Source organism: Caretta caretta, chromosome 1 (genome assembly GCF_965140235.1).
Source record: "Caretta caretta isolate rCarCar2 chromosome 1, rCarCar1.hap1, whole genome shotgun sequence".
Taxonomy (NCBI): domain Eukaryota; kingdom Metazoa; phylum Chordata; order Testudines; family Cheloniidae; genus Caretta; species Caretta caretta.
In genome coordinates this window covers 247534179-247822536 of record NC_134206.1, presented here as the reverse complement: position 1 = coordinate 247822536, position 288358 = coordinate 247534179, and the positions used below count along the sequence as shown (strand labels likewise).

At 44.4% G+C, this 288358-nt stretch overlaps 3 protein-coding genes across 5 annotated transcripts; 2 read left to right on the top strand and 1 right to left on the bottom strand.

Moving 5' to 3' along the window:
* Positions 1 to 119915: 119915 nt before the first annotated feature.
* Positions 119916 to 154125, top strand: FAM180A (family with sequence similarity 180 member A). 2 transcript variants are annotated; one of them, XM_075122828.1, is made up of 4 exons: positions 119916 to 120149; positions 133103 to 133257; positions 149833 to 149936; positions 150959 to 154125. In XM_075122828.1, the coding sequence occupies exons 2-4, from the start codon at positions 133254 to 133256 to the stop codon at positions 151301 to 151303; spliced, it is 453 nt and encodes a 150-aa protein (XP_074978929.1). In that variant the 5' UTR covers positions 119916 to 120149; positions 133103 to 133253; the 3' UTR covers positions 151304 to 154125. The 2 variants fall into 2 exon arrangements, with proteins under 2 accessions (XP_074978929.1, XP_048686224.1); XM_048830267.2 differs by lacking the exon at positions 133103 to 133257.
* Positions 154126 to 157758: 3633 nt separating this feature from the next.
* On the top strand, positions 157759 to 200294 carry SLC13A4 (solute carrier family 13 member 4). Of its 2 annotated transcripts, XM_048830224.2 has the most exons (16): positions 157759 to 158631; positions 166050 to 166178; positions 171273 to 171409; positions 172009 to 172190; positions 179187 to 179241; positions 180098 to 180137; positions 180861 to 180938; positions 182629 to 182819; positions 184251 to 184370; positions 188429 to 188530; positions 189589 to 189690; positions 192224 to 192321; positions 195784 to 195914; positions 197235 to 197396; positions 198745 to 198882; positions 199905 to 200294. In XM_048830224.2, exons 1-16 carry the CDS (start codon positions 158533 to 158535, stop codon positions 200040 to 200042), a joined length of 1902 nt encoding a protein of 633 aa, XP_048686181.1. In that variant the 5' UTR covers positions 157759 to 158532; the 3' UTR covers positions 200043 to 200294. The 2 variants fall into 2 exon arrangements, with proteins under 2 accessions (XP_048686181.1, XP_048686190.1); XM_048830233.2 differs by lacking the exon at positions 180861 to 180938 and having other exon boundaries at positions 157760 to 158631.
* Positions 200295 to 211009: 10715 nt separating this feature from the next.
* STMP1 (short transmembrane mitochondrial protein 1) lies at positions 211010 to 224205 on the bottom strand. Its single transcript, XM_048830252.2, has 3 exons — positions 224097 to 224205; positions 217129 to 217182; positions 211010 to 212322 (listed from the first exon to the last, which is right to left on the bottom strand). Exons 1-3 carry the CDS (start codon positions 224193 to 224195, stop codon positions 212242 to 212244), a joined length of 234 nt encoding a protein of 77 aa, XP_048686209.1. The 5' UTR covers positions 224196 to 224205; the 3' UTR covers positions 211010 to 212241.
* Positions 224206 to 288358: the final 64153 nt, after the last annotated feature.

Sequence of the window (288358 nt, the reverse complement as noted above, 5' to 3'; positions counted from 1 at the left end):
AGGAGCAAATCCAAGTAGATGTTTTATAAAAGCACTAATACATTTCAAATACATGCAGTTACACAAGATACAGCGTGTAAACTCCTCGCTTTGCTGAAGACATTTTGGCCTTTCACAGAGCACTCAAAGCAAGTGGGTATCCACCATAACTGCGTGCTTTTTCTCTTGCTTCCACCTCATTTGAATTCTCTGCCTGTCAGGAGCTGTAGGTGGCTCTGCCAACATTCTTTCTTCACCGAAGCAATCAAGCCAAACATACTATTGACCAGCTCAGGGGATAATTGGCTTCTACTGTTTGCTGGCCTTCACTCCATGCAAAAACTAGGCTGTGCTCCTTACATGTTGCTTTTTTGTCATGTGGCAAATGTATATTTTCACTTTAGGTCCCTCTGGCCACCTCACATGCCAGGCTGCAAATCTAAAGAAATAAGATACCATCTCTGCAGCTTGCAGAGGTACTAATCGAAGCCAAACCAGCTGCTGTAGGTTCCCCAAATTACTTCTATTGCTATGAACATTTGGAAAACAGGGGACCGGAGTGGAAGGAGTGTTTCATCGTTTACAGAACTGCTCCATATGCCCTCACAGTTAATATAATAGGAGCAATTAATTATTCAATGTATAAATGTTTTGAGGATGAAAAGTTCCACACAAGTTCCAAGTGTAATGAAATGTAATCTGTACATGAAACCCTTTCCCACTTCTTTATGATGTATAAAGAAGTCCTCAGAGGTTTGTATGTTTTCAGGTATTTTTTCCCCTACTTGTTTTTCTCAGTTTAGAAATATCAAGTCTTGCAGACTCTGCTTTTGCAGAGAACGCTATCGTTGATGGGAGAATTAAAAGGATTATGATATCACAACAGACTGAAACTGAGCGGTTGAAAGGAGAAGGGATTTTTAATCAGACAATATAAAATCCTTTGTTTTTAACCATATATTTAACTCATAGCCTAACAAATTCTTGGGAGAAAAGATCTCTGTTGAAAATTCAAATAGCCCATTCAAGGAGTGAAAATATTCAGTAGCCCTTTAAAGGGTCCTCCAACAAAAACAGAGAAGACAAGACTTGATCATTCTAGTAACATGTACTCTGAGCTGGAGGAGAATAATCTCAACCTGCATAATGCCAGGTGTTTCTGACCCAGGACTAGTCTTCAGCATGTCAGTTTTTCGTCCAAAGTTTTACTGTTGCCACAGCCTTGAGCAACATGTCTAGTAATGAGCACATTTCAAATGACTTGGCGGTTTGGTTGCTTTGGGTAAGTACCCAAACGTTTGAATGCTCTTTTAGCCTTTACCTCAACAACGGTGAGCCTCCTGACTCTGCAAGAAAGGGTTGGCTGGAAACTGCACAGGAGCAGGTTCTTTTACGTTGTGTGGAGTATTTCCCATTTGGACTTCCCTTTGCTAATCAGGCCACAAATACCATTAGGGTTCTGTATTTAACAGATATTTCAACACTTCTGTTTCCGGACTTGACTGAAACTGGGAAGTGCAGAGACACATTACAATGGGAAAACTGCTGTTTGAAAGCGAGCCAGACTGACTCTTTTTTTAAAACCTGTGGTGAAAGGTTCTGTCTGAACGCAACCAAATTCTTTGAAAGTTAATGATTATTGGGTACAATTTTTAAAAGCCCATAAGTGAGTTAGGAACCTAAGCTCCATTTTCAATGTTGACTTAGGCATGTTGGTAGCCGATCTCGTTGAAAGTCAATGGGAATTAGGGACCTAAGCTACTTGGGTACAATTTTCATAAGCACCTATTATCATGGTTAATCATTTTTATTGTAGTAGAGCCTAGAGTCCCCAGCCAGGAATTATGCAAGATGCTGTACATGCAACTACAAGACTTAAGCTCTTTGGGACAGGGACGAAGTATGGGATGAGGGACAACAGATGGATACAACAATCACAGGGGAGTAACACGGTGAGACCATTTTAGTTAATAATTACACACAAAACTATATTAAAGTTGTAAAGTCACGTAAAGCTCCAAAGGTATGAAATGCCAAAATTAAGGTTGCTTGCACAGTATGACAGTATTTAATTATATGATCACACACTAGTTTTCCATGGGACACCTGCCTTATTCAGTGCACAGCATGGCTGGTGCTCACTTAGTCAGCAGCTGTCAATATTTTATTTTATCTTCGTTCTTCAATGTATGGCCCCAGCCTTTATTTACTGCATACTATTCAAATCCTGCTCGGAAGACAGAATTATTAATTTCCTCATGATCTTTTCTACAGCACTCACTACTGCAGTGTGTGAGACATTAATTAGGGTTTATGAAGCTATCTTCACAAAATCCCTGTGATGTGAAAAGGTGGTATTATCCCCATTTTACAGATGGGGAGCTGAGATTCAGAGAGATTATGGTAACAAATATCTACAAATTTTTGGGTTTCCAATTTGAGAAGCCTAGGACTCGATTTTTCAGCATGCTTAACATTATATAGCACTTTATAGGTTCAAAGCACAGGTCCCATTGACTTCAGTTGCAGCTGTGAGTGCTTAGCAATTCTGCAAATCAGACCTCAGTGTCTCAGGTTAAGCACCCAGAAAATGAGGAACACACAATTAATGACCACCTGTGAGATATTTGGCTTTAGGGATTTGTCCAGCATCACACAGGGACTCTGTGGCAGAGACAGGGAGAGAATCCAGATCTCCAGGGCAGCATTCCACCTCCTTAACCATGAGTTCACCCTTTGTCTTCCTGCAGTCCCCTGCCTCATTTGCTACCCAACTTCTGCAACAGGTGAGGTGTTGGATCACATTAAAGAAGTTCTTTATTAAAATCACAAATGAGTTTGATTCCCCATAGTTTAAATTCCAGGGTATTACTAATTAAGAGGTCTCTTGGTTTTTGGTACTGTTTCTCTCCCTCTATGTGTGAAACTTGCAAGCTGCTAATTGTGTTAGTACATTCTAAGACAGAGTCTGTTCTCAAAGCAATTCTTTGTAACAACATCTACTCACGTAGAGAGAGACTCGAAGCAATACTCTGTAACAACAGAAAGAGCACCCAGAGACTTCCCGCCCTTTTGTTGTATTCATCTTGCTTTGTTAACAATTGTGATTAAAATTGAGATAGAGGATGTATGTGGATGGATGTTTGGTGTGGATAATAACTGAATGATCAGGGAGGTGCCAGCCTAAGAATCCACTGTCCATCGGCTGAAGAAGGCATCAAGTGGAAATAACCAGAGGACCCCCGGAGGGCAGACTGGAATCCACCCAACAGCCTCAAGAATGGGAGAACCAAAGAACAAGATAACATCTGGCAGCACAGAGCCGTCAGGAATGTGCCATCTGCTGATTGATTCAGCAACAGCATGATGAAGCAATTCCCATAGACTGGCATAGGAAGAAATTCCTATAAAAATGGACTCTAGAAAGTGAGAACTTTGGGGTCTGATTCTGAAAACCATCTTCCTGGAGCATCAGATGTGCTTCTGACGAGGCCCTGCTCCCTCCTCATGTCCAGGCCACCTGGCCAGTGGCTTGGCATGAGCAACTCTAAGGCTGGTAACTATGATAACAACCTTGCAGAACTTGTGTGTGTGTGTGTGTATGAATGAATGTGTGAATAAATATGAGATTGAATGGAATGTTGTAGCTGTAACTAGCTGCTTACTATGATTCTTTCTGTATTCACAATAAATGTGGCATTTTGCCTTTCCCCCTTTAGTAAGATCCTGCTGGTTTTTATTTTATTGGTATAACAGAGGCGATGGATCCTAAAAATAACAGCCTCCTTCTCTGCACAGGTCTATCCCAGAACAGGTCTATCCTGTGTACAGGCTATTTGCCTAGCCACTCCCAGTTTCTTCTCCTCCCCATACTGTCCCCCCACCCCAGTTTCCTCACTGGCCCTCCCAGTCTCCTTGCCCAACCAATCCTAGCATCTCTTTTCCACCCAGTCCTAGTCTGCTGGCTTCTTACCCCCCCCCCCATCCCCAGTCTCAGTTTCCCTCACCCCCTGACTCACAGTCAGTTTCTTTCCCCACTCCAGTCCCAGTCTCACCAGGCTCCTAGTCCCAATCTACTACTTTCACTCTCCCCCAGTCTGGCTCCTCTGGATTTGAATCAGGCAGCTTCCTCCTCCACTTTGCCTGGTTGCCGCCTTGCGGGGTGGCGGTGTCACTGAAAGCTCAGGAGAGACAGGCTCTCTGCTCTTAGTACCAGGCCTTGACCCCACCCATGTTACATCACTTCGTGGGGCTGGCACAGTCTGGTCATGCTAGAGCTGTGAGGGGATTGAATGTGCCCAGTTGCTCGGTGGGGATGGTGCTTGTGCAGTCTCATCAGCATTAGAAGCTGTACGAGGCTCCAGAGTGCTCAGTGCACATGGAATCTTCAGCGACGTTAGCTGCTGAACGCTAAAAAAATCTCTATTGAGCATGTGCAAATTGAGATTTTTCAAAGGCTTGTAAACTTGGCTAAATTTGAGCAGATTTTCACAGGAACAGCAAAAGGCGTGTCCCTGACAGAAAAGCTACCCCATTGCCAAATTTCAAGTCCCTGAGCCAAACCATCAGGATGATAGAGTTGCTCAAAGGAAAGGTTGAGAGAATTTGTTTAACATTCCAAAACAACGTATTTCCCCTTAATCTCATTCTCAGATATGGCTGAAAAGTTTTGGCTGAAACTTTCAAAAACAAACAAACAGAAAAACCATTCAGCCTGAGGTAGACATCCAGCATGGAAAATTTCAGCCCAAATGGTTGAATTTGTCAATGTTATGAGCAACTGAAAACAGGGTCTTATAATTGGAAGTGTCCGGCATTAGCCCCACTTTTAATAAGCAATAATCACCGCGCACATGCTACCTAATCAATGTCACGAGTTTTGTAGGCCATTTTGCCATTGACTTCAGTGGGGCTAGGATTTCACCCATGAGTTTTTTGGTCGGAGGTCCTAATTCATTCTTATTTTGTTAAGCATATTTGTCCATCTTTAATCAGGATTCAGAGTCTGGTCTCACCCATGCTTGTCTGCCACTTTCTTAAACTCCTGCTGCAGGTTCCCTGTGGCTGAAGTTATCTTACAGCAACTTGGGAAATGCTAATTATGGAAGATATTATTGGTGAACCTGATCCAGCTGTCATTGAAGATAATGAAAAACAGGAAAAAATCCTGAGACTATTTGGTGTACTTTATTGTGTGATACACCATCCAATGTGTCCAGGGACAACCTAGGATAATTATGCTGTGGCATGCTAGGCTATGCAATTGTAAACCACAAAGGAGAGTGCAATCAGTTGGAGAACTCAAATAGCTAAACATTCTTAAGACTTTATTTTTTATTTTATGTAATTTACAGCAGTTATACATTCGATAATAATTTAATAGTTCTTCTCTCAATTCATTGCAGACTGTGATGCTGGCAGACCAGATGCCAGCTCTTGTCAAGGTTTTAGGCCTCAGTTGAGCACTGGCAAATTCATTGCTGGAAACCAGTCTGTTTCACCTGTGTGTTAGTATGGTTAAGATAGGTATTAGATTTATAACAATGTGTTTAGTGTTTACACTTTATGAAATGCACGTAAGTTGCTGCCTGCATTAATCTCACTTCTGAGGTAATATTTAAGTTTTTGCTTTGTCACTGTAAAAAAATGGTTGCTCTGAACTCTGAATGCAGTCAGGAGGGCTTATTGCCTGTTCATCAAGAAGGCCTGTCAAAACTAAATGGGCCATTGTGGGATGTCACAATATAAAGACTTTGTTAATTGCCGCCTCACACCCATGAAAAGGTTAGGTACAAAAGAGCTCATCCCATCAGCGTGAATAGTGGAAGAAGGAAATAAAAATAGCTGACAGGAAAATTTCACCTCTTTTGGTTTTTGGACTCTCAGGGTATGCCTACACAGCAAAGAAAAACCCATGGCTGGCCCAGGCCAGCTGACTTGGGCTTGCAGGGCTTGGGCTGTTGGGTTGTTTCATTACTGTGTAGATTTCCAGACTTGGGCTGGAGCCTGGGCTCTAGGACTCTGCCGGGCGGAAGGGTCCCAGAGCTTGGGCTGCAGCACAAGCCCAGAAGTCTACACAGCTATGAAACAGCCTCATGAGCTCAAGTTGGCTGGCAGAGGCCAGCCATGGGTTTTTCTTACCGTCACAAGGCTGGAGCTACAAAACAGAAGCAGAGTTCCCCAGTGTCAACTAAAAGACATTCAGAGTTGTCAGATTACAACAACCGTCACCTTTTGAAACCATAGATTGTAACTCATTTGTGAACATAGGTTTGCCTACTTCAACCTTGTAATAACTCTCCCATTTCTTTCCTTAGTTAATAAATACTTAGATAGTTTACTATAGGATTGGCTACAAGTGTTGTCTTTCATGTGAGATCAAAGGTACAAGCTGACTTGGGGTAAATTACTGGTCCTCTGGGATGGGAGTGACCTGAATATTTTGATCTTTGGTGTATAGCAACCATCTGTCACTAAGTCCAGCTTGCTTGGGTGGCAAGATAGACTGCAATGCCCAAGGGGTTTGTTTGTGACTCCATGGTAAGATTGCTATAATGCTTTAGGAGTTCACACTTTTTTACAGGGTTGGTGAAAACTAATTATAGAACATACAACCAGTTTGGGGTCTCCGCCCTGATTCTTGGCAGTCTGCCCTGAGGTTGGCACTCATGGTGGTGAGCCGCACCAGAGTGACACTGACTCTCAGTTATATGAGGGAGGTGCTATTTTTAGAGTGTTTGTTGTATTTGTTGAAACTATAGAAGGAACCTTCTTGGTTTGTCCTGCTGAGTGTGTATTAAGAGGAAAGAGTTACAGAAATAAGAGGGAGCTTGGGAACAATAGAATGGATAGATGGATATTAAGATACAATACCATAAATGACAGGTTTCAGAGTAACAGCCGTGTTAGTCTGTATTCGCAAACAGAAAAGGAGGACTTGTGGCACCTTAGAGACTAACCAATTTGTTGAGCATAAGCTTTCATGAGCTACAGCTCACTTCATTGGATGCATACTATAGAAAACACAGAAGATGTTTTTATACACACAGACCATGAAAAAATGGGTTTTTATCACTACAAAAGGTTTTCTCTGCCCCCACCCCACTCTCCTGCTGGTAATAGCAGCAACCACACACCACACAACAGAACCACTAACCCAGGAACCTATCCTTGCAACAAAGCCCATTGCCAACTGTGTCCACATATCTATTCAGGGGACACCATCACAGGGCCTAATAACATCAGCCACACTATCAGAGGCTCGTTCACCTGCACATCTGCGTGCCAGCAATGCCCCTTTGCCATGTATATTGGTCAAACTAGACAGTCTCTACGTAAAAGAATAAATGGACACAAATCAGACGTCAAGAATTATAACATTCATAAACCGGTCGGAGAACACTTCAATCTCCCTGGTCACGCGATTACAGACATGAAAGTTGTGATATTACAACAAAAAAACTTCAGAAACAGACTCCAAAGAGAGATTGCTGAATTGGAATTAATTTGCAAATTGGATACAATTAACTTAGGCTTGAATAGAGACTGGGAATGGTTGATGCATTATAAAAAGTAAACTATTTCCCCTTGTTTATTCCTTCCCCCCCTCCCCCCCGCCACTGTTCCTCAGACGTTCTTGTTAAACCCTGGATTTGTGCTGGAAATGGCCCACCTTGATTATCATACACATTGTAAGGAGAGTGGTCACTTTAGATAAGTTATTACCAGCAGGAGAGTGGGTTTGTGTGTGTGGGGAGGGGGGGTGAGAAAACCTGGATTTGTGCTGGAAATGGCCCACCTTGATTATCATACACATTGTAAGGAGAGTGATCACTTTAGATAAGCTATTACCTGCAGGAGAGTGGGGTGGGGGGAGAGAAAACCTTTTGTAGTGATAAACACCCATTTTTTCATGGTCTGTGTGTATAAAAACATCTTCTGTATTTTCCACAGTATGCATCCGATGAAGTGAGCTGTAGCTCACGAAAGCTTATGCTCAAATAAATTGGTTAGTCTCTAAGGTGCCACAAGTACTCCTTTTCTTTTTGCGAATACCATAAATGTTACTGTCACACTGTGTTTCTGACCATATGCCACACATAGCTTCACAGTGGACTGAGTTAAATCAAAGTAATCACTAATTTTAATCATGATTTAAATAAGCACGCAGGAAATCTTTATTTAAATCATTGATTTTAATCATATTTTGCATTTCTACTTTTTAGTTATTTTCCTAAAGAAAGGTTGATTTTCTTTGGTTGGTAATCATTAAAACATGTTGCATTGCAACTAAATATCCTTTACATTATATTTGGTTCTTCTTTTTTCTAACCAGGAAAATACACTATTTCTATGCATATTTAATTAAGCAATTTTATAGTTTTAACTTATTCATTCAAATTTTTATTGTTTACATTTTTATTATATTAGAAAATAGTGAATGATATTTTTTTATGTACTAGATGATTAATTTTCTACTCATAATTTGTGTGAAACTGCATTTAGATGGAAATTAGAATTCAATTAAAAATGCACCAAAACAACATTTTATTTATTTATTAGTTGAATAAAACTACCTTAAATGTGCTAGATACATAAAAAATAAGCATATCAAAACATGTTTTGCAAATAAAATTAACTGTTTTGTTAAACAAAGTAAACATTATCTGCAGTTAGTATACTGAACTCATTGATTCCGGTCACCATGTCCTTCCAGAATTTAGAGCTAGTAGATCTCATCCTCTCACACCTAGTTTATATTCATAGATTGGAAGAGGATAATAAGCTTTCCTACTTTTTGAATTCCTAACTGGTTTCTTAACATTGAATGAATTAGTCATCGAACTGAACTAGTTGAATAAACTGAAATGAAGAAAATATTCTCTCTGAACCTGCAGAAGAGGCTACTGCTGTCAAAAGCTGATTTAGCACATTAACAGACTCTGATTTCAGATGCTTGGCCATTGACTTCCTCCAGTTCAGTGGTTTGACTTTCTTTACCACTTGTCAGGAAACATGCACTGTCTAATTATTTTTGTTATTAATTTAAACAATTTTAATAGATTCTAATAAGTACAGGCCTTAACATAATTAATTTAAAATACAAGTTTATTTTAATTTAAAACTATTTAATTTAATTTAAATAAAAAGTAAATATCCATTAAAAAAAATCATGGCTTCCTCAGCACAACCATTCTCCTTTTAAAAGTAAGGATTCTGAACTTACATTGCCACATTGAGAAAAGACTACAATGCAGCAGTCTGGTGTGCCCACAGGGAGCTGACCCATGTATAACTCCATTGCAATCCTCAGAGCAGCAGTTTGGCATGTCCCTGGGGACAAGTGACCAACGGATTGTACAGGTTTTTTTATCTCTCGTTAATTTGGTGAAATTGTGGGGTATTTTGCAATATCCTACATGGGGGCCTCCCTTGGACAATGTTTGAAGTTGCGGGGTGCTTCCTGCTTTCCGTGCAATTCCATATCAATAGAGTCCTTGTAGCAGGACACCATTTATTTCTCCAGAGGAGACAACATGAGAAAGGAGACAATTTTCTCTTCTCAACTGTCAGGATTCCATCTCTACCCTAACCCTTTATTGACCAATGCTCCTACAGTTTACCTCTCTTCTTATGGATCTATGGACTTACAATATACTCTACATCCCATGCAAATCAGTGACAGTATGTGAAAGCAACATGATCCCAGAGTGCACACATTTCATCTCACATTCAAGGGGTCCCAGCTGAAAACCTAATTTACTGCATATTAGTGAGTGCTAATAATTTCATCTTGACCTGTAGGACAGCAAAATATGTCTCATAAAAGACCTGAGCTGCAGACCAATAAAAAGCTTGTCTCTTGTTATAAATGATTTCTAGAGCTCCACTTCCAAGCATGAGAATGAACCTCCTAACCCCATACTAATTCAGCAATCTCATCCTGTCCTGTGACACAGGTAATAAATTGCCTTTTCTCTTTTCCACTATGGATGTAACACATCTTCCTAGAACAGGAAAAAGTTTTTAATCCAACCTTTAGGTTTAGTTTTCCTGACAGTGTCCACTATGTAGAGTACATTTATGGACAATGGCAAAAGTATTTTTTCAGGAGAGTTTGGTTGGAAGGAATGCTTGAGAAACAGAAGGCTTACATATGTTTGTGCGTGGTTTTTTTCATTCATGTTCAGGATATCCCCGCTGATGGCCCATGATATTTACTACTTATTCTTGAGCTATAAAATCAAAGAGTTGCCTAAGAGGTTTTCCTCACAAGCATTCATTAAAATTGCCTCAGGTCTGTGAAAGAAGTTTCCCACTGTTTTTCCCTTTTGGTTATTCCACTTTCTCTCTATCATATCTCCTCATCATTTATTGCTTTTTTATTATTTATTTGTTATAGTTGTAGCACCTTCAGGCCCCGAGCAGGGTCCTATTGTGTTAGAAACTGTACAGACAGATAACAAAAAGACAGGCCTTGCCCCAAAGAGCTTATAATTTCAGACAAGGGAGAAACAGTTCGCTACAACAAATAGATTGGTTACATTGTTAGCACATGCTTCCTCTGTTTTCAAGCTCCAGTTTTTCACAGGGAGAATGAATAGTTCAAACCTCTTAATCAAGTGATAGGGAGGGATTTTTGCTTGTGTTTTGTCCACTGAATCAGAATAATATTCCTCACTGTGTATCAAAGAGGTTTACATTTATCTGTGTAGTATAATAGATCAAATCAATGTATTGGAAATAAGAAGATAGTTTACATATGGAAGGAATATTTTTTATTGCCCCAGAAAATGGAGTCCACTTAGTCTATTACAAGCAATGGAAAAAGGGTCTTTTCCCTGGACTACTTAGTCTTCTCCCATGTTCCTTTTCTCAAGAGATTTCCTCTGCCAAAATCATTTGTTTAACATCAAATCAGGTATAGTTCAAGCACCTTGAAAATCCATAGCTTCTCTTAACTGGCTGCCAGCACCCCAAAATATTATCTGAGGGAGTTAGAAAACATCAACTTACATCTTGCACCTCCATGCCTGCAATCTCCAAAACCAACTACTCATTTCAAGTGAATTTTATTGCCAGTGAAAAATAGCATCTTAACAGCCTTGGAGACTCATTTAGCCACAGGACAGGAAGCTACAGTAGAAGCTTACCTCACACTGTTCGACCAATGCTCCTCGGCCTCAGTCTCTAGTGATGAGAGACAGTAGTTTAGACTCCAGTAGATCAGGGCCCATATACCTGTCAGCAGGCCGTCTGCAGCACTGTTCTGGAGGAAGAGAGCATTCTTCCCTGGGTACCTGATCTTGTACACAGGGAGTCACATTCACCTGCCAGTGTCCCTAAAGAGCACTTTGTTCCCTTTCAGGTTTCCAGCTAAAACCTTCACTCCAATATGTGAAAACTTAATTCAATTAAGAGGCTATTTTGTGCCAGTTAGAGGGAAAAGGGAAAACAGAAGTAATGAGTAGTTAAAAAGCACAGCAGAACAGGTTTTACAGGACGTCTATGATAAGACCAAGAAAATGGACTCTAACTTAAGGTGCAATATTATGCAAGATTTAATGAACTACGCAGACTTGTAGAGAGAAGTTTGGCCTCTGAAATCATGTCAGGACTATACTACAATTGAAAGAGAGGCATCTCTTTAGAGAAACAAATTCCCTGAGCTTTAGAAAATTCAGCCTGTAAAGTGAGGTTTTCTTTGTGGTTGCATCTTATTCCTTTGATCTGAATGTGACAAAAGACACGGTAGCTTTTTGTTGCAGTCATCAATCCATTTTGAAGTGTAGAGAATGCATGTGATAATTACCAGCTTTTTCTTCTTGCAACCTTCATTGACCTATAACTGGGAAATGAACTAATGCTAATCTACATTGATATCTCTGTGCATTCCAAATGGGGTTCCCCATTGTCTCTCTGATTAAATATAATCCTAAAGACTCTCCAATCTTTAAAGAAAATTACAAAATCCTTTGCATAGTATTCAATTAGCTCTCCCTCTGTTCTTCTAAAATGTTCATTCAACACCTTTCTGGCAGTAGACCATAATTAGACTGTTGCAGTGTTGTTGTAGCCTTGTTCACAGAATATTAGAGAGACAAAACTGGGAAACACTCTGTCACGCTCTGAGTACCTTTCTCAGACCTGAAGAAGAGCTCTGTGTAGCTCAAAAGCTTGTCTCCTGCACCCAACAGAAGTTCGTCCAATAAAAGATATTATCTCACCCACCTTGTCTCTATAAGCAGTCTCTCGGTTGTAATTTCACCCTATAGGAGAGATCATCCCTGTGTGTAACAGCAAAATCCAAGATTACACATTGATAACCAATGCCACATTAACAGCTGTCTCTTTGCTGGTATTGGGGGACTATAAACACACAGCAAGTTGTTCATGTTTGTCACAGATGTAAAGTCTAGCCTATGGAAGAAAACAATACACTTTCTATTTGTGGCGCTTTAGGTCATATGATGCTTAGAAGTGGCAAATCCCAAAAGTAAAATATAATAAGCACCACAGTCTCCAAGAACATTAGCATTAGTTGAAAACTAGCATCCCCTCTTCCAGCTGGAGTTTAGACTGCCTTGAGGCAGCATGGCCCTCGTGTTGACATCCTCATTTTCTGGCACTTATACTTCGCTAATGAAGTTATCCTGGAATACATATAGATATATACAGCTCAAGGCCTTTTTGAGGAAAAAGTATTCAACAAATGTGTCATTCCAGGAAATATCTTAGGGCCATGACATTACACTGATGTAGAAGACTGAGGAAGATTAAATGTTGTAATTAAATCCTGTCTCTAGTTCAGAATCAGCTGACTGACACTAGGCATCTCAAGTCATCTATATTGTCAACTTGCAAACAGAAAAGAAAATATAGAGAGACGTCTTTGAAAGCTCAGATCCTGTTTATATATTTATATAGACGGCCAAAGCAGGTATATCTCATCTGATGAGATAAGCATTAGTGGAGACACTGAAGGTACTGTGTTTGGTGCGCCAGCCATTTCCCTGCCAAAAACAAACAAACAAACAAAAAAAACCCAACCAACCAAAACAAAACTGGTTCAAAACCTGGTTGGGCAACAACTTAAGTAAGTTTTGTGTTATCTGATCTTAAACCTTAGTGGCATGGTTTCTCCCTGTACTATCCTCTCTTGTTACTTAACCAAAGCTTCATAAGTTATAGCACGGACCTAAGGGACAACTTGAATTGGATGACACTGCATCTTTCTCAAAAACACATAGGGTTGGAAGGCTGGGCAAAAAATGGATACAAAGGCTTGAGAAGGAATTTAGGAATAAAGGATAAATATAGCAACATATCCCTGTCATGTTAAGATGCATTTTTTTTTTACTAAAAATATAGGTGAGATCCCATAAATATTCAAGTACATATTGATTTGTACCAATATGAGGAGCTCAGATATAATGCTGCTCTTTTTATGAGACAGGTAAAATATCATGAGCATTAATACTTAACAATATCAACTCTGTGTGTGTGTATAATTTATGTTTTTATTTCATTTTCTGTGTACAGTATGAGTGCAAGTTTAGCTGTTTTTGCCTTCCCTGTTGGAGGCAGCTCTGGATTTATGAGTAACATTTAACCCTATAATGATAGGAATAGAATTTCACTTTTAATCAGAAAAGACTTAGAAAGATAGAAATTGTCAGAGCATTGGTCCATCTAGTCCAATGTATTCTGGACCATTCCAGAGCTTCAGCTACTATAGAACATAGGCAACCCACTTGCTTAATTTTGTCAGGTGAAATGTGCTCATTATACCTGTAATCTTTATGCAGCACTGGGTCACTATTAAAGCTTCTACATGTTGGCTTACATTTGTAAAGTCTACATAGTCTGGATCCTAGTTACCTAAAAGCATTCTTTCTCCCCAAGCACCATCCCAACAATTTAGGACCCTGGGGGGCTTGCTTGGCCAGCCCCTAGATTTGAACCCCAAGCACTACTAAAGAAGGATGGTTCTCAACCCTTTTTTGGTTCACTAGAACCTGAGTGTCTTCATCTGGAGGCCTCAGTGTAAGACACATCTTTTATAGTATTCCACCCTAGATAGGTGAATGTGTGGTGAGGGGAATCCCTGATCCATTTGCCTCTGTTTAAGGCTCCTGGTCATTCCTTTCCTCCCTCATTGCCAAGTATTGGTGATTATGCATCAGCTTCTAGGAATCCTGGAGCTCCCAGCACCAACTCCATCCTACTGTGGCAGCTGCAGGGCTGCTTTATCCTGCCCAACCCGTACCACTGCTGGAGGGAGCCAGAGTATTTTAACTTCTTATTAATTACTTATGTTGTGGTGGTGCCTAAAGACCTGAACTGAGATTGGGGCCCCATTATGCCAGACACTGTACAAACCCATAGTGAGAAACAGTCCCTGATCCAATGAGCTTATAGTCTAAATAGGCAAGTCAGAACACATGAGGAAGGAAGTAGCATTATTATCACCATTTTACAGATATGTCACTGAGGCACAGAAAGAGTAAGTGACTTGCCCAAGGTCCCAGGAGTCTGCAGGAGAGCCTGAAACTGAATCCAGATTACCTGAGTACCAGTTTGGTGCCTTAGTCACAAGACAGTCCTTCCTACTTCACTTTTTTGCCCTAAGTTGTTTGGTGTTTTGGAATTAAGCAGTTGTATCATTTTACCGAGGGATAGCTGGGCATGGTATATAGACTGTAGAACGTTTTGAGGTCCTTCTGAATAAAACATTGCTTTCAATCTGAAATGTGTAAAGGCTTTTATTTTACCATTTTTTCCCTTTCAATTTCTTTGTGTGTCTCATTCATTTATTCTCTCTTTAAAAAGTCTGCTCTCTTTATTTATGTTCTCCAGGCTCAGTCTCTTCCCCCCCCCACCCCCCAACATAACATAATTTCTTTTTGAATGAAGAGAAGAGAGGAAATGTAACAGAGAAGTAATAAGAAGAAACTAGGCCCCGAAGAGCTGTAATTAACCTTCCTAGGGAAGGCACTTCAGTATCTGAACACCTAGCATTCCTTCCTGGCTTTCCACTGCCTGCTTTTCAGGTTTGTTTTGCATGCTCTGTCACTCTCTCTCTCTTAATCTAGTCATCAGCTGATATCTGTCACTAGGTGACCCTTGGTTACCTAACAGAAGTGCTTACAGAGTCTTGGTGCCAGTCCTTTTTGCTTTCAGAAGGAACTGATTCCCTGTTATATACTACACCCTGAGCTGTAATTTTGGTCCTGCTGGAATAACTTGATACTGCCATTAGTTTGAAACAGAAGCTGTTTGTCTGCAGCTCCCCACATGCCCCACTGTTTAAAACTCCACCTGCTCAGCCCATCTTGGAGGACTCTGACCACTTCATCAACCTTTTTGCCCTGCATCTCAGATTCTCCCGTAAATTGCACGGGAGAGAATCCTAGGGAATCCTAAACAGAGCAAGAGATTGTCTGGGATTGGACAGCAGTATTAAGTAATTCATCAACAGCAGTCTCCCTGCTGGAGAAAAGTCATCACAGACAGGAGAGGGGCATGATCTTTCCCTCCTGACTCCAGAACAGCAAGCTCAGCCCAGCACTGAATACTAACCGCTTCATGGAAGTCTTAGTGGCTTTAGTCCTCACCCCAAAATACAAGGAGAGATCTACTTTTGTAGGAAGTGATTGAGTGATTTCTGGTTGAATCCTTATTTGAGACACATATGAGAGCTCAAGTCCAGGTTTCTGCTTTTTTTCCCCACACAAGAGCAATAGACAGTTTAGTGACAGATATTGTACCAGCACAGGACCTGGAGAATTTCATCCTGGGTGTTAGGGTTACCTATCCATCGCTCCAGTGCACCGATCTCTACATTAACTTTTTGTCCAATACCAACCTAAATTCAAAGTCCTCATCTTTAACTTCAAAGTCTTTAATGGACTAGGTTTGCGCTTACTCAGGGACCACCTGTCCTCTGCCTTGGTGCCCAAGCCCATCCTGCTAGCTGTAAGCCATAGGAACAATCAAACTATCTGCAGCCCAAGTGAGACTAGAAGGCTCCTGCTCCCATTCAGCCCCTGGTTCACCATATGGAACTTGCTCCCACAGGAGCTAAGATCGATCCCAAACCTTATCACTGTCTGAACAAAAAGCAAGGCCTATCTCCTTGCCATACCTTTCCTCACAGAAATAAGATTAATACTCATTTATAATATGAATTTTTTTAAAAAGTTACTTTCCCTGTGATGGGGAAGAGGCAAGACAACCAAAGAGGGAGAAAAGATTGAAACCTCTTGGATTCACAGTTCCACTCGATGTTCACATAGCCAAGTGATATGTGGCATAAATATCTAAATGCACAGAGATGGAGTCTCAAACTCTCTGCTTCAGAGGGAGGGAAGGGACTAAGTAAAAATGGAACAGCTCTACTGTTGCTGCCTAACTGGGCTTGTATCCTCATGGCACCAGTGATGATCTGCAGCGATGGACCCCCAAAAGCTGCAGAGCTCTGGTCCGGCTCCCTGCCTAATCAGTGGCAGGGTTGGGATGTTGTCCATAGTGAATAAATGGACAGTACTCACTACAGATGCTACTTCCACGGCCATGGGCACATTAAAGTGCAATGCTGCTGATGCTGTCCAACAGAAATTGGTAGTGGCATGAGATGAGCACTTATACACAGAAGTAGCTGAATACATTTGGTTAAACGGCAGTAAGGACAGGACAAAATCTCTAGTGCATTGTTCATGGGGAGAAATTGTGACATTCAGCCACTGGCTTGCTTTGAGAATGGTGCAGAGTCCCCTCACACAAGTGGGAGCTGAAGGAGGGATTGCTTCTGCCCTAACTGGCCAGGTGTATGGGGAATGCACGGGTTGAATCATCCCTTAGAATGGTGATTCCTGCTTTCTCTTTGCACCTGGACCTCTTCATGAAGGGAAGGGGCAGGGGGTAGTTGGATGACGTGTGCCCCTAGAGAGCAGGGACTACAGTGGGGAGAGACCCTTGAGTAAGGTTCACAAAGGGTGAGGAGAGAGGCTTCTAGTGCCATCTGCTTCTTCTTCCACCCCCCCATATTACCCCATACCCATACAAGGAATGCTCACTGGCTCTTCATATTCTTAGTAGCATACACACAGCCACAGACCGAATCGGGGGAGGGGAAGGGCTTTTCAGTTATCCTGATGATCCCATTGTCTTTAGGATTTTGGGGTTAGGGTATGCCAACACTGCAGTAAAACACCTGCAGCTGGGCCGTGTCAGCTCCCGGGACTCAGGCTACTACAGCAGTTTGCATGTTATCATCAGTAGCAAGCACGGACATGAAGATGGGAATCCAGACCCTTAGGTTAGTTGTTCCATTTCAGGCAAGTTAAAAGCAGAGACAGGACAAGAGATGGGTCTGGGACATAAAGAGAAAATGAGCAGGAACAGCCAGCCTGGGACACAGTGAGAAAAGAATAGGAGGAAGCAGAACAAAACGGGAGAGAGCAGGTGTGGGGGAGATAAATGGAGCTGGAGGTGATGGAGCAGAAACAGAGCAAGGGCAGGTGGTAGATTTAGGGATTTTAAAACATTTTTATGCCAGGATGCTTTAACAAACAAAAATATCTAGACCTTAAATTATGTCACACCATGATCACACCATTAAAAAGCTAGACTTTCTGGGTTGAAAACCCATGGTGGTGTCATCCCAGCCTTGTGTTTGTGATGTATTCCAATATATTCCCATCTTTCCGGAGTAATAGTGATGTCACAAACACACCCATATAGAATGGGAACATGCATATAGAAATCAGACTTTATTTCAGCCCTCTGAAGTAATGTATGTTTCATGTGAAAAATGTCCTTCTTTAAAGTCTGGTTTCCCCTCGGTGAGTTTCAGTGTTGCCCTGTATCTCTCTGTGTTACTGTGACAAAAGCGGGAGTAGATGGGAGGCTCTTTTGCTGCCACTCTTGAGAGCCATTTGCAGAGATTAGGACTGTTTTGGAAAGACATTATTGAAGGTTTAGGGTCTGCTTTCTAAAGTCATTCAAGATTAATGAAGACTGGCTAGCTCGCTCTGATAGCTCCTTCAAAGACGATAGCAGCCAAAGGAAAATCAGCCACAAAGGGGAACTCAATTTTGTTTCTTATCATATCGCCTTTGTTTATAGGGAGATTTTCAGAGCCGACTTCTTAATGTGCCTTTCAATAATGAGAAGTGGCTGAGACCTAGATGAATAAACTCAGACTGAGTCCATGTATGGTGCATGACTGCACTGGCAAGTAGGGTGACCAAGTGTGAAAAACCAGGACGGGGGTGGGAGGTAAATATATAAGAAAAAGCCCCAAATATCAGGACTGTCCCTATAAAATTGGGACATCTGGTTACCCTACTGGCAAGATAGCCTATATCAGTCCAAGTGATTGGTGAGGTCAGCAGGCAATCATATATAGGAAAGGAGCTGTTTTGCCTGTAGGACTCCTTGCTAAGTTATATGATCTACATGAAGGACAGGTTCCAAGTCACAGGATCAAGCTAAAGCAGCTTGACAATGTCGATCTGTTCCAAATAGGATACAATGGCATTTTGAGGCTGCCCCAGTAGCCTGGTATTTAGATCTCTTTACTGTCATATAGGAGACCTGGGTTTAATTTGCAACACCAGTCCCTTGCTCCACAGCTTGGAGTCAGCTGGCTTAGCCTCTGAGGCAAATTATCTGGCTGTTTAAGAAGCAGTGTCATAATGAATTGTGTAAGGTTTAATCACAGCATCAAAGTTCTCATTCAGTTTTATAAGAAAAAACATGGACAAAAAAACCCCAAATCCACACATCTTAGTGGGCCAAATTCAGCCCTGGTGAAAGCAGTTGCAGCTCCATTAACATCAATAGAGTTGCAGCTGTTGACACCAAGTCTAAGTTTGACTCATTGTTTTAATTTAGGAATGGAATTCTCATTATGCCTTTATTCCAGGCACTCCTGTTTAGTTAATCATTTTCATACACCATCTCAGAACAAATTTCTGCCTTCTGTAAGACATGGAGAACCCCTGGGTATGCAGTGGTAACTGCAGTAATTTAGGTGAAATTTAGGGCAAAATTTGGACCTCAAAGACTACTGAAATAAAAAAAGACAATCATCTCTTTCTCCCATGGACCCAAATTTTCTTCTAGTGTCACACACTTTTGAACTTCCTATGAAGGCAGGCACGTGGGCCATCACTTTCTGGGTAATTTTATTGTGCTCTAAACTATTCCCAGCATTAGGTGATTATGCTACATATTTATAAATAATCTCACTTTTCTTCCCAGACTTCCGTGTTTGCCACATGACATAGCACATGAAGTGTCAGAAGGGAAGCTACAATGGCTTTTACATCAATGGACATAATGGTGCCTAGTGCAGTCTCTTTCTCATTATAATCTCTCTTGCTTCAGTGGACAACAGCTCAGTGCTGCTGCTGATCACTGAATTCTTCCCTCCCATCCTAGTGCTGCTTCAGTACAATCCATTTTCAGATCAATAGCTTCTAGTCTCTTTTGAGCTAATGATTCAGACACATATTTCATAATTGTCAGCTTCTGGCATGAGTTACGCTGATACACAAGATCTCTCCCTTCTCCTCCAGTGGTTTTTTTTCATTGGCAGTACAAATCATTCAGTTTCTTCAAACACGGGTATGCTTTATGCTCACACTGGAAGGAGTTCCTTTTTTACAAATTCTGATTTGCACTCTTTTAAAAACAGATCCAAATCTTATGTTTGAAGTTTAAGAAAAGCTCAGAAAAATTCTGATTGAAGTCAGAGATGAAAAAGATCCCCTAGTTCATTCAATCTGTCCATCTCAGCCAGTCTCGGATTGTTACCTATTGTGTATTTTCTAGCATTTTGCCAAGTCACTTTATGACCTTGTCTAAATAAGGATTTAAAAATTGGATGTTAGAGTGAGTTACCTAGCACAATCTAACTACTACCTTCTAAAACTGTAGTCAGGACAAAATTGTACTTTAGAATGTGCTAAACTGGTCAAATTAAAGCCAAAAGGTGTTTAAAATTCTAGGCTTTAACTTGACCAGTTTAGCACACGTGAATGTATTTGTATTACAGTGGTGCTTAAAGGCTCCAATTGAGATCAGGCCCCCATTTTTGCTAGGCATTGTACAAACACAGATAAACGACACTTCTTGCCTCAAAGAGCTTACAAAAGAGATTTTCAGACACAAATGAGAGATGCCCAAATCCTATAGACTTTTAATGGAGCCTAGGGTCCTAACTGCCCATTGCACCTAAAAGATGGGAGGAAAAATGGAGGACAAAGGGATAAAATGATTTGCCCAGGTTCAGGCAGCAGGTCAGAGCTGGGAAAAAAATCCAGGTCTCCCACTTCCTAATCCACGGCCCACTCACCAGACTGCTGATATTTAAATTGCTCCTCTTTGTCTACTTCCTTCTAATATTGCTTTAATATGCTCTTGCAAAAATGTATTCCCCTACTGCTCCTGGGTGAGAATTTTTGTTTAGCATAGGTGAGTAAAATATATTCTAATTCTCATTGGTCACCGTAGTAAAGGGTAGATGACTAGATTATGTGCCTGGACTGGTAAATTTTCAAGACCATCTTGTAAGGCTGATTTGATGTATAGTAAATTCAAGCACTGACGTTAACACACAATTGTGGCCCCATTTAGACAAGGACAATGAGGTTCATTTAGTAAACAGGCAATGATTGCTTTTGCCAATATATCTTACACTGGTTTGCGAATAAAACTGTCAAGAATTAGGGTTTGCAGCAGAGCCTGGGATCAGGTAGTTCCACCTCCCTAGTGAGCAATAGAGAACTTGCAGCTGAATCACACTCTGCTTACAGCAGAATCAGGTGATTGGCCAGACCGCCCCATCGGCTAAAGGAACCAACAGACATTAAGCCCAGCAGCAGCATTAGGCCCAGCTGCTCATCATTTATGTCTGCAGCTATGATCGCTCCTGTGACTGCCTTGTCCCCATCTTCACTCCCCATCCTGCTCTAGTCTGCTCCAGCCTGGCTCCCCTGCTTCTTTCCTGACTCTTGGTTCCTGACTCCAGCTTTGGCATTTGGCTCTGACTCTTGGGCTCTGACTGACTACAGTTCTGATCGCGAGGCCCGGATATCCACACCTCCATCTGTGACTGAAATGAGCGATACTGGCAAGAACAGTTTTTGCATTTATACGAGGGTTTTTGCTGACAGAGAAATGTTGCAAAAGAAATCACATCCTTGACCAACACAGCTATTCAAACAACACTTTGTGGGGTAGGCCTGGCCAAAGTGACTTAAAAGCATGTTTATTAACATGTGTTAGCTAACATGCTTGTTAAGCATACTTCTTGTCCTTGAGAAAGCAAGCAATCAGGAGTCATGAAGTTGAAAAATGTTAAAATTTCTCCTGCAATGTTAACTTGCCTGTCTTGAGTACCCTGTATATTTTAGTCATAGAATTGTAAAAGATTAGGGTTGGAAGAGACCTCAGGAGGTCATCTAGTCCAACCTCCTGCTCAAAGCAGGACCAACCCCAACAAAATCATCCCAGCTAGGACTTTGTCAAGCTGGGCCTTAAAAATCTCTAAGGATGGAGATTCTACCACCTCCCTAGGTAATGCATTCCAGTGCTTCACCACCCTCCTAGTGAGAAAGTTTTTCCTAATATCAAACCTTGACCTCCCCCACTATAACTTGAGACCATTGCTCCTTGTTCTGTCATCTGCTACCACTGAGAACAGCCGAGCTCCATCCTCTTTGGAACCCCCTTCAGATAGTTGAAGGCTGCTATCAAATCCCCCGTCATGCTTCTCTTCTGCAGACTAAATAAGCCCAGTTCCCTCAGCCGCTTCTCATAAGTCATGTGCCCCAGCCCCCTAAGAATTTTCCTTGCCCTCCGTTGGACTCTCTCCAATTTGTCCACAACCTTTCTGTAGTGCAGGGCACAAAACTGGACACAATACTCCAGATGTGGCCTCACTAGAGCCAAATAGACGGGAATAATCACTTCGCTTGAACTGCTGGCGATGCTCCTGGTGATGCTCCTACTTTTCTGCAGGTCCTTTTCTGCACAACTGTTGCTTAGCCAGTCGCTCCCCAGCCTGTAGTAGTGCATGGGATTCTTCCGTCCTAAGTGCAGGAGTCTGCACTTGTCCTTGTTGAACCTCATCAGATTTCTTTTGTCCCAATCCTCCAATTTGTCTTGGTCCCTTTGGACTCTATCCCTACCCTCCAGTGTATCTACCTCTCCCCTCAGCTTAGTGTCATCTGCGAACTTGCTGAGGGTGCAATCCATCCCAGCATCCAGATCATTAATGAAGATGTTGAACAAAACTGGCCCCAGGACCAACACCTGGGGCACTCTGCTTGATACAGCTACCAACTAGACATTGAGATGTTGATCACTACCTGTTGAGACTGATGATCTAGCCAGCTTTCTATCCACCTTATAGTCCATTCATCCAATCCAAACTTCTTTAGCTTGTGGCAAGAATATTGTGGGAGACCATATCAAAAGCTTTGCTAAAGTCAAGGCATATCACATCCACCGCTTTCCCCATATCCATAGAGCCAGTTATCTCATCATAGAAGGCAATCAGGTTGGTCAGGCATGATTTGCCCTTGGTGAATCCGAGTTGACTGTTCCTGATCACCTTCCCCTCCTCCAAGTGCTTCAAAATGGATTCCTTGAGAACCCGCTCCATGATTTTTCTGTGGACAGAGGTGTGGCTGACCAGTCTGTTGTTCCCCAGATTCTCCTTCTTCCCTTTTTTAAATATGGGTACTATATTTGCCTTTTTCCAGTCATCCAGGATGTCCTCTGATTGCCACGAGTTTTCAAAGATAATGGCCGATGGCTCTGCAATCACACCAGCCAATTCCTTCAGCACTCTCAGATGCATTGCACCTGGCCCCATGGATCTGTGCATGTCCAATTTTTCAAAATAGTCCTTAACCTTTCTTTCACCACTGAGGGCTGCTCACCTCCTCCCAATACTGTGTTGCCCAGTGCAGCAGTCTAGGAGCTGCCCTTGTCTGTGAAGACTGAGGCAAAAAAAGCAATGAGAACTTCAGCTTTTTCCACATCATCTGTCACTAGGTTGCCTTGCCCATTCAGTAATGGTCCCACACTTTCCCTGACCTTCTTCCCGTTGCTAACGCACCTGTAGAAACCCTTCTCGTTACCCTTCGATATCCCTTCACCCTTGCTAGCTGCAACTCCAATTGTGCTTTGGCCTTCCTGTTTACACGCCTCCATACTTGAGCAATATTTTTATACTTGTCCCTAGTCATCTGTCCAAGTTTCCACTTCTTGTAAGCTTCCTTTTTGTGTTTAAGCTCACCGAAGATTTCACTGTTAAGCCAAGCTGGCCACCTGCACTATTTGCTATTCTTTCTGCACATCAGGATGGTTTGTTCCTGCGCCCTCAATAAGTCTTCTTTAAAATACAGCCAGCTCTCCTGGACCCCTTGTCCCCTCATTTTAGCCTCCCAGGAGATCCTGCCCATCAGTTCCCTAAGGGAGTCAAAGTCTGCTTTTCTGCAGTCTACATTAATGACAAACAGTAATACATTAAGGCATTCTTGTTAGCAAGGAAAACACAAAAGAATATGGCATGCACAAAATGGCTGAGTTACCATGGTTGAAGAAATCTTAATTTGTGGAAATTCCTGAGTTTAAACATTTGATTTATCAAGATGAAGTATTTCTAAATATGAATGGAATTTCCCTGCCTGCGTGATTTAAGAAAAAAGAAAAAGAAGGGAATATAGATTTGAAGAATCACCTTTCTGAACTTTTCTGTACCCATCGGTGGCATGTGTGGGGGGGAAGCATCTTTTTGACTGATTTGCCACTCTTTCCTGCTTTTGATATGATTGCTTCTTATGCCTGAGTTGACCTGGGACAGAGATTATATCCCATGACAACCTCACATAGATTGACAACTCTTAAATTTCTTATGCTTACTTTATGTAGAATATATCAATCTAATAGACATAGGCCTAACAAGATCCAGTGATTGTAAACTGAAGGTAGACAAATTCAGACTCAAAATAAGTGCAAATTTTTAACAGTGAGTGTAATTAACTATTGGAATAACTGACCAAGGGTTGTGGTTGATTCTCCATCATAGGAAATGTTTAAATCAAAAATTTTTTTTCCAAGATGTACTTTAGTGCAACCACAGTAAGTGGACTTGAAGCAGGAATTAATTCAGGGAAGTTCTATGGTAAGTGTTATGTAGGAGATCAGACTAGATGATCACAATGATCCCATCTGGTCTTAAAAGCTACAAATCTAGGAATTCTATTCCTCATAATGATAGATATGTCTGATATATGCTTTACTTGCTAGTTTTCTTTCTTATCACTTACTCTTGTATCTTGCTGTACCTTTGCTATTATAATAAGAAACCAATAAAACAAAAAGTCTGGGTTTTTTATAGAAAAGAAATCCACATCTTGAAAGTCACAATCAAGCCCCTTTCCTCCTCTGCCCCGTATTAATCATCAGTGAGGACAGAATGCATATTTCTCACCTTCTCCCTGGGGATGCAGCATATATAGAGCTCAGCTATCGTGAGTCCCACAGCTATCTACAGAGATAAATGGTGTAGGTTTATTTTTCTGTCTAGCAGGCTCAGCAGGAAGGATAACAAAGCAAACAGAATGAGAATGCGTCCTTGAGAAACCAATAGCCTTAAGGCAGCTGGCTGGACAGTTTTGCCATAACTTAAAGGAACTCTATACTTTTTCATAGCTAGGGAACATTTTCAACTTGGTCTAGGGCTGTGGACTCCAAGCAATAACAACGGGAGTTGGATAGCTTAGGTGACTGATAGTGGGATATAGAGAATTTAACCTCTGTGTCACTGATCTGAATTTGGTACAAGTCATAAATGAAATTGGTCACTGTCTGATGGCTGGTCATTAGCTTATTAAATTAGTTGATGGTTTCACTTCAGTTCCTAATCCTAGGCAGATATACACATCATAAATGGCACTCGTTAGCACCAATGCTGCCAATCTCTGCCAAGCCACCAAAGACTTGGTGAGCCATGAAGATTGAATTTCTCTTTCCTCCTGAAAGGTGAGCTAATTCCCTGAGGGCTTAGGAACAGTTACAGGGGGTTGTTTGTGCAGAAGGCCCAGCTGGCAGTGCCCAGGTTACATTGTAGTTTTATGGGAAACTAGAGGATTTTCCTTTCCAGAGTTGTCAGTCAGCACATTTCCCGAGCACAAAATTTACTCAAAGAAACATACATGATTGAAGATTATATAGTAATAAATTAAGGTAATCAAGAAGTGGACTCGCCCATGTCACTTCCCACTACCCAGCAGCAAGGCTGGTATGCCCAGGGCAGGGGGTATTCAGCTGCGTAGCAGCAACTTACTGGTAGTACTCTGTTCTTAGTTAGAAATGATCCTCGAGAAAATCACATTCTACAGGGGCCTACAATTGAGCTTTAATTCAATTCATTTAAATTAATCTCTATTTAAGGACCCATACAAGTTGCCTGTGTCTCAAAAGTACTAACCACCCCGGTCTTGATCCACAAAGGGATTTAGGCATTTCAGTGGTCAGGCTATCTCTGCTTAGTGATCCAGGAATGGGAACCCCTTTTCTGGAATCAACTCGCTTAGATGCCTAACTAGTTTCTTGTGGGAATGAGTTAGGTACCTGCCTTGCTCCTTACAAATTGGGAGAAGGTAGTGCGCTCACGTCTTAGCCCAGTGCTTTGAGCAGTCTCCTGGGATGTGGGAGACCCAGGTTCAATTTCCCCCTTTGCCTGATGGGAGAAAGGATTTGAACAGGGGTCTCCCCCCTCACCGGAACGTTCTGCAACCACTGAGCTGTGGGATATTCTGATGTGGGGCACCAGTCTCTCCTGTTCCACTGTGGATAAATCGTGAAAGATGGATTTATGCTGGTGTCCCCCATCTACTGGGTGTGTGCTCGAACCACTGGGCTACAGAGTCATTTTCAGTCTCTCTTTGGCTCAGTACTGATCCACTGTGGGTAGATACTTAAATAGTCATTGGGACAGAAAAAGAGAGGTAACGATGCCAAGGCCTATCTTCCCCCTGGCTTGTAGATTGCTCTGGTGCTTAGGTGGGAGATAGACATCCAGACTGCTAGAGGGAAGTAAGGAAACTTAGGTATTGAGGAAGCTTTTACTCTGAAAATTCAGGCACCAGATGAGTTTAGGCACCTATATGTTTCAGGGGCAGTTTTGTGGATCACAGTGGTGGAGCCTAAACTGGGATTTAAGAGCCAGCTGCAGCAGGAGCATAGCTGACCCTGGCAAGTGCTGCCTAATTGACTGCACTTCCTGACTAGAGGCAGGGTGGAGCTGAGCTAGTACGGCTGGTTGGTAAATGGATTCCATACAGCAGCTTGATCTTGCTTTCATCCAGCCTGCGTCTGCTCCAGCCCGTGCCCAGTCTGCTCTTGCCCCTGCTTCAGTTCCTGCTTCCACCCAGTGTGCTTTTGTGCCCACTCCATTTCCTGCCTTTCCCCATCCCTGACACCCCAGGTTCTGACCCCAGGCTCCACTTCCTGACCGTGCCTCCGGTTCACGCATTGACTCTGGCATTTGGCTTCCGATTCTTGACTCTGACCCCTGGCTCTGCTCTTGACTTCACTGCCAGGTGTCCCATGGCCTGGATTGTTGGCTGTGGCTCAGCTTGGTTCAGCTCTAACCTCCAGGCCTGGCCACCCACATGACTCCGACTGCTAGGCCCGACTGTCCATGTCCCAGTCATGATCCTGACACTTAGGTGCCTAATCTGGAGACTTAGGTGCCTATGTCTGGGGTATAGTGCCTAAGTACCCTTGTGGATGGGGGCCCCAGTTCCTACTGAAGTCTGTAGGAACAATCAGTACTTTTGAAAATCAGGCCATTTATTTAGAAGCCTAAATACAGACACAGGAGCCTAACTTTCGGCAGCCATTTTGAAAATCTTGCTCATCATATCTTTCCTCTATATGGAGCATCCCAAAACACTTTACATGCCCTACAAACAATACATACAGGAATCCCTTAATTCACCACTGAAATGTATCCAGATATACCCTCAAGCTGTGGCTTAACAGTTTACAACAGCACAACACAAAAGTGTAATAAAAAAAAAGTGAAGATGAATATTGAAGTTAACTGAAATGGAGAAGAGAATTTAGGTGGAGAGAAAAAAATTGGAATTTGGCCTGATCACCGGAAATAAATCACCTCTACAAAGTATATTACAAAGTATGTCAAGATATGAGATCTCTAATGATCACAAGTGGTCAGGATATTTATCTCATCTGAAAGATGCACTTTCAGTAACGCTGCCCAGCACCACCAAGCAACATGCTTGGACTTTGGTTCTGCACTGCCCAGAGCAAAGAACATTACCTTCCCAATCCCTAGCAGGACTCCCTAAAGGAGTTTTCTTCAGAGGTCTCTGAGGACTAATCCTTAGTTTATGAACTCTAATAGCATTACAATGCATGATGGTATGGTTTCAGCCAAGCATTAGGACTGGGATACGATCACTAGAAGGTCTTGTGTCCTAGTTAGAATTTAAACTCTGATCAGTAAGATGTGAGCCTAACATCTCCCCTGGAGCCCTTTTTCACAAGAGGGCTAATCAGTGTGTATACCACACTCTACTTCCACCATTTCATATGCTTTTTCATTGACTATCATGTGTGCAAACGTATGTGTATGGTTTCCAGCAGACTGGGTCTCTGGTAATATCATTTCTAAGTTCCTTTGTTGAGGCTCTTGCACGAAATGTGTTTTTCTGAAGATTAACTATTTTGATGCAGGGAAAGAGGAAGTTTCCAAGCCATTGTTTACCAGCTATCTACACTAGTGGCTAGGGAGAGTGAGATGTTTCTGCTTGACAATCCCTTATAAAGAGGTAGAACCAACCAATTTATTTCACATTGACAGCTGAAAGCCTCCAGTTTCTCTCCATTTCATGCCTCCCCTGAATTTTGCAATTTGCTTGTAATTGCACAGGTCATTGCAAATTCGCTCCAACTGGTTCCTGTCAGCCACACTTAATTACTTTATAGCCCATCACAAATCCCAGCAGAGACAATTCTTGCTTGATTTTCCACCCCCTCCTTCTGCCTCTCCTTGACCCTTGAGGTGGGTAATTTTTCTGACTCAAAGGCTTAAAGTTTAAAATGGAGTTAAAAACCCCACACACACATTAAAGAGTGCACAGCTCTGAGATGTGCTGTGGTGTTTGTTCTTAATTTCATCTTTCAGCATAAAGGAGAATTTCAGCATTTGACGCAATGAAGGAGCAAATTCATGAGCTGGAGTAGTGATTTGTAACTCAATACCCGCATTTTGGCAAAGCAGCTCCATCATGCAGAATACCTAGGTAGACTACGTGTGTCTGTACAAACACGGTCTGCTCCTGAAGTCTTTCCCCCCACTTCATCTCATATTCGGGGAGGACTCATTCAGACCCTGCTTACCCTGGCAAAAGGGCTTTTTTGCCAGTATAAACAGCATCTGCACTGGAGCTTTTGTCATGATAGCTATGTTGCTCAGGTGTGTGATGTTCTTCCACACTCTTAACTGACATAGATCTTCTGGCAAAAATGTTAAGTGCAGACCACCCCCACCCTATGAAGGAGCCCCTGGAAATCAATGGAAGGTTGGATGTGAACTTTTCTTCTCTTGCCCTAAAAACAGAGAGTACCCCACCATAAAGTTCTAAATAAAAGAAGTGCTAATCAGGCCGGTAGGCAGCTCTGATCCCTTTGGCTAATTAACAGACAGCCTGGATCTGGTCTGAAGAATAGTCTCATCCAGTGTTTTTTCTCTGCCAGAAGAGTGATGGCTGCAACATGTGGCCTCCAAGTTTTTGGGTATAAGAAATAGGACTAAATGAAAAGCTTTTCAGTGCTTGGGTAGGGACACTTGGAGGAGAGGAGAAGGTGCAACAATTTTGAAAAGTAAAAGGTTATGTTAGTCATTGTCTCCATTTTTGAGTCCCTCTCTTCTCTTCTTCTTCTTCTTCTTCTTCTTCGCATATGTGCAATGTACCTCAGGTGGCATCTGACCAGGATTCACCACTGAATTTGGTCTGCTGGTTGGATCATTAGCTTCCCCAGCCTGAGCTGGGTACTGATGGGGATTATGACATGAATGCTGATCCATGCCCCACTTCTCTTCATGATTCCCCTTCTTCCCCTCCTCCTCCCATCTTTTCTGTATCCTTTGAAGCTGCCATTATTAATTATTATTAATAATAATAATTTGCATTATACCTAGAGACCCGATCAAGACTAGAGCTCCATTTTGCTAGGTGTGCTATACAGACACATAGTAAGAGACAGTTCCCTGCCCTAAACAACTTGTACTCTAAATAGACAAGATTGACAAAGGGTAGGGAAAAGGAAGGACTATTACTCCATTTTACAGATGGGGAACCGAGCAACAAAGCAATTATGTGACTTGCCCATGGTCACAGAGACACCTGTGGCAGAGTTGGAAACTCATGCTTGCAGAGTCTCAGGGCTGGTCTACACTGAAAACTTACATTGGAATAGCTATGTCTCTCAGGGGTATGCCAATCTAATCCCTGGTATTGTCAGTACTGGGTTGACAGAAGAATTCTACACCTCTTGGGAAGGGGATTAACTACAGCTATAGGAGAACCCCTCCTGTCTATTTAGTGAGTGTCGACACAGAACAGCTACAGCTCTGCTGCTTTAGCTTTTTAAGTGTAGACATAACCTCACTCTGGTTCTTTAACAAGACTGTCCATCCTCCTACCCCATTACTGCTCTCTGTTGTCCATTCGCCTATTTAATCTCATCCATTCCCCTCTCCCTTCTCCCACCCATTTCTCTTCCCCCTTGCTCCTTTCCCTCCTCACCTACAGCCCAGGCTGTGGTCAGCTGAAGACTGACCCTTCCCTCAGCCTCAAGCCAATGGTGGCCCAAGGACAGAGCTCTGATAGGATAAAGCACATGCATTGTCTCCATTAGGGGAGACACTGTTTACCTATATGTCTCAGCTGTGCAGAGGGGTGTGAGTGGGCAGATCCCATTTCTGCTCTGCAAGTGTTTGGTGTCCAGTAGCGATGGTAGGAGAGGGTCTACTCCAAGCAACTGGCTGAGAATGAGTGGACTGGAAAGGAGTGACTGACAGTCATTAAATGAGAGGGGCTGCTGGTAGCTGGAAAGGGATACAACTAGTGTGAAATACAGAGCAGTGATTTTGGAATTCATTGGCCCCATGGACTGGGACCCCAGGCTAAAAGGAATACCTTTGCAGGTCATATGCAGTCTGGTTCACCACTTCTGTATTGCATATCCCTGGCCTACCTCACAAGAATGTTGTGAGAATTTATGTGTATAATTACACTTTGAGATAGTTGCCAGAAGTTCTTTAGAACCTATACCTCTGTGATTATACGTTTTATAGCCAGGGAACAGTATAACTATTTGGGAAAAAAGGTTATTTTAAACTGTTGAAAATATAAATAAATTCAGTGGTTAGTAGGGTTTTATTTTTCCTACCCTTCTAAACTCCACTGATTTGGTATTCCTAATGCATATTGGATCAGTGCTCTAAAAACATCTTAAACAGGGGAAATGCTTTGTCTGCATCATTTCTAGAACTGAGAATGCTGAGACTGCATTAGCAGCTGATAAAGAATGTCTCACTTAAGGTTCATTTGTGTTGTTTGTATTGTCATGGCAAATTGCTTTGCACTCACTTCAGAATTTGTATTAGAAGACAAACCAAATACAAGGCTGCCAGTAATGGAGAATTGTCTTTTGTTGTTATAGAAAATATTGCCTGTTACATAACTATGACAAAGCTCTGTCCTTGCCTCCGTGGGTCCCATGTTTCCTGGCGGATTTCACTAGCCTCAGAGGCTCACTGTGACCCTGCACTTAACCCTTCTTTCTCTAGAGACAAGGGTCACAGTCTACTGAGCCATTTTCATCATAAGCCAGCGAGGGAGGTGAGGAGAAGTTATCCTTCCTTGCACAGTCTCCATTGTCTCCCAGTCTCAGTGATTAATCAGGGGGCAAAGGAGGTGTGTGTGTGGGGGGTAGCCCAGGCCCACCCTCTACTCCAGACTCCAGCCCAGGGACCCTAATAGTATAAACTATGGTAGCTGATCTTTTAGAAACATGACATGTACAATTCCCTGGGCTACTTCCCCCACAGCAGCCCTCACTTCCTCAAGCTCCACTTCACCCTTACCTCAGGGCCTCCTTCCTTGTGCCTGATACAGTGTGTACTACTCAGCCTCTCCAACAGCTCAACTTCCTCCCACAGCTCCTGACATGCACACCCACCTGACTAACCGGGAGGCTTTTAACTAGTTTCAGCCAGCCCCTGACTGGCTTCAGGTGTCCCAATCAACCTAGCCTTCTCCCTGCCTTCTGGAAAGTTCTTAATTGGCCCCAGCTGTCTTAATTGACCTGGAGCAGCTGCCATTTCACTTATCCTGGTACCAGGGATTTGTTTATCCTGGAGCTAATATATCTATCTCCCACTAATTTTCTATAGCCATCTGGCCTTGCCCCGTCACATAACCTATAACTGGATGGGCTCACTCTGAAAGAATTTCTTGGGGTAATTGTTTCAAAAGAAAAGTTTTACTGAAAGAAGCTGGATCAGATTAAAAAAAAATTGAGGGTTTTTTTAAAGTAAAAATATAAGTGCCCTGAAAGAATTACCACACAAATGTGCTGTGTTAACCAAGGTTATACTAAATCGTAACATGTACAAAGGCTTGTTCATCTGGAAGAACTGCATCCCAGGCTGATTTACAGTGTGTTGATTTTAGGTATGCATCAGGGCCTGGATCCACAAAGGGACTTAAGTGTTGCAATGGTGAGGGTATGCCTACACTACGAAATTAGGTCAATTTTATAGAAGTTGATTTTTAGAATTCGATTTTATGCAGTTGGCTGCGTATGTGCACACTAAGCGCATTAAGTCGACAGAGTGCGTCCTCACTACCGAGGCTAGCTTCAACTTGTGGAGTGTCGCACTGTGGGTAGCTATCCCACAGTTCGCGCAGTCTCTGCCACCCACTGGAATTCTGGGTTAAGCTCCCAATGTCTGATGGGGCAAAAACATTGTCGCAGGTGGTTTCGGGTACATGTTGCCAATTGACACTCCCTCCATGAAAGCAACGGCAGACAATTGTTTCACACTTTTTTTCCTGGGTTACGCATGCAGACGCCATACCACGGCAAGCATGGAGCCTGCTCGGCTCACTGTCACCACTGCTATTTTGGGCAAGTCTACTGTGGGGGCTGCTGTGATTCAAGTAGCCAATGAAATAATTGACGTTCTGTTATCAAGGGTAGTGACTCTGGGAAATGTGCGGGCCTTTTTAGATTTTAGGTGCATCATATTCCTGTCCTTTGTCGCTGGTGAAGAAGTCTTGCAGCTGTACGTTCCAGTCCGGTCAGTGCTGTAACACCCCATAGCACTTCTGTTGTTAACACATGTAACAGCTCCAGGGCTCTTGCTCTTTTGCCTTGGCCACAGTACCTTGCCTTACCAGGACCTCCAAGCATTCGACACAGAAGCACCTGCAGCAGCTGCTGTTGCTACACAGCAGCAGCTCCTGGGTGCCTTCACAGCAGACGGTGAAGTAGGACTGCTAGTCATGCTTGTACATGGTGTACGGCTCCACCGCTTCTGCTGCAACTCTGCTCTCCTGCTCCCCAGCGACAAGCTTGGGGGATCTGTTCTGGTCCTCCTGGGTGCCTTCGCAGCAGACGGTGCAGTAGGACTGCTAGTCATCCTCGTCCATGGTGTACGGCTCCACCGCTTCCACTGCAACTCTGCTCTCCTGCAACTCTGCAGCAGATGGTGCAGTAGGACTGGTAGCCATCCTCGTCAGACATGTAGCTTGGCCAGGGGTTCTGGGAACTCTTCCCTGCCCAGCTCCTAGCAACCTCCAGAGCATGATGTACAGCTCCACCGCTTCCGCTGCAACTCTGGTCTCCTGCGAGCTGGAGGCTTCTGCCTCAGGCTGCTCTCCCAGCCGGCAGCACCATGCGGTCAAACCTACCCCAGCCTACCCCTTGCTCCCCATGGCTCATGAAGCCTGGACAGTAGTAAGAAGCAGTTCAACTATAGGCTGAGCAAGTGCAGAATGGTGGTAGAATGTGCCTTTGGACATTTAAAAGCTCGCTGGCGCTGTTGGTCAGACCTCAGCGCAACCAATGTTCCCATTGTTATTGCTGCTTGCTGTGTGCTCCATAATATCGGTGAGGGTAAGGGGGAGACATTTATGGTGGGGTGGGAGGTTGAGGCAAATCACCTGGTGTCTGATTTTGAGCAGCTAGACACAGGGCAATTAGAAGAGCACAGCAAGGCACACTGAGCATCAGAGAGGCTTTGAAAACCAGTTTCAAGACTGGCCAGGCTTCAGTGTGACAGTTGTATATGTTTGTCCTTGATGTAAACCCACCCCTTTTGTTGATTTTAATTCCCTGTAAGCCAACCACCCTCCCCGCTTTGAAATAAAGTAACTATTGTTTTGAAACCATGCATTCTTTCTTTATTAATTAAGAAAAAATGAGATAACAGACAAGGTAGCCTAGGAGGGGTGGGGGAGGAGGGAAGGACAAGGCCACATTGTTATTGTAGCCACACTAAAAATTAAACTGTTTGAATGACAGACTTCTATTTCTTGGGCCATCCTCTGGAGTGGAGTGGTTGGGTGCCCGGAGCCTCCCCCCACTCCGTGTTCTTGGGTGTCTGGGTGATGCGGCTATGGAACATGGGGAGGAGGGTAGACGGTTATACAGTGGATGCAGCGGGGGTCTGTGCTCTTGTTGGCTTTCCTGCAGCTCCAGCAGACACTTCATCATGTCCTTTTGCTCCCTCATTAGCCTCAGCATCGTGTTCTGCCTTTGCTATTCACGCTCACTTAATTCTTTCCTGGCCTCTGCCACTGAATGCCTCCATACATTAAGCTGTGACCTATCAGTATGGGAGGACTGCATGAGCTCAGAAAACATGTCATCGTGAGTGTGGGTTTTTTTTGCCTTCTAATCTGCGATAAGCTCAGGGACGGAGATGATAGGGGGAGCGTAGAAACATTCTACGATTCTGGGGGGAATGCATGGTCACCTGTGCTGCTGAGTTCACCATGCTGACCAAACAGGAAATGAAATTCAAAAGTTCCCGGGGCTTTTCCTGTGTACCTGGCTAGTGCATCGGAGTTCAAAGTGCTGTCTAGAGCGGTCACAGTGGAGCACGCTGGGATAGCTGCCGGAGGTCAATACAGTCGATTTGAACTACCCCAAATTCGACCCAGCAAGGTTGATTTTAGTGCTACTCCCCTCATTGGGGAGGAGTAAAGAAGTCAATTTTAAGAGCCCTTTACATCGATGGAATGGGATTGGTTGTGCGGGCGCAGTCATTTTTAAATCGACCTAACGCAGCTAAATTCAACCTAACCCTGTAGTGTAGACTAGGGCAAAGTTAGGTGCTTCAGCTCCCTGTACAATGGACAGGGAGAGGGAGGTGCCTTAAAATGTGATCCACAAAGGTCAGCATACTAGGCAGGAAGCAACTTATGCCAGCCAATGGAAGATGATGATGGCTGTGAGGTAAGCTGTGCCCCTTTCTCAGAGATGCCCAACTCCAGCCTGAAGGGAGGGGCCTATCTCTGCTTAGCGATCCATGAATGGGAACTTGCCGCCTGGAGTCAGGCAGCGTAGGTGCCTAAGGCATTTCTATTGGGAATGTGTTAGGTGCCTGCCTAGCTCTACAGAAAATGGCCTGATGAGGAGGTGGCCGTGGTGCTGGTGATCACCTTATACCTTTTAGCCAGTGGTTAGAGCACTCATCTGGGATGCGGGAGACCTAAATTTAATTCCCCTGTTTCTACAGAGGGGAGAAAGGGCTTGACAGGCACCTCCCACCTTTCAGAAGAGTGTTCTAACCACTGAGCTAAGGGATGTTCTGATGTGGGGCTCCTTCAGTCTCACCTGTTGAAGCTATTGCACTGTGGATAAATATGAAAAGAGTGATTGGAGAAGGGGGACTGCACCTGGAGTCTCCCACCTCCCCAGTGGCTGCCCTAACCAATGGAATACAGAGTCATTCTCAATCCCTCTCTCTCTTTCTCTGACCCGATAGCTATTAAGTACTTATCCACAGTGGAACAGTCACCTTGCTATTGCGATATGAAATATTGGACACCTCTGCTCCTGAGCTCATTAGGGGGGTGCTTGCAGCAGCAGTGTTTCCTTGGTCCTGTCTTATAAGCTAGAACCACACGCTGCACCCCCAATGAGAGGGAAGGAAGGGGGGGGGGTTCAGGCCAACAGCTCCTCAAAGACATAAAAAATAGGGTGGGGGATATTATGGTGGGGTCTGGTGAGGAGGAAGATGGAAGGGAAGGAAGGAAATATCAGTAGGTTTTCTTTGTGGTGGTTTGGACTCATGTGGTTTTCAGCATTTTAATTAAGAATTTACTTTCTCAACAGTTTTATACCATTAACTTCAGTGGAATTACTCCTGATTTGGGTCCTGCTTCATGAATGTACCTAAGTATGTAATTCAGTCCACCCCTATACTGGATAGCACGTAAGCACCTGTTTGGCTTTATGCACATACTTAAGTTCCATTAATTTCAGTGGGAAATAATAAACACATGTTTAAAGTTAAGCATGTGATTAAGTTCTGTCCTGAATAGTGATGCTCTCCTGAACTGGAGCCTTAGGCATGCCTGAGCAGAACTGGACTCAATTGACTCATCTTCCAAATGCTTATTTATTAGCCTTATTGTGTGGTATTCACACATATACAGATATCAGAACGCTTGTATTAAGTCATGGCACAACCTACTGACCTGGTAAAAATGGCAGTGAGAAGACATTTTAGAGTTCGACTGCGGCAGTTTCTTCATTTATTACTAGGGTTGCCAGGCATCCCGTTTTTGACTGGAATGCCCAGTCAAAAAGGGATCCTGGAGGCTCTGGTCAGCACCGCTGACTGGGCCATTAAAAGTCTGGTCAGCAGCACACTGGGGCTAAGGCTCCCTGGCTGTGGATGGCTCCTGGAATGGCCAGCATGTCCCTGCAGCTCCTAGGCGCAGGGGTGGTCAGGGAGGTTCTGCGCACTGCCCCCACCCCAGGTACTGGCGCTGCAGCTCCCATTGGCCGGGAAACACGGCCAATGGGAGCCGCAAGGGTAGCGTCTGCGGGCGTGGGCAGTGTGCAGAGCCTCCTGGCCCCTCCACCTAGGGGCCACAAGGACATACCAGTCGCTTCTGAGAGCTGCCTGAGGTAAGCGCTGCCTGGATCCCACACCCCGAACCTCCTCCCATACCCCAACCCCCTGCCCCAGCCCTGAGCCCCCTCCTGGAGCCACACCCCCTCCTGTACTCTGAACTCCTTGGCCCCAGCCTGAAGCCCCCTCCTGCACCCCAAGCCTCTCATTCCTAGCCCCATCCCAGAGCCCTCACCCCCATCCCAGAGCCCTCACCCCACCCCACACTAAACCCTCTGCCCCAGCCTGTAGCCCCCTTCCGCACCTTGAACCCACATTTTTGGTCCCACCCCAGAGCCCACACCCCCAGCTGGAGCCCTCTCCCCTGCCCCACCCAACCCCCTGCCCCATCCCGAAGCCCCCTCCAACACTCTGAACCCCTTGGCCCCACCTCCCAGTCTGGATCCCCCTCCTGGACCCCAAACCCCTCATCCCCACCCCATAGCCTGCACCCCCATCCAGAGCCCTCACCCTCCTGCACCCCAACCCCCTGCCCCAGCCCAGTAAAAATGAGCAAAGGTGGGTGGATGGAGTGAGCAGGGGGCAGGGCCTCAGAGAAGGGTCAGGACAGGGGTGGGACCTCATCAAAGGGCAGGGCAGTGGGTGGGGCAAGGAAGTTCAGTTTTCTCCGGTCAGAAAATTGGCAACCCTATTTATTACACAGCAATCTAAATAAGAAACAGTGGCACAAAAGAGATAAAAACTGTGTGCTGTGCAATTTACTGTGCAATCCCTTGAGCACCATGTAAAAGATCTCAAGTAATTTACCTTATGTTCCCACTCTTCCAGTATGACATATTTACCTTAGAAATGTTGTTTGGAGTTTTACTTTATATTGCTGCAGATGAGAAATGCAATGTATGCTTCACACTTTACAGACTTAATATTGCTGAATTGATTCTTCTCTTTATAAACTTTTGAATTTCTGTGATGACTTGTTTTATTTGTATTGACCTTATTTAACAAGTATGTGGCACTTTACTAAATAAAAATGTCTAGGGCTTCTTGTTTTGGTAGCACACAGGAAAATTGGGCTTTTGTACATATGTAATAAAAGAAGCTTTCATTAAACTGTTTAAAAGAATATAGTTGTGACAATACGTACACTTATGTTCACCACTTTTACAGACTATGATAAATTTCATACAAAGTATGCCTTGTGAGGTTTCATTTGAAAACTCATAATTTGCTGATAATTATTGTCCTGGCAAAATATGTGTGGCAACATTGAAATTTCATAACTTTACTGTATAAGACATGTTCCAAGTTTAGAAAAGCAGGCACAAACCAGTTCCTGAGAGACAAAAGGCAAACTGACACCTCAGTTGGGTGTCAACAAAATAAAATGGACTCTCACCTGGTTAAGTGGCCATTCTTTAGCAGGAAATTTACATGTTGGCAAAGAAACAGCTGGAAGTTCATTTCTCCCAGACTTGCTGTCTCCTGAGCCTTAGCTGGAAATGATTCTCGAAGAGGAGGAAAAGATATACAAATGATGAACACAGGCCCCAAATCATCTCTCTTCCCTTGATATCCATAATACTTGAAGGACAAGGAAAGGCTAAGCACTCATACAGTACTGCTGGGAATAATTTATGTGCTAGAGGCTGTGTGAGCAGGCCAGGAATGGTTCCTTTCACAGCAGAACAGTGTAAAAGGCACCCAGGTTGGAGAATTGAGGGGACATAGATGTTCAGCTGTCCAGATTGTACCCTGGATAATGTTACAACAGTAGTCATGAAAGATGCTAGAGTAATCATAGTTCTATCACATCCTTGATTATAAGTTATCCCCGGAACTGGAAGAGTTTGGGCAGGTTTTCCCCATAACCTGCCTCCTGCCAATAGGCCTCCAATCCAACCTGGATGATAACTTCAAGAGTTGAGAGAGAAGTTCTATCTCCATGATCATTGAATGATACCTCCTTTCTCAGACTGCCAGTAAGGGTGCCAGTGGTGGGTTTTTGAAGTGGACACATATCTCACTCTGAGCTAGGCAGAGGACACTGATTCTGTCACACACCTACTGTGGGTCACTGAATACAAAGAACCTTCAGATAATGACTTTCAATCACTGCAGAACTAAATTAGAGTTGAACCAGTGAAGAGTGAAAGGCTTAACCATCCATACTTTCCTAAACTTAATCTGAGATATTTAAATTGACTGTTTGCTCCTAGATATCAGGAAGAGAGGAAACTTCATGCCTTCATCCACTCAGGCTGCCAGGCTTGATGTTATTTGGGATAAATAATTCAGCATGATGATGAGTAGGCACATTGATGAAGAGGCCTACGCTTTGCAGTAGACGGTGAATGGACACAGATATTGATATAACTGAGAAAACTTCATTGGACCGAAGATCAGTATTTATTCATGGATCGTGGTATCCATACCCCCATTTCACCACATGTGAAGTGGAAAAACCAGCAGCAAAATCTTTGAACAAGGAAAAAGATGATTTTTCTCAAGTTGAAACTAGGCTATCGAGATATTCTGAAGGAAATGGAAAGAAACCCTACCCATACACACAGAGTAATAAACAGTTCCACAACCCCTGCTTATGAAAGTATGGCAAGAAGGGCTAGAGTCAAACAGAAATGTCTGCACTTTTTCAGCATTCCCAGTAATATTGAGGATGGCCAAGCTGTGTTTCTGTAATGTCTGAATACCAGAACAGATGACAAAGATATATGGATAGTCAAATAATATTCCCTAAATGTCCCTGTAAATTGAGCTTTAGACAATCCTCCTTTGATTGTCAGACATCACGAGGAGACCTGTAAAAGATTGAAGGGTACAGTTTTCTTTCATCATACTTGCTGCTTTCCTTAGCTTCCTCTCCCAATCCACTGATGAGAAGAAGGGGGCTGTCCGTCATTTCTCAGACATAGAAGGCTGAGTATTATTAGCATAGAAATGGCATCAAGAAATATATGAAAAGGCTGTTTGCTTTACCCTCTCCCTGCAATTATGGCTTAACTGCTTCAATTAACAACAAACTCATCATTACCATTGAAAAGACTAAAATAGTCTGGCTAGCAGACAACCAAACAAACAAAAGCACATGCAACCAACTTCTCCACCCGCACCCAAATTCCACCATCTGGTTCCTGCTGGCTGAGAAATATATATCACATTCCAGAAGACATGACAGTACCTCCCTCTCTGCACCTGAAGAGCCCTTGAGGCACTGTAGGAAGTGCAAGTAAAGACAAAGATCTCAGAGTAGCAGCCGTGTTAGTCTGTATCCACTGGACAGTCTCTACATAAAAGAATAAATGGACACAAATCAGACGTCAAGAATTAGAACATTCAAAAACTAGTCGGAGAACACTTCAATCTCTCTGGTCACTCGATAACAGACCTAAAAGTGGCAATTCTTCAACAAAAAAACTTCAGAAACAGACTCCAACGAGAGACTGTTGAATTGGAATTAATTTGCAAACTGGATACAATTAACTTAGGCTTGAATAGAGACTGGGAGTGGATGGGTCATTACAAAAAGTAAAACTATTTTCCCTTGTTTATTTCCCCTCCTACTGTTCTTGTAAAGTGCTGGAAATGGCCCACCTTGATTATCACTACAAAAGGCTCCCCCCCCCCCCGGCCCCGCTCTCCTGCTGGTACTAGCTCACCTTTCCTGATCACTCTTGTTACAGTCTGTATGGCAACACCCATTGTTTCATGTTCTCTGTGTATATAAAATCTCCCCACTATATTTTCCACTGCATGCATCCGATGAAGTGAGCTGCAGCTCACCAAAGCTTATGCTCTAATAAATTTCTTAGTCTCTAAGGTGCCACAAGTACTCCTTTTCTTTTTAAAGACAAAGAGAAATCATTTGAAGAGTTAGCAGCAAGGCTTTCATGCTGTAGCCTGCCCAGAGGCCACAAAATCCCAGGCACTTTATAACCAGATTTCCAGAAAGGACTTCAAGGCACAGGAGGAGATACACACAAGCAGCTCCTAGACTTCTATAGATGGTCTTAACTGGCCCATAGCCAGTTGAGCCACACAGGCGAAAGCTGTAGAGGATTTGCCTAAGATCACTCTGATATGTCTCACATTCTGTCTTCTCCTGGGGTTCTTTTAGACAGCAAATTAATGCAAAAAGATGAAAATTTTCTCCTGGCCTCATTTGAATATTGAGGCCAGCCTTTGTATCCTGAGGGAATGTAAAAGTATGTAGGATGAAGATGCTGCTTGGCACAATTTGTCTTCATGAAAACACTCTACTTGTCAAAAGTCAAACGCTTGCAAGAAACTGTTTGGCCCAGATATACTTCCATTACTTGACTGGCCATATTAAGTCCATGACAAGAAGCTTAAATTGACCCACATTATTTCCCATAAATATTACTGACTTTTTTTTACAAATATTCACCTTTTTTTTTTATGCTTTAGTCAGAGAACCTGTACAGTTTTATTAAAACATTCAGACACCAGGGTGATGGGTACAGCATAAGAACCTGACTAGATTAGAATAGATTTTACAGGTCAGTTTGAAAGTAGACTCTATTTCTTGGTTACTTTCTTCTTATGTTTTACTGGTAATGTGGCACATTTTCTGCATTTAGAACATGCTTGGGAAATTATGAGCATCCTCAGGGATGCAATGGAAAGTTTGGTTTCTCTGTTCACATGCATCATGGCCAGAGTTGTTTACTATGTTCTGATTGCACACTCTTTTATTGCAGAGGATGTTGTGTGAATGAGAAAGAGCAGGGCTTAACCTTTATGTACTAGGATGAGTTTGTCAAACTGGCAGTTGGAGAGATAGAAAAGACAAAAAACAAAAACAAAGCAAAAAACCCACCCACATATTTTAGATCTAAGAGAATTCATTTGATATGGAATGATTTAGAGACAATAAACAGAGAACTGCACAAAGGCATTTTGCAGTCACTTTTCAGAGTTAATTATGCCAAAATAACTTCAGAAATAGATGTAAGAACTAGATACATTAAGATTTTAAGTATACTGTTTGGAGTGATTAAATGCAATAACCACACAATTATGGTTAAGACATTTTTGTATTTGTGCATTTTCAAAGATGCACTAATTATTTTTTAAATATTTCCCCCCTCATAATCTCAATATAGGGCAGAGTTAAATTTGTTTAAATCTTAATGATGTATTCCCATACCTTCATAGATTTCAAAGCCAGAAAGGACCACTGTGACCTCCTGTAGAACACAGGCCATAGAGCTTTCCCAAAATAATTCCTAGATTATATCTTTTAGAAAAAACATCCAATCTTGATTTAAAAATGGTCAGTGATGGAGAATCTACTACATTCCGCTGTGAATTGTCCCACTGGTAATTACTCTCACTGTTAAAAATTTACACTTTATTTCCAGTCTCAGTTTGTCTAGCTTCAGTTTCCAGCCATTGAATTGTATTATAACTTTCTCTGCTAGACTGAAGAGCCCATTATTAAATATTCCTTCCCCATGTATGTGATCAATTCACCTCTTTCCCTTCTCTTTGTAAAGCTAAATAGAGTGAGCTCCTTGAGTTTGTCCTTCTAAGGCATGTCTTTTAATCACCCTCATGTCCGTTCTCTGAATCCTCTCCTATTTATCAACATCCTTCTTGAATTGTGGGCACCAGAACTGGACGTGGTATTCCAGCAGCACTTGCACCAGTACCAAATATAGAGCTAAAATAACCTCCCTACTACTCAAGATTCTCCTATTTTTGCATCTGAGGATTGCATTAGCCCTTTCGGCCACAGCACGATGCTGCTAGCTCATGTTCAGCTGAGTATCCACCTCCCCCACTCACAGATCCTTTGCAGAGTCTCTGCTTCCCAGGATAGAGTTGACCATCTTCATGAATGCCGATGAAGTGAGCTGTAGCTCACGAAAGCTTATGCTCAGATAAATTGCTTAGTCTCTAAGGTGCCACAAGTCCTCCTTTTCTTTTTGCAGATACAGACTAACACGGCTGCTACTGTGAAACCTGTCATCTTGTAAGTGTGGCCTATATTCTTTGTTCCTAGATGTTTACATTTACACACAGATTTTTTTTTTAAGTGTAAACTTTACTCTGAATTTCCTGAGTTTGGGGATAATTACAATAACTCTGTGATGTTTTATTATCCTCAGGTACTTACATGTGCTCTTAACCTTAATTGTATTTAAATATAGTTTTTTGCCTTGAAATTTTCATTTTTTGTTTGGTTGTGCCCACATGAACACTGAAATAAAAAACCCCAAGAGCATGCCACCATTCAATATTTTTAATGAGTTGAAGATAGGTAGTATCAACCTAAAATCATTTTTTTTACAAATTTCCTTATAAGGGCAGAGGCACCATTAGAGTAGGGCAAGCCAGACAGAGCATGCTGGTCAGCTAAGGTCAGTTGGCAACTGTTTCGCATTGCCAAAGCAGCTGAAGGTTACTGGTGAATCTGGCTCCTAATTTGCAGTTGACTTATTGGTTTAGTGGGATGTGTTTGTGAGATTGCACTAAGTGAAGGGGGCCAGAGGAGCCCACTTCCGGAGTCCCACTACTTTTAGAATTCCTACGTTCCTGCCTCAGTTCCTGTGACAGTGCCCCCTTGGTGTGCAGTGGAACACCAAATATTGTGAGAGTTGTGATTAAAAAATTGCAAGAGTTGGTACCACACATGCTTGTCCACAGCCTATGGTGCTCCCCAGGGATATTCAGGGTTGTGATGAACCTCACCACTGTCTGCTCCTATCATGAAACAGTTTTGCCTGATGCCTGCTGTAGCTCATCTCCTTGAAACCAACAGCCTCTGGCCACAGACAGGTTTCAGAGTAACAGCCGTGTTAGTCTGTATTCGCAAAAAGAAAAGGAGTACTTGTGGCACCTTAGAGACTAACCAATTTATTTGAGCATGAGCTTTCGTGAGCTACAGTTGACTTCATCGGATGCATTCAGTGAAGTGAGCTGTAGCTCACGAAAGCTTATGCCCAAATAAATTGGTTAGTCTCTAAGGTGCCACAAGTCCTCCTTTTCTTTTGGCCACAGACAGACACTGACTTCCAGGTCTCCACAAATCTCTCCTTCTCTGTGCAGGCTAGTGATAGACACACCCTAACCCTCACGTCCCCAGAGCATCCCCTCTGTAGTATTCAGCCCCTGTCACTTGAGACTCTCAGAAATTACCAATTAAACTGTCCCTGAAGGGACAGAGTACACACAGCTTGACGGTTACAACTCAGGCTAAGACCCTTTATAACACAGCACTGTAAGCTATAGTGAAAACAAATGTTTATTAATGAAGATTAAGATTTTAAGAGATAGTGATCAAGGTTAATAAAAACAACAGGTTACAGATAGAATATAAAATGCAATCCTAGCTCTGCACTCATTAATGTTACCTTTCCTATTCAATAGTTTCTCCTGAACATTCAGCCGTCAACAGAGCTGCGGGTTTTCAGTGAACTTGGATCCTGGTTATTTCATGAGTATCTTCACCCCTGCAAAGGGGTTTCCTCAGTAAATGCATGACACAGGAGTCCTTTATCCTTCCTCTTATACCCCCAAATTCATTGTCTTTGCACCACAGAGACAAGACAACTCCCTTCAGTTTTTTGTCTCTGGTGTCTTCCTGTGCTGACTTCACATTCTTGGGTTGACTTGTAAATATAGCTCCCTTATGTTCGTGTAACCCAACACACCTCCTGGGTGTGGTGTTCTGTCCCATCTAGTAGCACTGAGAGCACTTAGAGAGAGTTAAAGGAGTCTGCTCTACTGCCTTAGCTCACAGCCAGTTGGGTTTTAACTCATGCACTGAGCTCCAGAGGTCCCCAGTTCAATCCTAATAACTGGGGTCTGTCGGCATTACATTTGGTTTTACAATGCTTAATTTACATCAGAGACATAGGCAGAGAAGGGATTCCACATTCCTTTGTCTGTCAAAACCTACTTGTCAACTCTTCCTGGGACACAGATTCTAAAACTTATTTTCAGTACATACATATAACTTTTTAAATATCATCCATCTATACATCACGCAATGATTATGATCAGTATGATGTAAGTTTTTATCCACATCTTGCACAAACTTTTTCAGATCAATACTATGAAAGTAGTGTATTAGATGTAGTGACTTGGTCAGGCCTGATGGGCATTGCTCTTCCAGAACTGTGAACCCTTCACCAGGTGGCCCTGAGGGGTTCTTAGGGTCACATAGCCCTGTGGATTTTTTTCTCTCCTTGCAGAGAAACAGGAGAGGTAATTTTGTTTACAGAAGTGCCAGAGACTCTATTAAGACTATTAAGGACTTTGCTTTTTGCTATTGATTTTACATGGAAGGTGCTCAGATACTCCTGCAACAGGCAGCTGGATAGAAGCACACACCCCACTCAGCCAATTGATGCAAAAAGAGAAAGTAAGAAGTTTTAATCCAAACAGTTAATAAGCAAGCAGTTTTCTTTTTCACTTGTGCCCCAGCTGTGTTTCCCTCTGTAAAGGTTGCTCACACTTGTATACAATTCTTGGGAGGCAGCAGCTACTAGTGACATTGCACACATGTTCTGATACCAGCATCCTGCTGGTACAAGATCTTGAAGCAAAATAATCCAACAGCAACATACAGCTGAGTTGAGAGATGGTAAGGGAGGGCAATTGATTAAATAATGCAGTGGATTGGGTATACAAACCTCACACTGGGCCTGGCAGGAAGGGAGTTAATGGTTTGGCTTGCAGACAGATGCTTAAACTGGCCAACCCTGCAATGCCTGCTAGAAGTGTGGCACTTGGAGGGAGGTCAGGACATGCCAGCTGTAGCAGATAATCAGTAGGTAACAAGAAATAAAGGGGCAGAGGGATTGCCCCTTACAGAGGGAGAGTATGTCTATCTCATTCAGGCTGAGTTAATAAGCGCTCTAGTTTACAAGTGTCTGTTGAGAGATTGAGACAGTTGGGCTCCTCTTGGAAAGGAGAGGATCATTGTACAGACTCTTTGCTCATTTGGAAAAAGTGGTAAGATTCACTGAGGTAAGAGAGTGCCTGGAGACAAACTACCAGTGGGTTTTTCTACTCTGGCTCTCTCAGCACTAGGAGAACTTTCTAAAATGCCTGCCATTGCTATGTCAGGCTCCTAACAGTGGTGGGAAGGTCTTTAGGCAATGTTGCTAGTGTAGATAGAGCCTCTGAATCAAGTTTACAAAATGGGGATGACTCAGTAAATGGAAGAACGCTCCTGGCTTCCCTGTGGAAAAGGACAGGCCAAATTGGGACTCCCTGGGATGGTAAGGGTTTGTTGTGGTGGAACTAACTCCTGTCCTTACTTCACTTGAGGGAATTAGACTTTGTTGATCATGAATTTTAATTCAAGAACATTTTGCCTGCTGTCGTGCCCCCCTGCCCTCAGATGTTTTGCTGTGGGCACGTGGCAATTGGCTGATACAACAGCAACACACATAGCAAAGGGTCTAATAATGTCTTTACTTCCCACATCACTGGGGACTGGCCAGGATGCACCTCAGGAATGTAATACAGCAGCATGCCTGTCACCCAAAACAGCAATCACATGTTGCTTGTGTGGACCTGCACTGAACACATTTAAGCTGCTCCTGCAGTCTATTGTGTTATCACCATAAAAACAGTAATACTCCCCTTTAGGCTAGAGTGCTGCTGGTGTGTGTGGGTGAGAGGGGCAGACACTCACTAAGGACAATATTCCGTACTGCTACAGTTGCAGTGTTTCCAAGGGTATGTTGCATTGTTGAGACTTGCTGTCATAATGTATATGGGTGCAACCTTATGAAAACCTGGCAACGCAATGCCCTGATATTGCACTATGGCTCTTGGTAATAGCTTTTGATGCTATATATCTCCTTTCTCTTCCTCACACCTCCCAAACTTTATTAGTAGGGATGGAGCTTTCCTCTCCCCCTAGGCTCGGCCTTTTGGCACAGAAAAGGAAGGGTACCTTTCTTCAGTCTCCCTCCTCCCCTGATCTGGGTATTTAAATGAATGGGGAGAAATACTGGCAGCCTCTCAAAAATAAACAAGGAAAGTTCTAGCCATACCCAGGCACTTCATAAGAACTCCATGCTGATTCCCAAAGGGCCATGGGTAGCTCTCTGGCCACAGGTTGAATATTGCTTCTTGGAAGATTGCTGATCATGGCAGGCTTGGTTGTTCAATCCTTACTCATGTACTACTTAATGTGATGTAAAGGGTTGGGTAATTGTCTGCCTTATAGCCTGGGTGCCTTGGGGCTGTGCAGCTTTGGTCCAGAGCTCCGACCCCACCAGTTTGCCAGCAGCCCACAATCCTCACCCTGGCTTTGCCCACCCTTGTTACTCCTTACAAACTGACTTTAGTATCCTCCTAGCCCTTAATTTGCCTCAAAATCATCTTGCTGCAGGGACAAGTCCCTCTCACTGGGCCCTCACAGACAAAGTGTTGGCTTTGCTGCCTTTACAGAGACAGTTAAAACACTCCCACCTTTCTAGAAGCCCACACTTCACTGAATTTACATGGCACTGTTGATTTATAGTGACAGCAAAACAAGTTTATTAAGAAAAGAGGACGGATTGAGTGGTACCAAGTAAAAGAGAGAAAGGTAGAGATGGTAACAAGCTAATAAAAGTGAAAACCTGCATCTAAAAGACTAAAACTGAATCTAGCAGGATATAGTCTTTGTTCAAGAGGGTTTCTCTCACCTACAATCTCCTATCCAGCTTTTTACTGGCCAGGACCCATCAAAGAGACCAAATGGCTTGGTTTCTTTTGGCACCTAAGGTGAAGGATAAAGATGAAATCTCTGTTCCTTATATCCCCCAAGGGATGTCTTTGTTTCACAGGTCAGAAAGGCCTCCCAGGGATTCAGTATCTTGTGTTTCTCTGGGGTGCAGAAGCCATGTTAATGCTGTCTCGGGAGTTATCCGCATCCTGAACTCAAATCAGTTTAGCTCAATGGCTTTGCTTACTGCTCATATGTACATTAAGGTATACCCGTGTTCCTTTTGTCTAGGACAGAACTGTTGCTTTTTCCTGGGGTAGGCTGTCTGGTCTTAAACATGTTCTAGTAACATACAGAGCAAATTCATGACTCCACATGTAATGTGCACATATGCATTTTATAGCGATATTAATAACCAGCATGTTGTTAGCTTTCATATGATACCTCACAAGGTCTATTTTGTACAAAGAATATTGCAATAGTGTGTTGGGTGTGAAAGAGGGATGCTTAGAGTCACACTTGTTCACTTGGGTAGTAGTTCTGTTCACCTCAGTAAGTCTACCTATGAATAAGCTGAGTGCCTAATTAGGCAGTCCATCATCCTCCAATGCCGCCAGTCCTACCACCAAACACAAAATAAACTTATTTAAGGTTATGGATAAAAGCAAGTTGTTTAGGCAGCCAAGCAGTTATTTCTCCAGCTTCCCTTCTATCCCTTTCTTTTATGATCTGCAAAATATCAAGTTCCCCCCAGTCAGGACCAACCTTCCTGTGATCCCATCCCCATGACATGCTACCTTGTTGAACAGTCTGTTGGGCTGGTTATAACTCAAAAGGATAGAAAGAGCAGGTGAAGGAAATGATCAGAGGACCATCCAGAACATTAGGTGCTGCTTGTTAAAACTGAACTCAGACTTTTAAGATTTGCCTAACAGTAATTTCAAAGCAATATGAATCTCTGACGGACCCCATGGAAATCCAACAGAGCTCCATCCAGAAAGAAACAAAACAGTGCCTTGGGGAACATAGCAGGGAGATCTGCTTCATATGTACAGCAATCTTTCAAACTTTGTTATAGCGGTTTATTCCAGCAACCTATCTGCTTTTATTTACATCACAGCAGGACAATTGCACAGGTTGAAATGTGTGACCAACACACAAATGTTTGTCTTAAGTTATACAAGGTATCCTTTATCTTTGTGTCAGAGGCATTAAGGATAATAAGTGTTATCCATTTTGGCATGGAAATAAATATACAATCTTATAACTGTTGATAGAAACAGCTCCTCTGGACCCTCCAGACAAAAAGCACTACTTCTGGAGGCCAGTTCAGACACAGGGAAATGGCAGGCATGATGGGGAGGGCAGAATTACCTGTGTTAAGGTATGAAGCAGCACTAGGGCATGACCTTTTCTTTTAACAGGGCCTTGTTCTCACAAATTTCTGTAAAACCTCTGAAATTCAAGGCTTTTACTGGTAATTGAGCTCCATTTCTGGTTCTAATGCCTCTGGGTCACTGTGAATCAGCCCTGTCCTTTCTGGAAATAATCCTAGGTTTGTTGTGGGGACCTTAATTGGAAGGCTTACCAAGATACCATGCAATCCAAACCCCTGTCAGCCTATTCCCTACCATGTGCATGCTCATCTGTGTTTGCTAGTTTGCTCTTCAATTAATTTGGGCAAAGTACTGATTTGCTACAGTTCAAAGTCCTCTTTTTTTTTTTTCCTCTTCCTCCTGTCAGTCAACCTGTCACTCATTTTCAGGCAGAAGGGAAAGCAACAGGGGCCAGAATCAAATTATTTTTAATGAGCCCTGTCCTGAGAATGGCCAGGATTCATTGGTGGGGGAGGACTACAATCGTGCAGGTGGGATCTCTTCAAGGACACTGAGGGCAGCTGTGTAGGAAGCCACTCTGATTCCCGGCCTCAAGGCTAGTCTGGATACAGGAAGAAGATTGCCTGAGAGAGCACTCTTTTGATCAAAGACATTGTGGGAAAAGGCAGGGACATGCAGAGGCAGCTCCTGAGTCAATGAACAGGTAGAATACTCTGCTGGAGTGCATGATCCTGCTAGGACAACAGGAAATGCAGCAGCCTTCAGCAGGACCCAGATATATTCTGCAGTGTGTGGGTAGTACGGTTACTGGGACACACAACAGATGTTCCATCCTGTAGCACCACAACCTTGCTCTCAGGCCATTCCTTCCCATCCCTCCTCACACAGGGAAGCAGGAACAGCATTGCATTTGAGCCCTCCAATGCACCTGATAGCTTTTGAGCTGGCACTCAACCCCAGAAGCCAGAATGACTATGAGGACTTGCTTCCCCTTCACACGGCTGTGAGCAGGATTCTGCACCTCCCGACCCCGATTGCACTGTATTTGGATGTCACACCTTGTCACTTTAGTTGCATTTCATATTTTTAATCCCTTTGGTGTAAGTTTGTAATATTTTTAAATTGTTTTGTTTTTTGTTGTGACCTATTGTCAGAATGTGTGACTTCTCAATGTCTTTTTACTGCACGTGAAGCCTCAGCACGGCCTGGTATGCACAAATCCACCCATCTTCAACAAATTTGAAACATAACAGTAGGGAAACCCTATGGCACTACATTATACACAGGCGAGATAAAATCAAAAATGACACAACATCCATAAAATCACAACAAGCAAAACTGTGCACTCAGCTTCCTTCCCATCATTAAGAGTCTCTCGCTTTCAAAAATGTTGAGCAAAATCCAGCATGCAGCTATAATGCATGGTAGATCCTGCTCTTCAGCCTTTAACCTTGACATTAGCAGCATTATCTGCCTTTCAAATGGCCAAATGCACACTCCCTGGTCATTCTGCAACTGCAGAGAGGATAATAAACAGTTCCTTTCTTTTATCGAAGTGCCTTGCAAATGGATTCATCAGCCAGGGAAGCTGAGAATAAGGCAGGTCTCCCAGGATGACTGAAGTAATCTCCACACCATTAATCATAGAATCATAGAATATAAGGGTTGGAAGGGACCCCAGAAGGTCATCTAGTCCAACCCCCTGCTCGAAGCAGGACCAATTCCCAGTTAAATCATCCCAGCCAGGGCTTTGTCAAGCCTGACCTTAAAACCTCTAAGGAAGGAGATTCTACCACCTCCCTAGGTAACGCATTTCAGTGTTTCACCACCCTCTTAGTGAAAAAGTTTTTCCTAATATCCAATCTAAACCTCCCCCACTGCAGCTTGAGACCATTACTCCTCGTTCTGTCATCTGCTACCATTGAGAACAGTCTAGAGCCATCCTCTTTGGAACCCCCTTTCAGGTAGTTGAAAGCAGCTATCAAATCCCCCCTCATTCTTCTCTTCTGCAGGCTAAACAATCCCAGCTCCCTCAGCCTCTCCTCATAACTCATGTGTTCCAGACCCCTAATCATTTTTGTTGCCCTTCGCTGGACTCTCTCCAATTTATCCACATCCTTCTTGTAGTGTGGGGCCCAAAACTGGACACAGTACTCCAGATGAGGCCTCACCAATGTCGAATAGAGGGGAACGATCACGTCCCTCTATCTGCTCGCTATGCCCCTACTTATACATCCCAAAATGCCATTGGCCTTCTTGGCAACAAGGGCACACTGCTGACTCATATCCAGCTTCTCGTCCACTGTCACCCCTAGGTCCTTTTCCGCAGAACTGCTGCCTAGCCATTCGGTCCCTAGTCTGTAGCTGTGCATTGGGTTCTTCCATCCTAAGTGCAGGACCCTGCACTTATCCTTATTGAACCTCATCAGATTTCTTTTGGCCCAATCCTCCAATTTGTCTAGGTCCTTCTGTATCCTATCCCTCCCCTCCAGCGTATCTACCACTCCTCCCAGTTTAGTATCATCCGCAAATTTGCTGAGAGTGCAATCCACACCATCCTCCAGATCATTTAATGGGTTTCCATTTAATGTCCATAGTGAGTCTGAGGGTAAATTGTCCCTTATTCATTAAGGCAACCAGCTGTGAGCCCTGAAAGCTTTTAGCGATGTGAATCTTTCTAGACCACCCTGCACTGATATTTGTGAACCTGCCATGGTGATCCACTAGGCCTGGGAGTGCCATAGAGAAATACCCCTTTCTTTTTATAAATTCAGTGGTGTGTTGTGTGTGGGGAATAGTTACACAGGTCTGATCTCAGAGTAAAAGCCGTGTTAGTCTGTATTCGCAAAAAGAAAAGGAGTACTAGTGGCACCTTAGAGACTAACCAATTTATTTGAGCATAAGCTTAAGTGAGCTACAGCTCACTTCATCGGAATGCATCCGATGAAGTGAGCTGTAGCTCACAAAGACTTATGCTCAAATAAATTGGTTAGTCTCTAAGGTGCCACTAGTACTCCTTTTCTTTTTACAAGTCTGATCATTTGCCACACTACAGTTCAGGAACCCCATGCACGCAATGCCATCAATGATCTCCTGAGCATTATCAACCTTTATAACCCTGTGCATCAGTACCTTTTGCAGAGCTGCACAGACCTGCATGACCATGGCCCCAACAGTTTCTTTCTACACAAAAATGATTTGCAACTGACAAGTAACAATTGGATCCAGCTTCCCCATGGTGATTTACAACCCATTTCCCCAAGGGTATGGGAGCTCACATGTTTGTGAGCACAGAGCAGATCTTTTCAAAACAAAACAAAGCTGCCTTTCTCATCCTAAAATTCCCATGCCACTGCTAGTTGTCCCAGGTCTTTGGAACGAGTCTCTCCCACCAGTCAGGGCTGGGTTTCCAAGCCCAGAACAGATGCTACACTATGTGAAGCTGCTCCAAGAGCTATTGCAGTTGCTTGGTATCATCTTCCCCACCCTTGTTCTTGTCCCGCTGCAGGAGGAACTACTGCTGTTGCTCCATCGACTGCTCGGTGATGCGGCAGCTGATATTCCAAAGCTGAAGACATACTGTGCTGAGTTCTCAAATAATCCCCCAACAGCCTATGGATATTCCCGGTCCCCGGCATCACAGTGTGGATGATTGTTGTGTCCATGCTTGCTGACAGCCGTTCGAAACTGGGTCTTTCTCTCAAAATTTGATTACTCCACCCACCAAGACAGAAACCATGGGATGAAGGGAGAAGACTCCTGGGACTTTTGGAATTTGTGGAATTCTGGGACTTGGGGGGGGTGGGGTCAATGCTCTTTGAGAAAATACCCAGAATGCAGACAGCTCAGCAGTAAAGCAAAGCACCATGGGATACTCACCCAGAATGCCTTCTACTTACTGTGCACTGAGCCCTAGTCATGTGTATGCACTGATGAAGATTGAAACAGGAAACAGCTGTTCATGTGTATGCTGTCACTCCAGCTTACAGATTTCAAATCAATGGCTGCAAACCTGCCATGTAGATATGTCCTAAAACCACTACATGGGAATGTGCTCCCAGACTCAGAAGCCTCTATGGGGGCATTCATATTTGTAGTCTAAAGGGGACAGATTCACTTTTTTTTTTTAATGGAAAAAAATCCTTACTTGTGTGAATAACAATACCTTAAAGAATACATCTTAATTTTCACTGCTAATGTTATTGACTTTTGGCACTTAACCCAGCGTGTAGACTGAAACTGCACGTATCAGGTGTACTTTCTGGGGATAACCTGTTTTATTTTCTAGTTCTTGTGCACTACCTTAATGCTGTGTTTTACTACCAGACTGGGACGAGAAGCTTTTTAAAATAAATGGAGTATGAATTCAAATAAAAACATCAAAATAATTTCATCTGTGTTTGCCCCTGTTGACAGTTGCTTGCTGTCAATATTCTAGCAAATGACTTTTACTAGCAGGAACATTTCTGGTACCAAGACATCTCTCACAAGGGTTAGAATTACTTTTATTTACAATAGGGTCTAGAGGCTGAGATCACGGCCCCAGTGTGCTCGGCACTGTACAACTACACTGTAAATACGTCAAAGCATGTGTCTTCACTTGGAAAAAAGGTATGTTTTTATCTTGTGTAAGCTAACACGTGGTAACTAACATGAGATAAAATCCTAGTGAAGACAAAGCAGTTTGTAGCTGTCGTGTGAGTTACCAGGTGAAGGCAAACACTGTGGGGGAACCTAAGATTTGCCTCAATCTGCTAACTGGCATTAAACTTATAAACAACCTTGTCTTCAGTGGAATTTTACCATATGTTAGCCAAGGTTAGGTGAGAACACACTTTTTCTCCTAAAGGAAAAGGCCAAAGAGCGTACAATCTAGATAAGAGATATAAATGATGGGAGGAAGAAACAGAGACCCAGAGAGAGGAAGTGACCTGTCCAGGGTCATGCAGCAAGTTAGTGGCAGAGTCAGAAGTTATTATTATTATTATTCGACTTTTATATCTGAGTGGCACCATGAGGCCTCTAGCAGCTCAGGTCCCATTGTTCTAGGCATTGTACAAACAAATAGAAAATGAGAATCCCTGGCCCCAAACTGCTCATGGTCTATGTCATGGAGTCCCCGGGCGATGCTCTGGAACTGCTCCTACGAAGCCAGTCAGGACTCTAAAAAAGTCTCCTTTCTGTGAGCAGACTGTCTTCAGGACACACAGCTCGCACAACTTCCACCTTCCTGAGTCTGACCTCGGAGCATTCAGCATCCTCTGCCCCTCCATGCGCTTCCCACAACGAGTCTGCCCAGGCGGGGTCCTGGGGAAGCCAGAGGGTCCTGCCCCCCAACTTCGCAGTCAGACGTGACTCTCAGCCAGCCAGTAAAACAGAAGGTTTATTAGATGACAGGAACATGGTCTAAAACAGAGCATGTAAGTGCAGATAACAGGACCCCTCAGCTGGGTCCATTTTTCTTTTTTGGGGGGGCAGTGAGCTAGACAACCACGTCTGCACTTCACTCCATGTCCCCAGCCAGCCCCAAACTGAAACTCTCTCCATCCCCTCCTCCTCTGGGCTTTGTTCCTTTCCCCGGGCCAGGAGGTCACCTGATTCCTTTGTTCTCCAACCCTTTAGCTCTCACCTTGCAGGGGGGAAGGGCCAGGCCATCAGTTGCCAGGAAACAGGGTGTTGGCCATTCTCTGTATCCAGACCCATGCACACACCTGCCCTCTAGGGCTCTGCAATGATCATACACCCTTATCCCACCCCCTAGATACTTAAGAACTGCATAGGGGAAACTGAGGCACCCCCACACTATTCAGAGGAAACATTAAGAACAGTCCCACTTTTTCACAGTCTAAAATTATAGAATTCAGATCTCCTGACATACAGTCCAGTGGCCTAACTCCTGGGCTATGCTGCACAGAAAGTGAATTTTGAACTCACAAATGTACATATTTACTTGCTTCAGAAACTGGATTGTTTGGTTATTAATGGATATTTATATTGCTATAGCATTTGGAAGCACCCATCACAAAGGGGAGTCAATTTTGTTAGGCCCTTACTAACATGTACAAAGACATATTGCACATCATAATGTACGTGTCATATGTCTGTCTAGGCCATCACTGAGTTTGACTCCTGCTGTCTGGGTACAACAAGCTGATGGCAGTGTTTATATGTGGATGTACTACACCCATGGAGCAAATTTTCACTTCAGTGGGGTCTGGATCAATCTCCTAGCTACCAGAGACAGCGGTGCCAACCCTAGATGTTTAAAAATCAGGAGTCAGGCCCCCTAAAATCATGACATTAGCTTAAAAGTAAAGAGATGAAAATAAATTAGTTCTTTGTATTTGCCTTTATGGTTCACATTTTCAAGCTTTTCTCATCAAGAGAGTGAGAAGCTTAAAAAAAAAAAAAAAAGCTGCATTTCTCATGTAATGGCCCCAGGAGCTGGGGCTTTAAGAAGAACACCAGATTTTGTGAGACTTGTGATAAAATCATGACAGCTACTAACATCACAGAGAAAATGAACCTCATTAATCCTTACCTGTAAAGGCTGCTCTGAGCCAGGAAGAGATAGAATAGAGCATTCTGTAAATGTACACAGAAGCTAATGGCAGATCGTGTTAGCCCCCAGACAACTAGGTCGAACTTGTATTTATTGCATCTAGAGTTGATCAGAAAGTTACAGTGAGCTCCAAAAATGCCTGCAACAATTTATTGTTCCCCCCCCCCCCACAATGTTTTTGACCAGCCCTAGTATTTCCAGTATTGCAATAAATATTCTGGGAAAGAATTCAGCTGTTGCCTAAAAAATACTGAGCTTAACAGTATCTGACACCTACCAGTCCTGTGCCCGGGAGAATAACAAAGGCATTGATAGGTGTTAGGCTGGTGACCATCGAGCGTGATTACAACCTGATGCACATGCACCCATCTCTGGTGTTCCTTTGGCTTCCCACTCTCTTCCCCCCATATTTCTCTGTTTATTTGACTGGGGCTTCAATGTGCAGAGCATTGCCGCCTTCATCCAACGAAGCACACACGTGATTAATTTTAAGCACAGAAGTAGCATTACCAACGTCGGGGGGGGGGGGGGCAATGCACCCGCTTACAGTAAATGCATGTGTTTAATGGCTTTGCTGCATTGGGGCCAGAATGCTCATCACCTTAGAGGATCAGGCCTGTGCTGCGTATTGTCTAAATAAATGGGATTATATGTCAGGGTTGCCCGCGATAGCTGAGCAATGGACTCATGACCCAGCAGGTCCCTGCCAGTCCTGTGTCCCTAAATCCTAGACTGAGCTCTTTGATGTAAGGACTGTCTGTGTTATTTGTTTGCACAGTGACAAGTACAATGGGGCCTTCCTGCAATAGAAATAAAAGTTAACCATGATAACAAAGGTGTTTTCTAGCTAGGAAATGGTGGGGACTGTGCTTTGTTCCAAAAACAACATGCTGATCAAATAGACTTTTGCCCTGGGACTATTTTCTCAATTTTTGAGAAAATCCATAGGAATCCAGGCTTTTGGTTCCAGTTCATATGCCTCCAAAAAGCTTCCGTGTTGCCTGTCATCACGATACAGCCAAGAGGAATTTAATTCTCCTTCCTATCTCCTTACTCAGCAAAGCCTTCTTCAACTACTTCCCTAAGTAAATGTGATTTATAACACAAGGCCTTTGATGTGTCTTGTCATCTATCTTTCTCCTTGGGTTATTTCTATTTTCCCTTTCTACTTTTCCTCTCCCTCTCCCAGCATTCTGCTTTTTGAATGACAAATGCCCAGGGCCATAAATTCAATTTAAAAAGGAAACCTCTTTAGGCTCTCTTCTCATTTTTCTTAAGCTAATGAGAAAATGCATACTTACCAAAAGTAAACTAACTATGAAAAAAGAACCCACTAATCAGCTGCTGTTTGCTGTGCCATTAATGTTTGGATGACTGTTCTGCACAGGGGAGCGAATTCCCTTTAGGAAAGTTGAAAAGGAAAGGGACAGATCTAGCAGTCACACTTTAGATTTCTGGGAATGGCAAGCAAGGAAATCTGCAGCATCAAATCTCACCCCTTTAGTGTGCACTCACTAGGGCAAGGGTGTATTATGATGTAATAATAGTATTGCTAAGCAAAATTAATGCCTTTTCTCAAAGCCATCAAACCTGAAACACCTGTCTGAAGAAGGTAAGGATTATATAGGGGTCACTTCACTCACACTCATACCTGCCTGCAATTTCCCTCTCTGTCAAACCCACCCACTGCTTCCAATTGGAATTTCTAGTTTTCAAAATGAAATTTTTGCTGTTGAAAACCATCATGTGACTTAGCAGACAGTCAAAAGCTCCAATCTTGTGAACACTCATGTACATGCTGCTTCTTCTGAATATTATTATTTTATTTTATTTATTATTTGTATCGTGGTAGGGTCTAACAGACCCAGAAATGGACTAGGACCCTACTGTGCGAGTCACTGTGCAAGCGTGGAACAAAAAAGACAGTTCCTGCTCCAAGGACCCTGCAATCTAACATTAGCTTTATGCCTATGAATAGTCCCAGGAGTGCATATGGGCCTAATAATGTCTGATATCACGTACGTATTTAAGTCCCAAATTGGCAATACAACAGCAACAAAAGTCTAGAAAAAACAAAGGGTAATCTTTATTTTCAGTTAATATTTCTGTAGAAACATTTTGGAAAGTGCATATTTTAAAAGAATGGAAATGTTTTTGTGAAAAATACGCTTTGTGAAAATTTTTTGATAAGATTTATTTTTGATATTTTTTTATAAAAGCTTTAGTCATATTCCACCTCTTCCTCACATCTACGCCATATCCAGACTTTGTGGCTTTTTTCTGCTGTAACTGATCATCTTTTTAAATGATTGCTATCTAGCATACTCCTGAGCTCCTCTAACCCTGCTAAAATATGGCTCTTGAAAAGATCTTCCTCACCCATTCACCTGATCACATCACCAACATTCTTGTCTTCACCTTCTAGTCCTTACATAATTTCACAAGAATCAATATCTCAGATCTTGTTTCTTATCATGCCACCCCAACTTTTCCTGCTCTACCAAAGATGTCAGACTTGATGCCACTTCTTCCATAGCCATCCCCTGCTTTCATGCTTTATGAATATGCCAGGTGTGTGTAAAATATTACCATTCTCATTCAGTATCATTTTACCCTCACTTTACACAGGTGTAAATGACCATACAAGCCTGATTCTCCACTGCCTTGCAGCTGTCCATATTTTGTGTGTATTTCAACTCCCAACACATTATCAGCTCTTAATAAATCATAAATAATTAATATTATTAGTAGCTGATCCTTGGGTTGACCACTAGGTGATTTTGTAGAGCCAGCCCTGGTCTAAATGAAACACTTCTTTAATTCTGATTTAATGGTTTCTTAAGTCACCTTGACAAATTTGAACGTTCTATCCTCAGTTACTCCAGCAGATATTTCGTTGTTGGGAGAAATTGATTTATAATGGTCTTATAAATACTTCCATTAAAGTATTGTAACTCTTAGACAAAGAGAAATATTATTACCACAGGATAATTGTCAACAGGTTTTTAAATCTTAAGCATTATTTTCTTAATTTTTTTTTGTTACTGTTACTCTCCTATCTCTGGAGATTATTCTGCTCTTTCCAAAGAGCAGTCTGTTGTCTCTTGAATCATTTTAAAATAATGTAGCCAATATGCAGTCTTAAAAATGATGACTAAGTGTGTGAGGAGTGTCACAAACTATATATATATGTGTATATATATATATACTAGAAAGGATCTTTCATTTCAACTGTGGACAGGCATTCGATGGTGGCAACAAGTTAGAGTGGATCTATGACTAAACCTGGGTGAAATTTTGGTTGGAACTTTCTTTTGCCAAAAAAAATTGCAGATTTGGTCGACTTAATCATTTTACAAATTTATGCAGAATTCGCCTAATTGTTTCACTCAGGGACACTGCCTAGCACCCCACAAAAATTCATTAAAAAATCGAAATTTTTAATTTCAATATTTTCTAAATGAAATGGTTGGATTTTCTTATTTAAAGGGACTTTTGTTTACAAATTTACTTCAGTTTCACATTTTAAAAAAAATTTAAAGAATAAAAAAAGTTGAAAATGAGATAAACAAAACATTTTAGGTCAAATAAATATTTTGTTGGACCTGAAATGAAATGTTTATGACTTTTCAGTTTGACATAAAATATGAAAAAAAAAAGTTTTGGATCAAGCTAAAACAATTTTTTAGTATTTATACAGCTCTATCTATGACACACCTGCTTTGTATAAACATAAAACTGGAAGTACTTAGGAGTGTTTTAAAACTTCCTTTGGATATATGAGTAACTGGGGTCAAATTGAGTTTTGGGGAGTAAGTTGAGGTTCCTGATGGGATTCTGAAATTCCTCTCCATTTCCACCCGTTAACCCTTTTCCTTGCTCTCAAAGTCTTATACTTCAACCATCATTATTCCAGCTAAGATTTGGATTGAAGCTCCCTTTCAGTCTGATCAGTGCTAGAGATGCGCAGAGACACAAACTGGATTTTTGATTCAAAATTCATTTGAGTGTGAATAAAATTAATAGGCTCAAACCTCAGCTGTGCTGATTTTAGTCTTGGTACAGCTGAAGAGAAGATGGAAGAAAGGCGGCTTCAAGCCATTTTTCAGCTTTGACAAATCGGGGCCAGGCAAGAGCGGAAATGGGCCCTGGTGTAACTTAGGCTACATCTGCACTATGCGCTGGTGGGGGAGATTCGCAGCTAACATACACATACTTGCATTAGCCGAATGAGAGCTAGCGTGAGTATCAATAGTAGTGTAGCTGAGGTAGCCCCGGCAGTGGCAGCATGGCTTAGCAGCGCCGAGTACAAATCCACCTGGACCCTGTGGGTACATACTCAGCACGGCTTAGTGCCACCACAGCTACACCACTATTGATACTTGTGCTAGCTCTCATCAAACTAACACAAGTAAGTGCTTAAGGACCAGCTCCATTCAAATGCCCAAACCCCATTTTTGGGCCCCTATATCCTAGTTTTAGGTGCTACTGCAGGGCACAAAGCACCTGCTCAGCTGTCACCTAATCCTGTAGGTGCCTGAACTCCCTCACCACCTAAATTTCCACTGCAGAAGTCCCCTAGGCACCTACGTTTCTGCCTTTGGGCATGCACACTGCAGCCTCAGGCAGGAGTCTTGATGCCTGTCTCCTGCTCACGCCCCTGCATGATCCTCGGACCAAGTGAAGATAGGCAGGGCAATGCATATCTCGTCTGCAGGGTCCAATCCAGTCGGCATGCTCCAAGCACACTGAACTCCACACAGCCTCAGACTCAGTAGCCCCAACACCTGATGAGGCAAAGGAATTTGAAGGGGGGTTCCACACCTCTCAGGTGAATGCCTTCCCCACTGGACTATAGAATATTCTGAAGTGGGTCTCTGCACCACCCTGCAGCCTGATGTTAAGCACCTAACTCCACGAGAGGGGTGGAGCTTAGAACATATCTTTTGCATCAGCATCTCCCATTGGCTCATTTAGGTGGCTTCCTGTGGAGCGTGCTGGCCTTTGTGGATCCCATTTTCAGGCACCAATCTCTCCTCATGCATTGCCCAGGGAGCCTAAGTGCATCCTCCAGGCTTTGTGGATTCCAGTGATTTTCAAGATGCCTAAAAGTTAGGCATTGCAATGCCTTCACCCCTTTGTGGATCGGAGCCAAGTCAGTATTGGAAGTGGGATGTAGGCTCCTAAGTCACATAGGTGCTCCTTGCCCTGGAAAATGTTACTTTTAGATAATCTCTGACACAGCAGCCTCTGCCCCTGAATTCAGGACTGCGAGAACTGCAGCTCAGAATTCAGCACGCTATGCTGTTTCCAGCCCAGCCTGCCAAATACTGCCTAAGTCAGGGGTGGGCAAACTACAGCCTGGGGGCCGCATCCGGCCCTCCAGATGTTTTAATTCAGCCCTCGAGCTCCCACCAGACAGCAGGGTCTGGGGTTTGTGCCGATCTGGCACTCCACCCAGGGAGCAGGGTCAGGGGCTTGCTCCACTCCGTGTGACTCCCGGAAGCAGCAGCATGTCCCCCCTCCAGCTCCTATGCATAGGGGCATCCAGGGGGCTCCGCACACTGCCCCTGCCCCAAGCGCTGCCCCCGCAGCTCCCAGTGGCCAGGAATCGTGGCCAATAGGATCTGCAGGGCAACACCTGTGGACAGGGCAGCACACAGAGCTGCCTGGTCATGCCTCCGCATAGGAGCTGGAGAGGGGACATGCCGTTACTTCTGGGAGTTGCTTGAGGTAAGCGCCGTCCGGAGCCTGAACCCCTGATTCCCTCCCATGCCCCAACCCCATGCCCCAGCCCTGATCCCCTTCCTGCACCCCCATCTTCAACCCCAGCCCCACCCCAGAGCCTGCACCACCACCTGGAGCCCTCACCCCTCCTGCACCCAACCCCTTTCCCCAGTCTGGAGCCCCTTCCCGCACCCTGAAATCTTCATTTCTGGCCCCACCCTAGAGCCTACATCCCCAGCCAGAGCCCTCACCCCCTCCCGCACCCCAACCCCCAATTTAGTGAGCATTCATGGCCCGCCATACAATTTCCATACCCATATGTGGCCCTCGGGCCAAAAAGTTTGCCCATCCCTGGCCTAAGTATTCTAGCAATAAGGGAAATCAGAACCAGATATTTCTAATGTAAAAAATAAGCAGAAAAACAAATGTAAAAACTCATGTGTAATGAAACCATTTTTGTTCAGCCTACAGGAATAGAAAAGGGAGCAAACAAATAGTTTTGGCTTGTATTCACAACCCCATTTCAATGGTGCTCCTGAATCTGTTAGACTGGGCTGCTGTTCAGCATGTAGGTTCTCTCTCCTCCCAAGGATTGGATGCATTGCCTCAACAGTGTTCCCAAATCTTGCCACCTTGGGTAGCAAGAGGCAGAGAACCAGAACTGGGGATTGGATTTGAGTCTCCAAAATAACTGTGCAAAGAACTAATTGCTACATCAAATGACTTGGACCACCAGAAGGAGGATTTCCCTGAAGTAAAACTTAATATGGCTTCAGCACAGCCTGCTTTGATCAGATACTAATCTTTGAGTTCTCTGGAAGGAATGACAAACTACATTACAATATTCTCTGAGCCTACAGTGGAAAAGAAGAAAGAATAGAAATCAAATGTGTGCTTCTTACAGATAAAATCCTCTGAGAGAATTGTAGGTGTTTGTATTATTTCAGTGCCCCATAGTTTAGGCCCAGAATTGACTTTCCAAATTGCCATTATTAGCTCTTTGTCCTGCTGTGACCTAAATATCAACCATGAAGTGCTGATATTTAGGTCACAGCATTGATGATGTATATGCACACCACCATGCATCTTGATTGTGTTATGGATCAATAAAAATGTTGCAAAGCAGAGTCAAGACATGATATAGCACACTTTAGAAAACTTTTCAGACCTCTTAATATTGAAATTGGGGTTTCACTGGGCCAGCTGCCCCTCAAGTGTCTCCTTATGGCCAGAGGTAACTCTGCTGATGGCCTGCTTCAGTTTTCCCCCTTCAAGGGGCTTCTTAAATAAACTCCACACAGGCTTTCATGAGTCCAGTGACAACAGTCTGCCACAGGTTGTCTGATCGATTAATGTAAAGTTCAAAAATAAACACAAAAGCCTCCCCCAACCTTTAGCTGAGCATAGCCCCAAACTTCCCTGGTGGTTCCAGTCCCCTGGCTTTAGCAGGCTACTCCTAGCCCCGCCTATCTGAAGCAACTCCCCTGGTCTCAAGGTCTTCCCTGCAGGAACCTTTCTCACTCTCTGCAGTCTTTCTACAGCTTCCTGAACATTCTCCCCTGGCAGCGTCCGGCTGCTCTTTATAGGCAAATTAGCTCCTTCACACCCAGTGGATGCCACTAATTAACACCAGATTCCATTCCAGATGTGACAAGCATTGCCAGTTGGATGGCAGGTGGACAAAGCCTGGCCAGCGGCTGGCTGGCTCCATGCCTCTGGCCCTTAAAGCAGGCAGCCACCCCATCACAGGATGGTATTGGAAAACTTGGGACTAGAATTGGACAAAGGCAACAAGAACCCTACGCGCACCGCCACAAAGGGCCCTCATGGCCCTGCCCCCACTGTGGCCCCATTCTGCTGTGTGGTGGAAGAGGCCACCCACACAGGAGACCTCTGCTGGGGAGACGGAGAGCCTTCCACCATTCCTCAATGGGTTGGGACCTCTTTTCTCTCTGCTACACCACCCTCTGAGTTCAGACAGGCTGAAGTTCATCCAGGAAGGCGACAGTCCAGCTTACACAAGCAGAGGAGACTGTAGGGTGGATTCCATGCTATCAGTCCAACTGAGGGCTCTCCTGCCACACACCCTGGCACCCGAGCCGATAGCTATATGTGAGAAGGCCCTCCTGCCCTTCAGTAGGGTTGTTTACATGTAGATGCCTTCCTCCCATTCATGCAGAGCTTTGTGCTGGCAGTTGCAGGGCTTCCCCTACAGTGTAGTCTGCAGGGATAACATTATCCTTCCTCCACACACAGAGCCCTCTGCTGAGGTGATTGGTTCCCTCTGGAAGCCCCATTCTCCTGGCCGTCCTAAGATCAGTAGTCATGGCTGAGTTCTCCCTACCCAGCTGTGTTAGCAGCCACAGCAGCAACAGCTGAGCCTTCTCTTCCAACAGCCATGTCTACACTACAAAATTAAGTTGACCTAACTTACATTGACATACAGCTACTTCCATCACTTGTGTATGTCTATACTTTGCTCCATGTGTTGGCGGTGCGCGTCCTCACCAGGAGTGGTTGTATTGATTGTCCTGTCAGCGTGGGGCACTGTGGGATGGCTCTTGACACCAGTAACAGTTGACATAATCAACACAGTGCCTACCCTGACACTGCGCCAACCTAACCACACCGACCTTGACTCTACGCCGCTCAGGGAGGTGGAATAATTAAGTTAGGTAGCAGAGCAGTTACATCAGCAGTTGTGAAATTTAAGTGTAGACTCTTCCATAGTTAGGTCGATGTAAGCTGCCTTGCATCAACCTGACTGTAGTGTAGACCAGACCATAAAGACAAGCACTGATATCCTCGACCTTTACCTCTCTGGCTACCATAACAGTGTGCTGAATATGATTCCACCTTCATACCAACCCCTGGCTCCTGGCTGAGTGCCTGCTTGGGCTGGATCTGGTTACATGCTGCAGGAACTCTGTTCCTCATGCTGCATATGTTTTTTTCATAGATTTCATAGAGTATCAGGGTTGGAAGGGACCCCTGAAGGTCATCTAGTCCAACCCCCTGCTCGAAGCAGGACCAATTCCCAGTTAAATCATCCCAGCCAGGGCTTTGTCAAGCCTGACCTTAAAAACCTCTAAGGAAGGAGATTCTAACACCTCCCTAGGTAACGCATTCCAGTGTTTCACCACCCTCTTAGTGAAAAAGTTTTTCCTAATATCCAATCTAAACCTCCCCCACTGCAACTTGAGACCATTACTCCTCGTTCTGTCATCTGCTACCATTGAGAACAGTCTAGAGCCATCCTCTTTGGAACCCCCTTTCAGGTAGTTGAAAGCAGCTATCAAATCCCCCCTCATTCTTCTCTTCTGCAGGCTAAACAATCCCAGCTCCCTCAGCCTCTCCTCATAAGTCATGTGTTCTAGACCTCTAATCATTTTTGTTGCCCTTCGCTGGACTCTCTCCAATTTATCCACATCCTTCTTGTAGTGTGGGGCCCAAAACTGGACACAGTACTCCAGATGAGGCCTCACCAATGTCGAATAGAGAGGAACGATCACGTCCCTCGATCTGCTCGCTATGCCCCTACCTATACATCCCAAAATGCCATTGGCCTTCTTGGCAACAAGGGCACACTGCTGACTCATATCCAGCTTCTCGTCCACTGTCACCCCTAGGTCCTTTTCCGCAGAACTGCTGCCTAGCCATTCGGTCCCTAGTCTGTAGGGGTGCATTGGATTCTTCCATCCTAAGTGCAGGACCCTGCACTTATCCTTATTGAACCTCATCAGATTTCTTTTGGCCCAATCCTCCAATTTGTCTAGGTCCTTCTGTATCCTATCCCTCCCCTCCAGCGTATCTACCACTCCTCCCAGTTTAGTATCATCCGCAAATTTAGTATCATCCGCAAAAAATCTGCACTGACAATATCATGTGACCCCAGAGTCAGGGTCCCTTAGCACAGACTTATTCTTCTTAGTGGTTAATCTGGCCCTGCGAGGAAACACTGTGTCCCATGCAAAGTTGGTGCCTGTCCTCTTTCTGGTGTCAATTACTGAGTATTAATCAGAAATATTGCATTGTGAAACAGAGATTATGGAAAATGGTATTTATTTAAAGAGATCAATTCCACATGCTATGAAATCAGTCCCTGCATCTGTCCCTCACTCCACATGGGCTTTGTCCCTTCATTTGGGACTCGGCAAGTGGAGCGAAAGTAGAGGAATGAAAGCAGTAAAAGAGACTGCAGAGTAGTGTGTTCCTCAGCTGCACAAAGAAACTGCTGCAAGAGGAAATGGACTGCAGCACCTAAAACTGCCAAGATATTCTGCAGGATGGCAGAGGAATGAAGGCTGTGTGTAAAATTATGTTTCTGTAGATTTTTATCTCTGCAGTTCAGCCTTGAATAACAAATCTCCTGCCATTTTGCCTCATGCTCAAGAGGAACTGACCTCCATCAAGGTGATGGGGTATCTGTAGCCAGCGGTCACCCTTTGCTTGAGCAGAAATGTGAATCTTTATCAATCTGGGAACCTGATTATTACACTAAATACATACAAACTGCTCCCCTACTGGGGCCAGAGATAAGAAAAAAGAAAGAAAAAACCTGTGTAATGGTAAAAGGGAGCTGTAAATCCTTCATGTGCCATGGGAAAAAAATTACTTTTACTGGCATTTTTTTCCCACCTGAAATTAGGTTTGTATCTCTGTGATGGCTTTATTTCTCCTGCAAGGGAATTATTATTATTTATTGGTTGCTGTCTGTCTTAGTTCTTTGAGAGACAATGTCTCATTTTCCCGGTTATGTGTGTATTTTTTAAAGCAGTGCAGATTATGAGTTTGGCTGAGGTTATGCTACAGTGACCTAGACACAGGATCTGCGTAGATAAAGTTCCCAATGAACCAGAACTATTCAGCCACACGTTAGGCACTCTTCATTGAGAAGGCTGGCATCTGAGACAGGGGCTGGTGGTGGCAGTAGCGGGGATGGAGTCTGGAGACAAAGGGACCACCAATGCTGCCTGTTGCCTGATGGGAAGCTGCATGGCAAAGAGGTATCTTTCCCTACTCCTATCCTAACAACCTTGATTTTTGAGGAGCTTGTATTAGAGACGGGAAACAACTTATTTCAGGCATATTAGCTCTTGTATCTCTCCAGGACTGAAATAGGATTGAAGCCCAAAGTGACCAAGATAGAGAGCAGCAGGCAGTGGAGAGGTTTTGGTTTTTTTTTAATTATTTTTATTTTAAATTCAGACACGTTGAATGAAAGCTATAAACAACAACCCCCACAGCAGCCCTTCTCCTTCCGAGTCCACTAGGAGAAATCCCACAGACGCAATAACGGAACCAAAGCAACACGAGTGTGTCACAAACAGTTCACTGATGCCTACACCCGTATCAATAGCTTTGTCTGGTTCCCTTCAATTCTTTCTTCTTAGACAGGTACTGCTGGGGTCAGCAGGGTGCTCACAGCTTCATTGTGTTCTCTTGCTGGTTTCCATTACTTATCTCTGCCTGTTAAATCTGCCCATTTTTTTTTTTTTTTTTTGTGGAGAGAACAGCAGGGAGGGGGTTGGAAGGGAAGTGACAAGGAACAAGGTTGTTCTTGAATTGGGAAAAAAAATCACGAGTTTCTTCAAAATGTTTTGGTTTTCAGCCGGCAACATCGAGAAGTGGCAGCATGGCATGCCTCCCCCACCTCTTTCCACAACCTTCCACTGAGTGCTGGGGAAAAGTAGAGAGAATCTTGTGGTGCTGACTTGTGGTTCAGGAGATCTGGATTAATTCCTAGCTCTGATGCAGAGTCCTTAGGTGCTCTCAGGCAAGTCACTCAATTTCTCTGTGCCCCAGTTTCCCACATGAGAAATATGGTGAATAAGACTTCTTTTCTCTCAGTCTTTGTCTGCCCTGTCTATTTAGATTGGAGGCTCTTTGTGACAGTCCTGTTTCTTACTATGTATTTGTACAGTCCTGTTTATGAAAACAGGTGCATGACAGCACCAGCTAAAATGAATAAACCCGCCCTTCCCATTCATCTCTCTGCCCTTCCATGCCCAACTGTTCCTTATTTCTCCAATTTGTTCCATTTTCAGCTCCCATTCCCTTTATAGGACTAAATGCTCCTTATTTCCCCACTCTGGGCCTTTGTCTGGAAGCAGGAGGCTGTTGGGGGTGGGCTGTGTTCTTCTGACATGTTCACTCCCCCACTCAGCTGCTGCTACTGTTAGCTCATGTTTGATTGCAAACAGTTGCTTAATTATATTGGCCACCTGGACTCCAGCTCCGATGCTGTCATTCTCTTTGTATCTCTAGAGGTCTGGTACCACATGGCCTCAGGCTCAGTCACTTGATGGCTCTGTTATGCTCTTCCTCACTCCCACGAAGTACTGCAGAAGTTCAGGAGCACAGATATCTACCTGGTACTTTAACCTTCCTCATATTGACCTTGTTCAGGTGATTATTTTCACAGCCACTCAGCGATTTCTTTTAACTATGCATAGAGCTGTGCAGAAATCAGAATTCCAGCCCACAGAAAATTCTGATATTTTAATATTTGCTGAAATAGCTGTTTGGAAATGTTGAAAAGTTTCAACATTTTTCAGTTTAAGGAAGAAAAATTGATATACCCAAATTAGACCGTTTCAGTGTGTTGAACTGAACGGAAACAACTTGTTTCAGTCACTTCAACATTAGGCTACATCTGCCTATGATTTGATGGTGCCTCAGGGGAGTACCAGTTCAGCTGTGAAAAGAAAAGGAGGACTTGTGGTACCTTAGAGACTAACCAATTTATTGGAGCATAAGCTTTCGTGAGCTACAGCTCAATGCATCCAATGAAGTGAGCTGTAGCTCACGAAAGCTTATGCTCAAATAAATTGGTTAGTCTCTAAGGTGCCACAAGTACTCCTTTTCTTTCTGCAGATACAGACTAACATGGCTGTTACTCTGAAAATAGTTCAGCTGTGATGCCTCCTGTCCTCATTCTCCCCTGCAGGACTGTGTCTCCCAGGATGCATCCACCTCATGTGACTCCCATGTTATCATGCTGCTCAGCCAAAGGGGAAATTGTAGTGAATCAAGGGAGATGTCATCTGGTGAAAGAGCCTGGTTTGTAAAGGAGAGTGGGGACATGTGGCATTCAAATTTTGCAGAAACTTCATTATTCAGGCAGAAAATGCCTGACCAGCTGTACCTGAGCAGCAGCATTCACTGGGGGTGATACAGCTATGGAAGAATTTTATTACCCAGTCACCAGCCCAGCTAACAGCATATAGCAGTGGTGTCTCCTGAAGGGCAAAGCAGATTGCCACAATTTAGAATGTGTTTTTGTTCCAAAAGGCATTTATAGCAAACAGTAACCAACAGGGTAAAACATTTATGAAGCATGGCATAAGAAAGAAAGCCAAATTAAGCAAATATCACTGGAGATGTGCCTGTTGATACCAGACCTGATTTTGTGCCATCGTTTTTGATTGAAAAAATCTTGCAGACTAGAAGAATGATTGTCACATTGCCCTCACCCAAGTGCTTCTCCCTCTCCAGCTACTGTATACACCAGTTCTAATGCACCAGTATGGTGATATAACAGGACTATGCACCACTCTGAAAGATGCATGAAATCTTTTACTCCCTCTCCTTTATGATTTCTTAATTTTTTCCAATTTTTATTACTGTGAATTTGTACAGCAATTACACATATAAGTTAGTAAGTGTTTGACACAATGGGTATTTGACACAAGGAATTTCAGCACAGTTGACTATACAGGATAGTACCTCAGTTCATAGAATGGCTTCCATTAAACAATTGGCAATGGGGTCTGTGATCCTGAAAAGGATCTGGGGGGTTATAGTGGATCACAAATTGAATATGAGCCACAGATGCAAAAAAGACTAATATAATTCTGCGGTGTATTAATAGAAGTGTCATATGTAAGACATGGGAGGTAACTGTCCTGCTCTGCCTGGCACTGGTGAGGCTCACCTGGAGCACTGTGTCCAGTTCTTAGTGCCTCACGTTAGGAAAGATGTGGACAAAGTGCAGAGAGTCCAGAGGAGAGCAACAAACATGCTACAAGGTTTAGAAAACTGGGCACGTTGAGTCTTGGGAAAAGACGACTGTGTGAACCTGATAAGGACTGTCTTAAAGAGGATGGGGATCAATTTGTTCTCCATGTGCACTGAAGGTAGAACAAGAAGTAATGGGCTTAATCTGCAACAAGGGAGATTTAATTACGTTAGATATCAGGGAAAATATAAGGATAGTTAAGCTCTGGAACAGGCTTCCAAGGGAGGTTGTGGAATCCCTATCATTGGAAGTTGACTAGGAAGGGGATTAGTTAGGTGAATGTGTTGGCTGTGTTATAAAACCACAATAAATGCAACTGAGTCAACTACAGTGGAGTGATTGCTGTTACATCTCACAACTGTGGAGTGACCAGGCAGATGTATTGCTATCTCCCGTGTCATGACCGACTATTGTTCTCTCTTTGCCTAGTTGTTTTGCTGATGGTTATTTTTCCTTTTGACTAGGACACTGTGCTTTCTAAATGACTGATCAGTTGCCTTTTTTTATATAAATTGATCTGAAGATTTTAAAGCTGACTGGAACGGACTGTTTTGTGGTACTTATATAGCCCCCATCACTGCAGTATCTGAGCACCTTACATTCATTACTGTATTTATCCTTGCACCAACCCTTTGTGGGGGTGCTTAGAGATGAATATGGATCTGTTTTGAGAAGGTTGTTCATCACTGTATAGCACTGGTCACAAGTCCCAGAAGGTAAGAAAATCAGGAGTTCAGTCACACCTGGCACACTGCTAAGCAGTTGGAATAGATGTGCTGGTGTAACCAGATCTGAGTCTGAACGTGGGAGAATCATGGAATTCCATCCCGGACAGGTAAGGGCATGAGGACTGACACCTGAGGGTCTGGATTCAGAGAGACCAGACAGGAGATAGAAGTGCAAGCAGCCGTCTAACTCTGACATACATATGTAACCCTTCTGCCCGTCAGAGTTGGCAGCAACAAGGGCCGGGTTCAATATCTAGGGGATCCATTCCAATAACACAATGCAAACCGGCTCGAGCCCCCACCCAGTGACCTGGGACAAATATATACCACCCCCGCTGGGCGCCTCCAAGAGGCAATACTTCCCCTCTCGCAAGCACATAGTCTGAGTGTAGCAAAAGCCTTTTAATAACAGAGAGAAACAATGTGGCATTATGTTGGGGAAACACCACCAACAGGATTCATAACAAAACCCATGAGCAAAAACCCACCCCAAGCAAATTGGGGCATGCCCTTTTCCCTTTGGTTCTTGAGTCCAGCAACCCCAAATCACTCAAAGTCCCAAAAGTCCAATGCCCCAAAAGTCTCTGTCCCTGGTCAGGGCCGCCCCAGAGTTCGAAAGTTTATCTGCGGAGCTTTACCTCCCAACCTGGGTGGAAATGGGACGGGGGTAAGAGGCACCTTACATGATCTGAAGCTGACCGCCCCACGAACTCCTTCACTCAGCTGCGCTCCGCTCCGCCAGCCGCCCCACGAACTCCTTCGCTCGGCTGCGCTCCGCTCCGCCAGCCGCCCCACAAACTCCTTCGCTCGGCTGCGCTCCGCTCCGCCAGCCGCCCCACGAACTCCTTCGCTCGGCTGCGCTCCGCTCCGCCAGTCGCCCCACGAACTCCTTCGCTCAGCTCCACGGCCCACAAGCAGCTCCTGCCATCCACAAACTGCTCCACCAGCCGGTCCGCAAGGCACTCCAGCCGGCCCGCCAACTGCTCCACAATATATCTTCTGGCTCCCCCACTACTTAACACAACACTCAGTGATTTCAGCTCTTAGGTGAATTCAGCTTGTAGTAGGGGAGCCCCAGTGCTGGTGCACTGTCAGCCCAAAATGAGCTCAGCAGCCTATAACTAGACTTCTAATAAAATCAAAATTAGCTCTGCTATTCCACAGTGGAGAGAGGAGGAAGTGCAATTAGCATGTAAGGCCCTCACCAAGGGGCCCATGCCACCAAGTATTAGTACTTGTCCCCAGCCTCTCTCCATTCACACAGTTTTGGAACCCATGACCCTTGCCTAGCGAGTGCTACTTAGTTGATGGTGAATCCCTCCATCATAACAAAAGGCCACGTACAGTTCCAAGCACAGTTCCCATAATCAGGGTAATAACAATTTATTCTTCCTGCCCCAATAACAGAGACACTGGGGATCCCACAGCAGCCAAAGTGACCATTTGGGCAGCTATGGTCTCATTCTAGGCGGGGTGGGTGTGCCTATGCAAATGAGATCGGCCCCTGAAGTTCTTTTCCACAACTTGCCACACCTCACCACCAGATGTCAGGGTGGAGCTCATCCTGACACTGCTTACACATACATACATATTCCTATTTTAGAGACGAGAACTGAGGCACAGAGCAGCAAAGTGACTAGCCCAGGGTCACACAGGAACTCTGTGGTGGAGCAGACACTTGAATGTGGAACTACCAAATCCTAGGTTAGTGTCCTAACCACTGAACCATCTTTTCTCTCTTTAAACAGAAACTATTCCCGAGTGCATTTCGGATAGCTGCCATTCAGAGACTGCTCCTTGTGCAGCAGCAGCAGTATCACTTGGCACTTGAAAATGATGCTCAGTGTTTTGCGCTATGCATGCAACATCTCATACCGCTGGGACCACCAGAAATCACAGGGGATGCAGAAGGAACCATGATCTCTGATGTATTTCTCCACCATTATATCAGGTTCTACTCACTGCCATTGTAGAGCATAAATGAGTCATTTGGAGATCTCACCCAAGTGCCTTTGGTATTCAGTAGCCTGACTGGGCCACCCAGCACAATTGCTGCTGCAGCACCTTCTGACCAACTGGCAGCCTCCCAGAAAAAGTGCGGTCACTGGCAATACCTACCTGCAGTTGCAGATAACCTCCCTAAAAACTGCTTTTCATGCCAGGAGCAGGGCTATCTCACCAGAAACTGTCTAGAGCTGCAGCCAGGAACCAAGAGCAGCCATCGAAGGAGCTGAGAGGATCAGCAAGATCAGAATAGAGATGGAGGCCACATTACAACCACGTGCTCATCATCACAATCACGAAACTTCTAGAAGCCAACATTGGGATCATACAGTTGGCCAACAACACAGCTCAGGTTTGTATGGTATGAATAGTGTAACCCAATGTGGATGTGTGTGCACCATCAGTGGGGAAAATGACCGACTGTTTGGTGGACTCATGGGCATCCATTTTCTAGATCCAGGAATAGTTTATTCTTAATGATAGACCATAGTTCTTGTTCAGGCTGTGAGCCAAAGATGTAAATGGATTGGTGATTAAAAAAAAGAAAAAGATTTAGGATACCAACCTCCTTATGGTCTCTTTAGTTTAATGGCACTTCCTTCCCAACACAGGATAATATTGGACATGAGCGATAGCCTGGAAATCAGTAATACCTGCAACTACAGAGCTTGGTGACAGTTGTTTACACCAGATAACATAAGACAGGAATTGATCTAGAATTCCCTTCATGTGTTTAGATGGAAGGGCGATCTCCTTCAGCTGTGCTAGCCTCACTGAGCACTGCCTTGAGCTCACAAAAAGCATCTATTGGCCACACCCATAATCACCTATAAAGGGAGGTGGGCCAACAGGCAGGTCACAGAGCTACTCACCACTGTCCCAAAATTCTCATCCATGGTATCATTTACCAGGGTGCAAGCATACAGGCAGTCTCAGTAGTGACTAAGCATGGTCCCCAGGGTTTCAGGAAGGGAGTGATGTGAACAAAACAGGAAGTTATGAGAGAAGGCTAACTAGTGAGACAACTGGTTAGGTTAATGTGTCAGTAAACTAATATAAAGTAAGTTAAATTAAACTTCATTTGATTAATCTTCAGATTAATGCTACAATATTGTAATATACAGAAGCAGCACTATATGCATATAGCTATAGAAGAGCATACTACCAGTATTAGCCTTACCACTTCAGTTATAAGAGAGCTCTCCATCTTGTGGGAAAAAACAGAACTTCAGATTTGTCCGTCACTTACATTTAAGCTTGCAAGAATTAGATTTTTATTAGTAAACCCCGTTTTCACCATATGCACACAAACCAATGGAAAAATATTTCCATGGACTATAATTGAAATTTACAGATAGACAAAGTAAGAAAAATACTACTTTAGAACTTTATTTATGAATACTTACTTAATATATTTTGATATGTGATGCTGACAATTTCTGATTTAAGGTTATAAAGCTTTAACTTTTTGAACCTCTGTGTCTACTGTCATTAAATAATTATCTCCCTCCCTCCCTCAATTTCCCACAGCCATGAAAATATAAATACATAACTGAAAAAAATGCTTAAAAATAAATATTGGTATTTAGGTGGATGAGATAATATTTTTTATTGGACCAACTTCTGTTGGTGAGAGAGACAAGCTTTCAAGACACACAAAGCTCTTCTTCAGATCTGGGGAACTGTGATGTTTAAGAAGAGACCTGAAGAAGAGTTCTCTCAGGCTTGACAGCTTGTCTCCTCTATGGTCTGAGCTTTACCACTGGACTTTAACTCTCTTGAGGCGTCATGGCCAAATTACTGTCATGATGCACTGCCTCCTGTCACTAAGAGGAGAGGCCACAGTGCATCATGGGTAATGTAGTCTGACTAGGAAGCCTATAGAGAAGAATGGATGCACGAGGCACCGAAACTACAACTTCCATGAGGCACCACAGCAGCATTTCTGAATCCTAATATTTTGTTTTTTGACTGAAATATTTAGGTTTTGGAATAAAACTTAAAATGTTCATCAAAAATTCAGACTCATTTTTTGGTGTGAAATCCCTCCCCTATTTTTTCTGATCGGCTCTAAAGATGACATTGATCAGGGCTAGATTTTCAGAACTGCATCAAGCTCATTGACAGTTGGGTTTCCTCTTAGCTGCTTTTGAAAATTCCACTCCTGAACGTGGCATAACTAAAGGAGGCTCAGGACAGGATGCTTAGCCAATTTTAAACTGTCACTGTTCTATTGTAAAGCACAGCAGAGCTTAGTATCTTCAATAAACAAAAAATAACATCCCAGAATATGACTAACTAAAAGTTCCTCCCTGGTGGTTTTAAACTTTCCAAAAATACACCCCAAGTCTCAGCCAGACAATGGTCATTTTTAATTCCTTCCCCTGCTGTAGTCCCCGGTTAGAACAGTGCATTGCAGCCTCTCAGGCCCTGATCCTCATTGATATTAAGGTGCCTAACTCCCACTGAAGTCAAAGGGGAATTAGGTGCCTAAATACATTTGAGAATGTGGGTCTCAGTGGCCATGTGCAGGATATCTCTGAAAAGCATTGACACAGCAGGGACACAGGGCTCTGTGGAGTAAGAGGTATATTTACAGAATGCTATATTTACCATTTCTCCCATTGATGGGATCCACTAAATAACCACTTAGACCCATATTTATTCCACATGGTTCAAATTTGGTAACAGCTATTCTGCTGTCCCCTTTCCTGGCACGCACCACACAAGTAGAGATGGATCCAAACCACAAAATTTGGATCTAGATCTGAACTTCCCCAAGTTTGGGGTGGCAATTGGATATGCAATTTTACTTTAGGCTCTTGTCCCCTCACAAGGCTGGTACCTGTAGAAATATAGTGTGAAAGGCCCAGACCAGTGGGGTACAGGAGTCTGGTCCTATTGGGATCCAGGAAGTGGGCGGGCGAAGCTCGGCCACTACTAAAGGATCCCCCCCCAGCCTAAGGGGGGGATCCACCAGGACCTGGGAAGCCAAATAATTACGGGGGACAACTAATGAAAAACAGGGACAGAAGTGCGGTCAAAGGGTCAAACGAAGGGAACCGGACGGGGACACGGAGCAGAGAACCCTGGACAGTGCCCACCGCTCCTCAAAGGCGTCAAGGGAGTCAGTGGATGCCGCCCAGAAGAACTCTGCCCAGAGGCGTGAACAGACAGAGGATCGGAAATAGGCCCCGCAGTCGCAGGAGACTCCATCGGCCAACCTCCTCACCCTGGTTTTATAGATGGCCACTTTAGCCAGGGCCAGGAGGAGGTTGACCAGGAGGTCCCGCGACTCAGTGGGGCCACGGACAGGGAGTGCGTAGATAAGAAGGTGAGGAGAAAAGTGCAACCAAAACCTTAACAAAATATTGGTGAGGAGCCGGAATAGGGGCTGCAACCTGGCACACTCCAGATAGACGTGCGCCAGGGTTTTCCTCACGCCGCAAAAGGGGCAGGTGTCCGGAATTGGGGTGAACCGCGCCAAGTACACGCCCGTGCTCACGGCCCCGTGAAGGAGCCACCAACTGATATCCCCGGCGGGCCTCGGGACTAAGGTGGAATAGAGGCTGGCCCACCGGGGCTCCTCACCCTCTAGAGGTGGCAGGAGGTCCCGCCACTTTGTGTCGGGGCGGGACACGAGGGTGAGGACATAGAAAGTGTGGAGCACGAGCGTGTAGAGATGTTGTTTTGGCGCGGTCTGGAACCGGACCGGCTGCAGCTCGTACAGCCGGCTCACGGTGAAGGGGCGGGGGGGTCGGTCGGGTCCACGGGGCAGGAGCCCGATGAAGAGGTCCGGAGGGCCTGGGGTGGAGGGTGGGCGGGGCGTGCCCTCTCGCAGGACCCGGTTGAGGTAAACCCGAGCAGCGGGCAGCAAAGTGGCCCTCACCTCCTGAAGTATGCGCAGGGCAGTACGAGGTCTGGAGAGCTCCATGCGCTGAGCGAGCGTCAGGGGATCCAGCCAGTCTCCCTTGTCGTAGCCCAGGAGGTCTCCGACTCTGGTGACTTCCGCCAGGACCAACCTCTGGTGCACCGAGGGGGACTCCGCCGCCTGCACACGGAGCTGGGGGTTGTGTAGCGGGGCTCTGCGAGGAGATCTTCCCCCACGGAGGCCGCCAAGGACCTGTTCGCTGCAAACAGTTTCCAGGTCCGGAGGAGGTCCTGGTAGAAGACCGGCAGCCCGGAGAGGTCTCGCGGAAGACCCCTCGGATGGAGATAAAGGAGCTGCCGGTCATATCGGAGCCCTCATATCGGAGGCGGCGCAGGAAGGCGTGAGCCAATATGTTCCACGCCGGACTACCTGCACCATAAAGGAGCCTCTTCAGGGCCTGGAGGCGGAAGACATGGACCTGAGTGCGGAGACACTTCAGGCCCTGCCCTCCCTCCTCCAGGGGCAGATGGAGAACCCCTGCAGAGACCCAGTGCAGTCCTGACCAGAAGAACTCCAGAATCAATTTCTGGAGGTTGGCCAGGAAATCTGGGGCCGGAACCAGGGTGTTGAGCCAGTACCAGAGCATGGACAGGACTAGCTGATTGAGCACCAGTGCCCGCCCTCGAAAGGACAGACACCGGAGCAGTCCTGTCCATCTCCGGAGCCGCTCTACCACCCTGCCCTCTAAACCGTGCCAGTTCTCCGGTGGAGACAGATGCGTGGCAGAAAGGTAAATGCCGAGATAGAGCAGCGGACCCGCGCTCCACCGGATGGCTTGAAGCGTGGGTGGGAGGGAGCTCGCCTGCCGCCAGTCTCCTACCACCAAGCCAGAGCTCTTGACCCAGTTGACCCGGGCGGAGGAGGCCGCCGAGTACACAGCCTGGCAAGCCTCCACCCGCGCCAAGTCGCCCGGGTCCTGGACCACGAGGAGTACATTGTCGGCGTATGCCGACAGGACCAGCCGCAGCTCCGGTCCCGTAGCGCCAACCCCATCAACCTCCTGCGGTGGAGACAGAGGAAGGGATCGATCGCCAGAGCGTACAGCTGGCCCGAGAGGGGGCACCCCTGCCGTACTCCTCGCCCGAAGCTGACTGGTTCGGTCAGGGTCCAGTTGAGCCTGACCAGACACTCTGCGGAGGCGTACAGCACCTGGAGAAAGCCCACAAACTGGGGACCCAAGCCAAACGCTCGCAGAGTGCCCAGGAGATACCCGTGATCCACCCTGTCGAACGCCTTCTCCTGATCCAGGGACAGGAGGGCGAACGACAGACCATCCCTACACCCGAGTTCCAAAAGGTCCCGGACCAGATAGAGGTTGTCGAAGATGGTGCGGCCTGGGACAGTGTAGGTCTGGTCTGGGTGGATCACGTCCGCCAGCACGGACCCTAGCCGCAGCGAGATGGCTTTCGCTACAACCTTGTAGTCCGTGCTGAGGAGCGAGACGGGACGCCAATTTCGTAAATCGCGGAGGTCCCCCTTCTTTGGCAATAAGGTGAGCACGGCTCGTCTGCACGAAAGAGGGAGGACCCCGCTCTGCAAATACTCAGCCCAGACGGTAACTAAGTCTGGGCCGAGGACGTCCCAGAACGCGTGGCAGAACTCCACGGTCAGCCGGTCCATGCCCGGAGATTTATTGGTGGGCATGCGGCGGAGGGCTTCCGAGAACTCGGCCAGAGTGAGAGGCAGCTCTAGCCGGTCTCGGTCGCCCGCGCTGACCGTCGGGAGTTCGTCCCAGAGCACTCTGCAAGCGTTAGGATCGGTCGGATCCAGGGAGAAAAGGCCTGCGTAGAAGGCCCTGGCCCTCCCGCACATCTCCACCGGATCCGTGAGGGGGGTGCCGTCCTCTGCGAGGAGGCAAGTGATGTGCTTCTTGGCCCCCCTCTTTTTCTCCAGGGCGTAGAAGAAGCGGGAGCCTGGTGTAGAGGGCATAGAAGAAGCAGGAACCTGGTGTAGAGGGCGGGCCTGTGTTCCCTTCATACCCCCAACTCCTGATTGGACACAGGAGGAGTTGGCCTGGTCTGTGAGAAACACCAGAAGGGAAGGTCTAATTTGGAAAGGGATCTGGCCTGTCCCCGACCCACTAGGTGGGACACAGAGACTGTGGGGATTGTTCTCCGTTTCCGCCATGATGGCCAGTGATGAGGTTAGCTGAGTAAACGGCAGGTTTGAGCCTCTAACAGAAGCGGCCAAACTGGGGGCTGCTGTGAACCTCTGAGGCGATCAAATCTGCCAAAAAGCATAGGACCCACCAAGGCAGAGGAGGAACTTTGTCACAATAGTTTTTTAAAAACTGAAAATATGCCCTAAGTTGCAAACAAGTCTGTATGAACCATTTTTTGTTAAACAATCTTATTCATGTAGTCTGCAATTTCCGAGCAGGTTAAGCACCCAACTCCTATTCACTTTCAGTTGGATTTGGGTGCCTAACTCCTCAGGTTCCTTTGAAAATGCCAGACATAAGATTTAATTTTAGAACACCTGGTTCTAGGGCCGCTCATCTCAGCTTCCTGTTCTGTTCCTCAGCAGATCCCTTGTGTGGTGTCCAGTGATGAGCGTCACTAGCTGAGTAGTCTGGTTAAAGAAACACACTGCCTGGTTCCATTGCATACACCACATTCCTTCCTACCTCCTTTTCCCTCCGTGTAAAGAAGCATGGGGAAGTGGGGGTAGAGAGGATATATTAACTTCATCCTAGATGTGTGCTGTGGGTAGACGTCAATTAGGAATCCAGGCATTTAGTAAAGTAGCACTAATAAGGGCTCTTGGCCAGCAGGAGCCCAAGAGGATTGCTAGCAGGTAACAGGAAGAAGTAAGTATGTGGCTGGGGACCCCCTGAGGTCTCAGATCAGAATTCAGAGACCCTGGCTGGTAAAATACAGGATTTTTGTTTTTCTCAGAAAGAGAAAGTAGGTGACCTTGTTTCAGTTCCCAAAAGTTTTCACAATCCATAGCAACATTGTAAAAGAAATGTTCTCCGAGCCACCGTACTGATAATGACATCTCTTTTCTGCTTTAGATGAAGGGGCGATCCACACAGTGCTCTTTCTGTGCCTGGCTTTTCAGAGACAACAATTACATGTGAACTCTCCCCTTCCTTTCCAAGATGGCACATTGTACGTTGCTTGGGTGGATTCTGCCTGCCTGCCTGTATACAGTGTGTAATATCCAGATTTCAGTTTTAACCTACATTGCAGACAAGAAAAAATACTTTCGTACTGCTGATAGCTGAAATTAATTCACTTCTGTGAAGACAGCCAGCAAAAGACCTGTGCACTATTTAGGGTAAAGTGTGACCTAGTGCTGAGCTTTTGCACTAGGGTGCATTTCATCTGATGTGTATGCACTCCATAGGGATACCTGTAGGGTGGCCATGTGTCCAAGCCAAAACCCCTCTGTAACTCAGTGCTGTTGTTTGCCTTTGTTCCCCCATCCCTTAACCTTTATGTACTGTTGCTTACTGTATTTACTTCTGATTCCCCCACTGAGCAGTGAAAGCAGAAGAAAATAGGGTATTTTTTTACCCTGCCCCCAAAAAGTCCTCACTTCCTGTTTATACTTTCTCTTTCCGGCTTCAAGTCCCTATCTTTAAGTATTGCTGCATTGGTCTGCATCCTCTGACTTCTTCCCTGAGAACTTTCTGTTCTAATGTTGACTCTGTACCCTCCACATTCCAAGTCTCCTTTGTCTTCCCCCAATACTCTCTTCCCACCAGCATCTGAAAACAGACCTGAATGTCCTCCTCTCACTAAGCTGTGGACTAGGAACTGGCATTTATGCTGCTGCTGTGTTTCAGATACAGTTCACATCTCAAATGTAGTTGAATTCTGCTCCTCCTTTGCTGATCACCTGAGAATCAGCCAGTGCATAACAGGTCTGGAGGTGCAACTGAAGGAACTTTGGGAAGCACTGGTCTGTCAAGCACATGCTGGAAAATACTGAAAATTGAGGACATAGACAGGAAGCCCTCCCCCGCCCCATGATCAGACAAATTGACAGAAGTACTGATCGAGAATTGCCCCTTAAAACCAAAGTAATCCTATTAAACCAATATTCACCCTAGCTATCTCTCATTCATTACTCATCCCTGGCTGCACCACTGACAAGTAATGAGGTCAGTCAATTTATGAAAATGTGTTCACGTGCATTCAGAACTCTGTACTCAGATAAATATACATCTGTACCTAACAGATACAGCAAAAAATCCCATTGCTAACAAATGAAAACAGTAGAGATGGGCTTTAATCTCAATATTCACAACCAGATCAGGATCTGGACCTTCCTAAAATTTGTTACCAAACCTACAAAAATAAACTATATTTAAACTGTTATTAACTTCACTGGCCTGAGTAAGGACTATAGGATTTGGCCCCAGCAAGTCTGGTGACTCAAATCTTAGCCAATTGCTCACTTTGGCTAAATGGTCTCCCTAGAGGAAGAACCTAACTTCAGATTCTTCAAAATGGGATTCTGAGGGAGACTTCGGGACTTGGGAAATGCTACCACTTAGATATAACACAAATAAATTGATTAGATAAGTGTTCACTGCTCATTTGTAAATCTCCTACTGACATGTTTATATCATTAAAACATGTTAGATTAACAGTTAAATCATCTAGAAAAAATAGATACTATTGATTTGGGAATTAATTGTCTTGGGTCTTGCGATAGTCAGTAATACATTGTTAACCATTCAGCAAAATAATGTTCAAAATCAATGATAAGATGGTCATTATCATCTCAGGACTTGATCCTCACTTAAGCACTTGAGTGACTTTACACACTTGAGTAGAACAACTAAGTCTGTTGGACTATTCATGAGCTTGAAGTTCCATCCATGTTTCAGTCTTTGCAGGATCAGGGGAGTAGACCTTGTGTATATTAGTAAAGTTGTAACAGTTTAACTAAATCTATTTGAAATTAATCTAGTTAAACTGCAAACCCCCGGAAATGGACACTCTTAAATCTGTTTAACCCACTCTTAAATCAGTTTGGTTTGCATCAGTAAATTAGTAAATTAAGATAAAGTATATTAAGCAAGGATTAAACCCAGGGTGAAAGTGAGCCGATACGGGCTGGTATGGCGTACTGGTAAGACGCCAGTACCAGGCCATACGCAGCCCACATTAAAACACTGCTGTGGAATGCTTTAATGTCACTGCCCCTTTTGCCTCCCCCATCGGCGGCTCTGCCCATAGGGTCCGTACAGGCAGGCTGATGGGGGGAGGGGAAGGGGCTGCCGCGGCAAAAGACCGTCCTTAAAGTGCTGCCATGGCAGCGCTTTAACGTCGCTACCCCTTCCCCATCAGCGGCCCTGTTGGTAGGGAGCCTACCGGCAGGGCCACCGATGGGGGAGGCAAAAGGGGCAGGGATGTTAAAGCGCTGCTAGGACAGCGCTTTAAGGAGGGTCCTTTGCCGCGGCAGCCCCTTCCCCTCCCCTCATCAGCCTGCCTGTACGGACCCTAGCTCTGAGTTAATTAGAACTTGCCGGTGCTTCCAGGAGCTGCTTGAGGTAAACGCTGCCCAGAGCCTGCACCCCTGTCCCCCTCCCAGGCCCCAACCCCCTGCCCCAGCCCTGATCCCTCTCCTGCCCTCCAACCCCTCAGTTCCAGCCCGGAGAACCTTCTTGCACCCCCAACCCCTCAGCCCCACCCCAGAGCCTGCACTCCCAGACAGAGCCCGCACCCCTGCACACACCCCAATCCCCTGCCACAGCCCAGAGCCCCCTCCTGCACCCTGAACTCCTCATTTCTGAACCCACCCCAGAACCTGCACCCCCAGATGGAGTCCTCACCCCTTCCCACACCCCAACCCCCAATTTAATGAACGTTCATGGCCTGCCATACAATTTCCATCTCAGATGTGGCCCTCGGGCCAAAACCTTTGCCCACCCCTGGGTTTTAGTGAAGATACCAAAGAAAGGAACTCTCAGTGATTGTAATAATTGGCATGATATCACACTTTTATCTGTGCCAAGCAAAGTATTGTGTAAGATCGTAGTCCAGAGTATATCAGAGGCAGTTGATAGCATTCTCAGAAAAGAGCAAGCTGGTTTTTGGAAAGGGCATGGAGGCACAGATCAGATCTTCACTCTACGAAACATAATAGAACAGTGCTTAGAATGGCAAAGGCAACTCTACATACATTTCATAGACTTTGAGAAGGCTTTTGATAGCATTCACAGGACCAGGCTATGGCGCATTCTGCGAGCATATGGAATTCCTTTCCACATAATCAACATCATCAAAAGCTTCTATTTCAACTTTACATGTGGTGTTGATCACAATGAGCTCAGTTTTGAAGTCAAAACAGGAGTACTTCAGGGGTGTATCATGTCTGCAATCCTCTTCAACATTGCCATCGACTGGGTAATGTGGCATACAACAGAAGACATGCCACGAGGCATTAAATGGACACTCTTCTCATCCCTTGAAGACCTGGACTTTGCAGAGGATGTCACTCTCCTGTCACATACCCAACACCATATACAAGAAAAAACAACTCGACTCAACACATTCAGCCAGCAGATTGGACTGAAAATCAACTGCAATAAGACAGATATCATGACCTTTAATATTGCCTCACCATCACCAGTACAGATAGAGGATTATGTTCTCACCAGCGTAGAAACATTCACATATTTGGGCAGCACCATCAGCCAGGACCGTGGAACAAGCCAGGACATCTGGAATAAAATCAGTAAAGCCAGGAACACCTTCAGGAGCTTAAATGCAGTCTGGAAATCATCAAAATATAACACCAAAATGAAACTCAAGATTTATCAGAGCTTCGTACTTTCAACACTATTTTATAGTGCAGAATGCTGGGGAATGAGAAAGTATGACATGTCCAAACTGTCTTTATTCCATACAACCTGCCTCAGAAAAATCCTCTATCTTTTGGCCCAGAACAATCTCAAACAAAGATCTATTGACACAGTGCAGCCAAGAGGATCTGAGCACTATCATTGCCAAGAGGTGTTGGAGATGGATCGGTCATATGCTTCGGATGGCAACTGATTTCATCACCAGAGTAGCAATAAGATGGACACCTGAAGGCAAGCGAAAATGAGGCCACCCGAAAACAACACGGCAAAGAGCTGTGGAAGCCAACCTGAGAAACCTGGGGCACAGCTGGGGAACCATTGAAAGACTTGCCAGAAACAGACTGGAGTGGAGGAACTTCGTCACTGCCCTAAACGCCAGAGGTGTAATTGGAACATGATGTGTTTTGTTTTTTTTTTTTTTTACAGTCAAACATTTGTCTCTGTTGCCAGCTGGAAATGATGGTATGATGACATACAAATTAATATTTTAAAAGAAAAAAATCTTGTTTGTTTTTGTATTCCCAGCAAAGAGAGACTGGATTTTAAAACCCTGACTACAGTGTTCATCTAAATGTTTGAGAGATCATAAAGTTTGTTTTCTTTTCAGGTATAATGCTTTCTACCACTAACTGTAGATTATAAATGTATTTGTTTGCTGAATTTAAAATAAAAAATTAAACCTAATTGTTGCACTGCTTTACCCATGTAGGTGTCTAGCAACATACACTCATATAATAATTATTCTATTATTTTAATGACTCCAGCTATTTGCCACATTTATCCAAAGAAAGGATACAGATAAAAATATCTGCTGGTCTGGAGACGGAGAATACAGTGTGATTTCAGGCTTAAGATGTGAGGCCCTGATCCTGCAAACACATATGAACGTTCTTAATTTTACACACCTGTGTAGTTTCACAGACTCTTATACTTAAAGTTCAGCCTTTGCGTAAGTGTGTGCTTGACTGGGTGGTTATCAGAAAAAAGATACAATTTTCAAAAGTTCTTAAGTGACTTGGGGGCCGATTTTTAAAGGCCTTTAGGAATTGAAAGATGCAGATAGGAGCCTAGTGGAATTTTCAAAAGCAGCTAAGCAAGTAAGGCGCACAGATCCAGATACTCAAAGGTATTTAGGCACCTAATTCATTGATTTTATAAGTTCCTTTGAAATCAGTAGAAGCTAGGCATCTAACTTTTTAGGCACTTTTGAAAATCCCATTAGGCATGTAGCTACATCTTTAGGTGCCTTAGACACCTTTGAAAATCTGGCCCAGAGGTGTCTAAATCTCATTGGAATACAATGGGATGTAGGCTGCTCAATCCCTTAAGCACTTTTGAAAACGTAACCCAGAATGCTTTTACTAGTGATAAACTTTGTTGCTGACTGGGTGATTTCCCTGCCCCACACACACATATACCACCCCCTATGATAGGTTACATTCACTGACAAATTTTCTTTAAAAAAAAAAAAGATATTTAAACATAATCTTATCCTTTCTCGTTGTCTCTATTTATAAACACTAAACTAACAAGGAGATGCTTAAGGTAATACCTAGAGTCCCCAGCTAACATAAGGCCCCATTCTGCTAATCTCCATACAAACACATCATGAGAGACAGTCAGAGGCAGATTAAGGTCTCCTGGGGCCCTGGGCCAGAGCTAGTGTGTGTGTGGGGGAGCAGCGCTGAAACTATGGCCCCACCCCACCCCTTCCGCCTGTGGCCCCGCGCACAGCCCCACCTCATTCCACCCCTTCTCCTCAGCCATGTCCCCGTTCTGCCCATGAATCTGGCCTTTTCCCCACAGCCTTGCCCCTCTCTGCCCACAGCCCCACCGATTCCACCCCTTCCCTGCAGCCCCCACCCCCCACTCGCTCCTTTCCGGCCCCACCTCCTGCTGTGTCCCAGAGACCGGAGAAGCTCCTCCAGCCTTAGGGCAGGAGGAGATTTTTCAGGAGATTTCAAATTGGCCAAGGCCCCTGGGCATGGGACCCATGGGCCCATGCGGTAATCCACCACTGGAGACACTCCCTGTCCCAAAGAGCTTAGGCCTGGATCCACAAAGAGACTAAGGGGTTGTAATGCTCAGTGTTATGGCGCCTATTAGGTGCCTAGAAAATCACAGGAACAACACTGTGATCCACAAAGCTTAAGTTTGGTACCTAAGCTCCCTATACAATGAATAAGAAGAGGTAGGCGCTTGAAAATGGGATCCACAAAAGCCAGCATGCTAGTCAGGGAGCTCCCTAAGCTAGGCAATGGGAGCTGCTGATGAGATGGATGTGTGCTAAGCCTGGCACCTCTCCTGGAGTGGGTGCATAAGGCCAGCCTGCAGGGAGATGCTTATCTCTGCTTAGCGATTCATGAACAGGAACTCACCACCTGGAGTCAGCGGGTGTAAGCACCTTAGGGGTTTCTTGTAGGGCTGAGCTAGGTGCCTGCCTTGCTCCACACAAAACAGCTGGCAGAGGGGGAAGAGGTGACCAGCTTGTAACTTTTAGCCCAGTTATTAGAGCACTCGTGAGAGACCCATGGTCCAGTCCCCCTGCTCCATAGTGGAACAGCTTCAATAGGAGCGAGTGAGGGAAGCCCCTACATCAAAATATCCCATAGCCTGGTGGTTAGAGCACTTTCCTGAGAGGCGGGAGACCCTTCCCCTGCCATTCTCAGTGTAGGGGAGAACTGAACCTGGGTCTCCCACATTTCAGGTAAGTGCACTAACCACTGGGCTGACAGTTATAAGGTAGGCACCTCCTCCTCCTGGATTTGGAATGGGACTCGATCTACCAGGGTGGCCTCTGAGTACACCAACTGGATCAGATTCCACATGTGACTTAGGCAGACAAACACCTACATTCCACCGGTTCACAAATTGCTCAGGGACTTAAGCAGGAAACAGATGCCTACAGTGAAGCAGCAGTGTGTGTGCTCAGAGGCAGAAACCTAGGTCCCTAGGGAACTTATACCCTGAAAACTTAGTCTCTGAGTGAGTCAGGCACTAGGTTGGCTTGCTCTGCTCAGCACCGCCAACTGGGCCGTTGAAAGTCCCGTCAGCAGAGCTGCCCAGCTAAGGCAGGCTAGTGCCTACCTTTTCCAACATCGCGCTGTGCCCTGGAAGTTGCCAGCAGCAGGTCTGGCTTCTAGTCAGGGGTGCCACATGGCTCTGTACGCTGCCCCCGCCTCATCACTCCCATTGGCTAGAAACCGGCCAATGGGAGCAGAGGGGGGCGGTGCTGGTGTGCCTCCTCCTAGGAGGCAAACCTGTTGCTGGCAGCTTCCGGGGCGCAGCGCGGTCCACGGTGCCAGGACAAGCAAGAAGCCTGCCTCTGCACCCTGGCTGCGCCACTGACCAGGAGCTGCGGGAGGCAAGTCCACACCCCAATCCCCTGCCCCAACCCCAGCCCGGAGCCTCCCCCAAACCCCTGATCCCTGGCCCCACACCAGAGCCTGCACCCTGAGCCCCCCCTCAAACCTGGAACCCCTTCCTGCACCCCAAACCCTCCATTCCTGGTGCCACCCCAGAACCTGCACCCCCCAGCCCAGAGCCCCCTCCCACACCCTGACCCCCTCATTCCTGTCCCCAACTCTCAGCCCTCACCCCCCCACCCCATCCCTCTGCCCAGCCCTGAGGCGCTCCCACACACCAAACCCCTCATCCCCATCTCCGTTGGGTTGCAGGCATCAACAATTTTCTTCAACTGGGTCCCCAGAAAAAAAAATTTGAAAACCACTGACCTAAACCCAAGACTAAGTACCTTTGCGGATCTGACATTGTTGGAAACAAACCCAGATCTCCTGACTACCAAGCCAACACTCTAGCCATTAGATTGTACTGCCTTTCATGTTCCACAATCAGCAAGGCAATGAAAGGGCTGAAATCTTTCACTGGGAGAAGGAAAGAGAGTCTGTCACACCCAGAAGAAGCTGCTTGAGGTATTAAACATAGAGGGAGGGCCCTTCAGATGGGGCCCCTGAGGGAGCAGCTGTAGAAAATGGGCAAAATATGGACCACAAGTTTCTGGTGGGAGAGAACTAGATTCTCCATGTTGGTTTAGAGAAATTGTGTGGAGTTTGGATGTGAAACCATTACCTAATCCATGCCAGAGAGAGCTATTACAGTTAATTGGGCCTTTTTAATATTTTGCCATGTCAGATCCCAGTTTGGGGTGCTTTCCCTGGTAGAAAGGAGACTGCTCTTGTTTATTCTCCCTAAAACAAGGGACTAGATGCTAGAATTTTGCTCTATACTCTATACTCTACTCAAGGGGTACTTTTCAATAGTGCTGCAAGCTCTGGTGGATCACAAGGGACGTTTCACCAACATCAACGTGGGATGGCTGGGAAAGGTACATGACGCTCACATCTTCAGGAACTCTGGTCTGTTTCAAAAGCTGCAGGAAGGGACTTTATTCCCAGACCAGAAAATAACTGTTGGGGATGTTGAAATGCCTATAGTTATCCTTGGGGACCCAGCCTACCCCTTAATGCCATGGCTCATGAAGCCATACACAGGCAGCCTGGACAGTAGTCAGGAGCTGTTCAACTACAGGCTGAGCAAGTGCAGAATGGTGGTAGAATGTGCATTTGGACGTTTAAAGGCACGCTGGCGCAGTTTACTGACTCGCTTAGACCTCAGCGAAACCAATATTCCCACTGTTATTACTGCTTGCTGTGTGCTCCACAATATCTGTGAGAGTAAGGGGGAGACATTTATGGCGGGGTGGGAGGTTGAGGCAAATCGCCTGGCTGCTGGTTACGCGCAGCCAGACACCAGGGCGGTTAGAAGAGCAGAGGAGGGCGCGGTACGCATCAGAGAAGCTTTGAAAACCAGTTTCATGACTGGCCAGGCTACGGTGTGAAAGTTCTGTTTGTTTCTCCTTGATGAAACCCCCCGCCCCTTGGTTTACTCTATTTCCCTGTAAGCTAACCACCCTCCCCTCCTCCCTTCGATCACCACTTGCAGAGGCAATAAAGTCATTGTTGCTTCACATTCATGCATTCTTGATTCATTCATCACACATATAGGGGGATGACTACCAAGGAGGAAGGAAGGAAAATGCCACACAGCACTTTAAAAGTTTACAACTTTAAAATTTATTGAATGCCAGCCTTCTGTTTTTTGGGCAATCCTCTGTGGTGGAGTGGCAGGAGGCCCCCCCACCGCATTCCTGGGCGTCTGGGTGTGGAGGCTATGGAACTTGGGGAGGAGGGTGGTTGGTTACACAGGGGCTGTAGTGGCAGTCTGTGCTCCAGCTACCTTTGCTGCAGCTCAACCATACACTGGAGCATACTGGTTTGATCCTCCAGCAGCCTCAGCATTGAATCCTGCCTCCTCTCATCATGCTGTTGCCACATTTGAGCTTCAGACCTGTCTTCAGCCCGCCACTTACTCTCTTCAGCCTGCCACCTCTCCTCCCGGTCATTTTGTGCTTTCCTGCACTCTGACATTATTTGCCTCCACGCATTCGTCTGTGCTCTGTCAGTGTGGGAGGACAGCATGAGCTCAGAGAACATTTCATCACGAGTGCGTTTTTTTCTTTCTTTCTAGTCTTCACTAGCCTCTGGGAAGGAGAAGATCCTGTGATCATTGAAACACATGCAGCTGGTGAAAAAAAAAAAGGGACAGCACTATTTAAAAAGACACACTTTATAAAACAGTGGCTACACTCTTTCAGGGTAAACCTTGCTGTTAACATTACATACATAGCACATGTGCTTTTGTTACAAGGTTGCATTTTGCCTCCCTCCACCGCGTGGCTACCCCCTCAACCCCCTCCTCCCCATGGCTAACAGCGGGGAACATTTCTGTTCAGTCACAGGCAAACAGCCCAGCAGGAACAGGCACCTCTGAGTGTCCCCTGAAGAAAAGCACCCTATTTCAACCAGGTGACCATGAATGATATCTCACTCTCCTGAGGATAACACAGAGAGGTAAAGAACGGATGTTGTTTAAACGCCAGCAAACATACACTGCAATGCTTTGTTGTACAATGATTCCCAAGTACGCGTTACTGGCCTGGAGTGGTAAAGTGTCCTAGCATGGAGGACGCAATAAGGCTGCCCTCCCCAGAAACCTTTTGCAAAGGCTTTGGGAGTACATCCAGGAGAGCCGCGAATGCCAGGGCAAATTAATCCTTTCACATGCTTGCTTTTAAAACATGTATAGTATTTTAAAAGGTACACTCACCGGAGGTCCCTTCTCTGCCTGCCGGGTCCAGGAGGCAGCCTTGGGTGGGTTCGGGGGGGTACTGGCTCCAGGTCCAGGGTGAGAAACAGTTCCTGGCTGTCGGGAAAACCGGTTTCTCCGCTTGCTTGCTGTGAGCTATCTACAACCTCATCATCATCATCACCTTCCTCATCCCCAAAACCTGCTTCTGTGTTGCCTCCATCTCCATTGAAGGAGTCAAACAACACGGCTGGGGTAGTGGTGGCTGAACCCCCTAAAATGGCATGCAGCTCATCATAGAAGCGGCATGTTTGGGGCTCTGACCCGGAGCGGCCATTTGCCTCTCTGGTTTTCTGGTAGGCTTGCCTCAGCTCCTTCAGTTTCACGCGGCACTGCTTTGGGTCCCTGTTATGGCCTCTGGTTATGGCCTCTGTCCTTCATGCCCTGGGAGATTTTGACAAAGGTTTTGGCATTTCGAAAACTGGAACGGAGTTCTGATAGCACGGATTCCTCTCCCCATACAGCGATCAGATCCCGTACCTCCCGTTCAGTCCATGCTGGAGCTCTTTTGCGATTCTGGGACTCCATCATGGTCACCTCTGCTGATGAGCTCTGCATGGTCACCTGCAGCTTGCCACGCTGGCCAAACAGGAAATGAGATTCAAAAGTTCGCGGTTCTTTTCCTGTCTACCTGGCCAGTGCATCTGAGTTGAGAGTGCTGTCCAGAGTGGTCACAACAGAGCACTCTGGGATAGCTCCCGGAGGCCAATACCGTCGAATTGTGTCCACAGTACCCCAAATTCAACCCGGCAAGGCCAATTTAAGTGCTAATCCACTTGTCGGGGTGGAGTAAGGAAACCGATTTTAAGAGAACTTTAAGTCGAAAAAAAAGGCTTCATCCTGTGGACAGGTGCAGGTTTACAATCGATTTAACGCTGCTAAATTCGACCTAAAGTCCTAGTGGAGACCAGGGCTGACTCTAAAAAGTGCTTAGTTGAAGTATCAGGTTCTTTTGCCTGTACTACTCAAGAAGCCCCACCGTACACTTATATGAACTCTGATCTTGGGGGACCATCTGCATGTGAAAAGGTAGTTTAGCCTCCATGCTGATAAAATACAGGGGATTCCCCAAAGGACTATGAATCAGAGGGATAGTTGTGGTTCTGCGTTTTGTTTATAACGTACAAAAAATAATCAGACCTTTAAAAGTCCCCATGTTCTCCCCATGTCTCTTGCTCTCAGGAAAACACATTCTGATTCTTTTACTAATGTAGCACCAATCAGTTTCCAGGAAGCAACTACCAGTTTTGTTTCTTTTGGGCTTATTTTTTGTTTTAGCTAAACCCATCTGTTTATCTTCCTAGTCCAGTCTAATTCCTGCAGAATTTAAACTGATTGTTCATGCACTGACCTCTCATGAGGGCTTGTCTTTATTGCAACTGTGCGCTCCAGTTAGTACACTCTAGTTACTCCACTCAAGCTGCCTAGCTCAAGTGAGAGTGACTGCCCTGCAGAGGCAGATTAAGATTTTTTGGGGCCCTGGGCACAAAGAACATTTGGGCACCAGAACCGGTTGGGGAAGGGGGGCCATGCCCTCCCATTTTTTAACATGGACACAGTAGCCTCGGGCAGGTGCAGAGCAGCAGCATGGGAGTAGTTTCGGGGGAGCAGAGGGGCATTGCCCCCCCCAAACTCCAAGCCCTAGGCCAGAGGCTACAGGAGGAGCAGTTCTGCACGTGGTTACTGTCTCGGGCACAAAGGGCAGCAGGGGCAGCCTATCACCAGGAGCACGAGGAACCTGGTGAGGGCAGCCTGGCAGCAGGAGCCAGGTGCAGGCACTGAGCGAGCCTTGTTGGAGTACGGTGGCCACTGAGACTGGAACAATAGCAGCGGGAACTGCACCAGAGGAGCCCTTCCTGCCTGGCTCCTCACTGCCTGTAACCTTCCCAGGGCTCCCTGTTGCATCCCAGCCAGGGCAGGGCCTCCTCTCCCTGCAAAGTGTCTGGAGACCTGGGGAGGGGGCAGGAGGCTGGACTGGAGCCCCTGCCCGTGGGTCCTACCAGCATCAGCATGCCCCGTGGGGCGGGGACTTGGGCCAGGGGCAGCTCTTGGGCACCCCAGCCCCTGCCCAGGGCAGGTGGAGGGTCTGGGGCTCCCCACAGTGGCCTGGGCTCCCTGGGTGACTCTTACCACTGTCTGGTTCCAGCTTCTGGCCTGGCCAGGGGGCTGGGCCCCAGGGAGACGAGGAGGAGCAGAGGGCAGGACCACAGTTCCAATGCTGGTACCCCCCACTTCTACCCAGTTTCCAGTGTTCTTGTGGTGGCCCCCAAATTGGCCAGACCCCAATGGCCCATGTGTTAATCTGCCACTGCTGCCCTGCAAAACAACACTGCAGCTGCACAGAGTGATTTGGATTAGCAGTTGATGGGTTGTTACTCCGCATGTCTATGCTGCTAAAAAAAGATATATTCATAACTTGGGTTAGCTGACCTGCACTAGCCAACTCTGTTTAAAATAGCAGTAAAGACACAGCAAATTGGCTTTTAACTTGGGTTAGCAGCTCAGCTGCAACCCCAAGCTCTCCTGTAGTCTTTAACTTGAGGTGTTCACCTAAGTTAAAAGCCAACATGCCATGTCTTCACTGCTATTATAATATAAGTTGACTAATGCAGGTCAGCTACATTGAGTTAAAAATACATCTCTTTTTGCAATCCAGACATATCCTCAAGCTGCTGCACTCCCAACTCTAGTGTCAGCTGTGCTCCAGCTTCAACCCACCCATCCCCAATGGGTGAGCTAGTTTGAGCTTAAAGCACCCCTTAACTTGAGCTAATAATTTTTGTGTATGGACAGTAGTGGGGTTAGGGACAAAACTCAAGTTATAGCTCAAACTAACAATGCAGTGAAGACAAACCATCAGTCAAACATCACAGAAGCTTTCCCACCAGCCCCTTCTTCAGGGCAGGCACTTTGTATGGTGTTTACCATAACTGGGCCTTAGTCTTGATTGGAACCTCTAGTAACAATGCAAATCATAAATAACTTGACTAAGTCCTGGATGGAACAGAACTTCAAGGTCTGAGGCTAATACTGGAGAACTGCAGCCCAGAACATGGCCTCAGAGTGGGAGAATCACATGAGGTCACCCTGAGACAGACAATGACCAGGCAGAACCTCTTTTTTGTCTCAATTCCTCCATATCTAGAATGGGGATAACAAAACTGTAGTGTATAGGAACTGCGTAATAACCCACTAAATAGTTTGTGAGCCTTCTAGTGGGCCTGTCTTCCTTGCAGAAGCTACCAGAACCTAACAGAGCAGGACTCTATATATGTAGCTAGGCTGTGTATGATTGTATATAGTTAGTAAACATGGTTATTTGGACTCAGCTGTGTCTGTGTGGTTTCCTCATATTCTAAATGTTGTGTAAATAGTAAAGACAACACGTACACATCTTTGTAAAGCATTTTCAGATATACAGTATATGTAAGCCCTGTGGCCTGGAACCCTAGAAAATAGGTAGCTCAGTACTGATTCTTATTGGTGAATTGGATGGCAAGGGGTTAGACTAGATGACCCTTGTGGTCCCTATTAACTCTATGGTTCTATGATTCTAAGAGTAGCCCAGAGCTGCTTGGGAACTCTAGACAGTCAGGGGCTCCATTGTTGGTGAACAAAGGGAAAGGGCTGAATGGGTCCAGCCTCATTTGCATTTCAGTTATGTGTCTGTTTGGGGCATTTTGGTTAAAATACAGTTCAGTCTTGCATTTGGGGGAAATATAATGCTGTTATCTCTGTTGGGGAAAATGAAAGGCAAAAGATCTGCACCTAATGTGCCTGGCTGAGGGGTCACTCTGATCATATTACAGTCCAGTACAGTTGGGTAAGGGATGCTGGAGCAGACTCACGAAAGAGTGATGAAGGAAAAGACTTCTTTTATTAGGAAATTCTGTCTGGTTGCAATGATTCTGTTAAAGGTTACTATGTGCACTATGGATCACTTTCTGAAGACTTAGTACAGAGATAGTTTCAAGCCAGCAGATGGTTTTGAGGTGGAAGGCTGAGCTGAGGTTCCTTCAAAGTAGGTAATGGTGCTTAGGTAGCTGGGGCTTGAGCTGCAGCTTGTCTGAGGGACTCTGGTGTGGGCTCCCTGCTATCCAGCAATCAAAGCTGAAATCACTTCAGCTGTGTCAGCAGGCAGAGCCCCTGATGTCCAGGCAGCCCTGCTCTTAGTGGGGGTGGAGATTGGCTGGCCTGCAAGAATTCTTGGACTCCACCAGGCCTGCACAATGAAGGGTGAGTGGGGGAGCTGGGAAGGAGGGAAGTGACTAGAATGCGTTAGCCACTCACAAATACAAGAGGAAGACTGAGGTTGGGACTCCTGGAAAGATACCCTGGTTGGGGAGAGGGAGTTTTGTTAAATAGATACTGTTAATTTATTGATTGCTGGCTTGCTCTAGTTTGGTCTGTTGTGCCCCTCTTCCTGCCACCCCCAAGTTCTCTTTGTTTTAAACCTGGGAACTCAGTGCTTGTGAATGGGGAGTATAGACACTCAAGGGTGCCCAGAGTGTATATAGTTTCTCAGGTTTCTGGGCAGGGACTCAGGCAGCTGTTCTTTAAGTTTTCAGAAAGACCCCCTAGAAAATTGAACCTGGCTCTTTTTGCTGCCAACTATGTCTGGGTTACATAAGGATGGAAATGTTATATAAGTCCCCAGAATTGCTATAACTATACAAGCCTTGTAAATGTGGCACCATACTGAGCAGAATGAGCTCCATGTAATAATTTCATTATTTCACTTACTGTTGAAAAGCGCTATATAAGAGCTAGGTTGTATTATTATTAATTATTTATTCCTACCTGAAAATATTTTCTTCTAAGCCTCCTTCCACTGTATTACTTTCAGGGGTGCTTGGGTAGTTGCAATAAACCAGTTCAGTCGTCAAAGGATCCCTTCCCAGAGTGCTTAGTCAAGACACAAAACATTACACTTTAGGAAGCCACTTACTAAGCCTATGGTTAAGGCCAGGCTGAGAGTTGACAACCACTTTTGGGTGTTGGTTTCTCTATGTACTGTCTCTTGGAAAATCAGTTATGATAAAAGGCATGAGTAGAATTAACACACTCTGTTATTAATCAGCATGTTGGCACATTATCCCCTCTGATCACAACACTATATCAATGGTGAACCTAGCCAAAATTCCTCTGATCACTGTAGTTTAAAATGTTTAATGTTGGGATAAAACTGTAGCCTGTCTTCTGTGAATACCCTTTTCTACTGCAGAGGGGTCACAAGACAATAGTCTATTTTCTACTCATTGAATTTTTCTACTTATTCTTTTATTTAGCTTCATAAAAAGTAATTTTAAAAATCAGTTTACTGGACACATGAAAGGTGCCATCTGGGAGTGAAAATTGACCTGGAATGTGGATGGGGCTTCAAAAGAAAACTTGAACATTTTTTTTTAAAAAAAGGGGGACATGGGGGGGATTTGAAACCTAATTCTTCATTTTACCACATCAATAGTGAAAGCAAAAGGCTTGAGGGGGGTTGCTGCTTCCAATTAAAACACAAAATGAGGAAATACTTGAAGGTCAACCACACTAGTGAAATATAAATAATGACCTAACTGCCAGATGAAGTCCCATTTTAGTTTATTTGCTGTACTTTGTTCTAAATTTGTTGTGATTCTTGATTCAGAAAAGCTTGCTGCTAAGAGGCCTTATAAAGATTGTTTTTGTTATGGAACTTAAATTTTGTAATAAAGGCAGTAAGTTGATTTTTACCAAGTGTTTTACTGGGTTCCACAACCATGTCCTCTTGAGGTTAGGATATGGGAGAGTGACACATGTTGCCATGACTTCAAAGCCCACAAAAAAGTGTGAATAAGAAAACATTGCCCTGCTACTATTTATGGGAAAATGCAGTGGTATGAAAAGTGCTCAGTTGATTATGCGTCTCATTCACTGGCATTATCAGAAAAGAAACCCAAAGCTATCAACACGATATTCAGTAGAATGCAAGAACAAAAATCCTCGGAATGGAGAGGAAGTAGAAGGAAAGAATGGCCTAACATACAGAGTTTAGCACAGCACATCTTTGGGTTGACTTCCATAGGCCAGTTGAGACAGGTTTTTAACCAGGTCTGCATTTAACCCTTATATACCCCATTTCATTCTGAAAGCTCTGAAAATGCCTTACAAGCTAATACATTTTGGGATCACTTCAGTCCTCACTATAATGCAGCCATCTCTGACATGGAACTTAAAAGCCACTTGTTGACATAAAAACGACACTGGAAGAGGATAAAGAACCACAATAATAATTTTGTTAGGCAGAAAGTAATTACCGAGATAGTAATTTCGCCAGGCCAATGAGATTAGATACCTAAAGTCTTACAAACAGTGCCATGGGAGCTGTAGCGGATAGGAATTGGGAATATCCCTAAAATAGTGGTTTTACTGGTCACTGGTTACAAGGCCTGGTGCTGCCTCAAGAAACTTTAAATTTCATCCCTGTTTCATTGCCGCCCTGGGACTTGCAGGTGTGTGAATTGGCTGAGATGCAAGTTTGTCATGGTCATGGCCACTATGAAAACAGATTCACATCTTCTCTCCTTTTGCCCATCCCTACTCTACCTCTGTCCCACACTGGAATGCCTGCATAGCTGACGTTGCAAAGAGGTCTTTAGCCTGCACTATGTCCCCATTCTCCCAGGCTAGCTGAACGGGCCTGGGCAGTTCTTAATTTGTAATGAAAGAGGTGCCGGGAGGTCAAGCAATTTTTTTACTTTCGTAACTGCTGTGGCAAGCCCAGAGGTTGCCAGGGCTATGAACTATCAAGCTCAAAGGGCTGGGGCTCAGCCCTGGAAAGCCCTGGCACAAACTGAGCACTTTTGGCCTGGGTAGTGATGTATTGGGTCCAATGTGACCTGCCTAATGTCGTAGCTAGGAATTGTACCTAGATCTCCTGAATCCTAGTCCAGAGCCTTAACCACAATTGCATCCTTCCAAGTTATGGTAGCCTCAGTATAGCTTGTTTAGAAGTGTTTAGTTTCAACACGGTTGATTGTGCTTTGGCTGCTGCAGTTTCCTTGGCTCTCAGTTTAACATTTCACTTTTCTCTTACTACAAAACACAAACAGAATAAATTACCACAAAAGTCCTAAGATACCAGAAATGTGAAGTAAATTCTCTCTCTTTTACTGGGCCTAATGATTTCAGTGCAACAAATAAAAGGAAGATTGGCTTTTTTGCACGTCCAAGTAAATGGACAGTTAATTAACTTAAATACAAAACATAAAGGCGTCTCCCTTAAACAGTGTATCCATCTGAGAAAAATACAAAGCAAGCATCAGAACATGTACTTGCTGCCTGCTGCCGTTTCTTGGTGAGATGTTTCTGCTCTTGCCTGACACAACCCTCTTTGGGTCAGAGGCCAGGCTAAATACAGCAGCGCTGTTTGGGAAATTACCAGGCAAATGGAAATGAATGTTGCCTTTTTGCACAGTTATTAGAGTAAGGGCATGAAGCCAAACCCCAGGTCCAAACAACCTTGGATTCCAGGGAATTTGAAATTCAGGTCTGAACTCTGCTGCTCAGTGCATCACTATTATTAATTAACAATTGCTTTCTCATTACCAATCGCTGAGTCATTCACTTGATGGACAGAGCTCTTTTCTGTAGTTAGCCAAGGAATTATTGATTCTCGAAAACCTTGAGTACCATCAGATGAGGTAAGGGTGGAAGAAAGAGAGCTCTTAAAAAAAATTCTGTTTGAGTTACAGGTTATTGAGATTACTTTGAATTAAAGTGCTCGGGCTCGGCGCTTGTCTGAACTTGAAACGCTGCAGATGCCACCTATGCTGATGGGAGGGTTGACATAGGTAATCTACCCCTCAGAAAGGTGGTAGCTAGGTCGATGGAAGATGGGGGGCTTAGGCTGGCATAACTACGCCACTGGGGGGTGTAGATTTCACACCACCGAATGATGTAGTTAAACTGACCTAATTTTCTAGTGTAGACCAGGCCTGAGTAATGAAATAGATCACTATAAGCTTTATTAATTATGTCAACATGGTGTGAGGGTTCAATAGCACTATTCAAACTCTTAAGGCCTGATTCACCTCTGCCTTTCACCTTCTGTAGTCATTTACATCTGCGCAAAGTGGATGTAAAATGCTACCAATTCCAATGGTAGTGTTATACACTTATTTTGCACAGTTGTAAATGACTCCAGAAAGTGCAAGGCAGTCAAGACTCAGGCCTCTATCACACTGCATGTGGGGCAGGAATTTAGATTGTCTGATGGTGAGTCTCTTCATTAGTTGTTCCAAGGTCCTGGTCAAAATCTGGAGGGAATGTCCCCAGAAAACTACATTTGTGTGTGTTCATGTTCTTTTTAAGGCAATGAGCTCAGCAGAATGCCTTTCTGTCTTGTTTAGGTGTGTGTTGGGATCACACATTTGTGTATTCTATGCTGTTGTGTCCTTCTTATGAAATTTATTTTCAAATTAAACATGCATGGAGCTTCATTTTTTGACTCTTAACCTTTATCTTGCAAAGTGTTAAGTCCCCCACATTCAGAAAAGTCAAGCATCCCCTCAGGGTCCTCCAGATATTATGAAATATCAAGAGCATATTTGCATGGACTTGGTATGTCTGACACACGAGTCTGTATTTGGCTAGATAATTTGTGGTAGTGGACATGTTCTACTGATCTCAGTGTTCCTCAGTTTCAGTAAGGACTACTGTTTACATGGGGGATGTGGGGCAAATGGAACAGGAGACTAAGAAACCATTGGTACAGATTAACAAAGGATATGGTAAATTCTGCATCTCTTGCAGTTTTTAAATCAAGACTGGATGCCTATCTAAAAGATCTGAAAGAAGATGGGTGAAGTAGTATCCTTATTGGACCAACTTCTGTTACAAAAGACACTTCTCAGCGCTCTTCTTATTGCTACAATAAGAATGCAAACAACATCTAAAAGATGCTGTTATTTAACCACAACTCATTGGAGTAGATACAGGAATCACTGGGTAAAACTGTGGCTTGTGCTATGCAGGACATCAGTCTAGAAGACTAAATGGTCCATTCTGGCGTTAAAATCTATTAAGTAAACACTAACAAGAATGTCTAATGCCTATTTTAACATTTTACTGCTGGTTCTCAACCACACACCTCCTTTTCTATTGTTGTTCCATTAATTGTTAAGATACACAAGTATTTAGAAGCACAGCAAGTTCATTAGGGACAAAATTAGAAAGACCAAGGCACAAAACAAGATCAAACTAACTAGAGACATAAAGACTAACAAGAAAACATTCTACACCTACATTAGAAGCAAGAGGAAGACCAAGGGCAGGGGCGGGGGAAATAATAACAGAAAATATGGAAATGGCAGAGGTGCTTAATGACTTCTTTGTCTCGGTTTTCACCAAGAAGGTTGGGGGTGATTGGTCATCTAACATAGTGAATGCCACTGAAAATGAGGTAGGATCAGAGGCCAAAATAGGAAAAGAACAAGTTAAAAATTACTTAGACAAATTAGATGTTAACTCACCAGGGTCTGATTAAATGCATCCTAGAATACTCAAGGAGAAGAGTGAGGAGATATCTGAGCTATTAGCGATTATCTTTGAAAAGTCCTGAAAGATGGTAGAGATTCCAGAAGACTGGAAAATGGCAAATATAATGCCCATCTATAAAAAGGCAAATAACAACCCAGGGAATTACAGACCAGTCAGCTTAACTTCTGTACCCGGAAAGATAATGGAGCAAATAATTAAACAATCAATTTGCAAACACCTAGAAGATAATGATGTGATAAGTAACAATTGGCATGGATTTGTCAAGCACAAATCATGTCAGATCAACCCAATAGCTTTCTTTGACATGATAACAAGCCTTGTGGATGGGGGGAAATGGTAGAGATGGTATATCTTGAATTTAGTAAAGCTTTTGATACTGTCTCACTTGACCTTCTCATAAACAAACTAGAGAAATGCAACCTAGATGGAGCTACTATAAGATGGCTGCAAAACTGGTTGGAAAACAATTCCCAGAGAGTAGTTATCAGTGATTCACAGTCATGCTGGAAGGGCTTAATGAGTGGGGTCCTGCAGGGATCAGTTCTGGGTCCGGTTCTGTTCAACATCTTCATCAGTGGTTTAGATAATGGCATAGAGAATACATTTATCAAGTTTGCAGACGATACCAAGCTGGAAGAGGTTGCAATTGCTTTGAAGATAGGTCAAAATGATCTGGACAAACTGAAGAAATGGTCTGAGGGAAATAGGATGAAATTCAATAATGACAAATGCAAAATACTCTATTTAGGAAGGAACAATCAGTTGCACACATACAAAATGGGAAATGACTGCCTAGGAAGGAGTACTGGGGGAAGGAATCTGGAGGTCATAGTGGACCACAAGCTAAATATGAGTCAACAGTGTAATACTGTTGCAAAAAAGTGAACATCATTCTGGGATGTATTAGCAGGAGTGTTGTAATCAAGACATGAGAAGTAATTCTTCTGCTCCACTCCGCGCTGATTAGACCTCAGCTGGAGTATTGTGTCCAGTTCTGGATGTCACATTTCAGGAAAGATGTGGACAAATTAGAGAAATTCCAAAGAAGAGGAACAAAAATGATTAAAGGTCTAGAAAGGGAAGATTGAAAAAAATTGGGTTTGTTTAGTGTGGAAAAGAGAAGACAGAGGGGACATGATTACAGTTTTCAAGTACATGAAAGGTTGTTACAAGGAGGAGGGAGAAAAAGTGTTGTTTTTAACCTCTAAGCAATGGGCTTAAATTGCAGCAAGGGAGGTTTAGGCTGGACATGAGGAAAAACTTCCTAACTGTCAGGGTGGTTAAGCACTGGAATAAATTGCCTAGGGAGGTTATGGAATCTCTATCAGTGGAGATTTTTAAGAGCAGATTAGACAAACACCTCTCAGGAATGGTCTAGAGAATACTTAGTCCTGCCATGAGTGCAGGGGACTGGAGTAGATGACTCCCTTCCAGTCCCATGATTCTATGATTATGGGGCTGTCTCTAGAGCACTTGGTAAAGAACAAGTGTGTTAGTTCAGGATGTACCTGGAACATTCAGAAGCACAATATATTGAAACTTGGGAATCTAACAGACTATGTGGCATTGCAGCAAGTGCATAGTATGGGAAATACCTAGAATATTGGGCACAGTGGATGTGCAGTGTGTCATGATGTATCTGGAACATGTAGGAGCAGGAATGAAATAATTTAAAAGAATAGGTACCATCATACTTCATTTACGTCCAGTTCGCTTTGTGGACATTACACTGGCTTTTTAATTAGCTTTTAAAAGTATACATTGTTTCCAGACAGACAAGGTGAGTGAGGTGACTTCAGTGGATCAACTTCAGTAGGTGAAAAAGACAATGGAAATTGGTCCAATAACAGATATTAACTCACCCACCATGTCTGTCTAATATTCTGGAACTGACACAGCTACAACAGCACTGCATACATTATTTCTACTCACTTATTTCAGTACACGTTACAATTTTGGAAGTTTAATAAGTTCCAGCTGATACAAAAGGCTCACTTACTTGTCTTTCTCTTTTTGTTTTACCACAGTACACTTAGGGTGACTTTTTGTCTCAGTCAACTCTTCATAAAAGGGATAATATCAATTTGCAAACCTTAATGTAGTAATTTTTTACAGCCCAAACACAGAGTGCAGATCATGTTTTGTGACTAATAAAATATTTGAAATCAGGGCATTTTGATGTTTTAATTATAATTGCAGTGTTTCTCAGGAATTAGACTTAAGTTTTAATGAATGTGCAAAATATGTGTTTTTATCCGGTGCTTGAATGAGAATTCAAATAAATAGCTTTGTTGTTCTATAAAAGGTTTTCTCAAGAGGACTTTAAACTGACAGGAGAAAAGTGTATTGATTTTAAAATAATAGGAACACGAGATGTATTTATTTTGTAAAGACAAAAAATAACATTCAGACTGAAATCTAAATTAATTAGTCTTAATACACTGTTAAAGTTCAGAATTGCTCGGGAGCCAGGAAATGCAGTGTTAAGATTGACATCTCAGCCTTAACTCTGCCCCCATCCTCGTCACTTAAAATTTAGGCCCACTTTTCCTCTCCCACCAGGTTTACACTAGTGTAACTCCATTGACTTCAAAGGGAATTACTTCTGACCCACAGCCATGTAAGTGGGTGGAGAATCAGGTCTTTTACCATGATGAAGTATTTGACAACTAATATAGTTTACAATATAACACATGCTGGAATCTGTAACACAACCTTCCCTGCACCCTCCTTGCATGGCTAAAGTTAACTGGAATATTGACATTGACCGTAATGGGATGGATTAACCCCATTGACTTCACCGGTGCTCTTTAAGAAACAGGATACTTTCTAACATGAGCAAGAATGGCAAAATCATGGCTGAAGTGATGAGAGGTTGACATGAGGCTACTTGAATACAGATGATACCTATAATTTCATGTGAGTTAAAAGTGAAGGTGACTGTCATTTGCATCAGGCTATGCAAAGAAGGGGAATCCCTCAGGCTCCTGGCAAAGACCCCCCAGTTAGGTTAATTTAGAGCATCTCTGATATATTTAATTAAAATATCCTGGTATACTTCTCTCTTCTTGTTTCAGCTAGCCCTGGTTGATGCCTGTAGCCAATACTTGAGGTGTGGTGTGTGTAACGCTAACAGGGCATGGGATGTTTCCTAACTTGAGACAAGCTAATGTAAAAGTCCCATGCTGCCACCTGGCTTCACAGATTCTTGCCTGGGAGGCTAAAGAAGGAAGCAGATGTGGATCTCTTTGAACAGTCTGGTGGCTGGGATTTGCTCAGAGCAGAGATCTGAGCAGGTCTCCTTTCTACTATAAGCCCCTCCTGTCTGCTCCCCTCACAAGACCCTCTATAATTGGGGTCTACAGGGTCCTTACAGAGCCAAAGCATATAGGCTGCCTATTTTGTTAGCTCATTATGTTCCTTGAGGTGTTCCTGCTCTTAGCATTTTTGCAGCTCTAATGAATTTCAAAACATGCCAGTGAAGGAACTGAAGGGAATATTTTGTTAATAATTCTCATCCTTTTACAGCATCAGGGAATTATCTATTCCAGCTCACTGATTTTGCTTCTGTCTGCGGGACCTTTCCTGTACTCTGATTCCACTTTGATGAAGGGAGGAGGTGGAAGTAGTTTCATTACTTTTGGCTGGTGGGAAACAGATGCCATGAAGCCCTGTGTTGTCAGCACAACTGTATTGATGTGCCTGTAGCCACCTTCTTAGCTCTTAGTCAAAGATTGTCTTACAAGTAGGCAGTCTTCTGTTGAGATGAAAGGATTTGCTAATGATTAGCAATGCTGATTCTAAAGACTTGAAAGTCCACTAAAAGTGGCAGGAGAGGTCTCACCCAACTGTGTTAATGTTTGCCATAGAACTGCCTGTTAAATTTAACACCAGTTTACAATGTGCTAATAGAGGTAACCTTAAAATTCAACAAAAACAAGGAGGAGTCCTTGTGGCACCTTAGAGACTAACACATTTATTTGGGCATAAGCTTTCATGGGCTAAAACCCACTTCATCAGATGCATGGAGTGGAACATAGAGTCGGGAGGTATAAATACACAGCATATGAAAAGATGGGAGTTGCCTTACCAAGTGAGGGGGTCAGTGCTAACAAGCCAATTCAATTAAGGTGGAAGTGGGCTATTCTCAATAGTTGACAAGAAGGGGTGGAAATCACTTTTGTCTTGCTAATGAGGCCAATGTAAACAAGGTGGCCCATTTCAAACAGTTGACAAGAAGATGTGAGTATCAGCAGGGAGAAATTAGTTTTTGTACTGACCCATCCACTCCCAGTCTTTATTCAGGCCTAATTTGATGGTGTCCAGTTTGAAAATCAATTCCAGTTCTGCAGTTTCTCCCATCTTTTCATCTACTGTGTATTTATATCTCCCTACTGTATATTCCACTCCATGCATCTGCTGAAGTGGGTTTTAGCCCATGAAAGCTTATGCCCAAATAAATTTGTTAGTCTCTAAGGTGCCACAAGGACTCCTTGTTGTTTTTGCTGATACAGACTGTCACGGTTCCTTCCCCACTCTGAATTCTGGGGTACAGATGTGTGAACCTGCATGAAAGACCCCACCTATGCTTATTTTTACCAGCTTAGGTTAAAAACTTCCCCAAGGTACCAACTTTAGCTTGTCCTTGAACAGTATGCTACCACCACTTTAAACAAAGAACAGGGAAAGAGACTACTTGGAGACGTCTTCCCTGCAAGCCCTTACACCCCCTTTCCTGGGGAGGCTTGACAATAAACAAGCTGAGCACAGACCAGCTTGGGTTTCTTAGGACCCTAAGAACCCAATCAGATTCTTAAAAAACAGAACTTTATTAGAAGAACAAAACAAAGATAAAAGAGACGCTCTGTAAGATTCAATGGAAGATAATCTCACAGGCAGGCAGATTCAAAACATAGAGAATCCCTCTAGGCAAAACCTTAAGTTACAAAAAGACACAAAAACAGGAATACACATTCCTCCGGCACAGCAAATTTTACAAGCCAAAAAACAAAAGAAAATCTAAAGCATTTTCTATCTCGCTTACTTACTAATTTTACAGGAAATTAAAAGCTTGCATCCTTGATCTGTTCCTGGCAATGGTATCACATAGACAGACAAAACTCTTTGTCTCTCCCTCCAGATTTGAAAGTATCTTGTCTCCTCATTGGTCATTTTGGGTCAGGTGCCAACGAGGTTACCTTAGCTTCTTAACCTTTTACAGATGAAAGGGTTTTGCCTCTGGCCAGGAGGGATTTTATAGCACTGTATACAGAAAGGTGGTTACCCTTCCCTTTATATTTATGACACAGACTAGCACGGCTACCACTCTGAAATTTAAAATTCAAGTTAATTGATAATGTCCTATAGATTATTTTGGTTGAATCTGCCATCATCAGTCATGAACTTATTAGTTTTTCCATTGAGGCATCATGCAATGCTGTTTGTCATGCTGATCATAATTGCCTTATTTTTACCTTGTGATCCCCACAACCTGTCAGTTGTATGTCCCTGTTATCTCTCATCTTATGCTTAGATTGTAAAGTCCTGGGGACAGGGACTATCTTTTTGGTGTGAGTTTATACAGCACCTAGCACAAGGGTGCCTAAAACACAGCCCTGCGATTATGGCATGGCTTGCCCTTCCCATGGCTACTGCAATACAAATAATGCTATTTATTTGCTGAGCACTGATGGTGCGTTCAGTCTAGTGAAAATACAGTATTCGGGGATGCTTGAAATCGAAATCATTAGACTGATTAATCTGTTTGTGAGGCCCATTGTTCTATCCATAATCTGTCAGACAGTGGAGTTTAAAGTGACTCAAACTCTCTTCTCATTCAGTTGCTATCTCTACAACCAGTACATGTTAAAATATCATCTGACAATTGAAAGAACTGGGTGAGTGGAAAAGGCATAAAGAACTCCATGATAGAACATAAACAGAAAAATCACAAAACAATACTTGCACATCCAAATGCACAGTAGTCTGATACTAGGAGAAAAAAATCCCACTACAATGATGCAAAGACTGTAGGACAAAGTATGTAAATATTACCTACGGCACAGATGAACAAAATCTCTCTCTCTTTCCTAGCCTGAAGGCTCTCCTGGTTTTTCCCTACAAGACAGCACTAGTCAAAAGTTTTTGAAATTCAGAAAGAACCAGAGGGAAAGGTATAATTTTCGTGCCCCTCTGCCTTTTTCAACCAACTATAAAGCAGTTTCTTCTAAAGCAGCTCTGCTCATTAAGTTTTATAATATAGCCCTCAAAGTCTGAGAGTCCTCTTCCTCCTCCTCTAGTGTCAGTAAAGTCTCTGCCCCTCTAACTTCAGTGGAGCCAGGATAGTAGCCATCTTTTCTTTTGGTGTATTTAGTAAATGTTTTCACATTTCAATTCACCCTTGCTTGAGTAATAGTAAAGTAAGCATTTTCTTTCTGTCAAACAATTTAACCTTTGGCATACTTGATTTCACATAGTGTATGTTAGTTCCTTGTAAACCTTTTCCAGTGTTTATCCAAATACTGATTTATTTGTCACCAAAAGTTTCCTTTCTTTTTACTATGCCCGGGTGTCGCCCTCATATGTGTGCATGTAAATTTTTCCCAATTTTTTAAATAGGGCCTCAGATCTGCACGCAAAATTTTACTCCTGCAATTAATTGTGTGCAAAGTTTTGCATCCACACCACAACTCATTCATTCTTTTGCCTGGGCCTCAGATTGTGAGTGCTGCTATTTATTGTGGTTGCACTATTTAATGGGCAACCAGTTTAAAAATGAAACTCCCGAATTCATTACTATGTTGACTTCCTTAGAACCTCTGTGAAACAATGCTTCATTACCATGTAAATAGCAACAGCCCTTGGGCCCAGGCTAATAGTCATAACTAAGGCATAATATTGAGAATATTATATTAAATTCCCCAAGATTTATATAACAAATGCAATTTCATATCAGGCAGCAAAATACCCTGCCAACTGCCATAGTTATGGATGCTAAGTATGAAAGGCCTTATTTCCCCACCACAAACAGCCAGCTTAAAGCAAAATATAAAGCTCTCCCTTTAAGAATAAACAGGGTACACTTAAAGGGGATTCCCAGGCTGCATGCCAAGTCTGAGGTTTTGAAGAGTTCATTTGTGGTTGTTTTCAGTGCCTCTCTCTCTCTCTGCCTAAATGCTCTAATTAGTTTTATCCATTTAAAAAAAGCTCTGAACCAATATGAGGCTTCTAGCTGTGGTTCACTGTGGTTTCCTAGACAGCTTGCCCCTGTGAAGGACAAGCCATGCCACAATCCCAGGGCTGTTTGTTGGGTAGAGGCACATCCCACAAACTATTTTTCCAGGGTTTCCTGATGCCGTAGTTTGTTGTTGCACAGATAGCTGCCGTGAGGACACTTGGAAAGTCATCCACGTTCCCCTCTTAGCCAATAGAAATATGCTTGCGGTAAAAAATCCACAACACTGAGGCGCAGAGGCAGAAAATGGCTGGGAGGATGGGAAAGAGGTAACCTTGGAATGATGAGATGCAGACAATGGCCTTCCCCTTCTTTCAGAGTTGTGGACACCCAGGGAGAGGAAAAACTCAGAATAATAGAGACAGAAGCAAATAGAACATGTGGTGTGTGTGTGTGTTTACACAATTGCATTTATCAACCACCTCTTGCAGTTATTTTGAATGGTTTTGCTGTTGGGAAGCAGAACTTTCTGCTGTTTTACAGATACTGCCTACAGGCCCCAGCTGAGAAGGGCCCCCATTGTGCTAGGCACTGTACAGAGACACAATAAGTCAGCTGCTCCTCTGAAAAACTTACTATCCAAATAAAAACATTTTGCTTTTCCCTGTCATAGTGTTAAGGGCAAGGCAAAAGCTACTTACATATCAATAGACTTTGGATGAAGCCCTAACTCCTTTCAGCTGAAAACCTGCTTTCCAACAGCCCAAAGGGGAAAAAAAATTCCTTTTTAAAATCTGTGCTTCTTGTTCAAAAAAATCTCAAATTGATCTCAAAATGACTTCAAGTTAATCCCACCACTCTGCCACCATGTCAAGGTTCCTTCCCCACTCTGAACTCTAGGGCACAGATGTGGGGACCTGCATGAAAAAAACCCTAAGCTTATTTTTACCAGTTTAGGTTAAATTTTTCCCAAGGTACAAACTATTTTACCTTTTGTCCTTGGACTTTATTGCTGCCACCACCAAGAGTCTAACAAATATATAACAGGGAAAGAGCCCACTTGGAAACGTCTTTTCCCCCAAAATCCTCCCAAACCCTATACCCCCTTGCCTGGGGAAGGCTTGATAAAAATCCTCACCAATTTGCATAGGTGAACACAGACCCAAACCCTTGGATCTTAAGAACAACGAAAAAGCAATCAGGTTCTTAAAAGAAGAATTTTAATTGAAGAAAAAGTGAAAGAATCACCTCTGTAAAATCAGGATGGTAAATACCTTACAGGGTAATCAGATTCAAAACAGAGAGAATCCCTCTATGCAAAACCTTAAGTTACAAAAAGACACAAAAACAGGAATATACATTCCATTCAGCACAACTTATTTTATCAACCATTTAAACAAAACAGAATCTAATGCATATCTAACTAGATTACTTACTAAGTTCTAAGACTCCATTCCTTTTCTGTTCCTAGCGAAAAACAACACACAGACAGAGAGAACCTTTGTTTCTCCCCCCCTCCAGCTTTGAAAGTATCTTGTCTCCTCATTGGTCATTTTGGTCAGGTGCCAGTGAGGTTATTCTAGCTTCTTAACCCTTTACAGGTGAAAGGGTTTTTCCTCTGGCCAGGAGGAATTTAAGGTGTTGACCCTTCCCTTTATATTTATGACAGAGCCTAAGGTGGAAGAGAGCTTTCAGATTTAGAGTGGTGTGATAGGAAACCCCTAGAAAAAGCAAAATATGAATTTCTTAATTTATTTTTCCAGGGGACATTCAATGAAACTGAACGGCAGCAAAGTTAAGGTTGACAAAAGAAAATACTGTATTCACTCAGTACACAATTAGCCATCAGAACTCAATGCCACATGATATCACAGAGTTTAGCAGGAATCCCGAAGAAAGATTAGACATTTATGTGGATAATAGGAATATCCATAGTTATAATAGTAAAATGTTTTTAAAGAGAGTCAGTGACCCATAACTACCTTCTTGCACCTTCCTCTGATGTCACCTTGTGCTGGTGGAGACAGGACACTGAATTAGATGGACACAGGTCAGATCCAGTGTGGCAATTCCTCTGTTTCTATATAAAACCTGATTTCCCAGGCTAAAATCTCATTAGCAGCTAAATGTCAATATTGGGGGTGGAAACACACGATCATGTCGCTGATGTTAGATGTGCAAAGAGTGACTTTAAGGTCAGAGAAATGCAGCACAGCTCTTGCCGGCATAGCCACTTGCAGGCTTTTTGCATACCTGATAGAACATTGGCCTGTGTACCACAGGGGTCTTGATTTGAGCCTTAGCTCTGGTAAGGTGAGCAGGTACACACAGAGCAATCCGGGCCACTGAAGAGAGTTTAAATCCATTTTGCTTCATGGCTGCTAGCTAGCAGGCAGACTAATGGACCATAGCCTCTGCTTCAGCATCTCCTTGCTCTCCCTCCACCGCTGCAATCAAGCACAGATGAAAACATGTCATTCCCCACCCAAGTATTGTTAAGAGACCAGAAAACTCTGGTTCTAATCCTGCATACCTTATTCATCAGGATAGCCCTTACTGGGAGAGGAATCCCATTGGCTAAAATGGGACTCCTCTGATAAGTAAGGACTCTTGGCACAAACAAAAAATGCAGGATCAGACCCTATTTTTCTAGAAGAAAATCTGAATAGCTTCAGAGCTATTATCTCTTTGGGACCCATTTATCTTCCAAGTGACATTCTGGTTTCCAACTATTAGACCACAGAACATGCACATAGATGAAGGGGGGAGGGAGGAGAAATAGGAGGAATGAAAGAGTTTCTTGTTATAGAGGAAGTAACCTGAAAAATCTGTAAAGCTGCCTTCCTCTTTTCCCTTTGTTGTTGTATGTTTCAGTAGCCCAACTTGGTGGTTGGTGTTTTCCATTAGGCTTAGTGTCAAAATAAAAATGCGAGATAGTGGGTAAAAAAGGAGAGAAGATCAACCATCTTTATTTTATAATTTCAAAAAGGATTATGTTAAATTTTTGCTTCTCAAGTTGCTAATGTTTCCATTTAATCTCACTCTGAAACTGGCCAGCATCTGTTTTAGCATAATCTCTCTGTTGTTTTGACTGAAATAAAGCACAGACATTAGAATGATCCCTTTAATTTTTTTTTCCAGATTTACTGGTCAGATAGAAAATTACTAAAAGGTCATACTACGGGTATCAGTATACGCCATATTTTTGGTGTTGATGTTTATTTCAGTGATCAAAATATTAGAACAGATTGAAATTGGTTTTACAGTGCATCTTTCCTACACTATTTTCCCCAAGTGTTTTACAAAGCCATGAGTTAAAGACTGATGCAGAGACCGTGCATTCAGTAATAGCTCCTGCACAGCGTTGATTTCAGAAGGAAATATGTTTATTCCCTACTCTTTTTGAACAATCACTATAGGTCACCAAAGCTTGTGCTAGTATCAATAATGTCACAGCTTCACTGACTTCAATGGAGCTGCACCAATTGACACCGGCATAAAATCTTGCCCAGGATCTTTAACGTCCAACTTGAAACCCACCAGAGACTGGACCACAGTTAAATGTCACATTTAAAGGATGGCAACAGTGCAGCAGCAATTTAGCATGGCACGTCATGGGTAGCACTGGGTGTGAGACCAAGTCCTGGAATGGGACTGACACCACATCATAATGGCCTAAAGGAGAGAGTGCTACCAACTCGGCCACACTGCCACTATGTGAGTATATGGAATATGAGTGACAAATGGATTTCAGAGGTTCAGTAGGGGTGATCAGCAGGGATGTTGGCTATCGGAGGATACACAACATCATATGCATAGAAATGCCTTCTGAAGTATAAAAGTGCATGCACACATTTTTAAGGGGCTGATTCAACGCCGCATTTCTCTGGGTTACACAGGTGTAACTCCATTTACTACTATTGGTTTAGGCAGTGGGCATCAGACGTGTACTCTAACTGATCTTGTTATCTGTTTTGGAGTATCTGGGGTTAGGAGACATCTGTATTTTTGACCAGCTGGCAAATACTGACATTCAATTCTCTAGCCGCAGAGAGTGGATGCACCACTGGTGGGGCTGACGCATGAATGTAGAGAAGGCAGGGGCAGGTTGCATTGCACCGTCTGCCAAGGTAGCATCACGGTTATTTGTATTTGTTTCCCATCTCCAACAGTACTCTTCATTCTGGCTCAGACCTTTGCTGCTTTATAGGAATTCTTACACTTTCCCTTCTCTATAGAAGCTTGTATCTCTGTTTGTTTGTCGCACCTCTTTTGCTGTGCCTTGCTCCCAGGCTTAGAGTCTGCATTCCAACCTTATGGGAATTCCCCCACTATTTCATCATCTTGTCTTCTGCTCTCCTTATCTCAGGTCTGCACTGCAGCATTACAGGTGCAATGAGAGTTATGAGAAGAGTTATGAGAGACAGACCAGCAATTTGCTTTTGCATTTAATGTATGTAGGTAAAGCTAGCCTTTGTTAATTTAACAAAGTGGTGGAGTTTAATGCCATGATATATAAATCCTATATTCCTATATAGATATAAAATCGCCACTACTTTATATGGACCCTGACATAGCAATGTTAGTTTAAAGAGAGGCCAAAACTGGAACCATTCATCCAACCCTCTGCTTAATTCCTCTGAGCTTTGTGGGCTCAGATAAAATGAGAACCAGATCCAAACCACCTCTGGCTTGATTTTAGAGCACAAAACCCCACCTAATGAGGTTTTTCAAACCTGGTTTTGCTCATCTTATCTCCACACACGAGGATATACTACACTCCAATAATTTCCCTTGGATTTGTCCTGTTTATAAGAACACTTTAAAAATTGAGACACCCATTTTCCCTCGTCTTCTTTTTAAATATACTTCCTGCGTCCTGTTAGTGACTCTTTCCTACATTTCACTTGCTGTAAAGCAGGGTCAGCCAGGCCTCCCCTATCATTATGTATTATTTGTTTATTTGTATTACAGTAGTACTTAGGGTAATGGACCAGTGCCCCATTGCGCAACAATTGTGATTAGTTCAGCTTGAAAATACAAGGGGACACTGCAATTATCTCGCATTGGCTAGTGCCCTTAGTGTACTAGAGGTCTTTTCATGAGCCTGGTGCTAATCAAACTGTTCTGGTGTCTCGGTACATGAAAATTCAGTATACAATGCAAAGAGCTGCTGAGGTAGTTTGAAGAGAACAGTGAAAGAGGATGCAAGCTGCAAGGAGGGTAGAGTAGCCGCTGCAGTACGAGATGTTCCATACTACTGTACTTTCCACGTATAAGAACGCCTTTCATTGCTGCTAAGGGTGTTGCTATAAGCACTATACTATATATAAATACTAATTCCACAGGAAAAAGGGAGGTGGGATTTGCTGTTTTTTCCATTACATCTGCTTTCAAGCTCTTGTGCCAAACTGAGGGTGGCTGGGGAGGCAGAGAGAGAATCTGTGTCAAAAATAAGTTAGCCCACACCCTTCTCAGCAATGTGAAAGGTGATTTGGGGGTGTTGCCCCCAGTGGATTGCAGCACTGACCAATGAAACCCATTTGCTACTAAACTAGTCAGTTTGGTTGCCATCACAACAAAACCAGCCAGTTCTTCGAAGGGTTGTGAACACACAGTATGACATGGCATACCACTTTGAATTTTCCCTGAGGTGACATGAATTATGGCACTAGGCAGTATATTCACCCTTTAGGAACTGAGCTAGTAAATGTCCAGCTCTCTACCTCCAACTACTTCTGCTATACTAGTGACTATACTGGACCAAATTTGGCCTTGGTGTGAGTGAAAGCAACTAGAATGTCTATAAACTTGGAAAATTCTGGGTTAGAACTAGGTTAATTGTTCATGTCTAATAAATTTTTTAAAGAAATGTAGCCCTCTTTTCTGCGTACACATTAGCCATTGAGAGATTTAGATTTTTATGAAACTTTCATTATTAGAAAATGTTTCTATAAACATGTTATGCCAGATTCTCCACCAGGCTTTGGCCCCTCCAACAGGCTTTGGCTAGCTTGCCACCACAAAGGGGCCATGAACCAGGTGTGCCTCTAGCTAGCAAAAGATTCTCCCATTATGGGGTATCTGAAGTGACGATATGATCCCCAAGAGAGGGGAATCCTTGGGCTGTGTTAAACAGCCAAAATGTTTAGCTTAGCTTAGCTAAGGACAGGCAGAGGTTGCAACACTCCAGCTGCCAGATGGTCTCTTTGATGCTGTTGTGTTTGAGTGTACTTTAGAGAAGCCTTCAGCCTGCTCCACATTGTGCCAGACCCAGTAACCCAGAAGTGGCTTAAAGTGACCTTTGCTTTCCCTCACTTCAATTGTGTGCCATGCTGAATGGCTCTCAGCCACAACCACAAATCTAGCCCGCAATGTCTACATGACTAGGTCCTCATGGTGTCAGCCAAGCAGCTGAAGGCTATGAGCTACTATGCATTTCATTTTTGTTTATCAAAGATAATCTTTGTATGCCTGGGGGGTGGGGAAGAAGAGAGTATAGATTGTCTTGAACTGTCACTTTTCACTTCATGTGCACAGGGCACTGATTTATAGTTTAGTCTGTACAGTCAGCGATATCTAATTGCTGCTGACCACCTTTCCACTTCCAGGCTGCCTGTGTTTTCCCTTTGTTTCTTGTTGTCAGTAGGAGTATGAGATTTGGCTGTAATCATCGTGATCATCAAATTGCCTTCTCTCACGGGGTGACCAGAAACCCTGGAAAACTGGAATGCTGAGGAGGGGTAGGGGAAGGAAGGAGTAGCCACCTGTGGTCACTCTTCCCTGATTTCCCAAAACCCTTCCTGGCATACCTGCCTCTGAGACCGATGTCCTAGTTTTTCATTTGGAAGAGCTGGTCACTCCGTTCTTACACCAGTGAACAGATTTACATGTGGAATATCAATCAGTCTGCCCTGGATTAGAATTTAACCTTTTTTAAAAATTCCTTTTTGCCTCTGGGAACCTTCTGGGTCTCTAAATCCAAAGGCACAGGGTTCTTACAATTAATTGTACTACTGTAGCAGCGAAGGACCTCAATCGAGATCAAGGCTCCATTGATCTTGGCATTGTATGCCAAGTAGAGACAGTCTCTGGCTGAAAGAGTTTACAGTTAATTTAGACAAGCAGACAAAGGATGGGGAATAAAGAGTTTTGTCCTATGCCAAAATAAATTTGTTAGTCTCTACGGTGCTGCAAGTACTCCTAGTTTTTTTTCTCCTTCTTATGAACTGAGGCTGACAGAGTCAATGAGTTAGTCGAGGTCACACAGGAAGGCATGTGGCAGAGTCAGGAATTGAGCCCTGGCTGCCACTCTAGGCCTGCCACTCTCATGATATAGTCTGCCACTAAACTGACAGCCTCGTGCTATACACACAGCACTTTCCTTCTCCATCTCCCAAGTGCCCCTTCCACTAGTTCAATGGGCTGTCTTGAATCTAGTGCTGTGTTTGCTGCTGAGCAAGAAAATAAACAAAGCTTCCATCCCATTGTTTCTGGTAATGAGACTGTATTTGTCATTCAGTATTTCTCTTTGCTCTAGAAATGGCACCAGTTGGTCTGCTTTTCTGTTCTCAAGTCCAGTTTTCTTTGGGTTTGAATTTAAAATGTATGGTGGTGTTTTACTGAAGAGAGACTTCTGAGGAATTAATCCTAAATCCCTCTTCTGCGCATGTACAGGGCTGCGGTTGACTTTCTGGAATGAAAGGCAGGAAATTCTCTGCATAGCTGACCTTTCTTTATGATTTTAGCAGTGGTTTGAGGCACGGCATTCTTGTCTGCTTCAGTCTGGCTCTCACCCTACAATAGCACTACTGATAGCGTTTTCTCGCACTTAACTGCAATTCATGGCCTTGGTGTTTACATTGGCTTCTTGCCATTGCAACCCACTAGCCCCCTGTAAAGAATCTAGAAAAGCAAATAAGATTTTGGAGACTTTTAAACTTAACAGACAAGGGTAATGCTGTATTGTACGTTGAAGTCAATGGAGATACAACTATTTACTTCACCTGAGGGTCTGGCCCAGAGGTCACAAATAAGAGTTAGCTGTATATATTTTACATAGCGGTGGAGAGGGAGACCAATCAGCCACTTTTTCTCCCTTCACCATCAGTCACTTGCCATAATGAGTAACTCTTGCTACTGTACCTTCAGCCTCCCCTGTCTTTGCTTCCTGTTTGTACTAGTGTCGCAACTGCCATTTTGGCTAACATCCCAGGAACTGTACCAGGGACCTTTAGGGCTCAAAGCATGAATTTCTACAGCTTGAGCTAAAGAGCCAGGCTCTGTAACTGAGACTCACATCCTATGTAAATTGGGAACTTGGGTGGTGGTGGGGCAACATAATAGCTCTACACAAATTGGGGTATATTTGAACTGTGCCATGTTCCTCCCTTCCGGAGGCTATTAATTTTCTCAGACCTAATGTCTCCTTGTCCAACAGATAACAACACTGAAACATAAAGTTAATTCCAGGCCAGAGTCAGCAGGCTTCCCAGAAGTTCTTGCGAGATTTTTGCCTCTGGTTATTGCAAACAGCTGTAAACTACAACAGAAATATTTGAGAGGCTAACAAGAGCCATTACAGATAATGAGAAGCCAGTAATCGCTCAGCTGACAGTAATCTGCTTCTGAAATAACCTTTTTTCCTGAAAGTCAGTGAACTGTTATTTGAAGGGGGGAAAAGGATGACTTTGGTGGGGCTCCTGACTAGAAAGCTCCATAGTGGCTTGGTTCAGTCACATTTGGCTTTTGGGGCTTGGCATTGGTGTTGTATGTGCTGGTACTGGAATACATGGGTGTGCCAGAAGAGCAGTTGGCAGTGGCCGTGGTAGTCACAACTCTTGAGTGCTATTCTCACCTCTAGAACTAACTTACTTTGTGAGACCTTGAGCAAGTCATTTAACCTGTCTGTGCCTCAGTTTCTCCACCTGTATAATGGAGATGATGATGATAACAGCCTACCTCACAAGAGTGTGTACAGATTTGTTTAATGTTTGTGAAAGTGCTTTGAGATACTCAAGTGAAAGGAGCTTATATAAAAGTACCAATTATTGTGATTATTAGTGACCCAGTATAAATGGACAATGTCAGAATACTAGCATGTGGGAGGCACTATGGTCTAAGGAACAGGGCCCTGGATTGGGATTCTGGAGATCTCTGACCTTGGGCAAGTCCCTTCACCTCTGTTTGCTCTGTTTATCTATCTCGCCTTTTTAAGACTGCAAGCTCTTCAGGACAGAGGCTGTATCCCACTGTGTGCTTATACAGCACCTAGCACAATGGGCCTTAGCATATATGGGTCATCGTAGACAGTGGCATCTTCAATGTAAATCCCTACCCAATAATGCCTGTGGAATTTGGATTCACCTGAAATCAAGGTGGTCTCCTATGGGCCCTACCCAGTGTGAACAGTCAAGCTTCAAGGGCTGCCCCTCTCCCATTAGATTGTTTGTGATGGTTGGTGCAAGCAGCACAGAGAGCAGAACATCATCAGGCTGTGGGGATAGATGCCAGATTTCCTCCTTCACTGTAGGACGCTTCTGCTGCTGCCACAGTACACGGAAAAGCAGCTGGCAGCTTCTTGGATGTCCCCGGCTCACCTTTCATTCTATTGCTTCTAGTCCCAGAACACAGACTGTGTTGGAGCACCAATGTATATTAACAGTAATTGGTAGCACTGATGCTGGTATACAGGAACATTTGTCCCAAATGTAAAATGGATTCTCTTGGGCTCCAGTAATACTATTGCGAGTCCCAGAAATATCAAATTTCTTGCACACTCCTAACACCTGCCAGAGCTAGAAGCTTGGCACATCCTCTCCCTCTCCGCCCTCCCCACCGCGGCCTGAAGTCTTTCACAGACACTGGGAAAATTGAAAGACTCTCAATCTCAACAACTGACCAGCTCATAGGAATAAATTATTTGTCCCTGACTGCTTTACAGCTCTAAATTTAGGGGAATATGCTAAACCTTTATTTCAGTATAATTGTCCACACTAGGGAGTTGCACCATTTTACCCATATCTATTTCTAAAGCAGGACAAAAACTGTGTAGAACAAGTTTCAGAGTAGCAGCCGTGTTAGTCTGTATTCGCAAAAAGAAAAAGAGTACTTGTGGCACCTTAGAGACTAACCAATTTATTTGAGCATAAGCTTTCGTGCATCCGATGAAGTGAGCTGTAGCTCACGAAAGCTTATGCTCAAATAAATTGGTTAGTCTCTAAGGTACCACAAGTCCTCCTGTTCTTTTTGTGTAGAACAAGTTGCACTCTCCTGTGTCAAAATTTTTTTAAACCAGATCTCCTCCGGTGTGACTTCTTTCTTCATAATGGAATATCCTCAAACTGACTCCACCTCTGTTGTAACATTTTCCTGTTTGAAAATTTCAGGGCAAGATAGGGGGTATAACTGTGGTGGATGATGGAGACTTGCCCCAGTTTCAGCCACCAGTGTTCAAACCCTTAGTACAGGCAGGGTAAGCTGTGATTTGCATTAGGCTAGAATTGGAGCAAATACCCAGGACAGTCATTAAAATGAATAGAAGATGTGTGGCTATGTTTCCTGTGCTTGTTTGAAAACTGGTTTATCCTGAGGTTTCTTAATAGCAAGGATGGTGTGTGTGTGTGGGTGAGAGAGAGAGAGTATGTGTGTGTGATACCTAATCTCATACTGATTGTTGGGACGATTTATACATTTGTACAGAGTAATTTACACTGGTAGCATTGGAAGGAGAATGGTTCCCTTATGTGCTATTTTTAGGCTGGCACTTCATAACTACAGCTGCATTTTCTTCATTAAAAAACACCCAATTCAGAGATGACAGGCAAATGTGCATCATTTGCGGCCCTATTATAGAATCAGATCTGAAGCTATTTAGAAAAGCTGGACGAGCACAAGTCCATGGGGCCGGATGTGCTGCATCCAAGAATGCCAAAGGAGTTGGCGGATGTGATTGCAGAGCCATTGGCCATTATCTTTGAAAACTCATGGCAATTGGGGGCGGTCCCGGACGACTGGAAAAAGGCTAATGTAGTGCCCATCTTTAAAAAAAGGGAAGAAGGACAATCCTGGAAACTACAGGCCAGTCAGCCTCACCTCAGTCCCTGGAAAAATCATGGAACAGGTCCTCAAGGAATCAATTCTGAAGCACTTAGAGGAGAGGAAAGTGATCAGGAACAGCCAGCATGGATTCACCAAGGCAAGTCATGCCTGACTAATCTAATTGCCTTCTATGATGAGATAACTGGCTCTGTGGATGAGGGGAAAGCAGTGCATGTGTTATTCCTTGACTTTAGCAAAGCTTTTGATACAGTCTTCCACAATATTCTTGCCAGCAACTTTAAGAAGTATGGGCTGGATGAATGGACTATAAGGTGTATAGAAAGCTGGCTAGATCGTCGGGCTCAACAGGTAGTGATCAATGGCTCCATGTCTAGTTGGCAGCCGGTATCAAGCGGAGTGCCCCAAGGGTCGGTCCTGGGGCCAGTTTTGTTCAATATCTTCATTAATGATCTGGAGGATGGCGTGGATTGCACCCTCAGCAAGTTTGCAGATGACACTAAACTGGGGGGAGAGGTAGATACACTGGAGGGTAGGGATAGGATACAGAGGGACCTAGACAAATTGGAGGATTGGGCCAAAAGAAATCTGATGAGGTTCAAGAAGGACAAGTGCAGAGTCCTGCACTTGAGATGGAAGAATCCCATGCACTGCTACAGACTAGGGACCGAGTGGCTAGGCAGCAGTTCTGCAGAAAAGGACCTAAGGGGTTACAGTGAACGAGAAGCTGAATATGAGTCAACATGTGCCCTTGTTGCCAAGAAGGCTAACGGCATTTTGGGCTGTATAAGTAGGGGTATTGCCAGCAGATCGAGGGACGTGACTGTTCCCCTCCATTCGGCACTGGTGAGGCCTCATCTGGAGTACTGTGTCCAGTTTTGGGCCCCACACTACAAGAAGGATGTGAAAAAGCGTCCAGCGGAGGGCAACAAAAATGATTAGGGGACTGAACACATGACTTATGAGGAGAGGCTGAGGGAACTGGGATTGTTTAGTCTGCAGAAGAGAAGAATGGGGAGGATTTGATAGCTGCTTTCAACTACTTGAAAGGGGGTTCCAAAGAGGATGGATCTAGACTATTCTCAGTGGTAGCAGATGACAGAACAAGGAGTAATGGTCTCAAGTTGCAGTGGGGGAGGTTTAGGTTGGATATTACGAAAAACTTTTTCACTAGGAGGGTGGTGAAGCACTGGAATGCGTTACCTAGGGAGGCGGTGGAATCTCCTTCCTTTGAGGTTTTTAAGGCCAGGCTTGACAAAGCCCTGGCTGGGATGATTTAGTTGGGGATTGGTCCTGCTTTGAGCAGGGGGTTGGACTAAATGAACTCCTGAGGTCCCTTCCAACCCTGATATTCTATGATTCTATGAAAGGTGTTAGTGTGCTCAGAGAGGCTTGCCAGGCTGAACAAACACTGCACTGGGAAAGTGAGCTTTGCAGTGAGGTTGGGGAGAGTTTGTGAGCTCCGAAAAAACGGGTCCAAAGGGGTTCAAATAAATGAATCATTGGACAAAAGTCCAAGGTGAGCCTAACTTTAAGTAAATCTATATTAAGTCTAGTAGAAATCTCAGATGATATAATTTCCCCTTATTTCTGACCTCCTACCCTAAATATACATTAAACAACCTCACTCTCCGGCCCCATCTACACTAAGGGACTTCACACCAGAGTAGCTGTACTGATGTAAGTAAATGGTACAGCTGAATTGATACCAACCTGTAAACTCCATTATGTACTATGCTGGCCTAAAAGAGGGTTTACCCCAAATCAATTTATTTTCTGGATTAAGCTGCATAGGTGTAAAATCCATTTTACACTGGTGCAATGCATTTACATTAGGGGTTAAATTTCCTCAGTGTAGACGTGCCTCAGACTCTTACCACTGTGCAACTTACACACCCAACCCTTTGCCTATCATCTCTGAACTGGGGCCACTAAGAGCCTGATCCACTACTGCATTATCCCTATTTTACATCTGTGATTTCAGTGGTGTTATACTGATATAAAACTGGACCAACGCAAAGATGAATTGGGCCCTCAGAGTCAAAGCTGATGTTCATTGCCACCCCTCACACAACAAGGTTCCAGAAGAAAGGAGGGTTGCAAGACAAGCAATTAACAAGAGAGTGTAAGAATGCATGAGTTACAGTCAGTTATTCTCTGCTTTACTTTGTCTTCCATCTCCTTGGCATGTAAATTACTCCCTTTCAGTCACATATCATTATGTGAGTGTAAATACATCTGAGAAAGTCTGCATCTAGGAAAATTGGAATACAATTTACACCACCTTAAACAACACTACTGAATTTGCCCCATTGTCGTTTTCCCCGCCTCCCCACCCCCTTTTCCTTTACAAATAGTTATAACAGTTTGCTTGAATTTGGTACTTGGGCTAGGGAAGGAATTGTAGCCTTGGCTAGAGCATGGTATGAGAGAGACCAGGGCTGGGCAGGTTTCCTCTATGCAGGCCTGCCATGGACATCACTCCTGATTTGAAGTATCCTCTCCTATTCCTTGGCCCTTCCCTGTAACTCTGCTAATCGATTAAATCTGAGCTGGATTCTCTTCTCATGTATGTCAATTTTACCCCAGTGTAACTCCACTCACTTCATTGAAGTTGCTCCTCGCTTACATACGTGTACACGAGAGAAGAATTAGAGCCACAATCTATCTCTGATGAAGTGAGCTGTAGCTCACGAAAGCTCATGCTCAAATAAATTGGTTAGTCTCTAAGGTGCCACAAGTACTCCTTTTCTTTTTGCGAATACAGACTAACACGGCTGTTACTCTGAAACCAATCTATCTCTGTGTCCATCACGGATTTCTAGGCACTAAATAGAAAATTGAGACGCAAACGAATATTTGTATCACGCATTGATCATCTCTTAGTATCCGCATCCCACTACTACTTCCCTCTGTCCTGATCCGTAGCAACCCCCTGATATTTCAATCCTGTGTGATCTCAGTGCACCTTAGTCTTGACCTGAAGGGTGGTGATGGACCATCCTACAACTCTGACAGTATACCTCATTTTTCTTTACCTGTATACCCCCATTTGTTTCCATTCTGGGTCTCTCCTGAGTAGAATCTTTCAGTGATGCCAGATTCAGTGTATTTTGTAGTATAGAATATCAGGGTTGGAAGGGACCTCAGGAGGTCATCTAGTCCAACCGCCTGCTCAAAGCAGGACCAATCCCCAATTTTTGCCCCAGATCCCTAAATGGCCCCTCAAGGATTGGACCAGCATCATCAAGGAGGCAACTATCAAATACCTTTTCACTTCACGAATGGTGACTCCTTTAGACACTTTCCACCCAAATACACCCTGACTGATGCATTTCATTATTATTTTATTTATTATTATTTATTTGTATTGTGGGAGTGCCTAGGAGCCCCAATCATGGATGAGGACCCCTTTGTATTAGGTGCTGTACAGACACGGAACAAAAAGATGGTCTCTGTTTCAAAGAGCTCACACTCTAAGTATTTTATTTTAGTGTTCTCTATAAATGAGCAATGCCTGTGAATCACAGTGGCAAAATGTTCCTTCAGTGAATATGCCTCACTCCCTGTATTATGCATCCAAGGAATGCAGCACACATCACCACAGAGCTGGCTTTTAGCTGAGCTACATTTTAGCGTATGCCCATGCGCATTGCAGAGAAAAAACCTACAGAACAACCATTTAATAGTGTTCTTTCATAAAGTTGCTCCTGTCTGTTTATTTGACTTTAAAAAAATAGTCCTTCTAACAAATGGAACTTGAATACAAAAATGTAATGACATTTACTCTCTCAGCTGCCAGCAAACTCACATGCACCATGAGTCATTCCAGATGTGGATAAAAACAAAGTGTGCCTATGAAAGCAAGTTCACTGATCCCTAGGAGAGTTGGTTTAGGGGAAGAGCTGCTACATTGACTTCAGTTGCACTCAGGAGAACAGACAGGTTCTTCCTTTGGGTTGGGGAGGCAGCTGTCTCCTCCTGAAAAGGAAGCCAGGAAGCAAATAGCTAATATATAGATATAGAGAGAGATTTTAAAGTAAAGGATGCATTGGAAGACTTTGCTACTGCTGCTTTTCTGTTACAATGCTCATGCCACTGTGAGCCCGAGGTGGAACAGAGGTAAGATTTAAATATTACAAACAAATAACCATTGATGGGAGAAAGCTGAAATTACAGAATGGTTCTGTTATTTTTTTTTCTTTTGTCACTCCCAGCTCTTGATTTTTTTATTCCCATTCACAGCAGGTTAATTTAAAAAAAAATCTTCTCACTTTCTTCTCCCTTCTATTAAAATAAAACTAGAGGCATCTTTTTCTGGACATGAAATCCAGACCAAAAGCATTGCCATCCACAAAGGGCATGATTCTATCTTCTCTCCTGGGCAGGTCTTAGGGGTTTAAAAAGAAGAAGCTACATGGGTCAAAACTTAAAATACCTGCAGGATACAGGGCACCTAAATAATAGGAACTCTGAGACTGCGGGACTAGCATGTTTCTTATACAGAAAGCTGTCAGTATGAAGCTACATGGAATTACCTATGTATATTTATACTTTTTTTCAGTGACTTACAAAGTAAAAAGAAAAGGAGGACTTGTGGCACCTTAGAGACTAACAAATTTATTTGAGCATAAGCTTTCGTGAGCTACAGCTTTGTATGTCCAGCCAATTCAGGAATTACCCTGTGTGGCCCCATCCAGTATCTTTACTAATTATTTTTTAAAAACTTTCTCTTTTTCTTTATTCTCGCCACTGGAATTTGGTTGTGGTTCTGTGACTGCTTTGGTAGCATGGTCTGGAATGGGGAAAGGAAACACCTCCTAATGGAATTTTTTGGGACTGAACCTAAACCCACAGACTTTTCAAAGGAACTTTGGCACCAATGAAGTACAAGTTCAATTTATTATTCAGTCTCCTCTCCTCCTTCTGTGGGCTTGAGTCCTTTCTAACTGCGTCTGTGCTTTATAACAAGAGTTGGATTTTTGAAGGAGCATCAGTGACTGAAGTTGGATGACACTTTAACTCTTCTCTATGAGGCAGCGTTGCCTAGTGGCTAGCGCACTGGGCTGAGACTTAGAAGACATGGGCTCTAGTCCCAGCTCTGTTACTGGCTGCAGGGCATTGAGTAAGTCTCTTCTGCTCTCTGCCTTAGTTTCCCCATCAGTAAAACGGGGATAGTGATATTGGTATCCTTTGTAAAAAGTGCTTACAGATATACCAGTGAACAGCACTGTACAAGGCATTAGCTCATCTGTGTGTCACGCTGATAAGAAGGGGGTAAAAGGGAAATAACAATTATGCATTGCTCTTTGAAATAAATCCTACCTCTGGGTGTATCGGGGCAGGGAAGTTAGGCATCTTGTCAGGACCAATGTCTTTGAAGTAGAGAGGACAAAAAGAAGTCCATCCATTGGTCATGAAATTACTGAGATACATTTAATGCCCTTCTTTGTTTTTATTGATTCATTTGCTTTAATTTATCGAATTCATGTAATTACTAAAGTCCAAGGATCATGAACAAAATGTGGAGGGAAAAAGAAGAGGGCCCTGTTCTTCCCCTAGTAGCTTTTAGAGAGTGGTAATGCTGAGAGTTTCAACTCCATTTTCTGGCAGATTTTTGGGGCAAGCGTAAGGGTGGCACTTCCTGGTGAGCACTGCAGAAAAGAAGTAGGAGATCCAACTCCCACCTGCTGGTGTAGGGGTATCAGCTGGAGGCAAGGGGCTTCAATGGGGATGACCTGCTGACTGTTCACTGGCACCTGGCCCTCTCAGCTGCAGGAGCTGTTTCCAGGTGCTCTTGCTACCATAGCTGCCCCAGGAATTCCTGCCCTCTCCCACACTCCCCCATGAAATACCAACATGGCAGCCCCTCCCTTAGCAGAAACCTGAGAACAGAGTGTTGAGCCTTACATCTTGCCCTAAAGGTCAACAGACTTGGGCTCTGTTAAAGCAGTGGGGGAACCCAGTTTCAGTCAGGGGCCTTCCAATGAGAACATCCTGTCCTCAGTCCGAGATCGGTAAACCTGGACACTGCTAGCTTGAACACCATCAGCTGTTAAACTCAATGGCCATGACTATGAATGAGGGCAGGGGGTTGGGGTGAGAGCTATCTCAGATGGCCAGGACCCAAACCATTCAGCAAAGCCAATAACCTGCATGGCATCTGGAAGTGAACAGAATGATGGAATATGCGAGTTGCGGTTAATACCTCTTCACAGAGAAGCAGGCACCTTCCAGCATCTCCTGTAGCTTTCTAGTAGTCTTCCAGGGTGCCCCATGGTGAAGCCCATTTTGCAATCTAGTCTCAAAGGGACAAAGGCATGAATTACAGTAGCAAAATCCTGATGTGAGAGAAATAGTTGCAACCAGATGTAGAGAGGGGAGGGAAAAACCCCCTTGGCCACCAATCTCTGTTTGGGTGTAGGAGCATCTGGGAGTCCAAAGGCAACCCTAATTTATTAATCTCTTGAAAATGTATGGGGAAATTTGTATCAAACATGAGGACAGGACACATCCTTACTATACACTCAGAATCCTTCTCTCAACCCACAAGCATCACCTCAGTCTTTTCTGGGTGAAACCTCAGCCATCTAACTCTCATCCAAGTCCTGATCTAGGCTTGGCACTGGGTATGCAAAGGCAGCACAGCACCTGGATCTGATGAAAACCTAGAGCTGCATATCATCTGCAAACTGACCAGTAGCACAAATTATTTAAAGCAAACACTACCTCACAAAACAAAAAGTCCCTCGTTAGTTTATAGTTGGCCTTTGCAGTAAAGATAAACGTTGGAGGTTTGGGTAAAACAGGACCTGGATCAGAATCCCACTGTCAAGGATTTGGCCCATCTCTGCTCCAAGATAGTGATGGGCGAAGATGAGAGACATTTAGTTAAATCTCTGAACTTTGAGAGATCTTATAAATGGAACCTAGGATCTGAATCACACTGTAACAGAGCACTGGACCTTAGGTGCATGTGCACACCCAAATGAACCTGTTACAGCCTCTAAGCTCTTGTGAGCACATGACCTGCAGGAACCCAAATCTAAATCTTTCTTCCCCTGCAACAGGGAAGTAGCGAGGAGAGACTCAGGGAAGCCTTAGGGTGGGTCTCTCCATAGTACTCAGGAATGGCTATCAAAGGGAGATATCATCTCCTCTCCCCTCCCAGCTGTGGTGGAAACTGGGTAAGCCTTAGGAGGTTAGTACTCAGTATCTTGAATTTATTTGCTCTTGTTTTGTAGTGCTTGTTTGAAAATAAAGCCAGACCTTTATTTGTTTGAAAATAAAGCCAGACCTGAGGAAAGGGTCTTGGGCTGAATGGGTCTTGGTTGGGAGCTTTATTCTACTTCCCCCTCCTGGTGAGTTTGATCACTGGTTGGTGTGCACCATTCTAGTCTGGACTTTGCCAAAAACCTTTCCTTTCTTCTTTCTCATCCCTATTCTACAGTCATTTTTGTAGCGCCATATAGAATATCACACCCACTCTGCCTCATGTACCTGCCCAAATCCAAGTGTGAGATGGGGAACCTTACAATGCAGGACAAAGATTGACCAGAAGTGACACTCAGAACAGCCCAGTGAGGAGCTTGAATGGAGATGAGGCATATTTCTTTTACACATCTGAAGTTTTCTATAGCCTCAATTCCACTGCCTGGCATTTCTGATTTCACTAATTTACTCTGAGAAACAGCAAGATAATAACAGGTCTTTTGCAGCAAATGTAATTTTGGATCCATAATGAGTGATTCCCCCCCGTCATAAGGTACAAATAAGAGGTGTGATTATTACAGATGAGCTTGAACCAGAACTCTAGAGCTTCATAGATGTGCAAAGTGGCAGCTTCCAGTAACTAAGGAAACCATGGGCCAAATTCTGTTTTTTTTTCCTGTCTATAAACCAGTATAAATCTGGACTAACTCCATTGACTTCAGTGTAGCTGAGAGCAGAATTTAGCTCATTATCTGTATTCTTGGAATTACTTGGTTTTATAGTAAAAACCCTAAAGCCAGATTTGTTTACACATTTCAATTCAGTTAGTTTATATATTAGCTTTCAGAGCTTCCTGATCAGAATCAAACATCACACAGCCAATGAGGTGTGTTTGTAGTGTGGTCCTCTGGTTGGTGAAGATTCAATATGATTCCTCAGGGGTGAGCTTCCTTGGACAGTGAGGAAGCAATTGTGTCTGTAATTTCACCCACCATTGAAGGCTGGGGAAGGAGGAATGGAAAGTGTAAGGTTGGAAGAAAGTCAAGGTTTTCTCACTTGGTCCATACACATTGCTATAAATCTCTCCTCCCACTCTCTGCAAAAGTGGATCATCTACAATTCCATAAAGCTATGGATGTATTTATTCCCTGGATACATTTCTTGTGTTTGCCCCTGGGGAGAAAGGATCCCCGTCTATCTTGATTTCCCCAGAACAGTCCTAATTCTTAGTGTTTCATCTAGTGTTCTGGCAACATAGGTATTGAACCTGAGTGAATGGCCATTGTTCAAGTCACTCCCATTTTGAGTTACATTCTGCCGCCTATAGTGTTGCCACAGCTGCAGACAACTGATCACTTTCTGGAGCCAAGTGGGAGGGGGAAGTGTGTCTATGCCCAGCCAGCCATTTCACGCTGGAGGTAGGGTTTAATTCTTCATCTGATCCATGACCGGAGGCCCATGCCAGGTCCATGGTGGTCCTGCCACATGTCTATGTATTCTATCCTGGCAAGGGTACAAGGTGAATCACCAAAACTTTTTATATTACTCTCCTCTTTCCCACCCTGCCCCATATTGCAAATGAAACTTTGCCCACCTCCTTTTTGCAGCAGCTTCTAGGATTCCACTGCTGACAGTAATACTCATCACTTCTGACTTGGATGGTGCAAGCAAAGAGAATCTGGCTTGAATACAACATGTAATTACCACACAAATGGACATACACACCCAGCAGCCCCACGTGTACTGGGTCATGGCTTTGGCTTGTATAGAACATGATGATGATGATCGTAAAAGGTCTGGCCCAAGAATCAAAACAAATCACACCAGTTGGCCTTGGAACAAGAGCTTTTTAAATGCAGTGTCCTTTTCACTTGCTCTGATTTCCATAGAGTAGTTATCTGATTCATAAAAAATGTATACAAAACTATGAAGGATTTGAAATATTATGAAACTTGGCCAATTCTATATGCTCATGTGTAAAGTTTTCTCCTTCTTACACAGTAAAGAAAAGACTTTCCTTTTATCTAGCTTCCATGATTGCCTTGAAGAGTGCCTGGATCCCATATTATTTTGCTTGTTTGACATTATTGGGCTAAATTTTTCACTAGTGTAACTCCACTGAACTCTGTGGAGTTATTCCAGCAGAACGTCTGGCCAGTTATATCAGTGGCTCCCACCTATCCTGAATTTCATGGGTTTATACCAATTCTCAGAGGTCTATGCTTGTTACAAGTATCTGGAGTCTCCTCATTTCAGGTTAGTTTATTAGTAGTGACAATGCAATTCAAAACACCATGACCGTGTTTAAAGAAAGCAGTGTGGGCTAGTGGCTAGAACATTGGACTGTGACTCAGGAGACCTGGATTCTACTCCTAGCTCTACCACTGGGTGACCTGGGACAAGTCACCTGACCTCTCTGTGGCTCAGTTTTCCCATCTGTAAAATGAGAATAATGATTCTTCTTCTCCTTTGAAAAGTGTTTTGAAATGTACTGATGAAAAGTGCTATGTAAGAGCAAGTTTTTAAAATTTGATGGCATACAAACAGTGTCTCTACAAACACTTACTAGACCTAAATAATAGACTTGAAGATTTAAATAAAGAATAAATAAATTTAAAATAAAGAATGACCAAAAGGAGATAGAGTGAGTACAGAAAAGAAAAGAGAAGAAAAGAAAATAAAAATGGGGTGGGGAATGTATTTTCAGGTGGACTCTGAAAACAGAGTGAGAGTTGATGAGGTGAAGATCTTCAGGGAGGCTGTCCCACATGGCAGATGGTTCAGAGGAGAAGCTTCTTGCACCAGCAGGGGTGAGAATGTGAGTTTGTAAAGAAACTATTGCAGAGGGAGCAGGCAAGGGACTAAAGAGATCCTGAGGTAGAAGTAGAGCAAGCCCAGACAAGGTTAAAAACAGGCCAGATCCTGATCCCCATTCAGGCCACTTTGTACCACCCCAGCAGCAGAAAGTATTGGAAAGCTAGTGGACTTAATCCTTGGAGAGTTTTACTTTCACAGAAAATCTCCTAGTGGTGTAGAACCGGCATTGCAGCTCTGTACCAACCCCCACCCCAGCATGTTGCTGGCTCCCGAAACAGCGGGGCTGTGGGCAGCCAGATTTAAGTGAGAGAAGCCTTTGTTCCAGACAGGTGGTAAAGGCTGCTTTAAAAAAAAAAAAAAAAAGGCTGGTCGAGCATTCAATGCAAGCCTGTTGCAGATGAATCAGATCATTTCCATCAGCCTTGCACACATATATGGGACACCGCTGCTAGAGACAGGCCTGCACTAAAACCCTGGAGCTACACACACAAACTTTAGGAATGTTTTGGTCTGGGTCTGAAATGTGTGGATCAGTCTAATTTCTTGTTTAAAGTTCCATTTACTGAGTGCAATCCCAGCCTCACTGAAGTGAATGGGACTTTTGCCATTGATTTCAATGAAGTCAAGATTTAACCCATTATCTGTTACTCCATGTCCCATAATAAGCGAGAATGATCAAAGACCTCCAGCACATGCATGAGGAATTGCTGGGAATTTGCTAAAGGTGTCTTCATCAGCAGTGGCTTTAGCACTTTTGAATGCCACATGTGTGGGGTATATGGGTATCAGAAGGTAGCAGGGAAAGGAGGAGTTGTTCCATGGTATCACAGAATGAAGGAAGGAATGTTTTCCCAATCAGCATTGAGTATACAGACCAGTCTTATCTGAAGACATGCTTTGGCACAGGCCAAAGTCCAAAATGATAAACTTCCATACAGATTTCCTCCTCCCGTCATAAAGAAAGGCAGGAGCATTAGGCACACTTTCCACCCACCTTTCTCCATCCAGTTCTCCTCCCCACCACTTGGACGTAATAATAACTAATCATACTTTGTACTTATATATTGCTATAACAGCTTTTCCTTGGAGAGATCTTCCCCATGGGCATTCTGCCTTTCTGCCTGCTGTGTAACTGCTGGATCTGAGACATGGTCCCTTGAACCAGCGTCAGTCTGTTACATAACATGGGCTTACTAACCCATTAAGTGGCTTAACCTTTAAGAAGGAGCAGCTTTTATCCCCTCGGAGGTTCCAATGAGAGTTAGTGCTGTAATGATAGCCCGGTTGCTATTGTCTCATCATCAGTGTGGCAGTGATGGTGGGAATTGAGTATTGGAATTGGGACCCGGAAGATGAATCTGTGAAAAAGAAAAGAGTAGACTAAAATAAAAACCATTGCTCACTTTCGTTCCCACAGAAGGTTCCTTCTTTCATTAAAGCATATGCTGGGGCATTTCTCAGCCCAATTAGCAGCTTACCAACTCCCTCGAGACCAGCACTCCTTCCTTTCATTGTTTTGGAATTCCTCACCAGCCACAGTGACTCAACATTGCACAAGCATCTTTGCTTGGAGGAGTCAGGTGGACTGTCTCTCCCTTCCCTGCCTCCCAAAAAAGCTGGGTGAGGAAAAATAAAGTTCCTGAAGGCACAGGGCATGTTTGCTAGGCTCGAGACTCAGGTTGGATTCCCTGGGGAGTTCAAGTGGCAGGAAGATGCATTTCCAGGCCAGATACCCAAAGCTGCACTGTGGTGGAACATATATTGCCCACACCCTCGTTATACTTGGGGAGTAGACTGCTGGGATTACATGATGACACAAAGTATTTGCATAGCTATGAACTTGTAAAGCTGCACTGACTTTGACCTGGAAATCTGCATGCATGGGTGAGACATGGGTTAGAGTATCCAGTCTGTGGGCTTTAGGATAGCATGGAGCCAGTGTTCTGGTTTCTCCATTGTTTTGAAAATGGATATTGTCTTTCCAAACTGGCAGTGCTTATATGAGCCAGAGGGGGGGAACCACATACCTATCTATAAAATGGACAGGCTGGACAAGGGGAGTTGGGGAAAAGGCAGAAAATAGATACACAGAAAGACTAGAGGAGGGGCTAGAGGCAAAAAGAAAACAGAGCAGGTGAGAGGACAGTGGATAATGCATGAAAATAAAAGGGGAGGAAAAAATAGAAGATGGAAGGAGAAACAAAGAATGTGATAAGTATGGAGGGTGGGAAAGATTAAAGCATACACAACTTTATAGTTATGGCAATTGTAACCCACTGGTCAGTATGTTAGGTGTTCCCCTTTGAGCCTAATCTACAGAGGATGTTGGTCTGTTACAGATGCACCCTGTTCCTTCCCACGGGAGCCTGCTTCTTTAGCTTAAGATGTAGTGACATCTGGAAGTCCCCTGTTCATTCCCTTGTGTTGGCCATGCTGGTAGATGTTGCACAACATTGTTTATTCTTATCCCGGGAGAGAAGAAAAATAGTTGTTTCCTTGAATTTTTCTTCATTAAATGCAGCTTGTATTCTTGTGGATATTGTATTAAATGTAGATTGTATTCCTGTGGGTAGTGTTTGTGTCTCTATCACCCAGCTAAAATAGAAAATTAATGTTAATACATGTAACTGTGCTATTTATTGCTATTGTCCATGGTTTGGCACTGGACAAACACCATTTCCAGTTACTCACTACCTTTTTCAGAGTAGCAGCCGTGTTAGTCAGTATCCACAAAAAGAAAAGGAGGACTTGTGGCACCTTAAAGACTAACAAATTTATTTGAGCGTAAGCTTTCGTGAGCTACAGCTCATTTCATCGGATGCATCGAAAGCTTATGCTCAAATAAATTTGTTAGTCTCTAAGGTGCCACAAGTACTCCTTCACTACTTTTTAAAATTGCAATATCAATGTTTAGAACATTATGCCATAACTGGAACTGTACATTTCTCATAATTGCAGGAACTTCTGCTTTGCTAGACCTGCATGCGAAGTTGGCAGAAAGTTCTGGTAGCCAGTAATTATTAAAACACTAAAGGGTTTTCTTTTCTCTCTACCAAGTTTTTAAACAAACAGAACCACGAGTTACAGGGGACTAAGTTAGTATAGTCTCTCCTTGGACTGGAAAGTTTAAGGCTCAGTTGTGTCTGCACAGAAATGAAAGGAGAGAGAAAAGGGCACAAGGTTTTTCTTCTCCCATGTGCCCCAGTAGAGCGGTTGGGTACAAATGGTGCTTGTGCTCAGGTAGCAAAAGGACTATGGAAATCTAGTGTTAACTCTCCAGAGGGGACAGGAAATGGGTAATAATGTCATGGCCCTGCTTCTATACAAATCAGCAGAGCTAGCCCAATGTGGAACAGAGGGCATGCTGCATCCTGTCAAAGGGAGCCTCAGTGGCTGTGCTCCTGGTTTTAATGAGTGAACTGCAGAGCTGTCAGTTGTCCTCCATCAAACCCACTAAGATCAGTGAACAACAGAGACCTACTTCCTGGAAGTGTTTTGAAGCTCACTTCTGCATGATCTAACACAAAAACTGCCCCTCACTCTCTCTCATCTATCTTTGTTCACTCTCACTCACGCATTGCCCCGTCTTAGCTCAGAACCATCTCAGCTGCACAGGGCCAGGCTGGGTTTTGCAGAACTCTGAGCAAAGTATGATGTGTGTGGAATGAGGCTGTCTTCAGTAGCCCACGTAATGCAGTTGGAGGGAGTAGCTGGCAATTGAGAGGATCATGGCATGCGGCACTAGGGGTCTAGATAGGAAAATGTGTCAGTTGTTAGTCGGGCATGTTGACTAGGCTGCTTGTCTTTGTTAGGCCATAGGGTGTTGCATCTTCCATGCAGGAAGGCAAGACTGTAAGTGGGTGTTGCTAAGAGATCATTAGCGTGTTGGCCAAAACGGAGTCTGTCACACAAGCAAGTGCCTCTCCGCTGAAGTTGTTGCAAATCAGTGCAGCTGACTGAACCTTTGCAGCCCTACCGGTGAGTTAGAAAAGAGTTGTGTTAGCTCTTCTAACCTCATATTGGTTGGAAAGAGCTGTTTGCATTTTTTTAATCTATTTGCAAAATGCAGTGCATTTTGTGTGTGGGTATGTGCGCGCGTGGTGGTGATGTTAATAAATACTTCAGGGATCATTTTCTAAATACAAACGATAAAAATAATCCAGAAAACTACAAATCACCATCTGATCAACCTCTCACTGACAAACTGGTATGCACTGCTCAGTCTTCTTATATAGACACGTAGTATTAAACCAGTGTGCTTAGTCTGGTGCTCATGAGCAACTCAACAATAACAAATCAATGTCCATTGTTATTTTATTTCTTTATTTGCACTGTGGCAGTGCCTGGAAGCCCCAGTCATGGACCAGACCCCCCTTGTGCTAGGCGCTGTACAAACACAGAACATAATAACACTGCCTGCTCCAAAGGGTTTACAGTCTAAGTAATAATCCAGTGTTCACGGGCAGCCCTATGTAAACAATTCAGTGAGCATATGAGATGATGGAAAAACAATCCTCTAAGGAAGCACATTTGAGCTGGAAGGCTCTAGGCAGTTATCATTAATGAAAGGATAAATAACATTAATCAAAGTTTTTTTTCCCCCTAAAGAGGAAGGGATTACGTTCTTTTAAATCCAGGCTATCTTATTCAAGGCTTTTTTCAGCCATTGTACAACTTCCCTAGCTCTAATAACCCTTAGAGGGTGGGTGGATGGATATCAGGGCTGCATTCAATCCGTAACTCCCCAGAGTCTGCTTCACGGGGAAGGAGCAGTCTCCTGAATTTGGTCTTCCTAATTTTATGACATCATGCCATTATCATTTTGTCCTAAAATATTTACTTGGATCATTTTTCTGGAAGCCAAAATCCATTTTACAAGTTCAGTGCAACAAACTCCAAGGGAGGAGTGACTTGGAGAAGGGGGATGCCTATCACGGAATTGAACACACATTGACAAATGCAGCAAAATCCACTCCGGCTGAGAGAATGTGAGATGGCACCCGCAGAGTGAAGTGTTGAGACCCTACAATTTTCATTTGTTTCATGGGAGCAGTAGGTGCTCAGCAGCTTTCAGGATTGGCCCCATAGATGGATAATTGAGAGAAACACAACACTTAGCGAACATAAACCTCAGCTCCTCCTCTCTGTGCTCCAGAGATGGCCCTTGGATGCCAGGGCTCTTTGGGTGAGCTTGCTTTACTCCACATATGGCAAAACACGATGAGATTTGTAGTGCAGTGTCTTCACGTAAACTTGACCAATGCTGACTTTAGCGGGGCAATGCCAGTTTAGTTCATCTGAGGATCTATCCCAGAATGTCTAGCTGTTTTTAGCAGATTGCAATGCACCTTGTTTGAGCTGGCTTGGCTTTCTGCACTCAAAATCCTAATAGCAACCCCAGTCTTACTTCATACTTCAGCTTTCACTCATTGGGCTATGAAACCAGACATATCTGAATATTCCAACTTCAGAGCAGTGTGAAATTTATTGTGGAGAAAGGACAGCCTTGTGGCTAAGGCACTCCACTGAGACGCAGAAGAGAGGGATTCAGTTCCTGGCTCTCCCACAGACTTTTTATGTGACCTTAAGCATGTCACTTGGTCCAGTGTTTCCAAAGCAGAGTATCATGGGAAGGGTTCTAGATGGATCACAGGCCCAGTGCAAAGGGGAGGACCTGGGGTCAGGGGGATTGGAAAGCCAGCCTACCCAGCACTCAGCCCGCAATGTCAGATTCTGTCCTGTGGGGCTGACTCCCAGCTCCAGACATTGCGACCTGGCACACAGGTTCGCAGCACTGCTCAGGTTGGGCCCAGCCACCACTTAGCACTGCAGTGCCATGTGCCAGGTTTCAACATCACTCATTCAAATCTAGCCCAGCTGACCCGAGCAGGGAGCTGGGCCCAGCCCTTTGGGACAGGAACCACTGCTGCAAGTGAGTGGGGGCAGGTTCACTCTTCAACCTCCCCTCTGTACTGGGCAGGGAACTAAGGTTGCAATGGGAGGGCACTGTTGAGGGTGGGGTCAGTGCCCCCTCAGTGCGATGAGGAGCAGGCAGAGGAGGTGAAGGATGCTGGCTGATGATTTTGAGCCAACCCCCATTAATTTGGACTTTGGGAGGATTGCAAGAAAGATAAATGCAATTGTTAGTGTCACCTAAGAAAAAAAAGCTTTGGGAACTATTGACTTAATCTCACTGTGTTTCAGTTCCCCTTCTGCTTACATATTTTATCTTTTCTTCCCCTCCTTTGTCTGTCATGTGTGTTTAGGTTGTAAGGTGTTTGGGGCGGGGACTGTCTGACTATTCGCATGCCCAGCATCTGGTACATGGGTCCTTGATCTTGGCTGAGGCTTCTGTATTATAAATAATACATTTCAAATTCAATTTTCAAGCTTTTACTACATTTTTTGGCAATACTCAAAATGTTGGTGAAATTCCACTGGTGTGCCATAACATGCATACACTTTGAAATGTGTTTGAGATTTTACATATCTTTGCAGTCACCATCTGTTATCCCATCAACATCACTTTCATGCCAGACATTAACGAAGTTATGATGAAAATTTGATAGAATGGACTCTCTTATTCTGATTTTTCTTTCAAATGGGCCTCACCTCACACCCCTCACTCTGAGTTAAGGACTTGCAGGTGGTTCTTACTCTTCAGATTTTTCTAAGCAGCAAAATAGCTGTACAATTCCAGTTCATAAAACACATTTACATCAGTCTTCTGCTCCCACTCTTGGGAAATACATGATGCTTTGGAAAGACTCTGTTTCCAGGGACAATTGATTTCCTCAGTTAAAGGATACTATAGTCCCCTGCAACTTGCTCACTGGACAAGGCTGGTTTCTATACTTTCCCCATCTAGCACATCTTTATGTCATTAAGAAAACTAGCAGCAGATGCACAGACATGTGGAGATCAGCAAACATCTGGAAAGGCAGCTGTGCTCTTCCTATTTCTGAAACACAAGTAAAATCCTAAAGCAGGAGAAAGAAAAGAGGGATTAATGTTTTCTCATTCTACAAATTTATTTGAATTTGTAGAGAGCGGTGAGAGGGAAGGGGGAACAACTCTGGTCCTTCCTAATCAGAGAAAAAATCAGCAATGTAAAGGAAATCTCTCGCCAGCTTTGAACTTTGTGTATTGATACCTGATATTACTGGAGATCAGCTTCCCCCATCTGTGGATCTAGTAATGGGTAAGTACTTCATAATAAACTATTTATGAAATGAATTTTGCCTCTATTTCTGTTCACAAATAGCATGTGGGTACATTGTTAAAATTCTTAATTTATTCATGACATGAAATTATTCACTACTTTCTTTGGCAAATAATTTCTGGAGCCAGGTTCTGCTATTCTTTCTTACATTAAATAATAGCTTGGTGATCTCAGTGAGACATCTCATAGATTAAGGTACTACTCAGTCTGAGTAATAGCATCTGGCTCTTGGTCTGCAGATTGTCTATTGGTAAATTCATAGATTTAATGGCCAGAAGGGACTATTAGATCTTCTAGTCTGACCTCCTGTATATCACAGCCATAGAATTTCACCCAGCTTCCCTTGTACTGAGCCCAATACTTCTGTTTGGCTAAAGCATATCTTCCTGAAAGGCATCCAGTCTTGATCTGAAGCCATCAAGAGATAGAGAATTGGCTACTTCGCTTGGTAGTTTGTTCCAATGGTAAATCATCCTTGTTGTTCAAAAACATTGTGTTTTATTTCACTGGAAACTTTTGAAATCGATGTTGTGTTAGTTACCTAATTCCTGTGGTATTGTTTCTGTCCCGTAATTGGATGTCTGATGGAACTAACTAACAATAGTGCAAATTTAAAATGGAATATTTGAGTGCAAGATTTCAGTTTGTGACTCAAAATCCATACTGTTGTCTGCCTAGTTATGCAATTCAGAATAGACTTTTGATTAATTTTTGAGCATTCACAATTGAAATGAGCTGGGATGTGTGCATGTGTGTGCACACACACTAACAGAGCGTGTTCACTGGAATATTCAAGGGAAATAACAAAAAGGGAGAAACGCAGCAGAAGTAAATTCACTGAAAATTCAAATAACTTTTAATGGCAACACTTTCCCCAGCAATACAGGGAGCAGAAGGAGCAGTAATAGCTTTCGGTGGCACAATGCACAAGGGAGTCTGCGTGGTAGGGGTGACATCAAAGGGCATGGAACCATGCAGATTCCAGGCTGTAACTTTTCCAGGCTGGGCACTCCCCTTCAGCCCCATTAGGTGTCCTGGAATGACCATAATATATTGCATCACAGCATGAGTTTTACCATACCTGCACTGGAAGTCCTTCATCCAGAGCAACTCTACCAGTGCACCAACTGTGTCAGTGAATCAGAGAGTGTTGCACAGCTACTATCTCCCTTACCCACCAGCGGAGTGAGGAAATCTGCGTGAATGACTGTATATAACTGGGTGTAAGGGAGGGTGTCATAAATATAAAGGGAAGGGTAAACCCCTTTGAAATCCCTCCTGGCCAGGGGAAAGCTCCTCTCACCTGTAAAGGGTTAAGAAGCTAAAGGTAACCTCGCTGGCACCTAACCAAAAAGAAACAGCCAAATGCTGTTCAGTGGACCGAAAAGTGTCAGAAGGCCTTTAACAAGCTTAAAGCAACACTCATGTCTGACCCTGTACTAAGGGCCCCAGACTTTGACAAACTGTTCCTAGTAACCATAGATGCGTCCGAGCGTGGTGTGGGAGCAGTTTTAACGCAGAAAGGACCTGATCAAGAATTCAACCCTGTAGTGTTTCTCAGCAAAAAATTGTCTGAGAGGGAAAGCAACTGATCAGTCACTGAAAAAGAATGTTACGCCATTGCCTACGCTCTGGAAAAGCTACGCCCATATGTTTGGGGACGGCGTTTCCACCTGCAAACCGACCATGCTGCACTGAAGTGGCTTCACATCATCAAAGAAACTAACAAAAAACTTCTTCGGTGGAGTTTAGCTCTCCAAGATTTTGATTTCGACATCCAACACATCTCAGGAGCTTCAAACAAAGTGGCTGATGCACTCTCCCGTGAAAGTTTCCCAGAATCAACTGGTTAAAATCGTCCTTGAGATGTAGAAAATATTGTTCGTCTTTATGTACTTGGTAGTATATTTAGAGATGCATGTGTCTTATTAACTCTGTTTTTCCTAGAGCTCCAGGAAGAAATCCCAGCCAGTGTTTCACCCTAGCTGAGATTTGGGGGGTGTGTCATAAATATAAAGGGAAGGGTAAACCCCTTTGAAATCCCTCCTGGCCAGGAGAAAGCTCCTCTCACCTGTAAAGGGTTAAGAAGCTAAAGGTAACCTCGCTGGAACCTGACCAAAATGACCAATGAGGAGACAAGATACTTTCAAAAGCTGGGAGGAGGGAGAGAAACAAAGGGTCTTTGTGTCTGTCTATATTCTGTCTTTGTCGGGGATAGACCAGGGATGGAGTCTTAGAACTTTTAGTAAGTAATCTAGCTAGGTACGTGTTAGATTATGATTTCTTTAAATGGCTGAGAAAAGAACTGTGCTGAATAGAACAACTATTTCTGTCTGTGTATCTTTTTTGTAACTTAAGGTTTTGCCTAGAGGGGTTCTCTATGTTTTTGAATCTAATTACCCTGTAAGGTATATACCATCCTGATTTTACAGGGGGGATTTCTTTATTTCTATTTACTTCTATTTTATTAAAAGTCTTCTTGTAAGAAAACTGAATGCTTTTTCATTGTTCTCAGATCCAAGGGTTTGGGTCTGTGGTCACCTATGCAAATTGGTGAGGCTTTTTATCCAACATTTCCCAGGAAAGGGGGGGTGCAAGTGTTGGGAGGATTGTTCATTGTTCTTAAGATCCAAGGGTCTGGGTCTGTAGTCACCTAGGCAAATTGGTGAGGCTTTTTACCAAACCTTGTCCAGGAAGTGTGGTGCAAGGTTTTGGGAAGTATTTGGGGGGGAAAGACGCGTCCAAACAGCTCTTCCCCAGTAACCAGTATTAGTTTGGTGGTGGTAGCGGCCAATCCAAGGACAAAGGGTGGAATATTTTGTACCTTGGGGAAGTTTTGACCTAAGCTGGTAAAGATAAGCTTAGGAGGTTTTTCATGCAGGTCCCCACATCTGTACCCTAGAGTTCAGAGTGGGGGAGGAACCTTGACAGAGGGTCTAACTTACACTATCTTATGTGTCACCTCGGAACAGTCCACCACAGCCCTCCAGTGCTGCAGTACATATGAACCCAAATGTCGTTGGTATGGGGCTTGAACTCACTGCTCTCTGGCCCAGAGGTCTGCTGCTTGCAACTGCTAAGGTAAAAGGGTGTAGGTTTGAAAAACTTTTTCTAGGGACCTGCCCTTTCCAGGGAGCAAAGGGACAGAATGAAGTTGCTTTTCAGAGCTGCTAGGGGTCAGTGGCTTTGTTGATATGGTTTTCTTGGTTTCCATTGTTCCCGTTCCCTGGTTCGTTTGAAGGTTCCTCCTCCTTGTTTTGTTTGTGCTGAGCTTCCTACTAAGTCCTGCATGCAACATCCTCAGGAGCACCAATATCCATCTGTACTATCTCCCTCCCTCCCTCTCTGCTCCTTGCTGCAAGAAATGAAAATAGAGTACATCACTGTACAGTCCTGTATGTATTCATCAGTGCAGAGAGATTTCAAGTTCTTTTTTGGATGGCTTTATGCCTGCTAATGGCCAGGATCACCCAATAAGGATGGAGATGAAAGATGGTCTTGAAGTTAAGGCATAGGACTGGGATATAGCATGGGAATTGCACCCACAATTTTCTGTTAGAGATTTATTGTGTGACTAGATGTCTCTGGGTCACAGTTTCCTATCTGTGAAATGGGGATAATATTTCCTTTTTCCCCTATTTAAACAGAGATTATCTCTTACTATGTATTTGCAAAGTGCCTAGCACAGTATGGCCCCAACTTCTTAGGAATACTATAATAATATATTCTGCATGCAAACCTGCACTCCTTTCCTTCACTTTTAGTTTCTTTCTACTGACTTCCTTCTCTTCATTTTACTAAGGCAACATGACTTCACTACTGTACAAGCCACCTTTTGACAGGCCTGTCTCATGTGTGACACAAAAGATTTCTGTAGGGTACCCCTCTCTTTATAACTAGGGGAGGAATGAATGACACAGGATACTCTTCCATGGTGGGAGGTGTCTGGGACTCTCTCAGGTGAAAAGGAGTGACTGACATAGTTTCCAGGTGAATGAACATTTCTCCAGGTGCATTCTAGTTGCCTCAGAACAGTGTGTTCTTTCCTGCTCAAAACATTTCACCTGGAACAGATACAGGTGAATACTCTGTGTGTGTGTGTGTGTGTGTGTGTATATCTATCTATCTAGATAGATATACACACACACAAAATCTCCAGAAATACCTCTCTATTTAAACTACAGATTGGAAAGGCCTTTAAATCTCCCCAAGTGATAGACCCTACCATGTTATCACTAGCACACAGGAAAGGATTTGCCTCTCCAACCAGTTCTACACTGAGGTTGCTCTACACTGCATAACTTCTGATCATTTTCTTTGCAGGCAATAACACATCTCAGGGGTTCCATTGCAGAACATACTTAGTGACCTATGAGGCCTGAGATGATAGAATGGGAAGGAACACCTGGGCTAGAAGACAGCTTTTAGCAAATGGGCTCTTCTTTGGTGCATGGTACACAGATTAAAGGTAATCTGAAACAATAGTAAAAAGAAAAGGAGTACTTGTGGCGCTTTAGAGACTAACAAATTTATTTGAGCATAAGCTTTCATGAGCTGCAGATCACTTCATTGGATGCATGCAGTGGAAAATACAGTGAGGAGATTTTATATAGACAGAGAACAATGGGTGTTACCATACACACTGTAACAAGAGTGATCAGGAAAGGTGAGCTATTACCAGCAGGAGAGCCGGGGGGAGGACCTTTTGTAGTAAAATCAAGGTGGGCCATTTCCAGCAGTTGACAAGAACGTGTGAGGAACAGTAGGGGGCACTACAAAAGGTTCCACCCCCTCCCCCAGCTCTCCTGCTGATAATAGCTCACCTTACCTGATCACTCTCGTTACAGTATGTGTGGTGTGACAAAGTTCCTGCTCTACTTTGGTGGGTCTTGCGCTTATTGGCGGATTTGCTCACCTTGGAGCTTCACGGCAGCCCTCAGCTTGGCCGTTTTTCCTAACCCACAGTCCAGGTCGACTCCTCCTGTGTCTGACCAGGTGTTGGGAGGTTTGGGGGGAACCTGGGCCCGCCCTCTACTCCGGGCTCCAGCCCAGGGCCCTGTGGAATGCAGCTGTCTAGAGTGCCTCCTGGAACAGCTGTGTGACAGCTACAACTCCCTGGGCTACTTCCCCAGGGCCTCCTCCCAACACCTTCTTTATCCTCACCATAGGACCTTCCTCCTGGTGTCTGATAATGCTTGTACTCCTCAGTCCTCCAACGGTCCACATTCTCACTCTCAGCTCCTAGTGCCTCTTGCTCTCAGCTCCTCATATGCACACCACAAACTGAAGTGAGCTCCTTTTTAAAACCCAGGTGCCCTGATTAGCCTGCCTTAATTGATTCTAGCAGTTTCTTGATTGGCTGCAGGTGTTCTAATCAGCCTGTCTTAATTGTCTCCAGAAGGTTCCTGATTGTTCTGGAACCTTCCCTGTTCCCTTTCCCAGGGAAAAGGGACCTACTTAGCCTGGGGCTAATATATCTGCCTTCTATTACTCTCCTATAGACATCTAGCCCGACCCTGTCACAATGGTAACACCCATTGTTTCACGTTCTCTGTGTATATAAAAATCTCCCCATTGTATTTTCCACTGTATGCATCCGATGAGGTGAGCTGTAGCTCACGAAAGCTTATGCTCAAATAAATTTGTTAGTCTCTAAAGTGCCACAAGTCCTCCTTTTCTTTTTGAGGATACAGACTAACATGGCTGCTACACTGAAACCTGAAACAATAGTAATTACTTAGATAACTAAAGAATTATATAGTTCATTTTAAACAGCTTTTAAAATAGAATTTCTCTTAAAACAGCATAGAAAGTTGCCTGCTTTTCTCATGCATTCCCATGGCAGTTGCATTTCCTGTGTCCTAACCTACAAAATCAGACTTTCAATATGGCAGCTTCATTTTTGGATCTTATTGAAAATAATATTAATTAATAAAAAGAATAACCAACTTCTAGGCCTGCCTCTAGCCAACAGAACAGAAAAAAAGATAATTGTGTTTTTAACTCTTGGGAGCTGAGTCTAAGATGGTGGGCATTTATATAAAAAGCTAGATCAACAGATTCTATTTGCTTCTGGTTTCTTTAATTACTGATTTAGATTTTTCTGTTTTTGTTTTTGCAATTATTGTTTTCCTTCATAGGGGATGAAGACTTCATACCCCCAAAATGGGGGTTTTACTGCATGAAGGCCAGTTTCTACAGGTCTTTGTGTAGCACTTGTCTTTAATGGAGTTACTTGTGTGAGTTAGTGCAATTCCATGTAAGGGCTACAGAAACTGGTCTTTAGTAATATGCTGCATTTTCTTGTCTTTCTGGTTCATTCCAAATGATCTTTTCTTTCTTTCCCTTATTTGTATCCCTTCTCTAGCAATTTCTCTCCCCATTTCTCTTCATGATGGGTTAGTATTAAATAATTTTTAACTTGGGATTTTGGATTGAGAAGGCAAAATGGCAAGAACTAAAAAGAAGCTATGCCTGACCACACTCCATTGTAATGCTGGTCAGGCAAAGTTCAGGTCCTGGCCTGACAGCCAATTGCATGTGTTCTGCATTCACTTTCCAAACACCCTGTGGGACTGTAGAACATGCATCCTTCTGGGGTCAATGGAAGTGCTGGTCAAGAAGTAAGGAAGGATGGGAATATTGCAAACAAGTCTGCTCATCTCTTATTAATACAGATCCAGTCATCATAAGCTTGGTGGATTTCATTACTTCCTTCACTGCCCGCTGAACATCCCTCAACACCATTCTACTCAGCAAGAGGCAGCCCTTCTGCGACCAGGTGCAGGGCAAGCTCAGCCACAGATGTACACTAGGTAGTTGCCCAGGGATGCAAAACATCTAGTGACTCTTGATTGAGCAATTGCAGGGCTGTGAGGTGCAGATATTTCACAGTTAACTTGAAGTGGCAATAACTCTGGATCCAGGTCTGACTGATCAGGTGTTATTCTATTAATGGAGTAACTCAACAAAAGGACTACAATGACTATTCCTCTAACAACAACAAAAATACTTTCAAACATCAACTATTATGTGTCTGACTCAAAATTCCCAAAGGCAGGCATATTCAAAGGTGACAGTGAGATAAAAACTTTAAGCAGCATGTCCTGGATTTGAGTCTCACAGCAAAATTTCTGCTCATCTCTAATGTCAATAGTATAGTGTACTAGTGGGGTGGGAATTGTGAGATGAACTACTAGAGATACCTCAGAGGAGCTACTAAAGCAAATTCTCTTGTGAACTTTTCCGGTGACTTCCCAGTGGCCCTTCTGAAGAAGCTAGAGAATATCTCAGTGAACTTCCCTGCAATCGTCTCAAGCAAATAGGTTTTACTCTCCCAGGCTCTTTGTGAGCTCTTACTGGGTTCATGATGGCTACTGCATTTGCCTGCATAGTCACTGCACTGCCAGTATCCAATTCATTTGCTTTGTCAAGTGCTTGGGATTACCTGAAATTAAAAAAATGCTGATTTACAATGTAAATCAAGGAAATAAAATAACCTTTCTGAGCTCAGAACTCAGGATTGGCTGAGCTGTAATCAGCACAGAACCCAAGGGTAGGAGGCAATGGTGGCTTTAAGCTACCTTTGTGCCCCTTTTCCCCAGATCCTAGGACTGACAGTCCTCATTGCAAGTTACAACAGCCCTCAGGGCTGCCAGAATATGCACCCAGGAGCAACAGCTCCCAAGAAGCCATTCTAGCTGTCGGTGACCCAGAGCTGCAGCAGCACTGTTAAGGCTATGCCCTGGCACCCCCCTGTACTGGGGTTGGTAGAGGGTTGGTGTAGAGGCAGCTACATTCTATGCCACCTGGAGATTCCATGATCCCAGCGAAATTTCCAAATACCCAGTTAAGCTGACTTTCCACAGGTCTTGCACTACCAGAGCAGTAAGCAGACAGAACAAGGCCCAGGATCTAGCCTTCTATATATGGCCCTGTACATGGTGACAGCCAGAAACAGCAAAAAGCCACAACTTCAAGCAAACAATAAAACATGGAAGAGCTCATCAGGCACCTGTAACCAGGCATGCACTTTCCCACTACCAGTGCTGGCCCTAGGTTTTGAAGGACTACAAATTAACTCCTGGGGGACTCCATCCAGCTTCCACCCAAACCCTGACCAGGTCAGCCCAACTCTGTGTACTCTTGGCCACTGCTGGCCACATCCGTTTGTGAGGCTCTGGCAATCCATTGCTACAGGTACAAGGAGGCCCAGAGGTAGAGCCGAAGTACAACTTTCCTAGTGGGGACTAGAGGAGGGAAACTAGGGTAGTCAGTTGTTGCCATTGGGACCACATGGGGACATGGATGGACAATCAGAGATAATACTCTAGCTCAGGTGTGTGCATGGAATGTGGGGTGTCTTAAGGTAAGCAAACATATATTTTGCATGAGCCGCCTCCTGTTCGTCACCAGGAGTCTGGAGTGACTTTAGAAGTAGTCCTGATTTATCTTCAGCTGTTAGCACTAAGGAAACCTCCTTGAGAAACATGTAGAGAGTTGCAGCTTTAGGACAATGGCAGTAGGAAAGCTGCTTTATCTAACCAAACTCGAATGCTAAAGTGCTGCCTGGAATTTTATCTCCTTGGAGCATTCCAACAGGATTTAGGCAGAACTGTTACCGCTCCTCTGAGTTAGAGGGGGAGAACAGGGAGGCATGGAAAGCTGTCCCAACTTTGGGCCAGTTCTGTTCAAGTTGGTGAATGATGTTGCAGACATCCTCCCCCTGTAACAGCAAAAAACACTGTGCTCTACTGGAGAAATCACCTCCAAGAAGAGCATGTGGTGTTTCTCCTTCTGGCCTCCTTTGGGTTTATGACTGGGAAAACAGATCTGTTTCTGTTGGGTACTCCCTACTGTGGCAGTTGCCAAGGTGCTCCCTGGCTCACTATAGCCCCTCTGAGAGAGTGAGCTCGTGATAACCTCCCATGGCCATAAATTTCTACCCTAAAGACTTTTCTACTCCAGCAGAGGCTATCATAAATAAGAGCTGATTTGGGCACTTCATGTTTTTTTCTTATAATTTATTTTTTAGTAAAGTGAACAAATGAGACTATTCAGAGTCTAGAAGATCTTCCTGCTTTTCAGTAAAAAGAAAAGGAGTACTTGTGTCACCTTAGAGACTAACAAATTTATTTGAGCATAAGCTTTCGTGAGCTACAGCTCACTTCATCGGATATATTCAGTGGAAAATACAGTGGGGAGATTTATATACACAGAGAACATGAAACAATGGGTGTTGTCATACACACTGTAACCAGAGTGATCAGGTAAGGTGAGCTATTATCAGCAGGAGAGCAGGGGGGAAAAAACCTTTTGTAGTGATAATCAAGGTGGGCCATTTCCAGCAGTTGACAAGAACGTCTGAGGAAGAGTGTGTGTGTGTGTGTAAGGGGGGAATAAACATGGGGAAATAGTTTTACTTTGTGTAATGACCCATCCACTCCCAGTCTTATTCAAGCCTAAGTTAATTGTATCCAGTTTGCAAATTAATTCCAATTCAGCAGTCTCTCCTTGGAGTCTGCTTTTGAAGTTTTTTTGTTGAGGAATTGCCACTTTTAGGTCTGTAATCGAGTTAAGGAAGTATGGGCTGGATGAATGCACTACAAGGTGGGTAGAAAGCTGGCTAGATTGTCGGGCTCAACGGGTAGTTATCAATGGCTCCATGTCTAGTTGGCATCCGGTATCAAGTGGAGTGCCCCAAGGGTCGGTCCTGGGGCCAGTTTTGTTCAATATCTTCATAAATGATCTGGAGGATGGTGTGGATTGCACTCTCAGCAAATTTGCGGATGATACTAAACTGGGAGGAGTGGTAGATACGCTGGAGGGGAGGGATAGGATACAGAAGGACCTAGACAAATTGGAGGATTGGGCCAAAAGAAATCTGATGAGGTTCAATAAGGATAAGTGCAGGGTCCTGCACTTAGGACGGAAGAACCCAATGCACAGCTACAGACTAGGGACCGAATGGCTAGGCAGCAGTTCTGCGGAAAAGGACCTAGGGGTGACAGTGGACGAGAAGCGGGATATGAGTCAGCAGTGTGCCCTTGTTGCCAAGAAGGCCAATGGCATTTTGGGATGTATAAGTAGGGGCATAGCGAGCAGATCGAGGGACGTGATCGTTCCCCTCTATTCGACATTGGTGAGGCCTCATCTGGAGTACTGTGTCCAGTTTTGGGCCCCACACTTCAAGAAGGATGTGGATAAATTGGAGAGAGTCCAGCGAAGGGCAACAAAAATTATTAGGGGTCTGGAACACATGAGTTATGAGGAGAGGCTGAGGGAGCTGGGATTGTTTAGCCTGCAGAAGAGAAAAATGAGGGGGGATTTGATAGCTGCTTTCAACTACCTGAAAGGGGGTTCCAAAGAGGATGGCTCTAGACTGTTCTCAATGGTATCAGATGACAGAACGAGGAGTAATGGTCTCAAGCTGCAGTGGGGGAGGTTTAGATTGGATATTAGGAAAAACTTTTTCACTAAGAGGGTGGTGAAACACTGGAATGCGTTACCTAGGGAGGTGGTAGAATCTCCTTCCTTAGAGGTTTTTAAGGTCAGGCTTGACAAAGCCCTGGCTGGGATGATTTAACTGGGAATTGGTCCTGCTTCGAGCAAGGGGTTGGACTAGATGACCTTCTGGGGTCCCTTCCAACCCTTATATTCTATGATTCTATGATTCTATGACCAAAGAGATTAAAGTGTTCTCCAACTGGTTTTTAAATATTATAATTCTTGATGTCTGATTTGTGTCCATTTATTCTTTTACGTAGAGACTGTCCAGTTTGGCAGAGGGGCATTGATGACACATGATGACACATGATGGCACATTGGTACATGTGCAGGTGAACGAGCCTCTGATAGTGTGCTTTTCAGTGTGTGTCTTGGGGAAGGACACAACAGCACTACCCAAAAAGACTTTATAAAATGCATTGGTTTCAGGAATATTATCAAGATGAGATTAAAAATAAGATAACATTTCTCTGTATTAGTTGGTATAAGAGAAAACTTCAGAAACCAGTCTGCTCTTGGATAGTGGCTGTCTATTACAGTTATCTATAATATATTTCCTTCTTGTTTCACCATATCGGAGAGATAGGGTCTGATCCAGAACCCACTGAGGTTCAAAAGAATGACTCCCATTGGGTCAGTGTCCATGGGTTTTATAATCCAAAGCCTATTGAAGTGAATGGGGAAAAACTACCACTGAGTCATGATCTCATTTGGATTAGATTCTTATTTTGCAGCCCTGAAGACTGGAAACAGTATCATGTTCTCCCTGCAATAAACATACATTGGCATAGTGCTCACCAGTGTCAGTCTTGGGGTTTTGTATGATTTCTTGTCTGAAGGAAAGGGAAATAAATGGATAAGATTCACGATGGTAGTAAGAGAATGATTTTTGTATTTGTGTGATTTTGCTCAATACTTATTTTGTGTTCAGATCACTACTGGGATGCAAACAGGGCGAGCAGCAGTCTGGATTTGAAAGAAAAACAAAATATCTGTCGGTTCAGGCCAGTTCTTAAGTGAACCTAAATGGAATTTTGGAAAAGGGAGAAAAATATTTATCATGATACTAATGAAATCCAGGACACTCCTTTAGAAATAAGAAAACAGTCTTTAAGAAAACTTTTTGAATATAAAAGTCTATGACTAAAAGAGAATCTATTGCAAGCTTAACTCTTGGTGGTACAGTATATTTAAATATCTAAGCAACGGTGACCCACCATGAGTTACAAGTTGGCAGCGCAGTTACCAAATAGACTAATGCAGAAGCAGCCTTCATCAAAGTTTGTGGGATAGTTCTTAGAGGGAAGCTGTGGCAATTCCATCTCTTGTGTCTTTTTAGAAGTAGATGAGATAAAGCACTAGGAAATGTTCTGTATGAAACAGTCTTGTGTGGGAAGGACTGGGTGACCAAATAGGGCACTTCCGTCTCTAATTTCTAAGACCATGCACACCCACACCGATACCCTAGGACATGAGAGCCTGCATTTGGTGAGAAGGGGAATGTTGCCCAAGACTCACTGTTGAAAAGTGATCTGGGAATCTCTTATGTTGGTCTGTCATACCCCTGGCCACTTTGTCTGTCTTGTCTATTTAAATTGTAGGTTTTTCAGGATAGGGACTATCTCTTATTATGTTTTGCATAGGGCCTAGCACAATGGGGCCCAGGTCTTGGCTATCGTCTCTAGGCACTATAATATAAATGGGGGAGGGGGGGAGTCTATAAGAATGTCTCCGTTGACTTAAATGATTGTTGGATCAGGCATTATATGACTGCATTGATCAGAAATCCCCTTCCTTCAGATGGTCCCAATTTTTGTGGATGATGTGAATCAGCTGCATCATCATCATAAAATGATACATATTGCTATGATATAAATACCTAGTAATGCTACAGGAAACTCCTTTGGGGCAAAAACTGGAAAAGAGATGGTCACAAATAGTCCTGTGCTATTCTTTGATACTGCACAGGTAACTCATGTCAAAGCTATAAGTGTAGGAGGAAGTCAAGTCAGCAGAAAAGTTTCTAGATGAGTTTATAATAATTAAATTCAGACTTTCTTGTGACTGGCTGGCTGCAAATCTTTCTCCATCTTGATTTTTGTGCTAAATTTACAAGCTCATAAACACTGAGTAAATAAAACCAGAAATCCCGTTCTGTAAATGCATACACAAACCCTGAAGGAAATGTAAATCACTAGGGTTAGGAGAATTTGAAGTGTGTGTGTGTGTGTGTTCGAAGATGTGGGTGGTTAGGGGTTGAATTAAAATGCTGAGCAAGAAAAAATAAAAATATTAAAAAGGAACACAAAGTTTATGAAGATAGAAAAATGTTTCTAAGAACTGTAGCAAAGGTTTAATATCTGTATTTGGGGCCAGGTGAACAGTTCAGAAAGTTAATGCAACCTGGCTCATATAGAGTGGTTTGCAGTCTCTAAATATATACAAGCCTCTTGTTTGCAAATGTATCATGTTCAGGCCTTGGCCCCGTTATATCTCACAGCCTACTAAGCAATGTCATCCTGGTCAGTTGTTGGATAGGAAAACATCAGGAAGTGCAGCTAGTGATTCAGGAAGAGGCACTTTTCTAAGGGTGTGTCTACATTTCAAACTGGGGGTGAAAATTCCAGCTTGAAGAGATGTACCCATGCTTGCTCTGATCAAGCTAGCATGCTTAAAGATAGAATGTAGCCACCATGACACAAGAGGTGGGAGGGGCTAGCCACCCTACGTACATACACATCTTCAGGGCAGCTAGTCCCTCCTGCTGCCCCCACCCCTGCAGCTACACTCTATTTTTAGTGGGCTCGCTGGATCAGAGCTAGCATGGGTATGTCTCCCCAAGCTGTGAATTACACCCCCTAGTTCAAAGTGTAGACATACCTTAGATCAGCACTGTGCCAATTTCCTAACATCGAGAGCCTTGCTTGTGGAAGTGATGTCTTCTGGATGAGTTGTAAAATAAAGGTATTGATCATTCTTAGCTAGATTCCAATGTAATAATCCATCCACCTAAATTCTCCCTGTGCACTTTCAGCTGGCAATATCATCCTTCACTTCCTTTATCAAAAGCTGTTGTACAGTGTTCCTGTTAAATAGTTGTTGCATTTCTGTGTGGGATAAGTGAGGTCTATATATACATAATTGGTATAGTGCCTAGGAGATAGTTATAGATGTAAGGCACTATTACAGAGACATGGAAGTGATTCAATAGTTATGGATCTGTCCAGAATTCCAATCTATTTTCTATCCCCCTCTAACTTTGAATTGCAGGTAGTGATAAGTCTGAAAAATATATATGCTTATAATAGACTAGGAGAAGATTTTAGTTTCCCCTGGAAACTTGAAAACTAAAAGATAAAACATCCATCCAGCTGTGTTTTTAAGTATTATAGCAATGTCTTAAGATACTTGGGTCACCTGTTCCACAACATAGGGAAAACTCATGAATACAAAATTTCACACCTGTGTAGATGTTTCTATGCATGGGACAGCTGCCATGGAAAGAATGCCTAAAAAGTTAGAAATGAATCTTCATTATTTTGACTGGATCTCTGCTAGCTGCGTGGCCATTAACATTTTAATTGCCCAGTGATTAAAGTTTTGTTTACTAAGCAGACTTATCCATGGATAAGTCCATATTAGATATATGTAGGCTTGGCAGAATTCAATTTTTATTTTTATAGTGTTGAGAGATAATATCAATGTTTACATTTAAACATTTTTTTAAAAAATAATATATTGATTTAAATGTTCACAATTGTGGGAAATTATAGATTTTAATTTTTTTTCTTGATTTTTAATTTTTACATTTGCAGGACTTTACCACCAGGGTGTGGGGGTCAGACAAAGGGAGGAATCAGAAAATAATACATGACAGAAATGGAGATTCAAAAAGTTAAAGCTTTGTAACTGTTAAAACACAAATTGTTAAGATCGTATGTCAAAATATACAATGTAAATATCCTGAAATCAAACTGGAATAAGTTCTCAAAGCAGCATTTTTCTAACTTCGTCTGTCTGTACGTTTTGATTGCTGTTGATGGAAATATTTTTTGTCAGTTGTGTGTGTACGGTGAAATCCAATCCTTCCAAGCCTGGATATATCATAGACGTGGCTCTCTGGTCTGCAGAGGCGTGAGTGCTAACCACACTGTTTGTCAGCACCCCAATAGACTCAGTGGTAGCCTGCAAGGAAACTATGTGACCTACCCTTACAGTTATCCTAGGTGGAGTCTGAGCAACACAAGGGTTGAGTGACTTCCTGACTATATGTGTAGGCTCCGAACAGGGTGATGTGCAGTGATGAGCTCCCAAAATCTTAACAACCAGTTCCCTATAAAAAGTTCTGATGTAAGGGATGTGCCCCAATATGTATTTTTTGTACCAGTAGGGTTACCATACGTCCGTATTTTCCCGTCCATATTTTCCTCTCAGACGGCGATTTAAGAACCAAAAAGCCTGACCTGTCCGGGAAAATACGGGTGTGTGTTAACCCTGCCTAAAGTTCTTTTTTAAAAAGATGGGCCTGAACTAGAAATGAGCTCCGTTTCACATGTGTGGGTCCCTGCCACTCCCTGGGGGTGTGCTAGGGTGACCAGATGTCCCGATTTTATAGGGACAATCCCGATTTTGGGGTCTTTTTCTTATATAGGCGCCTATTACCCCCCCCCCCCATCCTGATTTTTCACACTTGCTGTCTGGTCACCCTAGAGTGTGCATATGTGTGGGTCCCAGCTACTCCCTGCCCCCTTCATTGAAGCAGGTGTGCAGGGTTACTGCCCTGGGAACTGCAGGGCACCAGTGGACGTGGGGCCAGCTGCAGACAGGGGCGTGGGGCAGGGCTAGCTGGAGGCAGGGGGTGCAGGGCTGGCTGTGGGCAGGGCAGGGGATGCGGAGCTGGCTGGAGACAGGAGGGTGCAGGGTTGGCTGGAGGCAAGGGGGTGTGGGGCTGGCTGGAGACAGGGCAGAGGCTGACTGGAGGCAGGGGCTGGCTGCAGGCAGGGCAGGGGGGTGCAGGGCTGACTGCGGGCAATGGGTGCGGGGGTGGCTGGAGACGGGCTGGTTGCGGGCAGGGGGTGCAGGGGTGGCTGGAGACAGGGGCTGGCTGCAGGCAGGGCAGGGGGTGGCTGGAGACGGGCTGGCTGCAGGCAGGGCAGAGGGTGCAGTAGGGACTGGTGCGGGCAGGGCGGGGGTGGCTGGAGACAGGGGCTGGCTGCGGGCAGGGCAGGGGGTGCGTGAGGCAGGAGCTGGCTGCAGGCACGGAGTGTAGGGGTGGCTGGAGACGGGGGGTGGCTGGAGACAGGGGCTGGTGCAGGCAGGGTGCTGGGTGCTCACGGGGAGAGCGGCTCGGAGCAGCAGGACGCAGCCTAGGCCCAGCAGAGCAGCCGGGGACCCACCAGGCAGCAGCGGGAGCCCCAGGGCCAGGGGTCGGGGGAGCAGCAGCACCAGGGCTCGTGCCCAGGGCCATGCGGCAGCCCACATGGCTCCCGCAGCGCAGCGCCCCCAGCGGCCGGAGGAGGAATTACATCACTTCTCGGCCAGAGCCCATCAAAGGCTCAGCGCCCCCTGCAGGGAAGCGGGTTAACAACCGGTTCTAAAACAGCTTCAGAATTTAACAACTGGTTCGCGTGAACCAGTGCGAACCGGCTCCAGCTCACCACTGGTGACGTGTCCTTTCCCTGTGACAGTATTAGATTCCCAAACTGAGGCTCCTTTCTGATCCTGAATCAGAGAGAAAACGTCTAGGTCATATTATTTGTAGTTGTATTGTCACAGTGCTTAGGAGCCCCAGTCTTGGACTCAGGATGCCATTGTGGTTGCACTGTACAGACACAGAACAACAAGATGGCCCCTACCCCAAAGAGCTTGTACTCGAAATAAAAGCTTACAACCCAAGTAGTCAATTTCTTTGCCCAGTAGAAAATTGTTCCCTACAATATATTTTCTGCAACAGACTGTACTTTGGTTAAAGCTGATACTGAAATGTCCTTGGCTCCCTTAGTGTGTGCTACTCGCTTAAATCTCTCTTCCCGTTGATTTTTTTTCCAGCCATGCTTTTCCCATCTGCTCAGCGGTTTAAGAGATGGTCATCATCAGCCCTCGTGAACCCGGTGCTGCAGAACTCGCTGGACGATGTGAACATGCTTTTTGAGGTTCAGTATATGGAGGCAATGGGCACCCTTCAGTCTCTATATTGGAATAGTGTCATTGTTTCCCATTCATCACAGCCTCCCCATTTCACCCTATCTCTGAGCTCTGCCCCAGCCTCAAACCTGAATTACTGACCATGTGCAGTCTCTTACGGTTAGTAGCCCACTGTTGGTACCAAACGGAGAGAGACTGGAGACGTATATACTTTTTAAAGTATAAAATATCTCTATTTCAGATTCTAGGTACATGTACATTCAACAAATTAAAATATACCTATATTTGAGAAACTCTCAATTCAAAGTGAACTCCTGATTTAAAACAAACAAACAAAACTTCCCACGAATTTAAGTCCCCTCAGCCCATAGGTAAGCCTCACATTGGCACCTGGAGTTCAGTAGATGTGACTTCTGTTGGACCAACAGGGAAGGCAAGATCCAGAGCCAATGCCCCCACTGAACATACCCCATTCTCTGCCCCCTAACTGATAACGATATAGTGCCATTTTGATTCCTTGAGCCAAAGCATCAGTGCCAAACGAATCAATGCTTAGTAGCACAGCACCATGCCTGGCAGTGCCAAGGAATCAAAATGAAAAACAAATCTCCCAGGACAGCATGACTATTTCACCTGTACAGAGCAGGCTCAAATCCTCTGTTCGGGTCACATTTGAAATTGATTCTGTTGCTTTGACCCTAGTATAGATTACAAAGCCACTGCATGATTTGCCACAGTTCAGCCTGACTAGATAAGATCCTGAACTATAGAAGGAAGGGTATCGTAGGCCAGTATTAGTATGTGTTGGTAAGGCAGTGTAGTGGGCCCAGAACTGGAAGGGCAGGAATTAAGGTGCAGTGGTGGAATTTTAGAGGGCAACTTGAACAGTGTCTTTTTACTCTATCCTGGCTTAGCTCTTTGCTTACATTTTACCAAAGAAAAGAAATAAGAACAAGCTCTAAATTAATGTTTACTCTATATATAGACTCTCAGAGGATAAATAGCTTTCTGTGTTCTGATTTTGTACCAGTTTCTTTTAGCTGAGATTGAAATTGACAAAGGTCTGAGGATCTCCATTAAAGATGAGGAGCTGGCTTCGTTGAGGAAGGCCAAAGAATTTGACATTGTCTGCAATGACATTATCCCCAAAAGCATCACAGAGATTCGTCGGCTGAGTGCCAGGCTGTCTGACTACCCGAGGGAACTAAAGAAAGAAGATTTTGAAAGAACAGTCTTGACCATGGTCTACACAGCCTACAGGGCAGCTCGATCTTGGAAGCACCAGAAGAACTCTTGGGCCGAATCCTTCATCAGTCTCTACAAGGCCCTGAAGCATGACTTGATGTTCTCATACAGCAAAAAGCCATTGCACTGAAGGAGTTTATACACCAAGAATGCAACAAGCTCTGCTGATAAGGGGACACATAGCATGTCCACCACTTTATTCTGTAAACAATTTAAGTCTACGCATAGTTAAGGTTTCAGAGTAGCAGCCGTGTTAGTCTGTATCCATAAAAAGAAAAGGAGTACTTGTGGCACCTTAGAGACTAACAAATTTAAGGATTTAAGTTAAGGATTCTTTATTCTCTAGCTCCCCCTAGTGAGATATTGTTATAGAAACATGTTTAACTGGAAAAACATCTTGTCTGCTTCAGTCCCTGGCATCCATTCTCACGTGGGCAAAGAAGAATGTTCTGTTACTGAGGGTGAAGGGAATATATATATTTTTAAAGTTATTCCCAAAGGATGGAGGAAGGGCACGCTCATCTGGCAAGTTTTGGGTGAAGGTTTAGAAACCCATTTCCTGTTTTGGAAAGTAGTAGATATTTCAAAGTCCCATTAAACAAGTCCATCCCTGGTGTAATATCAACAAAGTTAATGGCTTTATGTCTGGGATAATTTGGGCCTGAGCTGTCTTGGGGGTGGAGGGGAGTTTACTCTGCTAACTAGTTTGCAAAGCAAGCTCAGAAGGAGAGTGTGCTGAGGAATCCTACCTTCCTGGCTAGAAAAAAGATAGGAGTTTTGCTGCCACCTAATGGGGTGTAAAAAAAGAGAGAGAGTGAGACACAAGCTCACTATAAAATGAAGACGCTTCCTGGCAATTAGAGCTTGGAGACTATGGGAAGAGTAAAATCAGCAATATTCTTGTAACTCAAACTAACTGACTCGCTTCCCAGGTATTGGCAACCTATTTTAATCTCTCGTTCACATACATTGGGTTGAGCCAGTTTTTATTCACAAGAATATTTGTTTGTGGAAGGACACACCGTTATTTGTGTGTGCATTCTCCCCAGAAGAGCTCTCACAGCCAGTCTATAAAGGTCCTTCCATTATTTGCACATGGCTCTGAGCCTGCAACTATCTGTCCATGTGGTGTCAACAGCAGGATCAGAGCCTAGATTAATGTAACAATTACACTTTTCAGCTTGTCCCTATAACTCGAAGTGGCTGAACCAATCTCCCGGTTCAGAACATCCCTGAACTTTGTGAAGGGTGTAAAAATCAAGACTTTTATGGATAATTCATGGGCAGAGGAAAGGTATTCATCAGATAAATTATTTGCAATGAACAGTTCAACCTGTTCTAGTGACAATGTCTTAAGGTTTAAAACAGGTTATACTAATGCTGTTTATCTACCTATGTTAGGTATTTCTAACATGTCTCACTATAGTTTCTGAGCACTTCTAAAAAGCTGTTACCCCCTTAATATTTGCACCTGTGCCCTCTCTCACTTACTCTCACACACTACACTCAGTCTTTCTCTCTTTAATCATCCACTTTACTTAATTTTCTAAACTTTATAAATAGAGACAGGCCCAAACTAAAACCGGCAAGGGAAATAGTTTGGATTTTAAGGGCCAGACTCTGTGTCCCACCCTGCTCCTTTTGTATCACTCAGGCCTTACAAAAAAGAGCAGAAATCTCCTGCAAGTCCCTTATTGTGGGGATATTCCACTAGGTGGATGATTTCCCATTAAATGTGGAGCCAGCAGAGCCACCTCCTACACTTCCCTCTGTGCAGCTTCCACTGCAGACAGGGTGTTGGGGACAGTCTAGGGCAAGCAGGGGGAGTTATCAGAGGACAATATGCTCTGGCAGTCCTCAGCTGGTGTATGGCCACTGTGGGACCTTCACCTGCTGGTGCTGTTTAGAGTTTTGCAAAGTTATAAACAACTGAAAATAGGGTTTTATAATGGAAAGTGTGAGGCATGTTTAACAACAGGTGTAGCTAATTGTATTTGTGTGTGAAAGAGTATTTAGACACAAAAACACCACAGCTGGCCTACACTTAACACATCTAACAGAAACTTTCCAAATGAAAAGCAATACATACCTTCCACTCCTGTGCCCGGAGCAATGCAACTCATTGCTAGCCAAACTGCCATATGCTACAACCTTTATTAATTAACGCTTCCCCAAAAAGGATGTCAGTCTTCCAGAATGCCCTTTCCCAAACTCCCACCACCACAAGTAGGCCAGCAGATGTCCCACATGTAATGTCTCTTCTGCACCGTTCTGGGAAACCACCCTCACCTATTTCACAAACTTGCGGATTACTCTTTTTTTCCAGAGCGGCATGGAATGGGAGTAGAGGGGAGCGCCCATATATGCCTTATTTCTTAAAAGCAAACACAAACCATCGTTTTTTTTCCTTTTTAAAATTACCCTGTTGTATAATTAATTTGCTCACGGAGGGTAATTACCATGAGTGATCACCCTGTTTTTACTCTGTGCTCCTATTCCATTTCCTAGAGTGACATCTGCTGGGAGAGACTGGAACTAGAGCATTCAGGAGCTCCCTCCATAGTCCAGTGGTTCTTCCCTACTGTGACAACAACCAGGACTGAGGCAGTAAGTTTTAAGTATAATTGACTACACAGAGAGGTCTCCCTCACATCAGGTGATATTATAATGCACACAAGGTTCATCTGCCAGTGAGCATCATAAGCCCCTCAGAAAATTATCTGTACAAACATTGCTCAGAACATCCTACCATTCCCCGTGGATTACTGTACCTTACAGATTATCTTTATTTCTTCACTGTTAAATTAAGTCTTCTAAAGTTTGTTTTCTCCTCCCTTTTGGCCCAGTTTCTGTGGATAATGTAACAAAAGAGAAATACTATTGTGTCACTCAGATTGCCCAAGTTTATTTAATACAGAATCATTAATGAAATAATAAAACTATAACCGAGAACTATTTGACTGTTTGGTGTATTTGTTAAAGGAAGTAACTCCACTGAGGATATGTGGCAACTTGCAGATGTAACATGCCTTTATTTCAGGAGCTGATTTGCTATTTAACTACCCTGCAGCATGCTCTCAGTCCCTGGATATCTTTCAATCTGTGGAGCTCCATCCCCACAAAGCATAACTATTAGAGATGGGCAGGAAACGGGATTTTTGTTCAACAGGAAATGTCAACACTTTGAAACTCATTTTCATTTTTAATTGTTTCAAAAAGGTAAACAATATTTCATTTTCATGTTGCATCATTGTATTATAAAATATTAAATATAATATATTGATATAAAATATTAAAATTAATGTAATAGCAAAAAATGAAACAAAACTGTTTTTGCCTTATTGAAACTAAACATTTCAACATTACCAAAATGAAATGAATCATCTCAATGTTCTTCCATCAAAAAATGTTGTTGAAATCGACACGTTTCGACCAAATGTTTTGATTTCAATCAAACTGCATTTTCTGATGGAAAATTACTCTGTGGGAAATGTTTCAACCAGCTTTGATAACCACACTGCCAGGACATCAGGGTAATTCTGGTGGCTGGATCTCTTTCCCCTTACATTAAGAATAATCAAGTGATTGGCCACACAAGTTTTCAGCAGTCCACAATATTTCACCAAAAATGGATGTTTGTGGCCTGTTGGCATCAAAGACCCTATTGTTCAGTGCAAGACATTTGGCACTCACAGTTCTCTGGCCGTGCAGAGGCACTCCCCACTCTGGCAAAGGGGAAAGCACTGAGCAAATGGATCAATAGTCCCATGGGGTCTCTCTCCTTCCTCCAGGCAGAGGATACAGAGCTATGCATAGGAGCCAGGGTAGAACAGAGAAGGGGATATGGTCCCTCGTTTTGGAAGGAGGGAGGTAAGAGATAAGAAGAAGAGTTTCCTTCAGCTAGGAGAGAGGGCAGGGCATGGAGCTCTGTGCAGTGGAGCACTGACTCAGGAGAACCCTCCCAGCACAGTATCTCTCCTAGATTGTCTGATCTTCCAGGGAGAGAAGTAAGCACTATTGTCATCTTTATTCCCGAGCTCTTTGGTTAAAGCCTGGAATTTTTTGGCTCTCCCTACCTCAATCTCATACCCACTGACTGTGACTTTCACAAAACTCATTGCTTCTCTAGTGCAACAAAGACCCATTGTCCTTAAGATAGTTCTATGCCATACCCTTAGTCATACAAAAACAAACTGTCATGGATTGCAACACTGCTCCTTTGTGGTAGCTTCATGGTCCAGTGGAATTAAAAAACACTTATGGCAACTTCAGATGTCTCCTCCTTAGCACATGGGCCACAGCAGCAAGAAGTGAATATTTCACTGCAGCATCACTTATAATTCTGGATTTACCCCCCAGAAGACTGCTTCTGTAGGCCATATTCTCCACTGTCCTGCATTTTGTGCAGTCGCTTACCTTCTGCCATGTCAGAATGGTGGCTTTTTACATCCACTTTGCATAGGTATCGTTGACAAGGTGCAAGGCAATGGAGAACATGACCCTGTGTTTTTAATTCTTGACCAGACTGTGCATAGCTCTCAGATTCCCAGTTCTACAGTGTGGGGTCAATAAGGGATAATAATGACCTCAAAGAGGGGCAAAGGGACAGACTTCATTTTTTCCTCTTACACCCAAATATCCTTTCTTTGCCTCCCGTCTCCTTTCATGAGTCCATCTCTCTTCATTGCTGCCACTTTCCCCATCTCTATCCTTCAGCTCCAATTCCCTTATTCACTAGCCTCTCAGACATTAGTGGTAGGGGACTGCAGCTGTGGGGAAATGAGTAATTCCAAGCCTATGGGTGGTAATGGGAGAGCACAGGAGGAGGAATAATTTTTCTTTGCTATTGGGTGGGCTGAGCCAGCCCTTTGGCCTGTGAGCAGGTGCTGACACCCAGCCAGCCCTGCTGCAGCCACCAGTCGAGGTGCACACACAGCTGTCTGGGCTCAGCCTGTACAGCAAAGCTTTTTCTCGGGCTGTCAGCAGGACTGACAGGTGTCCAGGGTGGATGGAGCAGATGTTGGATGATTTGAACCTGTTTTGGAACATGACCCCCGCAAAAAACCTGTATCTACTGTGTGGTTCCCCAGGAAATTCTGGATGCTTGAGATGTACACCCTAATGGATCCCTGCAGCCTATGGATGCAGCAGGCCAGTGGATTCAACATGCCTCTTACATTTCAAGTACTGTCAGCCCATTCCTCAGTAATGATATCAAGCTCAACGCTAAAAGGATGAGCTAATAGAGGTGCTGTTAGGGGGCTTATTCCTTCACCCACTTATTTCCCTGATCCTTCTCGCATGAACAGAGAGCAACAATACCCAAAGTCCAAACAATTCGATGTTTATTGGGGTGAACTTCCAGCAAGCATGATTCCAGTTTTCTTCCTTAGTGTCCCCCTTCCCAGCTCTGACACCACAGAGCCTTACCTGTGTCCCTGTTCCCATGCCCCCCTTAGCAAAACATGATTCCAATTTCCCCGCCCCCATTCTCTGTTCCCATTTCCCACCCCCCCACTCACTTCCTGATTGATTGCAGACGATATAGTAAAACTTGAGTTCTGCTTAGCTATACCTTAACCTATCATTTTACTGAAATTTAACTAACCAATCCTAACATATTGTAACATGATTATTTAACCAATTATATCCCACCACCTTAATTAGTTTACACCCAGAAAAATTAATTATACAGCAGACAGGAACAATCACAGAACCAGACAGAGATTATGCAGACAAACAATAGGGAAATGGGGACTACAGTGACAGAACAAACACAGAAATGAGGATTTCACATCCCAGCTATTGGTAAGTGAGTTCTTGCCAGACATGATGCTATCAAACTAAGTTTCCTTTTACATTTTCTAGGCACTTCCCTTTCTCTGGAGGTGATAGGCACTATCAGGACAGGATTGTGTTCCTAACAGCCCAATAGCACCTTATTTCAATGTGACTAGTTTGGAATGTGAGGATGTAACTAATCGCTTCCCAGTTTATGGCTGACTCTGCTGTTTAGCCAAAGGCCTTAGCCTAACAACAGGCCTCAGACTGTCACAGTAAAAGAAGGCTCTTACACCAGCAGACAGTGATTTTGATTCTTTCTTTTATATCTCTATAACTAGCCAAGTGATAAGAATACACCTAAATTCTTAGAGTATAGGGCTTTACAGACAGGCCTGAATATCTGTAGCCTAACAGGTGCTCCTGATGCTAAGCCATTAGAACCCTGTGGCTGGGGAGCATTAGGTTCTGAATTTGCATCTAATTTCCATGGAGTCTGGCTGATGTTAGTGTGGCACAGATTGCAGCACATCCCTTATAAATTAATAGCCCCCATGATGAAGCAACAATGATCATGAAAGAGAAAGTATGTTCTACAGAAAACAATGTTTGTTTTTTTATCAGCAGGTCCTAGGCCTTGAAATAATCACACTGTTCAGCAACTAAAAAAAGGCCTTTCTTTGTGAGAGGAGGTTGTTTGTCTTCTCAAGCATCCTGATTGGCTTTTGGATGGTGGGCGGAGGCTCTACCATTTTCCATCCTCCTTACTGGCGAATTATAGTTGGGCGAGCCTTTTTAACAAGTTTTTTTTTATCTTGAGACCGAGGATAATCTTTTCAAGAACTGCTGCCCTGCGAATTCCAGGCTGAAGAAAAAGTAGGGGAAAGGTAAATTCAAAGTCAAAAAGAAAATTATAAAGAAGAAATCTGAACAAAGCACATCATTAAAAGCAGAAAGACTTTAAGAAAGACTACTACATCTTTCCTTCAGTAATTTAAACTGTAAACTGTTGCTACTAACAATTTCCCAGGAAGAAAAGAAATCCAGTGTTGGAAAACTCAGGCTATAGTATTACTGAAGAGAGGCTTTAGAGCATACTGTGGGTGGCTATGAAGGTATCAGATTTGGTTTACCAAAAGCAAGCCTTACACCACTGAAAACCAGATGATGGAAGGAACAGAGGCTTTATAAAACAGGGATGAGAAGGCAATGCAGCAACTTCCCTGATTCTGAATAAAAACACCAATACCGAAAAAGACCACTATGTTCCAGCTTGCAAACCTCTGTAGGTTATGGTGTGACAATCATAAGGATATGCTAGTAAGTCCTACATAAACCTGATAAAAAGGTTAGCAAATTTGATAGTGTTTCTTTAAAATATAACAGAAAAAAAAGAATAAATATATTAACAAAGAAATTTTAGGGGCAGGAAGGTGGGGAAAGGAGTTGACACAGTACAGTCAGAACCCTTTCGGAGACATCAGGGAAAAGCTGAAGAAGGACCTGGAGCTGAAGTAGAAACATCTGAGGAAAACAAGGACAAATCCAAGGAGGAGAGCCACCAGGAAGTGAAGCATTATGGCACTGGTGAAGGAGCTCCTCAGGGCCAGAAACCTGCTGCTGGTTGTGCTCATTCCACTTCTGCTGCTTCCTCTGCCACTTTTATACCCCACTAGTGTAAGTACATTATTGTTTCCTTTTTAATAAAGCTTATGGAACAGCTGGGCAAAGAGAGTGATGGTGAGTTGCAGGGTAACCATCCTAAACAGGTGTGCTGCAGGAAAATGGGGGGCAGGAGGGACTTTAGAGAGCAATTATTCCTACAGGGCAATGAGCTGATGATGCCCCTTTGTAGAACTTAGAAATATGATTTATTTAGAAGCAAGAGTAGTAGTCTCCCTAGCAACCAAATATGATGTCACAAGCAGAGGTGGGGAATCAGCACTGAAGCTGAAAAAGTTCCTGTTTTCAGGCAAATGCATCAAATATGTGTTTTTTTTAAAGTGTGACAAAAATACAGACTATATATGGCATTATCTTTAACAAGCATTCATTTAAAAATTTTATCAGGTGTCATAAGGCTAGTAATGACAGCAGGTTGTCTGGGGACTTTCAAATTAGACTGAGTTTTTATAGGACAGCTGTAAAGAATGGAGCCAGGATTCAGTGATAGAAATGTAGGAACATACACAGCATTTGCTATTGCATGTCAGACCTTGGTTTCTCTAGTCCAGTATTGCACTTCTGGCAGTAGCTAAGTGTTGAAGTCTCAGAGAAAGGCACAACAGCACAAAATGGAGGAATTGTGGTTGGGGGCTGAGAAATCTGGTTTTTATTCCTGACACTGGCCAGGGACTTCCTGTCCTTGGCCTAGTCATTTTAACTCTCTGTGCCTGTGTTTCCCCATTTGTAAAATGGAGGATAATAATGCTTCTCTACCTCATAGGGATGTTGAGGCTTAATTTGTTAATGTTTGTGAGGTATTCAAAAATCTATGGTGGTGATCCCCCTATAGATACCTATAAATAAATATACAACTGGCCAGTGGTGTGGTACCTTTCTTTGGGAGCAAAATTCCTTCCTGACTCCTGCTAATGACCAACTCAAACTCTCCTGCTTCAGTGAGGATATATATTACCATAGGCGTAAATAGAAATATTATTAATAGCCATAAAATTATCCATCCCTTTTTGGAATATAGCCATAGGGTTTGATGGGAAAAACAATCAGGATTCACAGAATGGGACTGTTCCAACACCAGAGAGTTTTGCGTTGGACTTTGCAGTAACTTTTATTGCTCCAGACTTCATGGCAGAATACTAATAAACTTAGCTGACAGGATACTACTCAAGTATTTTAATGTCGTTTTTATTTCTTGCTCTCCACTGATTATAATTCCTCCTTAAAAATCGAAGATTAAATGAACCCTTAACTGATTTTGTCCTGTTCCATTAATCAATTATACTATTTTTCTGTCTTTCTCATGAAAATTGAAGTTAACACAGGATTTATGTTTCTACCAGCTGCCAGTTCCATTGACAGTATCAGTCCAACACTGGGAATAACATTTGGTTATATGAATTACACCCCCCCACCTCATGTTGCCAGATCCACTGCCACACTGAATCCATTCACTCACACATAGGCCTTCCTCTCCAAGAGAAGCAAGCAGTGCTGGGTGCAGTAAACAGACAACATAATGTGCCAGGGGGACAGACTAGGATTCAAAGAACATGGCAAAAGATTGTGTACTTTGGTTCATATTAGTCTTATTTGAATTAAAGAGAGGAAGCATATAGGGTGATGGAAAAAGCACAGGAATGAGGATCGAGATCAGGTTTTCATTCCTGCCACTGAATCACTGTATGATCTTGGGTAAGTCCAAGATTTTCAAAAGTCTCTTGAATTTGGGTACCCAACTTGAAAGGGACCTGGCTTTCAGCAAGTGCTGCGCACCCACCCTTTGACAATCAGATCTTTTCAAGCTCTTTCAAGTTGGACACTCAAAAAATCGCATCTCCCCCCAAAAAAATCTTACCTTGTTTTCCCCATCTACATAACTGATAAATGCCTTCCTACCTCATAGGGTTGGTGGGAGGCTACTTCATTCATGCTTTAAGATCCTAAAATGGAAGATTCTACAATGACGAAAAATTTAATCATTATCTTTAGTCAGGGATTGTAACATGGCTGCCTACAGTCCTGCCTTTCTTCTGCCACAGGGCTAATTGAGATGGCGTTGGTAGAAGTAGAGTCATTTCACCAAAGCCTTTCTATATATATATCCCACGCCATGGCCTTCTGCTTCCCTACTCCCTGGTCCAGGCCCCTCTGCAGCTGTGGATTTTGTAGCCCCTTTAGGCTGTGTGAGGAGAAGGGAGGGGGTGGAAACAGCTAACACTTCACTAGACACAACCTTGCTTCAATACTTAGCCACTCTGGTTACCAATGAATAAATAAATAAATAAATAAATAAAAGTTAAATAGAAGAGATTAGCATGGTTTCGCATAGAAACAAGCCGTCTTAAAGCACTTGCAGAATAAATAGCCGAAGCTGCTACAGAAGCTGATTAAGTCTTTAGCAGAGATTATCATACAGCGGTTATTGTGGACACTTTTCTCCCAAGCACTTACAGCTAAGTTTTCTTCCTTTTCAAAATGGACTTTATTCTGTTTTTGTTTGGAAATTGAGGAGACACTTGTTCTTAGGGAGCAAAAAGCATCAGTGCCCATCCTCTCTCTCTCTCTCTCTCTCTCTCGTAACAGATTCAACTTTTCCTCCAGCCCACGTAAACTGTGTGTGACCTCATTTTTACTATTATATGTTATTTACCTCACCAAAAAAGGGTTAGAGAAAGTGTGCAGATGTTTTGGTCCCAGGATAGTAGAGAGACATGGTGGGTGAGGTAATATCTTTTATTGGACCAACTTTTGTTGGTGAGAGAGGCAAGCTTTCAAGCCACACAGAGCTCTGCTTCATGTATGTATTAAAAAATTATATCACATACTTTTGAAAGGGGAAGTAGTTTAGGATCAACATATTATCTGATTCAAATTATTTTTGGCAAAGAATATCCTTAAGATTTTACATATTTACTGTAAGCAAAGTAAAACACTCTTCGTTCCACCAAGATTCTTTTTTTAAATGGTCACTCTTTCTCATGTAGGACCTACCCAAACTCAGTGCTTTTGTTCTGCAGCAGAACTTAACTAATAAACATTACAGAAATGTGTTAAATGGCTCCCGGAGGCTCTGAGTGCAGGTTCATGCACTGTATCCTATCTAAGTCTATATTGCTCTTGTTGTCAATGATGGGGCTGCACTAACTAGGGAGTAAACAAATAGAGTTGTGTTAATTTCATGGCCTCTGACAAACGGTATGGAGAGATCCACTGTATGTTAAATGGGAAGGGAGAAAATTGTCAGCAGAATTTTTTTTCAGGCTTCTAAATAAGCAACAGAGAGAAAAATAAAGAAACCTGTAAAAATGTGCTTAGTGTTTAATTTAAGTATCTTGTACTACTTTTTCCTTGTCACCATCCTTTTGTATGTTTGTCCAACATTTGGACTCCTGTCACTGCCATGTCACAGGTGAGAATCAATAGCAACATGCAGAACAGCCTGGGCACTTGATTTATGACTTGACTTGATTTATGACACTTTTTCCCAGGCTGCAATTCTGCCCTCACTAAATCAAGAGGCCTAATCCAAATGTAAGGGGACTGTTGCCACCTTACTAACATTCAGTGGGGGTGTTTTGGTTGGCTAGCTCCCAGTACTAAAAGGGGAAGGATCTATGGGAAACCAGGACCCTGAGAAGGAGGCCTGGGACTTACAAAGAAGAGACTGTGAACTGCCCTGACATTCCAGAGACACTGTTTGTGATGTTCCCTGCCACAGAGCGGGTTGATGTGTTTCCTTTAACCTTTCTCTTTTTCACTTATTCTTTTTAAAATTAATTGTTGATTAAATAACTTGCATTTGCTTTAACTTGTATTTAATGGTCAGTGGGTCAGAGAAGTGCCCGGTGCAGAGAGAGTACCCCGGAGTGGGGACACCCTAGCCCCTGTCCTAGGTGACCACAGCAGGGTTGGGGGTCGAGCCCTCCAGTAATCCTGGGCCCAGCCTTGTTGGGGTTACGAGGACTCTGCCAGACAGGAGAGTGGAAGGGGAGTCCTCAAGGGCAGAGAGGCCACTGGGTAAAGGAAGTGGGAGCGAGGACTCAGATTCTTTCGCTAGCCCACTTCACTGGGGTAGTGCAGAAGCCAGGAAAGTTCCCCACAATAGTGGGACTATTTCCCTGCTTACACAAAGCACATTGAAGTCACTGGAAGTCTTTTCATCCGGGCTTTTGTGAGCTTTTCAATGAGACTGTGTCAAAGGGTGACTGGTCTTTTAAGGGATTCTGGGTCTAGCCCCAACTATGACACACTTAGCTCACTTCCCTAGGTGGAGAAAAATCAGCAGTCCGATGACAGGCAAGTGGTGTGGCTCAAATCATGCCTTGTGTGGGTGGTGATAAAAACAGAAGTCTCTGAAGAACCAGAAGAATTGAGGCACTGAGCAGCAGTGCTAGAACCTGCCTGCTGGTGGGTTGGTGAAGATGACTTGAACCATTGCAGGAGGGCTTAACAAGAAAGTCCCTTAACAAGGGAGAAGCACTGCATAGCCCCACAAAGGAGGGCTGTGGAATTCTTTAACCAGGAAGAAGGATTTGAACCTGAGAGACCAAAGGAAACTATATTTATAAAAAGAAAAGGAGTGCCACAAGTACTCCTTTTCTTTTTGCGAATACAGACTAACACGGCTGTTCCTCTGAAACCTATATTTATAAAGACTCAATAAACTGGACACCAGGAAGGGGAATATGACTTCAGGATGTGAACAAGTTAGTTGGGAGAAGCAAGAGGGAGATGAGGGTGATATTAGGGTTGCCACTTCTGAGGTAACAAAAAACGGGACATCTAGGATGAGCCTGAGCCCATGAAACTGGACAGCTGGCAGTGAGTACTGAGCACCATCCAGCTTTCCCAGGACAGCTAACTCAAGAAAAGGATGATCCTGGGAAAACCTGGACAGGTAAATCCTATATATGATGGAAACCACTTCAAGCCAGGGGGTGTGGCAGCACCCCCAATACTCCTAATTCCAGCAGCTATGATGGCAACCCTAGATGGCATGCTTACATCACCATGTTGTGCCAGGAGGGGAATGCTGCAGGGATGGAGCCAAGCCACACACAGACTATGAATGAGATCCTACTCCTGGGTGTCTCTTGAAAATTGACTATAAAGTCTAAAAGTATTTGGTGATGTGGCTGACAAGCCATTGACTTCTAGGTTAATGTCATTAAATTGATTAACCATGTGACTCTGGCCTAGACTACATTTAGCTTGTCTCCATAGATTACAGAAAGTGGATTAATTCTCTGCACCACACAACCTGTGTTCTATCAGTTTACTCTTCATTTTGTGTAGCATTAAGAGGTTACACAGCTTTTTAAATATAAGATTTTGAAGGCCATCAAGAATTTATTTTTATTGTGTGATCACTTCAAATTCATAAACATGTACATCAAATAATTCAAATGTATGTTTCCATGTGGTTTGTAGATTTGGACCTTATCAGTCATGTTTTAGTTTTGAAAAGAGAAACAAGCAAGATGATTGCCATGTGAATAAGGATACCTTCCATCTCTCTAAATAGATAATAATGGCAGTGAGCCATATCCCAGGTGCATACTTCATTAAATTCAATGGAAATTTGTCTGACTTTGGCACAGTCTAAAAAAGAAAATTTCAGGCTAGCTCCAATCTCTAAACTTTTCACTATATTATGTTAAAGAATATATGTTATGAATGGCATAAACTGTATGTTGCCCTTCCTTCACTCCCAGATATCCCCACTCCCACCTCTGCATCTTCATTCTTTTTTCTAAAGTTAATCCTAGGTTTCCTGCCGCTTTGCTGACCTTCCGAATTTTAAGAAACAAAAGTAACAAATGGCTCAGCGTAAACCTACAACACCAGGAAACGTAGAGTTAAGGATGTCACCCTCTGTGACTTACTTTGTGGCCTCATGCCAAGAGTTTGAGATCCATGTGTGGGGAGAGAGAGAGAGAGAGAGAGAGCTTCTGAGATCACGCTCTGTTTTTCTGAAATTCCAACACGAGTGTGTATGTGTGTGTCAGATTCTGAGATCAGTGAGTATGTGGCAAAAAGGGGTGGTCAAATCAGTGTTTGGGGACCTTCATGATGGCTAGCTCTAGCCAAAACTATCACTGTCATGAGCTACAAACTCACACTCAAAAATTAAAACTGAAATTTGTGATGTGTAGAGATATCAAGGAAAAGGAAAAACCACACCATCCCTTAATCTTACAGAATTCATTGCTGTCCAAGGTTCTGCGGTAAACAGAATTGGCAACAATTTGATTAGTGTACATTTCTAGCAATGGAGATAGCTGGTGTAACACCATGTCAGTACCTTTTCTAGGCAACCCGGATAATTTACCGCACACTTCCAGCTTATTTTTCAAACAGACGTGTCTCTCCACTCTCTATGACATTCAGCAGAGCTCACCTGCATCTCAGTGAGTTATGCTTAGAGTTCTTGGAATATTTCCTGCTAACAGCTAAACAAATTTAGTCCCTTTTTCTGTTCATGAATTCTCTTCAAGCAGATGTCAGTTTTCACAAATTGGGGATCCTTAGCTGGTGTAAATTGACAGCTCTGTGGAAGTTAAAGAGCTATTATCATTTACAGCAGCTAAGAATCTTACCATTGTTCATTACTGAAAAATATTCATTGGATGGTTTGTATGAAAATATTTCACCATATAGATTTCTTACAAAATAATCACAGAATGTTGCTTTGAGTGTTCACTACTCATAATTTCCTGTTTGAGCTGTGTGATTTGTTTCTTCTCCTGGACTAGATGATTCCCAAAACAACAAAGAGTTTTCAGGAAGCCAGGTGAACTCTTCTAGCATGAATTCTTGTGAAACTGACGGGTATTTCTAACACTTACCTTTTCCACCAGTGAATTATTGTGTACAAAAATTACTGCAGAAAAAGAAACAGAAAGCAAACCACAGGGGACTTGAATACCCTTTAAATTAATTACTTTTTGTTCAAATCAATGTTTGTGAATATCTGTTGACAGTACTCCCTGGGCTCTAGTTATGATCCACATTCAACTGTTTCTTTTCTGTAGCTCAGCATAAAATTCCGTCCAGAACTCAACCCAAAGAAAATGTTTACGCAGATTAGTATCTGTCATTGCTTCTATTTGTTTAGAAATGTCCACCAGCTCTTATTCAGCTGCCTAGGTTTAAATTAGCTGTCATTGGCCTGGCTTTCACCCTTATTTCTGAAATGTGGCATTAAACGTTCACAGTTCAAATAACAAAGAGCATTAAAGTAACTGAAATATAAATAGTAAAAACAACAATTTAATTGAATAATATAAAGTCCCCATAATGTGGTACGGTGTAATCTAGTCACCTCTGGCTGGGCCCTCTCTGCATTTGCAAAGGCTGATGCAGCAGAGGTGATTTCAGCGATGTCTAACCTCAGTGATTTCTCTCCACAGGAAGCCTCATGTGCCTACGTACTGATAGTGACAGCTGTGTACTGGGTCTCAGAAGCGGTACCGCTCGGAGCTGCAGCCCTAGTTCCTGCTTTCCTCTATCCACTCTTTGGAGTCATGAAGTCCAGTGAGGTAGCTCAAAGTATACTTTTGAATCACTTCTTCTTACTCTGTTAATCATTTGCAACAAACAATTCTTAGGAAAGCAACAGGGATAACAGGGCAGCTAAGTGCCCTAAATATGTAAAAAGTAGGCCAACCATCAGTTTATAAAAGGAACATAGTATGACATTCCAGGGTGCAATCTAGACTGATGCGGGGGTGTGTCACCCCTGCCCTGCAACCTTGGGTGTCAGGCAATGCTGCTGTAGCTTCCAACTTGGATCACTCACAATTAGCCTGCCAGCATGCAGGTCACACCCAGAGTGTCTTTGTATAGCCACAGCCCTGGTCCATCAGCTCTGACCCCAGCAGCCTGTCAGCAGAGACCAGCCAAACCCTGGCTTCCACCAGCCTTGGTTACTATTTTCAAAGTGACCCCAATATACTCCCAGTCCTGAATTTTCCCCAAAAACACGTGTTCTGCACTGTCCAGCCCTTTCCTGGACAGTCCAGATATATTAAGTCTGTTGCCCCTCAAAGGAGATCCATACACAACAGTTCCCTACCTTAAATGAAGTTACCCAAACAATTCACATCACTGGATTAGTTTTAATTAAAGAATAAAACAAGTTTATTTAACTATAAAAATAGATTTTAAGTGAGTACAAGTGATAAGGCATTAAAGTTAGAAAAGGTTACAATAAAAATAAAGATAAAATGGTTTCTGAACTTAAGAAACTAGACTTGGTTCAAGGTGAAGTTCTTACATGTTTTCAATACATTGCTGACTAAACTCTTAGGCGAGGATCTGTTCCCAATGTCGATAGGCTGTTTCTTTTGTCTTCTTATGTGGCAAAGAGAGATGGATAGGGAGAGAGAACTTGGGGTGCGTTTCCCCCTCACTTTTATAGTTCAGTCACCCTTTGAAATGCATTTCCTGGGAGTGACCCCTAGATAAAGTTCTTTTCAGCTGAGAGCCAGGAGACATGGAGTCTGGTAGGGAGGAAGAGTTTTTTTGCTGCTGTTTGCTAAGATGCAAACCTATTTGCTCCTGCCCTTTTCCTTGCCAAAGAATGGTGACTTGATAGGTTTTGGCCCATCAGCTTTGATGACACCTGGCTGTGGGTTCAATTTTTACTTTGTCTTTGAGAAATAGGTTTACCCACTTCCCAGACTTGTCTGATTAAACATACTTCAGTCATGATTTCATCTGATGTTCATAATTGTGCATATAATGTTGTTACATACATTTGATCATGAAATTATTGACCAGCAAGTTATTAGTTTTCAAATGATACCTGATGAGGCATATTTTATACAAATATTATTACAATAGTGTATAGCAGAGGTGGCCAAACCACAGCTTGTGAGCCACATGCGACTCTGTTACAGTTAAAGTGTGGCTCGCGGAGCGCCCCCCCCCCACATTCTCCAACTACCAGACTGTTTGGGGGAACTCGGGGCTTTTGCCCTGTGGTGGGGCATCTGCGCAGCAGGGAGCGGGGTCTCGGGGCTTCAGCCTCACGGGAAGCACCTACCAGGGCTTGGGGCTTCAGCTAGAGTGGGGCTGAGACCTCGAGCCCTGGCAGGCAAGACCCCCTAACCCCAAGAACCCCCCCTAACCCCATAGGGCAGAAGCCCCTAGCCACACCACCCTGCCGCAGGGTTGAAGCCCCGAGCCCCAGCAGGCACGCCCCAGCTCTTGAACTTCTGAAGATTGTCATATGCAGCTTGGAGGGTCAATACATTTGGCCAACCCTGGTATATAGGGTGTGAATACAGGGGTGCCTTCCGTCACACATAGAAATATAGAAATGGCCAGATTGAATCAGATGATTGGTCCATCTAGTCCAGTGTTCTATCACCAACAGTTCTCAGTACCAGCTGCTTCAGAGGAAGGCGGAAAAAACCTTGCAGTAGGTAACTATGGAATAACTCTTTCCCAAGGAAAATTTCCTCCTGAACCCCAGTACTTAGAGGCTGTCTGATCCCTGAAGCAGGAGAATAGGCATGACTGATATTAATATTTACTATTATAAGAATTCTTATCTATATACATGTCTGATCTGTTTTACAAATGTAGCTAGGCTCGACCTCAGTGACTGATATTTTGTTCCAATGAGATCCACAAGCTAAATGTATGCTGTGAGAAAAAAAGTATTCCCTTGGATCAATTTTGAATTTTCTTCCTTTAATTTTTTTTAGTTCTCTTGAATTATGGTACTGGGGACTTCCATTTCTACTATCTACATTCTTTGTAAGGTTTTTCTTTTGCTCTTGTTCTCAGTATGAAGGTCACAGTCAGCTTATTAGAGCAGGAAACCCAGGGCTTGTCTACATGACCAATGTGTATAGAAGCAAGGGAGTCATCCCCCTCACTTGTAGTGTAGATGTAACCTAAATGTAATACAAGGCCTGAATGTAAACTGGTTCAGTGAAGTGTACAGACAGCCTGAAACTGCTCTGCAAGGTGTGAAGTGCCCTGGCAATCAGCAGTGAAATGGTTAACCGTGTTGACATGGAAAATTACATAATTAGATTCCAAGGTTATATTTTGCACTCGTTACACAAGCTCAGACTGCCTCTTACTCCTTCCCAAGTGCCAAAACCCCAGCTCTACCCTATGCAACTGCAAGACCCTTCATTTTCCTCTGGCTTCGAAACAGTTACACATTTTCAGTACAAAATTCTGCAGCATGCCGAAAATTGTAAATGTATGGGCAGCGTGCTACAAATTGAATGTAATATTTAATTCAAATTAAATAACCACAGGAATATTCAACAGACTGCTTTATTCATTTATCAAAAATAAAATGAAAACTTAAATGAAAATAAAAATACATAACCTGAAGCTGTTGCAAAATTTCCAATGTGCTGCACTGGAGTGACACAGAATACAGGCTCTTGCCACACTATTTACGCCAAATGTCACTCACAGGGCCATATGCGGGTGTGTGTGTTATATTCATTTGTTTCTCAAAAATACTGTGAAAGGGATAAAGGGAAACAATTGAGTCTTTGTGCTGCTAGCTCGATAGATTCCTTTCATTCAGTCTAAGAACTTTTTTATTAAAAAGACGCTGGACTGGGTGCTAGGGGGAAAAACATTAATGAGGCAGAAAGGAGCGAAAGAAAGTCAAAGAGGTGATATTTAAAAGTTTTTGGCAAACACTTAACCATGATGGCCAAGTCCTTTTTTGTCATCATGGGAATTTATTAAATAAATAAAAATAAATATATAATTTTTAATAACTTAGGATAGCACTTTTCATGAGCAAATCTCTACAAAAGAGAGCAAGTATCATTATAATGAGATAATCACAGATGCGGTGTACAGAGATTAAGGACAATGAGGAAAATCTTGACCCCCCCCCATTGAAATCAAAGGCTGGACTCCCACTGATTTCAATGCGGCCAGGATTTAACCCAGTGTTTTCAAACCTTAACCCTACATTTAGTTAAATACATAGTTGGGCGTCGGGTTAAATGTTTGCCTACTCTTTTAAATATCACTTCTTTGGGATCATTTCCACAAAGAAAAAAGTGTGGTAGCTGATATGTGATTGCTAAAGCATTTTAAAATCCCAGTGTAGACAGGGAAAGTTGTAGTATTAACTGTTAGCTGGTCCTTGTAAACCCTTTCTTGTGAATCCTTCACCTCAACTAGCTAACGTGTTAAAACTACAATTTGCTCTGTCTGCATTAGCAATCACATTTTAAAAAGACGCCCTTTGTTCTAGGGTAGAAGAGTCTTTTGACTTTCCTCAACTAGCAGCAGGAGTTGCACTTGCACATCGCATCTGAAACCCACCTATTTACATGCTGAAATAGGAATTTAGAGGCCTAACTTCAGGTAACTAATTTTGAAAATTTAGACTTTAGGGACTTAACACAGCAAATCTCTGGCTGAGTCAGGAATAGCGCCAAGGCATCCTTCCTTTCATTTTTTTAAATTATGGAGCGGCAGGGTGGTCCAGTGGTTAGGGTACTAGTTTGGAGCTCTGGAGACCTAGGTTCAGTTTCCTACTCTGCCACAGGCTTCCTTTGTGACCTTTCAGGGAGAAATGTGGCCACAATTTGACTCTAAATATCTTATCCAGGGTCACTGAGAGAGTCTGTGTTAGAGCAAAAAGAAAAGAAGGACTTGTGGCATCTTAGAGACTAACAAATTTATTTGGGCATAAGCTTTCGTAAGCTACAGCTCAGCTCACGAAAGCTTATGCTCAAATAAATTTGTTAGTCTCTAAGGTGCCACAAGTCCTCGTGTTCTTTTTGTAGATACAGACTAACACGGCTTCTACTCTGAAACCTGTGTTAGAGCAGCGGGTTGATGTTTATTATACAGGCACTGGTAGTGAATCCATAGTTAAATTTTCATGGAGATTTGCTATGAAATCATGATTAAATCCTGTTCTGTTTTACATTTTGGTGATGGAAATTTGTCCCGAAATTTCCAGAAAATTCTTCAAAAAGCAATGACATTTTCTGTGTATTTTTTAAAATAAAATAGCTGCTGATTTTTGTGCTCTCTCTCTCTCTCTCTCACACACACACACACATGCATACATGTGCATGATCAGCGACCATTACGCACTGACATTTCAATGGGTAGAGTCAACATGTCTCTAGGGGTTTTTCTGTGGTTGCATTTTAGGCCTGGCTTTCCTTATGATTAAACAGAATTAAGTGGGTGGCAGTAAAATCCCCAGGTTGAATACGCACTTCAGAAGCTGCCATCCTTATACCTATGGTGGGGATCAGTAGATGTTTCAGTTTGGGTCTAATCAGAACATTTAACACTTTACAAAGCAAACCCTGTTCACAGAAGTAAGAGAGAATCACATGACTTCTCTCAACTTCTCTCAGTCTCTCCAAAATTGAGAAACCTCGTGACAGGTGGCATGAGACATATTTTAATTTATAAACACCAGAAGAAAGGGAATTAAGATATGGTATTTTGACTCATAAGTTCTACAGTTCCTCCACCTTGCCAGCATGCTCTCGGCTTGGAAACATAAGTGTCCATAACATAACATAAATAAAAGTGTCTTCACCTTCCCAGCATGCTCTCTGCAAGTAACTTTCACTTTGTGATTGCTTATCTCCCGCTTGCCTTTCCTGCAGGTGGCTGCAGAGTATTTCAAGAACACAACTTTGCTCCTCATGGGGGTGATTTGTGTGGCAGCTTCTGTTGAAAAGTGGAACCTACACAAGCGGATTGCCTTGCGTATGGTCATGATGGCTGGAGCGAAACCAGGCATGTGAGTGAATCCTCTGCCTTAGAGCATCAAAGGATACAGGCATCGAGTTTAAAAATAAATGAGCAAATATTAATTAAATCTAGCCCTATATGCTTTTCAAAAGCAAATGATGTCATTACCCATAATGCACTGTACTTTTCCAATCAGGTACTCTAAGTCAATCGTTGATGATCTTTTCATGGGCTGAAAGTTTATGAATTTTCCTGTTCTCTCTCTCTCTGCCTCTTCTTTTTGCTTTCTATCCCTTCACCAGTATTCTCTGTTCACTGTGCTCTCACACTTGTTTGGTTCTTGTCTCCTCTGTTTGTTCCTTGCCTGTTGTTTAATGTGTACAAAATACTCATGATGAAATGCAGAATTTCCTGTTTTCATGTTATAATGAATTTGTTGTCAGGGCACAGGTGGGACTTACTTAAATGAGGCATTGTATTGTGCTGGCCCCTGCACTGGGGTGAATTTCAACTTGATGCAATATAATATATTTGTAACTAAAGAGAATAAATAATAAATAACAATTAATTAATAAAAATATTAGAAAAGGGGATCACATGAAAAGTTGTAAAAGTGCCCCAAGAGGGCTGTTCTCTCCTGTGTTCTAGGTTACTTCTCTGCTTTATGTGCTGTACAACTATTTTATCCATGTGGCTTTCCAATACCTCCACCACAGCCATGGTGATGCCAATTGTGGAAGCCGTGCTACAAGAATTAGTGAATGCTGAGGAGGAATGTGAGGTCATCGGTACTGCAGGCAACACCATTTCTGAAGAGAGGGAGCCAATAGGTATAGGATCATATCAGTAATTTTCCTTTCACTTTTAGATATTTAAGGCCGAATCCAGCTCCTGTAAGTCGGCATAGATCCATGGAAGTCAGTGGAGCAATGTGATTTACACCACCTGAGGATTTGGCCCATATTATTTATTTTCATTTATTTTATACAGCAATGTTTATTTTATAGCCTTGGGGGTGCCTGGCAGGTGAAGTGGAGTTGGAAGCCTGTGTAGGCTGAAGGGAAGCTGAGTTGAGGGCCTCACTACAGGACAGATTTAAATTGTAGCTTATGCACAAGATTTCAGTGAGTTCTAACTATATGGAAAGTTTGAAGGGTCTGTTGTTTGGGTTCCCTAACTCTGCATTTCCATATCTTCACATGTTTGGATTTCTTTTACGCTTAAACTGTGAATTTCCAGGGTTGAAAACTCTCAACATAGTTTTTGTCTAGGAATTTCCTTGGGTTTTTTTAAGTGAAATGTTCATACATGAACAACACTAAACAAGTTTCAGAGGAACAGCCGTGTTAGTCTGTATTCGCAAAAAGAAAAGGAGTACTTGTGGCACCTTAGAGACTAACCAATTTATTTGAGCATGAGCTTTCGTGAGCCACAGCTCACTTCATCAGATGTTTACCGTGGAAACTGCAGCAGACTTTATATACACACAGAAATCATGAAACAATACCTCCTCCCACCCCACTGTCCTGCTGGTAATAGCTTATCTAAAGTGATCAACAGGTGGGCCATTTCCAGCACAAATCCAGGTTTTCTCACCCTCCACCCCCCCACACAAATTCACTCTCCTGCTGGTGCTAGCCCATCCAAAGTGACAACTCTTTACATAATCAAGTCGGGCTATTTCCTGCATAGATCAAGGTTTTCTCACATCCCCCCCACCCCCATACACACACAAACTCACTCTCCTGCTGGTAATAGCTCATCTAAACTGACCACTCTCCAGGTTTAAATCCAAGTTAAACCAGAACATCTGGGGGGGGGGGGTAGGAAAAAACAAGAGGAAACAGGCTACCTTGCATAATGACTTAGCCACTCCCAGTCTCTATTTAAGCCTAAATTAATAGTATCCAATTTGCAAATGAATTCCAATTCAGCAGTTTCTCGCTGGAGTCTGGATTTGAAGTTTTTTTGTTTTAAGATAGCGACCTTCATGTCTGTGATTGCGTGACCAGAGAGATTGAAGTGTTCTCCGACTGGTTTATGAATGTTATAATTCTTGACATCTGATTTGTGTCCATTTATTCTTTTACGTAGAGACTGTCCAGTTTGACCAATGTACATGGCAGAGGGGCATTGCTGGCACATGATGGCATATATCACATTGGTGGATGTGCAGGTGAACGAGCCTCTGATAGTGTGGCTGATGTGATTAGGCCCTGTGATGGTGTCCCCTGAATAGATATGTGGGCACAATTGGCAACGGGCTTTGTTGCAAGGATAAGTTCCTGGGTTAGTGGTTCTGTTGTGTGGTATGTGGTTGTTGGTGAGTATTTGCTTCAGGTTGCGGGGCTGTCTGTAGGCAAGGACTGGCCTGTCTCCCAAGACTTGTGAGAGTGTTGGGTCATCCATTAGGATAGGTTGTAGATCCTTAATAATGCGTTGGAGGGGTTTTAGTTGGGGGCTGAAGGTGACCGCTAGTGGCGTTCTGTTATTTTCTTTGTTAGGCCTGTCCTGTAGTAGGTAACTTCTGGGAACTCTTCTGGCTCTCTCAATCTGTTTCTTTACTTCTGCAGGTGGGTATTGTAGTTGTAAGAAAGCTTGACAGAGATCTTGTAGGTGTTTGTCTCTGTCTGAGGGGTTGGAGCAAATGCGGTTGTATCGCAGAGCTTGGCTGTAGACGATGGATCGTGTGGTGTGGTCAGGGTGAAAGCTGGAGGCATGCAGGTAGGAATAGCGGTCAGTAGGTTTCCGGTATAGGGTGGTGTTTATGTGGCCATTGTTTATTAGCACTGTAGTGTCCAGGAAGTGGATCTCTTGTGTGGACTGGACCAGGCTGAGGTTGGTGGTGGGATGGAAATTGTTGAAATCATGGTGGAATTCCTCAAGGGCTTCTTTTCCATGGGTCCAGATGATGAAGATGTCATCAATATAGCGCAAGTAGAGTAGGGGCTTTAGGGGACGAGAGCTGAGGAAGCGTTGTTCTAAATCAGCCATAAAAATGTTGGCATACTGTGGGGCCATGCGGGTACCCATAGCAGTGCCGCTGATCTGAAGGTATACATTGTCCCCAAATGTGAAATAGTTATGGGTAAGGACAAAGTCACAAAGTTCAGCCACCAGGTTAGCCGTGACATTCTGTGGTGACCTAGAATCCTATTTTCGACGTCTCCGTCTCAAGGAATATTTCCAAAATACCTCTGAACAACATACTAATCCACAGAGGTCTCCCTGCCAACACTACAGAAAGAGGGATTCTAGATGGACTCCTCCTGAAGGTCGAAACAGCAGACTGGACTTCTACATAGAGTGCTTCCGCCGACGTGCACGGGCTGAAATTGTGGAAAAGCAGCATCACTTGCCCCATAACCTCAGCCATGCGGAACGCAATGCCATCCACAGCCTCAGAAACAACTCTGACATCATAATCAAAAAGGCTGACAAAGGAGGTGCTGTTGTCATCATGAATAGGTCGGAATATGAACAAGAGGCTGCTCGGCAGCTCTCCAACACGAGTTTCTACAAGCCATTACCCTATGATCCCACTGAGAGTTACCAAAAGCAACTACAGCATTTGCTCAAGAAACTTCCTGAAAAAGCACAAGATCAAATCCGCACAGACACACCCCTGGAACCCCGACCTGGGATATTCTATCTACTACCCAAGATCCATAAACCTGGAAATCCTGGGCGCCCCATCATCTCAGGCATTGGCACCGTGACAGCAGGATTGTCTGGCTATGTAGACTCCCTCCTCAGGCCCTACGCTACCAGCACTCCCAGCTACCTTCGAGACACCACTGACTTCCTGAGGAAACTTCAATCCATCGGTGATCTTCCTGATAACACCATCCTGGCTACTATGGATGTAGAAGCCCTCTACACCAACATTCCACACAAAGATGGACTACAGGCCGTCAAGAACACTATCCCCGATAATGTCACGGCTAACCTGGTGGCTGAACTTTGTGACTTTGTCCTTACCCATAACTATTTCACATTTGGGGACAATGTATACCTTCAGATCAGCGGCACTGCTATGGGTACCCGCATGGCCCCACAGTATGCCAACATTTTTATGGCTGATTTAGAACAACGCTTCCTCAGCTCTCGTCCCCTAAAGCCCCTACTCTACTTGCGCTATATTGATGACATCTTCATCATCTGGACCCATGGAAAAGAAGCCCTTGAGGAATTCCACCATGATTTCAACAATTTCCATCCCACCACCAACCTCAGCCTGGTCCAGTCCACACAAGAGATCCACTTCCTGGACACTACAGTGCTAATAAACAATGGCCACATAAACACCACCCTATACCGGAAACCTACTGACCGCTATTCCTACCTGCATGCCTCCAGCTTTCACCCTGACCACACCACACGATCCATCGTCTACAGCCAAGCTCTGCGATACAACCGCATTTGCTCCAACCCCTCAGACAGAGACAAACACCTACAAGATCTCTGTCAAGCTTTCTTACAACTACAATACCCACCTGCAGAAGTAAAGAAACAGATTGATAGAGCCAGAAGAGTTCCCAGAAGTTACCTACTACAGGACAGGCCTAACAAAGAAAATAACAGAACGCCACTAGCGGTCACCTTCAGCCCCCAACTAAAACCCCTCCAACGCATTATTAAGGATCTACAACCTATCCTAATGGATGACCCAACACTCTCACAAGTCTTGGGAGACAGGCCAGTCCTTGCCTACAGACAGCCCCGCAACCTGAAGCAAATACTCACCAACAACCACATACCACACAACAGAACCACTAACCCAGGAACTTATCCTTGCAACAAAGCCCGTTGCCAATTGTGCCCACATATCTATTCAGGGGACACCATCACAGGGCCTAATCACATCAGCCACACTATCAGAGGCTCGTTCACCTGCACATCCACCAATGTGATATATGCCATCATGTGCCAGCAATGCCCCTCTGCCATGTACATTGGTCAAACTGGACAGTCTCTACGTAAAAGAATAAATGGACACAAATCAGATGTCAAGAATTATAACATTCATAAACCAGTCGGAGAACACTTCAATCTCTCTGGTCACGCAATCACAGACATGAAGGTCGCTATCTTAAAACAAAAAAACTTCAAATCCAGACTCCAGCGAGAAACTGCTGAATTGGAATTCATTTGCAAATTGGATACTATTAATTTAGGCTTAAATAGAGACTGGGAGTGGCTAAGTCATTATGCAAGGTAGCCTGTTTCCTCTTGTTTTTTCCTACCCCCCCCCCCAGATGTTCTGGTTTAACTTGGATTTAAACCTGGAGAGTGGTCAGTTTAGATGAGCTATTACCAGCAGGAGAGTGAGTTTGTGTGTGTATGGGGGTGGGGGGGATGTGAGAAAACCTTGATCTATGCAGGAAATAGCCCGACTTGATTATGTAAAGAGTTGTCACTTTGGATGGGCTAGCACCAGCAGGAGAGTGAATTTGTGTGGGGGGGTGGAGGGTGAGAAAACCTGGATTTGTGCTGGAAATGGCCCACCTGTTGATCACTTTAGATAAGCTATTACCAGCAGGACAGTGGGGTGGGAGGAGGTATTGTTTCATGATTTCTGTGTGTATATAAAGTCTGCTGCAGTTTCCACGGTAAACATCTGATGAAGTGAGCTGTGGCTCACGAAAGCTCATGCTCAAATAAATTGGTTAGTCTCTAAGGTGCCACAAGTACTCCTTTTCTTTTTGCGAACACTAAACAAGAAATTCATAGAGAATGTTCTCATGTGATATATCTATTGATTTCAATATATGAAGGATCCACCTTAAATAAGTTTATTTAGTTCAAACTTTTGGGAGGGTCATATTCTCCGCTACACTCTGGCTGCTTTACCCAACTTGAAAACAGCACAAAACAGCCAGAGCATACAGGCCAGTTAACCTGGGTTTACAGCTGCTTTGTTTAACTGGAGCTGTACAAAACAACTTCAGTTTTTCCCCTCCCTCTTATCCTTCAAATTCTTACTGCCTTTTCCACCTCCCTACACACACATCAGTTGTCCGCACTCCTCTACATTCCCTGCATGCACAGATATATATATACAACGTAGTTTCTTTACCCTCCTAGTCTACCTATTGAGTAGATCTGGTGCAATGGATACTTTTGAATATTTAGGCTTAATGGTCATTTTGTGCCATTAGTTTTCATAACTGAAAGTTTATCTGTTACAAAGAAATCCCCCCTTTCCAATATGGCCATCATCTCTCATTGCTGTCAATGGAACTTAAGCCACAACTGCTCTCAGAGAAGACAGCGGCCATGTATGCTTCCCAGAGGCAGGGGCACTCAGTACCACTGAGAACAATGAAAGAGAGAGAAGATGGCTTTTTCAAAATGGCCACCAACAGAGGGCATCTGTCTCTTCAGTGCTGCCTAGAACAATGGGAGATGGAAGATGTTTTGAAAGAGGGCAGGTTTTATTTCCTAGCTGAACATTGTGTCTTTCAGACTTTGCTGAAGGAGAAACGTCCAGTTATGAAGAATAAGAAGGGAAATGACCACTAATCTTAAAACATTAAATAAATAATAAAATACAATAATTGAAAAATAATAATCTAGTGTAGCTGCTGCACAAGATTTCAGTGAGTTCAAAGAGCAGGTTGTTCTGTTACTGAAATATTAGGGACAAAAACATATAAGATTGGGTGCTAACTTTTTAAAGGTCCCACTTTTCATTAATTTTAATGCCTAAACTAAGAGATTTATTTATACATTCTCAGAACATTGGTTCTATACTCAAAGTGCTATTATCTCACACTTGTTTCATCCATGGGAGTGGAGGAGGGAATGCTAGACAGGGCATAGGGCTCTTTGTCACTACAGATCATAGTTAAGGTTGTTTGAGTCTCTTAACTGTATTTCCAAACCTTGACATGTTTGGATTTCTTTAAGTGTAACTCTAACTCTGAATAACATCTGTTCCTGAGCTAATTTACAACATCACTGCAATGTTTCTTACCCTTAAGTTACTGAAACATACTCTCAACCTTTACTCCATCTTGATGTAATGTTTTGTCTGGGAATTAATAATGGAAGTCTTCATTCAGCATTGAAATGCTTCCAGCACATGGAGGCACAGCCCAGAGGCAGGGAAGCAAAGGTGTATTTAAGCCAGTCAGGGTCTGAAACAACCCTCCTTCCTCTGCACCACCACCACTGCCATATAAGTTGACAGCCCAGGGAGCTGATCTAAGGTACAGCAACCCAGTCCTTGTGGCCTATAGGCAGCTACACAGAACCTCCATAGTGCTATGTTATAGCCCCAACCCAATCCAACCCCGGCATGACCCTTATGCTGGGGGTTGTGAGAAGGCCTGCACAGGGCATCCTATAGCTGTCCAGTTCAGCACTTGTGCTAGAAGAATTTGCCACCTGTCAGCTAAGGGGCTTTTTTGCCCCATATGCCACTGCAGGGGCTGTATTGGGAGGGAAAATCCCTCCTTTTGTTTTTGAATTTGGAGGTCATCCATCTTAGTATTGACCAGATCCAACCTTGCTTAGCCTCTCAGATCTAAGACTGAGGCTATACAGCTATAGTCATGTAGAGTGTGTTACTGTTAGGTCTTTATTGGCAAAAGCTAAATAAACAAGAAAATATGGAGTAATAAGATGCTGCATTAGGTCCCTGAATAGAAGGAAGTGTTTATCGAAGATTCTTTCTGGATTCATTTTACATTAGCTCCTGCATATTCATGGACACAGTTCTGAATTGAAGCCAAGGTAATCAACTCCCATCTCTGACAGTCTCTCTCTCTCTGTCTCTCTCTCTCTGTCTCCCCCTTCAATCCCTCCATCCATTACTTTAGGTCTCAGCGAAAAACATGGCCAAGCCTCAGTGGAGGTCATTTTCATCAATGAGGAGTAAGAACGAATCCTGTGCATCACTACTGGAGATATGAACCTACACAGGTTGCAATGAGATGAACACAAGAATGGCAAAAGGAAGGGCAAACAGAATCTTGCAAATGAACATTTTAGATGTGCTTGAAGGGAAAAGATTATGCAAGCAGTGGCGTTAGGGTAACAGATATCCCTATTTTATAGGGACAGTCCCGATATTTGGGGCTTTGTCTTATATAGGTGCCTATTAACACCATGTCCTGTCCCAATTATTCACACTGGTTAGGGTTGCCAGCCCTCCAGGATTGTCCTCATTCTCCAGGAATTAAAGATTAATCTTTAATTAAATATTATGTCAGGAATACTAAATATTATGTCCAACTAAAACTGGCAAACCTACTTGCTATCTGGTCACCGTAAATGGGGTTAATGTAACGATCTGGATCTCACTATGCTATGATCCACAAGCCACACAAGATAGATGTTGCTTTAATGAGCTACTGGAAGGTGTTCAGGTGTTATGGCAATGAGGGAGGTACAAGAATCTACATAGAATAGAATAGATTAGTAGTGTTGGGTTTTCCAGTGATTCACGCCACTGTGATAGAGATATTAAAGGTTTGGCAGTAAACACTGTTGGTTTCATGGAGGTGGAACCCCATCATCACAGATCTAGAGAGAGACCCTTGGAACAAAGTGACTCTTTCCATGTATCTAATGGAAATGTCATTGAGATGTCAGAATAAATGGAACTTTTCACAACTTCAGCAGATTTTAGTTCTTGCTCAGGTGCTCCATTACCCGCCCTGAACATGTGCCTTTTGGATAGCTGGGAAACTTGCGTTTAAAATATATATTTTCCTTTCTTTGTTTTTAGTGCTACGACCACTGACTTCAGTTCCCTGGTGCATACTAAGGTATTGTGATAGGTAGTACCTACACCATGTGACCAACACTCATCTGCATTATAAAGCAGTACAGCAGGAATGATCAAAATGTGGGTCATAAAGGAGAGTACGGCACACTCCTCTATCTTTAATGGGAAGTAGATCTGGCAGAGTCCATATATTACAGCATGCCATGCTTTAGCTGGATCCTATCAGCCTGGCTCCTGAGATCAAGATGAAACATAGGTGCTGCAGTTTTTGTGGTCCATATCTCCATCTTACATGAGAGACTGTGATCAGTTGAATTGAGTAGTGAGGAAGTGTAGCCCCTGGGCTCCTAGCAAGTAGCAAATGTGGCCTTTTGTTCTGCAAGATTTGGGCACTCCTACAGTCAGAGATGTTCAGTCAACTAGAGCACTCTAGGGGCTGGCCTTTCTACACCTTATAAAATCAAGGCTCAGGTGCCGCTTGCAAGGTTTATGTTGGATTCTACCATCACAAAGCTACCATGGTGACAGAAGGAGATGAGCTAAACTGACCATTTAATTTTTAAGATTTTTTTTTAAATAAAAAGACCTACTTTTATTGAATCTGCTTTATTACATAGAATAAGGTTTCAGATAAATGGTAGTCAATTTACCGGAAGATTCTCTGCCTGAAATATTCACAAAGCACCCTTGAATTTAATTCTAAGTGCCTTCTGGAATTAGATAGAGAGTATTGTCTAATCAAAGGACACTTACCTTCTTATAGAATATGAATGGTGTGCACATGATAGCCAACCCAATTGGAACTGTGAATCCCCCAAACAAGGGGCAGAATCTACCTCAGGTAAGAGGTGGTAATCTTCTGGGGGAGACAAGTATCACACATTCTTCCTGGCTTCAGGTTCTTACCTTGTAAGTAGCTTTCCATGAAATCTTTGCCTCTGCAGTCTCAGAGCATTTGACAATTAGGCCTGTGCTGGTTCCTCAGGTGGTTTCCACTTTTTTAGTTTCCCCCTTCATAGCCCTGTTACATCTTTTGGGTTTCTTTGATGTAGCCAAAAGGTGAGAGGAGCCCCTTTCATAGAGGTGCTCCTCACCGGCTATTCCCACATGCATTCAGTATCATATATTCCGTGCTATGGCTGAATGGTTTCCATTTCTGTTTTGCAGTTCCACTTTGTTTCCCCAAATGTCCCTCTGGAGCTACCTCTACATAAATATCAATTTTTGGCATAGATCACTGGCTAGAGCCAAACATAAGGTAGACAGAAACGGTTCAAGCACCTTATAGACGGCTCTATCAGCCCTCACTGCCAATATTCCTGCACTTCCTGTCCTTTGACAACCCACCACATGTACGGCACACACACACACACAGACACTTCTGCCAATATACCTCAATCCTGATCTGCATTTCCTTCTTCCAATCCTGGGCATGACTGAGGCAGAACTTTAATTACATGTATGTACTGTTTTTATGCCCAAACAGATACCCAGCAGAGATTAGACTCCAATCAACACATTTATTTGTATATATGGCTCAAAGGGAATTTATACCCAGATCTTCAGAAAAGTTACTGCACTACCCTTGCCACTGAGCATCCTTCCATCTCATCCCAACATTCAAGGGTTATTTTGTAACCACCAAACTCATTTCAGTTTTGACCTAATACAGATTTGAACCAGGATTTTCATGAGAGAGACTGCAGGAGGATTGATAAAATCATAGCAGCACCAGATTCCTCATGGAAAATAAGCCCCCATTACAAACCAGTAGAATTATATTATGGCAAATGAATCCAGCTTCTTTGCTGCTAGGGCCTTTTTCCTGAGCCTACAGTACAGCCTTTTCTCTTTCTCCCTTCCCTGCGCTACAAGTGATAGGACCCTAGGAGTGGCGCCTTATTATTTTCAATATAACTCCTTAATTTCCCAGAACCACACACTGACAGCCACCACTATGGAACCTTCTTTGTGTCACGCTGCCTTTTGCAGCCATGTTTTCATTTACCACTTCTCTCTGGGACATAGCCTAACAGCTGTGCATTGGGTATCACAGCTAACTATCTTGCACCTTCGCCGTCCTAATATTAAATTGCTAATTAGAGGTTGTGACTCATGAGTCAGTGTGAGGGTGGAAAGTCTGCCAAATATTGCCTGGAGGCTTCTAACATGCCTCAAGGATTATATGTTCTTAAAACTGAAATAATAGAATCTCCTCCTCCCAGCTCATAAAGGTTTTCTGGTATCCAGTTGAGATTCCATTGAGGACTGGAACAGGGCCAGACTCTGATCAGAAGACAGATTACTGTTTATCCTGCATTTTGGTTGCAGATCAAGCAGTTTGGGGTCACTGGATAGGTCTCTAGTTCTGATCCCAGTTAATTTCCATGGAGAATAAGCTGCCTGCTCTTTCACAGGCAGGTTATTTCTTTGTAACCTGTAGACATTTTTGCACTCAAAGTTTCCCTCTGGGCCAGGCCAGGCTGTTGGTAGTGTCTAATACTCCTTATAGCATGTCTTTCTCCTTACAGACTCAGATACTTGTCCTGCCTCCTAACCCCAGAGATCTGGATCTGAGCACTAAATACCAGTACCAGTCCAGACATGATCACATGATCTGCAAGTGCCTGTCCTTGAGCATCTCATATGCTGCAACCATTGGGGGACTGACCACCATCATAGGGACCTCCACTAGCCTCATCTTCTTAGAGTACTTCAACAAGTAAGTGATATTGCCCAGTCTCGGATATTACATTAGGGCCCTGTGCTGGAGTGACTACCGTCATCATGATGACTCTATCAAAGGGTTACTGATGTCTAGTGGAAACCTCGGAAGATATTCTGTTTAGAGATAATTTTGCTTCTATCTCATATACTTTCTCTTTGTATATACTTTCTCTCCTAGGGCTTTATTACTAAGGGTATTTGACTGAAAGCAGGATCTTTATTTCTTATGTGCCCATGCCCAAACGGGAGTAGACCTCTTTTGAAAAGATCTTGCCCTATATTATAGTGGGCACATGCATGTACACAGATGGAATGTTTGTTTGCTTCTTTTATTAGAAAAAATGAAAAACTACTTTGAGGGTCAGAGATGATTTCCCAGAATAACTTTTGAAATGACATACATGGTTCTTGTAAAACTGATTCTGGTGATGAACTCTAGATGGAAGGTTGGGTTTTCAAAGAAGACATATTAGTGTGCCTTGCTATTATGACACTTCTTGCACTTTTGGGTTGTCATGAGGTGCACTGCTAAACAGCTTTGCCAGAGTCCAGTCTGTTGTATTAATTATTTTATGTTTTGTGGACCAAGACCACAAGTGCACAGAGACCATGAGTGAAGTCCTGGTGCTGTTTAAGTCAATAGAGTTTCAGTAGGGCCAGGATTTAATCCCTTGTGCTTGCCTGTACCTCTGAAATTATCTCTACCTATGCTATCATTTTTTAAAAAAAACAATTCACTGTATTGATGCAGTTTGTGATACAACTAGGACGAAAGACACTGTGCAAAAACAGTTGTATTGCATTATAATGTCCCTTCACTGATAAATTTAAATTCCATCCTCAAACTAACCTAGTATTTCCATAGCCATGGTTGTTTTTACATGTCATCCAGACTACCCCAAATATGAATCAATTTGTTTCCATCTTAAACTCCTTGGAGCAAAGAGATATATTATACAAATGTTGGTTTCTGTTGAGATGGGCATCAGGATGTATTGATCTGTGAGCTTCTTGACTGAGGTGAATCCCTGTCAGTATTAACCTCTTTGGATAAAAAAACTGTTTTTCACTACAGAATGAAGTTGCTACCTATATTTTGACATGTTTTGAATCTATATTACACTGGGCCAAATTAATCCCTCCTGTAGTAGCAATAAAAATATGTACCATAAAAACATTTCTAAAATATCTGGAGTAAACTGAACACGTGTTGGTATTTGGTGTGGTGTTGATATAAAGGCTAATTTGGCATTCATTTGGGAGTGGCTTTGCTATGCATGTTGTAATGCAGTTATCACAAACTAATGCTAATACAACCCTTATGCCATACCACATGTCCATATATGTATGCACAGATGCATGTTGTGGGTATCTGACCATGCATCCAGTGGCCTTCTTATCTCTTATACAGCCTTTTCCTTTACAGCCACTATCCACATGCTGAGATGGTGAATTTTGGAACTTGGTTCTTGTTCAGCTTCCCCATCTGCCTCATCATGCTGGTCCTGACTTGGTTCTGGATGCATTGGCTGTTCCTGGGATGCAAGTGAGTGCAGGCTGCTAGAGCTGTATGGGAATCCCAGGGCTAAAACAGCAGGGAATGCTGCAGCTTCCTCCCAGTGCTGATGCTAGCCCATTGAGGGTCCTAAGCAGGAATATTTTGGGACTCCCCACACAATACATACTAATAATTAATAGGGCTCTCCCCCCTTGAGCTGCTCAGGGCCTTAAGTAATTGCTTAGTTTGCTTATGCCTAGCGCCGGCTCTGCTGAGCACCACCATTTTAGAGTTCACAAAGGCACTAAAAATCCCAAAGGGCAAATGCTGAGTTACTATTGCTTCCCCTTACCAGGGCAGTGGGTCCTGTCCACTCCCTAGAGAAATTCTCCTTTCCTAGTAGCACTGGATGTGCAACAGTGGACTTTATTGATGCTTGAGTCCCGTGACTGAATAGAGCTGATGAAAATCTGTGCTACACATCATGTTTATTTTTGATGGGAAAAGTTTTAACAATGCCCTGCCTTGATGAAGGCCATTAAGCAGCCTTCTGATCAGCAGGTGCAACTGAAAAAAAAGAAAAAGCCAGTTAGTAAAAACATGCCCGATTCTCCTCTCACACTGCTGTAAATCAGGAGGGATGCCACTGAGATCAGTGGACTTACTTTGGAGTCAAACCAATGTAAATGAGAGGGGAATAAGGCTCAGTATATCTGTACTTGTACTGGTACAAAGTGCCATACTCACAGAGCTAGAGACAAAAATCCTGTGTTTATCAACAGAACAGGTGGACAGTGAGAGTTAAAGCTTTTCCTCACTCCCAGGCTGAAGGCAAGGGAAGGAGTTCAGTCTCTGATCACTTTAGACCAGGAATGGCCAAATTTACTGACCCTCCAAGCTACATACAACAATCTTCAGAAGTTCCTGAAGGAAACATGCCTGCTGGAGCTTGGGATTTCAGCCCTGCGGTGTAGTGGTAGGGTGGTAGTCTCTGCCTACCAGACTGTTTGGGGGAACTCGGAGCTTCTTCACTGTGGTGGGGTAGTGGAGCTAGGGGCTTGTGCCCAGCAGGGCCAGTGGGTCTCGGGACTTCAGCCCTGCGAGGCATGCCTGCCAGGGCTCGGGGCCTCAGCCCCACTCCAGCTGAAGCCCCAAGACCCGGCAGGCACCTCACGTAGGGCTGAAGCCTCAAGACCTCCCTCCCTGCTGGGCAGAAGCCCCTAGCCCTACTATCCCACCACAGGGAAGAAGTGCCGAGTTCCCCCAGTCTGGTAGGTGGAGAATGTGGGGGGGAGGGAGCCGGGGTGGCTCCGCGAGCCACTCTTTAATTGTGAAAGAGTTGTATGTGGCTCACAAGTCATGGTTTGGCCACCCCTGCTATAGACCATGGCCTCTCCGAGGGACAAATAAAGCCAATTGTGAGGGCAAGAGGGAGTTTGGCTGACATCATTTATATATTTCACATAGGACAATGAATAGCTGTTAAATGATAATGACTTCTGGTTGCTACTGATCTTGAGTGCTTTTGAAGAGGTAAATAGTTCTGTGTCCTTTAATCAATCAATCCCCTGAGTCTTCTAGTTTCAGTTTAAAAGGCTATAATAAATTATTTTTTTTAATCCTGAGAGGAAACAGGCCCTAACATGACCCTCAATTCCTTTATTTTTTTAATAAACAGCATTGAAATTCCACATTCAATCCAGAATTCGCTCTGATTAATGTTATTCTAAAGAACACCAATGAACTGAAGCATTATTGACCTTTTGTGAAGTGTTGATTGGTTCCAAGACTCTTTAATCTCCAACTCCTGTTCTCTGTGGTTCATTAGAGAATATGTTAGCTTAGGAGTTTGGCTATAATGCTTTGCCTGCAAATCCTTCTAAGACTTTGCAAATGATATTGATAATATCTTGAAACAATGTTTAGTCTAGTGCTTGCTGATGGACATCTATGGAATTCCTGGTAACGTTCATGCCACGTATCCTTTCTAATAGGGTGTCCACTGTCAATCTCTTGCCCCTAGTACAATGACTGGAACAGCTTTCCAGATTTTCTTTTTAGCCTAGAAACTCAAGTTCTTGGATCAGAATGCAGAGTCTAGCCTTTTTGTAGGTCAAAGAGGGAGGGAAACAGGCCTATAAAGTTCTTCCTACCTGAAAATCAGGGGAAAAAATACTGTGACCCCTCCTTAGGACAGGAGAAAGGGTTGTTCACAAAGACGCAGCTTTTCACTTCAGCTAACGCTGCTCAAAGTAAATATTCCTGCAAATATCTAAGCGTCAGTTTTACAAAGGTATTTTGATGCCTAAAATTGCAGATAGACCCCAATGCAATTTACAAAAGCATCTAAGCAGGTTAGGTGTCAATCTCCCATTGGAACAGAAAAGCAAAATGTTGCTACAGTACTTGAGGCATAGTCAAGTGACACTACTGGAAGCAACACAGAGAAGAGGGTTAAAAAAAAGCTTACAAGCACCTCAGTTTAAATAAACGAGTCCAGACTTTGTGACATGCAAATGCAATTTTCCATGAGCCTGAGGGCTGCACCTAATTTGCATATAAATTTGTAGGCAGTTTAAATGCACTCAGCCATAAAATGTGCTTGCATTTGTATCTCCTTGACAGAAGTATAGAAATTGTTCACTGGCAGAACAGTAGGATCATCGGCTTTGACTTTACCCTTCAGTTACAGAAAGATTGGAACCTTACAAAAGTAATCCTGGTTTAAACAGTGCTACAGATATCAAAGGCAGTCATGTCAATCTCATGGACAACAGACACTGTAGTTGTGGGGATTCCCAGCGTACAATGGGTCATTCAGTCCTTTGTTCAGAGCTTCAGTTTGTATCAAAGTTCCTCCAGAGGTAAGAAGCAGGATTGAAGACAAAATGGAGAAGAGGCAGCTGCCTTTTATAATATTTTGCCATGCGGCCTGTGCTTCTTTTGTTTCAAACATAAGCTGCCCAGCACATGGCTTGAAAGCCTTAGAGTTCTGTCCATAGGCACGCCCCTACATGCCTTGCTGAATCATAAGGTGTATTTGCCTTCTCTGAATGCGCAGTTGTATAGCTGATGGTCCTTAATGGGCCACCAAGCAGGCTAGGCAGTGCTGTCTGGGGATGTCACCCAGAAGAATACCACAAGTTTTGAAATATAGACATACATATCTATAACCCATAATACAAAGGTGCAAAAACATATAAGCAAGATTATCATATTTGGCAAATTATAACATTTTTTCAGATACCTTACAGGGTACAGGCATATTTGGCCTAACACATTACAATTTTACAATATTGTTATTCATAATATCTTCAAGTGTCCCCCAGATTCCATACAGCATCACACCTTTACTAGACTACTTAAAGCAAAGAAGGTTGCACCCTGAGCTTTCAAGAATCATATTCTCTTCACCAAGTCAAATGAGATTAGGCAGCCAGAATGCATCTTGTGTGCACTGTTCAGAATGCTATTCCTGGAAAGGGACAACACATAGTTCCACTATATAGAGAAACTAGTCCCAGTCTAGAACAAAACTGCTATGTTTTGGGCCACAACCTACCCATGATGTGGTGTAAAGTGATTGTAAGATGCCCTAAACAGGTACTGTCAGAACACAGGATACTGGGCTCAATGGACCATTGTTCTGACTGAGTATGGCCATTCCTATGTTCCTAGGGATTGCCTGGCATAGGGACCACCTGGATGTTGCAGGTCTGGTGAAACGGCTAGTGAGGGGAATGTGATGGGGCATGGTGGAGAGGAGTAGCATGGCTGGAACACTAATGTGCTCTAGTGATTATGATTTGGCATATTGACCCCTTGTGTGTTATTACTAGCTGGTATTATTTAGAACAGCCCTAAGACTGCTCATGCTGGGGGTTGGACTGGATCTCAGCACCCCTGGGAATTGGATGAATGCAAAAGTGGCATACAGCAACCTTCTCTACTTTTGCTCTCATGTCCTGCACCAAGCACAGCTCAGCCAGCCACAGGGATCAGGTCCTCAGCTATCTCATCCGCTACATAATTTGCATACTATAGTATCTTCATTCTGAAATCTGACTCCCTTCTCTCATATTCCTGTGCCAAATGATCCTTCTCAGTTTTAAAGAAACATGTTCTGTGAGCAAGAAGAAGAAGACCAAACGAGAAGAGATGTCAGAGAGGAGAATTCAAGAGGAATATGAGAAACTGGGGGATACTAGGTAAAAAGAGCATATATTCCTGTGGAATTTGCCTTTCATGTGTTGGAACCCATCTTTTGTTTTGTTCTCCAAGATGAATTTGTTTTACATATATTGGACTTGATCTCTCAATTCTTTCTCCCTATTGAATCAGTCCCTATGTTTTGGAACTTGTTTCTCTTTCTTTTCAGAGTAGGTGTGGGGTCCACTATAAAAATAAGTCAAAACTAGAGACTTGAATAAAAACACCTATGATTTTCTTAGGGGAGGCAGAGAGGGAGATGGGAAGAGGGCATTGGCTTCAGACTCAAACCCATAGATCTGGACTTGTCCCTACAGTTAAGGTTCCAAAGCAGAAAGGGGCCTATTTTCCAATTTCATGTCTGATGTGGCAAAGAAAAGCTACATTTTGCAAGATGCCCACCTTTTATGATGGGAGCTATCTCATGATATCAGCTCTTCTTCAAAGATTTCTCAGTGTTCAGTGGAAAGTTTATGAGATCAACTTGCAAGATTTTAGCATAATCAAATTTGAATCTAAATCCTAGCCCTTATTCAGCCTCTGAACCCTGAATAAAATCCAGATCAGAATACCAACTTCTCAGCCCATCTCTAGTCTAGTATTTGTTTGTGTTTAAAGTAGTGATATTTGTTTATCTTAGTATCTGTAATTATATTTTTCATATGCTTTTAAAAATCACATAGAAAGCCATTTACAATGCAGAAATAAGGGAAGATCTATTTTGTTGCCATATTTCCGTTCCTGGATCATAGAAATACCATAAGAATACAAGATCTTGTATTTGCTTGAGTCACAAATATCTCATGACAAATGAAAGTATAAATACAGATAATGAGATACTAAGCTTTATTTTTTTCTGACTTTATTTAGGTAACAGCTAGGACTCAAATGTAAAACCCTAGTTCAAACTGATCTGCTATTTTATTCTCCCTGTAGATTTTTTCCTTGTGTGTTGAAACCAATCTCTAATTCCTTTCTCTCTGTGGAATTTGCTCCTGGATTTTGGCATTAATCTCAGGTTCTATTCTTGCTTTTTCTCCCCACCTCTTCTCCCAAGCTATCCTGAGATGGTGACTGGGTTTTTCTTCATCTTGATGACCTTGCTTTGGTTTACACGGGAACCTGGCTTTGTTCCAGGCTGGTCATCTTTCTTTGAGAAGTAAGTGGGTAAGGTTATCTCCTAATCATCTGCAGAGGAATGAAGTTCTGATTTTCCTTGGTTTCTAAAACAATTTGGTTGATTGGTTTTTGGCCATAGAATCTCAGGATGCCAGTAGCCATTTTGATCAAGGCTGGACCATATAGAATCTTAATCCAAAACTGAGGGTGTTCACTATTTTAACTGTACCTGTGCACACAACCAAAACAGTGTCCCCCTGTTTCTCCAGGTGGCAGGGCGACTCCATTAGACTATGAGAAACAACATGAGAAACCTGTTCCTAGCAGAAAAAATGGAAGAGCCAAATTCTGAAGTCAGAATCAAACAAATCTTTAAAAAAAACAATTTTACTATAAAGAAGTCCCAAAAAGCATGTTTGCTGCTAGGTTTGATTGTTGTTATAGTTCACAGTTTTGGTGTTTGGGGCTTGGTTTTGGATATTAGCACAGGGAGCATCAGATAACCTGCAGACTGTTTTTAAAGTCATCATCATTCTCTAGTTCATCCATGCAGAGAAACAGTTGGATTTTCTCCCAAAATTTGTTTACTGACACTTGGTTCTAGTAAACATACCTCTTTCTGTCACCCTCAGTTTTACCAGGAATGCTACAGAGGATTCAGCATTTAAATCCTGAACAGATCTATTGAGTAGATTCAGAGACTTTAAGACCTGAAGGGACCATTATTAGTCATTAGAATACTAATAATTCTTGAAAAATTATTACATTTAGCTGGCACACAGATGCTCAAATCCAGGGAAAACACCAATTTATTCCCTTCACATTTTGGGGTAGATTTTCTAAAGGACATCTACTAAGTTTTCAGCATTTGCAAAATTGCATGTGTAGATCCCTGCGTGGATACAAAATCTGTATCTGCATCCAATCCGCAAACATGATCCATGGATATCTGCATCAGCGGATCAGGATATCTGCAGATATCCATGGATTTGCAGGGCTCTATGCATGTGCACTGATATGTTTCCACACATGAAAAGTGCAAGCACATGGGTTTGTGACTGTAAATCTCTAACAACTTCCCATGGATTTACATCTAAATCGTCATGGATTATTCACTTCAGTGAGCTACATTGATTTACATCAGCTGAGGTTCCCACCCAGTGTAGCCATTATGTTACTGACAAAATGTTAAAGTGGTTGTCAGTTAAGCAAAGTTTGGATGGCACTGTTATAGAGCAATACAAGTACATCACATTCTTGTATTTGTGTTGGTGCTGGAAGGAGCTGAAATGATTTTATGCTGAAAGTATTTCCCTCTATAATATATAGAATAAATGTATGGCATGATGTGTGGAGGAAAGGTACACCAAACCCAATAACAAAAAAAAAGAAAAGGAGTACTTGTGGCACCTTAGAGACTAACCAATTTATTTGAGCATAAGCTTTCGTGAGCTACAGCTCACTTCATCAGATGCATACTGTGGAAACTGCAGAAGACATTATATACACAGAGACCATGAAACAATACCTCCTCCCACCCCACTCTATTTCCCCTTGTTTTTTCCTACCACCCCCCCCCCCCCCCCAACATTCTGGTTAAACTTGGATTTATGCTGGAAATGGCCCACCTTGATTATCATACACATTGTAAGGAGAGTGGTCAGTTTGGATGAGCTATTACCAGCAGGAGAGTGAGTTTGTGTGTGTGTGGGGGGGGGGTTGAGAAGACTTGGATTTGTGCTGGAAATGACCCACCTTGATTATCGTGCACATTGTGGGGAGAGTGGTCACTTTGGATGGGCTGTTACCAACAGGAGAGTGAGTTTGTGTGTGTGTTTTGGCGGGGGGGGGGGTGGTGGTGAGAAAACCTGGATTTGTGCTGGAAATGGCCCACCTTGATTTTCATACACATTGTAAGGAGAGTGGTCACTTTGGATAAGCTATTACCAGCAGGAGAGTGAGTTTGTGTGTGTAGTTTTTGGAAAAAGGGGGGGGGGTGAGAAAACCTGGATTTGTGCAGGAAATGGCCCACCTTGATTATCATACACATTGTGAAGAGAGTTGTCACTTTGGATGGGCTATTACCAGCAGGAGAGTGAGTTTGTGGGGGGGGGGGGGGTCAGAGGGTGAGAAAACCTGGATTTGTGCTGGAAATGGCCCAACTTGATTATCATACACATTGTAAGGAGAGTGATCACTTTAGATATGCTATTACCAGCAGGAGAGTGGGGTGGGAGGAGGTATTGTTTCATGGTCTCTGTGTATATAATGTCTTCTGCAGTTTCCACAGTATGCATCCGATGAAGTGAGCTGTAGCTCACGAAAGCTTATGCTCAAATAAATTGGTTAGTCTCTAAGGTGCCACAAGTACTCCTTTTCTTTTTGCGAATACAGACTAACACGGCTGTTACTCTGAAATCAAAAAAAAGAAAAGAAAAGAGAAAGCTTGAGTAGCATGCTCAGCTCCCTCAGTTCCCCATGCATGTTGTTGAGAATATGGGGTTTTGCACACACACTTCACTACAGCACACTTTTAGTATAGGATTGCTATAATCACAATGTTTCTTTCCAAGGAAAGGCTACCGGACTGATGCTACTGTCTCTGTCTTCCTTGGTTTTCTCATGTTTCTGATTCCAGCAAAGAAACCATGCTTTGGAAAGAGGGATAAAGGTAAGAAGGAGTCATCTAGAATGAAACTTGACACACTTTTTGACAGGAGGTTGTGATCCCCATCCTCTTATTTTATGGCTACATTAAGGTCCCCAAACTTATAACATAGGATCATGGTGCGGCAAAGGTTGAGAACCACAGTCTTTAATATTGCTGTTGAGTGTTGCAATAGTGGATGGAAATTAGAACTTGTAAAGAACTCAATCCTTGCCATATTTCAGGTTTAGAAGAATTGGGGAACTGCTTGGCACAAAAAAAGAAAAAAAAGTCTCCAATGTACTACCACTGCAATCTGATAACGTAGATAGAGGCTGATCCATTTTATGTTAACATTACTGTTAACATAGTCTTCTCGATAGTGATTATTATTATTTAATGTTTACGTTTTAGTAACACCCAGAGGCCTCAGTCAGGATGACTTTGTGCTAAGCATTGTAGAAACATATGAAGACATGGTCCCTTGACATTTGCTTCCATATATTTATTAGAAATTGTATGTATGTGTGTATTTTTACATGGCAGATCGCCCTACAGATATATACAGCATTTAGAAAAAAAAATGAATTAATAATAAGTGAAATTCAACAAAAGACTCAGACCTCTAAAAGCAAAAACTACCCTCAGGAAAAGACTGAGCAAAAATAGATGGGCCTTGTATATTGTCCTGATATTAAACATACTTGGGCTCTGTTGGGCCAGGAGAAATGAATTCTACAAGTGAAGACCCTCTTCTGAGCATGTCCAACCACCAGACCTCAGACATTCAAGTCAAGGACAACACAGACACGTCTCAAATACACACATACACATACTTCTCAAATCATAGAATCATAGAACCATAGATCTGAAGGTTAGAAGGGACCATTATGATCATCTAGTCTGACCATCCCCTCACAAGGCAGGCCACAGAATCTCACCCACCAACTCCTGTAACAAACCCCTAACTTATGTCTGAGCTACTGAAGTCCTCAAATCGCGGTTTAAAGACTTTAAGGTGCAGAGAATCCTCCAGCAAGTGACCCGTGCCCCACGCTGCAGAGAAAGGCGAAATTTCCCCCCATGGCCTCTGCCAATCTGCCCTGGAGGAAAATTCCTTCCCAACCTCAAATATGGCGATCAGCTAAACCCTGAGCATGTGGGCAAGACTCACCAGCCAGACACCCAGGAAAGAATTCTCTGTAGTAACTCAGATCCCACCCCATCTAACATCCCATCACAGGCCATTGGGCATATCTACTGCTAATAGTCGAAGATCAATTAATTGCCAAAATTAGGCTATCCCATCATATCATCTCCTCCATAAATTTATCAAGCTTAGTCTTGAACACAGATAGGTCTTTTGCCCCCACTGCTTCCCTTGGAAGGCTATTCCAAAAGTTCACTCCTCTGATGGTTAGAAACCTTCATCTAATTTCAAGTCTAAACTTCCCGATGGCCAGTTTATATCCATTTGTTCTTGTGTCCACATTGGTACTGAGCTTAAATAATTCCTCTCCCTCTCCGGTATTTATCCCTCTGATATATTTATAGATAGTAATCATATCTACTCTCAGCCTCCTTTTGGTTAGGCTAAACAATCCAAGCTCTTTGAGTCTCCTTTCATAAGACAGGTTTTCCATTCCTTGGATCATCCTAGTAGCCCTTCTCTGTACCTGTTCCAGTTTGAATTCATCCTTCTTAAACATGGGAGACCAGAACTGCACTCAATATTCCAGATGAGGTCTCACCAGTGCCTTGTATAACAATACTAACACCTCCTTATCTCTACTGGAAATACCTCGCTTGATGCATCCCAAGACTGCATTAGCTTTTATCACGGCCATATTACATTGGCGGCTCATAGTCATCCTGTGATCAACCAATACTCCGAAGTCCTTCTCCTTCTCTGTTACTTCCAAGTGATGCGTCCCCAGTTTATAACAGAAATTCTTGTTATTAATCCCTAAATGCATGCCCTTGCACTTTTCACTATTAAATTTCATCCTATTACTATCACTCCAGTTTACAAGGTCATCCACATCTTCCTGTAAATTTGTTAGGCTCTAAGGTGCCACAAGTACTCCTTTTCTTTTTGCGGATACAGACTAACACGGCTGCAACTCTGAAATCTTCCTGTATGATATCCCGGTCCTTCTCTGTATTGGCAATACCTCCCAGCTTTGTGTCATCCACAAACTTTATTAGCACATTCCCGCTTTTTGTGCCAAGGTCAGTAGTAAAAAGATTAAATAACATTGGTCCCAAAACCAATCCTTGAGGAACTCCACTAGTAACCTCCTTCCAGCCTGACAGTTCACCTTTCAGTGTGACCCGCTGTAGTCTCCCCTTTAACCAGTTCCTTATCCACCTTTCAATTTTCATATTGATCCCCATCTTTTTCAATTTAGCTAATAATTCTCCATGTGGAACTTGCTCATCCAGCTTGGTCTACAACTCCTGCCTATGAATTTTTCCCCCTTTCTTTGGATGCAGGCTTCTGATAGTTTCTGCAACTTTGACTTGAAGTAATTCCAGGCTGCCTCCGCCTTTAGATCCACAAGTTTTCCAGTCCAATCCACTTCCCTAACTAATTTCCTTAATTTTTTTAAGTTAGCCTTTTTGAAATCAAAAACCCTAGTCACAGATCTATTTTTGTTTATCCATTTAGTTTGAACTGAATTAGCTCATGATTGCTCGAACCAAGGTTGTCCCCTACAACCATTTCTTCTATGAGGTTCTCACTGCTCACCAAAACCAAATCTAAAATGGCATCCCCTCTAGTCGGTTCAGCAACTACTTGGTGAAGGAATCCATCAGCTATCGTATCCAGAAAAATCTGAGCCCTATTATTATTACTAGCACTTGTCCTCCAGTCTATATCTGGGAAGTTAAAATCTTCCATGATCACAGAATTCCCATTAGTTTTTACTTCTTTAAAAACATTAAAGAGGTCTCTATCCATATGCAAATCGGATCCCGGCGGTCTATAGCACACCCCAAGCACTATCCCAGGGGAGACTCTAGTAGATTTCTTCCCCAATGTGATTTTTGCCCAGACAGACTCTGCCTTATCCATTCCATCACTTCTTATTTCTTTACAGTCTACCTCATCATTGATATACCATGCTACTCCACCACCTCTGCCTTTTTTTCTGTCTTTCCTAAACAGCATAAACCCATTACCTAAACCATAGGGCCATATAACCATCAATGTCAACCCCAGAAGCCAATAGGAAGCCAGTTCAGCCTTCAGAGAATGTAAGTACTATGCTTCCTGAGGCTGAGACCACCAAGGAAATTGGCAGCTGCATTCTGCACTAGCTTTATCCTACAGATGGTCTTCAAAAGGTAGCCCTACAGAGTGTGCATTATAGCAATCCAACCTAGAGGTCACAAAGTCAGAGGTCAGTGCAGAATGCTCCATATCTTAGGGAAATGGCCAGTTTAGCATTAGCCATGTACCTTTATTTTGCTTTGACATAGGAGATAGTGAAAATGCTAGAGATATTAACTCAATGGAGCCAATAATTACATGGAAGGACTTCCAGAAGACCATGCCTTGGGAGATTGTAGTGCTGGTTGGAGGAGGTTATGCTCTAGCGGCTGGATGCAAGGTATTGAGTTAGATTTTCCATTTTTCTCTCATTGAGAATTTGAATATCTAAAATACTTACAAGCCTCCACCTTTATATTGACCTGTGGTATTCTGACAATTCTGGTAACAAAATTACTATGACACTTTCAAAAGGGTATGTCACCTAAATCTCCGGGATGCTCTTCTGAAAGTTGGTCATCTAGCACAGTTCAGGAACTTGGTATGCAATCTCTTTCATGATGACTGGAAAGTAGCAAACAAGTCACAAAAATAAGTCAGCTACTTTGTTCCAGTGTTACCATTGAAAACACTGCTTCAGCAATTCATACCCAAATGTGAGTATGGATTGGTTTTGGTGATGGCAGGGATTAAAATGAAATGAGTATGAGTGAATCAAATTAAATTAGCTACCCTAGGAACTGAGGTCCTTGATTTGCAGAACTACAGCACTTGAAATGACATTACCATTATTTTTATAGTAGCATCCACAGGCCCCAATCTGGGTTGGGATCCCATTGTACTAAGTGCTGTAAAAACATATATTTAGACATGGTCCCTATAAATTTTCCCCCACCCATTCAGTGTGCCTCAGTTCTAACCTGGAAGGACAACCTTACAAGTGAGGAGGAAGTACAGTCTTTCTGTCCAGTCAGTTTTGGTTTCTCTGCTAAACAACTAGTAATGCCATTTAGTGCCAAATGAGGTGGTTTTATTTTATGGACCCCGAGTTACAGTAGAACTTTAAGGTTATGAACACCAGAGTTATGAACTGACCAGTCAACCACACACCTAATTTGAAACTGGAAGTACACAGTCAGGCAGCAGCAGAGACCAAAAAAAAAAAAAAAAAAAAAAGGGTGGTGGGAGGGAAATAGTGGAGTACTGTGTTAAATGTAAATTACTAAAAAATAAAGGGAAAGTTTAAAAAAAAGATTTCACAAGATAAGGAAATTGTTTCTGTGCTAGTTTCACTTAAATTAAGATGGTTAAAAGCAGCATTCTTCTTCTACATAGTAAAGATTCAACGGTGAATAAGTCAATGTTCAGCTGTAAAATTTTGGAAGAGCAACCATGACCTTTTGTTCAGAATTACGGACATTTCAGAGTTACGAACAACCTCCATTCCTGAGGTGTTTGTAACTCTGCAGTCCTACTGTATTAGGAACTGGATGGAAAACACTAATTTATTGAACGTAGGCTACTTGGGACTGCCCAATTTACTGAGCTAAAGTTCTTTGCCAATGGGATACTCCATTGCAAACTCTCTCAGATACAAAGATTTGGTTTGGAAACATAACTTGTATCCTGCTATTCTCTCATTATTGTATGTTTCTGCCAGACCTCTGGCCTTTCGACATGGATTGGCCGCCAGATGTTGTCCTTGAGCAGCCTTCCCTACTGGGCTGTCACTCTGCTGGCTTGCATCTTGGTGTCCATGGTAACAGAGTTTGTTAGTAACCCAGCAACCATAACTATCTTTCTGCCTATTTTATGCAGCATGGTGAGTAAAAACAATGGGATTTTATGCTGTTTTTTTTTCCTGTTAGGCTTCATGGAATATCTTGAGATTTTAGGCTATTAGTGCTGTGAACCAGGATAGAACTCTGCTTCATTTTGGGTGCCATTGCTTTGCTCTTTCTTTTAAAGAAGCAATAATAAGCATGGGCAGCCAACAGGCCTGAGTGCAGTATATTTCTGAACACCCAGAAATGTGCTCAGCAGTTCTCAAAACAAGTAAAAACATAGTCCTGCCCTGAGGGCATAGAGTTTAACTGTAACAGAAAAGGGGGAAGAGAGATGAGAAAAGGAAGGACAAGATTGACAATAATACGATCACATGACTACTCAGGAAAGCATGTATACATCTTGAGGTTTTTTTATTGTATTTTATATTTAAAGTTCATTAGTTAACAGTCCTCCTCTTTGTTTTTTGTAGCAGAAACATCAGAATTGAGTTTCATAGGGGATTTAACTGAGGGGTGGGAGGGAGCTTGGTGAACAGGTTGTCAGGCCAAGCATAAGGACAACATGGAAGAATGAACAGAGACACTTGTGAGAGAGGAAGACATTGTGGGCATGGAAGCTTGTGTCACTGGCAGAGTTGGGGGGTGGGGGGAAGAGATACTAATTATATCCTATATTAGTATATATATAAACTATTATTTTCATAGCAATTACAGAAACCTGCCTTGGTTTTTGCTTTTTATGTAATGAGAAGGTCTTTTCACAAGGGACATAACCTGTGAAATTGTCTGAAAAGTAAATGCTAGATATTTTCACAAGTTTCTCCATAAAAGCCATTTTAAGGATTAGTCCTAGCGATCTACACAGTGAAATGCCATGTGTAGGTTGACCAGACATCCCCATTTTATAGGGACAGTGCTGATATTCAGGGCCTTGTCTTACAGAGGCGCCTATTACTCCCCACTCTCTGTCCTGATTTTTTACACTTGCTATCTGGTCACCCTAGTAATGTGAATTCAGACCAAAAGCCCAGTACCTTGTTCCCCAGACCCAGAGTGCTACGGGATTTATGGAAGCAACATGCTTGACTGCTGGGGGAAGGGAGCTCATCCTTTCAGGCTAGAGTGGCCTCCTCTGGATGAAGTTTGGAACTGCACTCATTAGATCTAGAAGGAGCAACATGGAGTACAGCCCTCCTGCAGTGCCGAAGGGTAATGGAGGGGGGAAGTAAGTTAGGTCTTAGAATTTAGGGAATGGAGGGTATGCTAATAATTCTAGATCTTGGGGTGGAGGGAAGCAGACAGGCATCTTTTATCTGTAATTATAGCCTACAACTTGAAGGCAATGTGAAACTTCTCTTTCACACCCAACCTCTCTCTTTGCAGTCGGAAACCTTGCATATCAACCCTTTATACACCCTGATTCCTGTAACAATGTGTATTTCCTTTGCGGTGATGCTGCCAGTGGGCAACCCCCCAAATGCCATTGTCTTCAATTATGGGCACTGCCAGATCAAAGACATGGTAAGTCTTGAGAACAGTCACATTGTCCCAAGCTTAATGCAAACTGAACTCATCATCATATATGGGATCTGGAAATAATCACAGGATCCAAGTTAATGTAAAGTCACACAGGTCAGCACTGCAACAATTTCACAGTAACTGTCATTTTAAGAACAGCGGCGGCAGGAGGTGTGCATGTGTGTGCTCTGTTTTTTAAAATGAATATAATGCTTGTGAAACATCAGAGAATAACAGTACAAGATCCCGCTAATTATCCCGTAATACAACTACAATAGCAGTCCTGGAGAAGGGAGTTTAGGATATGTCTACAGTTGGAGATGGAGTGAAGGGGGCTAGGCTAGATGACCTCTTGAGTTCCCTTCCAGTTCTATGGTTCTATGTATATTCCAGCTCAAGGAGTTGTACCTGAGCTAGCTCTGATTGAGCTAATACACTAAAAATAGGATATAACTTCAATGGCACAAGGGGTGGGAGGGGCTAGCTGCCTCGAGTTTGTACCTGTCTGCAACCTTAGGTATATATCTGAGGCAATTAGTCCCTTCCGCCACATGTGCTGCCGTGGCCACACTCTATCTTCAGCATGCTAACATGTATTCTTGAGCTGGAATTTACACCGTTCAGGTCTAGTGTAGACATAACCTTTGTGAGCAGAGTACAAGTGCGGAAGCTAGAGAGGTCTGACAAATGAGATTTATCATAGACCTACAATTAATCTATAGCTATCACCTGGCATGTGTGGTATAAATATATGGAGATGTCCATGTGACAAATTGTAGTCATGTGATGAATTGCATTTATCATGCACCTTTGACGATGTCACCTGCATTTTTCCCACTAATATACACACAACTATTCATTGGGCTTTTTCTGCCAGAGTAGTCAGCAATTTACTTTGTTCTTTATGCAACAGGGAGAGTTAGGGAATTGACTGTTCTCCACCGTGCACCCTACCACCTTCTGTATTTATTAATTAATGCTTTCTAATCAGTTTGACATTGATTGTACTTTTTTTTTTTCCATAGGTGAAAGCTGGCTTGGGTGTAAATCTGATTGGTCTAGTGGTTGTCATGGTGGCGATCAACACTTGGGGAATTAGCCTCTTCCAACTGGATACATTTCCAGATTGGGCAATGGTCAGCAATGTAACTGGTCAGTCATAACCAGCAATGACAAAACTTGCAGAACCAAAGCTGACCTGGGCAAAATATTTAGCTTAAACTGCACAAATAAAAGAAAGGAAGAAACTTGAGTGTATATAGATTCAGTACCCTCTGCAAAACCATGAAGCAAGTCCAGAGAAAGGTCTCCCATGAAAGACACCTTGCCCTTTATTTCCTAAAGTGAAAATTTACATGCCTTTTTCAATGTTCAAAATCAACATGAGAATAAAAAGTCAGATTTGCTTTGATTTATTGCTGCTTACCCTGAGATACCATAATTCCAAAAGAGAAGCCTGCTTATAGCTTTCCTCTTGCTATAGAATAATTACATAGAACCATCCCCTTTGAAATACAGGATACATGATTTCAAGGAGAGAACTCAAGAATATAATGGATATCGTTCAGATTTCCACAGGTGATGTTATTCCTAACTTGAAGGTTTTTTAAGCCTAATTCTTTTCAGTGCAAATTTTTTTCTGAGTCATGGCTGCTTCAGAAGGACCAATTAGTCAGAGACAGAAGGTAGGGAGAAATCTGAATAGCAAATATGTAGCACCCCCAGGAATGGCAGGGAAGAAACAACTACACAGATAGGGACAAGGGGCCTCGGCATGGCTATCAGGGAAGGGGCTGAAGGTTTCTTCACAGTTCTAGCATGAAACTTCATGTACTGCAGTACTTGTGGTCTCTCTTTTGGAAAAGGGAACTTCAGAACCTCCTCCAGATCTCAGTTGGAAAGTATTTGTCAGGCCTTGCATTCCTTTTTATTTCACTGGTGTGGTGAGAGCTTTCTCTAGCAGCTTTACAGTGGAAGCCGTTCCCAGCAAAGCTTTAGGTGGCCGGGCCACATGTTCTCTAAATGGAGAAGGGACAGCCTCATCCGAGATCACAGTCAATGCTGCTCCATGAGTAAGAAGGGAAAGGGCTGAAGAGCAGTGGCACTGGCATAATCTCAACATCATCACATTCACGCCAAGACTCCACTCACCCGCTTTCTAGCAGCCCAGAGAACAGGAGCTCCAAATTAAGCTAGCTTCAAGATACAACAGCTCAGAGGCACACAAAGAATATGGCTGCCCTGTAATATAAGCCCAGGTTTTGGACTCAGGCTCAAGCCTAACCCCTCCTTCCATCTACTCACAAATTGCACTGACCTAGGGGCCCAGGACCCCACAGGGGTGGAGGTTCCAAGTCTAAGACAAGCCAGGACCCAGGGTTCAAGCCCTACTTCTTTGCAGAGTATTCACAGTCCCACGGGATTTGTGCACTGGCAGTCAGCCAAAGATATTCTACAATCCTATGGGTTGACTTTCTGTGTCCTCTGGACAGTCAAGTTTGGTGGAGGGTCACATTTTCCAACCCTAGAGCAGCCACATTTTGAGAGAGTGCTAGGAAGTCTGGGATATGGGTGGTTGGACTCGGGGGCCACATAATGCAGTGTAGACTCTGGAGCCCCAGCTTGCTCCAGGGTTCAATAATTCCTAACCTGGGGTTACAAATGAGTGTAGATGCTCAAGAGAACTAGAGTTTTATATCCCTGGGCTTACATTGCAGTGTAACTATACCCCAAGGGGCCAGTCTCTCTCACCTTTCTAAAGGTGGATGATCTGCATTACTGACTGGATCCCAATGATCCCCACTAGGCTTCCCTTATGCAATGTATTTGTAATTACTGATTTACTGTCAGTATTTGATCTGTGTATTAGGAAAATTGGCTTGCACATAATCACTATCTATGTACTTTAATCAGTTTTTATAGAGCTCATTCAATAAGCTACCCACTTTGAAACCAGCATCTCTCACAGTTAGTGTGAATTGTCTACAGTGCATCAATAAGATGTCAATAAAATAAATTATTCCCTGTGTCATGTTCTAATGCTCTGTAAGACTATAAATGAGACTCATGGCTACTTTTCTCTCAGTGACCCAAGTGCTGCTCAGAGTGGCACATTTCCAAGTAGATGTTAACATTGGTGTAGTGTTTACATTTTAACAAGTCGTTTCCTGTAATATAATTGATATAATAAGTAAGACCCTACCAAATTCACGATCGATTTTGGTCAATTTCACAGTCATAGGATTTTAAAAATCATACATTTCATGATTTCAGCTATTTAAACCTGAAATTTCATGGTGTTGTAATTGTAGGGGTCCTGGCCCAAAAGGACGTAATGGGGGCATCGCAAGGTTATTGTAGGGGGAGGTGGTGGTATTGCCATCCTTACTTCTGCGCTGCTGCTGGGAGTGTCGCTGCCTTCAGAGCTGGCCAGCTGGAGAGCAGCAGCTGCTAGCCAGGAGCCCAGCTCTGAAGGCAGCGCCAGCCCCTAAGTAAGGATGGCAGAGTGTGGTATTGCCACCCTTACTTCTGAGCTGCTGCCTTCAGAGCAGGGCCCTCAGCCAGCACCCACCACTCTCCGGTCAGCCGTTGCCACACTTACTTCGGCACTGCTGCTGGCGGTGCTGCCATCAGACCTAGGTGCCTGGCCAGCAGATGTGACTTTCTGGCCACCCAGCTCTGAGGCAGTGCGGAAGTAAGGGTGGCAATACCATGGCCCCCCTACAATAACCTTGCAACCCCCTGCAAACCCCTTTTGGGTCAGGACCCCCAGTTTGAGAGACTCTGGTCTCCCCTGTAAAATCTGTATAGTATAGAGTAAAAGTACACAAAAGACCAGATTGCACAGTCCGTGATGCGTTTTTCACGGCTGTGAATTTGGTAGGGTCCTAATAATAAGGGGCATATGTATTTGAAGAGAGGGGTGTTGAAGGAGGGGGAATCTCTCCATTTGCCTTCTCATTTAACAAAAACACTCCTTTATAATCATGACAAAAGAAAGAGGCAACACCACTTGGCAAAACAATTTATATTGAATGTACTTGGTGGAAATTTGTTCCTGAAAAATATAGTGAGTCCTATATAGCAATAGTATAGTGTAACACACTATTTAGTATGTGCTATACATCCCCTCTCTTTAGCTATTACATAGAGGATAGCTGCCAGCTTTTTCCCCCCATGATGGTCTTAGTCATTTAGCTCAAGTGGTGAAGGTTTGCACTGGAGATCTTGAGTTCAAATCCAACTGCTGATCCATGCAGGGGGCTACAGTAGCACAATGGCTGACCTGCATGCATTTAAATGAGGGTAGATGGGTGCTCAGACATTTTAAAGGGGTCCAGGTCCTCAGGATATTATTGCCTCTTGGCTGGTTGTTACTGTTAGGAAGAGAGATTGATGATTATGTCTGGTCTTTGGTGAAATATTGTTTAATTACAAAGGGGGTATGTCAAGGTTCCTCCCCCACTCTGAACTCTAGGGTACAGATGTGGGGACCTGCATGAAAAACCTCCTAAGCTTATCTTTACCAGCTTAGGTCAAAACTTTCCCAAGGTACAAAATATTACACCCGTTGTCCTTGGACTGGCTGCTACCACCACCAAACTAATACTGGTTACTGGGGAAGAGCTGTTTGGACGCGTCCTTCCCCCCAAAATACTTCCCAAAACCTTGCACCCCACTTCCTGGACAAGGTTTGGTAAAAAGCCTCACCAATTTGCATAGGTGACCACAGACCCAAACCCTTGGATCTGAGAACAATGAAAAAGCATTCAGTTTTTTACAAGACTTTTAATAAAAAATAGAAGTAAATAGAAATAAAGAAATCCCCCCTGTAAAATCAGGATGGTAGATATCTTACAGGGTAATTAGATTCAAAAACATAGAGAACCCCTCTAGGCAAAACCTTAAGTTACAAAAAAGATACATAGACAGAAATAGTTATTCTATTCAGCACAATTCTTTTCTCAGCCATTTAAAGAAATCATAATCTAACACATACCTAGCTAGATTACTTACTAAAAGTTCTAAGACTCCATTCCTGTTCTGTCCCTGGCAAAAGCAGCATACAGACCGAGACAGACCCTTTGTTTCTCTCCCTCCTCCCAGCTTTTGAAAGTATCTTGTCTCCTCATTGGTCATTTTGGTCAGGTGCCAGCGAGGTTACCTTTAGCTTCTTAACCCTTTACAGGTGAGAGGAGCTTTCCCCTGGCCAGGAGGGATTTCAAAGGGGTTTACCCTTCCCTTTATATTTATGACAGGGTACAAAGCCCTGTTTCCCTGAACGCAGTGGAAACACACAACAGAAGGCAGTTTCCTTGCTCAGAAATCCAAATCTGCCTTTCCAGCCAGTACTATGCCCAAAAGCAGCTCTCTTGGCTTCCTCTCAGGGCCATGCTCACACTGCTTCTCTCACTGTCTGCTCACTTTCTTGTTCCTGCTACACTCAGACAGTCAGCTGCAACCACATCAGTCCCAGCATTTGCAATCAGTCTTCAAGAAAACCCCTTGGGCCACATGGTTTGACTTCGATTTAGGCCTTGCCATGCTGGTCCAGCCTTGGCCACTGACTTCTATTATTTCAGCTATCACTAAACCAAGAGGCCTTTAATTGCCCTCTCATTTAGCCTGAATGAAATGTTGCTAGCATGCCCATCAGCTTCAACAAGGTCTGTGATTGCCTGTAGACCAGACACCTTTGTTAGCAGCCACCAACACCCTCCAGCAGGATAACATATGTTTGCTAAGTATTTGATGTAATCTGATGCATTCCAAAAGCAAAAATTTAATTCTTCATAAGTATTTTCAAAAGTCATTCCTGACAGGGTTAATGTAGAGACATCTAGAGAAGGGTGAACTCAATCAAGGAGTTTCCACAAAAACCTCTCCCAGCATATCAGTGGATGCAGCACGTTGATCTCCTCAGCTATTGGCAGCCAAGACTGCCACATTTTGCTAATTTGGCACATCTGTCTGCTTACAGAAATGTGGTATGCTGAAAAAGCACTTTTTTTCACAATAAGCAACACAAATGGCTCAATTCTGCCCTTAGATATATATGCAGGGCTGCTATTAGTTTCAGTGGGAGACATGAGAAAATATCTTAGGGCAGAAATTGGACCATAGTCTATGCTTTGGTATGCCAAATGGGGCATATTTCTCCAACAATGGTCTCCGAGTGGCAACTCTTTGGACATGTTGCTCATGTCTACAGTGCAATTAAAACCCTGTGGTTGGCCAGTGCCAGCTGACTCAGGCTCACAGGGCTCAAGCTAAGGGGCTGTTTAACTGCAGTGTAGATGATCAGGCTTGGCTGGAGCCTGGGCTTTAGGACCCTATGAGATGAGAGGGTCCCAGAGCTCAGGCTCCAGCCTGAGCTTGAATGTCTACACCACAGTTAAACAGCCCCTTAGCCCGAGCCCCACAAGCCCGAATCAGCTGGCACGGACCAGTGCGAGTGTCTAATTGCAGTGCTGATATACCCTAAAAGTAAGACTAAACCTGATAAATGAACAAAGGGGGGAGGAAATGACTTTTAAAACAGTTATTTATCTTTATAACATACTGTCATTTAACTTCAGATTTCTCTTTTCCAATAACCAAAAATTAAGCCTTTTCTTCAGAAAAGAAATATGCTTATTTCCATATGCTTTGAGTGTTTCACACATAAATATAGTCAAGCCTACTAAAAGTTCTGTATCAGTCTGACATGTAACAAGAAAATGCCAGGTTTTCTATCCAAAATCACTCTGCCATATTAACTGATAGCTGTACTATACTGTCTACTAAACCATTTTATAATCCTATATGCAAGTAAAAGGTTAAGTAGAATCCCCTTTAAGGACAAATATATAATTTATTACATTGATGTAAATCCTGCATAATGTCACTGAGGTCAACGGTGTTACTCTGGATTTACACTGAGAGCAAATTTTCACTCTATAATGGATAGATAGAGTGATATTTTCTTTTTCAGTGCCGAAATCCCTTTGTGCAATTGTAATTGTGCTAACACTTGTGCAACAGTTGTATGTTTCTCTCTGGCTTGTAAACTATAAACCATAAAATTTAAGAGTGGATTTCAAAAGGTCAGTTTTTCCATCCTTCCGCACACTTGACCTTACTCTGCAAGAAGCTCCAGAGATCTTAACATTGTGTTTTTCAGAGTAAGGCATGACTCAGTGGGAGCAAGCATGGGAGAATTTGGCACTCAGACCCTAGATCATCAAAGGAATGTAGTCTCCTAGCTTCTAACTGAAATCAGTTGAAGTTAGGAGCCTAAATACCTTTGAAGATCTGGGCCTCAATCCTATTCCTAGCAGACTGCTGATCATTTCCTACAGATAACCATCACTACGTTCAGTGTTAGTTGGTAGATTTATGGGTAATGTTAGTAGAAAGACAAATGGTTGGAAAACTGCTCAGCTCTAGGGGTAGTCCGCACCGATGAGCTTTGAAACATGCTTGTGAGGATGTGACTGGACATGCAGCTCTGTGCATTAATAGCTTAAGTTGACCTCAAACTTCAAGACTGTTATTCTGACATCTGAAATCTTAAAACCCAGTAAAAGAATATAAGGCTGTAACAAGATGGAATATGAATCAAGGGGAGGCAGGAGGGAGGAAGGCTTGTGCTGTGGTTATGGCTATATACCATCACTTCTTTTTCTGGCCCCCAAATACTCTGCAACACAGGGGAAAAAACAAACCACAGTTCTGTTTTCATGGAACATCTGTTCTGAGGATAAGTTCTGCAACTTTCTCTATTCTTCAAAGCAGCAAACATGACAGTTTGTGGTGATCATTTAAATTTTAATGCATATGTCAAGAGAAGTAGTGAATAACATCTGTTATATTGCTACGCATTCAATAAATAGGATCCACCTCTTGGGAATCCATAAAGGTTAGCAGACACCACGGACAAACTTAACAAAATATCTGTTTTTTTCACTCCCCCAGAGAAAGACGTAAAAAGCAGTATAGGGGAATTTCTCTACACTGTTTAACTGCCTACCTCATTGCATGAGGCACCAGTTTCTAACGCCATCACACAGCAGTGATATTTACATTTTGTAGAAATATGTTTAGGCCTTGTCATTTCTGCATAAAGTAATTGATATTAATGAAATTAATCCCACATCACTGAACATATTGCACTGATTTGTGTCTTTGTCTTGTGTGCGCGCCGTGGACAGTTGAACCGTATAGACCCAGTAGCACAAAGGGAGGTAGGGGCCTAACTACCTTTATGAGTCTTGGCCATAGTGATCCAAAGTTGGCACGACCAACGCAACATGCTGTCCCCAGGCCAGCACAGAATATATCAAAGTACTCCCTAAAAAAAGCATATGTGGAGAGGTCAACATGAACCTGTTGGAAGACGTGACTAACAATGCGGTAGGAGAGGGAAGTCTAAGTCCCCATAGAAAGCAATAAGAGTGCTACCATTGATTTCATTTGGGCCAGGATTTTACATTATGTCATTTAATATACAGAGACAAGGTCTTTTGCTATTAGGCCAGCAGGAATTGCCTCCCATCAAGATTCATCAGTGCTCAAAGTTGTGCTAAGATGGCCCCCAGAAAACCATGTTCAGACTTCTTTAACTAGAATGAAGACCTCCATCATTGAGGTCTGTTGGGGGCAGGGCAGAAAAGGGTTAGTGAAGAGAACAGAAAGGGGAGAGGGAATGAGATCCTAAGCAGAAAGATATTGAAACAACCAGAATATGGAGTTTTTTCCTTAATTTGTATTAATGAGGATTCTGCAGGAATCTCAGTTTGGCACTGCCTGACCTGAATGAGGCCCATGAAGCAACACAGGAGCACCTGTGTATTGGGTGGGGCAGGCTGCATCAGCAGTTTTCCATAGCAAGGTATTCTGGGATAGCTGGGGTAGCTATAACAGGCAACAGACAACCAGCCCAGTGACTCTAGTAGCAGGTGGTTGGGTTAGACGTGGGTCAGAGGAAATGCTAAACTTGAGCTAAATTGACAGCTTTTTGGTTTGAAGCATTCTGTGATTTAGTATTTGTTGGTCAAGGGCTCTATTTTTGTTATTTAAACATCTGTAATGTAGCCTCTCTGCGGTAGTGTTCCAGATCTTCCTTCCCCAAACTTTGAAACAGGCTGTGCTCTGTTCTCTCCCATTGCTGTGCCCCCATGAAGGATTCGGCCATAGAAAGTAGAGCTAGTAGTCGCACCCCAGTTCATCCTCGGCGCTTTTGCCAAGGAAGGGAGGTTGTAGATTCTGGTTGGTGATTCAGCTATTTACCTCCGTATCGTTCATATGCTCACTGCCATGGTTCCTGAGTGCAATGGAAAACCGGCTGCTAGATGATGTCTCAAAGATACTCTCCATTAGTCTAAGCTGTGCGTAACCTGCTATAACACCTCTGTGGCCAAAACAATTCTGAACCCTACTGTAGCACGCATTGCAGGCACTATGCATCATGCACTCTTTATGCCAGATAGAATTTCTGCCAGTCGGATGTAAATGGGGGTTATGCATCAGTATAATGTAGTGTAGCCTATGGCTAACTCTGTTTAATGCAATTTATTGTATAGGACTTGAAAAATTTTCAAGAATTATTGCCTTCTAAAATGTAATCAAGCTCTCCAATTTTCCATGTGAAAGAAAAGTAATTTTGGGCTAATCATGCAAGGTGTTGCAAACCTTGTGGAATACTTAAAAACTTAAACCCTTATTATTAATACTTTTGTATTGTTTATATAGCACCACAGATATGCCTGGTTCTCCCTATTTGAAAAGCTTCATAGGCTGATAGAAAATGTCCTGACATGAGTTGTGAATTATCAGATGAACATTTGAGATATAAATTGCACCTTTCACGCTAAAGCAGCTCCTAGGGTCAAAAATTATAGAGAAACCTTAAATACTCATTCCCTACTCATCTTTGTGTGATGTGCAGGAAGAACAAAATATACTCTTTGGGAAAAAACTAAATTCACAATAATGGTTCAAATAATTGTAGGTGGTAACTGAAGAAATCAGAGTGGTTTAAAGTACAGTATGTCAAAATTTTGGCTCTAAAGTTCTGCAGAAAGGAAGAAAAATAATTTCCCTCAGATTGTTTATTACCAAATCCATCACATTTGCAAAAGGGGCTTTTAAAAAAAGTAGGCAGCATGGGTCCAGTTCTGAACTCAATACTTAGGGGGAAAGTGCATGAGTACAGACTGCAAGGTTGACTTGAATAGATTTTGAATCACCCAGTGCAAGTCTCTCAAAGAATCTTGTGCGCTCAATAGTGGTTAAGCATAGCTGTGTTTTCCAAGGGAGTTCCTATCATCAGTGATGCTATTTCTCCTTCTCCAGACCCACTTCTACCATGATGCCTATGGGTAATCACCAACAAATAGTGTTACCATTTTAAATGGCTGGTAGGAATGTCTAATATCTACTTTGTTTATTTTTATAGGTGGGGATGGTTCCATCTATTACTAAGGTTGTACTATAAGATCCTGTTTTCAGTCATTTATAACCTTGCCAAAACTTTCATTCTTCAGTCTGAAATTTTCCATGCCAAGTGTTTGAGTCAGAGTCAACTTTTCAGGAAAATTTCAGCTAAAATGGCTTGGCCATTTCCAAGAATGAGATTAAAAGAAAATGAATTGTTTTGCCCTATTAAAAAAAACCAAAAAAACAAAAAACCACACACAACTATTTGGCTGAGAAACTGTAGAAAAGGGATTGGCAACCTTTGGCACATGGCCCCTCAGGGAAATCTGCTGGTGGGCTGGGATGGTTTGTTTACCTGCCGTGTCCGCAGGTTTGTCCAATCGCAGCTCCCACTGGCCGTGGTTCGCCGTGCCAGGCCAATGGGGGCTGCGGGAAGTAGCCTGGGCTGAGGGATGTGCTGGCCGCCGCTTCCCATGGCTGCCAGTGGCCTGGAACGGCTAACCGCAGCCAGTAGGAGCTGAGATCAGCCGAACCTGCGGGTGCTACAGGTAAACAAACTGTCCCGGCCCGCCAGCGGATTTCCCTGACAGGCCATGTGCCAAAGGTTGCCAATCCCTGCTGTAGAACCTCTGTTTTTTGGAGCCTGGATTTGAAATTTGTCAGGGAGGTACCTTTTGCCACTCCTGTGAAAATGTGCACAAATCTGGTTAAGTTATAAGCCTCTGTAAAGTTGCAGATGAGTAAGTTTGGCAGCTAAATGCTCATAAGTTTCTGACTGTTCTGAGCATGCTCCAGCCCCAGGATTCAAGGCTGAGCAGGAATTTCCCTGCAATTGTTCCTCCTGTTCTCTGTGCTCCCCCTGCTGGCACTGCGGTACAGGAGAAAGGCACCCTGATTTGAATGTGGGGGTTGGGGAGTGGGCGAGGCGGAGAAAAGGCAATTGCAGAAGTTGAAGGATGGTAGGGAAAAGCTGAGGGGGTACAGGAGCTGTTGAGGTGGAGAGCAGTGGGAGGGGGCTGGAGGGTATATAGGTGCTAAGGAACAAGGGCTTTGTAGTGAAGGTCGCTACTGGTCACAGAAACCCTCTATCATTTGTTGCAATAGTTGAAAGGTGTGTAGTGACAGACAGGGAATTGCAGGAAAAGAAAGGATGGTTTTAGGTGAATGCTGCCCTAGAAAACTGGATTCTATCCTTGCCTATGCCATGGGGTTCCTGTGTGATGCTGAGCAAGTTACTCAAATCAGACTTTTAACTAGAGGTCACTGATTGTATGTTCCACATATACTGGGTGCCCAACCTGAAATACCTGGGCCCAATTTGCAGAAGTATTGAGCACTCCAACTGCAACTAGAGTCAAATTGAGTTGTTTTGAACCTATACAGGGCTACAAAATGATAAATACTCTGAAAAATAAAGCCTTGTGTGTCTCAAGTTGGCTGCCCAAACTTAAGGGACACCTCTGACAATTTTAGCTTTAATCTCTCTCTCTGCCCTCAGTTTGCCATCTGTAAAATGGGGATAATTCCACCCCCCTCACCTTATACAGGTGTTGTGACGTTAATTAATTCTTGTTATAGTTGTTGCTGCAGGGTTACTGATCAGGGGTACCTGATGGGTCTGTTTGTTTATACATGTACTTCTAAAAAAAGATGTGAAATGCAAAGGATGGATGCTTTTTTAACGGAGAACAGTAAAAATCCAAACAACTGATAGGCTGTTGCACTTAACGCAAATTAAATTTATTTAACTAATAAATTTACATCTCTTTTTGCCAGATAGGATGTGTCTCATTTACAGTTCAGGCCAAAGAGTGTAGTACTTGTAACATCACGAATCAATGCCTCATACCAAGGGGTTTGCATTTCCATTTAATATGTTATGGTTGAGAGAGGTAAAGGGGAACACGCTAAGCTAAGTAGTGCCAGAGCATGCTCAGTGAGGTGGTAAGATGAACCTGTATACATACTAAAATTACTGTCCAATTACAAAAGAAAAGGTCTGTAGGCAATGCAGGGGGCTGAAGGACTGGTAGGGTGTGTTAAATACTACACTCAATGTGCTAATCCTCTCATCCAGGGGAAGAGAGCTGTTTGAGGCAGTAAGGAGAGGATGCAATAGGGCTGTATGCGTAACCATTTTTAGAAGATGACTCAAATTCACTTAGTCAACTGCTGATTCATCATCCCCAGCCTAAGGTATGTGTTCCAAAATGACCAAGGGGAGGGGAAAGAAGTGAAAATGAAATGGGGTGAGGCAATGGAACAGAGCAGAGAAAGAAAAACCAGTGAAGATAAAATGTAGGTTGAAGTTGGTAGCCTTTTACATCTTTTTGAGTTAATCATGTTTTCGCTCACTTTGTGCAAAGAGAAACACTGCCAAAAACAATATACAACACAACAGTGGAAACAGACAATTTTACATGTAAATTCACTGGACACTCAGAAAGCTCTCATTCCATCTCCAGCACAGGGACTGAAATTATCCATGATTCAGTCCCACACAGGAGGATTAAAGAAAGGACAGTGGAGTAATATAACTCAGAATAAAAGTAGTCTTCAGAAGTGACTTCCGGATACATTTGTTTTAATTTCTTTTGAGGCATTTTAAGAATTATTATAAAGCATCAGGTAGGGATAACTGTAGGATTTGCAGTGATCTCCAGCTGAGCCATATAAAAATTGATTATAAAATATTAGGTAACAGCAAGAAAATCCAAACTTTCTTTTCCAGTTACATCAGCTCAGAATCAGGTTCCCTGAAACTCCTGATGTTAGGTCTCACCACACATTCATGATTGCACTTCAGCTCAAGGACAGCCAGGTTCTGGGAGACTGGAAGTGGAGGAAATCCCCAAAAGCCACACTTCTACTTGGAATTTGTAGCTTGAAGGGGAATTACATCCTTGAAATTTGTTTGGAGATGATCCGGGCAACATCAGTGGCTTAGGATTTGTCACTGGGAGGTTTCTTCTTAGCTTCCACATCTCTTTTAATATCTTCAAGTTTCTTTGCAAGGTCAGGAATCTTTTTTTTTTTTTTTAAACAAAAAAAAGTTAGACATCATCAGCTGTTTAGTTGACTAATTAAGGAATGCGAGAAAAACGTTAGCGTTAAACTTTTTATAAAAAGACCTGGCTCCTTGGACCCACTCCACAGGACTACCCTGGACAGAAGCAGCCTGCTCACTTCCATGAGGTGGGGCAAGGAAGAAGTGGCTTGCAGACATGTTGAGCAACCCTTTCTAGTCAACTCAGTGGTGGTGCTGATGTTCCCCCGATGGAGTGTCATCCAGATCTTTTGGGATGGAAGGAGAGTTAGACCTAATTTGGGGTAATCTTTGTTGTTGCTGGGAATGGGAAAGGAGGATGGACATATAAAGAAGTACATAGGACATTTAAAGGACCAGCCTGTCTACCTTACCGGAAGAAAATGAACTGCCAAAGAGTAGGCCCCAGAAAACACCAACTCAATAATATTAACACATTCTTCTGAAAATACCAACGAAGTGTAATGAGAATTTCTATGGCCTGTGTAATGTAGGAAGTCAGAGTAAATAAACACATCAATTCTTTCTAGTCTTCGTTAAAACCTATAAGAAGAGCTGTGCAAAAGGAGGAAAATGTTTTTTGCAAGATGTCAAAAGTATTTATTCTGCTATATTTTTTGACCCCAAAAATGTCTCCTATGTCAATTTTTGCACTGAAATCTGCAACGTTTTGAAATTTCACACTTTAAAGAAAAAAATTAAGATTGTTCTAGTTGAGTTGCAAAACGCCAGCAGTCTCCCCTTAAAAACAGAAGCATTTTAGACTGAAAATGAACCAATCAAAATTTGACTGATAATGGCAAATGCCATGCTGTGAATTCTTTATTTTAGTGGCAATCATACAAAATTTGTTTTCTTTTCCCCTCAAAGCCACAGCTCCTCTGATTATGTGATTATGCTCTCATGGTTGTGGAGAACAGCTTGTAGATGAGACCCAACTGGGATATAAAACAACACACACCAAAGGCAAATAAAACATGAATAAAAACACGCATTTTGGGTTATGATTTTTAAGCCAAATTTCATGATTTTTTGGGGCTCAACTCATGACTTGAGTGGTCAGGTTAGCTATATGGGAAATGTCAGAAGTATTTTTGCAGGGGGGTGGGGTAGGGTAGGGGCAAATTGGACCAATTTTGTGAAACTGAAACTAAGCCCCCCAAACTACATATATTTATACATATACTTCAGTTTAAGCAAGTAAGTAGTCAATGATGTCAACAGGGCTACTCACATGCTTACAGATAAGCACATGCATAAGCATTTGTAGGATTGGGGACAACATGTGAAAGAGCAGAATGTTGAAGCTTTTGAATTTTGTTATGAAAGGTTACACATTGAATTACCTTTACGTTCCCTAGCAGCATCTGCAGGGGTGATAATACTTCTTAAAAACTCCTTGTTTAATTTACTCTTGGGCCTATTCCTAAAAGAGCTCCCTATCTAAAGAAATTTTACACAAATGCCAAACACACTCTTGCAGAGAAAAAAACACCCTAACTTTTAATTTAATCACCCTGTTTGTATAATTGGGGCTTTTATGATCAACCATGTGGAAAATCATCTTAGATACTGTAACACTCAAATACATGGTTGATGCTAGCAAATCAGTTTTACATCACCAGGGGAGAACTTCCTCTGAATTAAAAGCAGAAGTAGCCCTCTTGTGGTGATACTTCAGTTGTACTGCAGGAAAATGATTATACTTCATGCTTTCATTAATTACATATGCAACATACACTCAGGTGAGTTTAGGTCTGAACTACAGTATAGGTTTTGTAAAAACAAGCTTTAACAAAACCTAGCTTAATGAAATTTCCCTGATTTAAAAACAAACAACAGAAACAATTTATTCTTAAAGGAATACCATTCCCTTACAGCGTTTGCAACACTGAGATAGCAGGATTCTGCTAATGTATGAGGAAAATTAAACTGTCTGGATTATTTTCATTGTCCAAAATGAGTGAAAAGCAAAAGTATACAGGTCACAAATGATGAAAGGAATTTAGGATGAGGTTCAAAAAGGGATTTAGGTGTTGCAATGCTGAGCAAAGACACCCAGACAGTCATAGAAACACACTATAATCCAACAAGCTGAGTTAGGCACCCAGGTTCCCTATACAATGAATGGGAAAAGACAGATGCCTTAGGGCTAGTCTATGCTCCAAAGTTAAGTTGACTAGCCACAATTGCTCAGGGGTGGGAAAAATTAATATGCCAGAGAGACATAGTTAAGCTGACCTAAGCCCTAGTTCATGGAAGAATTCTTCTGTCAACCTAGCTACCTAGCTAGCTCTTGGAAAAGATCCATTTACCTCAGCAATGGAAGAACTCCTTCCATTGCTGTCCTAAGTATCTACACTCAGTGGCACTGCAGCTGTACTGCTGTAACTAGGGGTGAAAGTTACTTAAAGGACTTACTGGTACACTGGAGTCCTGAGCAGTGGGGCGGGGCCTCAACCAGAGGAGGCGGGGCCTTTACATCTCAATTTAAAGGGCCTGGGGGATTTAAAGGGCCAGGGCTCTGGCAGCTCTGGTGGTGATTTAAAGCTGCCGCTGCTACCCTGGGGCTCTGGCAGCGATTTAAAGGGCCCGGGGCTCCACTGCAGTAGTGGTGGACGGAGCCCTGGGCCCTTTAAATCACCAGCCCGGGCAAGCTGACCCCCACCGGTACAGTCAGCTGTGTACTAGCTCTTGCCTGTACTCCGGACCAGACCGTACCAGCTTACTTTCACCTCTGGCTGTAACATTTCTAACGTAGACATACCTTTAGACTGTGATCCACAAAAAACAGCACACTAGGCAGGGAGCCACCTAAGCCAGCCAATGGGAGATGCTGACAAGGGGCGGCGGGGGGGGGGGGGCATGCTAACCCCAGCCCTTCTCAGAGATAATCACCTAAGACCAGGCTGCAGGGAGACAATCTCTACTTAGCAATCAAAGAGTGGAAACCCACTGCCTGGACTCAGCTGGTTTAGATGCCCAACTTGTTTCTTGAGGGATTGAGTTGTGTGGAGTAAGGCAGGCACCTAAAATGGCCAGAGGAAGAGGGGGTGGTTGTGGTGGATAAATACATAAGCAGTCTATTATTATTATTGTTAATTAGTCAGGGTGGAACAGCTTCAACAGGAGAGATGGAGGTAGCCCCACATCAGAATATCCCATAAACCAGTGATTAGGACACTCTCCTGAGAGGTGGGAGACCTCTGTTAAAATCCTTTCCCCCCTTTGGCAGAAAGGGGGAAAACAAACCTGGCTCTCCCACATCCTAAGCGAGAGCTCTCATCACCGTAGCGACACCACCACCACCACCTCCTCCTCCAATTGGATTTTGAATGGAACCCGATCTGGTAGGCGGCCTCTGAGCACCGCTTCCAGATCTGGCCCCTCAGGTGAGTTAGATAGCTGAACACCCATGGTCCTCTGGTTTGTGAATCACCCTGGGGCCTAGGCAAGACACAGGTGCCTGTACGCCTAGAAGGCTCGCCAGCAAACTTGTTCAGAGGCAGAAATGTAAACTCCTAATGTTTTGCAGTAAAACGTTCCTTAGGCACAGTGACATCTGAAGAAGTGGGGTTTTTTTACCCATGAAAGCTTATGCCCAAATAAATCTGTTAGTCTTTAAGGTGCCACCGGACTCCTCATTATTTTTGTGGATACAGACTCATATGGCTACCTCTCTGATTTTTAGGCACAGTGAGAGTGTAGGTGTCTACAGAGTTCAGAGAGAGTTTTGTGCATCGTAATGGAGCCAATACTGGGACTTAGGTGCCTAAGTCTGGGGTTTAGGAATGTAAATATCTTTGTGGATCTCACCCTTAGATTCTTTTAATTTTAAGGTAGCATTAGTAGCACAGGTAAGGAATGTTTTAAATATATGATTTCTAATTGGACAGTAGGTTTTTAATTTTAGATCTACTAAATCCTCAAACCTGCACATATGTGAGTAGTTCCACTGATGCTACCGAAGTCTGGAGGCTCAGCCCCAAGGCTTCTGCTCCAAATTCTTGGAAAACAAGATCTCCCCTTAATTCATGTTCAGAAAACCGCAATCCAAGGAGAAAAGGAAGAGTTCAGGTCTACATAAAATTCCAAGCAGAACTCAACAGGTTGAGCCCTCCCAAACACTCCTGACAATTCCATTTTCATCATTCATAGGAGGGAGATATAAGTCACTATCAAACTTTCATACATAAAGAAATAGAACTGTGTGGCAGCTAGCGTAGCCTACGAGACAGGGCACTAAAGTAGGAGTTAGGAGAGCTGGTTCTAATCCTTGCTCTGCCACTGACCAGCTGTGATCTTGGGCAAGTCTTTTCACTTTTCTGGGCCACCATTTTCCCCTGCTTTGTCTGTTTAGACTATAAGCTACTCTTCAGGACAGAGACTGTATCTTAATATGTGTTTATGCAACATTTGCATAATGGGGCCCTGATCTCAGCTGTGACCTCTAAGCATAACTGTAATACAAATAAATCAAGGCCAGTTCTAGGCGTGGGCAAGCTGGTTGCCCACTTCCACGGGGCGCCATATCATTGTGCCATCGGATTTGTTTTGGGATTGTTTTTTTTCCCCCCTTTATTTTGATTGGCTGGTCATTTTTGCTCTGCTTATTGGCCAGCTTCCCCGCCCCTGTTTGGACAGCTTTTTGTGTTGGTTTGTTTGAGCTCAGCTTCTTGGAGAAGGGGCCCTCAAAGTATTCTCTGCCCCGGCCAGTAAAACAGGTAGGGCCGCTCCTGCCAAATACAACTACTACTACTACAGCAATAAATAATAATACTCACATCGTAATTCTGAGCCAGATACATCCCAACCACATTGCCAAGAGCAAAACCAAGCTTAAGAGGAAAAAAAAAGAAAAAAAGACAAAATAAATGACAAGGAGTTTAACATTTTCCCCTCACTAGCACAGAATGTAGGACCACTCGGCAATAGAGGAGGATGAAAAAAAAAAGGTGATGGCGGGGAAACCATGAAAATTTTTGAAATGGTTTCCATTTCACAGGCTTCAAAAATGGAGATTTTTCCCAAATCATTTTCTGAAATCTTGTTTTCATTAAGAAAATGCAGGTGGTTTTGGTGGTCGAAAAAATCTAACTATTTCAAAAAGAGATTCTGGTAAAAACACTGGTTAAAAAAAAAAAGGAAAAATTTGCCAACCCCCCCTCTTATCCCCCCCGAAAATGTAAAATAATATTTCAGTAAAGTTTTTTCATGCAAAAAATTTCAACCAGCTCTACTCATAAGTTTTATACTACTCTCCCCTAAGCTCTCTCTCTTCCTTCAACAATGTACCCATTTATACCCCGGCTTCTATAAAAACACCACCATCAGAATGAGACTTTTATCACTGTTCTCTTACAATTCCAAGAAACCTTTGGTGCAGAGCTTGGTCTTTTGTTCTGTAAAGTTCCTTGCACACCCATTACCAGATAAATCATAGTAAGTCCATTAAAACCTGGGGAATATAATGGCACAGGAAAAATCTTTTTGTTCAATACTTGTACATTTCTTAGCATAAGGAGAGTACTGGTCTATGACAGGAGCTCTCACAAGAGCTACCACAATACAAATATAAGAATAATAGGTGCTGGGGTGGAAGGAGATAGGGGAAAAACATAGGACACACGCAAATGAAGTGGGCTACAAAACATATGGGCTAAGGAGATTGTAAGGAAACAGTGCATCAATAGATTTCTGGGCTGGCCTAGTTATGCTACTTTGCACAGAATGTAAATTTAGGTCCCAGGCTTGGGATAGCGGTTGCTGGGTGCTAAAGAAACAGATCACTTCAGTCCATGAGGTTTAAAGAAAGAGTAAGAGGGAAATGGAGTGCATAGCTCCTTTCACTTGCAGGCTGAGGAGAAACTCAGGTCTCAATCACACCTGAGGGGGGCAAAAAAAATACCCATTGTTTCCTCAGAAATATACATCCAGATTTTCCAAAGTGCTTCGCATCTAGCAATTCCAGGTAAAACTCTGGCCCTTATTATCATTAAATTTCAGATTAAGCTGGCTTGATGTACAAATGCTAATAAGATTTTTCTGACTATCAATACTGCAAGTTTGGCCTCATCTCTGAAAATCTGTGTGGTGCTTTTTTAAAAAAAAACAACAAAAAACACCACACAACAACAACAACAAACGATTTTGAAATCAAAACCTAGCTAGAAATTGTATTCACTGCACAAAGTGAAACAGAATATAACTCACTCTTCCAGCAGCATAAACACAGCACCAGTCACTGGTAAAAAAAACCCCAAAAATGTGTTCTTGTCAGAAAGCTATGGCCATTAATAGAACTGGTTGCACATTTTCACATGCTGATGCCATCATTAACTAATGTCTGAACTGTAAGGGAAATGGAACATTTATTTAAATTATTTGTTTACTCCATTTTTAGAGCTTAGAACTTCTTGGCTTTTTTAAAAAAATGTAGCGTCCTTTTTGTGTGTTTGGTATAAAGGCTATATTTTATTATCGCAAATTTAACTGTAAATTAAGTAAGTTTTTTGCATGGGATATTGTTAATGCATGCTGCACTGAGATAAGCAGGATTTAAGATTCCTTTTAATGCTGAAAGTCAGTCCAGCAGAGGGGCCTTTCCTATATCTTGGCAGTGTCCATGAATTCACCCAAAAGACAAGCAGACTCTCAGCTGAGAATTTCTCAAGACTCTTTGCAAAGATTGGCTTATATTGCTAGTCCCTGGGGGAACCTTTCAGTCTAGCCCTTATAAAATAGTTTTACTAAGAAAGTTCTCTTGACTTTTTTTCTCCTAGAAAGGACAAAAACCCTTCATTCTCCTGCTCTTAGCCTAAAATACATCCAACTCCAAAGCGGGGTCCAATACTTTACCATGCAATGAGTCTTATTTTGTTTGCTAGTATCTTAACACGCATGTCAAACACAAGAACATAAACAACTCGTATCCCATTAGCTGAAGTCAGAGCTCCACACACTCCATGCAAGACCAGTCTAGACTTTGATGTGCTATTTCATCAGTTATACAAGGTTTAAGAGATGCCACTTCATGAAGAGGGGGAGTCTCACAGTTTCATCTTGATCACTTTTGACAACTAAAAATGCTGTCAATTAAAGAGTACATGCCAATTAAGGACAGTAAGGACTAATGAGGGGCTTCCAATAGCCACCCAACATGCTAAAATACATGTTAAATGTAAAACAAGCAATTACTTAACTCTGAAAGGCAAAAATATAAAGTTTGTAAGATTATCCCTTTATCTCCCTGCTACAGCTCCAGCTAGGGTGAAGGAGAGACAAGACACCCTTTCCACGCACAGGAAAGGAGAGGAGGGAACCCAGAATTAATATGCCCTTCCTCTTTTCCCTTCACCAGCTTTCAGGCACTAATCAGAAAGTCTTAATTAAAACTGATTTTTATCAGACATTTGCAACACAAGGACTTCAAACATCAGTTGAGTTCAGAAACAGGATTCCAAAATCTGCTGAGCGTCTAGTCCTATTACCCACTGCTTTCACTGGAACAAACAGAGTTACAAATGGGTCCATTCTGAAGAAATGCATATGCATTTACAATTTTTTTTTTAAATCTCATGTTGGACTAGGGGTAGGATATGTGGGCTTATTTTTTAATAAACACCCAAGAGCTAAAGTGATTCAGAAGAGGCTCTCTGCTGGCACCATCAACAGAGACCAGAATTTGAAATAACTTAAAAATATATTTTAAAGAGAGCTCAAAGCCCTGATTTTCTGATAAATATGCAATGTATTATTGGGACTTACTGGTACCAAGTCCGAACATGGCTAAAAATCCACAGTATCTCCAAATTAGGTCAGCAGCACCTATAATGACTATAACAGCCATATTAGCCTGTATTCGCAAAAAGAAAAGGAGTACTTGTGGCACCTTAGAGACTAACCAATTTATTTGAGCATAAGCAAAGCCACAAGGTGGTTGCCACAACCACAAGTAGCACCTATAATGGGAAATGAGAAACTGCTGCTGTGCTTTGTTATTGGCATGCACCCTGCTGTTTACTTTTAATAAGTGCCAGGTATTAAAGGCATTAGCATCAATTAAGGATTAAATTAGAATTGTAAATAAATCATATAGTTGGGCATCTGGCTTTAGCATCTGCCAGAGTTTGCAGACACATGTAGAAAAAGAAAAAGACCAAAAGTTTAAAGAACGTTTAGCTAGTCAATGAGGCAAACAGCTGCATTCATTAACAAATGCTTTAGGACTGGGAATGAGGGGAAAAAAGTATCATTTGACTGTGGGCAAAGAGTTTAACTCTGACCTCAGCTATAGCTTATCATATTTGCAGAAAGTCAGAGCAGGGCTGGGCTCAGGGACAAAATAAGCCAGAAGCTTTAAATGAACTGCAGCCACTGCAACAGAACAGGCAAGCATTGTCAAATCAAAGTGGCAGACTTCACAAGGTGAAAATTTGAATGGAGGGGGCGGGGGGAACCAAAAGGCAGAACACAAGGACAATACCCATACCAGACTGGAGGAGCAATATGATTAAGACATGCTTAAAACAGTTTTGAGTTTCTGAATTGTTTTGGAACAAAAATTGTGTGATAAAATACCAATTAACATGTATCACTCTGATACAAAGGTTGGATTTGTTTTACTGTAGCGGTGAGCCAATGAATGCCCTGAAGGCGTCAGCCCCATGTACAACTCTTTTTAAGATGCACTGGCACTATACAAAAGCAGCAGCAGCAGCAGTCCAAAAAGAACGTTGTTCCATTTGCATGGGCGGTGTCTTATAAAAGTACTGGTGACCTGTGTTTCATTAATAGCATAAAAGTGAGCACATGTATATGAAGAGATATTAGAACTGAGTCTTCCTATAGGGAGCAAGAGTACCTGTTTTTCAAAAGCACAATGAATTAAAGCAGTGGTTTTCAATGGGGGATCACAGAATATGTTTAAGATTTCCAAAGGGGTCCGCACCTCCATGTGAAAGTTGTTAAGGGTCCACAAATGAAGAAAGGTTGAAAGCCACTGAATTAAAGTACACATCAACCATGCATACATTTTCTTAGAGAAAGCATTAAAGCAGTGGGCTTTTTCACCTGTACAGTCACCAGATTGGCATCCAATGGAATACATCTGGAGTGATTTGAAGAAAAAAAAAAGTGGCTAAGAATAAAGGAAGCTGTATATTGTAGACATATAGAGGGTGAACCAAAAGAGAATGTAACCAAAATTAGTAATGCCACAGTATATTCAATGTATTATGAGGGTGTAGACAACTTTTTTTATTTGAGGGGGCAAGAGGTAAATAATAGCTGTTGAATATCACACTGTGTAGTTTTGTACCATACCTAAATTTGTCCACTTCTAATAAAGTGAGATAAATGAGCTTCTGTTCCAAACTCACTGTTTCCTGCTTTTTTTGGGGGGCGGGGGGTGGAGAGAAGGAATATGGGGGTGGCTAATCCCCCCAGTTATCTACACACATGGTATGCTACATATTCAGAGTACATTTTCAGGGTCTTATCAGGCGTGGCCTAATACTACTTTAAAAATTAATATATTCCTGGCCTACTGAGACAGTGGGGATGGGCAGGTATGGACCCACCCATTGATAAAGGCCTCCCACCCATAAGGGAAGGAGCTATCGATTCATACCCCTGAGTGACAGTTATACCAACCTAATTTTCTAGTATAGATCTTAGTTTGATAGATTTTCAATGAGACTTAGGCTATGTCTACACTTAAAATGCTATAGCAGCACAGTTACATCAACGCTGCTGCGGGAGTGCAGCACTTCAGTGTGGATACTTACTAGAGCAATTGGAGGGGTTCTTCCATCGCTGTAGGTAATCCACCTCCCCGAGAGGTGGTAGCTAGGTCAACAGAAGAATCCTTTTGTAGCGCTATCTGTACCAGGGTTAAGTTGGCTTACCTACATATCTCAGGGGTGTAGATTTTTCACACCTCTGAGAGATGTAGCTATGGCAATGTGACTTTTCAATGTAGACCAGCCCTTAAATTCCAAAGTAGATTAACCTAGTTGCATCACACAGGTCTGTGAAAAATTTCACACCCTGTGTAACGTAGGTAGATTGACCTAACCCCCCCACTGTATATGCAGATACGTCGATAGAAAAATGCTTCCATTGACTTAGCTACCGCCTCTGGGAGAGGTGGATTAACACTATATCAAGGGAAAAATACCAAGCATCCACATTATGGCACTACAGCACTGTAGCTGTGCCTCTGTCCTGCAGCTGGACATGCAGCAAGTCACTTTTGCAAGTGGGACTTTTAGGCTAAGTCACGTGTGTGTGTTTGAAAGTGCTATCCATATAATTAAATGCTAGATTGTGATATACTATTCAGTGTGAATAAAGGTCTTAGATCTGCTGATTTCAAAGGGACTATTTGAGGTGAAAGGACATCACAATCTGGCCCTAAAATAATTCCTCTTTTTCCATCTCTGCATAACTTTTAATGAGGAAAACCCCGCTTGGTACAGTGAATAATATTTAACAGATGTCAAGGAATAGAGCTGTGGACCCTGGAAGTACTGGTGTATCCAGCTCAAAAGCAGTCCACCTGACAAGCTGCTGAGAGTCAGATGGATGAACTGGCAAGAAACTAGACAGGATCAACTGAGCTTAATGCAGAGTTAAGTATCCTGGGATGTGCTACCAGACTGCTTAAGACAGAGGTTCTCAGACTTTTGTACTGGTGATCCTTTCACGCAGCAAGCCTCTGAGTGCAACCCCTTATACATTAAAAACACTTTTTTATATATTTAACACCATTATAAATGCTGGAGGCAAACCAGGGTTTGGGATGGAGGCTGACATCTTGCGACCCCCCCATCTAATAACCTCATGACCCCTTGAAGGGTCCCGACCCCCAGTTTGAGAACCCCTGGCTTAACACTACAGACAAATGAGTGCAGCACTGGTGTGGACACAGCAATTTAAGGGTTATTTGCAATTTGGCTACGCTCACTCAGGAGGCATAACTTGAGTGCAGATAACCTGAATTAACTATCCAGTGAGGACATACCCAAAATCCTAACGATAAGGCTGAAGTTCTAGAGCAATTCAATCTCCATGGCTTGGAAGCTGGCATGTCATGAAGGGTATATCTAGACTACGGTAAAGGTGTAAAAAACAAAACAAAAACAAACCGCACTTCAGCCAACGTGTTTTAATGAACGTTAGAAAATACAAGCACCACCCTAGAGCATGTCAGGGCTAGCTGTATTTTAACACATTAGCTGGCCCCGGTGTAGCCTAGGCTTCATCTCGCCCAGCTAGCACGTTAACAAAATACAGCCTGCACTCAAGTTTTTTTTAAAACGTGTTAGTTCACCCTTAAGCGCCTTTTATCCTAGTCCAGGCGATTTTTGAATGGGCAGCAGCTGCAAAACAAGGTCCCAGGTTCATCAGCGCCCCAAGTCTGGGATCCCTTCAGAAAACCACAGTATCAAGCCAGGAGCGAGCTTCCCAGTCGCTCTCACACGCGCGCGGAGGCGCTGAAAGTATGTAGCTAGCTCCAGGGCCCAATGTATCCATCGCTGGATGGACAGAGCTGGGAAGGGGCATGAGCGGATGTAGCGGCTGCTTCTCTCTCCAGGGTCAGAGGCGCCTTTCTCCTGCTGGGGGCGGCGGGGGGATCTTCCAGGCCGCCCCCCAGCAGCAATCCCCTCCTCCCTCCCAACGCAGTGCCCGCGGGGGGAGCAGATACCAGGACAGAGGCTCTACGTGGAGCGGCTTTGCAGACACTTACCAGAAACTGTAACATGGTGTAACCGGGCTGCCTCTCTCCTCCGAGGGGCGGGCGGGGAAGTAACTCGCCCCCAGCGACAGCTTCTCTTCCGGGTCCCATCCTCCCTGCTGCAGTCTCACTAGCTTAGGGGTTTGATGGATGTCTGAGCAGTCCTATCCTTTCTGGTCTTGCACGCCCGGCCCTCTTTTCCCTCCCTCTAGCCCCGCCTCTGGCGAGGTGACCCTGGGCTCAGCAAGGGACTGCCCTATGGTGGGGTAGTGAGGATGGCGCTCAGAAAATACACAGTGCACAAACCCCTTGTGCAAGAACTGGTCTCTCTCCCCCGAGCAAACGCGCCCACCTCCCAAGCACACAGTCTGATACTCCCTCTGGCGAGACCCACAGTGTCGTAAACATCCCCAAACCTGCACTAAGGCTGAAACTTCGGAGTTCTGCAAAATCTGTAAGAGAGATTCTGCTGTGAAGCTGTGTGTGTGTGTGTCTGCATGTGTGTATAAAACATAACACCACACACCCATCAATTTATATTGTCAGGAAGTATGTCTACACTACGGAATAAGGTCGAATTTATAGAAGTCGTGTTTTTAGAAATCGGTTTTATATATTCGAGTGTGTGTGTCCCCACAGAAAATGCTCTAAGTGCATTAAGTACATTAACTCGGCAGAGTGCTTCCACAGTACCGAGGCTAGAGTCGGCTTCTGGAGCGTTGCACTGTGGGTAGCTATCCCCACAGTTCCCGCAGTCTCCGCTGCCCATTGGAATTCTGGGTTGAGATCCCAATGCCTGATGGGGCTAAAACATTGTCGCGGGTGGTTCTGGGTACATATCGTCAGGCCCCCCTTCCCTCCCTCCGTCCGTGAAAGCAAGGGCAGACAATCATTTCGCGCCTTTTTTCCTGAGTTACCGGTGCAGACGCCATACCACGGCAAGCATGGAGCCCGCTCAGGTAACCGTCACCCTATGTCTCCTGGGTGCTGGCAGACGCAGTACGGCATTGCTACACAGTAGCAGCAACCCCTTGCCTTGTGGCAGCAGATGGCACAATACGACTGGTAGCCGTCATTGTCATGTCCGAGGTGCTCCTGGCCACGTCGGCTGGGAGCGCCTGGGCAGACATGGGTGCAGGGACTAAATTTGGAGTGACTTGACCAGGTCATTCTCTTTAGTCCTGCAGTCAGTCCTATTGAACCGTCTTATGGTGAGCAGGCAGGCGATACGGATTGCTAGCAGTCGTACTGTACCATCTTCTGCCGGGCAGGCAAGAGATGAGGATGGCTAGCAGTCGTATTGTACCATCTTCTGCCGGGCAGGCAAGAGATGAGGATGGCATGCAGTCCTTCTGCACCGTCTGCTGCTAGCCAAAGATGTAAAAGATAGATGGAGTGGATCAAAACAAGAAATAGACCAGATTTGTTTTGTACTCATTTGCCTCCTCCCCTGTCTAGGGGACTCATTCCTCTAGGTCACACTGCAGTCACTCACAGAGAAGGTGCAGCGAGGTAAATCTAGCCATGTATCAATCAGAGGCCAGGCTAACCTCCTTGTTCCAATAAGAACAATAACTTAGGTGCACCATTTCTTATTGGAACCCTCCATGAAGTCCTGCCTGAAATACTCCTTGATATAAAGACACCCCCTTTGTTGATTTTAGCTCCCTGAAGCCAACCCTGTAAGCCGTGTCATCAGTCGCCCCTCCCTCCGTCAGAGCAACGGCACACAATCATTCCGCGCCTTTTTTCTGTGCGGACGCCATACCAAGGCAAGCATGGAGGCCGCTCAGCTCACTTTGGCAATTAGGAGCACATTAAATACCACACGCATTATCCAGCAGTATATGCAGCACCAGAACCTGGCAGAGCGATGGCAGGCGAGGAGGCGACGTCAGCCCGGTCACGTGAGTGATCAGGACATGGACACAGATTTCTCTGAAAGCATGGGCCCTGCCAATGCATGCATCATGGTGCTAATGGGGCAGGTTCATGCTGTGGAACGCCGATTCTGGGCTCGGGAAACGAGCACAGACTGGTGGGACCGCATAGTGTTGCAGGTCTGGGACGATTCCCAGTGGCTGCGAAACTTTCGCATGCGTAAGGGCACTTTCATGGAACTTTGTGACTTGCTTTCCCCTGCCCTGAGGTGCATGAATACCAAGATGAGAGCAGCCCTCACAGTTGAGAAGCGAGTGGCGATAGCCCTGTGGAAGCTTGCAACGCCAGAAAGCTACCGGTCAGTTGGGAATCAATTTGGAGTGGGCAAATCTACTGTGCGGGCTGCTGTGATACAAGTAGCCCACGCAATCAAAGATCTGCTGATATCCAGGGACGTGACCCTGGGAAATGTGCAGGTCATAGTGGATGGCTTTGCTGCAATGGGATTCCCTAACTGTGGTGGGGCCATAGACGGAACCCATATCCCTATCTTGGCACCGGAGCACCAAGCCGGCGAGTACATAAACCGCAAGGGGTACTTTTCAATAGTGCTGCAAGCTCTGGTGGATCACAAGGGACGTTTCACCAACATCAGCGTGGGATGGCCGGGAAAGGTACATGACGCTCCCATCTTCAGGAACTCTGGTCTGTTTCAAAAGCTGCAGGAAGGAACTTTATTCCCAGACCAGAAAATAACTGTTGGGGATGTTGAAATGCCTATATGTATCCTTGGGGACCCAGCCTACCCCTTAATGCCATGGCTCATGAAGCCGTACACAGGCAGCCTGGACAGTAGTCAGGAGCTGTTCAACTACAGGCTGAACAAGTGCAGAATGGTGGTAGAATGTGCATTTGGACGTTTAAAGGCACGCTGGCGCAGTTTACTGACTCGCTTAGACCTCAGCGAAACCAATATTCCCACTGTTATTACTGCTTGCTGTGTGCTCCACAATATCTGTGAGAGTAAGGGGGAGACGTTTATGGCGGGGTGGGAGGTTGAGGCAAATCGCCTGGCTGCTGGTTACGCGCAGCCAAACACCAGGGCGGTTAGAAGAGCACAGGAGGGCGTGGTACGCATCAGAGAAGCTTTGAAAACCAGTTTCATGACTGGCCAGGCTACGGTGTGAAAGTTCTGTTTGTTTCTCCTTGATGAAACCCCCCGCCCCTTGGTTCACTCTACTTCCCCGTAAGCTAACCACCCTCCCCTCCTCCCTTCAATCACCGCTTGCAGAGGCAATAGTCATTGTTGCTTCACATTCATGCATTCTTTATTCATTCATCACACAAATAGGGGGATGACTACCAAGGTAGCCCAGGAGGGGTGGTGGAGGAGGGAAGGAAAATGCCACACAGCACTTTAAAAGTTTACAACTTTAAAATTTATTGAATGACAGCCTTCTTTTTTTTGGGCAATCCTCTGTGGTGGAGTGGCTGGTTGGCCGGAGGCCCCCCCACCGCATTCTTGGGCGTCTGGGTGTGGAGGCTATGGAACTTGGGGAGGAGGGCGGTTGGTTACACAGGGGCTGTAGTGGCAGTCTGTGTTCCAGCTGCCTTTGCTGCAGCTCAACCATACACTGGAGCATACTGGTTTGGTCCTCCAGCAGCCTCAGCATTGAATCCTGCCTCCTCTCATCACGCTGCCGCCACATTTGAGCTTCAACCATGTCTTCAGCTCGCCACTTACTCTCTTCAGCCCGCCACCTCTCCTCCCGGTCATTTTGTGCTTTTCTGCACTCCGACATTATTTGCCTCCACGCATTCATCTGTGCTCTGTCAGTGTGGGAGGACAGCATGAGCTCGGAGAACATTTCATCGCGAGTGCGTTTTTTTTTCTTTCTAAGCTTCACTAGCCTCTGGGAAGGAGAAGATCCTGTGATCATTGAAACACATGCAGCTGGTGGAGAAAAAAAAGGGACAGCGGTATTTAAAAAGACACATTTTATAAAACAGTGGCTACACTCTTTCAGGGTAAACCTTGCTGTTAACATTACATACATAGCACATGTGCTTTCGTTACAAGGTCACATTTTGCCTCCCCCCACCACGTGGCTACCCCCTCAACCTTCCCCCCTCCCTGTGGCTAACAGCGGGGAACATTTCTGTTTAGCCACAGGCAAACAGCCCAGCAGGAACAGGCTCCTCTGAGTGTCCCCTGAAGAAAAGCACTCTATTTCAACCAGGTGACCATGAATTATATCTCACTCTCCTGAGGATAACACAGAGAGATAAAGAACGGATGTTGTTTGAACGCCAGCAAACATACACTGCAATGCTTTTTTGTACAATGATTCCCGAGTACATGTTACTGGCCTGGAGTGGTAAAGTGTCCTACCATGAAGGACGCAATAAGGCTGCCCTCCCCAGAAACCTTTTGCAAAGGCTTTGGGAGTACATCCAGGAGAACCGCGAATGCCAGGGCAAAGTAATCCTTTCACATGCTTGCTTTTAAACCATGTATAGTATTTTAAAAGGTACACTCACCGGAGGTCCCTTCTCCGCCTGCTGGGTCCAGGAGGCAGCCTTGGGTGGGTTCGGGGGGTACTGGCTCCAGGTCCAGGGTGAGAAACAGTTCCTGGCTGTCGGGAAAACCGGTTTCTCCGCTTGCTTGCTGTGAGCTATCTACAACCTCATCATCATCATCATCTTCTTCGTCCCCAAAACCTGCTTCCGTATTGCCTCCATCTCCATTGAAGGAGTCAAACAACACGGCTGGGGTAGTGGTGGCTGAACCCCCTAAAATGGCATGCAGCTCATCATAGAAGCGGCATGTTTGGGGCTCTGACCCGGAGCGGCCGTTCGCCTCTCTGGTAGGCTTGCCTCAGCTCCTTCAGTTTCACGCGGCACTGCTTCGGGTCCCTGTTATGGCCTCTGTCCTTCATGCCCTGGGAGATTTTGACAAAGGTTTTGGCATTTCGAAAACTGGAACGGAGTTCTGATAGCACGGATTCCTCTCCCCAAACAGCGATCAGATCCCATACCTCCCGTTAGCTCCATGCTGGAGCTCTTTTGCGATTCTGGGACTCCATCATGACCATGCTCTGCATGGTCACCTGCAGCTTGCCACGCTGGCCAAACAGGAAATGAGATTCAAAAGTTCGCGGTTCTTTTCCTGTCTACCTGGCCAGTGCATCTGAGTTGAGAGTGCTGTCCAGAGCGGTCACAATGGAGCACTCTGGGATAGCTCCCGGAGGCCAATACCGTCGAATTGTGTCCACAGTACCCCAAATTCGAGCCGGCAAGGTTAAGCTCTAATCCACTTGTCAGGGGTGGAGTAAGGAAATCAATTTTAAGAGCCCTTTAAGTCAAAATAAAGGGCTTCATCGTGTGGACGGGTGCAGGTTTACATCGATTTAATGCTGCTAAATTCGACCTAAAGTCCTAGTGTAGACCAGGGCTTTGGCTGCCACAAAGTTTTATGTTCAGTGCAAAATTGCAGCAATCCAGGCTCTTTAAGACCTTCCCACAACATGACTGCTTTAAGCTGGAGAATTCCACAGGGCAGGTTACATGGAGGCTGCATGGGGCATTGGCTGTAACTTAGTCTCTGCTCACTCATTCTAACACTATAACTGCCTAGAAATCAGAAGGTGAAGCTTCACCCTCACCTCCAATTCAACAACTGCTATTCTAGGCCATAATCAGGAGAGGAAGGAGACCATTATGCCAGGTGGCAACAGTTCAGGCCCCCCTTAAGCTGGATAGGCTACATGGCCTGATTTACACCTACAGCCCATTTTCCCTTCTCTGGTTATGTGGGAGGGGTGTGACACAAGTAGTAATTCGGCTCACTCTCAGACATACTACTTTCTCCACCTTCCTGTAAGTCAGCTGATTCCCCCTATTGCAGCTGCCAGCTGTTCCCATAGAGACTGAGTGCAGTGCTAGGAAGAAAAGAGGGTTGAGTAGCAGCTAGCTGAGAAGAAGTTCAATGAGCTTTGCATGGGAGTGACCACTCCTTAAAATGTGTAAGAGTCCCTGCTTTCAGCTGATCACACTAGGGAAAGGTGGGGGCTCTTAAATTAAAAACTGAGTTTGCATTACCTTTGCTCGCTCTCTTTTTGTCTTTCCCCTCACACAGTATTCCCGTCAACAAGTTTATGGTCAGAAATGTTCACTGAAACAGCAATATTTGTTGAAAGTGCATTCTGAGTCCATAAAGGTGAATACCTGCAACGTAAACCTCCATTCTAAGAGTCAGGGAACAAACAAATATGTAACCTACTACACATATTCAGTCAAAACTCCCTCTAAGTTAAATATTGAATATCAAATATACTAAACTACTCTAATCTACAAACCAATAAATGGCTGCAGAAACTGACTAATTTTGAATAACAACTATGGACGCAAATCACAGTGGTCAGATTCTGATGCTCTTGCTCACTGTGAGTAGTACTTACTGTGTGAATAGTCCCATTGATGTTAGGAGGAATACCTGAGAAGTAAAGGACTACCTAGTGTGAGTAGGGTTGGCAAAAGCTGGCTCTAAATTACTTGTAGATAAATTTTGACCAGAAGTGGTTGATTATTTTTTAAATACTTTAACTGCAAAATATTTACTGAGCTCTAGCTACTTTACCCAGTTTTCCAACTGTAGTGAATGGGGGACAGGGGTTGCAGAAAGCTTGTTGGTCACATGACGCTGGCTTCTCCTCCTTGCCTCCAGCTGTTAAATCATATTAGAGGAAGCCAAAAATTCAATACTTGCCTAATATTACTTTTACATGTAAGCAGTTGCTGCAGTTCCCACGGAGATATTATGTGATTGCAAAGAGAGAGAAGATGGTCTGAGAATCTTTCTATTAAGAGTCTCCATCACTACATTTTTAAATCAAGATTCCATTATTTTTTCCCTCCTCAAAGATATGCTCTAGTTCAACCACAGGATTGGGCTTAATGCAGGAACTGCTAGGTGAAATTCTATGACCCATGTTACACTGGAGGTCCCTTCTGGCCTTAAAAAAAAAATCTATGAAGATGTAGTCTACACTATGGAACACTATTGTGAACATCTGCCTATTAAACAAAATCAGTAATTCATTTGGGTTTTGTTTTAATTAGCGTGGCAATATAAAACGAACCAGGCCAGGTATTTTGGTCTGTTATGTGCTGTCCCAGGTAGACCAACAATAAACAATTTACACACGAGGCGGCTTTTGCCCCTAAGATCTGCTGCTATGTTCCCCAGAAAGTTTGGACCGAGTATGAACCTGTACTTCTAGATGCTCCATGATTTGTGGTCTCACAGCTCCTCCTTCCATCTTTTCCTTGTAAAGGGTAGATAACCGGTTTTAATCACTGGAAGAAAAAAAACCCTCATTTTGATCTGAACTGAAACTTTTATTAAAAATGATTGGATGTGATGCTCAGCAATATCTTGTTGCAAGCACGTCAGGGGTTAAGCTGAATAAAGTCATAGCATATAAATACAGATAAAATAGAACTTTTGCTATATCTTCAGTTGAGCTGTATAGCTGCAATTACACAACTATAGTAGACGTACTTAAATCTGGGTATCCTTTTAATAATCATTCCTTGTTTCCATTGTAAAGCTGGAAAATGCAGCTCAAAGTAATGTATTGCACTTTAGATATTACCAGCAGGAGAGTGGGGTGGGAGGAGGTATTTTTTCATGCTTTGTGTGTATATAATAAGATCTTCTAAACTTTCCACAGTATGCATCCGATGAAGTGAGCTGTAGCTCACGAAAGCTTATGCTCAAATAAATTGGTTAGTCTAAGGTGCCACAAGTACTCCTTTTCTTTTTGCAAATACAGACTAACAGGCTGTTACTCTGAAACCTGTATTGCACTAGAAATTCTATGGAATAAACACCAGATGGTGCTAGAAAACCACCCAAAGCAGTTTACATTTCTCATGTGCAATCTTTAGATTTTCCTCTTTAATGTTCAGTGTTCTCTCTTACTTTCTTGGGGAAAGGTAATTATACAATATTCATCATGACATGCTTGACCTATTTTTAAGGCACCCTGCTCACTGTGGGGTCCTCTCCCCGTGCCTGGGCATACCTCACAGTATTGCCAGTAGAGGATGACCAACAAATCTAAATAAAGAAGGACTTTAGGGAAAACTTGCAAACACACCAGGCAGGGGTGCCAACGGGATTGAGCAGAGGGCTAGGAGTCAAAAATTCTCTTGCTGATTGCCATTAATTCACTGTGTGATGTTGAGAAAGTCAGTTAAAGCCAAGTTTTGAAAAGTGGCCTCTAATTGAGTGCCTCAGGTTCTGGGTGGCCAGTGTTGAACCACCTAAGGTCTCTTTCTCCCCCTCCCCCCAAATGAATACTGGCAGCTAGGAGCTGCAGGTTTAGTTGTTATTAGTCCCACAAAACACAACCAATTTCATTCTGCCCTGTCACAAAACACAGTCTGAAGGATCAAAAAGTGGCAGAAAAAGGCTTTTTCAACCAAATGGAAATTTTCATGCAGTAGGTCATTTTTTGTCTAAGATATTCAGGTTTTCACCAAAAGCCTGGAACACCTCAATGACCTTTTTAGACAAAAATGGGGGGGGGGGGGGATAATTTATCTAAATTTTTCAAAGGGAGGAAACAATTTCCCAGCTAGTTCTATAGTTGATTTTTGCCTCCCATTGGCAATGAATCCTGTCCCACCCATATAGAGCCCCCATACCTCACTCTTGAATCTGACCCCACTGTAACACTACCCAACAATAAATTCCTGGTGATTCTAGCCCCCTGTCACCAATCCATGCACAATTGATCCAGTTTCCCCCCATGCACAGTTGACTTTAGCTCCTATCCGCACACCCACCAGTTAACCCTGGGACCCCTCTAATTTTGAGCTGATTCTGGCAGATTGCTTATCCTGCTGTTCTCTGGGGCTAGGGTTGCCATCTTTCTAATTGCTGAAAACCAGACACCCCTGCCCCACCTCTTCCCCTGTCACCCTGCCCCTACTTGCTCCTCCCTCCATTGCTCACTCTCCTTCCCACTCCCAACTCTCACTCCCCCATCTCGAGGGACTCATCTGCTGCCTGCAGAGTCAGCCTGGGAGGAGCAGACATGGAGCCTGCCCGCCTACTCAATCCAGGCACAGTGGTTGGGCTCTGGCTCAGAAAAGGAGCGAGGGGCTGGGGGCAATCAGGGCAGGGTGGGGAGGAGTGGGGGTGGGTCCCCAGAGCGAGGGGCTGGGGGCAATCAGGGCAGGGTGGGGAGGAGTGGGGGTGGGTCCCCAGAGCGAGGGGCTGGGGGCAATCAGGGCAGGGTGGGGAGGAGTGGGGGTGGGGGCACGACAGGATGCGCCTCAGCTGGCAGCAGTGCCTGTGCTGCCGACCTCTCCGCTGGAGGCTGGGGCCACGGGTGTGGGGACCAGTTCTCTCCATCAACGGCTGAGCAGCTCCTCCAGGCCGCAGCTGCTGCTCTTCCCACCCTCTCAGCGGGGAGGCTGATTGTGATTACTCTAGTAACCTGACTTTTAGTGTCCGGTCATCAGTACTGACTGGACACTGTCAGGTCCCTGGTTTTCCACCGGACTTTCTAGTCGAAAACCTGGCACCTGACAATCCTATCTGGGGCCCTGCTCCTCACTCTCCTACTCCTTTGCTGAAGAAAGCAGCAGCTTTTAGTTTTGCCAACTCCAAGCATTCAAAAATCATGAATCAGGCCTCCCAAAATCATGAGGGTACTTTCAGGGTACTTTTTATTTGCCTTGAGTCTTTAGGGTGCACTTGGGTCACATTTTCAAGCTTTGCTCTACAGCTATGAGGGATAGCATTAAAAATGGAAGCTGAGATTCTCATGTATTCACATACTTCCAAGACGTGGGACTTTAAGAAAAACAGTAAATATTTTGAGACCTGTGATAAAAATCACAACAGTAGGCCACCCAGTTTTGGCTGCTGGGCTATGGGATAAGCAGCACCAGAGGATCTTCAAACACACGCCCAGGCCTGGAGGTCTCAGCAGAACTGGAAGCTCTGTGAACAACAGTACGGCACCTATTCACGCAAAGCCCAGCAGTGAGGCCTTGGCTGAATCGGAACATATATCAGCCTGTGGTAAGGAGAAGGAGGCCAACAATACTGGAGATTCTTCAGTATCTCTTCCCAGGCCTACAGATCACAGGTTAGGAGGGGAAGGAAAGTGCTGCAGGAATATTCACTTCTGATTCAGGAAATGCTGCAGAGGTGAAAGGAAGCAGCTGTTCCTCAGCCCATTTTGAGGACACCAGGCTAGAGGACAGCAGAAACCCTCAAGACCTGCTTTTCAGGAAGTACAGAGGGAGAAGGAGACCTCAATCTTCCACTGCTACACATGCTAAGGGACCAGGCTATTTCTCAGCACATGCATCAGCTCTAATTAGTTGCCCCTACACCAGGAGGCAGGTGAAAAGTGAAGGGCAGTCCGGTGCGTGGGTTTTTTCCCCATTCCCCAGCCTTATGATAAAGTCTGAAAAGCTATAGAGTTGTCAAGCTTGTGAAGCTCAGACATTTGAGAGGTCCATGGCTTAACATCCCTAGTTTTCTGGGTTGATGTCAAGTCTTGAGTCTGAGAGTTCACTAGCTAGGCAGGTTTAGCATGCAAGGCTGAAGTCAAAACTTTTTTTGGGGGGGGAGGGGGGTTGCGACTGCTACAATAACACCTTTAGTTTGCATGCTTGTATAGCAGAGGCTTGCATCTTAACACAACTGGCTTAGCATCTCTTATGGTGTGGGAGATGATCTCAGAGTTCGTTTGATGGGCAGCAGTGGCAAACAGACATCAGTTAATAATTTATTTATTACCTCTATAATGTTAGAGACACCGACTGGCACTGGTGATCTGTTGTGCTGGGACATTGATCATTCCTGTAGTGCTGCTGTTTCTCCACCAGAAACCTTCTGAGATGTCAACAGGAAGGACAAGCAGCATTACCCTGCAGCCAAAAACTGAGACACTAGTCCCTTTTAAAGGCTTGGCTGTAGTAACTTAAATATGGCCAAAATAATTGCACCATGGGTACAAAATGTCCCCATTCTGATTTGATCGACTCACACACCTCTGTTGTGCTCAGGAGCAAAGGACTGCACAAGGCGTAAGGCAGGGGAGAATCAGCCATACAACCCCACATTTTTTACCATGACACTTTTCAGAGCAGAATCAGTCTGTTCCGAAACGCTAAGAGCTACAAAATGAAAAGCAAACCAACCCGAGGAACCAGAAGTTTTATGTGTAGCTAAATTCACTGGCTAACTTATTCAAATTAACCAGACCAAAATTGTTTTTCCTCAGAGAGAAAGAGGGGAAAGAAAAAAAAGGTTGTTGCTTGAGTAACGTTCGGGAAGGAAAAGGCAACGAATTCAGAGTGGCTATAAAAAGAAGGCTCACAGGGCAGTAATTAAAAGAATATAATTAGAACATAGCTCGCAGAACACCTGAATAATGACCTGTGATTTAAAAGCTACTACAGCTGGCAGGTGTTGAAGAATGCTTATGGCATCAGGTTAATGTGACATCATTACCACACCTGGATATTTTTTATTGAAATCTCTTCTTAAAGGTTGACTTTCTATCGGTGCTTCTATCAATGCCTAAAGAATAAGATTTTATTTGGACTTGAACTTGTATATTCTCCTTAGTACACTAGAGTTATAATGTGCTGTCCTTCAGGGCATGTTGCAAGGCTCATTGATGTGAGCACAGCAGCAAATGAGGACAGATGCATGGAATTAAGTGGCAGGCTGCAACTTTTATTCAACTTTAACACAGGGAAGAGGCACCACCTGCCCCTCACTTAGACTCTCCTATACCAGGCATTTAATTGGTTCCAGTGCAGGGGTTACAGGTCTCCTTGCCATATAACCCATAACTTGAAGTGACTGTCCTCAGCCTACCCCCCTACCCCAGCTTTAAGTCCTAGAACCTCCCCCCGCCCATGAGGGGGACAGAGGGTGCAGCAGGGTGGGGACCTCTACCTCTGAGGGCCACAAGATCTGACCTCAATCTGTGAAGGCCACACAGTCTCTATCACATGAGCCCAAAGCCCATCAACAAAATCCCAGGTCTTTTATCTCTGGGAACCATTCATTTTATTCTCTTAACTGTACCGGACACTGTCCACAAATTGCGACAAATAAACAAAACCATCCTGGTAGCTCAGATGGGTACCATGCACGTTCCTATTTAACCCACTATGGCTCGAGGGTGCTGAGAGGAAGGCAAAAAACATCTTGGCCTCTGCCAGTTGGCCCATGGGAGAAAAAATTTCCTTCCTGACCCTTAAACAGGCAATTGGCTAGACCTGCAACATCTGTCAGGCCAGGTTTCCATTCCTAGTTTGGATGGATCGGGTGGGGTGCTGGAATGGAGCTGAAAGAGGCTCCATGGGGCCTCAGCTCTGGGCTAAATCCTGGGAGCTAGGGTATGCTGGCCAGCACCCCTCCCCCACAGCTGGCCAATAGGTGCTAGAGACTCCCAGGGGGAGGAGCTACCTATTCTCCCTTGGCAAGTGCCTCCCTCCCTTGGTACTGGGACTGTCCCCCTTTCACTGCCGGCCCCATCAATTTCCCTCACCCGTTGATGCAGGAGGGTGGCACTTTGATTTCTCTAGCTGCAAGGGAACAGAAAGGCTCAGTTGGGAGACAGCCTAAAGATCTTAAATATGTTGTGGGCGGTTTTTTGTTTTGTTTTTTTACTACCCCTGGGATATTGTTAGATCTCTTGGAAATGTTGGGGTGTTAAGGAATGGTCTGTTTTATGACACGATTCAGGATGATTCGTGTTTTATGACACGATTCAACTAGCCCTTGCTCCAGGTGCTCCTTTTTTAATGGATATGTTTATAAATTTAAATAAATAAAAACATATTGGGATATTTGGGTGATGATCACCAGATGGTGCTGTTTTCCTTAGCAAGAAGTTAAATATTTTCAAAATAGTGAAAAGTACATCAACTTCTTTTAACCTAACTTTGTGAATAAGGCAGGGTTTATTAAGCATATTCTAATTTCCAGACATTTTTTTCTTCCAAAACTCATTCAGATTGTCATTGTATTTCTTACAAGTCAAGGAGACACTGTTCAGACTGTCCAGCTTCATCGAACTTAGTGGAATGAAAACATTGTTTTGATTACATATTACAAAAATAAAATTTTCAAATGCTATTAGATTGTGTCCAGCCTTTAATTTACTCTCCTCTTTTTAACAAAGTTGTGCACTCGGGTTTTAATGATCTAATAATCATTTTATTTTTCCCATTTAGCAAGATAGCTTTAATTAAATAAGAAGTGCAATTTCAGGGTTCATATATTTAGCACCAGGTCTTGCTGCATTAAGAGTAGCAAAGAAAGGGTTTGTAGAAAGTATTCTCTAGCTTTAAAATCAACAGATTGACTCAGTTCACTCTTTAAGCCCTGATCCTGCAAAGACTTAATTATATTGCAGCGTGAGTTATCCTGATGATGTCAATAGCGCTACACACTGTGATAAGCTGTGCATAGATCTTTGTAGGATTGTGGCCCTAAGATTCTTAATTCACCACTAATGTAAGAAAATTCTCAATATTTTTTTCTGGGCTTGCTTATAAGTCTCCTTGGTCTTTGGTTCCTTCTTGGAAAGACAGAAACTGTACCTGTCACACAATGTTGAGAACCTCAACTTACTTGATCACGCTTATCAGGTGGTAACTCTCCTTGAAGACTATAATATATAGTGGAGTATGGTCAGAGTCCCAATACGCACCACTGACAACCATAAACTTGCTGGTGCCTTCTAAGTTTCCTCCAAGTAATCAGGTAATCAACCTACTTAAACTTAGAATTACTAGCTATAACAGTGAGTAACCATAGCCTAGAATCCCTAAGGTGAGAGGGCTTTCTGTGTGCCAGCCCAGACCCCTGCCTGCTCTCGCTCTCTCTCCTCTTAAAGCAAGGACTGCATCCCCTTCTTCGCCTCTTTCTTCTGTGAAAAGGACTCCATCTGTTTGCTCTTCTTCCCCAGGGACTGGAGTCTCTTTAATTCTCAAGGATTTGGGCTGGGAATTAAAAAAAAAATAGAGGGAGAGAGACTAAGGGGATTAGACACTCACTTCACGGAATTTCATTTGAATTTGGGTGCTTAATTCCCATAGGCTCTTTTTTTCATGATCCCAGGGGTAAATAAAATAGCTGTGTGTTTTTATAATGATCAGTTAATCCCATCCTCCTCACCATGCTATCTCAGCACAATTCCTTTCCCACAAACCATTCCATGTAGTAAATAAAGCCCCACCTTCATGGCAATAGAGAAAACCTTTTCCAGCATGGAACCAGAGACCTGCCACCTCTGAGCCAAAATGTTAGAGATTAGGCTGAAACCTAATGCATGAGACAAATTACCTCACATCTGCCTACTGCGTGTTTCTTGCACCTTCTTCTGAAGCATCTGGTGCTGGCTACCATTGGAGACAGAATACTGGACTAGATGGACCAGTGGCTGGCTCCAGTATGGCCATTCCTATGTTTCTAGGTACTGGTTCACAGTAAATAAGCTAGGTAACAGGGGCCAAATTTTCTGTTGGTGACAGGGGTACCTAGGCAGGCCATTCATCCAGTTTTAAGACTGACAGTCCTGTTTTTCCTAAGGTTTGTCCTCTGTCCAGTACTGAGACAAAACCAGATGTGGTTTTGCCTGGTATCATGGACAGGAGATGCTGTTTTGAAGAGGGCACTGCTCCAACCCCGCCGACATGATGTTGTACATGCAAGGTCAAAATGGAGTTCTCTGTGCAACAACCTCACATGGTGCATGCAGGTTACGCTGGAGTGCGTGGGGTCACACAGTTCCTGAAAATACCAGAATGTCTGGTATTCCGGGGATGTGTGAGCGGCCATCTCTCATGTGATGCTTCCTGGGATATGCAGGGTTGCTACCACTTGTCCTTACTGTGTGGGAACCTTGTCTGTGCATCAGCTCGCCAACTGCACCAGCCAGAGGCAATACAAGCACTCCCTTCTCAGTCTACACAGGCCTTGCAGTCACTCTGCAAGTTAGCAATAAGCACAAGCCTTGAGCCCTCCATGCATCTCCTTGGAGTGTCCAGCCCCTGGTACACTGGATGCTCTTGGTGTTCACAGAGTCACTGTTTCCAAAGAAACAGTACATGGCAGCGTACGCATTCCACGGCAGACTGCTGTTCCACTTCACACACAGCACTTATACTTGATTTTACTAAACATATTGTGACAAAGTTCCTCCTCTACCTTGGTGGGTCTTGCACTTATTGGTAGATTTGCTCACCTTGGAGATTCACGGCAGCCCTCAGTTTGGCCATTTTTCTGAACCCACAGTCCAGGTTGACTCCTCCTGTGTCTGACCAGGAGTTGGGAGGATTTGGGGGGAACCCAGGCCCGCCCTCTACTCCGGGCTCCAGCCCAGGGCCCTATGGAATGCAGCTGTCTAGAGTGTCTCCTGGAACAGCTGTGCGACAGCTACAACTCCCTGGCCTACTTCCCCATGGCCTCCTCCCAACACCTTCTTTATCCTCACCATAGGACCTTCCTCCTCGTGTCTGATAATGCTTGTACTCCTCAGTCCTCCAACAGTCCGCGTTCTCACTCTCAGCTCCTAGTGCCTCTTGCTCCCAGCTCCTCACATGGGCACCACAAACTGAAGTGAGCGCCTGATTAGCCTGCCTTAATTGATTGTAGCAGCTTCTTGATTGGCTGCAGGTGTTCTAATCAGCCTGTCTATCTTAATTGTTTCCAGAAGGTTCCTGATTGTTCTGGAACCGCCCCTGTTGGGAAACGGAACATCCTTTGCTTGCTCCTCAGCCATCTGCTTTCTCTAAAGGCCCCTGGCCTGGATTTTTCTTACTTTTTGAACCTGCCTTAGTCCCCCCTTGACCGGGCCAGACACTTTTTGCTTTGTTTTGATTTTTGTTATTTTTGTCTTCTTGCCGTTTATGTGCTGGTCGGCCTCCAGCTTACCGCCAGCACCCGCCCCTCCCCCCACGCCTTCTTTCAGGCGCAGCTATTTGCCTCAGCTGCGCCCCCCGGAGGAGGGCGGGGAAGATTTCCGACTTTGCTATCTGGAGGGGGGAGTGGAAACCCCCAGACCCAGCTGTTTTGCTGGCAGCTTGGATTTTACTCCTTCTCTTTTACAACATTCTCAGCATGCCAGAAGCCTTGGAACACAGCCACCGCAGCTGGAGAAGAAGATTTCAGAAGACAGGAGAAATAACCCAGGGAAGCTACAAATCATCGTGAAGGGGGCCATAAGACTGAGTGGTTTTCTGAATTATACTCTCGTGGGGGGAAGTTTGTCTGTGGTTACTTGCGTTTGTGGCAGCACAGGGGGTGTGGCGCGGAGCCCCCCCCGATCCATCGGTGCCCCTAACCCCCCCCCCACCATTACTACAACTGTCACGGCCCCCCCGCCGTCCGTCCCTGTTGGCAACCTGCCATCTCCCTTCGGATCCAGCTGTTCGCTTTGAACTTTGCCTTTTGGACCGGACATAACAGCCGACCAACCGAGACTCTTTGGACAAACATGTGTGGGTCTGCACCCCCACCCGCCCTGGACTGTTTATCCCACAGCTTGCCCCTATTACCGGACCCCGATTTTGGTTTTTTCCCCCCCTCCCAGTCCAACCCCCTCAGCATTCCCACCCCCTGCCTGCAGCCCAGTGGGGAGGAGCGGTTACTCTGCTTCCCCCTCCCTCCTCCTCCTTCCGGTGTCTCCCCGTCTCTCCCTGCTCACAATGGCGGGGAACGAGAAAGGCGAGGCCCCTTTAACAAAATTAGTTGTCCCTCCCCCACCGCCTCCCTGCCCGACCCCCAAGGTCCCCCCCACACCACTATTATTAAGATACTTGCCCCCCCCCCCGCTGGGGCACCGGCAGCAGGAGGCACCGGGGTGATTACTGCTGCTGCTGTGCCCACCGCCCCCCCAGATTCTAGGAACCCCCCCCCAGCTGGCCGGAAGGGCCAGGGCGGGAAGAAAGGAAAGGGCCCCGCTAAAACCACTAGTCCCTCCATGGCAGGGGCTGCCCCCACCGCTGTGGCCTCGTCATCGACTGTGGCACCCCTCCCTGCGTTTCCCTCCACCAGCTCTGCGATTGTCCCTCCCCTGGCCCCCAGGACGTATGCCTGGGCGGTGATGGGCTCCCCCTGCCTGCCACCTCGTCATCTCGCCCCCCCCACTTCCGCTACCATCACCAGCGGCCGGGGCCCTTTCCCCACCTTAACCAGGAGGCACGGTGTCCGTTGCCTCCTGGTGCCCGCCTCGCCCCACATGGAGACATACGTGCAGGCGTTGGCGAAGGTGGTAGGACCCACGGCTATTGTGGCGGCCTCCAAGATGTATGGGAAGGTCGTTTTTTTCTTAGCTTCAGAGGCTGCCACCCAGGAGGCGGTAGAGAGGGGCCTGGCGGTGGGGGGGGGTGTTTGTCCCCCTAGAGCTGCTGGAAGACCTGGGCGTTTGCCTCGTCCTCACCTCCGTTCCTCCCTTCTTACCCAATGTTGCCCTGTTACCCGCTCTCTCCACCCTGGGGAAACTTGTCTCTGTCATCAGCCCTCTCCCGTTGGGCTGCAAGGACCCCACCCTCCGTCACGTCCTTTCGTTCCGCCGGCAAGTGCAGTTCTACCGCCGGTGGGGGCACGTGATGGAGAGGCGCTCGAGGGGTCTTTCCTAGTCCCCTACCAGGGAGCCCGCTATCGGGTCTTTTACTCCACCGGAGAGGCCTGGTGCTACCTCTGCCGCTCAGCGTGGCATGTCCGCAGAGACTGCCCTTTGGCCCGGGGGGGAGGGGCACCCGAGACCCCCGAGACCCGGCAGGACATCGGCCCCGTCGCTGCCGACGCCCCTGGCTGCCTGGCACCTGAAACCAACCCTCCTACTCGACCCATCGCTGCTCCCGTCCGGGCCCAAGAGATACCTTCCCTACAACGCCCGGGCGAGCAAGGGAGTCCCACCCTTGCTATTACCAATCCGGCAGAGCCTATGGAGGAGGGTGTGGCAAGGATATTACCGGGTATAGGAGAGGGCCCGCCCCAAGGAGAACCCCCTGCCCCTCATGCTGCCTCACCGCTACCCCCCCGAACCCCTGAACCATCGTCTCCATCCTCCGACATGACCCCTGCGAACCAACCCCCAGACAACGCTATGGAGGGCTGGACCCTAGTCCAGGGGAAGCAAGGCAAGCGGAAGGCTCGAGCTCCACTGCATTCATCCGACGCAGAAGCCCCCCGGAAGACCAGGAAAGGAGGCACTGATATTGAGCCTCCCGCTACGGCCACGAGTGAGATCCATCTGCTGGTGTCGGGAGGGGAAGACGGACTGGCATTGGAGGGCAGAGTCCCCCCTCCACAGGAGACCCTCCCCTCCGAGACTCCTGAGGACTCCCCTTCTGCCTAGATACCACCCGAACCCCCCACGGACCCCGAGGCGACCGCTGAGGCGGGCCCTAGAGGAGAGGCCCCCAGGGTAGCAGGAGCTGGCCTCTCCTCCGTGTATGCGAAGATTGAGGCCCTAGACCTGACGCCGGTCACCCAGGGAGAGGATGATCTACTGCCAGCTGGCCTCGAGCTGGGCAACCTTACCACAGCCCCCCTTTCCCCATGCTACCTCCCCCTAATTGCCTTCCCGGGCGAGCACCCTGCAGAAGGTGGTCCACCACCTGATGCCATGGCCACCAAGACCACCACGGAGCCAGCGCCTAGCATTATTGGGAGCCCCCTCCCTTACCCCTTACCCCTTGACTCTGCTCAGGAGGCACTTTCCTTTAGCTGCTTGCCTCCTGAACTCCAGAGCCTTACCCCTGCCCCTGCCCAATTCCCCTCCTCCTGCAATGCTAATGCCGCCCCTGGGGTTATTTCCTTCCCGCCTTTCACAGATTCCCCCCAGGGAGCAGTCTTTGCACTTTCTAGTCGCGACCCATTCGGAGTTACAATTTTTTCCCTGCCATCCCCCTCCACCCCAAGGCGTGAAATGAATTTAATAACCCCAGCCTGTCAGATGCACCGTCGGTGGTCCGCACCCTGTCTACCCGCCTTAGTGGACCACGAGGCTGTATTAAGAGTCCCACCAGGGAACACCCCGGAAATTGTAACCCCACCCCCCCATGAGCTGCGGCATGCACTACGGAAGTTCCTAGAACACACCCGTGGCGCCCGCAATAGGGTACAGCTGGCTCTTCAGCTATGGGGGGACTTTGATCAAATCCTCCAGGCCACAAGGGCCCTTATACAGGAGGGCAGGGGGCAAGGAAGGCGCGGTGCTGTGGCCTACGAGCGAGCCCACGGCTTCCGACACGATCTACTCATCCACGGGATGGGTCACGGGTTGCTGTGCAACCCGCTGGGGGCCCTGAACACCCCCGCCAACAAGAAACCCCCACCCCCTCAGCCCTCCGCATGACGCCTCTTATTATTGCGACCCTGAATACCAGGGGCTGTAGGATGGCTCTCCGCAGGTCCCAGGTGCTCTCTTACCTTCGGGAAGGGGGGTACTCTGTAGTTTTCCTGCAGGAGACCCATACGGACCCAACCGCCGAGGACAGGTGGCGGCTGGAGTGGGGGGACGGGGTATACTTTAGCCACTTCGCGATTTGGCAAGCTGGAGTGGCGACCCTGTTCTCCCCCAACCTACGGCCCGAAGTGCTAGGGGTCACTGAGGCCGTGCCGGGCCACCTGCTGCACCTTCAAGTCCGTATGGAGGGGCTCGTGGTCAATCTTGTTAACATCTATGCCCCGCAAATGAGCTCAAGGCGGCCACAATTCTACCAGCGGGTGTCTGACTTTCTCGGCACCCTGGATTCGCACGAGTGCCTGGTCCTGGGAGGGGATTTTAACACCACCCTCGAGGAAGAGGAACGGGACTGCTCAGGGGCCGAGCTGAGCCCGACCGCCGCGAATATTCTCCGAGGGATAGTTGAACATCACTCCCTAGTGGACGTCTGGCGTGACCATCACCCAGATGACACCTCCACGTTCACCTTTGTCCGGGTGGAGGCCCATCGGTCACACCACTCTCTGTTGGACCGTATTTACTTATCCCGTTTCCATCTTTCACAGGCCCACTCCTCCGCCATTCGGACAGCCCCATTCTCTGACCATCATTTAGTCACCGTAATGGTCTCCCTCCATGCAGAGAGACCGGGGCCAGCCTATTGGCACTTTAAGAACAGCCTGTTGGAGGACGAGAGCTTCGTGCCGTCCTTTCGGGAGTTTTGGCTGGCCTGGCGAGAGCAGTGGCGTGCCTTTCCCTCGGTGCGGCGATGGTGGGATCTCGGGAAGGTGCGTGCCAAGCTCTTCTGCCGTGACTACACTCGGGGCACCAGCCAACGGAGAAATGCGGCGATAGAGCAGTTGGAACGGGAGGTCTTAGAGATGGAGAGGCGCCTGGCTGCCAACCCCAAGGACCCGTCCCTCTGCGGAGCGTGCCGGGAGAAGCGGGAGGAGCTCCGGGCTCTCGAGGACCACTGGGCCCGAGGTGCCTTCGTTCGGTCCCGCATCCGCCTCCTTCAGGAGATGGACCGCGGCTCCCGCTTCTTCTATGCCCTGCAGAAAACGAGGGGGGCCAAGAAACACGTCACCTGCCTTCTTGCGGAAGACGGCACCCCCCTCACGGATCCGGAGGAGATGTGTGGGAGGGCCCGTGACTTCTACACAAGCCTTTTCTCCCCGGATCCGACCGATCCTGGCGCTTGCGGGGTGCTCTGGGAGGAACTCCCCAGGGTCAGCGTGGGCGACCGAGACCAATTAGAGCTGCCTCTCATCCTGGCCGAGTTCTTGGAAGCCCTCCGTCGCATGCCCACCAATAAATCTCCGGGCATGGACGGGCTGACCGTGGAGTTTTACCGCGCATTCTGGGACATCCTCGGCCCAGACCTACTCACCGTCTGGGCTGAGTCCTTGCAGAGCGGGGTCCTCCCTCTGTTGTGCAGGCGAGCGGTGCTCGCCTTGCTGCCGAAGAAGGGGGACCTCCGCGATTTACGAAACTGGCGTCCCGTCTCACTCCTAAGTACGGATTACAAAATCGTAGCGAAAGCAATCTCGCTGCAGCTAGGGTCCGTGATGGTGGACGTGATCCACCCAGACCAGACCTATACTGTCCCGGGTCACAGCATTTTTGACAACCTATTTCTAGTCCGAGACCTTTTAGAACTCGGGCGGAGAGATGGTCTGTTGTTCGCCCTCCTGTCTCTTGATCAGGAGAAGGCGTTCGATAGAGTAGACCATGGGTACCTCCTGAGCACTCTGCAGGCGTTTGGATTCGGACCTCAGTTTGTGAGTTTTCTCCGGGTGCTGTGTGCCTCCACGGAGTGTTTGGTTAGGCTCAACTGGACTCTGACTGAACCGGTCAGCTTCGGGCGAGGAGTGCGGCAGAGGTGCCCCCTCTCGGGCCAGTTGTACGCTCTGGCGATCGAGCCTTTCCTCTGTCTCCTCCGCAGGAGGATGACAGGTTTGGTGCTGCGGGAGCCGGAGCTGTGGCTGGTCCTGTTGGCGTACGCCGATGACGTGCTCCTCGTGGTCCAGGACCCGGGCGACTTGGCGCGAGTGGAGGCTTGCCAGGCCATCTACTCGGCAGCCTCCTCCGCCCGAGTCTACTGGGCCAAGAGCTCTGGCTTGGCGGTGGGGGACTGGCGGCAGGTAAGCTCCCTCCCACCTGCGCTTCAGACCATCCGGTGGAGCGCGGGTCCACTGCTCTATCTCGGCGTTTACCTTTCCGCCACGCACCCTTCCCCGCCGGAGAACTGGCAAAATTTAGAGGGCGGAGTGATAGAGCGGATCCGGAAATGGACGAGGCTATTCCGATGTCTCTCGCTCCGAGGGAGAGCACTGGTGCTTAACCAACTAGTCCTGTCCACGCTCTGGTACTGGCTCAACACCCTGGCCCCGGCCCCAGGTTTCCTGACCCACCTCTGGAGATTGATTCTAGAGTTCTTCTGGTCAGGAATGCACTGGGCCCCTGTTGGAGTTCTTCATTTACCCCTGAAGGAAGGAGGGCAGGGCCTGAAGTGTCTGCACACTCAGGTCCGCGTTTTCCGCCTCCAGGCGCTGCAGAGGCTCTTTTATAGTGCAAGTAGTTCGATGTGGAGCATATTGGCGCACGCCTTCCTGCGCCGCTTCCAAGGGCTCCGATACGACCGGCAGCTCTTTTATCTTTGTCTGAGAGGTTTTCCATGAGACCTCTCCGGGCTGCCGGTCTTCTACCAGGACCTCCTCCGGACCTGGAAACTGTTTCTAATGACCAGGTCCGTGGCGGCCACCATGGGAGCAGATCTCCTCACGGAGCCCCTGCTACACAATCCCCAACTCCGTTTGCAGGTGGTGGAGTCCCGCTCGGTGCGCCAGAGGTTGATCCTGGCGGAAGTCACAAGGGTTGGAGACCTCCTGGACTACGACCGGAGAGACTGGCTGGATCCCCTGACGCTCGCTCGGCGCATGGGGCTCTCCAGCCCTCATACCCCCCGGTGCATACTTCAGGAGGTGAAGGCCGCCTTGACCCCCGCTGCTCGGGCTTATGTCAACTGAGCCTTGCGCGAGGGCGCACCCCGCTCATCCTCTACCCCAGGCCCGCCGAACCTTTCCATTGGGCCCCTACCATGCCGATCCCAACAAACCCCTCACCTTTTCACTGCAAGCCGGCTGCATGAACTGCAGCCGGTCAGTTTTCAAATCGCACCACGGAATTATTTATATACACTCACGCTTCACAACCTTCATGCCCACACCCTGGTGTCCTGCCCCGATACAAAGTGGCGGGACCTCCTGCCACCCTTGGAGGGTGAGCAACCCTGGTGGGCCAGCCTGTATTCCACCTTGGTCCCGAGGCCCGTCGGGGACATTAGTTGGCGGCTCCTTCACGGAGCTGTGAGCACGGGCGTGTTTCTGACATGGTTTACCCCCATCCTGGACACTTTCCCTTTTTGTAATGTGAGGGAAACCCTGGCGCACGTATATTTAGAGTGTGCCAGATTGCAGCCCCTTTTCCGTCTCCTCACAAATATTTTATTGCACTTTTGGCTTCATTTCTCCCCTCAGCTTTTTATCTATACTCTCCCCATCCGTGGCCCCACAAAATCGCGAGACCTCCTGGTTAACCTTCTCCTAGCCTTGGCATTTACAGCCATTTATAAAACCAGAGAGGGGAGGTTGGCCCATGAAGCGTCCTGCGATTGTAGGGCCTTTTTCCGATCCTCAGTATATTCACGTATCCGGGCGGAGTTCCTCTGGGCCGCGTCCACTTACTCCCTTGACACCTTCGAGGAGCGGTGGGCACTGTCCGGGGTTCTCTGCTCAGTGACCCCGTCCGGTTCCCTCCGTCTGACCCTTTAATTGAGGGAAAGAGAGAGAGACGCCAGCCCCAGCCGTTGCCGCTGTGGATACCATCATTACTGTCATCTAGGAGGGGTCCTATAATACATGGGTGTCTACCCCTCCCACCCCCAAACCGCCCACCCCCAGCCGTGCCCATCTTGCCGGGCACTCTCAGGAGAGGGATAATTGGTGACACTGGGCGCGGCACTAGGTAACTCGAGGAGGTGGAAGACCATGAGTGTCGAGGAAGCCCCCCCGCTCTAGGCCACCAGGTAACTCAGGAGGGTGGAAGACGACGAGTGTCGAGGAAGCCCCCCTGCTCTGGGCCCAGGCTAGCCTGAACACTTCTCCCTCCTGAAAGCTGCTGTGTTATACCTTCTGTTTGCGTTGTTTTGTTGCATAGTTTGTTTTGTTTTTTTGGTAACTCTTTGCAAGTGTTACACAATAAAAGTCTTTTCTGTTTCAAAAAAAAAAAAAAAAACCCTTCCCTGTTACCTTACCGAGGGAAAGGGGACCTACTTAGCCTGCTCTCCTGCTGCCACCCTCTGGCCTGGGCTTTCCTTGCTTTTTGCCCCTGCTTTCGGCTTCCCCTCCCAACCGGACCAGATGCTCCCCCCACTTCTCCTCCCTTTCTTTTTTTGTTTTTGTTTTTTTTTTTTCTTTCCTGCTGTTGCTAGAGTGCTGGCCAGGTGCCGGCCGGCTGTTAGCCCCCCGTGCCCGCCCTCGGACGCTGCTGCTGCTTCAGCTGAAACCCACCCCCTGAGAGGGGGGGGCCTGCCGGCCCGCTCCCCAGATGGAGAGAGTGGAAGGACCCAGCCCCTAGACCCAGCCACCTGCTGTTTGTCTGCGGACCTGTTTTCGGTCGAGAGGATTCTTATCACTTACTCCGGCATTTCTGGAATGCTGTTGCTGAAAAAAAGAAAACCCGGAATAGACAGAAAAAAAGCTGTCCACCAGAGGAACACCGCCTGGGGAATCTACAAATTGCTGTGGAGGGGGACTAAGACTGAGTAACTTTAGAACTGTGCTCTCGTGTGGGGGGAGGCCTTGACTGTGTCTTAATTGTGTTTGTAGGGACACGGGGGGTGTGGCACGGAGTTGCCCCCAGATCTATCTGTGTCCTCCCAACTCCCACACTATGACCTTCCTCACTGCCCCCCCACTCTGCCATCTTTGCTGGCTATCTAACATCTGCCTCTGGACTCAGCTGCTCACCCTGATTCCACCACGTGGACCAGAAGCACCAGCCAACCAAACAGGACTCTCTGGACAAGCGTATGGTGGTTTATGTGCCCCCCCCCCGAATTGTCCACCCCACAGCTTGTCCTTTTCTATCTGACCCCAACTCCTGTTAACCACCTGCCACTGCCCCCTCTAGGGTATCAGCAATGGAAGGCACCGGGGTGACCTCCACTGCTGCCATGCCCATCGCCTCCCCAGACTCTAGGGAAGCCCCTCCAGCCGGCGGGAAAGGCCAGGGCAAAAAGAAGGGGAAGTGCCCCGCTAAAACCACCGGGCCCTCCATGGCAGGGGCCACCCGCACTGCTGCGACCCCGCCACCAACCACGGCGTCCTCCCCTGCTGCCCCCTCCACCAGCTCTGCAGATGTCCCTCCCTCAGCCCCCAGGACGTATGCCCGGGTGGCAGCAGCCCCCGTGCCTGCCGCCTCGTCATCTCTCCCGCCCACCACCTCCGCCACCATCAACAGCGGCCGGGGCCCCTTTCCCACCATGACAAGGAAGCACGGTGTCTGATGCCTCCTGGTGCCCACCTTGCCCCAAGTGGAGACCTACGTGCAGGCGTTGGCGAGGGTAGTGGGGCCCTCGGCCCTTGTGGCAGCCTCCAAAATGTACGGGAAGGTCATCTTCTTCTTAGCATCGGAGGCTGCCACCCAGGAAACAGTGGAGAGGGGCCTGGCGGTGTGTGTGTGGGGGGTGTTTGTCCCCCTAGAGCCGCTAGAGGACCTGGGCATCCGCCTGGTCCTGACCTCTGTCCCTCCTTTTCTCCCCAATGCTGTCCTGCTACCCGCCCTTTCCACCCTGGGGAAACCTGTTTCTGTTATCAGCCCTCTCCCGTTGGGCTGCAAAGACCCTACCCTCCATCACATTTTTTCCTTCTGCCGGCAAGTGCACCTTTTACTGCCATCAGCGGCGCGTGACGGAGTGGCACTCGAAGGGTCCTTCCTAGTCCCCCACCAGGGGACCCATTACCGAGTGTACTTTTCCACGGGGAAAGCCCAGTGCTACCTCTGCTGGGCGTCGGGGCATGTCCAGAGGGACTGCCCCTTAGCCCGGCAAGGAGGGGCAGCTGGGATCCCCGAGACCCGGCAGAACATCGGCCCCATCATTGCCAATGCCCCTGGCCGCCCGGTACCCAAACCCATCCCCCCTCCTCTTCGGACCACCGCTACTCCCGCTCAGGCCCAAGGGGCACCTCCCCTACAACGCCAAGATGAGCGGGAGAGTCCTGCCCTCGCTGCTGACAATCTAGCGGGGCCTATGGAGGAGGGTGTGGCAGAGATACCACCAGGCATGGGAGAGAGCCTGCCCCAGGGAGAATCCTCCCTCCCTTATGCTGCCCCACCGTTCCCCCCCCAAGTCCCTGAGCCATCGCCTTTACCCCCTGACACGACCCCTGCTAACCAGCCCCCCCAGATGATCCCATGGAGGGCTGGGCCCTAGTCCAGGGGAGGCAAGGCAAGCAGAAGGCTTGAGCTCCGCCTCATCTACCCGAGAAGGAGGTCCCCCGGAAGACCAAGAAGGGGGGCACCGATGCCGAACCTTCCGCTTTCCCACGAGTGAGTCCCATCCACCGGTGTCAGCCGGGAAAGACGTGGCAGCATCGGAGGGTAGTGTCTCCCCTCCATGGGAGACCCTCCCCTCCGAGGCCCTCGGGGAAGCACCTTCCGTCCTGACGCTACCCGAAGCCCCCGTGAACCCCAAGGCAACCGTCGTGGTGGGTGCCGGCGGGGAGAACCCCGGGGCGGCGGAAAGTGTCCTCTCCTCCATATTTGAGGAGATCGAGGCCTTAGATCTGACCCCGGTTGCCCAGGGGGAGGATGACCTTTTGCCAGCAAATCTCGATCTGGGGACCTCACTCCACCCCTCTTTTCCCCATGCTCCCTCCCCTTAACTGTTGCTTCCGCTCTCACCTCCGAGGAGCCCCTGGACTCATCCACCGACCCAGCCACTGATGGCACCCCGCTGACGACCACCGAGCCTGGTCAGGTGATAGCCGGCGCCACGCGGCCAGGGCACAAGTTGCCAGGGGCAGCCCCCGTTAGTGTGGAGCAATCGACTTCCTTCCCGGGCAGGGGCCCTACAGAAGATAATTCACCTCCTGATGCTGTGGCCGCTAAATCCACCACAGAGCACGTGCCCAGTGTCACTGAGAGCTCCCTCCCCACCCCCTTAACCCTTGAGCCTGATCGGGAGGCGCCACCATCCAGCTGCTTGCCTCCCGAAACCCAGAACCTCGCCTCTGCCCCTGCCCCTGCCCCTACCCCTATCCAATTTACCTCCTGCAATATCATTGCCGCCCCCGGGGCTGTCTCCTTCCCTTTCCCAACTGATGACCCCAGGGAGCGGCCTTTGTGTTCTCCTGCCCCGACCCATTAGGAGCTGCTATTTTCCCTCCACCACCCCCTATTGCCCCAGAGCTTGAGGCTGGCCTAGAAGCTCCAGCCCATCAGGCACCCCATCGGGGGTCCGCATCCTGCTTGTCCATTTTAGTGGACCACGGGGCTGCACCAAGGGCCCCGCCGGGGAACAACCGGGAAACCGTAACCCCACCCCCCCATGAGCTGCGAGGAGAGCTGCGGAAGTTTTTAGAGAATGTCCGTGGCTTCCGCAACAAGGTACAGCTTGCTCTCTAGCGATGGGGGGATATTTTTCAAATCCTCAGGGCCACAAGGGCCCTCATGGGGGAAGGTAAAGGGACGGGGAAGCAGGATGCCTCGGCCTAATGATGGGTCCGCGTCTTCCGAGACAAATTACTCACCTACGGGATGGGTCAAGGACTGTTGCGTGGCCCGCTAGGGGATGCGAGCGTCCCTGCCAGTGAGAATCCCCCTCGGCCCCCCCCATGACACTTCTCACCATCGCAACGTTGAACACTCAGGGTTGTAGGATGGCTCTCCGCAGGTCCCAGGTGCTCTCCTTCCTTCGGGAGGGAAGGTACTCTGATTTTCCTGCAGGAGACCCATACGGATCCGACCGCCGAAGACAGTTGGTGGCTGGAGTGGGGGGACAGGGTCTACTTTAGCCATTCCACGATTCGGCAGGCTGGAATGGTGACCCTGTTCTCCCCCAACCTACGGCCCAAAGTGCTAGGGGTCACCGAGGCCATACCAGGTTGCCTGCTGCATCTCCAGGTCTGTATAGAGGGGCTCGTGGTTAACCTCGTTAACGTCTATGCCCTGACATCGGGCCCAGAGCGGCTGCAATTCTATCAGCAGGCGTCCGCTCTCCTCAGCACCTTAGATCCTCGTGAGTGCCTGGTCCTGGGAGGGGATTTTAATACCACCCTCGAGGAGCGAGACCGCTTGGGGACCGAGCAGAGCCCAGCCACCACGGACACCCTCCGGGAGATAGATGAACATCACTCCCTAGTGGACATCTGGCGTGACCACCATCCGGATGACACTTCCACATTCACCGTTGTCTGGGTGGAGGCCCATCGGTCGAGCCACTCCCGGTTGAACAGCATTTATTTATCATGCTTCCATCTCTCACGAGCCCACTCCTCCAGCATTCGGCTGGCCCCATTTTCTGACCATCACCTAGCCACCGTGACAGCCCCCCTCTGTGCGGAGAGGCCAGGGCTGGCCTACTGGTATTTTAACAACAGCCTGTTGGAGGACGAGGGCTTTGTGACGTCCTTCTGGGAATTCTGGCTGGCCTGGCGAGGGCAGCGGCATGCCTTTCCCTCAGTGCGGTAATGGTGGGACCTGGGGAAGGTGCGCACCCGGCTTTTCTGCTGCAACTACACCCGGGGCACCAGCCGATGGAAAAATGCGGCGATAGAGCAGTTGGAACTGGAGGTCTTAGAGCTGGAGAGGCGTCTGGCCGCCAGCCCCGAAGACCCACTCCTCTGCGGAGCGTGCCGGGAGAAGCAGGAGGAGCTCCGGGACCTCGAGGACCATCGGGCCCGGGGCGCCTTTGTTCGATCCCGCATCCGCCTCCTTCAGGAAATAGATCACGGCTCCCGCTTCTTCTATGGCCTGGAGAAAACCGGGGGGGGGGGGAAAGAAACACATCACCTGCCTCCTGGCAGAAGACAGCACCCCCCTCATGGAACTGGCGGAGATGTGCGGGGGGGGGCCCGAGCCTTCTACTCAAGTCTTTTCTCTCCAGATCCAACCGACCCTCGCACTTGCAGAGTGCTTTGGGAGGAGTTCCCTACGGTCAGCGCGAGCGACCGAGTCCGACTAGAGTTGCCTCTCACTCTGGCTGAGTTCTTGGAAGCCCTCCATCGTATGCCCACTAATAAGTCTCCAGGCATGGACGGGCTGACCGTGGAGTTCTACCGCGTGTTTTGGGATGTCCTCGGCCCAGACCCAGTCACCGTCTGGGCCGAGTCTCTGCAGAGAGGGATCCTCCCTCTTTTGTGCTGGTGAGCTGTGCTCGCCTTATTGCCGAAGAAGGGGGACCTCCGCGATTTACAAAACTGGCGTCCCGTCTAGCTCCTCAGCACGGACTACAAAATCGTAGCAAAAGCAATCTCGCTGCGGCTAGGGTCTGTGCTGGTGGACGTGATCCACGCAGACCAGACCTACACCGTCCCAGACCGCAGTATCTTTGATAAAGTATTTATGGTTCGGGACCTTTTGGAACTTGGGCGTAGAGACGGTCTGTCGTTCGCCCTCCTGTCCCTAGATCAGGAGAAGGCATTCGATAGGGTGGACCACGGGTACCTCCTGAGCACTCTGCAGGCGTTTGGCTTCAGACTCCAGTTTGTGGGTTTTCTCCGGGTGCTGTACACTTCCGCAGAGTGTCTGGTTAAGCGCAACTGGACCCTGACCGAACCAGTCAGCTTCGGGCGAGGAGTACGGCAGGGGTGCCCCCTGTCAGGCCAGCTGTATGCTCTGGAGATTGAGCCCTTCCTCTGTCTCCTCCGCAGGAGGTTGACAGGGTTGGTGCTGCGGGAGCTGGAGCTGCGTCTGGTCCTGTCGGCGTATGCTGATGACGTGCTCCTCGTGATCCAGGAGCCTTGCGACTTGGCGCGGGTGGAGGCTTGCCAGGCCATCTATTTGGCAGCCTCCTCCGCCCTGGTCAACTGGGTCAAGAGCTCTGGCTTGGTGGTAGGAGACTGGCGGCAGGCGAGCTCCCTCCCACCCGCGCTTCAGACCATCCAGTGGAGCGGGTCCACTGCTTTACCTCGGCATTTACCTTTCTGCCACGCATCCCTCTCTGCTGGAAAACTGGGAAAATTTAGAGGGCGGGGTGATAGAGTGGCTCCGGAAATGGATGGGGCTACTCCGATGTCTCTCCCTCTGAGGGAGAGCGCTGGTGCTTAATCAACTAGACCTGTCCATGCTCTGGTACCGGCTCAACACCCTGGTCCCGGCCCCGGGTTTCCTGACCAACCTCCGGACATCTATTTGGGGTTCTTTTGGTCAGGAACGCACTGGGCCCCTGTAGGTGTTCTTCATCTACCACTGAAGGAAGGAGGACAGGGCCTGAAGTGTCTACACACTCAGGTCCGTGTCTTCCGCCTCCAGGCCCTACAGAGGCTCCTCTATGTTGCAGGCAGTTCGGTGTGGAGCACACTGGCGCACGCCATCCTGCGCCGCATCCGAGGGCTCCGGTATGACCGGCAGCTCTTTTATCTCCATCTGGGAGGTCTTCTGCGAGACCTCTCCGGGCTGCCGGTCTTCTACCAGGACCTCCTCCGGACTTGGAAACCGTTTTTAACGACCAGGTCCGTGGCAGCCTCCGAGGGGGTAGATCTCCTCACGGAGCCCCTGCTACACAACCCCCAGCTCCGTGTGCAGGTGGCGGAGTCCCACTCGGTGCGCCAGAGCTTGATCCTGGCAGAAGTTACGAGAGTCGGAGACCTCCTGGACTATGACCGGAGAGACTGGCTGGATCTCCTGACGCTCGCCCCGCGCATGGGGCTCTCCAGACCTCGCACCCCCCGGCAAGTACTTCAGGAGGCGAAGGCCGCTTTGCCGCCCACTGCTCCAGCTTACCTCGACCGGGTCCTGCTCGAGGGCACGCCCTGCCCACCCTCTACCCCAGGCCCGCCGGACCTTTTAATTGGACCCCTGCCCTGCAGACCCAATCGACCCCCTCACCCCTTCACTGCGAGCCGGCTGCATGAACTGCAGCCGGTACGCTTCCAAACCGTGTATACACTCATCTATACACTCTCGTGCTCCACACCCTTCACGCCCTCACCCTAGTGTCCCACCCTGAGACAAAGAGGGAGACCTTCTGCCATCTTTGGAGGGTGAGCAGCCCCGGTGGGCCAGCCTATATTCCACCTTGGTTCCGAGGCCCGTCGGGGACATCAATTGGAGGCTCCTTCATGGAGCTGTGAGCACGGGCACGTACTTGGCGCTGTTCACCCCCGTCCCAGATACTTGTCCCTTTTGTGGAGTGATGGAAAACCTGGCGCACGTATATTTGGAGTGCGCCAGGCTGCAGCCCCTGTTCCAGCTCCTCACAAATCTCCTATTATGTTTTTGGTTGCATTTTTCCCTTCACCTTTTTATTTATGCACTCCCCATCCGTGGCCTCACAAAGTCGCAGGATCTCCTAGTTAACCTCCTCCTGGCCCTAGCTAAAACGGCCATCTATAAAACCAGAGAGAGGAGGTTGGTCGACGGAGTTTCCTGTGACTGTGGGGCCATTTTCTGATCCTTGGTCTGTTCACGTATCCAGGCGGAGTTCCTCTGGGCGGCGTCCACCGACTCCCTAGATGCTTTTGAGGAGCGGTGGGCGCTGTCCGAGGTTCTCTGCTCGGTGTCCCCGTCCGGGTCCCATTGTTTGACCCTTTGTTTGGGGGAGAGAGTAAGGGATCCCAGCCCAAGACATTGCTGCTGCGGACACCACCACCTTAGAGGAGTCCTTTCACACGTGGGTGCACGTCTCCCCCCCCCCCCCCCGGATTGTCCACCCCACAGCCGGCCCCTCTTGTTGGGTGCTTTCAGAGGAGGGAATTGTTGGTGACACTCGGGTGTGGCGCCAGGTAACTCGAGGGGGTGGCAGACCTTGAGAGTCGACGAAGCCCCCTCGCTCTGGGCCACCAGGTAACTCGGAAGGGTGAAAGACCACGAGAGTCGAGGAAGCCCCCCGCTCTGGGCCCAGGCAAGCTTGAACACTTTCCTCCCCTGAAGCTAATGAGAAAACAATTGTGATTGGTTGCTGTGTTACACATTGCATATGCTGTTGTTTTTACTTTGTAAGTGTGTTATGCAAATAAAAAAACATCTTTTGCTTCAAAAAAAAAATTACTGTAGCCTGTCGCTATCTGGCCCGACCCTGTCACAATATTTAAGTTTATTTAACCAATCATGGAGATGTAAGTAGAAGTACTGGAAACAAATGGTTATATATAAAATCATAACACCCACTTTAGAGCCTAGACTTAATTAACACTATACTCAAGTCTCATAGAGTAATGCTTGCCCGAAATCTTTGCTGTGCTTTACACTCAAGTTGGCTGTGACCCTACTTTCATGAGTCAAGCATTCAATCAGTTGCCTCCTATGTGAAGCATTCTGCTTGTTTCCTTGCACTCCAAGATATACCGGACCAATCCTTTGTCTTTATTTATAAACTGGAACCCCCCTTGCTGTCTCCTTCAACCTGTAAATTCCCCCTCTTCTAGATTTTGCAGTCTTCCATTCCACCCCTGGCTCAGTACGCAAATAGCCCTACATAGTGAAGCATTCTGTACACAAATGACCAGGCAGAGAGAAAGGTGTCCCTTATTTCCTTCCTACAATGAACATTTCTGAGGCATGTCACCTCTTGGTGACCTGTCTTAACTTCAAGAACACCATTTTCAATATAGATACTCCTTAAATATTATCTGTACATACATTTTGCAGTGATTATGATGACCAGTAGGCTACTGGCTCTCAATAAAGACCTCACATGCCACCTTTCAGTGAACTGTTATAGATATATCTGACCAATGGGATCCTTGTAAAATCCTATGCGCCCCCTGTGACCTCTGCCAATGGGCACCAAGGGGTCAAGGGGTCACACAATGTAATTGATGTCAATGAAGTTAAAGCAGTAGAGAGTTTGGCCCTATCACTACTAGTTCTGCTGTTTTCAGTGCAGATTTCCATCCAGAATGTTGCTTACATTTTTTTAAAGTTATTACCTTAAAGCAAAAGTCATTCTGTAGAGATGAGAGATGGAGTTTCTGATTGATAAGGAGCAGCTTGACATTCAGCAAGTGACTGTAGCATTCTCTAAATGAAACCATGTCTTATCTTTTAGGCCAAGGAAAAGAGGTGCTTTCAACATCCATTTTAGAGTGAATATTAATCAACAATATTATAGTTAATGGGGACTTTTGAATAGCAGATATAGAAAGCATGTTCCTGTTGTCTTAGTAACCATTCATTCCCTGCTGTTGATCTAATTTAACATAAAGTACAATGTAAATTTAACTCTCAACAATTCTGATATTTTGTTCTTTTAGCAAATGGAAACGTTCCTTAGAGCCTGAAAAACTGCAGCGGGAAAATTTAGTCTAATTTGTAGCACTGTCTTAGGTCTTTGCTCAGTTCACTAGTAATGCTTTAGGGACCAAATACTTTACACTGTCCTTTTTAAGGTACCTGCACATAAGATACAAACAGACTCAGAAAAAGTCAGGTTACATCTGAAGAAGAGAGTTTCTGTGGATGTTCAAGGGTAGAATAAATATTTTACCAAAAGCACCGAGGAGTGTAGCTAGCAAGGTACCTAGACAAAACAACTAAGGGCCAGATTCTGCCTCTCTCACTCAGGGTGTTGAGTAGCAACTTGTACCTTGTGTCATCCAATTCGCTTACTCATCATGAGTAAGGGTTGCTGAATCTAGTCCCGTTACTCTTCCCAGCATCCTCTCCCAGTGTAATCTATAGCATATATCAGAGATCCCTGGAAATACAGAAACCCACAGGTAACAATGTATTATTACTCAAGTCTTTTTAAAAAAGCAAACATTAAGTACATTCCTGCTCAGCAAAACATTAAATCTGAAGCATGTGCAAGCTGAAGTCAATGAGACTTAAGCATGTGCTTAAATACTTGGTTGAACAGGGATGGACATATAGCTCTAACGAAAAGATAGATATAAGATATTATTCTACATAGTTACATGTAGTTCTTCTATACTTCCAGGGATTTCCACAGCATACTGCAGATCATATTTTAAATGGACCAGTGGGAGGAGGTACTGAGGAAAGCTATTGTCCCCTTACATGCTTAAGTGCTTTGCAGAATCAGGGTCTAAAAGCGTGGGTGTCAGACACATAAGATAAGGGAATACAGCAGAGCTGAAGCAGTATGAATTATATGAAATATGTATACTGTATTGTTAAAATCATACCAATGAATTTTTGAAATTCTATTTTGAAGTTCTAGGGGGTTAATTTTCCCTGTTCCTATGGCCCAGATTTTTAAAGGTATTTAGGTCTTGCTGCACTCAGCATTGCAATGCCTAACTGATTTAGGCACTAGAGAGCCTAAATTTCATTGGCAGCCAATGAGATTTAAGCCCCTGAACTGCCTAACTCCCTTTTGGAAGTGAGATTTAGGCTCTTAAATCAGTTAGGAGTCTTAAAAGTCTGGGCACTTAAACAAAAAAATCTAGACACAGAAAAGCTAGTGTGGTACAGACCAGTTAAGACTGGTGATACGAAGCATAATACAAAACATGCTTATTTTGAATGATTTACTGAGCTGCTGGACTGGATTCCTGAAGAGAACAATTAAGATTAGTCTTCAGAGATAGCCATGAGAATTTTTTAAAAGATAGGGGTCCTCTGGGGAAAAAGAATAGTATGTAAACATGGAAGACTTAAAGACTGTAAGATAATGCAAACAAACAAGGGGTAGAACTAAGGTTGTTAAAGGGCATCCTTAATTCTGGTATTAGCTTGTGAGAGCATGACATTGCATTCTCTTTTTACTATAACTATTTTGTTATCTACATTATGGAAGCACCCTCAATGTGCTAGGTGCTTTCTAAACATATAGGAAGAGACCATCCTCACCCCAAAGAATTAAAATATACACAGACCAGGCAGACAAGTGAAATATTTGAAGAAGTTTCATTTTTAATTTTTTGTCTTCAATTCTTTCTCCATCCGCCTCTTCCAAACACTCCTCCTCTCTAGCCAAAAATGCCAGCCACCCTGCTCTGTCTTTTCTGCTCCAAAGTACTTTCTTTTCACCTTGTTCTCTCCATGGCAGAGATTAAAGCCCAGTACAAAAGCCTGAAAAATGTGCACAGAAATCTTTTGTGACTCTGCTGTGAAGCACAGAGGTTTTGCAGACTGTACAGAACAAGCCAATATGCCAAAACCTGTTTCCACTGCCAAACTTGTAAGAATCATGATCCCCTCTAAGTCTGAGCTGATATTTGGACAAGCATTGTCAAGGCAGGAGGGTGAAAAAGATACAAGGACCAAGTCAGAGGTGCTTTGCACTGCATTCCACCTATGGATGGTAGTAATGACTGTAAGATTTTATTTTTTCTGTGGAGCCCCTTTGATTCCTTCAGGCAGGCTGTTATCCACTAGTACTTGAAATTCCTATCAGAAAAATCAAAACAGTCAGGGTGATCCTACAAGGTGCTGATCAGTCTAGTAAAGCACTTAATCAGGTGTTTAAGCACAAGAATTTAAGTGCATTGCTCTACAAGTCAAAGTGCTCAGTACCCTGCATGAGCTAGCCCTAAGACGTTAAGAAAAAAACCCCACATTGGAATAGTTTATTTAAAAACAGGAGTGGATTTAGGTATTATAAAAATGTTGTTTCTGTGTTTCAGTATAATAAAGGAAGTCTAAGCCTAATTCTCTGCTGCCTTGTACTTCACAGTCATTTATATCAGGGCAAAGTGGGTGTAAAGCCCTATGTCTCACAGCTGTAAGTGACACAAGGTGCAAGATACTGGAAAATCAGGCTCTTCATTTCCTGGAAACTTTGATTATTGAAACGAAGATCCTGTGTATGGGTGTGTGCTATCTTGTTCTGTTGCCATTTCCACCTTGCAGCAGGGGAAGTTTGTGCTGCCGTTAGCACACAGACACTGACATTGGGTACCAGAGTAAGAGCTTCAAAATGGCTTTGTGCCTGCAAACTGCATTTGTTGGCTTTGCTGAGGTGGGAGCCTTTTACTGTTCTTTGGGTTTTGTTTTTTTTTTTTTTAATTCTGACACACACTTCCCTCAACAGCTATACAATGTTAAGTGCTTATGATGGGGTGTGCATACCCCTCACTAAGATGGGCAGGAAGATGATAAGATGAAAAGAGGAGGCAGTGAAAAGGCCTCTTAAGGGAAAAGGAAATGTTTTCTCTTGATCTCCTTCCCCTCTTCTTGGAGCCCACAGAGGAAGAATTACAAAAGTATGCTCTAGCAAAATAGTAAATGTCACAGAGCAAGCAAATGCCAAAGGGTGCAAACACAGCTGACATGTATGCATTTAACCATTTGAACATAGAGGGTAAGATTTTTGAGGGCAGAGATTTTTCACTGTGTGTCTACAGAGTCTAGCTAATGGGGCCCTTATCCGGACTGCGTTCTCTATCTGTATTGTGGTCACACCTAGTCAGAAAATTAGAGCTATTAAAAGTAGCATGCTAATGAGTGTATAAAAATGCCACTTATAGAAACTTACTTTGAAACAAAGATTGTATATATACTTGCAACTCTAATGATGTATAGTTGTAGGCCATTTTCTACCAGTAATAAATAAAATAATAATAATAATAATACTTACTTCGTACACAGTGTTTTTCATCCACAGATCTCAAACCACTTTACAAAGGTCAGTATCATTATCACCATTTTACAGGTAGGGAATCTGAGGCACAGAGGGGGATATGACTAACCTAAGGTCATCTGGCAGGCCGGTAGCTGATCTGGGAATAAAACTCAGTCATATTGCAGCACTCTATCTACTAGGCAACACTGCCTTAAATATGAATTCTAAGGAAACCAATTTGAATGACTATTTAAGAGATATGGCACATCTGTGCTTGTGTGCACACACACATACCTCTTAAATAGTCATTCAAATTAGTTTATATAGCTAAATAAATAAATTGGGAATATTCACTCAGCTTTAGTGATGTTGCCTGGCTGACCTTCTCAGGAAGACAAGGTATAACACCACATTACAAAGGGAGTTCAAAATGATCTGTTCCCTAATCACTCACTCTTCTGATCCATTAGAAGATGCAGAGATGCATTTCCTATATCTGTTTTCAGGACACCCCACTAATCTGACATGCATTGATCTGAGTTTGTCTTCTGGATTGTAAATTTGTTTTTGTTCCTAAGTGGCTGTGACTGATTTTCTGTCAGGATCCTCGTAGGATCTGATAGAGCCTCCCTTGACAAATGAATATTCTTGCCGTATAACTTTTATAATAATATTTGATTATAGCTAGCCATGTCTTTCCAAAATACTGTAATATAGCAAAGGACAACACCAGCCTGAGGCTATTCTGGCTACTTTAGCAAATGTCATAGCTTATCTTTTGAGTGAATCCATTTAGATATATTGCAGTTAGCTTGCCTAAAATTGCCCCAAAAGGGCAATGCAGTCTATTTTTTTCAAAAGGTACATTTCCATTACTGCAAAACCTGGAAATTATAGTGACATTAGCCCATTGTATTGAAATAATGGGTTAAGTATTAAATGCAAAGCACTGACAATTTTTTCTTAAGAGCGCTACAACTATTGCAAGCACAGCTGTGAATGTGGGGATGAAACAATAAAACCCCGATACTGCCAGGAGTTGTGTGTTATACTCACATATTAACTTGAATCATAGCAAACCAGATTTGCTTGTGCCAGTCAGTTACAATTCTTGGACACTTTTCTCTGCTTCAAATGGCAGAGCTGATATATAATTTAATAGCAGTATTTGCACCTGAAATGCCTTTTTGTTTGCGTGCGATAGGGATTCGTGGTTTCATTCTAAATGGCAGTACAATGACTCCATATCAGCATTTAAAATAGTGTACAGTGTATATGCCCAGGTATTTGTTTCTACCTGGGTGGGGACCAATATTAAGTTCCAAGGCACTTTACCAAATGAAATAATTAATGACCAGGTGCACTGAAAGAAAGTGCTCAATGGACAAATTGGATCCTACCGCCTACTGGAAATAACAGATAGTCAAAGCATTATGGAATCTCATTTTTAACAGCATAATTAGTGGCAAACAGGATTTTCAGCCAAGTTAAAGCCACAGGCTGCTGGCAGTGATGTTTCAGATGTCATAGGTGGCATTCTTCCCTTTGAGTCAACACCGATTTAATGGGTCAACATGGTGTTAGGGGAACTGTGCTGCTGGAGTTGCTGTGCTTTGGAAAGAGTCCAGGACCATTTGCTGACATTAAAATCAGCACCCTTTTATAAGGGTGTTGCCCTTCGTGTTCTGGCTAAATTCCAACTCAGAGCATGGCAGTTTGCCCATCTACATTGTTCCCGTGGTGTCAGTAGGAAAATATGTTTTTCAGTTCCACTCCTAAGCCATAGTGTTTCTGAGGCTACTGCACAGGTGCTATATTTCACCCATTTTAGTGGTGTACAGGTGAAGTAATGTATTGGGAGGTGGGGGTTATATTGCCCTCTAATGGCCAGTCCAAAGAGGCTGTGGGCACCTGTTGTTGCTGTTACGACTACCGAGGGAGAGATCTCCTTTCACTTAAGTGGTGGAGCTCTAGGTCTTTTAAAGCTGAAAGTCCAGAAGTGAAATCCTGGTCTCACTGAAATCAATAACAGTTTTGCTTTTGACTTCAGTGTTTGCAGGATTCCACCCTAGGGCTTTGAGCCCAGTTCCATGTGATTTATTTATTAATTGTGTCTATTCGCTGCATGTTGATGTGTGTGTTCATGTGTGGATGCTTCAAAGATAAGAACAAAATAGATAATAAAGCTACAGCAAGCAGTATGGTAAAATCCTCCCCCTTCAGAGGGCCACTACAAGGACTACATATCAGTCCAGTAACTACTTAAGGAAACAGATGTCTCTCACACATGCAGATTTAAGTGGTGTGTAAGGCCCAGATCCACAAGGGGACTTAGGCATCTTAGGTGCCCAAGTCCCATAACTCCCTGGCAATTCTGTGTGGAGTTAACGTCTGAGCATGCCTACCAGATTGGGCCGCCCAGATGGGACAGGCATTCCCTCACCTCTCTTTATCTGGCTTGAGGATTGTGCTGGGGCTTAGGTGGGAGATAGGAGTGAGGGCACCTGTCTAAGGCATCAGTACTCCTGCCTAGAGGCAGAAACTTAAGCACCTTGGAACTTTTACAGCAAACATTTAAGTGCCAAGTGCCTACAGGGTGAGGAGGCAGCTGAGTGGAGGTTTGGTGAATTGCAGTGGTGCCTAAATCTGAACTTTAGGCACCTAAATCCATTCATGGATCTGGGATAAGCCTCTGTGCTAGTCCTCAGCCCAGCATGGGAGTAAATGTTTGTAAGACTGGGCCCTGTATCCTTATAGCATTGTCCTTGCTTGTGAAATGAGCTGATATAACAATCTGTTATATGTAAAATGACACTTATGCAAGTAAATGAAAAAATGTTGCAGCCCCCCCCCCCCCTTCTCCTCAGATATCTTGAAGTTGATTCAGAGCTAGGAAATAAGATATTTAAGTTTGAATCATGAACAGAAATGGAGAAATGTGTCATCTGCATGAACCTGGGCTTATTTCCATTGCAAGTATTGCAGCAATTGTGTCTAAAACTAAAAACATGTCAGGCTGAGAGAAACAGAATATGTAAATGTACCATCTTCTGAATACAGCCACATTCATTTTGTTTAAAGATCTGGATAGGCAGGATTGTAGCTTTCCTAGCGGCGGCTCATGGTCAAAATTGTAAGTAGGACACAGCAGTGTACCTCAGGAGCACATTTTTTCAAACATGCCACTCAGTCGTCTGCTAGGGCTGCTGGCTATTCTTTGGAATTCAGACATGCGTTGGAAGTCATGCTGCTAAGGGTTTGTCTATTAAGAAGGTGTAAGTGACATGGTAGCAAAACCAGCACAAGTCAACAGAACCTTCTCTACGCTATGGCTCCCACCAGCCCCACTGATCAGTGGTAGCATCGCACTGGACCATTTCAGCCACAAGCCCTAGTGCCGACAAGCCTTGTATGACTCTTGTTTTGTTCACTACATGTCCAGAGAGGGCTGTGGACCAACTGCCTCCATAGACTCTTCATATGGAAGTTATATATTCTTCTTAGATTATTGATTATAGATTGTAGGACATTGATTGTTAAAAGGAACATCCCATTTGACTTGTCTGATGGTGTCAGACCTACACATTAACTTCCAGTGGTGCCCAGCTAGGGTCTCATCTCTGAAAAAGAAATTCCTGCTCCCATTATGTTAATCAAGTATATTTCTTGAAGGTGGGGGTGGATTAATGGAGGAAGAAAGGTTTGTTTGTTTGTTTGCTTTAGATAAGTACTTTTTTTTTTATTTTGCTTTAGATAAATACACATCAAAGAAGAGCTATATTGGGCTCTAGGGGCCTTGTCATTGATAAAAACATACATTACAGAACATCATTACAAAAACCAGATGGCAACACATTCCCCCTCATATTTCCAACCATGAGGCAGAAAATACATACTAAAAACAAATTAATCTTTCCACTCACCAAATTGCTAAAAGAAAGCCCACCCAGACACTTAAAGCCCTTTTCTATTCCTAATCAAAAAATGGTGTCATGGGGTGCACTCACCACTGGTGGTGCCTCCTCCTGGTTCTTCTGGGGATTAGCTCTGGCCAAGCATTGTGCCCTCGTCTGGTAGTCTCTCTCCCATCGTCCTCTCACCCTGCAGACCTTTCTCACTACAAGAACTGCAGCCTCCTCTTTGTGACTCAGCCTTCCAGCCGGGTCACCATATGTGTTACCCTTCTTGGGTGAAAAGAAAAGGAGGATTTGTGGCACCTTAGAGACTAACAAATTTATTTGAGCATAAACTTTCGTAAACTACAGCTCACTTCATCAGATGCATTCAGAGGAAAATACAGTGGGGAGATTTATATACACAGAGAACATGAAACAATGGGTGTTACCGTACACACTGTAACCAGAGTGATCAGGTAAGGTGAGCTATTACCAGCAGGTTTCAGAGTAGCAGCCGTTTTAGTCTGTATCCGCAAAAAGAAAAGGAGGACTTGTGGCACCTTAGAGATTAACAAATTTATTTGAGCATAAGCTTTCGTGAGCTACAGCTCACTTCATCAGATACATTCAGTGGAAAATGAATAGGCTTGAATAAAGACTGGGAGTGGATGGGTCATTACACAAAGTAAAACTATTTCCCCATGTTTATTCTCCCCACCCCACTGTTCCTCAGACGTTCTTGTCAACTGCTGGAAATGGCCCACCTTGATTATCACTACAAAAGATTCCCTCCCTCCCCCCGCTCTCCTGCTGGCAATAGCTCACCTTACCTGATCACTGTAGTTACAGTGTGTATGGTAACACCCATTGTTTCAAGTTCTCTGTGTATATAAATCTCCTCACTGTATTTTCCACTGAATGTATCCGATGAAGTGAGCTGTAGCTGGAGCTGTATTGAAGTCTTTAAACCATGATTTGAGGACTTCAATAGCTCAGACATAGGTGAGAGGTTTATTGCAGGAGCGGGGGGGTGAGATTCTGTGGCCTGCATTGCGCAGGAGGTCAGACTAGATGATCATAATGGTCCCTTCTGACCTTAATATCTATGAATCTAAGTCTTTCCAGGACAAACCATCTCAGGAAGTCTGCTGTCCTCTGCCTGGCTTGTGCCACATCCCCAGTGGCTGGTAGGGGAACCCAGGCCCGCCCTCTACTTTGGGTTCCAGCTCAGGGACCCTCTGGTCGGCAGCCAAGGCCTGGACTGTCTTCCCTTGCTGCTTTGTCCCTGAGCCTTTTCCTACCTTTCTAGCTTCCACCCTCTTTGCGTTTGCCAGCCTCTCAACTCCTGCCTTTCAGAGAGTAACTGTGGACTCCCCTAACACACCTCACTTCTCCCAGGCCTCCTTCTATCACATTCAGGCCTCCTTCCTCTTTGCAAAATGTTACTGCTGGAAATACCACTGCCTCAGACTCGTGTCTTACAAATGTGATGCAGCTATTTTCACAAGCTTCCATGGAAATGTTTTCCTAACTTTGTTCTCAGTCATTTTCATAACAAGGTACATGTTCAATGCAAAATGTTTGCATTTTTACTACAGATTTATTTTAATCGAAAAGTACACTCAAATGTTCCAGTTCTGAATTTAGATAATGATATCAGGTGTAATGAACATACAGCTAAGGGTAGCATAAAATCCCTCCTTTACCTGTAAAGGGTTAAGAAGCTCAGATCACCTGGTTGGCACCTGACCAAAAGGACCAATAAGGGGAGAAGATACTTTCAAATCTGTGGGGGAAGGTTTTTGTTTTGTGCTTCTTTGTGTTCTTTCCGGGACAGTGAGGGACCAGGGCAGGGAAAATATATCTCCTAAAGCCATACCTGAACTAAACATCTAAGATTACAAATTGTAAGTAATAGGAAGGAAATGCGTTAGATTATCTTTTGATTTAGCTTGTGAATTTTCCCTAGGCTAAGCTGGAGGTTTATTCCTGGGTTTTTTTTTGTAACTTTAAAGTTTTGCCTAGAGGGGAATACTTTGTGTTTTGAATCTGATTACCCTGTAAAATTACCTTCTATCCTGATTTTACAGAGGTGCTTCTTTTACTTTTTCTTTATTATAAAGTTCTGCTTTTAAGAACCTGATTGGTTTTTAGTGTCCTAAAAACCCAAGGGGCTGGTCTGTGCTCACCTTGTTAACCTATTTGGTTGGTATATTATTCTCAAGCCTCCCCAGGAAAGGGGGTGAAGGGACTTGGGGGGATATTTTGGGGAACAGGAATTCCAAGTGGTTCTTTTCCTTGAATCTTTGTCTAATTCACTTGGTGGTGGCAGTGATACCATCCAAGGACAAGGAAGAATTTGTGCCTTAAGGAAATTTTTAACCTAAGCTGGTAGAAATAAGATTTGGGGGGGGTCTTTCATGCGGTTCCCCCCCATCTGTACCCCAGAGTTCAGAGTGGGGAGGGAACCCTGACATGGTGGCAGAGCGGTGGGATCATTCTGAACCGGAAACACAAACCTTAGGATATTACAAGGACTTTTTTTCCTCTTTTGGCTGTTTGGAAAGCAGGGAGGTTTTTTTTAAAAGGACACTTTTTTTTTTTTTTTTTAAAGCTGAGAGCAGGTGGAGTTTTTTTATTTCTTTGCCTGAAGGCAGAGGAGTTAAGTTACAGCAAGGGAATTCACAAGATGGTTTTTTTCTTCTTCTTCTTTCTTTCTAGCTCTCGGATTAGGCTTGGCTAATAGCAGGAACGCTAGGATGACAGAAAGTGATGTCCAGAGAAAACTAGAATTAGCCACATTTGAAGCTGAAGAGAGACAGAAAGAACATGAAAGGCAGATGGCCTTAAAGCATTTGGATTTGGAAGCGGAGGAGAGGAAACAGGCAAAACGCTTGGAAGTGGAGGAAGAGGCAAAACGCTTGGAGACGGAAATGGAGGCAAAATGCTTGGAGGCAGAGTTAGAGCTGAAGCGCTTAGATCTGAAAAGGGCTAAGATGGGTCTACCGAATAACCCTAACAATCCTTCCCCAAAAATCCACAAATGGGAGCAGCTATGTCCACAGTATGATGAATCCTGTGATATTGCTGAATATTTCATCACCTTTGAGAGACTGTACACACTCCATGCAATTCCTGACGATCACAAGATGACCACATTGGTAGCAAAATTGACTGGCAGAGCTCTGGACATATTCAACAAGATGCCTATTGAGGATGCTTCTGACTATGGTAAATTTAAGGATTTGGTTTTGAAACAATTTCAAATTACACCTGAAACTTACAGAGTAAAATTTAGAGCCCTTAAGAGAGGGACTGGACTAAGTAATGTGGCTTATGTAAACCAGATGAAGGATCTGTTAGATAAATGGGTCAAAGGAAGGGGTGGAACTAGCTTTGAAGGGATGTGTGATTTGGTTATACAGGAGCAGTTCCTGACAATGACCAATGATGATATAAAACAGTGTTTTTGGGATAAGAAAATGGACTCAGCAGAAAGTCTTGCTTTTTATGCTGATCAATATGAGCAGTCCCAGACCGTCAGAGAGGTGGGACAAATCAGAACAAAATGGGTGGAGGTAGCAGAGAGGAACAACCCTGGTCGCAGTTCGGGCAGATACCAGAAGGGACACCCTGAGACCACACCATACTACCGGGGGCAGTCCAAAGCCCCAATTACACCCCAAGGAAAACCCCAGACACCTTATCATCCCACCACACCATTCTCCAGCAACCCACCTCGCCCCAGTGACCCGTCAGCTGGACGATGTTTTAAATGTAATGAGCAGGGGCATGTAAAGGCCAACTGCCCCAAGAACCCCAACAGATTACAGTTCATTGCACCAGAATCACACCAGAGGTCCACAGGTCCAGATACCTCAGATACCCTCAGAGCGGAGGGAAACTGTGAGTGTGGGTGGGAAGAAGGTCACCGCGTGGAGGGACTCTGGAGCACAAGTGTCAGCTATCCATGCTTCCTTAGTGGACCCCAATTTAATCGACCCAGAGGTCCAAGTGACAATTCAACCGTTCAAGTCAAACAGGACTAACTATTAAGGCTAAAAAGTCTCAAATAGGCCTAAACAGAGTGACTTACCTTGGACACCAGGTGGGTAAAGGAACTATCAACCCCCTATATGCCAAAGTGAATGCTATCCAAATGTGGCCTGTCCCAAAGTCAAAGAAACAGGTCCAATCCTCCTTAGGCTTGGCCGGATATTACAGGTGATTTGTACTGTAATATGGCCAAATCGCTGCCCCACTGATAGACCTAACCAAAAAGAAACAGCCAAATGCCATTCAATGGACTGAAGAGTGTCAGAAGGCCTTTAAGCAGCTTAAAGCAACACTCATGTCTGACCCTGTGCTAAGGGCCCCAGACTTTGACAAACTTTTCCTAGTAACCACAAATGCATTTGGGCGTGGTGTGGGAGCAGTCTTAATGGAGGAAGGACTGGATCAAAAATTCCATCCTGTTGTGTTTGTCAGCAAAAAACTGTCTGAGAGGGAAAGCCACTGGTCAGTCAGTGAAAAGGAATGTTATGCCATTGTCTACGCTCTGGAAAAGCTACGCCCATATGTTTGGGGATGACGTTTCCATCTGCAAACCAACCATGCTGCGCTGAAGTGGCTTCGTACCATCAAAGAAAATAACAAAAAACTTCTTCGGTGGAGTTTAGCTCTCCAAGATTTTGATTTTCAAATACAACACATTTCAGGAGCTTCTAACAAAGTGGCTGATGCCCTCTCCCTTGAAAATTTCCCAGAATCAACTGGTTAAAATCGTCCTTGAAATGTGGAAAATATTGTTAGTTCTTATATAATCAGTAGTATATCTAGAGATGCATATGTCTTATTAATTCTGTTTTCTCCTAGAGCTCCAGGAAGAAATCACAGCCAGTGTAGAGCAGGCTGTCCAGCACTGTCTAGGATTTGGGGGGTGTCAAGGTTCCTTCCCCACTCTGAACTCTAGGGTACAGATGTGGGGACCTGCATGAAAACCTCCTAAGCTTCCTTTTACCAGCTTAGGTGAAAACTTCCCCAAGGTACAAACTATTTTACCCTTTGCCCTTGGACTTCCACTGCCACCACCAAACTTTATCTGGGTTCCTGAGAAACCGTTGTTTGGAAACATCTTTCCCCCCAAAATCCTCCCAACCCTTGCACCCCACTTCCTGGGGAAGGTTTGGTAAAAATCCTCACCAATTTGCATAGGTGACCACAGACCCAAACCCTTGGATCTTAGAACAATGAAAAAGCATTCAGTTTCCTTACAAGAACACTTTTAATAGAAGTAAAAAAGAATCACCTCTGTAAAATCAGGATGGTAAATACCTTACAGGGTAATTAGATTCAAAACATAGAGAATCCCTCTAGGCAAAACCTTAAGTTACAAAAAAGACACACAGACAGGAATATTCATTCTATTCAGCACAGCTATTTTCTCAGCCATTGAAAGAAATCATAATCTAACACATACCTAGCTAGATTATTTACTAAGTTCAAAGACTCCATTCCTGTTCTGTCCCCGGCAAAAGCATCACACAGACAGACAGACCTTTTGTTTTTCTCCCTCCTCCCAGCTTTTGAGAGTATCTTGTCCCTCATTGGTCATTTTAGTCAGGTGCCAGCGAGGTTACCTTTAGCTTCTTAACCCTTTACAGGTGAGAGGATTTTTCCTCTGGCCAGGAGGGATTTTAAAGGGGTTTACTCTTCCTTTTAGATTTATGACAGGGGGCGTGTCATAAACATACAGCTAAGGGTAGCATAAAATCCCTCCTTTACCTGTAAAATGTTAAGAAGCTCAGATAACCTCGTTGGCACCTGACCAAAAGGACCAATAAGGGGAGAAGATACTTTCAAATCTGTAGAGAAAGGTTTTTGTTTTGTGTGTTCTCTCAGCAGGCAGAAAGGCACCAGGTCAGGGAAATCCATCTCCTCTAAACAATCCTGAAATGAGTCTCTGATATTACAAAAAGTGTAAGTAAACAAGGCAAGGCACATTAGGTTATCTTTTGTTTTAGCTTGTGAATTTTCCCTTGCTAGAGGGAGGTGTATTCCTGTTATTTATAACTTTGAAATTAAACCTAGAGGGGAATTCCTGTGTGTTTTAAATCTTTTGTTACCCTGTAAAGTTACCGTCCATCCTGATTTTATAGAGGTGATTCTTTTACCTTTTTTTTTAAATAAAATTATTCTTTTAAGAACCTAATTGATTTTCAGTATCCTAAAGACCCAGCAGTTTGCATCTGTGCACACTTTGTAACCAATTGGTTAGGATATTATTCTCAAGCCTCCCCAGGAAAGGGAGTGTAGGGGTTTGGGGGAATATTTTGAGGAACCAGGAACTCCAAGTGGTCCTTTTCCTGAATCTTTGTCTAACTCATTTGGAGGTGGCAGCAGTACCCATCCAAGGACAAGGAAGGATTTGTGCCTTGGGAAAGTTTTTAACTTAAGCTGGTAGAAATAAGCTTAGGGGGTCTTTCATGTGGGTCCCCACATCTGTACCCCAGAGAGGGGAGGGAACCCTGACACTCCAGACTTGAGTTGTTTTGTCTGAAGCATGCGGTTTTGCAAGATGGAAAGTCTGTCAATAGTTAACTATCGCTATACAGCTGGTTAATTGATGGAAAGTTCTCCCGCCTAACTGATGGAAAACTACAGGCTGGAAATCTCCACACTTAACTGAGCTTCTGCTCAGGAGGTTGTTTTTTTTGTTTTGTTTTGTTTTGTTTTATATGAACAAGCTATGTAATACTAACAAATTGGGTATAAAAAGAGAAAGAAATCTGAGCTTGTTGGACACTTGAATGCTTGGACACCTCTCAAGTTCCTCTGCAGATGGAAGGCCAGCCACTGGACGTTTACAGTTATCCACTTGAGACCTCCTCAAGACTCTGGGTAAATATGAATCTGGGATTTTTTTATTAACCTGTTGTGGATGCATGTGAGTGCTGGAGACAAAATAAGGTAAATCTGTAAGTGAAAGCACTCTTGTATTGTGCTGTTTGTGCCAGCCACCTATCGGTCAGATGGCCATGTCTCGGTTGATTTATTTCCTGCCACTGCCTCGCTAAGAGTAAAAGTTACCAAGAGCTTTGGGTTCAGAAACCCTGGGTATTAGGGACCATCTTTTTTTTGTACAGCACCTAGCACAATGGGTCCTGGTCCATGACTGGGACCTGTAGCTGCTATCACAATACACGTAATAAATAGGAGAAGTATGTTGGGGTGGGATGGTGACAGCTCCCCCTTCTTCTGCTGATGTTTCCTCTCCTCTCAATGACTTGGAAGAACAGTGTGCCCTCACAGCTCCCCAGTCCCTCTTGTCTGTTGCTGGGATGCCTTATCCTCCTATTTCTATCTACTTTGTATCACAGCACATAATCCAGTGGGATTTTTCTGTGAATAAGGACTGAACAGCAGAGCTCTGAAAATTCCTGTTAAATTTCCCCTTTTCCCACCTCCCAAATCATTCATGCCTGTAGGAAGGTAGGAGACATTGGATTGGGAGAAAAACTCTTTCAAATTAATTAAGCAAGTGACTTGCTCATATGATTTTTTTTCCTTTCCTAAATCCATGTTATATAAGAAAATGGACCAGTTATTTTTTAAATACTTCAGTTTGAATGGTGGGGATGGGGAAGAGCATTAAGCAAGAATTATGTGCATTGCATTGCCATCCATTCTGACATGTCAGTTCAGAACAATTGGTAACATAGTGACAGGCTGCAACACTTCATTATCATAATCTGCTACCTTTTAATACAGTATTTGACAGTTCGGTCAGACACAGCTTTGTTCCTAAGTTGGCAACTGCTTTATGCTTTCCACCCAAGAATATTGCCATATTGGACATGTGTACCATACCGGGCATAAAGAAGCTGTGTTTACATACTAATGTCAAACTAGAGATAGTAAGATGCAAAGCAAAAAACCAAACAACTTTATATTTAAAAAAGTCATGATGAAGAACTGAGCACCCCCATAAGATCTGGCCAACTCACCCTCTATCTTTGTTAAATGAACAAAATTCCCTGATTTGCTATTTCCAACGAGGGACTGTAGTGGTGCAGGTGACTCACTCCAGCAGGGCATGAGGCAAAAGCAGCCAGGGAGGCTGTGGAAACCTGCAGCTAATTAGGCCGAGGTTTTTTTTAGGAGCCAGACAGGAGGCAGCTGCTGGGGCAGCCCAGATTTAAGGAGCTGTCCAGCAGGATAGAGGGCAGTCTCTCCCAGACTAGCAAAGGAGAAGGCCTGGCTCCTGAAGTAAGGAGGTTTCAGAGTAGCAGCCATGTTAGTCTGTATTCGCAAAAAGAAAAGGAGGACTTGTGGCACCTTAGAGACTGACAAATTTATTTGAGCATAAGCTTTCATGAGCTACAGCTCACTTCATCGGATGCATTCAGTGGAAAATACAGTGGGGAGATTTATATACATAGAGAACATGAAACAATGGGTGTTACACACTGTAACGAGAGTGATCACTTAAGGTGAGCTATTACCAGCAGGAGAGCGGGGGGCTGGAAACCTTTTGTAGTGAAGTAAGGAGGTAACACCTTGGACAGAGCAGTGCTGCGCAGGCTCAGGGGAGCAGAGGAGAGCTCCCACCTAAGACCTTCCAGGCTGCAGCCCCTGACTAGAAGGGCCAAGAGGTGCAAAGGGCCAAAGGGGAAGAGGCCCAGGGAAGATAGTCAGACAAGGGGAGAGAAGGTGGGCAGAGAGAGAGGCTGCTGCTAAAGGGTCCCTGGGTTGGGACCCAGAGTAGTGGGTGGGCCTGGGTCCCCCCTTGCACTGCACCTGGCTGTGGAAGAGTGGCCAGTACAGACTGCAACTTGCCCTGAGGTAAGGGGCTAGACTTTGGGTTGTGGTTGGTCCCTGCGGCGGGTGCAAGCCAAAGGACTGCCATAACCCCTGGAAGGGGGGTGAGAAAGTAGTGGACACTGCCCTCCGGTGAAGAGGAGACCGCCGAGCAGGGGAGCAATGTGGGTCCGAAACAGCAGAGTAGAGCAGACAATGGGCAAGACACCACCTGAAGAGGGTGCTATGGAGCTGGACTGAGCTAATTCCCAGAGCAACCAGCAGGAGGCGCTGCGATGGTGAGTCCTGACCCCATTACAGGGACTATGCAAAATATCTGACTATGAAAAAGGCATAACTAAGATGTTTTATGCAATATGGGGTGTGAGGTATCATTGAAAAGGTTATGATCTACTGAATGTGTTTATCTGATTTGTATGCGTGTATCATTTCTGTGTCTGAAGTTAGTAATATTGACTATGTAACAATTACAGTTGTGTGTGTACTTGCAGAAACACCCACCAGACAGTAGGCCATTAGCCTCAACAAACCATTAGGAAGAACAATAAGATTTGGAAGATACCAATCTCCTACCTTCCTGAGAAGCTTCCTTGGTTTCTGCTTTGACACTGCAAGGTCATATGATGATGTCACTTGGTATGGAGTACCACCTTGGACACTGCTGGTATTTTTCCACTGGAAACAAAGGATTCCTGCCTTATGTAAATTCTATTTAAGGCTGGGAAATGAGTCAATCACCCAAGAAGAGACACTGCTAGGAACACCTGATGGAACTAAGCAGGGGAAAGGCAAGGGCTAAGTTCAGGCTGAGTTGGGGTCTAGCCTGTAAAGAGACATAATTGGAGCTCTGAGCTGCAGAAACTCTGCAACCTGCCTAAGGCAACATTTAGGGTGAGAAACTATTATTTGTAACCTGTTTTTTGAGTGTATTAAGCTTAGTTTGCATGTTTTGTTTTGTTTGCTCAGTAATTTGCTTTGTTCTGTTTGCTAGCCCTTATAATCACTTAAATTTACCTTTTGTAGATAAACTTTTATTTTTTAATTTCAAAATCCATATGGGGGTGGGGGAGAGGATAAATAGTTGTGCATATCTCCCTCTACATTGAGGGAGGGGGTGATTTTTATGAGCTTGCACTGTGCAGATCTTTCTATACAGTGCAAGACAATATTATTTTGGGTTTACACCCCAAAGGAGGTATGCATGTGAGTGATGGCCATTCCCCTAGCTGAGTCCTTCCACAGAGAGCTGATTGCAGACTGTGTGATTCTACAGTTGGGTGTGTCCCTACTTGTGTGTGTGTGTGCTGGAAAGGGGATTCAGAGCCGGTCACAGCAACACAGTGAGGGAAGCACAGGCTGGTGGGACAGGGGAGCTCAGTGGCAGAACACCAAGTGGCACCCCAAAAAGGGGGGGTCCAACCCATCGCACTTGTTTCATGAGTAGTCCCATTAAAAGTAGTGGAATTACTTGCACAGTAAGGTACTACTCAGTATGAGACAACATGGACGAATCTGGCTACAAGTGACGTGCACAATTTTTAGACCAAAGAGGTCTAAACACTTTGGACCTGATTGTTCTCTCATTTACAATGGTGCAAGTCAGAAGTAACTCCATTAGAGGTGATTGAGTTGCCTCTGTGTGAAACTGATGTTCTTGGTAGTGTTAAACAGTTGTGGTATAATTCCACCCCATAAGTAGCTTATCTGTGGTGCATGAAATTAGTCATGAATGTATTTTGTATAATGTCTTTTATGAGACCCGATAAAGTAAGATTTTTATCAATATCCATGTTTTAGCAAAAATATCTAATATAAGAAAATCTAAGATCAAAGCCTAAAGTTACTTCATTTGATCTAAACTGATTCACTACTAGCAGTAGAATAAATAAATTTCCAATAGTGCTTTGATTTATCTTGGTTGGAACATAGTCTCTCAATAATTCATGTGCTATAGTACCAGCGGTCTTTTACTAAGAGTAAACTCTTTTCTCTACTGCTACGTTTAAAATACCACATAGGGTACCTCTATAGGATCTGTGAATTGAACTGTTTACAACTTTTTCCCCCTTATAGACCTCTTAATTGGAGGTTGATTGTGAGGAATAAAAGCTTGAAGACAGTGGTCATATTGGCATATGAAGCCCACTGCCTGGAAGGAATCAAAGTTAAAACTTCTTTGTCAGAGAATCAAACAAGCCAAAAAATATCCTGATGTTTTGTGTAAATTCCTGAATACCTGGACTTAGAGAACTTCAGTAGTTTCTTTTTATCCAATCACCATCAGAGCCAGCCTTAGTATTTTGGGGGAAAGCATGCAAAATGGTTTTCCTGCTCATTCAATGTGTAACCAACTTCTGCCCACCATGGTTATATACAGTCTGAGGAGTTTTAGAGAAGATCAGTGTGATGATCCTTTCATCCACATCCAAAATTAACTGACTTATTTTATATGAAAAGAGAGTGGAAGGAAATTTCAGTTCACAGTTCAGTCCTGCTTCAGAGAATTAGAGTCCAGATGCTTGGGCTGGGCTCTGTGTATTGTTGTCAACATTCTTAATGGCTAATTTTCCTAAGAAGCTTGGGAGAAGTTGATGTCCTAACCATGTATACACCCCGGTGAATACATAGTGCTTTACAAACATTAACTAATTCATTGTCCTAGCACACCTCTATGAAGGGTGAGATAGTTTTAAGTTTAATTATCCCCAGTTTAAAGCTGAGAAAACAAAGGGCTTGTCTACACTTACGTTTTATAGCGCTGTAACTTGCTGGCTCAGGGGTGTGAAAAATCACCCCCCTGAGCACAGCAAGTCTGAGCGCTTTAAAGTGCGAGTGTAGACAGGCTTCGAGTGCTGGGAGCCGTGCTCCCAGCGCTGGGAGCTAATCCCCTCGTGGAGGTGGATTACCAGGAGAACTGGGAGACCCCTTCCCAGCGCTCACGAGCGACCACACTTGCACTTCAAAGCACTGCCGTGGGAGTGTTCCCGCGACAGTGCATTGAAGTTTCCAGTGTAGCCGTGCCCAAAGCTTAAATGATTTCACTAAGAAAGAGTCAGTGGCTGAGCCAAGGTTAGAATGAAGTTCTTAGTTTCATATTTAGGGCTTGTCTATACATTCAGTTATTCAGGAATAGCTATTGTGCTTTAAATTCACACCCTTCCTTAATCCAAATTAACATTAAAGTGTAGACAAGTGCTAAACACTGTTGTCCAAGAGAGGAGCTAGTTTACTGAAGACTGCCTTTTGGGAAAGAGTTTGGCAGGAGTGGGGCAACATTGCTGACATCCGCAGGTTAGTCACCACACTAGGATAATTTCAAAACACTAAAGATCTGCATCTCCAAGTTGAATAGACATGGAAAAAACCAGCCCCAGATCACTGTGAGGGAACTGTGAATAACTCCAGACCTCTAGGAAAAATTGGCAATGACTATCAGCACTAGTTATTGGTTTATGTTTCCAAGGCTATCTTTACTTTTTTTTAAAATGAAAGGTGAGAATAGTCCTGACAATTCTAGATCCCCAGAATTATTGTGGGTGAAGGAAAAACTTGATGCTTGGCACATGCAAAAAAGTGTGGCTTTGTTATCATATAACATTACACAATATCATGTAATACAATCTCTTTTGCATATAATAGGTAGCACAGAAAAAAATCTACATATAAAACAGATATCTCAGCAGACTCATATAAGATAACTTGTTTAGAAATGAACAACCTAATCATTATTAATGCTGCACTGGCATATGCCTTAAAATTATGCATTAACTCTTCTTGCACCAAATGTGATTCCAGTAGGTCCATTAATAAAAAGGTTTTAGGAGTACTTGTGGCACCTCAGAGACTAACAAATTTAAGGTGCCACAAGTACTCCTTTTCTTTTTGCGAATACAGACTAACACGGCTGCTACTCTGAAAAAGGTTTTAATCACTCCTCCCATATATCCGTGGCCAACAAGCTCTGCTGAAACTGCACTTTCCAATATGAAAATTTAATGCCCTCTTCATATACAAAATTCGATGAAACATCTTCCCCTTTCATAGTTCCACAAGAGCAACTAAAGCAAATATTTTCACCTTTGCACAATATGGTTCCAAATAAGTAAAATAATAGTATGCTAGAAGGGGTTAATGGCTTACATGAATCACAGACCTGATTAAAGCTGGTGGGTTTATTGAGCACCTTTTGTTTAGGCTAAATGAAATGTGCAAATAACTCCACCTCTGTGTATTGATAGCTGAAACAATAGAAGCCACCACCCAAGGCACTGGCCAGCATGGCAAGACCTGAGCAAATGAAGCCATATGAGTGGAGAACTGGGAACTGATTGGGCATGCAAGAGCTGGGTCAGTGATGATTTGTTTGTGTGGGAAGTCGAGAGCAACCAGAAAGTGAGAGAAGCAATGGTGAGTTAGGCCCTGGGGAATGAGAGCACTTCTCTTGACCACAGTACTCCCTGGAATGGCAGGCCTGGCTTTCTGAACAAGGAAACTGTGTTCAGGGAAACAAGACTTTGTGTATATTTGCTCCAAAGAAATACCTGAATCATGTCATCAATTTCTCCTCTGTACAGAAACAATCCAGCAAAGGCCTGAATATTGGCTCAAAAAGGGGCAACAAAAACAAGTGTATGCAGGATTCCACCCTTGTTGTTGAGACATTTTAAATTAATGAATCTTCCATTTGGCTGAGATTAAGATACTAATGTAGATTGTTGAGAGAGAAAATTAGCATTACTCCAACCTTGCACTTCTTCTTTTCAGGAACCAGGTAATAAATCTGCTCTTCTGGGTAGTGTGGAGTTTCTCACAATATGTTCACAATGATTAGGTGAAATCCTGGTCACTGAAATCAGTGGCAAAACTCACACTGACATCACTAGGACCAGGATTTCACCCTGAAATTACCATAAAGTGTAGGTCTTCCCTGAAAAGTGCTTCAGTACAAATGGCTTTGTAGGTACCAAATCCATGTGTCAGTGATTTTTCTAATCAATTTTTCTCATTTTGCACATATATTGATGCTTATTCTGATTATCAGCCACATCATCAACTCCTACCATGGGGTTTGCTCAGACAGAACAGAAGGAATGATCTAAAGACAAAGGAGTCGCACATGCATATCTGAGGGCATCATTTGGCCTACAGCCTCCTTTATTCCCGGTGACTATTTGAGAGGAGGAAAGAACCGAGTCTGAATTTCATCAGAGCCCAAGGTCAGTTTGTGAGAGTGACAGGAACAAACACCTTTACTCTTACAAACTGTAAAAAAATGCTACTTATATCAATGAGACACAACAGACATGGAAGTCCATGATGCTACTTTTTACAAAAACACTTTTTAGGAAAGGTGCCTCATACATAAGTTCCTCTGCAATGCTTCAGAATATTGGAGGCAGATGAAGCCTTAAATAAAACCTTTTCACAGTATGACATCCCCAAGGCTATAGCAGCTGGATATTTTTTCTCCAAATAGTTCTGTTTGTTTAAACTGATCCTATTACTGTAACCAGGTATTTTATGCCAAATTGAAATGTACTACAAAATAAATCCACATTATTGCGTGCCTGCTTTTGCTTTACTAGAATAGCAATTTATGTTCCCTTGTTGTTTTTCACACTCAAATAACCTTGCAGCATCTATTATGTTTATTCTCATCACAATTTTTTTTTACAAATCAGTGATGCCGTTCTCTTAATTTTACTTTTTCCAAAGGATACAGATTGGTTTTCTTGAATTTTTAATTAAAATCCTTGGGTCCCTGTGTCATTTTGATTGCCTCTGGCACTACAAGTATTTTTACTAGATGCAGGTGGTAAAAGCACCTTGCCTTATTAGGATTCTTTTTTCCCCCCCTCAATTAACTTCCAAGTACCCATAGTCTAGTTCAATATTTTACATTTATCCTTATAAAAGTTTATTCTTCTTTTGTATGGTGATAATGGAACAACATAAGCAAGGGTGTGACTATAGTTGGATCATGAGGTCTCTTGTCCAGTCTAGAGCAGCGGGGGTAGCCATGTGAATGGCTGCAACATCTCCAGTTGAGCATAGTTTGGGCAATCGTTCACGATGTGTCTGACAGTTTGCACAATGCCACTCTTGCAGTTTGGTGATTCCCTCATTTAGCATCCATGGAGTAATTATACATAATTTCCATGAAAGGTTATTGTACTGATGAATGATATTAAAGTAATGTCTTAAATCTTCCCAACACCAACACCTGTCTGGAATTTTAGTTTGTAAATGGGAGTGAGGAGAATCAAAAATTAAGTTGATATTAATGTAATAAGGAAGAATCAATAATAGACAAGAACAAACAGAGCAAGCAAAAGTAAAAAAGAGACAAGCATGATGTGCTATGAACAAGTCACAAGTAGCAGTTCTTTGTTGCTTTAACACGCTTTCTTTGTGGAAAATACATGAGTGGATCTATAACAAAGTGGAGGAATGTGCTGAATCTCAGAATTATGCAGACACATCTACAGGATGTCGGGGGTCTAAACAAAGTCTTTGCTTCTTTAGTTGCTAAACAAAGGATCATCATTGTGTATCTAAAGAGGATATGAGAATAGATCAAGTTGATTGAAATATGGTCACAAAACTCTTCTGTATATACTTTAAATAATAAAGGTTGATTATTTGAATAGGTATTTTCAGGAAACAGCAGAAATAAAGAAGCCCTAAGGATGCCATATGTGGAACTGAGGGGTTGCAGTATCACACCTGTATACCTTTCTTGATAACCTGTTTGGAGCATAACCCTGTCTGGAAAATTAAGAGGCTAGCTAAAGTATTTATATTAATCCTTTAGACCCCCCCCCCAACCCCCCGCACACACACACACCAGTTACTACTAGATTATTCAAGATCCTCACTTTTTGTGATTCTGAAATTTGCAACATATGTCCAACCCACAGCTGGCCTGATACAATGCCAGTTGAATTCAATAGAAATGTTGGTTCTGCTGCATCTGAGAACCACTATGGTCTAGGAAGGTAGTAGGATTTGGGTTGTATTATTGGCAGAATATGTAACGTCACGAAAAACAGAGTGGAGGATGCAGCTCCTCTCTGTGTAGAGAACCAGGGTCTATGCAAAACTTAAACCCCACTGAAGCCCTGTTTTGCCCCTTATGTGGCCCTCTGAACAGAAGTAAATTTCACCATAACAGTTCACTATATATTAGCATTATAGGGTCACATTATAATGGAGCCCCTCAATGGGTCATGTGCAGGGACTACACCTAGGACCTCTCAATGTAAATGCATGAGCCTCTACTGCCTGAGCAATGGGATGAGGGCTAAAGTTTTCAAGAGTGCTTATGTGACTTAGGTATAGATTTTTAAAGGTATTTAAGCATTGCTGCACTCAGTGTTGCAACACCTAAATCATTTAGGAGCCTAACATGTTTTCAAACGTGATCTAAACTGTTCATCTAAATCCCATCAACTGTCAATGGGATTTTGGCTCTTAAGTGCCTAAATTTGTTTTGAAAATGAAATTTAGACTCCTAATTCAGTTCAGTGTTGCAGCCCTGATTGCAGCAATGTCTCAGTACCTTAAATCTGGGCCTTTACCTCCTCAACCCCATTTTTCAAAAGTGACTTAGACTCCTAAGGGTATGTCTACACTACGGAATAAGGTCGAATTTATAGAAGTCGGTTTTTTAGAAATCGGTTTTATAAATTCGAGTGTGTGTGTCCCCACAGAAAATGCTCTAAGTGCATTAAGTGCATTAACTCGGCGGAGCGCTTCCACAGTACCGAGGCAAGCGTCGACTTCCGGAGCGTTGCACTGTGGGTAGCTATCCCACAGTTCCCGCAGTCTCCGCTGCCCATTGGAATTCTGGGTTGAGATCCCAATGCCTGATGGGGCTAAAACATTGTCGCGGGTGGTTCTGGGTACATATCGTCAGCCCCCCGTTCCCTCCCTCCCCCCGTGAAAGCAAGGGCAGACAATCATTTCGCGCCTTTTTTCCTGAGTTACCTGTGCAGACGCCATACCATGGCAAGCATGGAGCCTGCTCAGGTAACCGTCACCCTATGTCTCCTGGGTGCTGGCAGACGCGGTACGGCTTTGCTGCACAGTAGCAGCAACCCCTTGCCTTCTGGCAGCAGACGGTGCAATACGACTGGTAGTCGTCCTCATCGTGTCTGAGGTGCTCCTGGCCGCGTCGGCTGGGAGCGCCTGGGCAGACATGGGCGCAGGGACTAAATTTGGAGTGACTTGACCAGGTCATTCTCTTTAGTCCTGCAGTCAGTCCTATTGAACCGTCTTATGGTGAGCGGGCAGGCGATACGGACTGCTAGCAGTCGTACTGTACCATCTTCTGCCAGGCAGGCAAGAGATGAGGATTGCTAGCAGTCGTATTGCACCATCTTCTGCCAGGCAGGCAAGAGATGGGGATGGCTAGCAGTCGTACTGTACCATCTTCTGCCCAGCAGCCATGAGATGTGGATGGCATGCAGTCCTTCTGCACCGTCTGCTGCCAGCCAAAGATGTAAAAGATAGATGGAGTGGGTCAAAACAAGAAATAGACCAGATTTGTTTTGTACTCATTTGCCTCCTCCCCTGTCTAGGGGACTCATTCCTCTAGGTCACACTGCAGTCACTCACAGAGAAGGTGCAGCGAGGTAAATCTAGCCATGTATCAATCAGAGGCCAGGCTAACCTCCTTGTTCCAATAACAACGATAGGTGCACCATTTCTTATTGGAACCCTCCGTGCAGTCCTGCCTGAAATACTCCTTGATGTACAGGCACCCCCTTTGTTGATTTTAGCTCCCTGAAGCCAACCCTGTAAGCCGTGTCGTCAGTCGCCCCTCCCTCCGTCAGAGCAACGGCAGACAATCGTTCCGCGCCTTTTTTCTGTGCGGACGCCATACCACGGCAAGCATGGAGCCCGCTCAGCTCACTTTGGCAATTAGGAGCACATTAACCACCACACGCATTATTCAGCAGTATATGCAGCACCAGAACATGGCAACGCGATACCGGGCGAGGAGGCGACATCAGCGCGGTCCCGTGAGTGATCAGGACATGGACACAGATTTCTCTGAAAGCATGGGCCCTGACAATGCATGCATCATGGTGCTAATGGGGCAGGTTCATGCTGTGGAACGCCGATTCTGGGCTCGGGAAACAAGCACAGACTGGTGGGACCGCATAGTGTTGCAGGTCTGGGACGATTCCCAGTGGCTACGAAACTTTCGCATGCGTAAGGGCACTTTCATGGAACTTTGTGACTTGCTTTCCCCTGCCCTGAAGCGCATGAATACCAAGATGAGAGCAGCCCTCACAGTTGAGAAGCGAGTGGCGATAGCCCTGTGGAAGCTTGCAACGCCAGACAGCTACCGGTCAGTTGGGAATCAATTTGGAGTGGGCAAATCTACTGTGGGGGCTGCTGTGATGCAAGTAGCCCACGCAATCAAAGATCTGCTGATATCAAGGGTAGTGACCCTGGGAAATGTGCAGGTCATAGTGGATGGCTTTGCTGCAATGGGATTCCCTAACTGTGGTGGGGCTATAGATGGAACCCATATCCCTATCTTGGCACCGGAGCACCAAGCCGCCGAGTACATAAACCGCAAGGGGTACTTTTCGATAGTGCTGCAAGCTCTGGTGGATCACAAGGGACGTTTCACCAACATCAACGTGGGATGGCCGGGAAAGGTGCATGATGCTCGCATCTTCAGGAACTCTGGTCTGTTTCAAAAGCTGCAGGAAGGGACTTTATTCCCAGACCAGAAAATAACTGTTGGGGATGTTGAAATGCCTATATGTATCCTTGGGGACCCAGCCTACCCCTTAATGCCATGGCTCATGAAGCCGTACACAGGCAGCCTGGACAGTGGTCAGGAGCTGTTCAACTACAGGCTGAGCAAGTGCAGAATGGTGGTAGAATGTGCATTTGGACGTTTAAAGGCACGCTGGCGCAGTTTACTGACTCGCTTAGACCTCAGCGAAACCAATATTCCCACTGTTATTACTGCTTGCTGTGTGCTCCACAATATCTGTGAGAGTAAGGGGGAGACATTTATGGCGGGGTGGGAGGTTGAGGCAAATCGCCTGGCTGCTGGTTACGCGCAGCCAGACACCAGGGCGGTTAGAAGAGCAGAGGAGGGCGCGGTACGCATCAGAGAAGCTTTGAAAACCAGTTTCATGACTGGCCAGGCTATGGTGTGAAAGTTCTGTTTGTTTCTCCTTGATGAAGCCCCCCACCCCTTGGTTCACTCTACTTCCCTGTAAGCTAACCACCCTCCCCTCCTCCCTTTAATCATTGCTTGCAGAGCCAATAAAGTCATTGCTGCTTCACAGTCATGCATTCGTTATTCATTCATCACACAAATAGGGGGATGACTACCAAGGTATCCCAGGAGGGGTGGTGGAGGAGGGAAGGAAAATGCCACACAGCACTTTAAGCACAGCACTTTAAAAGTTTACAACTTTAAAATTTATTGAATGACAGCCTTCTTTTTTTTGGGCAATCCTCTGTGGTGGAGTGGCTGGTTGGCCGGAGGCCCCCCCACCGCGTTCTTGGGCGTCTGGGTGTGGAGGCTATGGAACTTGGGGAGGAGGGCGGTTGGTTACAGAGGGGCTGCAGTGGCAGTCTGTGCTCCAGCTGCCTTTGCTGCAGCTCAACCATACACTGGAGCATACTGGTTTGGTCCTGCAGCAGCCTCAGCATTGAATCCTGCCTCCTCTCATCACGCTGCCGCCACCTTTGAGCTTCAGCCCTGTCTTCAGCCCGCCACTTACTCTCTTCAGCCCGCCACTTACTCTCTTCAGCCCTCCACCTCTCCTCCCGGTCATTTTGTGCTTTCCTGCACTCTGACATTATTTGCCTCCACGCATTCGTCTGTGCTCTGTCAGTGTGGGAGGACAGCATGAGCTCGGAGAACATTTCATCACGAGTGCGTTTTTTTTTCTTTCTAAGCTTCACTAGCCTCTGGGAAGGAGAAGATCCTGTGATCATTGAAACACATGCAGCTAGTGGAGAAAAAAAAAGGGACAGCGGTATTTAAAAAGACACATTTTATAAAACAGTGGCTACACTCTTTCAGGGTAAACCTTGCTGTTAACATTACATACATAGCACATGTGCTTTCGTTACAAGGTCGCATTTTGCCTCCTCCCACCGCGTGAACGGATTTTGGTTGAATGCCAGCAAACATACACTGCAATGCTTTGTTCTACAGTGATTCCCCAGTACGTGTTGCTGGCCTGGAGTGGTAAAGTGTCCTACCATGAAGGACGAAATAAGGCTGCCCTCCCCAGAAACCTTTTGCAAAGGCAGAACCGCAAATGCCAGGGCAAAGTAATCCTTTCACATGCTTGCTTTTAAACCATGTATAGCATTTTAAAAGGTACACTCACCAGAGGTCCCTTCTCCGCCTGCTGAGTCCAGGAGGCAGCCTTGGGTGAGTTCGGGGGGTACTGGCTCCAGGTCTAGGGTGAGAAACAGTTCCTGGCTGTCGGGAAAACCGGTTTCTCTGCTTGCTTGCTGTGAGCTATCTACAACCTCCTCATCATCATCTTCTTCGTCCCCAAAACCTACTTCTGTATTGCCTCCATCTCCATTGAAGGAGTCAAACAACACGGCTGGGGTAGTGGTGGCTGAACCCCCTAAAATGGCATGCAGCTCATCATAGAAGCGGCATGTTTGGGGCTTTGACCCAGAGCGGCTGTACGCCTCTCTGGTTTTCTGGTAGGCTTGCCTCAGCTCCTTCAGTTTCACGCGGCACTGCTTCGGGTCCCTGTTATGGCCTCTGTCCTTCATGCCCTGGGAGATTTTCAGAAAGGTTTTGGCATTTCGAAAACTGGAACGGAGTTCTGATAGCACGGATTCCTCTCCCCAAACAGCGATCAGATCCCGTACCTCCCGTTCAGTCCATGCTGGAGCTCTTTTGCGATTCTGGGACTCCATCATGGTCACCTGTGCTGATGAGCTCTGCATGGTCACCTGCAGCTTGCCACGCTGGCCAAACAGGAAATGAGATTCAAAAGTTCGCGGTTCTTTTCCTGTCTACCTGGCCAGTGCATCTGAGTTGAGAGCGCTGTCCAGAGCGGTCAGAATGGAGCACTCTGGGATAGCTCCCGGAGGCCAATACCATCGAATTGTGTCCACAGTACCCCAAATTCGAGCCAGCAACTTCGATTTAAGCGCTAATCCACTTGTCAGGGGTGGAGTAAGGAAATCGATTTTAAGAGCCCTTTAAGTCGAAATAAAGGGCTTCATTGTGTGGACGGGTGCAGGTTTAAATCGATTTAACGCTGCTAAATTCGACCTAAAGTCCTAGTGTAGTCCAGGGCTAAGTGCTTAAATAATTTTGAAATGAGACTTAGGTGCTTATCCACCCTCCCCAGCTAGGGCTTGCTCCAAAGAAATATTTTCCTGAGCAGAAACAGACTCTTTATGCTTCAATTAAGTCTGGAATCACCCTTGAAAGAACAGACAAAGCCTCCACCAGCCTAAGCTGAGAGAGACGCCTTCTGTTTGCTCACACTTCTGCCACAAGAATCTTTGCCACTTCTTCTCTCTGTCTTCCCCAATCAATAAAAGACTGTGATAAACTCTTCCTCATCAGGCACACTGTTATTCTCAACAAATATCCTCTCCTTTGTCCCAGCACACATGGCTGCTTACAGACAAAAGCTTGTAGAGTGGGTTAGCTTTCTCAACAGACAAGTCATTATCCCTAACTGACACAGGCTTAGGAACATTTCCTTCCTTGTCACAGTTCTCCACACCCGTAGCAGGTAAGGCATAGGGAATACATTCATACTTCTCCTGTGACTGGGTTATGATATTAACATGACTGAACATAACTTTAATATCATTTCCAATCAAAATATCTGCAGGAATTGAATTCTGATACCAACTATCATAACATCATCAAATTCCTTCTCCTTAAGGTGGATTTTAGCCAAAGCCACTTTCAAAAAATACTCAGAGAAAGCTACAACAGTCACACTCTCATCTGGTAGATAATCTTTCTCCCTGACCAGACCTGCTTTAACTAAAGTCATATCAGCTGTGGTGTCCCTCCATGCCAAACACCTTTTTCCATTAATTTCTGCACTGCTAAAGAATTCCTTATTATTATTCCCATACTTAGCCTCATGACACACGTTAAAGCTAACTCCTTCTGAGACCACAGTAACAGCTTTTGCACACAAGTTGGCAGTGTTGGGGTTTATTTGGTCCCCTTCCATGCTTATAGAATTAGAATTTATGGTGGGTAGTGGTTTTGGTTTATTTCTCAGATTTGGACAATCTGTCTTGATATGCCTAGGCTTGTCTCCCCTTAGAGTAAGAGTTTTTATGTTTTGGGCTCCCATGAGCTTTTCTAACAGAACTAGAGCTAGACCTACTTTTAAACCCTTCACTCCTTTCAAATTGAGGTTTAGACTTTTCATGATTTCTGTTCTCTGGATAAGCATCAGCAATTTCTGCGGCCTTTAAGGCTGAATCAGGTTCTTTATCACAGATAGCTGCTTGAATATTTTCAGGAGCAATGTTCAATACTTGTTCCAAAGTAATTAATCCAAAAGTTTTTCAAAACTTCCATAAGATTTTGCTCCCACAATCCATTTTTAACAAAACCCATTAATTTATGAGCACATTCCACAAAAGTACAATCATTAGACATTTTAACATTTCAAATTTTTAATCTGAGATTCAGGAGTGACCTTGAATCGCTTTAACACAGAATCTTTAAACATCATATAATCCAAAGCCACTTGATACCCTAATTTCTTAAATACCTCTCTAGCTTTTCCAGTCAATCTGGATAGCAGGACAGGCGTTCACTGCTCATCTGGAACTTTGTGAAGACTCCACAGGTGTTCAAAGGTAGACAAAAAATCCTCTCTATCTTCAGTGTCTTTATAAATGGCACAAAATCCTCTCTCAATTTTTGCTGTTGTGGAGGGGAGATGGAGTTTCAGGCTGTGGCAGATTCTTTTGCTCTTCCAGGATTTGGAGCTGAAGGTTGGTAGCTTTTTTTGATGTGCTTCTCTCTCAGCTTGCAGCTGTTCCATGCATCTTTGATGAACAGCTTTTTCTCTTTCCTCAGCTTCTTTTTTCCTTTCAGTGATTTTTTGTTTTGTTTTCTCCCTTAATCGAAGTTCTAGCATTTCTTTTTCGTGCTCCCACTGTTTCTTGTCTGCTAGCTTTTGCATTCTAATTGCTTCTGCTGTAACTGCTTCTGGGGTAGGTCTGGGTGGAGCCCCTGATTTCAGATCACTGGCCATTAGCCCCAGTTCAAGAACTGAAAAATCTGCTTTCTTCTTAAAGGATAACCCCTTTTGAAACCACAAATCTTCAAGGGCTTCTCTGTCAAGACCTTCAAATGATTTTGGCTCACTCATTGTAACTAATCTTTAACCCTTAAAACTCTCAATATCAAAATTAAATATTTTTGAATAGCATGGGGTTCTGGTCCAAAGCTTAAATGATCTGGTTCTGTGGATCCTAACCAGTCTACACCAATTGTCACCATGCCTCAGTGGGCCACAGCTGAGAATAGCAGATTCAGGACAAATGGCTGAGAAATAGGGCGGACTCACCCCAAACTGGTGATTATTCTATCAGATTATACCAAGCCAGTAACAAAAGTAAACTTCTGTCTCACCACATTGGTTAATAAGTCAAAATTGCAGTCGCTTTAGGCATTCCAGCTCTTATTTCACCACCCAGATGCTGTAATCTATGATGAGTGCTTACTGAGAACCAATTTAATCACATATAGGGGCCTTCTAATCCCAAGAGATCAGCCATTTAGCCAGGTCAATATACAACTCAGATCTTACCAATAACCACACTGCTGCCAATCCTTTAGTAACTAAAATCTAAAGGTTTATTAATAAAAGAAGACAAGAAGAGAGTTAATAATGGTCCTTATATCAGGTTTGTAGCAGTCATGGAATAAACTGCTGGTTTATAAAGTCACTCTGGTAAATTCCAAAAAGATTTGGAGGGTCCTCAGTCCACATATCAATATGTTGCTTTTGGCTGTAAATCCACAGTTCAGATAATCAGGGCAGGAAAGAAACAAAATGGAGTCATCCCAGGGGGTCTTTTATACCCTTTGCCATGTGCCTGGAAATCTTCTGTTTCAAACAAAAACAACGAGGAGTTTGGTGGCTCCTTAAAGATTAACAGATTTATTTGGGCATGAAGCAGTGGGTTTTTACCCACGGAAGTTTACTCCATGCATCTGAAGAAGTGGGTCTTTTACCCACGAAAGCTTATGCACAAATAAATCTGTCAGTCTTTAAGGTGTCACCGAACTCGTTTTTGTGGATACAGACTAACACGGCTACCCCTCTGATGTTTCAAACAAAACTCACCACCCAGTTTGTGGAAAGTTACTGGCACAAGATGGAGTCCAGGGTCACATGAGCATATCAC

Excerpts from the sequence above, each read along its gene's own strand:
- FAM180A (XM_048830267.2), top strand. The coding sequence starts at position 120,074 with ATGCATTGGAAGACTTTGCTACTGCTGCTTTTCTGTTACAATGCTCAT. Across the intron at positions 120,150-149,832 it reads GAGCCCGAGGTGGAACAGAG|CCATGCTTTTCCCATCTGCT; the intron begins GTAAGATTTAAA and ends TTTTTTTTCCAG. Across the intron at positions 149,937-150,958 it reads ATGTGAACATGCTTTTTGAG|TTTCTTTTAGCTGAGATTGA; the intron begins GTTCAGTATATG and ends ATTTTGTACCAG.
- STMP1 (XM_048830252.2), bottom strand. The coding sequence starts at position 224,195 with ATGGGACCCGGAAGAGAAGCTGTCGCTGGGGGCGAGTTACTTCCCCGC. Across the intron at positions 217,183-224,096 it reads ACACCATGTTACAGTTTCTG|CTTGGTTTTGCTCTTGGCAA; the intron begins GTAAGTGTCTGC and ends TTTCCTCTTAAG. Across the intron at positions 212,323-217,128 it reads ATCTGGCTCAGAATTACGAT|ATTCCTGACCTTGCAAAGAA; the intron begins GTGAGTATTATT and ends AAAAAAAAAAAG.
- SLC13A4 (XM_048830224.2), top strand. The coding sequence starts at position 158,533 with ATGGCACTGGTGAAGGAGCTCCTCAGGGCCAGAAACCTGCTGCTGGTT. Across the intron at positions 182,820-184,250 it reads TTCTTAGAGTACTTCAACAA|CCACTATCCACATGCTGAGA; the intron begins GTAAGTGATATT and ends TTTCCTTTACAG. Across the intron at positions 198,883-199,904 it reads ACTGCCAGATCAAAGACATG|GTGAAAGCTGGCTTGGGTGT; the intron begins GTAAGTCTTGAG and ends TTTTTTCCATAG.